The 288,358-nt window shown below is 42.7% G+C and overlaps 2 protein-coding genes across 2 annotated transcripts; one reads left to right on the top strand and one right to left on the bottom strand.

Annotated features, from left to right (window-relative positions):
* Positions 1-11,221: 11,221 nt before the first annotated feature.
* Positions 11,222-130,309, top strand: LOC126320863 (cholinesterase 1-like). The gene is made up of 11 exons (XM_049994127.1): positions 11,222-11,694; positions 35,147-35,287; positions 49,779-49,919; positions 53,223-53,385; positions 56,975-57,160; positions 71,333-71,535; positions 87,476-87,641; positions 96,239-96,426; positions 115,277-115,409; positions 124,431-124,563; positions 129,778-130,309. The coding sequence occupies exons 1-11, from the start codon at positions 11,587-11,589 to the stop codon at positions 129,944-129,946; spliced, it is 1,731 nt and encodes a 576-aa protein (XP_049850084.1). The 5' UTR covers positions 11,222-11,586; the 3' UTR covers positions 129,947-130,309.
* A 79,848-nt stretch (positions 130,310-210,157) lies between these two features.
* On the bottom strand, positions 210,158-281,178 carry LOC126335792 (outer dynein arm-docking complex subunit 4-like). The gene is made up of 7 exons (XM_049999256.1): positions 280,897-281,178; positions 280,468-280,815; positions 233,520-233,630; positions 227,207-227,381; positions 216,055-216,166; positions 215,882-215,988; positions 210,158-210,781 (listed from the first exon to the last, which is right to left on the bottom strand). The coding sequence occupies exons 1-7, from the start codon at positions 281,176-281,178 to the stop codon at positions 210,639-210,641; spliced, it is 1,278 nt and encodes a 425-aa protein (XP_049855213.1). The 3' UTR covers positions 210,158-210,638.
* Between the last annotated feature and the right edge of the window lie 7,180 nt (positions 281,179-288,358).

Raw genomic sequence — 288,358 nt, forward strand, 5'->3', positions numbered from 1 at the left:
AGGCTTTGGTGGCCCGGGAAAATGGCTGAGGAAACTGGCTGGTTCAAATGGTTCTAATGGATCTGAGCACTATGAGACTTCACATCTGAAGTCATCAGTCTCCTAGAACTTAGAACTACTTAAACCTAACTAACCTAAGGACATCACACACATCCATGCCCGAGGCAGGATTCGAAACTGCTACTGTAGTGGTCACGCGGTTCCAGACTGAAGTGCCTAGAACCGCACGGCCACACCGGCCGGATGAGGAAATTGGCGTCAGTACGAATTCCTACCCCCATGAACGTTGGACATTGTCGTTGGTGAGGACGCTTGCGTGCCTCAGCGATACAGATGGCGGTATGTAGGTGCAACCACAACGGAGGGGTATCTGTTGAGGGGCCAGACAAACGTGTCGTTCCTGAAAAGGGGCAGCAGCCTTTTCAGTAGTTTCAGGAGAAACAGTCTGGATGATTGACTGATCTGACCTGGCAACACTAATCAAAACCGCCTTGCTGTGCTGGTACAGCGAACGGCTGAAAGCAAGGGGAAACTACAGCCGTAATTTTTCCCGAGGGCATGCAGCTTTACTGTATGGTTAAATGATGATGACGTCCTCTTGGGTAAAATATTCCGGAGGTAAAATAGTCCCCCATTCGGATCTCCTGGCGGGGACTACTCAAGAGGACGTCGTTATCAGGAGAAAGAAAACTGGCATTCCACGGATCGGAGCGTGGAATGTCAGATCCCTTAATCGGGCGGATAGGTTAGAAAATTTAAAAAGGGAAATGGATAGGTTAAGGTTAGATATAGTGGGAATTAGTGAAGTTTGGTGGTAGGAGGAACAAGACTTTTGATCAGGTGAATACAGGGTTATAAATACAAAATCAAATAAAGGTAATGCAGGAGTAGGTTTAATAATGAAAAAAAAATCTAATGAGGGTAAGCTGCTACCAACAGCATAGTGAACGAATAAGATAGGGACGAAGCCCATGCCTACTACAGCAGTACAAGTTTATATGCCAACTAGCTCTGCAGATGATGAATTAATTGATGAAATGTATGATGAGATAAAAGAAATTATTCAGGTACTGAAGGGAGACGAAAATTTAGTAGTCATGGCTGACTGGAATTCGAGAGTAGGAAAAGGGAGAGAAGGAAACATAGTGGGTGAATTTGGATTGGGGGAAAGAAATGAAAGAGGAAGCCGTCTGGTAGAATTTTGCACTGAGCATAACTTCATTATAGCTAACACTTGGTTCAAGACTCATAAAAGAAGGTTGTATACGTGGAAGAATCCTGGAGATACTAGAAGGTATCAGATAGATTATATAATGGTAAGACAGAGATTTAGGAACCAGGTTTTAAATTGTAAGACATTTCCAGGGGCAGATGTGGACTCTGACCACAATCTATTGATTATGACCTGTAGATTAAAACTGAAGAAACTGCAAAAATGTGGGAAATTAAGGAGATGGGACCTTGATAAACTGACTATATCAGAGGTTGTATAAAGTTTCAGGCAGAGCATAAGGGAACAATTGACAGGAATGGAGGAAAGAAAAACAGTAGAAGAAGAATGGGTAGCTCTGAGGGATGATGTAGTGAAGGCAGCAGAGGATCAAGTAGGTAAAAAGACGAGGGCTAGTAGAAATCCTTGGGTAACAGAAGAAATATTGAATTTAATTGATGAAAGGAGAAAGTATAAAACCGCAGTAAATGAAGCAGGCAAAAGGGAATACAAACGTCTCAAAAATGAGATCGACAGGAACTGCAAAATGGCTAAGCAGGGATGGCCAGAGGACAAATGTAAGGATGTAGAGGCTTATCTCACAAGGGGTAAGATAGATACTGCCTACAGGAAAATTAAAGAGACCTTTCGAGAAAAGAGAGCCACTTGTATGAATATCAAGAGATCAGAAGAAAACACAGTTCTAAGCGAATACGGGAAAGCAGAAAGGTGGAAGGAGTATATAGAGGTTCTATACAAGGGCGATGTACTTGAGGACAATCTTATGGAAATGGAAGAGGATGTAGATGAAGATGAAATGGGAGATAGATAAGATACTGCGTGAAGAGGTTGACAGAGCACTGAAAGACCTGAGTCGAAACAAGGCCTGGGGGTAGACAACATTCCACTGGAACTACTGACAGCCTTGGAAGAGCCAGGCCTGACAAGACTCTACCATCTGGTGAGCACGATGTATGAGACTTCAAGATGAATATAATAATTCCAATCCCAAAGAAAGCAGGTGTTGACAGATGTGAAAATTACCGAACTATCAGTTTAATAAGCCACGGCTGCAAAATACTTACGCGTATTCTTTACAGACGAATGTAAAAACTGGTAGAAGCAGACCTCGACGAAGATCAGTTTGGTTTCCGTAGAAATGTTGGAATACGTGAGGTAATACTGACCCCACGACTTATCTTAGAAAATAGATTAAGGAAAGTCAAACCTATATTTCTAGCACTTGTAGACTTAGAGAAACCGTTTGACAATGTTGACTGGAATACTCTCTTTCAAATTATGAGGCAGGGGTAAAATACAGGGAGCGAAAGGCTATTTACAATTTGTTCAGAAACCAGATGGCAGTTATAAGAGCCGAGGGGCATGAAAGGGAAGCAGTGGTTGGGAAGGCAGCAAGACAGAGTAGTGGACTCTCCCCAATGTTATTCAATCTGTATATTGAGCAAGCAGTGAAGGAAACAAAAGAAAAATTTGGAGTAGGTATTAAAGTCCATGGAGAAGAAATAAAAACATTGAGGTTCGCCGATGACATTGTAATTCTGTCAGAGACAGCAAAGGACTTGGAAGAGCAGTTGAACGGAATGGACAGTGTCTTGAAAGGAGGATATAAGACGAACATCAACAAAAGCAAAACGAGGATAATGGAATGTAGTCGAATTAAGTCTGGTGATGCTGAGGGAATTACATTAGGAAATGAGACACTTAAAGTAGTAAAGGAGTTTTGCTATTTGGGGAGTAAAATAACTGATGATGGTCGAAGTAGAGAGGATATAAAATGTAGACTGGCAATGGCAAGGAAAGCGTTTCTGAAGAAGAAAAATTTGTTAACATAGAGTATAGATTTAAGTGTCAGGAAGTCGTTTCTGAAAGTATTTTTATGAAGTGTAGCCATGTATGGAACTGAAACATGGACGATAAATAGTTTGGACAAGAAGAGAATAGAAGCTTTCGAAATGTGGTGCTACAGAAGAATGCTGACGATTAGATGGGTAGATCACATAACTAATGAGGAGGTATTGAATAGAACTTGGGAGAAGAGGAGTTTGTGGCACAACTTGACAAGAAGCACGGACCGGTTGGTGGGACTTGTTCTGAGGCATCAAGGGATCACAAATTTAGCATTGGAGGGCAGCGTGGAGGGTAAAAAACGTAGAGGGAGACCAACAGATGAATACACTAAGCAGTTTCAGAAGGATGTAGGTTGAAGTAAGTACTGGGAGATGAAGAAGCTTGCACAGGATAGAGTAGCATGGAGAGCTGCATCAAACCAATCTCCGGACTGAAGACAGTGAATGTTAGTGAGCGAGCAGTGCGTCACATGTCAGAAGAGGACCTCATACTAGCCGTTTAGTCCAAAACTAGCTCTCGAATAACGTTGACACCATCTGGTCAAAGGAGTTCTGGCCCCCGAATAGCCCAGATTTGAATCCCTTCGACTACTATGTTTGGAGCATAGTGGAAAGTGTTACCAGTAAGACGAGCCACCCTAATTTCGCATCTCTACAGACCGCTATCGAAGCAGCATTCGTGAATATTGACAGCGCTGTTTTAAAGAGTGCGTGCGATCGCTTTTGGATAAGATTGAAGGCTGACATTGCGGCTGAAGGGAGGTTACATCGAGAAATGTTGGTCTTTAAAGGTATCACTACTAACATGTAAAAGGATTTTCGTTTTATTTTGTATTTTGTTTTAATACATTTGTTTTTAATAAGAAGATTCATTTGTCCAGATTTAAGAATCGCATCCTGCACACAAAGTGGAAGCGTTGTTAACAAAAAACTCAAAAAGTTCTTAACCGATCTACTTCATATTTTACACGATACTCCAAGAAAGCTTCAGATTGACATAGGATACATATTTTTAATATATACGTGAACACATATCTAATGTACAAAGAGGAAACGCTGTTAATAAATATCACGAAATGTTCTTGATCAACGTATTTGAAATTTTTACACAGTGCTCCAAGATAAATTCGGACAGACATAGGCTACATTTAAGAAGAAAACGTTGTCTACCAACATTATTGAAAAGTTCTAGGCTGATATAATTCATATGTCTGCACTGTACAAAGATCGTGGGAACATCCTAAAGGCATGGGAAGATTATTTAAAAGAGCTATATGACACAGATCACAAACCAATAACTTTTGCAGCTGAACCCGTGAAGAGTTAAATGACAATGAGAAAGCGCAAACAATCAGAACTGAAGAAGTGATGAGCGCAATAGCTGCAACGATAAATTGGAAAGCAGTGGGTATAGATAGAATATCAGGAAGGTACAGATAGAATATCAGGAGAAATACAAAACAATTGAGCCAAGGAGGTGTAAAAGAAATATTAAGGTGGTTGTTATTGTTGTTGTGGTCTTCAGTCCAGAATCTGGTCTGATGAGGCGCCCCATCCTACTCTATCCTGTGCAACCTTCATCGTCTTCGAGTAACTACGGCAAACCTACATCGTTCTGAATCTGCTTGGTGTATTCATTCCTCACGACCCTCCACGCTGACCTCTAAAACTGAATTGGCGATCCGTTAATGCCTCAGAACGTGTCCTACCAACCTAACCCTTCTTCTAGTCACGTTGTGCCACAAATTCTGTTCACTACCTGCTTATTATTTACGTGATCTATCAATCTAATCTTCAACATTCTTCTGTAGCAACATATTTCGAAAGCTTCTATTATCTTCTTGTCTAAACTATAAGTATTTATCCTCCATGTTTCACTTCCATATATGGCTACACAGCATAAAAATACTTTCAGACGAGACTTCCTGATATTTAAATGTATAGTCGATGTTAACAAATTTTTCTTCTTCAGAAACGCATTCCTTGCCATTGCCAGTCTATATTTTATCATTTTATACACCCTCTACTTCGACTACCATTAGTTATGTTGCTCCCCAAATAGTAAAACTCATCTACTGCTCTAAGTCTGTCATCTCCTAATCTAATTCCCTCAGCATCACCTGATTTAATTCGACTACATTCCATTATCCTCGTTTTGCTTTTGTTAATGTTCATCTTATATCCTCCTTTCAAGACACTGTCCATTCCATTCAACCGCTCTTCCGAGTCCTTTGCTGTCTCTGACAGAATTACATTGTCATCGGCGAACCTCCTAGTTTTTAAGATTTTAATTCCTACTCCAATTTTTTTATCGTTTGCTTTACTGCTTGCTCAATATACAGACTGAATAACATCGTGAATAGACTACAACTCTGTCTCAATCCCTTCCCAACCACTGCTTCTCTTTCTTGCCCTCGACTCTTGTGACTACCATTTGGTTTCTGTACAAATTGTAAATAGCCTTTCGCTCCCTCTATTTTACTCCTGCCACCTTCAGAATTTCAAAGAGAGTATTCCATTCAACATTGTCTAAAGCTTTCTGTAAGTCTACAAATGCTAGAAACGTAGGTTTCCCTTAATCTATCTTCTAAGATAAGTCGAAGGTCAATATTGCCTCGCGTGTTCCAACATTTCTACGGAATCCAAACTGATCTTCCCCGAGGTCGGCATCTACCAGTTTTTCCATTCGTCTCTAAACAATTCGCGTTAGTATCTTGCAGCCTTGACTTATTAAACTGATAGTTCGGTAATTTTCACATTTGTCAACACCTGCTTTCTTTGTGATTGGAATTATTATATTCTTCTTGAAGTCTGAGGATATTTAGCGTGTCCCATACATCTTGCTCATCAGATGGTAGAATTTTTCGTGACTGGTTATACCAAGGCTATCAGCAGTTCTAAAGGAATGTTTACTCCCGGGGTCTTGTTTAGACTTCGTCTTTCAGTACTGCGTCAAAATTTTTACGTAGTCATTTCACGTCCTCTTCCATTACCATAATATTTCCCGCAAGTACATCACCTCTGTGTAGACTCTCTATATACTCCGTCCACCTTTCTGCTTTCCCTTCTTTGCTTGGTTTTTCCATCTGAGCTCCTGATATTCATACAGATGTTAATTTTTCTCCAAAGGTATCTTTAATTTTCCTGAAGGCAGTATCTATCTTACCGCGAGTGATATATTAATCTACATCCTTGCATTTGTCCTCTAGCCACCCTTGCTTAGCCATTTCCCACTTCCTGTCGATCTCATTTTTGAGACGTTTGTATTCCTTTTTGCCTGCTTCATTTTCTGCGTTTCTATATTTTCTCCTCCCATCAATTAAATTCAATATCTCTCCCGTTACCCAAGGATTTTTACTAGCCCTCGTCTTTTTATCTACTTGCCTTCACTATTTCATCTCTCAAAGGCACCCATTTTTTGTATTTCTTGTCCCCATTATTTTCAATCGTTCCCCAATGCTCTCTCTGAAACTCTCTACAACCTCCGGTTCTTTCAGCTTACCCACTTCCCATATCCTTACATTCTCAAGTTTTTGCAGCTTCTTCGGTTTTAATCTACAGCCCATAAATGTCTTACAGTTTAAAACCTGATTCCTAAATCTCTGTCTTGAGGCTATGTAACAAAATATATGACAGTGGTGAATGTTCATAGGACTTTCTGACAACAGTAATGATTCCATTATCGAAGAAACGAAAACCAAGAAATGCAGTGTGCACAGGACGAAGGCTCATTTGACATGCAGGGAAAATTATGTTAACAATCACTATGAAGTTCTGGAAAAAGAAATGGAAGAGGTTCTGGCTAAAGAACAATTTGCTTTTAGAATGAATGGAGATACAAGTAAGACTACGGGACTCTTGCGAATTCTGGAAGAGTGATGTATTGAAAAGGGAAGCTATCTATTTATGTGTTTTATTGACTTGGAAAGGCTTTTGATAATGTGGCTTAGGATAAGCTTGCAACCTTAATGATGGAAATGAGAGTATACTGCAAAACCAGACGACTTATAACCTTTAGTACACTTAAAGCAAAAAGCATCAGTGAAAGTGAGAGGAGAAAGTATCTACAGGATATAAGTAGAAAAAGTAGTAAAAGAAGCCTGTTGTCCGTCTCCCATCCTTTTCAATCTATACTTACAAAACATGACTGTCGGGAAGATGACAAGGGGGAAAAAGTTGGAGGAAGATGAATATGTTGTCTAAGGTTTACAGACGACATGGTCCTCCTAGCAACAAGTCAAAAGGATTATAGAATGTTATGGATGCCACTGAAAGTAAAAGAAAGATTTGTGGAAAGAAAATAAATACAAAGAAAACAAAAATAGTGGTCCTGGGAGGAAGTAAAAAAGTAAAGATAATGCTGAGTGGAGAAGTATTAGAAGATGTTGAAAGCTTTAAATACCTCAGAAGCAGGACAGAAACTAAAACCAGAATAGCAATGCCGAAAGAGCCATTTACAAGAAATTTTCTGGCAGAATACGGCAGAGATTTAAGTAAAAGGTCATTAAAATCTTTTATATGGGTTGTCCGCTAGTATGGTGCTGCAACGTGGGCACTAAGGAAGGAAGCAGAGCAAAACTGAAGGCTTTTGAAGTGTGCTCATGGCGTTAAGTTGGATAGAATGAGTTGGATGCATGAGTGGAAAATGAAGAAGAACAGAGAGGAGTGGGAGAGCAAAGACCATTACTTGTTGTAAGAAAAAGAAGGAAACTAACTTGGATTGGACATACATCAAGAAAGAAGGAGGGGTTTACAAAAACAGCCTTAAAGGGTTATGTGGAAGGGAAGAGGAGCAAGAGAGAAACGGATCTCTGATTATTACGAAGGGAGCAATGGGTTGCGGGACGCAAAGAGCAGTTAAAGGGTTAGTATATGTGTTATGTACAAATATATATATTACATAAAGGAAAATGTTGGTAACAAAAATCTCAAACAGTTCTTGGCCAATTTGTTTCAATTTTTTACAGCAGTTCTAATAAATGTTTGGACGGATATAGGCTACATAGTTTTATAATATAAGGGTACGTAAATATGACTGACATACATCAAGAGCAAACGATGTTAGCAAAAGTCTTGCAAAATTCTTGACCAATATACTTCAAATTTTTACATGATGCTCTAATAAACATTCAAAGACACAGTGTGACTATAATTGAACTTTGAAACCACTATAGAAATAACACTACTGGACAGAACGACGTCAAATTGTAACGGAATATTATCGGAGAATGTGGAAAACGTATGGCAGAAGAAAAATAAATAGTTATAAAATGTAGCAACAGATGACGCTGTAAGCATCATAATTTAATAGTGGTCGACTAAAAATGACGAAAGAATGATACAACAATGACTAATATGTACGTTTGACGTTAAACAAGCTGTACTACTCAGTGTGCATGCGTGTACGGGCGTGATACTGTTAGATACGATAATATTCCGTTGAGTTTGACGTCATTCTGATCAGTGGTGTTATTTCTACAGCGTTTTGAAAGTTTAATTATAATCACCCTGTACATTGGCTGTACATATTTAATACAGGGTGTTACAAAAAGGTACGGCCAAACTTTCAGGAAACATTCCTCACACACAAAGAAACAAAATATGTTATATGGTCATGCGTCCGGAAACGCTTACTTTCCATGTTAGAGCTCATTTTATTACTTCTCTTCAAATCACATTAATCATGGAATGGAAACACACAGCAACAGAACGTACTTTGTTACAGGAAATGTTCAAAATGCCCTCCGTTAGCGAGGATACATGCATCCACCCTCCGTCGCATGGAATCGCTGATGCAGCCCTGGAGAATGGCGTGTTGTATCACAGCCGTCCACAATACGAGCACGCGAAGAGTCTCTACATTTGGTACCTGGGTTGCGTAGACAAGCGCTTTCAAATGCCCCCATAAATGAAAGTCAAGTGGGTTGAGGTCAGGTGAGCGTGGAGGCCATGGAATTGGTCCGCCTCTACCAATCCATCGGTCACCGAATCTGTTGCTGAGAAGCTTACGAACATTTCGACTGAAATGTGCAGGATCTCCATCGTGCATTAACCACATATTGTGTCGTACTTGTAAAGGCACATGTTCTAGCAGCACAGGTAGAGTATCCCGTATGAAATCATGGTAACGTGCTCCATTGAGCGTAGGTGGAAGAACATGGGGCCCAATCAATACCTCACCAACAATTCCTGCCCAAAAGTTCGCAGAAAATCTGTGTTGATGACGTGATTGCACAATTGCGTGCGGATTCTCGTCAGCCCACACATGTTGAGTGTGAAAATTTACAATTTGATCACGTTGGAATAAAGCCTCATCCGTAAAGAGAACATTTGCACTGAAATGAGGATTGATACACTGTTGGATGAACCATTCGCAGAAGTGTACCCGTGGAGGCCAATCAACTGCTGATAGTACCTGCACACGCTGTACGTGGTACGGAAACAACTGATTCTCCCGTAGCACTCTCCATACAGTGAGGTGGTTAACGTTACCTTGTACAGCAGCAACTTCTATGACGCTGACATTAGGGCTAACGTCACCTGCACGAAGAATTGCCTCGTCCATTGCAGGTGTCCTCGTCGTTCTAGGTCTTCCCCAGTCACGAGTCATAGGCTGGAATGTTGCGTGCTCCCTAAGATACCGATCAATTGCTTCGAACGTCTACCTGTCGGGACACCTTTGTTCTGGAAATCTGTCTCGATACAAACGTACCGCGCCACGGCTATTGCCCCGTGCTAAACCATACATCAAATGGGCTTCTGCCAACTCCGCGTTTGTAAACATTGCACTGACTGCAAAACCACGTTCGTGATGAACACTAACCTGTTGATGCTACGTACTGATGTACTTGATGCTAGTACTGTAGAGCAATGAGTCGCATCTCAACACAAGCACCGAAGTCAACATTACCTTCCTTCAATTGGGCCAACTGGCGGTGAACCAAGGAAGTACAGTACATACTGACGAAACTAAAATGAGCTCTAACATCGTAATTAAGCGTTTCCGGACACAAGTCCACATAACATCTTTTCTTTATTTGTGTGTGAGGAATGTTTCCTGAAAGTTTGGCCGTACCTTTTTGTAACACCCTGTATAAACTGTATACATATTTAAATAGTAGTGTACAGATTTCCTTTTAAAACAAACTGTGAGAAAGAAAATGCTGTGCTGTGAAAACATGTCGTTTCGTTTTCTTCCTTGGAATCAGTTTTAACTTACATATGAGGGCATTTAAAACATTAGGCAAAACGTTTCTACCACACATATATTTTGCCTCCTTGTACATAACATTGAACAAAAATTCTGTACACAACAGTGTGCTGTATTGTTCCCTTCATCGTAGTGGCGGCCGGTGTGGCCAAGAGGTTCTAGGCGCTGCAGTTCGGAACCGCGCGACCACTACCGTCGCAGGTTCGAATCCTGCCTCGGGCGTGGATGTCTGACATGTCCTTAGGTTAGTTAGGTTTAAGTGGTTCTATGTTGTAGGGGACTGATGACCTCAGATGTTAAGTCCCATAGTGCTCAGAGCCATTTGAACCCTTTGTCGTAGTCAGTTCTAAGAGGAAAGAGGAATGTTGGTTAATTGACCCCTGTCCCAGGCACTTTATTGTGAATAGCGTAGTAATCACGAAGATGTAGATGAGGTGTATGTATGGCTTATCTGTTGATAATTAGAATACTCCTAGGGAATTTGAATCTTCCGAAACTTTCACTGAAGCTTCTGTCCTTACAGGTCCAGAAATTGGAGTGATGTCTCCTGTATCCCTTATATCAACAATCTCAGCCGATTTACCCATTCATTGACCGTGTCTTCATTTCCCAATCGAGGTCTCGTTTACAATAACAATAAATATCGCTTAGGCTCAGCGAGAGAGGCGCAGAGGAGGTGGACAGAGAGATAAAGGACAGAGACATAGAGAGAGAGAGGGGGGGGGGGCGGAGGAGGAGATGGAGAGGTACGTTTGAGGAGGGGATGGATTGAGCTTGGTGGGGAGGAGTAGATTGACAGAAAGAGCGGGAGGAGGAGGAGGAGGAGGAGATAGACAAAGAGACGGAGTGGGGGGTAGGAGGAAGTGATGGGCCAAAGAGAGGGGATGAACAGAGACAGGAAGGAGAAGAAGATTAGGCGTGTGCTGAGTTCCCATTCGTATTTGGAAATTGCGAAGCATCGTCGAATTAGCTAGTAATTAACAACTACTAGTATTTGTGAGAAATCTGCTTTCGATATTAACAATGAAAATTAGCGGCACTAACCATAAAGTATGTGGAAATCCGCCAGAAGGTCTCCTTACAAGATTGATGTGGGACTTGTAGAGCACAGTCTCAAGCACGAACGACGCGGTAACTAAGATGTCAGGGTGTTTTCAAGTGTAAGGGGAGAGGGAACGGAGAGGGGAGAGGGGAGGGTGACGTCGTCGACTGCGACAAGAGGGGGACGAGAGGAGGAAGAGCAGATAAAAGAGCCGCGGCGCTGCTGCACACGTCACAGTACGGCTCTCTCCAGCAGCATGGAGTCCGGGCGTCGGCGAACCATTCGGACCCTGATACCGCTGGTGCAACTATTGTTCGCCGCGGCGCTTAATTTCCTGTTTGTAGAAGACGCCGCAGCCAAAACAGTGAGTCATTTCAAGCTCTGAATTCGTTTACTTAGTTTAGAACTGACCGTGGTAACCTAAGAGAAAACATGTTTCAATTCGCTGGAGAAAGGGGGGGGGGGGGCTTACAAAAAATAAATAATATTTGTGTGACCGAAACCTAAATTCCGTTCCTGTGAAATACGAACGTACTGTCCCACTGCTGTGGCACCGCGTCCAAATCTGAGGAAATATCGTCTGACAAGTCGTCAATTACTTTTTGTTACTTGAGGTATCAAAGATATTTTGCTTGGTGGTGCTCTTCACATTGGCTGCCGCAGGCTTTGGAGTTATTCCGTTTGAGGCAGGACCTGCGGGTACAACTAGAGTAGCACATAAACTGGGTCTAGTTCACAACAGGGCTTTGAGCGACAGCATACCGCTTACCACAAATTAATTAAGGGGTACTGTTACAGTATAGCTCAAACGTTTCTTTCAAATAGTTATTTTGTACCCTTACGTGATACAGATACACTTATACTGCTGTGAACATGAATTCTGGATCCCATTACGAGTTCATTTCAGCATCGTTAGTAGGAAATAAATTATGAATAGCTATTAGATTGAGATTAACTTCTATCATGTAGCATAGACAAGATCATGTATCAACTTTCACCATTATAGTGAATTTTTTTTTTTGTTTCCAACTGTTCGTTTCGTTTTTAGTGTTGACAAACCCAGAACTTTCTGACTACATTTTTTTCTGCTTTATTTTTCATAGCCGAGATGTTTAAAGACATGGACAAAGAATATTGAATAATTATAGAAAACACCTCAGCTATACAACAGAATTGTAGCTGTCTTTTTCTAATTGCAGTACTTCAGAACATTTCAGTGTCCAGTTTTTAAAGCAAGGCCATACGGTACCATAGGAGGATCTTAAAAATAAAGTCTTCTTATAAAATCTGGAGAGAATATATGAGTACCGAAATCCACAGCCTGTCATACCAGCATAAGAGGAAGGCAAATATCTCGTTTGAGGAAGATATTGATTCTAAAACAATTAAATAAGTTGCGGTGGACAATTGATCGAGTCTGCCGTAGCCGCATCAGACAGAGTTGAGACACTGACCGCTTACAAATGAGACTGGTATTTGAGACGAGTAGGTAAGCTGTAAGCAACGAAGAAAATCATGTAAAATCGCGCAGAAATTAACTCAGCACGTCCGAACAGTGTTTCTTCGAAACAAAATACACAAGTATTGCATGTTACTTTGGTGACAATGTGAGACTAGTATAGTAATACGAGTTCCTTATACACATGTGTGAAGGGTCATCCTTCTCACTTTCCATCCATAAATGGTATTGTTTATATGTTAATATGCGATAAAATAGAAATCACCCCTCGATATGCTGTTTGCAGTGAATTTAGGAAAATTAGTGAAGTGTAATTTCGTAGTACGTACGTTGAGACATTCAGGAGTAACTATTATAAAGTGGAAAAACATAAATAGCAAAACGTTAGAGATGAGGATATAGATTAGAATACGTAAACTGAGTGTTGACGATTTTATGTGTGCTAGCATGCAGATATGAAGTTACTTGCCCAAAACAGGAATAAACGGTCAAAATGGTTTCATAAACCAATCGATCATTTTTTATCAGCAAATCCATCATTCCAGAGAGAGATTTTCACTCTGCAGCGGAGTGTGCGCTGATATGAAACTTCCTGGCACATTAAAACTATGCGCCGGAACGAGATTCGAACTCGGGACCTATGCCTTTCACGGGCAAGTGCTCTACCATCCTTTTTTTTATCGTTGGATTTGGTCGTTGCGGACGTCACATGACATCTGTTAAAGTTCGTTTGTTGATCCTTCCACTCAGTTTTTTATTACAGAGGCCAACCGGCTCTCTGACCGAACAAAGCCATCTGAGCCACCCAAGCACGACTCACACCCCGTCCCCACTGACAGAAGTAAAGGTGCGCGGACGGCGCCTTAGTCGTGCTTCGGTGGCTCAGATGGTAGAGCAACTGCCCTCGAAAGGCAAAGGTCCTGAGTTCGAGTTTTGCTCCGACACTTAGTTTTAATCTGTCAGGAAGCTTCAAATCCATCACTTCAGGCGATGAGTTCGTCGACTACACTTTTCGTTGGTGCACCATGACACTGTGGTCTGAGATCGGCAGGAGTGCGAATTCGTTGGCAGCGGCATGTTTCGCTGTCCTGGCTACTTTCTCGTGACCAGAGCAATACTCACACGTGTCTCTCTCACTGCATCTGATAACTCAGCAGAAAGAGGCATCTCACAGTAACCTTCACTTCCACGTTTCCAGTTGGTTGACATATAAGTCATGATTATCGGTTTCCTTCATATTTTCGAGATATGTAATTGTCTTCTCCACTTGTTATCGGTAAAACATTTTCTTATCACTGATGCCTTTAAGTGTTTACCACGCAAGAGAAAAGTAAATGACGCGTGGATAGATAGCGTAAGTGGTTTTCTTATTTGCATCAACTATGATCACTGACGGGTATACTTTCAAGATGATTCACACCTCCCTAGGTGATGTGTGAAGCATCAAAAAAGTAACATAGAACTCGTATTTACATTTTGAAAACTGTGAAAAAAACATTTAATATATACATGTGACCTTTATAATTTTATCTGTGTAATTAACTAAAGATTTATGTTCAAGAATTTCTCTATGATATAGATTGTTTTAGGAGAATCATTTTTCACCTACATTTGAAAACCTTTCTGCAGTGGTCAGACATTTTATTTCCGTGGGTAGATTGTCACAGAATTTTGTACCTAAATATTTCACTCCTTTCTGTGCAAAACGTAGACTCATTAAAGCATCAGGCAGGTCTTTTTTTCCTTCTACTGTTGTACAGGTGGTTGTAAAATTAATCTTTCGCTGCTTCAGCCATTGCAGACGGAAATATTTTTACCGTACGGCTACGCAATTTTATTAGAGATATGTTCAGACTGTCTTCTGCAGGATTTACGTTGGTAGTAGTGTTAGTGTTCCAATTTGCCGTTAGGTGCCGGTACTGGTTCGGAGATGTAGCGTTGAAACACAAGCGTCACTGTGGATTACAGCTGCAGACAGTTTACAGGGATGTGAACAAGATGAGCAGAGCTTTACTCGTCTTACAAAAATACAACAGTGTTCTTCCTCTTAGCTAGAACCGACGCATTAAACGAATACCGAGACGTTCTCTTTTAAAACTGGGGCTGAAGAACGTGATTCGGAAGTTCGAATTAACTGACGATTTGGGAATTGCTCTTCGGGGAGGCTGACGAACAGTTGCGCCACAAATTTTTGAGGAATTTACTGTTGCCAAGGCTGAGAACGCTCTACGCAGTGCGCGATCTTTAAGCGTTTCACGAGCTGTGTTACGGTCCACCGTCCGAAAAGTGCTGCGAACAATTGTGAAACGGAATCTGTACAAACTTCCAACCTGTCATGGATGCAGATGACCGTCGCGTTTCTAACATGGAATGTAAACGTGGTACTCAATTAACAAATGTTACCCTCTCAAATTGAAACTGAAATATGCGTCTTGCATTGTTTTAATCGTTATTTCTCTTCCACGCGTCCTGACAAATGTTCCCGTAGTGTTTCGTTGTTCGACGATCACTCGATTTCCCTGGGGGCTCTCTGAAGTTGCGCAACTTTAATTATAACCACACTGTACTTGTAAATATGTCTCTTATTTTCAAATTCAGATGAATTCTTAACATCAAATTTCGCAAGTGGATAAATGTACTGTGAGACAGTGTTTAGTATTCCAGCTGCTTAAAGATGTGTTTGAACGATGTACCTGTGTGAATCCCACATATAACTGAATTTTTTTCGAGCGATATGTATTTCTTAACTAAGTGCGATGTTACCCCACAATACGACATGACATCTGTTAGTGAAATAATGTTACCTTACTGACTTCTATATCCCCAAAGATGGCACTCGTGGCCAAAGTTGCCGACCATAAACGCTTTAGTGGGTCAATATACACGATTTCAGTTTACATTTTCATTGATATGCACACCTAAGAACTTAGGACTTTCTCCATCTTAGTACGTTAGTAGTCACATTTGCACAAATTTAGGCTCCAACTTTCGCAAAAAAAGAGCATTTACTGTTTTCCTTGCTGATGCTCCTTAACTCATGTCAAATGGTTAAAATGGCTCTAAGCACTATGGGACTTAACAATGGAGATATTTAGTCGCCTACACTTAGAACTACTTAAACCTTACTACATGTGCATCTACATGGATACTCTGCAAATCACATTCAAATGCCTAGTAGACGGTTCATCTAACCACCTTCACAATTCTCTATTATTCGAATCTCGCACAGCGCGTGGAAAGAATGAACACCTATATCCTTCCATACGAGCTCTGATTTTCCTTATTTTATCGTGGTGATCGTTCCTCCCTGTGTAGGTCTGTGTCAACAAAATATTTTCGCATTCGGAGGAGAAGTTTGGTGATTGGAATTTGGTGAGATGATTCCGTCGCAACGAAAAACGCCTTTTCTAATGATTTCCAGCCCAAATCTCCCATAGTTCGCGATAATACAAAACGTACTGCCTTTCTTTGAACTTTTTCGATGTACTCCGTCAGTGCTACCCGGTAAGGATCGCACAGCTGAATTCTAAAAGAGGACGGTCAAGCGTAGTGTGGGCAATCTCATTAGTAGACCTGTTACATTTTCTAAGTGTCCTGCCAATAAAACGCAGACTTTGGTTAGCCTTCCCCACAACCATTTTCTATGTGTTCCTTTCAAAAAATGGCTCTGAGCACTATGGGACTCATCATCTTAGGTCATAAGTCCCCTAGAACTTAGAACTACTTAAACCTAACTAACCTAAGGACATCACACACACCCATGCCCGAGGCAGGATTCGAACCTGCGACCGTAGCAGTCCCTCGGTTCCGGACTGCAGCGCCAGAACCGCACGGCCACCGCCGCCGGCGTGTTCCTTTCAATTTAAGTTGTTCGTAATTGTAATACCTAGGTATTTAGTTAAATTTGCGGCTTTTAGATTAGACTGATTTATCGTGTAACCGGAGTTTAACGAATTCCTTTTAGCACTCACATGGATGACCTCACACTTTTCGTTATTTAGAGTCAACCTATGAACATCATACACATCCATGCCCGAGGCAGGATTCGAACCTGCGACCATACCAGCAGCCCGGTTCAAATGGTTTAAATGGCTCTGAGCACTATGGGACTTAACATCTGTGGTCATCAGTCCCCTAGAACTTAGAACTACTTAAACCTAACTAAGCTAAGGACATGACACACACATCCATGCCCGAGGCAGGATTCGAACCTGCGACCGTAGCGGTCACGCGGTTCCAGACTGAAGCGCCTAGAACCGCACGTCCACACCGGTCGGACCCAGCAGCGCGGTTGCGGACTGGAGCGCCTAGAACCGCTCGGCTCCTTTACTAGGCCCGTTTGAAGCCACGTTGCGGAAAACGTATTCGTTTTACTTCTGTCCTTCACGGGTATCCATATCGTCTCTTACGAGGGAACCTATATCCGCAAATGTATCGATGGATATAAAATAATTGTTAGAGACCAAATCACCTTCAAATCTCCCGCTTCACGGCACGTACACAAGCTGGCGAGAGGCCGCTGACGTCATTTCCTGTTCTAATTATATCATCACATAGTGTTTTAACCTGTCTACAATAACGGATGCGACAAACTGGTAGTTCGCAACTGGGGGGTACTTACTGTGGTATTAAACGGACGCACCGCATTTTCCCGGTGGGGCACACAGGTCGAAACCGATGTCACTTCGCCAGTGATTTCAATGTTATGTGATTATTTAAAATGCAAACGGTACATTTCCAGACAAGGAAATCTTTTTCTACTAAGTCCCTTCTACAACACCTACAAGCCTTGTAATAGAGACGACCTACAAATGGTCATAAAGGAAGAACGAATAGGAAGATTAACAATAAGGTACTATCATGCCCTATCCTTTCTTTTGTCTGTAGAAGCGACCGATACTGATATCGCCTCGACTGGTTTACTCCGTAGGCAGAGTCACATTTCAGCGCAATGTAAGGTCCTTGTGATCCAGGTCGCTAAGCCAATATCCCAGCTCCCGAAAAACACAACGCGCCTCCGTCTTGATCACCTGTAGTCGTTGTAATCGATTGAACGTAGTTGGCTGCAGTAAGCACCCCGGGTACGGATGGCGGCGTTATAGTGTTGTACACACCTGCAAAATATTTAAGAGGTACGGCCCAGATAATTAAGGTGGAATTTACAATGCTTATGCAGCAGAGCAGCATCACTGAGAGTGTGTTAAATAGCAGGATAATGTTTCTACATTTTTGTCGTGGTGTTTTGCGACTTTTGTATCGGTGGGGTGACCTTTCTTCGTCTCATTCACAACGCACTACCCTCGACATGTTTGGAACCCGGGTTCGATTCCAGGCCAGATACACAATTTCATATTGTCATGTACGTATTTACATATCAGTCATTCTCCTTTTGAATGTCGATTACGCTGTTTCAAAAACATACTTCTAGCTTTTCCAAACAACTCTTGTATCGATACATCGCGGAGAGTACTTCTTCAGAACTCGAACAATAACACGCTGCCAACCGTTCCTCTCACAGTAAGAGTTTACATCGCCGCATAAACGCCAGGAGAAGAGCCTTGGCTCCATGCAGTCATAGCAGTCCCATCCTTCCAGTCATTTCGGTCGTCTTAAAAGTTTTTACCGCCACGTAACCAGCAAGAAACGACCAGTGGTTCTATGGACTCGGCAAATATTCCTTCCGCACCCAATGGAGGATGACAAAATCTTCTCAGCGACCGCCGTTGAGATAAACTCTGTTTGAAGATAAGCTTCTCGTAAAATGAAAACGAGACACCTACATGACAATGTGCGGAAGGCTAGTAAACATGAATTTTTTGTAGAAGTCACGTCTACGTCAAACTCTGACGTCATGTTTGCGAGGAAGCGGTTTCAAATCACGACAGTCCTTCTTTAGCGAATTTGAGGCTGTCCCGTTTTGCAGAATACCCTGTACAGAGGATATGATTCATACTAAAACAACATGGATATTTATTTTCCCAGTTTAATCACATGCTGCTATAAAACGTAACGTTTGCACCAGTGCGAATCCAGAATATCACCATGATATCATTACGATAGAGAAGCTCTTTAACTATAACATTCCTTCACATTACGAACTGACAGCTTACATAATTACGAATACACACTTTAGTATGGCAAGTTGCAATAACCCTCGATTAGTTTCGTACAAGCATTTTTGGGGCTAGCTGCCTCACAGTTCAATACAGCCATGAAATGGGTCAGTTGAACTGCACATGTGTGCTTGTAGCGTACGCGTCAATCTTGATATAACGATTAAGCATATAAGCACTATTTTCTCATTTTAGTCTGATTGTCATATCTTCTTAGAGTCTCACTTTGTAACGTAATTCGTCCAGCACCGGCTGATATAAGTTACCGTCACTTTCTACCAGTGCATCCATGTTTTTGTAGATAATTCATGTTATTAATCTCGTCGAATAAAATGTTAGTCAGCCCATTAAAAAATTGTACTGGTCGCTTCGAAGTGCTATTGATGACACAGAACCGGTAACAGTTTGTATGTGGTATACGGAGGGCATCTTCGCAGTAACATGGGTCAGCGTGGATATGGTATAGAATTGCAGAAAGCATCTGTCGTATTTAAATATGTCTACGACCACAATTAAAATGTAGTTACGGGATTTGTTGGTGTATCAACCCGGACAGTACAACATGTGTACAAGCAGTATTGTATTAGTCGTAGTCGTGTTGTACGGCTTACGACATATGGTCGCAGAAGGTCCTAAGTGACAGAGACCGCTGCCGAGAGGTATGCCTGACTGCCGGCTTGAAACCCAACATTAACGGCAGCTCTCAGTAAAGGCAGGTACAAGCAACCTTTTTGAGAAGGGCAACCATAGCTCAGAAACATTATGAATAACATAAAAAACGATCAATACCCAATAATCGTTCAAATTATCGTAAAATTATAACGCTCAAGAAAATCAAGAATGATGAGGTGATTCGAAAAGGCGCATAGCTGTCTGAAGAAGCTGTATTCGCGACTACCGGTTTCACGTCAATATAGTCGCAACTTCAGGTTCATAACGATTATATCTTTATAATGTAGATGGTCAACTACGGATCCCAGCGGTCGGGAAGTTATCGACGTTTAGAGTCAAACAACACCGATGGGACCTCACTGTTCACTTTCATTATGATACCTCACCAAAGTGATCTGAGTCTTAGCGTGGATTCGGATTCCGTAACTGATCAGCTACATTTTGTAAATACAACCATTATAAAGCTAAAAATGAAACCGGCAGTAAAGTATCTTCATGGACCTTTGCGACTTCTGGAGACACCTCATCATACGGCCACAAAACACAGGAACAGGACTGTAACTAACTGGAGGTGTGAGGCTTGACTTCGTAGTTTGGCTTCCTTTCGTATGAGGCGTTTCATATAAGGCGTTTAATTCGCAGAATGTACTGGCCAGAGTTGGGTCTGTGATATTTTGGGTGTGTTAATCGTACCGTTACTTAGGTGCACTAGTTAGGGTTACCGTGAACATGAGCCAGGGTGTTTATTTCAAAATTCACAGCTTTTCTGTTATATCTTCAAGGTGAATATGCTGTGAAACTCCGGTCTACCTACATTAAATAGTGGTGTTCACATACCTGCATGCAGTCGATCAGCATCCCAGCAGTTCGTTAGCTGTAACGGCTCCGACCATCAGTGAATGGCTTCAGCAGTATGTGGCACGTCTGAAGAAACCTGTGGACTCTCGTCGTCGCTGAGACTAAGACATTTTCAAGCACAGAGACAGTTTACACGTTAATGGTTTTATACGTTACGGGTATTCGAAACTGCGAACATGGACGACCATCAGTTGTAGAATGGAATAACGACTGGGAAAATTTGTGCCAGACTGGCATTGGAACCCAAATTACCCGAATTACCCGCTTACTGCGAGTGGGAGCTGTACCGCTGGCTACCCGTGCACGACTCGCATACATATCTCGTCTACATACCGTACTCCTACAGGTGACACGTTTTACATGAAAGCCACCTGCCCGGTGTCGGTGGATAAATACAACGATCCTGTGTATAGTGGACTGACGACAGTGAAAATTTGTGCCTGACCGGGACGCAAACTCGGATATCCTATTTACCGTGAGCGAGCGCCTTATCATACTTTTCTTTTTTTTTTTTAATATATTAATTCCGGGACACGAAATCGGACGTCCTACTTATCGTGAACGATCACCTTACATTTTTTTCTTTTTCTCTCTCTCTCTCTCTTTTTTATTTTTCCGGTTACCAGAAAATGTATCGGTTCCAAGAATAGAAGAGGCGGCGAGGATCTACTTTTCATGGCAGGAACACCCCAGCTCTGGGGTGGTTTAAGGAAGACACTACACAGGAAACTGCAGAAAAATTGCCTGCATTTGGGATAGCGGACACCTGCACAATGGCGTTCTTTAAGGAAGTGCCAAAAATCAAGGATATTTTTCTCGCCATCAGCAAACAAGTAGTGAACTGCGTGTCCACAAATCCAGTTCAGAAGGTTCGCCTCCGCTTCCGGGAAATATACCGTGTCTGGAAATAGGAGCAGTTGAGTAGGTATCTGACGAGGAGTCGTACGCTTAATTAGGACCAGACACCTCTTGCCGATCCGGCACCAGACGGTGCTCGTCCTTGCCCAAAACACCACAGGCGACACATAACGGAATGTCACCGTGGTGAATCCCGTGAAGACCTGACTGGCACATTTGCTTCCCGTTGACAGTAAGCTACCAAGCAGACTGGACGTCAGTGTCAACAAAAGGAGCACACACCGATGGTCCAACGCCACGTCAGTCGACGTGGGGATGTTGCCTCTCAACCACATTCGGTGACCTGTGCTGCTGAAGAAAGCTATAATTGGCCTTCGTGGATGTCAAGTACGTTGGCAGTATTGCAGTACGGACGTAGCTCAGTTGCAAGAAAAAGTGGTGGAAGTAAGAGAAAGGCGACGTTAAACTGGATAGGTGCTGAAAGAGAGGGCGGTGTAAGCGCCTCCAGCAATAGGCTGGTAAGGCACGAAGGATAACGGCGCCATAGCACCATGTGAGAGCCGCCGAAAAGGAACATGATACACACCTAAACCGCCCCTAGGCCGCGGGAGGGTGAGGGTGTCTTACCTTACTTTGAACAGCATGGCAAACATATGAACCCAATGCCGCTAGCGAGCGGCGGCATAGGAAGTGTCTGTGCCACGTGGAGGATATGTCACGCCAACATAAGTCACGTTGTCCTTCGCAGAAGATCGAGTGCTAGTAAAGTGAGATCTAAAAGCCCACCTCGTAGCTGGAACAGTGAGGGCCGTCCTTTTAAGCCGTCCAGCCAACATCTGAGTAAAGATCTTTGTGTCGCTGTTGAGAAACGTCAAGGGACGGTAATCAAAAATGGTTCAAATGGCTCTGTGCACTATGGCACTCAACGTCTGAGGCCATCAGTCCCATAGAACTTAGAGCTGCTTAAACCTAACTAATCTAAGGACATAACACACATCCATGGCCGAAGCAGGATTCGAACCTGCGACCGTAGCGGTCGCGCAATTCCAGACTGTAGCGCCTAGAACCGCTCGGGCACCTCGTCATTCGGACGGTAATCGCATATCCGTGAGGTTCACCGAGGCTTGGTGTGTGCGAATGAGAAGATCGTCGAGGAAACCCTCGGGGGTCTTCACAAGAGTTGATATAAAGTCAGGACAAACATCCGTCCACACTGGCACCAGAAAAGTCGAAATGTCCGGTAAAACTCCAGTGGGAGGCCGTCAGGCGACCTGTTCGAAGACCCCCCCCCCTGGTTAGCATCAGGGACTTTGTCCTCCGCGACGTTAACAAGCAGATCCAGCGAGCCAAAAGAGAGTCTGGAGACTGCCGTAATGTTGGGGGAGTGGTAACGTTGTTCAGAGTACAGCGGAAAGTAATGTGCATGGACGGCTGACCCTACATTGCATTGGGTATCTAAACGCCCCCTGCACCGGTCATGAGGACATTAATCAAAGTCCTCCAACAGTGACGCTGTTCCGCTCTCACAAAATACATAGGTGACCGCTCCTGCACTAACTCGTCGTGTCTGCCTGATCATCGACGTTTAAAGGTGGCAGCGAAAGAGGGATGTGAGCTGTGTCTTGGCACGATTCTCCATCGGCTCGCACTCTGGCAAATACAGTATCTTAGTACATTGCCGGAGAATGATTAAAGACAATTCCTGAGATTGTCGCAGCCACGCCGCGACCCTGTTTCCATAACCAATCAATGCCTTGCCGAAGGCAGGCTTAGGACAGGGCTCCCACCATGACAGGGCATAGTGATATGCATCTCGGCGTCTACGACAAGCTATCCACTTGGATTCGGCGAGCTGCCAGTAGTCGGTGTGAGGTAAGGTGGATCGTGTTCAGTTTCCATGGTCCACGGCCGCGCCACACCCTTTGGCGGCAGAGATTGATGGCACAGATCTGTGCGTCGTGGTCAGAGAACGCAATGGGCCCGACTTCAGCAGACCACACTCCACTAAAAATATCGCGGGAGACGTAAACACGATCGAGAGGGCTGGAAGAATGCTTTAGTGAAATGTGTAAACCTGGGATGGTCACTATGAACATGCTCCCAAGACTCCTCAAGGCTGAGGAGCTGGAGAATTTTCGCTAGCACTGTTCATGGAGAGTAACGTCGTATTTGGTCTTTGCGTGCCTTGATACAGCTTAAATCTCGTGATAAGTGCGTCATGCCAACGCAGGTAAAGAGGCTTGAATGCCGTGGAGAAGAAAGTGGAACGTTCACGACGGCGACCCGAACCAGATGCTGCATTGACGTTGACTTATCCTGACCATTAAACGTAAGATCCATATCACTGGCATGAGGGAGATAGGCAACTGAATCAGCGAGCATTCCGTCATGTAGTAGGATCGCCACCCTATACCATCAGGGGAAACATGGGAGACATGTGCTGTAAAACCATTCGGAGCACATAAAACATGCACCTCCTGAAGGAATGCAATTTCAGCGTCCGCGGCTTACAGCATACAATGTTTGTGGCGTACACGAATGGTATTGCTGTTGACCGTGGCTGTGAGATAAGCCAGGAAATCATCTTTCGGCAGGAGGATGGGGGGATTTAAACACGAGGGAAGCACAGGGAGTCCCTGTTAGGTCCATGTTCAAGCGCACATCACTGTGAAAGGGAGGGAGCCGACACCACCAGGGACGGTTCATCACTCTGTACACTTCCAGAACGTCCAGCCTCAGCATCGGCCCAGGAGAAAGACGTCTCTCTGGTCCAGTTCAGCGGAACACTATCGAAGGGGAGTCCACAGGTGGCGTCAGATACAGAAATGGAGGCACCGCATCAGCTTGGACAACGACGATTTGCGGAGTTGCATGCTGACTGGAGACAGAAGCGGGGAAAGACGTTGCCTCGTCAGGTGCCAGAGTGTCAGAGGACAGCGCATCATCACCAGCAGGTCGTCATCCTGTGCACACATCCGATGGAAGCCTTCTGATTACGAAGGGGTACGGCATTGTCTCTTCCGTTTCCTCGGTGATCGTTGCTTCCCAACACGCTGTCTAGCCTCCAAGATGTGGCCAGACGGCAGAAAAGCGGAGGTCGGTACAGCTCCATGATCAACAATGGGATCGGGACGGACGGCTTGAATTGGCTGACGGCCATAGTCCATTGGTACTGCCTCCGGCGTCAGTGTAGGGAAACTAGGCAAAACGTCCATGGCGTTGTCGAGAGGAGTCGACGCCGGTAAAAATGATTCAGAGAGGGCGTAGCAGACAGTCCAGCCGCAGACGTATAAAACAGAGGTGGCACAATACGTTTCCGATCGGCATCTGAACCAGCCTACGTCGGGGACATTCAGAACGAACGTAGCCTTCCTGGCCACAACATGCACCAGTGCGCGGCTGACCATCGTACATGACGAGCGCTCGGCAGCTGGCAATTACCGAGTAGGAAAGAAAGTGCTTCGTCAGTTCAGTTTTTATCTGCCGGATGCCGTTGACAACACGATATGTTTCGAACGTCCTCGACCTTTCAGCAACGTGACCGACCACGTTTCCGTAAGACTTAAAGGCGGCCACCACAACGTCCGACGGCACCGCAAATGGGAGCTCAAAAACTCACATCGTTCGAAGGTCAGAACTAGCGTGATCAATCACTACATCTCCAATATGGGCGTCTGAGTATCTGAGACCGTTAGTAGCATGGCGCCGCAGAACGTCGACGCGCAGTTCTTCATTAGCCAGTTTTATGCACTTGCAGCGGGAGACGCATTTCGTCTTTTATTAATAGTTCAACCTGAGACGCTTTGGATCGTTCATGATCCAAAGGAAACGTTAATTTGATGGTGGGTTGGAGATAGGAAAACGCCATTATGGTCGATGAATTCGGACACGAAGACAACCCGCTAAGCGGATGTAAACAAACGTTAGCTCGCTTGCAAGCCACACAACAGGCGCTACGCAAACAAGGCGTGCTCGCCTCGCCATTACCGAAAGCAGACTGCGTCACAACCATATCCGAGCACGACTCACGGCCAGACGCAACCATTCATAGACCGTCAATCACTGGTCTACAACCTGCACTCGTACGTTCATTTGTATATTCCCGCAGAAGGGAGACACTTTTAATTGAAAGTCGCCTACCTATTGTCGGCAAATAAATACGATATTGCAGTGCCTGTGTTATTCTGAAATATGATGCAGTGTTCCTTCGGACATGCATGCATGTGCAAAGGAACAGGCACTGCGGCGACAGCAGTCTTTATGAAATACACTAAATGCACTCACAGTTTGGGTCTGACCCTGAGTTGAGCTCGGATAGCCTAATAGTATGGGGACCGCTCGCGATAAGCGGGAAATCCGAGTCCCGGCCCGACACAAATTTACATTGTTGTCATTCCATTATACAACTGATAGTAACTACGAATACATTCAATGTATTTCGTAACAGCTGTAGTAGCTGCAGTGTTAATTACTTCGGACATGCTTGCATGTCCGAATGAACATCGCATCGTATTTCTGAATTGCACAGGCACTTCAATATCCTATAAATGTGTACTCAGTGCGAATAGGCGTCGGAAAGCCCAATGGTACCTATTATCAGTTCATAGGCGTCACTGGATGCAGATATGGAGGCGTATGTGGTCAGAACACTATTGTATCCGCTAGGGTAGCCGAGAGCGCTAACACGCTGCTTCTTCGACGGTTTAACGACGACGGCCGGTGTGCCGGCCAGCCTGGATGTGGTTTTTAGGTGGTTTTCACATGCTACTAGGTGAATACCGGGCTGGTCCCCACGTCCCGCCTCCGTTACACGACTCGCAGACATCTGAAACACATTCACGCTATTTCATGATTTACACTAGACGTAGACAGCTGGGGTACACTAATTCCGTCCCGGGGGGCATGGGGTGGCGGCAGGAAGGCATCCGGCCACCCAATGACATTAACATGCCAAATCCGGTTAACCGTGGCCGACCCTGCGTCACCGCGGGACAAGGCGCAAGCGATAGCGATGGACAGTAGACAGAACACTGTTGTCCAGCACAGTAGGAGTTTTCATGACCAGAATCACCACTTCCCAGTCACAGAGCCGCTTAATTAGACTCAGGAGGGCTGAGAGCGCCGCAGTTGCCAATAGTGCTCGGCAGATCGGGGCGGTCGCTCATCGAAGTCCTCATCAAGCCCGACAGCGGGTCACTTTGGTGATCTGACGAAAAGCGTACTGCTGCGGCTAGCCCTTTGGTGTGCTTACTTTGGAATCATGATTTGTGAAAGCGATATTTCGAAAATATGCCCAATTGTCAACACCTCCCTTCTTCCGTATTTCAACTTTACATACTTCTTGACGTCTACATGTATTTCGCTAGTTTCATATTTCCTGCACACCAGTTGGAAGGTTCGGTTATAGTTCGTTCTTCCACAGATCTTCATAATTGTTCTTTAATACCTAAAATGTTTTAGTAATAAGTTACCGAAAATTATATTTCTTAACAGACAATTTGCGCCAGGTACTTCGGCGTCGCCCAGCTACATCTTCCAATGTATTACTTTCGATTGTGCAAAGAAAACTGTTAGGCATTGTTTCGCAATAAAAACCTTTGTAAAACATTGCGAAGTGATTTCCATGAATCATTTACTGCTGAAATTGGTTTGTGTGATGTTATTTTGCAGAAAACTTGTTGTGAGCAAACAAATATATATTGTACCGTGAATCTAGCGCCTCCTAGGAGTTTCGCCCACTTGCTTTCTAATTTGTTCCGTGCCAGCAGTTCCCACTTGTCTCTTCGTTAAGAATTTTGACAAGCTGGAATCTTTCTGTAGGAGAATTTTTTAGGATTCACATAATATGCGTAAGCTAAAACACCATGTTCCACTCACTTACAGTATCTCTAAAAGTAGTGAAACTAATATTTCTTCGTATCTAGGCTCAGACGATAAAACAGTACTAAGCTAAATAGGGAAGAAATATACATTTGGGCTGTAGAAAGGAGAGAAACTTAGAGAGACAGTTATGGAAAGGGAAGATGGTATGGATGTAGATGAGAGTGGGCGTGCGCCAAACAGCACAGGGAGACATAACTCACAGCATGCATCTTGCATGAAAAATGCTATGAGACGGAGCGGCCATTTGAGTGCACTGCAATAACTTTCAGATTACTTGAATACACTTATATTATTTCCAAAATCGATTTACGCGTTTCGACACTCCATCATTGTCAAAGACTATAAAATGAAATATACAACTGGTATCAATTATCTGGGAGTACGCATTAGTAGCGATTTAAAATGGAATGATCATATAAAGTTTATCGTCGGGAAATCAGATGCCAGACTGAGATTCATTGGAAGAATCCTAAGGAAAAGCATTCCGAAAACAAAGGAAGTAGGTTACAGTACTCTTGAATACTGCTCAGCAGTGTGGGATCCGTAAAAAATAGGGTTGATAGAAGAGATAGAGAAGATCCAACGGAGAGTAGCGCACTTCGTTACAGGATCATTTAGTAATCACGAAAGCGTTACAGAGATGATAGATAAACTCCAGTGGAAGACTCTTCAGGAGAGACGCTCAGTAGCTCGATACCGGCTTTTGTTGAAGCTTCAAGACATACCTTCACCGATGAGTCAAGCAGTATATAGCTTCCTCCTAAGTATATCTAGCGAAGAGACCATGAGGATAAAATCAGAGAGATTAGAGCCCACACAGAGGCATACCGACAATCCTTCTTTCCACGAACAATACGAGACTGCAATAGAAGGGAGAAACGATAGAGGTACTCAAGGTACCCTCCGCCACACACCATCAGGTGTCTTGCGGAGTATGCATGTAGATGTAGATGTAGATGTAACGTCCCGCTGCAACTGATAGCAGTGATCCCCCTTCAATTTACATACACGGATATTTAAATTTGTTTTTCATCCGAATACAACAACCGTGGAACGTGGAACAATATTTTGTGCACTCAGTCGATACTGTACTTCATCCTGATGTGAAGAACGATGTATATTCATGGCACTTCTAGCAACTATTGAAAATGATACTCATTCAGTAATTTTAAATTAAATTTTATTGTCCATAATCCGATAAATTGTCCGAAATACTGCCGGCCGCGGTGGTCTCGCGGTTCTAGGCGCGCAGTCCGGAACCGTGCGACTGCTACGGTCGCAGGTTCGAATCCTGCCTCGGGCATGGATGTGTGTGATGTCCATAGGTTAGTTAGGTTTAAGTAGTTCTAAGTTCTAGGGGACTAATGACCACAGCAGTTGAGTCCCATAGTGCTCAGAGCCATTTTGTCCAAAACAAAGGCCATCATGATTATGTCACCGGCAAGCTTTCAAATACAACATTTTATGGAACACCTAGACAATCTATATAGAGTGATTTTTTCCACCACGTAAACACTCTGCGGACTGATCGAGAAGAGGATACGGAAAAAAAGATGTAATGAACCTGTGTCAGGAGACGCAGGCTAGAGACCATTTATTGGGTCATACATTGTTACAGAGACTACGGTCTGATACGGGCTGTATCACGCAGCCACAGTTAGAGTATTCGTTGAAAAGTGTCCACGTTTCTCAAGACATGCGTCTACGAGCCATAGCATATTCTGTCTCACATTTGCACATCGGCCGGGCTCCATCACAACAGTGGCAAAAGCAGTGTGAATACGCTGCTCCAGTGTCTCACCTGAGCTCTGCATACACGGTACTTTTGAGATGGCCCAATAACTAGAAATCGCACAGGTTGAGATCCAGTGAACGAGCAGACCATGCAACAGGACTCCCTCGTCTGATCCATCGACCAGGCAGACACGATTGACATGCACCCGGACGTGAAAGGCTGAAGCACTATCATGTAGCAATCACATGATCCTTCGAATCACTTCTTCCAGCAGGGGAGGCAAAGTCACCCGCATGAAACCACGATAGTTTCGGCCTGTTAGGCGATGTGGAAGGGAGGTTGGTCCCAAAATGCGGTCGGCAACTATTCCGGCCCACACATTCCGGTTTGCACAGATGCTAATGATTCGCTGTCACCATACCATGCGGGTTCTGTATTCCATCCCACAGAAGACTCATGTGAAAGTTTAAGATAACACTCTGCGTAAAGGTGGTCTCATCTGCGAATGGGATGTATGACACAAATCTCGGAATCGTGCTTGCCTGGTGAAGAAACCAGTCGCAAAACTGCTCCCGGTGTGAGAAGTCGGTCGCCATCTGCAACGTTGTAAGTGATACGGCTAATAACAAATGTCATGGAGACTGTTCCACACTGTCGTCTGGCTTATCCTGTACTGGCGGGCCAACTGCCTGGCACTGACACGGCGGTCGCCTCGCACAGTGTTAGTCACATTTTTCTCCAGCTCTGGTGTCCCAACATTTCGGGTACGTCCTTCATGATTTCCTGCTTCCTGAAACGACCTTGTCTCAGACAAACGGCGAAACACTGTTGCAAACATTGAATGCTGTGGTTGTTCTGATACAACCTTACTGCTCGCCGTCCATTTCCAATTTGCCTTTCCGTAAGTAAAAGCCCGCGATTCGAATGCGGAACCAGTGTGTACAACGCTGTATCACATCCACTACAAGGTGAGTCAGCAAGAGAAGAGAATCGGACACAACATTACCAATTACTATGACAGGAGAGGGCGCAAGGACACGACTTATGAGGAACAGTACCACCCTCTAGAGGAAACCATGCATACTGTAGCTGTGGCTGCATGGTGCAGCCCATATTAGACCACAGTTCCTGAAGCAAAGTTTGATTGAATAAATGGTCTTTAGCATGGAAACCACGGATTTCCGCACATAAGTTCATTAGACTGTTTTGTTCTGTATCCTCTCATCGATCAATCCCTAGAGTTTGTACACGGTGGAATAAATCACCCCGTAGAATACAAAAAAAAAAAAAAAAAAAAAAAACATTATGCAGAGTCCCCCATGAGCCATGGAGCTTCCCGTTGGAGGGGTGGCTCACGGGTCTCAGCGATGCAGATAGCCCTAAATAGGTGCAATGACAACGGAGGGCTATTGGTTGAGAGGCTAGACAAACATGTGGTTCCCGAAAAGGGCAGCAGACATTCATTAGCTGCAGAGCCAACAATCTGCATTATTAACTTATTTGGCCCTGTAACACCAACCGAAATGGCCCTGCTGTGCTGGAATTGCCAACGGTTGAAAGCAAGCGGAAGCCATAGCTGTAATTTTTTCCTACGGCTTGTAGCTCTACTGTATGGTTGAATGATAATGGTATCCTCTTGGATAATGTACGCCGGAGGTAAAACAGTCGCCCGTTCGTATTTTTAGGGGTAAGAGGGGGTGGGATCTGCTCAGTAGGATGCCTTCACGAGGAGGAACAAAGCTGGCGTTCTATGGATCGGAGCGTAGAATGCTAGATCGCTTAATCGGGCTGGTATGCTAGAAAATTTATAGTCAGAAATGGAGAGGCTGAAGTTAGAAAGTGGGAATTAGTGAAGTCGGTGGTAGGAGGAACAGATGTCAGGAGAATACAGAGTTATAAATTCAAAGTCAAGTAGGGTGATGCAGTGACAGGTTTCATAATGAATAAGACTACAGGAATGCGGGTAAGCTACCATGAACAGCATATAGAGTTCATTATTGTAGCCAACATAGGTATTAAGCACACAGCCTTCACAGTAGTAAAAGTTTATATGCCAACAAGCTCTGCAGATGATGAAGAGACTGATCAAATGTGTGATGAGATAAAATAAATTATTCAGAAAGATCAGGGAGACGAAAATTAATTTTGATGTCGGGCTGCAATTCGATATTAGGAAAAGGAAGAGAAGGAAAAAGAGTACGTGAATACATACTGGGGGAAAGGAATGAAAGAGGTTGCTGCATGGTAGATTTTTCACAGCGCATAATTTAATCGTCGCTAGCACCTGGTATAAGAATTGACAAAGAAGGCTGTATACATGGAAGAGACCTAAGGACAATGGAAGGTTTCACATTGATTGTATTATTGTAACACAGCGATGTCGCAATCAGGTTTTAAATTGTAAGATATTTCCAGACGCAGATGTGGACTCTGACGATGATTTATTAGTTATTAATTGTAGATTAAAACTCTCTTCACATCTAATGGTCAGTTTCGCATTACATACCGTGTCCAGATTGTTTTGTTCGGATAGACTACCTGATATCTGCTGGGTACTGTCACTGACCGTCCGATGTATCAGCGATCTCAAACAAAATATGAGTTTAAATAGCATGGGTTGGGGAATCTCTGTCTCTTTGGCAAACGTTGTTGCCCTGCACTGAGTGCCACTCATTACAGCAGGGTGGACCACCTGCTAGTATGATTGCTGAGGTATAGTAAAATAAAGTACGTAGTTTTTTGTGTCATCTATTTCAAACTATACTACGTAGATCCTTACTTTGTAGCGTCTCTGTGTGCTATGAGTGCATGTTGCAACACGTTATGTTCCTATGAGATCATATAACACTTGGGCTGCAAGTTAGTGCCAAGTATGACACCCGCCTGCAAGCTAGCTTTATCCTCTGGGAAGAATTTTGAAATGTTTGACCGTCTCTTTGCCTAATGAATAGACGGTATAGAACATTAATTTAGTATCTATGGAACTTAACAGGAAACTTAAAGACTTTGTTTTGGTGATAATGGAAGTAGTAAAGGCATACAAATGAAATAATAAACGGTCGCCATCCAATGTAGGCATCATAATTGGAAACATTATGTTTCAAGAAACATGAATATGAGTTACTAAATTGACTTTCATTAATACTCCTTTTATTAGTGCAATGAATACACACGACTACCGGACGAATGGAGTAGTGGGTAGTAGTAGTTACTATTTACACAAATGAGCGATGATAGGAAATTTAAAAGTTATTTCACTCATAGAAATAATAGTTACTATTGCAATCAATAGCTAACTCAACACTAATATGTTACTAAAGACCTTACAAGACAAAATCTGGGCATGACAAGTGTCCTAATTTAACTAGCATACAGGCACCACAAATGATATTAAATAACATTAGACAGACATTTTTTTTACTCACACTTTTATGTAAATGCTTCAGATTTCTTTAGCGAAGGCAATGTTTAGTTTATCTTTTTTTATAATAGAAAAGAATATAGTGGGGACTCATGAACAGAAACTGTCTCTACAGGCAAATTCTGTGACTATTTCAGAAACAAATTAGAATTTGCCAAGATTGATTTCTAGCCCCACGTAAAATAATTTAGATGTTCATACTTTAAAGAACCTCAGGGAGGATCAGTTTGGATTCCGTAAAAATGTTGGAACACGAGAGGCAATACTGACCTTACGACTTATCTTAGAAGAAAGATTAAGAAAAGGCAAACGTACGTTTCTAGCATTTGTAGACTTAGAGAAAGCTTTTGACCATGTGGACTGGAATACTCTCTTTCAAATTCTGAAGGTGGCAGGGGTAAAATACAGGGAGCGAAAGGCTATTTACAATTTGTACAGAAACCAGATGGCAGTTATTAGAGTCGAGGGGCATGAAAGGGAAGCAGTGGTTGGGAAAGGAGTGAGACAGGGTTGTAGCCTCTCCCCGATGTTATTCAATCTGTATATTGAGCAAGCAGTAAAGGAATCAAAAGAAAATTTGGAGTAGGTATTAAAATTCATGGGGAAGAAGTAAAACCTTTGAGGTTCGCCGATGACATTGTAATTCTGTCAGAGACGGCATAGGACTTGGAAGAGCAGTTGAACGGAATGGACAGTGTCTTGAAAAGAGGATATAAGATGAACATCAACAAAAGCAAAACGAGGATAATGGAATGTAGTCAAATTAAATCGGTTGATGCTGAGGAAATGAGACACTTAAAGTAGTAAAGGAGTTTTGCTATTTAGGAAGTAAAATAACTGATGATGGTCGAAGTAGAGAGGATATAAAATGTAGACTGGCAATGCCAAGGAAAGCGTTTCTGAAGAAGAGAAATTTGTTAACATCGAATATAGATTTATGTATCAGGAAGTCGTTTCTGAAAGTATTTTTATGGAGTGTAGCCATGTATGGAAGTGAAACATGGACGATAACTAGTTTGGACAAGAAGAGAATAGAAGCTTTCGAAATGCCGTGCTACAGAAGAATGCTGAAGATTAGATGGGTAGATCACGTAACTAATGAGGAGGTATTGAATAGGATTGGGGAGAAGAGAAGTTTGTGGCACAATTTGACTCGAAGAAGGGATCGGTTGGTAGGACATATTTTGAGGCATCAAGGGATCACAAATTTAGCATTAGAGGGCAGCGTGGAGGGTAAAAATCGTAGAGGGAGACCAACAGATGATTACACTAAGCAGGTTCAGAAGGATGTAGGTTGCAGTAGGTGCTGGGAGATGAAGCGGCTTGCACAGGATTGAGTGGCGTGGAGAGCTGCATCAGACCAGTCTCAGGACTGAAGACAACAACAACAACAACAACTTTAAAGAAAGTAATTCAAATATTAAGTTCAATTAACTTCAGAAATTAGTTCATGGTAATAATAAAATCAAATTTATTTTTCATATAGGATCAAACTGTGTGCCTTATCCATTACCTGTGAAGCAGGTACTTTTACGGTAACACTACACACTTTGGCAGTGAACTTCAATACATGTAGTACAGAAGAAAATTAGTTAGAGACAGGATACTCGGTTTCTGCACTTTTAGGGTGGGACGTTGCATTGGTTTCATGATCAAGACTATTTTAAGGTTCAAACATGTGTTTACATCACTGGAATTATTATTAAAAAAACTCTCACAGAAACATACTGGTTCATACTATGATACCCTGTTGTTGTTGGAGCAGTGGCGCAATAGTGGGAGGAAGCACGTGGTGGCTGTCTGGTCTCATACTCTTGATGCTGAATGCTCTTCATAAATATTTTGGCGTCGTATTATCCCCGTTTTACAGCCATTCCATAATAACAAGAGCACCATACGACAGCCGAAACAACATCCGAGGCAATTTCAATACAAATTGGCTTTCAAATGCATTTCTTGGACTCTCGATTAGCTAGCCACTGATTGCGTATCGTGCTCACCCAGTGGTCGTCCAGATCGACGGCACAAATCACCTTTTAGCGCGCACAAGGCCACTTCCGTAAAGGAGGGGATCCCTACACCTTTTATACTATACAATACAAATTCCCTAAGAATGAATCAGCATTCTATGTACAATTTCTATTTTATGAGCAGACATATATTATAAAATTCCATTATTTTTAAATATCCTGTAGTTGTTACAATACATATATTACAAACTTCAACTTTCTCTCTAACAATTCAATGACCTTCATTAGTAAAGAGCAACTACTTCATAGTTACATATACACAGTTGCATAGTATAATCTACTTATTATCGATATTGGTGTTACAATCAGACTGCTGTTTGTGCAAATGCAAATGATGACCACTCCCTGAACATTAGTGATCGTGATATCAAAAGAACACACTGTAATCATAGCTGTATTTACTCCTAAACTCTCGCCACGTAGAAAAAGTAAGCCCCATACATTTAACTTAACGTGCTACCTTCAGTTTGGTCTATATCGTTTCTAGTATTTCACAGTTCAAAATTGTTTTTCATTCCAGGGTATGTGGCACTGTGATCAATCAAGGGATAACTGATAGTTCTTCCTGTCGATACCAGACAGTCATCTGATAACGAACGTAATGTTTGAAACTAGTAATGGCCACAAAGGATGAAACGTTTAATATGCTACCCATCATGCGATTTTGAGTTTTATAACCAATGAACCTTTGAAATGTCTGCAGTATTATGCCGAAATTCTATATTGTATGTTGATATGTAAGTCCAGGTTTCATGTTTCTGACGAGATGCACATTTTCCTTGCGCAGCATGTGAGCAGACACTTGGCGGTGCACGTGGAGGAGGGCTGGGTTCGAGGCCGCTACCAGCACACGGTGTACGGCTACCCCTACGTCAGTTTCAGCGGCATCCCCTATGCTGAGCCGCCGGTCGGCTCGCTCAGATACAAGGTACGTACACATTTCACTGCGTAAAACGCCCACTCGCTGTCGTCTCACTATTATTAGTCAATCACATCTAACAGATTAGTTTAAATCCTAGTGAGGGTGAACCTCTTATAAACTATGTGGACACGGCAGTTTAATGAATGAAATGAAAGAAACTGCCAAAGTTCCACAAGATATGTTAGAAGAAGGAAATAAAGGATCGTATGGCTCTGTTGATTAGGGACCCGTTAGGATTTTTCAGCCTCTGAATCGGAAACAGATTTCTTCCTCCGAACTGGTAGTGGTGGTGGTTAGTGTTTAACGTCCCCTCGACAACGAGGTCATTAGAGACAGAGCACAAGCTCGGGTTAAGGAAGGATTGGGAAGGAAATCGGCCGTGCCCTTTCAACGGAACCATCCCGGCATTTGCCTGAAACGATTTAGGGAAATCACGGAAAACCTAAATCAGGATGGCCGGAGGCGGGATTGAACCGTCGTCCTACCGAATGCGAGTCCAGTGTGCTAACTCCTCCGAACTTAAAGACACAGTTGCAATAGCTGTACGGTAAGCGTATGTGTTGGGTGTTGGTGGCTCTAACAGATATGAATAAATTGTAACGACATGGATGTGTTGCACGAGGGTCATTCAGAAGTAATGCAACACATTATTTTTCTCGGCCACTTCAAGAAACTCGTAATTTTTTGTGAGTCACGTCTGAACATGCCCGCTTCTACACCTGAAGTTTCATGAACTTCCGTCAGATGACGGCGCTATACCCAGGCTTCAAAATGGCGTCTGTAGCGGAGTTGCGTTCCAAGTAGAGAGCAGCCACTGAGTTCTTTTTTCCGCAAAACCAGAGCATCTCACATGTTCATAGGCGCTTGCAGTATGTCTAAAGGGACAAGGTGTTGAACAAAAGCACGATGAGTCGTTGGACGAGGCTTATGTCATCGTCGTAACAAGGGCACGCAAACCTGTCCGATCTCTCGAGTGCCTGACAGCCGCACGCAGCTGCGACTCCGGTAATGTTGGAATATGCGGAGACTCTTATCCGGGTTGATTGACGGATCACAATTAAACACCTCGATGCTCAACTGATCGTCACTGTTGATAGTTTTGCCACACTCGTCCACCAGTTGGGGTAATGGAAGGTGTGTGCTTACTAGTTTCCTCGCCGCCTTACAGGAGACCATGAAGAGCAACAATGGACCATCTGCGTGGAATTGTTTGTTCGTTACGAAGCTGATGGTGATAAATTTTTCTCTAACATGGCTTTAGGCGACGAAACAAACATGGGTTCACCACTTAGAACCGTAACACAACGATACTCTATGGAGTGGTGCCACACCACCTTTCCTCGGAAGAAAAATCCACACTCCAAGCCGGCAATGTCATGACGACAGTGTTCTGCGGCTATGAAGGGGTTATTCTGTTTGATGTCGTCTCTCATGGTGCAATGATAAACTCTGGGGTGTACTGTGCTACATTCAGGAAATTGAAGGAACGAGTTCAGAGTGTTCATCACCAGGAAAATGCAAACCAACTTCTTCTGCATGACACCTCAAGGGTCACACATGTCTGCGCGTCCGAGAGGACCTCACAAAACTCATCCAACCTACTGCTCAGATCTCGCACCTTCCGATTTCCATCTGTTTGACCCAATAAGGGACACACTCCGTGGGAAGCAGTACGTGGATGGCGGTGAGGTTATTGAAGCAGGAGGACGTTCACTCCGACATCGACCAATAGAGTAATGAGTAATGTGGTGTAAGACCGTCACATTGATAGGAGATTATGTCGAAAAGCAGGGATTTGTAGACAAAATAGTGGGGAACAATATGGTGTGTGAGAACCCTAAATAAAACCAACCCGCTTTCAGAAAAAACTCTTGCATTACTTATTTAACTCCCCATATAAAATGATGAGAGAAGGTAGAGGGTAGAATCTGGTGCTATAACGTAGCTTACTTTACTGAAAAAGCGCCAACGGGACCACCAGGCTTAACGTCTTCATCCACTCGACTCATCATCAACAGTATCACTTACCCTTAAATCCCATGAAACACTACAGAGGGATTTGGAATTTAATCCAGAACACTGGCGCAATTTCTCTTGATCGAGATCTTTACGCCAACATCCGTCCTCCCCTTGTTGGCCAAATACCAGAGAAAAAATTTTCCTTTACTACCAGTGTTCGAACAGACCAGGAAAGCGCGCAGAAAATCACTTGCCCGCACCTGCATGTACGGTGCAGTAAGCGAGGGGGTATCGCAGTGGTGGGTCTCCACTGTAAGCAACCACTGTGCGGTTGGGGGGCTGCAGTCAGGCAGCTGCAGCTCTGCAAAACCACATACAAGCCACACATAACGAGTTTCGAAATAATCATATTAACAAGCTGTGCCATTAAAATCAATAATTCGTAACATAGATATAGACATTCAAAAGTGAACAATTTCTCTCTACAGTAATGAAAAAGAAATAATCTCATAAACAATGGATCAGCCAGACAAGAACAAATCCAACCAGGCGATGCCAGAAGGAAAACTCATAAGACAAAAATGGTATTATGTACTGCGATACTGGCAATGCAAAAAAATGTATCATAGAAATTATGAAACTGTTCCCTGACAACCTATGTGTTAACATTATCTGTATATAACATATTCTTCTATTTCTTCCATGTCTTTCCTGAGGTAGTGAAGTGCTGGAGAATACTTGTAGTTACGTTAAATACGAAAACACATAAATTGTATTTATTTCGCCACAAGCCGGTTTTCGGCGTCATCAGTCATCTGCAGGGTGAACAGATATCAATGATAAGATTTGCTGCTGGCATTGCTGTCCTCAGTAAAAGTGGAAAAGAAGTACAGGACCTGTGCAATGGAATGAACAGTCTAATGAGTAGAGCCCTTGGACTATGTGCATTGGGAATAAATTGAAGAAATAAGAAAGTAATGAGACATAGTAGAAACGCTAACAGCGTACTAGCGTAAGCACCATTAGTTTGGCCACAGAGGGGTCAAGTCGCCATGATCGACCGTTGGGTCATCCATCAGCCAATCGCTTTATGCAGATGCGGGTTTGAGGGATGGGGATTAGCGCACAGCACTCCAGAACGTTGTAGGGTTAGCTGACTTGGTGACGCTACTAGTCAGTCAAGTATCCCTTCAATTCCCATCACGAGGTTGAGTGCGCCTCATTCCAGTTGTCTCACCAAATTCCTATCCAATAGCTGGAATCGATCCAAGACCCTCTGCTTGGCAGCCAGAAGAATGCTGCAATAGTCAGCACTAAATAAATTCCACAGGGTATTGCTGTCTGGGAAATAATACATTGTGTTTTCAGCCATCTGTCGGACAGGATGTTCATCCTCTGTGAACATTTCTCCAGTCTTTGTGGGTATACGACTGCTGTGTTGTATGTGTAGGTTGTTGAGAGGTGAGTGTAAGTTAAAGATTCCTGCTTAGTGTGGTATGATGATGATATTGATGATGATGGAGGAGCAGGGAGAGGGTCAGAGCCAGTGTAGCACAAAGCCTACTCTTCTCGAACAGTACCAAGGGGCAACCAATCTTAACGTCCTCACCCAGCGGACAGATCACCAACACTGTCACATACCGTCAGTTCGTGAAACACTGCGAACAAGTTTGGAATTTAATCTACGGCATGTGCACAAAGACTGACACTATCGCCTAATCTCCTGTTTCCAGCCAAAGACTATTAGTGAACATTTCATCCACCATCTCGATTCAAACCGGCTTATTTCCGAGTCGACAGCCACTTCATAGGTTTGTCTGAGATACCTCGGCTACGGAGAAGGGTCAGCACTGACGAAATGGTTCAAGTGCTTCAAATGGCTCTGAGCACTACGGGACTTAAAATCTGAGGTCATCATTCCCCTAGAACATAAATCTAATTAAACCTGACTAACCTAAGCACATCACACACATCCGTACCCGAGGCAGGATTCGAACCTGCGACCGTAGCAGTCGCGCGGTTCCGGACTGAAGGGCCTAGAACCGCTCGGCTACCGCTGCCGGCGACGAAATGGTAAAAAGAGGCGAAAATAAGGAATGGCTCTAAGCACTATGGGACGAACGTCTGAGGTTATTAGTCTCCTAGACTTACAACTGCTTAAACCTAACTAACCTAAGGACATCACACACATCCATGCCCGAGGCAGGATTCGAACCAGCGACAGGAGCAGCCACGCGGTTCCGTACTGAAGCGCCTACAACCGCTCTGTCACAGCGGCCGGCTAAGAAATAGGTGCTCGTTCTATTGCAACCACTGATATTTAATTTGTATGTTAAAAATTGAATGATGGGAGTGAAGGACTATCACAGTAAGTGAGCTGTTTGCCACTGACATATAACTGTTGTTCGCTAATTATATAGAAATAGGTACAGAATACGAATAAAAATTGAATTGAATCCATAATGAAATAGCCGACTGCTATAATATGACCTTAAACAAAACGAAAACCTACTTATTTATGTACACAGCATGTGTATATGCTAGATGGCTAATAGCACTTGGACAAGAGTCTCTTTACAAGTGAATTAATTTCATTGGCTCGGAAGTCTAATCAATAAAGACGGAAGATGCAACGTAGATACACTAGCAATAATTGTGCAAGGCGAAACGGCTACCTATAAAAAGAAACAATAACTGACATAAACACTGGGGAGGAGGGCAATCCAACGATTAGAAGCCTATGAGATTGTTGGAGGCAAGACAGATTGATCCAGTGGGCTATCAAAACGTCCCGTAACGTAGTGATTGGAAGATATTTTTAATAAGAAAAATAATTCATCGAAAAGAAAGAATAGTTGGACACTTATTACTACATAAGTCGTTATCGAAACCCGAAGTTGGAGGCATGATGGAAGGAAAGAATCCCAGGGCCCGGCCCCGATGTCTATGTGTGAAGCACATTTTCGATGTTGTTAGATGGAACAATTATGGTGAAATTAACAGTATCGGTGGCAACCGACAGGAATCACGGACTACTTCAAGTCAGCTTTACCAGTGATGAGCAAAACAATTTCACGGCGACTGTCACACAGTTCATGGCCGCCACACATTACGCGACCGTCATGGGCTGGGTCTTAATCTTTTGAGCACTGGTACTGAGTGTTGAGTAAGTGTCATCAGTCTCCTGTTCACTCCCAGGACAGAAGCAGTGTACCCAATCTGTCTGTGTGAAAAGTAAATTCTGTGAGGAAGTGTGAGATAGTGTACTAACTGTCTGCCTAGCATGAATATGACTTGGAATATGGGAATCAGCCCGGTATTCACCTACTGAAATGTGGGAAAAACCACATCCAGGCTGGCCGGCACACCGTCACCGCGCCTTTCAACTGCTGTTTGGATTTGATCTTGGGCCGGCACACCGCCCTGCCTCGGAAAGGGCCGCGTTAAGACACGCGTCCGTCCGGACGGGTTTTTCACCACAGCATAAAGAAGTGACTGCGTTCGATACTTTTAAGGCTGACCTGCCCGTCGGTTAGAGACGTTGTGATAGAGAGGCTCTGCTGGTGCCATCGAGAGAAATGCAGTTGACGGCGGAATCGGTTCTCAGCATTCTTGATCTCCCCTCATTCCACAATAATCCACGACACCGCAAATGCCCGATATTTGGAACGGGATAAAAAGTGCTGCGTAACAATGATTGACTGAAATATGTAACAATTCGCAGCATTTTATACGCTACGTTTCCCCAAAAATATTTTCAGTGTTATAAGCGAAGAAATATCCTACGAGGTCATAGTCCTATCAGTCGATAGTAAAGTCATCAGGAAACGTATTTGATTGAATGAGAGGGATCCGTGCTATTGAATTCAAGTTAACGATACCCAAATCAACGTCAAAAGTACGGAATGATAGTTCAGTAAGGGACGGTGACATATTAACATCCTAATTAGGACGAAAGTAGCAGAAGAAGTGGAATAATCCACAATCTAAAAGCCGGTAACGCAAAACGGTCGACCGAAGGGAGTTAGGAGAAGTATTCGTACTTTAATTCGCAAACTACGATGTAAGTTATGTGAATGGGACGGAAATCGGTAGATGTGATCTACAGGTACAGGAGACAAGTGGTTGATTTATTGAATAAACAGGGCTCCGAAAATTGAGAAAGTCAGTAACGAGTTGTTCACCTCTGGCCATTGTGCTAGCATTTATTCGGCTTGGCACTGATTGATAGAGTTGTTGGATGTCTCCCTGAGCGATATTGTGGTAAATTCTGTCCAGCTGAGGTTCTAGGTCGTCAGAATCCCGAACTGCTTGGAGGCCCCTGTCCCTACTTCTCCAAACGTTCTCAATTGCGGAAATATCCGGTGACCTTGTTGGCCAACGCAGAGTTTGACAAGCGGGAAGACAAGCAATACAAACCCTCGTCGTGTGCGGGCGGGCATTATCTTGTTGAAATGTGAACCCAGGAAAGCTTACCGTGAAGTGGTACAGAATGGTGCGTAGAATATCGCCGACGTACCGCCGTACCGTAAGGGTGCGCGGTTGACAACAGACCACTCCTAGGTGTTGGGCCGTACGGTGGGCACAGCCAGGTTGGTATCCCACCATTGTCTCGGGCATTGCCAGAAACGCCTTCGCTGGTCTTCAGGCCTCAGTTCGAAGGGCGTCTCATCACTGAGGACAATTCTACACCACACAGTTAGATTCCAGATCGAAGACGTGTCTGAACACGCTCCGAACAACGGTCCGACGATCTAAAGCACCAGTTTGACACAATTTGGCACGGTATCCCTCAGGAGGACATTCAATTACACTGTCAGTAAATGCCAAGCCGAATAACTGCTTGCATAAAGGCCAGAGGTGGGTCAATACGTCATTGATTTACTCAGTCTGTGAAGCATCTAATCATCAGTTTTTTCCTGAAGTTGTAATTATTTGTTTGTCTGTACATTTAGAGCACATCTACCGATTTCCATTCCATTCGGATAATTCCCTTCTACAGCGTTCACTGGAATCATGCATTGAAGTGGGCCTGAGAAACATATATATACAAATGTACATACCTGGATAGCTCTTTCGGTAAGAAGTACGTATACGAAAGCCAAAGGGCTGGTATAGAGTGATCATTTAAAATAAAGCTTCAGTATTTGAATATTTGGCGGGTAATCGATATTTTTTATTTACTTAGCTGGCTATTTTTCCTTCCTTCCTTTCTTTGATTGTATGGTAAAATGTTAATCGGCTCGCACTATGAAGAAAGTGTTTCATCCTAGTACTAGCCGATTAGCGTTTTACCACATAGTCAAAAAAGGAAGGAAAAAGATTAAGGTTTACTGTCCCGTCGACGGCGAGCTCATTACAGACAGAGCACAAGCTCGGATTGTTTCGGTACAGAGAAAGAAATCAGGACTGTCCTCTCCAAAAGACCCATACTCTAACTTAAGCGATTTAGGGTTACCAATGAAAACCTAAGTCTGGACTGCTAGACAACATTTTGAATCACTGTTCTTCTGAATACGTCAGCTGTATAGTACCACTGTGCAACATACTTCGAAGCTATATAATCATAAATACTAAATAAAATCCGTCGGAACAGGCTTTGGAAGGCCCAGTGGTATCTACCGGCCAACGTGTCATCCTCAGTCCACATGCGTCACTAGATGCGGATTGGAGGGGCATGTGGTCAGCACACCGCTGTCCCGGCCGTATGTCACTTTACGAGACCTGAGCCGCTACCTCTCAATCAAGTAGCTCATCAGGTTGCCTCACAAGGGCTGCGTGCACCCCGCAAGCCAACAGCACTTGGGAGACCGGATGGTCACCCATCCAAGTGCTAGCCCAGGCCGACAGCGCTTAACCTCGGTGATCTGACCGGAATCGGTGTTACTACTGCGGAAAATCCGTTGAGCACAATCATACATAAATTTACATAAAAACAATTGCAATACATCCTATTACATAATTGTAATAAAAATAATCGTTCCGCTTATAATAAGTTAAAAATATAAGCATAAAAAGCAAAGCGGCAGTGATAAACAAAGCCAGAGGATAAATGTGTGTAGCATTGTTCGTAACATTACTGTTGTGGTCATCATTTGGAAGAATGGTTTGCTCTCTACTCTACTCCATCCTATGAAAACTTCTCCCTCTTTGAATAAATACTGCCTCCTACATCTACTAGAATGTGATTAACATAATCAAACCTTCATCCTCTCGTACAGTTTCAGTGCCTCACGCTTCTCTCCATAATCTAACTCACTACTTCTTGATGCCCAGTATGTGTGCTACCGACCTGTTCCTTCATTTCGTCAAATTCTTCGCTGCGCGGGGTAGCCGAGCTGTTTAGGGGTCTTGTCACAGTTCGCGCGGCTCTCGCCTCAAAGGTTCGAGTCCTCCCTCGTGCATGGGTGTGTTTGATGTACTTAGAGTAAGTTAGTTTAAGTTAGATTAAGTAGTGTGCAAGCTTAGGGACCGATGACCACAGCAGACTGGTCCCATAAGACCTTACCACAAATTTTCAAATTGTTTAATTATGCTCTTTCCTCCGCAAGACAGTTCAGTACCTCTTCATTTGTTGTTCGATCTGCCAGTCTAACCTTCAATATTCTTCTCCAGTATCACATTTCACGTTCTTAACTTCTCTGCTTGTCTATACTGTTTACAGTCAATGTTTTACTTCATTTAGAGCTACACTCCAGACAAGAACTTCAGTTAAGAACTCCTAAAATTTACATTTGTGTTCTGTATGTATTTTCCCATGCCATTGATAGTCAGCAACTTATATCATCTACACTTCAGTTATCGTCAGTAATATTGCTTCCCAAATAGCAAAACCCTTCTACACATTTTAGCATTTCATTTCCAAAACAAATTCTCTCAGCATCAAGTGCCTTGATGTTACTACACTTCACTACCTGCATTTTACTACTGTTGATATTCATTCCTTTTTGGTGTCATAATTCTTCCGACCGGTCCGTTGCGGCCCTTCACGAATTCCTCTTTTAAACCAATCTCTTCATCTCAGAGCATGACTATGTACCTAACGCCTTCCATTAATACTCCAGTGCTCCAATCACTTTCTTCCCAAACATTTTCCATTCTCTGCAGCCCCCTCTAGTATCGCAGAAGTTATTTACTGGTGTCTCACACGTCTCCCATCAGTCAATCTTCTTACATATGTCCCATCAGTAATTCTCTTCTTCTTCTTAGAGTTTGCCGTATGTCCCGTTCCTCGCCGATTCTGCGGAGAACCTCCTCGTTCCTTGTCTTATGAGCCCACCTAACTTTCAACATCCCTCTATAGCGCCAGATTACAAACGATTAGATTCACTTCTATTCGGATCCTCCCACACTCCATACTTCACAACCACGCAATTCTGTGCTCCAGATATAAATTTTCAGAAATATCTTCCTCAATTCAAGGCGTACGTTTCATTCCAATAGAATTCTTCAGGCCAGGCATACTCTCTTTCCATTTGCTAGGCAGCTGTTGATGTCCTTCTTGTTCATCCATCATGTGTTAGTTTGCTTCCAAGATTGCAGAATTCCTTGGATTTGTTAACTTTGTGGCCCCTACATTTAAAGTTCGTTTATAATTAATTTCGTTTCTGCTGCTTCTCATTTCTTTTGATTTCCTGTCAGTCGATATTTTGCACTCGTTATACTGTTTATTGCATTCAACACATTCTGTAATTGCTCCTCACATTCACTGAGGATAGCAATGCCGTCAGATAATCATATCAGAGAATCATATCAATCATACCCTTTCACCATGAGTTTCATTGGCATTCTTAATCCTTTCTTTTATGTCCGCCATTGCTACTTCGATGTAAAAATTGAACAGTAAGGATGAAACACTACTTACCTCTCTACACTCTTTTTAGTCCGAGTCCTTAGTTTTTGGTTTTCTTCACTTCTTATTGCTCTTGGTTCTTGTACTTATTGTCTATTACCATCTTTCCCTACAGCTTACCCCTGTTGGCCCAGCATTTAGAACATCTTCACCATTTACATTTTGTGAACGTGACGATTTTTCTTACGTCTAGCCTTCATCATCAAGCCCAACGTTACAATACCTTCCTGGTGGATTTATCTTTTAGAATCCAAATTGATTGTCATTTGACGGATCCTCAATTTTCTTTTCCATTTTTCTGTATATTTTTCTTGTCACTAAGCTGATGTATAAGCCGTTCAGTTAACTCTGCCGTGGTTCGCGCACTTACCTGTCTTTGATGATCTTGGGATTGTGTGGATTACATTTATCAGAATGTTTGTTGGTATGTCATCAGGTTCATTATTCTACTCAGAAACTTTAACAGTAGCTTCATTGGCACTTCCCCAATGATTTCAGTAATTACAAGGACATATCCAATTTTTCTGTCATATTTTATCGGAAGTCTTCTATAGCTCAACTAAACTCTGACTTTAATAGTGGACGTCCAATTTCTTTCTCATTCACTGCCATTCCTTTGTCAATCACGTAATCAGAAAAGTTCTCCCCATCACAGAGACCGGCAGTGTACCCTTTTTACCTATCCGCTATCTCCTCTGCTCCTAAAAGTGAAATTTCCGTTGAACTTTAAACAGTAAAGCCCCTGCTTTTCGTTTCACCTTATAATAAGTTTCCTAAATAGTATCCATAATATTCATCTGATCTTCCAAGTCGTATCACTATTTAAGCTAAACTGAAGGACGACAGTAAGTACGGCAGGATGTGTCGGAACCAAGTAGAATAGCTCAATGAAACTCGTACCCTGCAAAGAAATAATCGCTAGAATATAGAACACAAGGATTCTGAAAGAAATACGCAATGAGACGAACAGTAATGATATTTTAATTCAAAGACAGTGATCACACTGAATTCACCGTGATTTATGATGGTCCCCTGGATATTACGAAGTGCGCACACGACCTTACTGAAGCTTTACCCAGAGCGAAGCTGATTTCTTGGCAACACTATTATGACCCAACGTGAATCGTAACACGTTACCATTAAACTAAAACGGGATAGTGCTCTAATTGGCGGGCTTATTACCCAGATTTGGTGTAACACCGCTGTTTTTTTATAGTTTCGATTAATGATGTGACTGGACACCTTATCAGACTTTTCCCGCTGATATGGCGGAGCTCACATCCTCGTTCTTAAATTAAAACGACCATGTATCATTGCCATGGAGACCGTTTAAATCCGATGGTAGCAATTTTCTTCATGTGAACTATTCGAACAGGCTCTACCAACGGTTACCAAAATACCGACTTGTCAGTAACTTGTTATTTCCATTTATTTTATATTTTGTGTGTCTTCTTCTTCCTCCTTCTCATATTCTTCTTTTTCTTCTTCTTTTCCGGCGTTGCAGCTCTGCAGTTCATCTAGTCTTGTCCTAGACATCCCTGTGGAAGCCACACTTGCTCTTCTCTTTGTATAATATTATCCTCAAGTTTGTTGTCCTTAATAGACCCCTGCATATTACCTCCTCCTTTCAGCTTTCCCTTCTTTGCCAAGTACTGGCTTGTTATCTGAGCTCTAATATTCTTGCAGCTGCTTGACTTTTCTCCAAAAGTCTGACTTTCCTATTGGTGGCATTTATCTTTCCTGTATATATGTAGTTGTGCATGCTTCTCCAGGCGCCGGCCGCGGTGGTCTCGCGGTTCTAGGCGCGCATTCCGGAACCGTGCGACTGCTACGGTCGCAGGTTCTAATCCTGCCTCGGGCATGGATGTGTGTGATGTCCTTAGGCTAGTAAGGTTTAAGTAGTTCTAAGTTCTAGGGGACTAATGACCACAGTAGTTGAGTCCCATAGTGTTCAGAGTCATTTGAACCATTCTCCAGGCTTGCATGTGTACTGCAGCGATTTCTGATACAATTCTCCTATTTTCTGCCAGCCCCCCTGTCTGTACTTCTGTAATTCCTTTCATATGCTTGATTTGCTGTATTTTTATATGTTTTCTTTTCATCATTTAATCCACTGTCAAGGGACTTCCAGTAGGCCCTGTCTTTCTACGTGATCCTCTGCTGCTCCACCAGTGCGGTTCATCCCCCCTGTACGATCGCTTGTGCAAGTTGACGTGGCGCCATACATCTCCCCAACGTAATCTACAGGTGCTCGATGGGATTTAAGTCGAGGGAACGGGGAGGCGAAGCCATTTACCAAGTATGTTCTCATTCTAAAAGTTCTCCACATGCACTGTTCGATGCGGCCGCGCTTTACCATTCTCAGAAATAAAGTAAACACCATGTGCACACCTGAAAAGACACACTCGGAGAAGAAGTATAGTATCACGATAACGTTGACTGGAAGACAAAACGTACGGAAACATTCGAAAATGTTCCGTGGTGCATTACGTGTTAACACCTCTCATCACATGAGGGTGTATTCAGAGTCACTGCTTAGACTGAATCTACACTCGTCCGAGAAAGCATACGGCCCCATTTTTTGTTGCTCCAGCATCTATGCCCTTGCCACCACTCAAAAGCTACCTCCGATGTGCTGGTATCAATGGAACACAACGTCTTTGTCGACGGGAAAAAGAGACCACCCCAAGCAATCGATTTGCCACTTTGGCCCATGATACTGCTTTCCTTGCAGTCCTCTTAAATGTGGTTGCAACTGTACGCTCTGTTTCACGTGGGTCCGTTCTTGCCCGATGCACAGTGTGGCGGTCGTGCAGCAGCAGCAGTTGGCTGTGCTCGACCACTCCCTCTCTTTAGAGCAGCAGTGTCTGTGAATCGGAACGTTCCCCATGCCCGTGAAACAGCACTGTGGGCAATACCAAACTCCTGGGCTACACTCGTCACATTTCGTCCTTCCAGTTTCCCGATGATTCTTTCCCATGTGAAGCCGTCCAAATGTCTCCTATTCACGTTGTAATGAAGAAACCCACAACAGTGCCTGAGAACTGTTAGCATATTGACAGACATTGTCATTTCCGTTCCTCCAACTGCCTTGTGTTGCGAGGCCAGTTCCATAAGGCGCTACAGTGACCTCTATTTCGCTCTTAAGTTTTGCAAACCAGTGTATTGCAGTATTAAGCCTGGAGACATGACCACTCCGCAGCACGTCACCGTTAGTTCTAATCTACATCTACGTATGCATCCATACTCCGCAAGCCACCCGACGGTGTGCGGTGGAGGGCACTTTGAGTACCTCTATCGGTTCTCCCTTCTATTCCAGTCTAGTATTGCTGGTGGAAAGAAAGATTGTCGGTATGCCTCTGTGTGGGCTCTAATCTCTCTGATTTTATCCTCATGGTCTCGAGATATAGGTAGGAGGGAGCAATATACTGCTGACTCCTCAGTGAAGGTATGTTCTCGAAACTTCAACAAAAGCCCGTACCGATCTATTGAGCGTCTCTCCTGCAGAGTCTTCCACTGGAGTTTATTTATCATCTCAGTAACGCTTTCGCGATTACTAAATGATCCTGTAACGAAGCGCGCTGCTCTCCGTAGGGTCTTCTCTATCTCTTCTATCAACCCTATCTGGTACGGATCCCACACTGGTGAGCAATATTCAAGCAGAGGACGAACAAGTGTACTGTAACCTACTTCCCTTGTTTTCGGATTGCATTTCCTTAGGATTCTTCCAATGAATCTCAGTCTGGATCTGCTTTACCGACGATTAATTTTATGTGGTCATTTCATTTTAAATCACTCCTAATGCGTACTCCCAAATAACGTATGGAAGTATGGAAGTAAGTGCTCCATGCATCAATTCGTTGCAGATCCTCCTGCATTTCAGTACAGTTTTCCATTGGTTACAACCTCTCGATATAACACACCAAAAGCCTCAGTGATCTTCCGATGTTATCCACAAGAACTTTTATGTATATTGTGAATAGCAACGGTCCTACGACACTCCCGTGCGGAACACCTGAAATCACTCTTACTTCGGAAGACTTCTCTCCATTGAGAATAACATGCTGCGTTCTGATATCTAGGAACTCTTCAATCCAATCACACAATTGGTCTGATAGTCCATATGCTCTTACGTTCTTCATTAAACGACTGTGTGGAACTGTATCGAACGCTTGCGGAAGTCAAGAAACGCGACATCTACCTGGGAACGCGTGTCTATGGCTCTCTGAGTCTCGTGGACGAATAGCGCGAGCTGGTTTTCACACGATCGTCTTTTTCGAAACCCATCCTGATTCCTACAGAGTAGATTTCTAGTCTCCAGAAAAGTCATTATACTCGACCATAATACGTGTTTCAAAATTCTACAACTGATCGACGTTAGAGATATAGGTATATAGTTCTGCACATCTGTTCGACGTCCCTTCTTGAAAATGGGGATGACCTATGCCCTTTTCCAATCGTTTGGAGCACTTCGCTCTTCTAGAGACCTACTGTACGCCGCTGCAAGAAGTTACTGCATAAATGTAAATTTCTGTAACACAGAAATATGTTTACCAATATGCATGAGTAAATAAAGCCGTAAGACATTAAGTTGTGTGAAATTCTTCAGCTCACCTTCCATATAATATCCTTGCACTGGATTACCCGTTATCAAGATAACAATTGCCTATTTCGTTTTGGTTCCAGGCTCCAGTACCAAAAGCCAGTTGGAATGGCGAGCTCGACGCGACCGTTGAAGGATCTCCATGCCCCCAAGTGAATGACTCCGGTGTATACCTTGGCAAGGAAGATTGCCTTTATCTCAACGTGTATGTTCCACATGCGATGGTAAGTGCAGATTTTCACTCTCACAAGAACGTCTTTACAAACATAAGAGCTTTCGTATGGAACACATAATTGTCATTGTTTTATGTTGAAACTTTGCCGACATGGAAACCAGTGCAGTTAATCTCCTACAAAACATAAGCATCGAACAGTATAAAAGTAAATCCTATGAATCACATCAGAAGATCCGATATGTGAATTAAGTTGCCGTCTTCCGCACTGTTTCATGGTTGTTTCTGTTGGTCTTTTACTTGTTATTTGTATCCCACCAGATATTTTTCAGCCTCTGCCCACGATGTTATCGCTCGAATAACATACTTCTAAAAATTTTCGAATACATTATATTCAGACATTTCAACGAATCAATAGTCGGCAACTGTTTCTATAGTCGCGCATATGTTGGAGCTCTCCTACAGAATTTAGCAGCAGAGATGGTATGATTAATGGTTTGGAATGATGATTACACTACTTATCTATTAAAACACTGCCGGCAAAGGTATTGGCACCATCGAGAAGGAATTGTGCGCCATAAACGAAAGTGGCTAGCCGTGCTTCTTCATCTTAAAGGGTATGTCTATTTAAATTTCGCGCTAATCGCATAAGAATGGCGCTAGCAAAGCCACTATGACGATGCAAATCAGGTTCGCTTCAAATACATGCTGTAACGGTCGTCAGCGTTAGTTACCTTTGAGGACCGGCGCAGTGAGCTGATGTTAGTCAAGCATGCCCTTACGACGACAAAGACGCCATTATCAACACATCATTCAATTTGAACGATGTCTTGTATCAGGGTTATGAGAAGCCGGATGTTTTTTCTGGGATATTACAGAAAGACTTAACTGGACTATAGTCACTGTACATGATTGCTGGCAGCGGTGGTCACGAGATTCATGGTCGAACAATGACCGGTCCCCGGATGGCAACGTGGCACTATCGAGAGGAAAGACTATCTTGATCGACGTGTAGCTATGGCGCATCATACTTCATCTCCAGTAGATATTTGAGCAGCCGTTGGCATCACAGCGACACTATCAACTGTTACCAAACGTCTGTTCAAATGAAGCAAATGGCTTTAAGCACTATGGGACTTAACAGCTAAAGTCATCAGTCCACTTCAACCTAACGAACCTAAGGACATCACACACATCCATGCCCAAGGCAGGATTCGAACCTGCGACCGTAGCAGCCGCGTGGTTCCGGACTGAAGCGCCTAGAACCGCTCGGCCACAGCGGCCTGCAAAAGGTCTGTTATTATAGGTTATTTGTCTTGAGCTAATTGCAATGTAATGCAATACAAAGACCCCTGCAGAAGATGGCCACACGAAGAAACGTGTTATCAAACGTTACTTCAAGGACAGCTCCAAGACAGATGCCATGTAGCGAGCATTCCACTGACCCAAACCTCCGTCATTTGTGACTTCAGTCGTGTTAAGCGACAGCTCGTTGGAGGACGGGATGGAGGTTTGCTGTGTTTCCTGATGAAAGTAGGTTCCGCCTCTGGGCCAGTGATGGCTGTGTGTTGGTTACAAGGCCAGTTGAAGGACTGTAACTAACCTGAATGAATGAGATTTTCACTCTGCAGCGGAGTGTGTGCTTCATAAAGTTGCTTTATTTTTCTCAAAATGTCTCTAACTTTTTATAGGCAGTATCTATCTTTCTTTAGTTATACGTTCTCACACAGTCGTACATTTGTACTCAGCCATTCCCACTTAGCCGAGTTTCACTCCCCGTCAGTCTTATTTAAGACGTGTATATCCTCTTTCTCCTGGTCCATTTTCTGCATTTTCAGTTTATTCTTTTCGTCAGTTAAATTCTGTATCTTCTTTTCTATCTAAGGATCTCTGCAAAGTCATGCTTTTTAGCGTATTTTATTCTCTGCTGCGTTCACCGTTTCATCTCTTAAAGCAATCCATTCGTTCGATACTGTATTTTATTCCCTTTTTTTCAGTCAAATGATGTTAGAAGCTACCTCTGAAACTCTCAATGATCTCTGTTTTTTTTTCAGCTTATGGAGGTCACATCTCCTTGATTTCTAAATTCGTTGGAATTTCTTCATTTTTACTTTGACTTACTAATCCATAAATTATTATCTTAATGATATCCGCTCCTGTAAACTTCTTACAGTTTACAATATCGTTTCGAAATCTCTACCTTACCATAACATAATCAGTCTGAAATCTTCTTTGTTCCCAGGTCTCTTCCACACATACACTATGCTGTTCATAGTAGCTTACACGCATTCCTACTTACTCATTCATTATTAGATCTACTCCTGCAGTGCCCCTATTTGATTTTGTATTTATAACCCTGTACTCAAAGTATGAGGTCCTATGGGGGCAGAAATGCACAGTAACCCTGAGTTCAGTGTGGGGTGGCGGTGGGGTGGATGGACTGCTGTGGCAAACTGTGGGGTTGAGGACCACTGCGGTCTACGGTGGGACGAAGTCTCTCTGTGGTTTCTAGGTCCCCAGTTCAATACACAATACACAATTGCGTCAAAAATTGCCTTCCAGTAGGTCCAGAACAGCTGACAAACTCTCAGGGCCCGATATGACATGGGCCCTGTGAAGCAAGGTACCAAGTACCCCTTCACGTTGAACCGGATGGTGACAGCTGTCAGCCTGCAGACACAAATCAGTGCGTGTCGGCTTCCTATAAACGGCATGTTCCAGTGAACCACCCATTTTTCTTATGATCAACACATGAAGGAAGGAAAGACAGCCACCCTTCTCCACCTCAATAATAAAACAAATATTCGAGTGGATTGAAGCCTGGTGTTGTAAGAATTCATTCAAATTCTCAATTCCATGAGGCCAAACAACATCGGCGGTTGTCGATGGCCTCATCCGGTTGCATTCCTGGAAGCTATTTGAATACTGTGCACGCAGGAAGAAACTAAGGCCTCACAATGACTGCCTGTTTTCCACGTCCCCCCCCCCCCCCCCCGACCCACGTTGTATACCCTCCGCTACAGTGCTGTCACATACCGTCTATGAGTGGATATTGCAGGCTGACGTCGAAAATAGGCGGTGCTCACATTAATGTGACAGGACCGTGTACGCTGACTCAGTGCCTATTCCCCGTTTTAATGACCAACGATGAATTATATATACAATGTTGTATTGTTGTACGTGGTTATGAGTAGCTCGTGGATCAGATGACAATAATATTCACGGAATAAGTGAGCCAGTATCAAGCTAAAACGGATAAGGCAAAGATTTAATCGGAAAAGCACGTGGTTTTAGAGTGTACATCCTGCATCACGTAACGACTAGAGCATTGACTTCCGCCGTCGTCTGTCCACAGAGGAGAACGTTCGGAAGCAGGAACGACCTGCTCAAGGTGATGGTGTGGATCCACGGCGGCGGATTCGTGCAGGGCGAGGGCGGCCGCACCCAGTTCGGACCAGACTTTCTCATCGAACGTGGCATCATACTGGTCACGTTCAACTACCGACTCGGTGTGCTCGGTGAGTTGCTGTTATTTACCGTTTATTTACATTTCCGATGAGAGGGGCAGGGATTTGATAATGTGTACCTTTCCCCATTCAGCCACTGTCTGTGAGAAATCTAAGTGATATAAAAATGTATTTTAAATTAAAAAATCTGCTATAAGCGAATAAATTATAGAGAGTGGAAATGGTGTATAGAACAAAAAAATATTTACAATAAAAATGCATATAAGAAAACGGAAAAGGAATGCATTACAAGTGAATCTCTGGTGCTGATTTATAAGGAATATTAGTTAAAAGTGTTAGAGAGAAGAATGTTTAGAAAATAGTTAGGTGCAACAACAAGAAGAGAAACGAGAATAGAAAATAAATGACATAAGCAACATTTTTAGGACATTTGTATCGCATTAATGACAACAGGATGGGAGAACAGATTTTAGCTATGTCTGTGAAAAGAAATTAAGAGCAAGCTTGATCCCAGAAGCAGAAAGCTATGATTTTGAAGAAAATTGTCACGTTTAGAAGGATAACAGGAGAAATGCTGTAGAACAACAGATGTGAAGTGCACTGAAGAAAGAAAAGGGAAATGGTGAAAATATGAAGGAATATTGGAGGACAAGAAAAGAGCAGCTAAAAAGGAATTAAAATAGTCACATGGTCTCTGGTTGACCAAATAGCAAAGAAAAGAATTAGTAGGATACACTGACAACGACTGTAGAGCTTGTGTTGTTTTCACGAAAACAAGTCTCGCACCCAGCACACAAGGTACCTGAAAGCGAAGCCGCAACCACAGACACATCGTTGGTATACGAGATAGGTGGCCCACTTGTTAGCAGCATTTAGACATTCGGCGTTTAATGTTCCACAGCCACTCGTATACAGCGGCTGGTTACAATTTCACAATTGGTGATCTGCATCGCTTGTCGATAACTGTAGATGCAGATGGACTGCAAGTGATGAAACGCGACAGGAATGCCCAATTGTGGCTGCCCATCCACATTTATCTGCGAAAGGCAGTTAGATGTCGACCTGCGATCTTTCCAGCGGAAGCAGAAAGTGGTTCGTGGTCAGTACCCTCGGTGCAGCTGACATAATCAGTGGCAGATGCAAAGGATTCTGCCTAGATATCATGTTGGAAGCATAAGTAGGTTCCAATTCATTAGAGTGATCTGTGTGGCGACAAATCGTGAATGGCGACTTACGTGGAGAATGGCTGGTGGCACCCTCTGCAGGCTTCGCAATGTGCCATGTGTATTTGCGTACACAGCAACGTGATAATGGAGCGCAAACACCTCTCTTCTGTGGATTGACTCCTCGCTGCTATAGTTAAGGAATGTGGATGAGGAAAGTGTTGGAGTGGTTGTTGTACGAAACAGGGTGTGCGATGTTTAAAAATATATGCGTGTTAGTATTGCTGCTTGTAATGGAGCTAATGTGCCCTGAGCTACTTACTTGCTTCTTTTGTACTCTATTTGCATCACATGCGCAAAAGGATGAAATACCAAAGGAAACTTTGCTCCATACGTAAGAGGAGGAATTGGGACCACAGCAGATGGCTGGAAAGCACATTAGCAAATGTTTATTAGGTTTTTATACAAGCATTGTTTGTAGCACTGAATTATGCATTATAAGGCCAGATGGCTGTACTAGGAAAAAGATCATGAAAAATGCATGGAATTACGTGACAGTGAATGGGAATTGGCACAAACGACCTGTTGTTACAATGGCCTACTGACTTCTTGCTGAACCATCTGCGACTGAATAGCCCATACAATCGAAGCTCTCTTGCAAGTAAGGGAATAACTCCATTTTTTCTGTGTAAACCAAAGTTTTAATTCATTGTAAAGGAAAAAATTGCGATTCTTGCTTTTGTGCCTTCAAAGTAACTTTTGGACCATGAGCCAGTATAAATGATGGCATGAAATACCAGTCCAGAATTTTTTAAATACACTCCTGGAAATTGAAATAAGAACACCGTGAATTCATTGTCCCAGGAAGGGGAAACTTTATTGACACATTCCTGGGGTCAGATACATCACATGATCACACTGACAGAACCACAGGCACATAGACACAGGCAACAGAGCATGCACAATGTCGGCACTAGTACAGTGTATATCCACCTTTCGCTGCAATGCAGGCTGCTATTCTCCCATGGAGACGATCGTAGAGATGCTGGATGTAGTCCTGTGGAACGGCTTGCCACGCCATTTCCACCTGGCGCCTCAGTTGGACCAGCGTTCGTGCTGGACGTCCAGACCGCGTGAGACGACGCTTCATCCAGTCCCAAACATGCTCAATGGGGGACAGATCCGGAGATCTTGCTCGCCAGGGTAGTTGACTTACACCTTCTAGAGCACGTTGGGTGGCACGGGATACATGCGGACGTGCATTGTCCTGTTGCAACACCAAGTTCCCTTGCCGGTCTAGGAATGGTAGAACGATGGGTTCGATGACGGTTTGGATGTACCGTGCACTATTCAGTGTCCCCTCGCCGATCACCAGAGGTGTACGGCCAGTGTAGGAGATCGCTCCCCACACCATGATGCCGGGTGTTGGCCCTGTGTGCCTCGGTCGTATGTAGTCCTGATTGTGGCGCTCACCTGCATGGCGCCAAACACGCATACGACCATCATTGGCACCAAGGCAGAAACGACTCTCATCGCTGAAGACGACACGTCTCCATTCGTCCCTCCATTCACGCCTGTCGCTACACCACTGGAGGTGGGCTGCACGATGTTGGGGCGTGAGCGGAAGACGGCCTAACGGTGTGCGGGACCGTAGGCCAGCTTCATGGAGACGGTTGCGAATGGTCCTCGCCGATACCCCAGGAGCAACAGTGTCCCTAATTTGCTGGGAAGTGGCGGTGCGGTCCCCTACGGCACTGCGTAGGATCCTACGTTCTTGGCGTGCATCCGTGCGTCGCTGCGGTCCGGTCCCAGGTCGACGGGCACGTGCACCTTCCGCCGACCACTGGCGACAACATCGATGTACTGTGGAGACCTCACGCCCCACGTGTTGAGCAGTTCGGCGGTACGTCCATCCGGCCTCCCGCATGCCCACTATACGCCCTCGCTCAAAGTCCGTCAACTGCACATACGGTTCACGTCCACGCTGTCGCAGCATGCTACCAGTGTTAAAGACTGCGATGGAGCTCCGTATGCCACGGCAAACTGGCTGACACTGACGGCGGCGGTGCACAAATGCTGCGCAGCTAGCGCCATTCTACGGCCAACACCGCGGTTCCTGGTGTGTCCGCTGTGCCGTGCGTGTGATCATTGCTTGCTCAGCCCTCTCGCAGTGTCCGGAGCAAGTATGGTGGGTCTGACACACCGGTGTCAATGTGTTCTTTTTTCCATTTCCAGGAGTGTAGTTTTTTGTGCCTCCTGAAATATGTGAGTTATTCCACTCTTGCAACGAGGTCTTCAATTGTGATACTTTTGTGTGATTGTACATGAGCGACGAAAGCCTAAGCGATAAACATAGCCGTCAAATAAACTAATCGAATATCTTTTTGGCTGTAGATCACAATTTCGTTCTCAGCTGATGTTTTAAAGAAAGAAGTACCCTGCCGCAGAAAGGGGCCACAGTACACGTTGTCTTGCAGGGTTCCTCAGCATGGAGTCTGAGTCGGCGCCGGGCAACTACGGCCTGAAGGACCAGACCCTCGCTCTCCAGTGGGTGCGGCGCAACATTCGCTCCTTCGGCGGAGATCCTGATGACGTCACGCTGTTCGGCGAGAGCGCGGGTGCGGCCTCGGTGCACTACCACCTGCTGTCCAACTCCTCCAGGGGTAAGGCACCGGCAACACTTGCTGCCACTCAGGCTGCTGCCCCCGCGGGATAGCCGCGCGGTCTTGGGAGCCTCGCCACGGTCCGCGCGGCTTCCCCCCTCGGAGGTTCGAGTCCTCCCTTGGGCATGGGTGTGTGTGTTGTCCTTAGCGTAAGTTAGTTTCAGTTAGATTAAATAGTGCTTAAGCTTAGGGCCCGATGACCTCAGCGGTTTGGTCCCATAAGGCCTTACCACGAATTTCCAAAAAAAATTCTGGCTGCTGCTAAAGAGCTGCCGGATGATAGCACCTCCATAAACTGCTCTGGAGGCGCAGAGAAAATATCTCATCTAAGTCACGAATCCTTTCCACTTTGCTGAAACTACCAAAACTCTGAATGTCTGCATTCTGTAGTAACCTAGAACATAAATCCTTCTATGTATACGATAGATTTCAGAGACTTCGATTTCCATTTAAAAGTAGTCAATTCTACGCGCTATAAATTTGGTTACAATTACATTCTTACCTTGGCGACCTTCATGTTACACTTAAATTACACACATCAAAAAAAGTTTTGCATAACATCGATTACGACATTTCCTGAACCTGTGCAGAAAATTCGAATGTAGATCAAGATAAACATCATTTCTGCCCTTCTTATTGCTCATGAAAACCACACGTTGCATGTTGTACCACGTTCAGAGGTGGTGGTGGTCAGGATTGCTGTGAATACCGGTGCTTCTGATACCAAGTAGCACGTCCTCTTGCATTGATGCATTCCTTATTCATCATGGAATACTACCCACAAGTTCATCAAGGCACTGTTGGTCCAGACTGTCCCACTTCTCAACAGCGGTTTGGGATAGATCCACCAGAGGGTCGCGTCATCTATAAACAGCTACTTTCAATCTATCACAGGCATATTCGATAGGGTTCATGTCTGGAGAACATGCTGGCCACTCTAGTCGAGCGACGTAGTTATCCTGAAGGCAGTCAGTCACCAGATGTGCACGATGGGGGCGCGAATTGTCGTCTATGAAGACGAATGCCTCGTCAATATGCTGCCGATATGGTTGCACTACCGGTCGGAGGATGGCATTCATGTACCGTACAGCCGTTACGGCGTCTTCCGTAACCACCAGCGGCGTACGTCGGCCACAGATAATGTCGCCCCAAAACAGCAGGGAACCTCCTCCTTGCTACACTCGCTGGACAGTGTGACTAAGGCTTTCAGCCTGCCTGGGTTGCCTCCAACAATTCTCCGACGATTGTCTGGTTGAAGGCATATGCGACACACACCAGCGAAGAGAACATGATGCCAATCCTGAGCAGTCCATTCGGCACGGAGTTGGGCCCATCTGTACCGCACTACACGGTGTCGTGGTTGCAAAGATGGACCTCGCCATGAACGTCGGGAGTGAAGTTGCGCATTATGCAGCCTATTGCGCACAGTTTAAGTCGTAAAACGACGTACTGTGCCTACACGAAAAGCATTGTTCAACATGGTGGCGTTGCTTTCAGGGTTCCTCCAAGCCATAATTCGTAGGTAGCGGTCATCCACTGCAGTAATAGCCCATAGGCGGCCTGGGCGAGGCATGTCATCGACAGTTCCTGTCTCCTTGTATCTCCCCCATGTCCAAACAACATTACTTCGGTTCACTTCGACACTCCTGGACACTTCCCTTGCTGAGAGCCCTTCCCGGCACAAAGCAAGAATGTGAACGCCATCGAACCTCATTATTGACCGTCTAGGCATGGTTCAACTACAGGCAACACGAGCCGTGGTGGAACGACTGGAACTGATCGGCTGTTGGACCCCTCCGTCTAATAGGCGCTGCTCATGCATGGTTGTTTACATCATTGGGCGGGTTTAGTGACATCAAAGTCAAAGGGACAGTGTCTGTAATACAATTCCACAGTCAACGTCTGTCTTCAGGAGTTCTGGGAACCGGGGTGATGCAAAACATTCTTTGATCGTGTAGTTCATGGTTCATACCTGAATGTTCATTACATTGAAGCTCAAATGCAGGAAACTATTGCTGAGATTTTCAAATTATATAAAATACCCCGCAGCTATTCGTAACCTAACTGCACATATATCTATAATTGACTTTTTCATAGTGTCCAGTTCTTTTCTACAGTTAGCGTCAGTTATCGCATAACATATTTTTTTAAAGAAAACAAACGTCGCTATGAAAATGTGTTACAGCCAGCATAATGGTGCATTTTGTATTGAGTAGCATAGCACATACTGTAGCAAGAAACATCATTGTAACGAGGTTTTATTAATAACGACTCTGGCCCCTCTGTTTAACATAAATATACCAGAATGTACCTCATATCTGCTGTCGTGAAGAACGTCCTTGTACAGGGAACTTCCTTATTGTCTTGGTGGAGAATGGATGGATTGTGAACTATACGGGACGGAAATGCGTCATTTGCTAAACTACCGGGTGATCAAAAAGTCAGTATAAATTTAAAAACTGAATAAATCACGTAATAATGTAGATAGAGAGGTACAAAATGACACACATGCTTGGAATGACATGGGGTTTTGTTAGAACCGAGAAAATACAAAACTTCAAAAAATGTCCGACATTTGGCGCTTCATCTGATCTGAATAGCAATAATTAGCATAACAAAGTAAGACATAGCAAAGATGATGTTCTTTACAGGAAATGCTCAATATGTCCACCAATAGCTGTAGTCGAGGAAAAATGTTGTGAACAGCACTGTTAAGCATGTCCGGATTTATGGTGAGGCATTGGCGTCGGATGTTGTCTTTCAGCATCCCTAGAGATGTGGGTCGATCACAATACACTTGCGACTTCAGATAACTCCAAAGCCAATAATCGCACGGATGTAGGTCTGGGGACCTGCGAGGCCAAGCATGACGAAAGTGGTGACTGAGTACACGATCATCACCAAATAACGGGCGCAAGAGATGTGTCAGACATTTTGTGAACTTGGCTTTTTTTTGTTCTCTTAAAACCCCTTGTCATTCCAATCATGTGTGTCAATTTTTACCTCTCTATCTACTTTATTTCGTGGTTTATTAACGTTTCAAATTTACACTGACTTTTTGATTACCCGCTACATCATCACACCTACTTCCCGTACTGATGGCTTCTTGGAGCTTGCTCCTGAAACTATTTAAGAAAAAAATTAAAATACCGTATAGATTTAGTTTTGTTGTGACAATTTTTGATAGGCTAATAACGTCAGTCTTTGTGGCCCTTTACCGGATCACTTTGAGAAACTGTGGAAACTGTTTGGAAACAAAAACATATTCTCTTACAGTGTTTTTTTATGACCGCTATTAATAGAGATACGACATTAAATCGTTTGTATCCGTATTACTGCATAACACGCAAGAGGAACTCAGTTTCAGCACCGGATTATTTAGTGGCTCTGAGCACTATGGGACTTAACATCTGAGGTCACAAGTCCCCTAGAACTTAGAACTACTTAACCTAAGTAACCTAAGGACATCACACACACCCATGCCCGGGGCGGGATTCGAACCTGCGAGCGTAGAGGTCGCGCGGTTCCAGACTGTAGTGCCTACAATCGCTCTGCCACACCGGCCGGCCTATTCAGTGGTTTTCGGCTAGATAATCTAGGTTGCTTAGGTAGTTAACAAGTGAAATGCGTAGTGTAGCTGACTGATTTGACAAGACCTTTTCGAACAGTTTTCCTTCATTTTTTATGTATGCGTCCACAGCTTATGCGAATATCTTAAAAGAAGTCACTTTTTGTGTATTTTTTAATTTTCGAATTACCCCCGAATATCATTATGTGGAGAAGCCAATTTCGTCCCCTTCGGCGTTACCGGGTTGTATCACACAAAAAGTTACGTTGTCCTTGGGGCATGATATGATTCCATAAAGCGCGTTCATAGTAAAACGTGAGCACGACCACACCGTGTTCGTGTGCAACTATCACACAGTTGGATAATCTCATGTGTGTTTCCAGTTAAATACTTACTCTGAATTTTTTTAACGTACAGTAGAACCCCTCTAATCCGTCACCTTCGGGACCAGGACCATGGTCCGAACGAGAAAAAGGTCGGATTATCCGAAAAATCTAATATTTATTGCAAAAAATATAAAAAGACATTTAGTACAAAAAATTAAACTATTTAAGAACTAAAAGATGTCTACAGTAATATAAAAAGATGTTTTTTTACTCAGTGTTAAACAGTATAATAACTAAAAAATATCTACATACAGTATAATATTTATTGGTTTTAAAAGGAAAAACAAAAACAAATTACAATGCCGTACTGTACATAATAACCAATAAACGATATATACTGTAAACTAAAAAATGTTTATAGCACTGTATATAAAAAAGATATTTTTTACAAATAAATAAATTACTGTATGTATGAACTAAGAAATGATTATACTGCATGCATTGTTTTTACAGTAAAAACGAAAACAAATTTTTTGGAAAAAGAGTCAGGGATACATTTTTGACGAGTTTTCCAAGGATCAATCCAGCCTTCACTGGCAGCAACTTTACTTTCGGCTTCCAGTTTTTTGCGCAAAAATATTGCTTTTTCTTTGAGAATTGGCCCAGATATTGGAGTTCCTTTCCTTCTTTCTTGACAAAACCACATCCACAATGCGTTATCAAGCAGTTCAAGTTAAGGCTTTTTTAATGTTTTGCGATTCTTCAGAGTGTTATTACCATAATCGTAACTGTATAGCAGTCAACGTCTTTCCGATTCTTCCTCCAACCCTTAATTGTCGTAACGCCTACATTCAGTTTCTTTGCAATTTTTTGGATCGAATCTCTTTCGTCCAGTCTTTGTAGCACTGCTAATTTTTCATTTAGTGAAACAGTTACGTGTTTACATTCGAATATAGACACGTTAAAAAAAAAAGAAAGGCAACTGTATACGCAGTGAATCTACAGTAATAAGTACGGTAGAGAACACGGAATAAAGCAAACAAAGAAGTGTTTTAATCCCAACAAAGGATAAAACTGCACAATAACGTACAGTATAACAATACGCACAACGGTAGACACCGCAACAACGGCCCAACAGGCGTCCAGTCAGTGACAAGTCGGCACAGGTTCGCGAGCCTGAGCATGGTCGGACTAACCGGAGTGACGGACCATCCAAGGTCGGATTAGAGGGGTTCTACTGTGTTATGAATGCTGGTATGGACAAAAATGTCGTATATGTGCTGTACCTTTTATTCTATTTATTTATTTGTTTTTTTCTTCATAATACACGGTCGAGTCACATTAATGTAACTACCGCCTATGTTCGACGTCAACGAGGAACAACCAATCACCAACGGCAGGTGACAGCACCAGCAGCGGACGGTACATGGAGCTTGTCTGGGGGGGATGTGGAAAACAGTGCAGTCGCTATCGTAATACGGAAACGGGGTGACGAAACGGAGTGACCTGTCTGACGTTCGAAAGCGGATGATCGTTGGTTTTCGGTCCAAGGACGGTAGCATTTCCGAAACGGATAGGTTTGTAAACTGTTCTCGCTCCGCCATGGTTACAGCAGACTGTAATGGTAAAATGGCCCTATCCAGAAAAGACGCTGGGGGTCTGAGGGAGCTGTGTTGCACCATGGGCCATAGATGAAAAGGATGAACGACGACTGCGGAGATGTGTACGGGCGAATAGACGTACAGTTGTCGAGCAGGTGACCACCCATTTGAACCAGACGGCTGCAAACAGTGCCTCCTCAAAGACAGTCCAGGCATATGGGTCACCACAGCAAGCTCCTGGTTCATACATCCATGTTGAGTGCTGTTCATAGGCGACGAAGACTGCAATTTGCGTGCCAGTAGCATAGCGGGACGTCCACTCAGTGGCGATACGTGGCCTTTTCAGATGAATGTTTCATGCTCCACCGGAACGATAGCCGTTGGAGTGGGCGGCATTGCAATAATTGTCGGAAGGGTCCAGGCCGCAGGACGGAGCGCTGTGGTCTGAGGAATATTTTCGTGGCAGGCCCTGAATGACGTCGTCATTCTGGAAGCTACAATGGAGCAACATAACTACGCATCTATCCTTGGGGACCATGACAACGCCTACGTGAAGATTGTTTCTTCCTCGGCACGATGGCATCTACCAGCAGGACAATGAAACGCACGTGTGTGGTTCGAAAAGAACCAAGAGTTTACGATACTGCTCTGGCCACCAAATGTCCCAGATTTAAATCCAATCAAATATCTGTGAGAACGCTTCTATCGGGAAGCTCGCGCAATGGAGCCTCACCTGAGAAACCTAGCGCAGCTGTCCAAGACAGTGGAGTCGCTATGGCTTCACATCCCTGTTGGTATCTTCGTAACAACTATGAGTCCCTTCCTACACGTCCGCGCTGCAAAAAGTGGTTTTTGACAGATGGTCAAAATAATGTGGCTTCACCGTAGTTGTCTGCTTAGGGATGACAGTGTAGATGATAACATGTAGCAATTATAACATAATTTATGGGGTGATGTAGCTTTATAATGGCTAATAGGGCAAAATTAGTTAATTCCTGATAATGAAACGAAGTGTTTGTTTAGTTTGAAAACTAAATAGAGACACCCTATCCAGAAATATTGCTTCTTTCCATATAAAGATGTTTTATCGTAAAATATTACAGTTGTTTTAAAAGAGCGGCGAGTGAAATTAATTATTGCCTCTAGCGAATAAAAGATCTTCGTGTTTCACTTGTTGATTGGAAGCAATTCTCGGCACTCGTATGTGGATGAAATCCGAAGGAAGAATGTCATTTCAAGTGTTAGCTGACAAAGAAAACAACGGAGGTGAAGTGTGAGGCACTATGTTTTGGCCCAAATGGCTCTGAGCACTATGCGACTTATCTTCTGAGGTCATCAGTCACCTAGAACTTAGAACTAATTAAACCTAACTAACTTAACGACATAACACACATCCATGCCCGAAGCAGGATTCGAACCTGCGACCATAGCGGTCGCACGGTTCCAGACTGCAGCGCCTAGAACCGCACGGTCACTCAAGCCAGCACTATTTTTTAATTCCAATGTGAGTTAGCTCTCAGCCCCTAGAGAAGTGACAGCATTCTACTATTTTGTTTTAAATTATCCATCAGTGCAATTGAGAAGAGGTCTGCAGAGACGATTTTCTAAATTACATTACTGCCCTGTGCATGGGTTTTCCGTGATCTCTAGCATAAATTGTTGATTTCCATCCACAGGTGTCATACAGAGATAAAATTGTGATAAATATAGTCCTACAGTCTACAGCTATAACCGAGTTGGAAAACTGGAAGAGGCGCTACTTAATTCCCTTACCTGTGCTCCGAAAAAGACAGTACGTTGCAGACACACGCAGTGCTAACCAAGCTCCAGTGCGAAACCTACAAGAAAGCAATATGCATCACGCTAAGACTGGAAAGCTGTGTATTCTACAGTCTTTTATCATCGTTTCTTCATTCCTTTTGTAGTTATGATTTTTCTCTTGTCTACTTCACCTATGTATGAGACATACCTCTGCTGTTGTGATCGACTGTAGACTTCATCGCGTATTTGAAGTTTGGCGGTGGCAATCGAGGTGGAGTGAAAACGTTTTTTTTTTTCGGCTGGGTGTGACGCCACGGATCTTCCACTATCAGAGTAGAGAGAGGATTTACAACAGTGGTTCCCAGCCTGGGAGTTAATTGACCCCTGAGTGGTAAAACTAAATTATCCCGGGGTAAAGACACAAAGGGTTAGATTACGGTTGTGTCACGTAACTAAATTGCTTCAAAAATCCAACTTCAGTAAATCATTAGACTAATAACTTTAAGATAGGTTGCTAATTCTAAAAGTGTCAAAAATGAGCATTAACGCATGACGGTACATGGCGGAGGCCACAGTCAGGGCATTAACGACAGACATTACCGGGGCTTCGCGAGCTGTGGGCGACGACAGCTTGCTGCAGCTCTCTGCTTGGCTGTATTGTTGCGGTAGTGCGTTATTTACTCCACCGAGTTGTGGTCGGACAGCTCATTATTCTTCTCTCGTTACTCAGTTCTTAGCTCGCCAACCATACCGAAGTACACGAAGTGGAGTGCCTTCTCAACGTATGTCGAAATGAGACGAGAAAGAGAAACAGGTGAGTGAAATGTTTCCTGTTCGAGAGCTAACCGTTGGGTGATAAATTCTGAATTACCGGCACTGCCTTTTGTTTACTACTGGACATAAATAGCTGAGTCGATAAGATACAAGTAGGTGTGTAAGTTTCTTTTTTACTTGTAGTTCTGTTGTCACTGAACAGTAATCGTACACAGCTATCATCTAAAAAGTACTTCACAGAAAGGACGGAAATGGATTCAGCATGTGCCTCAAGCCGACTTTTTCACTACAGAAAAAACGTTGGAGACACAGGTGTATGATTTCAGACGTAGACATAATCGTGGTTACAGGCTTGTGAGTAGAGGAAATACAGGGCGACAAAAATATTTACAGAAGTCTGTGAGGCCTATTTTGTTGCAATATCCCCATTAACATAAAAAGACTACACCACATTTAACATGTAGTCATGCTTCGAAAGAAAGAGCACACTTTGCGCTACATATGACTGTCTGCTCTCCCCATTTAATCACAACACTCGCGCTCGCCAAGCTGCCTCCTCAAAACGCCTGATTTATGCACGTATAAAAAGGTGACAGCATTGCTTCTGTAAATCGCAGTACGCAATGATTCACTGTTCACACTCATTGTCACTATTCTTTATGGCTGACGTTTTCGCCCTGCCAACCAAAGATTCTTGTACACATCTGTATTTCATTCAAGGAAACCATAAAACTGGAAGATGAGTCACCTGCTACCCCACCTAAAAAATTCCTTGTATAAAAAACAAAAGCTGCACTCCCCGATGAAGTACTTTTATTTTGGAAAATGATTTACTTTTTGTATAGAAAGTTAAAAACCACAGATTTTTCATTCGTATATTTTTTCGCTCCGCAGTTGTTGTCAATCTGTTGCACGAAAACTATTCGATAAGAATTTCATTCTTTGCATCTTAGTTTCATATGGTAGTCTGATGACGAAGTACCTATGTTTTCATAACTAGTAATATTTATTACGACTCTTCGGAGCTAAGAACTCACTTCTTTGCTGCGCCGCCAAAAAAATTCCTTGTGTAAAAGAACAAAAGCTGCACTACTCGATGAAGTACTTTTCTTTTGGAAAATGATTTACTTTTTGTATTAAAAGTTAAAAAAGACACATTTTGCATTCGCATATTTTTTTGCTCCGCAGTCGTTGTCATACTACTGCATGAAAACTATTCGGTAAAAATTTCATTTTTTTCATCTTAGTTTCATATGGCAGTCTGATGACGAAGTAGCTATGTTTTCATAATTGGTAATAGTTACTAGGATTCTTCGAAGCTAAGGACACTTCGTGTTGTTCGAAAAATGTGCTGTGAATTATGAGTGCGAAGTGCGACTGCTGATCCTAGGGAGGCAAAAATTGGAAGTCTGAAAATGTCTTCTTTTTTTCGAAATGCGTCCCCTAATATCTCTACAAGTCTTCCAGAAACTTTTGTACTCATCCGCAAGTAATTTCTGAGTCCCATTCCTTCCTCCATTTTTCAGGTATGTAGAAGGTTATGCCCATGTGTGTTTCTTACTTTAAGAACCTCATGGGTCCATCAGAGTTTATAAACAATGCTGCTAGTTTTCGATTGTTGCACTTTAGGTCATATATTTCTGCAAACGAAAGTAGCTAACACATCGAAGTAATTTTTTATGTTCATAATAGACCAACATCTATTTCTGGTCAGAGGAGAATAGTTTACCAGTCTTATGTATAATTTCAACATGTCTTAAACAGATCTGAATGCGTTAAGGCGCGTCCACACAGAGCGCTCTACGTTGGATGCGTTCCATATGTCACCGGTACGTTAGAGGAACGCGAAGGTTCATGCACATTCAGTTTGGGAGGAATTGCGCCGCGCCATACTTCGTGCTTCACGTTGCAGCGCCGCAGTCTCGCAGCTGGAGCAAGATAAGATTGCAAGAGCCTCATTTATTGTACTGTACCCTCATCTGGAAAAGAGCTGTTGTCAGTGGTTAACACCAGCGTTAAAAAGTACAGTGGAAAGAGTCTTTTCATTACACTAATTGTTGGCAAGATTGAACAGTTTGAATATTTTTATCGAATGTCTTTCAAAAACTTGGCACCTATTGTACATGAACCATGAACAATCCACACAGCCTGCACAACTGCAGTATCAAGAGAACTTTTTGCCAACGGCAGAACCCTTTATGACTTTCACGTCCTTATTCTAGATATCCAAAATATATCTGCTATTGTCATCGAAGTATGCATTTTGTTATTCGCTTCATTGATTTCGCATGCGACACCACTGGCGACCCGCTGTCAATCATAAATTAGTTTTGTTTTTATATGTTATTTATTATCCTTAGGATCTCACAATTCCTGCTTTTCTCTACAAAGAGCTGTAAGTTGTTCAGTTTCCTTTGGTTACACTCCATAGTTAGCGAGAACACACTGCTGGAATGCGAATATAAACACTCACTGGGCCACTACACATGCTAACATTAAGCCATTTACGCAGTGTATGAAATGCTGTAATTCGTCAGACTGTACACTGCGAGACGGCCCTTTGCGATGTTCATTTGAACCTTGTCTCTGACTCACGTCCGCACTGGCAATGTTCCAGAATGCTGAGTCTGAGACTCATGCTTCAGGTGTCACGTATAATTCAAAATGCATGGGAAATATTGTTCTGCGAGCACCGGATTCGAGATGCGGTGTCAAGAAGTCACTTGATTTGCCGTCCAGAAGCAGTCTTGAGACAGTTAAACGCAGTTTGCGTTTCAGTACGCTCCACTCTGAACACTATTGTAGCGTACGCTTCGATTCTCTCCCGTCTCTTTCTCAGGCGTAAACATGGCGTTATTACTCTGGTCAACTGTTCCCTTTCATTTACCAGCTAATCTAAAGAGCTCATTGGTAATCTACAAATCTAAAAGCATAGTGTTCGATTTCTGGTATGTCATAGGATTGTTGTCCCTCACTCATTACCTCTTTCCTCTCTGAATGTTTGTTGATGTGAAAAATGCTGAGTTACGCAGTGGTTCGGAATTCACGTTAGACAGTAGTTCCCTCTGTAACAGGCAGGGTAAGTCAGTTCAAAAGTCGGAGAAAGGCAAGGAGATATCCCCCCCCAAAACGACCATGCGCAGTACACACTGTGGTGTTCAAAACAATCTTCGGATCGATGAAGCTTTACTTTACTTACATTGAGGAATGCTAACAGTCGTGTTAAACTTACAATGAATAAAATTCAGCAATGCTGACATCTGTGTTAAACTTACGATGAACAAAGTATAGCAACAGTGTAGTAGATAATTCTGTCCTCCATGTCGTAAAATACTGAGAAACGTTAACATAGATAAGCTTTTCCTTCTTACAGCATGACGTAAAACGAATACTTGAGTCCAACTTCTGTATGCGCACAACATAATTCCATATTAACTGCACAAGTCGGCCGGTGTGGCCGAGCGGCTGTAGGTGCTTCAGTCTGAAACCGCGCGACCGCTACGGACCCAGGTTCGAATCCTGCTCTAAGTTCTAGGGGACTTATGACCTCAGATGTTCAGTCCCATAGAACTGAGAGCCATTTCATAACTGCACAAGATAACCACCTCTCAGAAGTTTCGGTATGGGTAACTCGCAGCTTTACAAAAATATCAGCTTCCACACTAAACGACGTAACCATCGTAAACACCACTGCGGGCGCTGGTGTATATTTACACGTTAAGTACATCGTGTAACAGGGCTTAGGACGTCAGCATATGGGACAAGTTACCTAACGTTGACGTGGCGCTCTACTAATTTTATGACATCACTTGCTCCTATTTCACGCTGAGGAGCCAATTCGTCAAGCGAAACACAAATTAAGTTCTGCGATATTTCGGCGGCGTGCCACGTACAGACGAACAAATTCAAAGAAAGAACGCTCCCTGCGTCACAAGCTGAAAGCCTCGAAGAAAGTTTTAGGCCCACAGAAAGCAAGCTGCCATATTGTACCTGTCTTGTTCGGCAGTAACCCATATTCGGAAGATTTTATGATATGAATATATGCTGTTTCATAGCACCAGCACATTGAAAATCTCGCGGACGAATCATTATTGGTACGATCTGTTGTAATAATATACGGGAAACGTAGCATTGATGTTTAAAGAATTTTCGTGTTTCGTTATTATCGCGTAAAAGTTCGCGTGTCATCAGAGTAAGCCGTTTTAAGGCAATGGCGTATTAAAAAGTAATGAAAAACTTTCCGTTCTTGTTACTAGTTGTTACAATTAAATGTAAATCAATAACATATCTGCAATTTAACACCTGCAGAAGACTACAGTCTAGCGTACTGTATAGAGGCATCAGGTTACAATGCAGAGTTTAGAGCGGTTTGGGATTCGAGTCCTGTTGAATTTATTTATTTATTTTCTTCTTCTTCGCGTTTTCCTAAAGATTCAGGGACATCCTCACGAAATTAATAGATATAATGTCTGTAATATTTAATTTTGTGTAAATATAAGTACGTTCTCTTTCAGGACTGAGTTTGTCCCATTCGTTGGAATTTTATAAGCTGATTTCCTTAGTGACCTGGACATGTAACTCTCATTTTTGTTTTATTACGAGGACTATTCCGATGGTAAGGTCCAATGTATCGGGAAATGGAAAGCACTGTGAGAATCAAGAACGATTTGTTTGCTACAGTTACCCACACCTTCCACCTACTTCTCTACATCGTCGCCGCTCCGACTTCCACATTTGTCCTAGCGCTATACCACGTTTCCAGTACCCTCGTCATAGAAGGCAGCCGCCTGTGCTTTCCGCCCATTCTCTGCGCTTGTCTACAGCTCGTTGACTGAGCCAAAAAGTTGTCTGAAAAGCCAGTGCTTCATGTAAGCGGAGATGAAACTCAGAGGCATCCTGTTACGGGCTGTGTTGTGGGTGATCAAACACTTCTCATCGAAAACACTGCAGGAGCCTAAACTCGACTGATGTCTGAAGTAGTGCTGGAGGGAACTGGCACCATGAATCCTGCAGAGCTGTCCATAAAACCGTACGAATACGAGGGGGTGGGGACCTCTTCTGAACAGCACGTTGCAAGGCATCCTAGGTACGCTCAATAATGTTCATGTCTTGGGAGTTCGGTGGCCACTTGAAGTGTTTATAATCGCAAGTTTGTTCCTGGAGCCACTCTGTAGCATTCTGGACGGAAGGGGTATAGCATTGTCCTACTGGAATTCCCCAAGTCTGTCGGAATGCACAATGGACATGAATGGAGGCAGGTGATCAGACGGGTACAAGTCACCTATCAGGGTCGTATCTAGACGTATCAGGGGGCCCATATCACTCCAACTTCACACTCCCTACACCATTACAGAACCTTCATCAGCGTGAACAGTTCCCAGCTGCACGCAGGGCCCATCGATTCATGAGGTTGTCTCCATACTCGTACACGTCAATCCACCCGATACAATTTGAAACGAGACTCGTCCTACCAGGCAACATGTTTCCAGTCATCAGCACTCCAATGTCGGTGTTGACGGGCCCAGGCGAGGCGTAAAGCTTTGTGTCGTGCAGTCATGAAGGCTACACGAGTGGACCTTCTGCTTCGAAACCCCATATCAGCTATGTTTCGTTGAATCGTTCCCTGTGCTGATACTTGTTAAAGGTCTAACACTGAAATCTGCAGCAAGCTGAGGAAAGGTTGCACTTCTGTCATGATGAATGATCCTCTGCAGACATCATTGGTCCCGTTCTTGAAGGATCTTTTTCCGGCCTCAGCAATGTCGGAGATTTGATGTTTTCCTGGATTCCTGATATTCATGGTGCACTCGTGAAATGTTCGTGCGGGAAAATCCTCACATCATCGCTGCCTCAGAGATGCTGTGTGCCATCGCTCGTCCGCTGACTAAAACACCATGTTCAAACTCACTTTAATCTTGACAGCCAGCCATTTCATCAGCTGTAACCGATCTAACAGCTGCTCGAGATACTTGTCTTATGTAGGCGTTGCACACCGCAGCACCGTATTCTGCCTGTATGCATATATCCGTATTTGAATACCAGCTTCTTTGGCGCTTCAGTGTATAAGACATGTCTGTATAAATAGGCGAGTTGTCGTTTCTGCCTGTACGCGGGGCTGAGTGTGGCGGGCGCCTCGTTGCAGGGCTGTTCACGCGCGCCATCGCGGCCAGCGCCTCGGCGCTCAGCCCGTGGGCCTTCACCAGGAGTCCCCGGCAGCGCGCTCGCTCGCTGGCCGCCGCGCTGGGGCTGCCGTCCAACGCCTCGGACCAGCAGGCGCTCCACCTGCTGTCCCGCGTGCCGCCGTGGCTGCTGCTCACACACACCAGAGCCGCGCTCTCCAAACGGGTACGTCCTACAACCTACAGCCACTTCTCAAGCATACCAGCTGCACACTCTTCCATCAGGTACTCCGTCAAATCTATCCAGATACTTACTTATTCGTGGACATTAATTTAGGATGTGTCCACCCTCCCCCATTTTAAGAGCTTGGCTGCGAACGCTTTTAATGATTTGTCTGGGTTTCTTTGGAGGGAAAACACCCTAATTTTCCTCAAGAGCCGAAACCAGAGACAGTAGCGACGTCAGGCGACCGTAGTCGACCTTCTAACTCATCCAAAAGACGTTAAACTCATGCTGGAAGTCTTGTAGGCTACTCCATTTCAGAAATACAGGGTGTATCAAAACAATCTGATTTGGCGCGTCTACAGGGTGAAAAGTATTTAAACCGACGATCTCTAGGAGGTCGTAGGGGACATCAAAACAATTTGTTCCCCAGTGTCATTTTCTCCTATGAGGAATATTTAAACCAGCAGTGGAAGATTTCTCTGGTGGCAAATTAACTAAACCAACAAACAAGAGGCAACACATTAACACAACCCAATTTCAGTTGCAGTAGATTTTCAAAAATGCCTCCATTGACACGTAAACAAAGGTTAAACCGTCGGGTCATCTTCTGTTTGCCACGAGCAAAAAAGGAGAATCCTGAATTGTTCCTGCTGCTGCTATTATCCAGGCAACCAGATCCTCTTCTGATGCAACAGGAGATGCACAAACAAGGTTGTGCATCTCTCCCCACAGAAGGGAAATATCTGGGGATCGAGCAGGCCATGGTACAGGACCACCTCTGCCAATCCACGTTTCTGGGAACCGTCGGTCCAGGAATCGACGCACACGACGACTGAAATGTGCCGGCGCCCCGTCATGTTAGAACCACATGCGTTGTCTTGTAGGGAGCGGGACGTTTTCCAGCAATTCTGGCAATGCTCTGGCGAGAAAATTGTAATAGTGCCTAGGTAACAGAAACGGCCCAATTAAACAGTCCTCAACAACACCGACCCGCACATTAACGAAGAACCGCACTTGATGAGCGCTAGTAACGGTGGAGTTTGGGTTATCCTCACTCAAAACAAGCGAATTGTGCATGTTGAAGACTCCATAACGCCCGAACATTGCTTCATCGGTAAACAGCACAGAGGATGGAAATGTAGGATACATTTCACACTGTTCCAGGTACCACAGCGAAAACTGTGCTCTGAGGGGATAATCAACTGGTTCCAGGTTGTGGATACACTGTAAGTGAAATGGACATACAAATTGTTCTCGAAGCACTGTTCTTACATTCGTCTGACTCGTCCCCATGTTACGTGCAGTTGCACGACTGCTGATTGTAGGATCCCACTCCACATGCTGCAAGACAGCTTCCTCAAATTGCAGCGTTCTTACCGTGCGACGGCGTCCCTGACCAGGTAATCTGGTAAATGACCCGGTCTCACGCAGATGTTGGTACACAGCAGCAAAGGTCGTATGATGCGGGATGAGGCGATTAGGAAATTGTTGTTGATAAACCCGTTGTGCAGCTCGTCCGTTGTTGTGCGCTACGTAGTACACTCCAGGTGTACCGCTCCATTAGTAAACACAGACAAACACTACTGCACTGGTTGACGGCAGTTGCCTACACCTGAAGAGCGTAATACGCCCTCTAACAGCTGAAGATCGTAATACAGCCCCTAACAACTGAAGAGCGTAATATGGCCTCCACCGGTTTGAATAATCCTCATAGGAAAAAATGACATTAGGGAATAGTATTTGTTTTGATGTCACCTACAACCTCCCAGACTTTGCCGGTGTAAATACTTTTCACCCTGTATATTTCTGGAACTAATAAACATATACAATTAGTTTTATTTTTTGAGGAAACTCAAAAAAAATTTCCACACTTTTTCATAGGTGTTCATCTTGGCACAGCGTATGCCAATGCGGTATTCAAATTGTTCCCACAATGCAGCCAGTATGTCTTGAGTTACAACTTCCACAGCTGCTGTTATGCGATGTCTCAGTTCATTCATTCTTGTTGGTAACGGATGCACATTAACACAGTCTTTTATAAACCCCCACAAGAAATAATCACATAGTCAGGTCCGGTGACCTTGGAGACCAATAATGTAAGGCTGAATCATTTAGTCCAGTGCGAATCCTTTGATTTAAAAACCCCACACTTGCAGATGCCAATGTGGCGGTGCCTCCTCCCGTTGGTACATGAAGTCGTTCGAATCAGTTTCCAACTGTGGGAAAAGGAAGTCTTGAAGCTTATCTACGTAGTCTATGACTTGCTGTAACAGTGTTCTCTGCAAAGAAAAATGGACCATAGACCTTTTCCCATGTAACTGCACACAAAACACATTAAATTTTGGAGAGTCCCTCTCATGACGTACATCTTCATGTGATTGTTTCGTACACCATATTTTCATATTATGAAGGTTCACCTTTCCGTTTAAATGGAATGTTCCCTAAACACTAAGGGTGGAAGAAAATTGTCATCCCCCATCTTGCCGAAAACGAAGGTATAGAATTCTACACATTGTTTTTTGTCACCTTCACGAAGAGCTTGCAGTAGCTGAATTTTGTATGGTTTCATGTGTAAACGTCGACGCAGCACACAGCCGACGGACATCTGGGGCATGTTGAGCTGTCGAGCTGCACGACGAACATATTTCTGTGGACTCTCTGTGAAACTAGGGTGGAGGCATTCGACGTCGGCGTCAGACACTGAGGGACGGCCCAGCGATTTGCTTTTACACAAACAACCTGTTTCTCGGAATTGTTCATGTAATCGTCTAATGCTCTGTGTTGTAGAAGGATTCACACCATACCTAATTCGAAAGTCACGCTGAACAGTTATTACTGACCCGCACTGTGCAAAACGTAGAACACACCAGGCTATCTGTTGTTCAGATACCATTTTTACTAAGACTGATGTGGGCGTTCAATCCTGCTACCCAGCGGGAACCTTGTAAAACAAGAGAGTTTGCTCTTTTCAACAGTACGTTGTTCACGCACAATCTCAAATATCATAATAGCTATGATTTTTTGAAAATCGGATGATTCTTTTTGATCCACCCAGTATTCTCATCAATTCCCGTAATTTAGTACGTTTTTCGCGACTTTACGTATTTAGTCGTATTTCCCTCAATTTTAGGTAACTCCTACGAATTTTTTGTAACTGTACCAGGTTTCTCTCAATTTTTAACGATCTTATGTCATTTTTTCATATTTTTGCTATAGTCTTCCATACGTATATGGTCATATTCTTGGCATACTCATGCGTTGTTTGATTTTACGCAAGGAGATTTGCGTGTCCTATACACCAGCCTACCGAAAAATTCTAAGAATTCCTCTCTTTCCGATGAGTTAAATGTATGCGTTTTGGATATTAAGGTCATGAAAAGTGTAGTAACACTCGTCTCTCTCCCGGATAAGGCTCAACGAGTGGTGCAGATTATAAATTATTGTCCACAAACCATTGCAACACAAATGCTTTCTGATGACAGGGTGCATGGGATCTGAAGTGCTTACCTGAGCACTTGTTCATCGTTTCACTACTGTGTAACACGTATCTTTTAGTGAGTAAGCTCGTCAGGAATGGATCTAAGAATCTATGTATACTAGACAACTTTTCTTTGGTCGACACTGCCTATTCCCAAAATATTGAAAGCAAAGATCTTGCAATTCAAGAGATATTTTTCACAGTACAGAAGAAGAAGAAGAAGAAGAAGACGAAGACGAAGACGAAAACGAAGAAGTGCTCATGGTTCTTAAGGGATGGAGTTTGGACCTCATGTTATTAGACCTTTTTGCTTCAAATGATCGTCCCTGTCACATTTCTTAATACTGACCATTGGTCCTGGGAACCCTGTATAACAAATAGGAGTAGACCAAACACTGATAGATGTAAAACTCACTTTTTTGTGATTTATCCCCAGTCATTCCACTTTTCTACCATTTTCACATTATTTGAACTATTCAGCACAACTTTTTACATTCTGTTTGTTAAGTAAGATTCAAACCAGTTGTGTGTAAAGCCATCAGTTCCATAAAAACTGTTTTTTTCTCTGAGTATCTTTTACTCAATTAAACCTCTTGGGCATATCACAAAAATTATTTAATGGTTTTAATATTTGGTGAGTGAATGTATAAATAGCATTCTCAGTCAGGTAGTTGTTCTGGAATCTAAAATGTGATATGGTAAATAAACTGTTTCGAATATTTTCTAAAAGATGTCAGTAGTGGATGGTATTTATTGGCCATTTCCTGTAACCTTTCTTATAAAGAGGTCAAACGATTCCATATTTTAACCTGTCTGGAAAAACTTCCTATGGCGGTGTTGCATTACATGTATCACTAAGAAAATTACTAGTTAAGTTAGAAAAATGTTTCACAGTTCTGTTTGAATTTCCATGAACACCATACAGACATTTGTTTTTCAGCATTTTTTTTTAATTCTCTTAACTTAATTGAGGAAGATTTGTGCTAAATCTAGTTGCTAAAATTTTGTGGACTGACATTAGTACAGTCTCTTTCTGCTTCAACTGAACCACGTGATCATATTTTTGCAGCTATGAATAGGAAGTCATTGTTACAGGTGCTCACAACTTGTGAATTGTAGCTCACAATGCTGTCATTTGGTCTTGTACGCTGACTGGCTCTCATGTCTCCGTTTTTACAATATTCAATATAGTTTTAATCTTGTGATGCACATTATTCATTTGTGTCAGGCTGCATATGCTTCTGGTCGTTCCCATTACTTTACTTAAAATATTACAGTACAGTTGTAGTTTCAACACATACTTTGTGTTTTTAATGGGTTTTCTGGATAACTTTTTTGGAAAGCGACCTTCATGTGTTGACACAAACTTTAATATGGAGTAAATTGAATTTAACATTAGCATCTCTTTCTGTATATATCTAACCAATTACCACCCCTTCTAACTTACTCTTGATACTGCACCGGTATCCTGTCCTCATCAATATGCCTCATAGTTTTGTATGACGCTGGGTCAGGGCTGCAAGGTGCTATATTACTTATTTGCATTAATTTTGGCTCATGATCAAATAGTCCGTTAACAACATGGTACACATTGACCGTTTCAGGCACTGTCTATAAAAATACTACCTCGCTGCATATGAATAGGAAAAGTAACTAATTGAAATTGAATTGAAGCATTCAGGTAATAATTGCAGTTAATTATTCCTGTATCTGTTTCTTCAGATGTCTACACTGAAATCACCACAAAATCACTAAATGTTTCTTACTGTCTGACAGGTAGCTCCACAGTTTATCTGCATTTTTCATGAACAGCAGAAAATTCCCTACAGTGGATATGTAGACTACTACAATACCTGAGGAGTATTCTGCAGTAACAACAAGCAGAAATATCTCCTAGATTCTTATTTGCACATTTGTTTGTGTCCGACTTTTACATATTACAAACATCTTTTACACTCTCCTTCTTTTCCTTTGTTAACTCGCCAGGAAACTTATTCTTGTCTAAAACCTCTGACGTTTGAGACCTCCATCCCTGTGTTTGCACCATGTTCAGAGATACACAGAACACCTGTCACTTCGGAATTTTCCACATCTTCTAGGCACACAACCCCCTTATGTTCTGATAAAACAAGTTAATTTCATTTTCTTGCAAACTGTGCTTACATTATAGTCCTGTTCCGTCCAAATTCCTCTAAATACTTTCTCTTTACAACGTAACACTAACGTAAAAGATTGTGCCCCACTCCAGCGCGTGGTAGCAGTGCGGTCTTAGGCGCCTTGCCACGGTTCGCGCGGCTGCCTCCGTCGGAGTTTCGAGTCCTCCCTTGGCCATGGGTGTTTGTGTGTCCTTAGCGTAGGTTAGTTTAACTTAGACTGAGTAGTGTGTAAGCCTAGGGGTCGATGACCTCAGCAGTTTGGTCCCATAGAACTTACGACAAATTTCCAATTGTCCCCACTGACTCCAGTAATTACAGTAATTTTGTCTTGTGTGCTCGTGACACCCTCTACACTTTCTACAACGTGCTCAGCTAATTTGTCCTTCATGTTCTCCCAGCTTCCACTGTTTGTTTCGGCCTTCAACCTATGTAATTCAAAACACGCTGTTCCTAACTGTGCCAGAGGGGTGCAAATATTAGTTCGCTGTTCCATGTTACTATTGTCTCAACTGCGTAATACACGATTCCATGGGAAGGCATCATTGAACACTTTAAGGGCTTTATCACTACACTGAAACGTCAACCCATAGTCCTGACAAATTTGTGTGGTACTAACTAACCTAAGGCCAACACAACATTTGTCACGCATGACTTCCCTTTTACAGATAACTAAAAATATAAAAACACACTTAAACTGTAACAAAGTAGTAATTAATGAAAACTCATCTTTCTGTGAGTTACACAGGTAATTTGCTCTAGGCGACAGCCTGACATAAGAAACAGCTACACACATGTTGGTTGCACGTACGTTTTAGGTAGCAGAAGACATACAACGAATGATAACTAAAAAGCACGATATTTTTTAACACTAGTCTTAAAGCGATACTATCAGGAAGTTGTGAAAAGCACTGTAACATACCCATACAGTACGTAACGAGTAGACGGTGTGCCGACGTTAACACTAGAATGTAAACATCTCACAGATAATCACTGGACCTAAGTTTTAAACCAGACTACACGTGAAACGAATGAAAACTAGAAAAAGCATAACATTTTTAATAACAGTATTAAGGAGACGCTATTTGGAAATTATGAAAAGCCATTAAGTGTACCCAAAACAACACGTAGCATTTTGCAACTACTGGTGCTGATGTCTAGCCGCTTGGAGAGAGCGACTGCCAACTGTCATCTTGTTGGTATAAACAGCCTTTGTCTCCAAACTATTCCACTACTGTACGCAGTACACAAAGTTGTAAAATGAGTACAGATACTTTGGTTTTCAACGGTTTCTTAAACGCAATAAGAGGATGACACTTTAACCCTCACTGTAACGCCGCCTTCTCGATACTCCAGTGTTGCCACTACATATGATGGCTGGCAACGTTCTCCAGACATTCGCCAAATCAAAACTCTTCCGTCGGATAGCGTGATTCATGGATCCAAATCACTTCTTTCCAGTTATCCGATGTCCAGTGATGTCGCTCTTTACACCAACTCAAACGTCTCTTCGCATGGACAGCAAAAATGTGTGTCTTATGGGGAGGTACTCAGGCATTGCTCCCCCATCCAAACTTTGGAACTCATGAGTGATACCTTCTATCATTTCTTGCCTTTTTGTACAAAGAACTTTCGTAATGGTTGACAGATCCTGTCCGCCATTACATGGGGCTTTTCTTGTCTTAGTTTAGCTGAGGTTTTTTCTTCGTGTTCCACTTCATCATTACATCCCTAACAATAGGTCTAAGCAACTGAAGAGTGGTCGAAATGTCACACTGTCGGAAAAAAATGGCAACAACATGAAAGAGTTGTGAGACATAAAAGAAACGTGGTAGGCGTGTTCTATATCTGAAAGATGATGACTATTCAGATTTCATGCCGGCAGCATGACGTTACTGAGGTTGGAAATCAATTTGCTTTAAATACACGCTCTAACGGGGCCCATGAGTGTTAGTTACCTTTGAAATTGGACGTGGGTGATGTTAGTCAAGAATGCCTTTAAGGCGATGAAAGGGCCATTATCAACACGTCACTGAGTTTGAACGAGGTCGTGTAACAGAGCGGCCTGTATTTTCCTTTTGCGATGTTGCAGAAAGACCTGGCAAAATTGTAGCTGTTGTAAACGATTGCAGGCAGCGGTGATCACGAGAATGCACCGTCGCAAGAAGAGTGGACTCCGGACGGCCACTTGGCACCACCGAGAGAGAAGACCGTCGTGTTCTGGGTATGGCCCTGGCGCATCATGCCGCATGTGCAGCAGTCATTTGAGCAGTAGCTGGCACCACAGTGACACAGCGGACTGTTACAGATCTGCTACTTCAAAGACAGCTCTGAGTCATGTCACCTGTAGCGTGCATTCCACTGACGCCATACTACCGCCATTTGCGACTTCAGTGGTGTCAAGCGAGATCTCATTGCAGGGCTGAGTGAAGGTCTGTTGTTTTCTGATGAAAGCTGGTTCTGTCTCGGTGCGAATGATGGCACTGTGTGGGTTAGAAGGAGGCCGATTGAGGTCCTGAAACCAACTTGTCTGCCTGCTAGACACTGTTGAGCTACACCTGGAGTTCTGGTCTGGGGTGCGATTTCGTATGACAGAAGCACTCTCGTAGCCATCCCACGGACCCTGACTGCAAATTTGTGCGTCTGTCTGGTGATTCGACCTTTTGCACTGCCATTCATGAACAGCATTCCAAGGGGCGTTTTCCAACAGGACAACTCTGGCCCACATACCGCTTTTGCAACCCAACATGGTCTACAGATTTTCGACATGTTGCCTCTCTTCTTGATCACATTTGGGACATCATCGAATACATCTCCAGCGTCATCCACAACCAGCATTAAATGTACCTGTAATGACAGACCAAGTGCTCCACAAACTGGCTTCCGGCACATGTACAACACAATGCATGGACGTTTACATGCTTGCATTCAACATTCTGGAGGTTACACCTGTTATTAACATACTAGCATTTCACATTCACACTGCCTTATATCGCATTTACATTAACCAGTGCTCTTGCAATATTAATCACTTAATATGTTACTTAGACAAATGTATTCCCAGAATTTACTTTCTCTATGTTAATTATTTTTTGGTGTTACGATTTTCTTTTCCATCACTGACGACGAATAACTAGCCCACGTTCTAAGCCACTACGCCCTCCTGACCGACACATTCCGCTGTTCCTGGTTCTCTACTGAAAATACTATACTCACCGCCTGGTTTCATATTGGCGGATTCGTCTCTCATGAAATCTAGTTATCAATTCCAAATACTCTTGATCTGAACGTGTAGTTCCTTAGTACTCCCTACGCAGTTACTATACTAGCTGGACTGCTGATAACTCTTTGGAACTTATGATTGATTTATTCTGCAGATTTCATGCGATTTTTTGCAACCACTTCCGTAATGCTCTCAGCTTACTCTCCGTAAGAATCTGATGTCTGGTTTATCTGTCGTTGTTTCTTCGCGATTCCGCTTCACAGTCACATTATCAACAGTCGATTTGGAAAGCTTTACAGTGGTTGAAATGTCCCTGACTAGTTTGTTTACTCAAGTGACACCTAATGACTAGTCCGCGTTCCAAGTCACTGAACTATTCTGCATTCTGCTGTCACTGCTCCTCTACTGATAGCACAACACTCCCCACCTCCTTTTGTCCAGGTGAGTACACCACCCGTCACATCCAATGGTCACTTCTGCATGCATTACAACGTTTTGCTGTTGCCTATAGAAAGGATTCAACTAGAGAAGATTCTAGGTAAATACAATAAGACCTACTGAAGATTGATGATCATTGCAGGGTCTGGCAGTTGACCTTGAGCGTAAATAAATTTAACGTCTTGTGCATGAATGACGGAAGAAAATTGTGACAAATGAGGATAGAGTAACACCGTAAAACAGCTATGAGTAACCATACGGCACGACTCAGAATGGAATGGGTACAAAAAAACAGATTACAGTAAAAGTGGATACCAAATTGAGATTCGTTGGGAGCAACTAAAGGAAGCGTAATCCTTCCACGGAAGATCTTTCTTAGAAAACTCTTGTTCGACTAATTATTGAGGACCTTCTGAAACCCTTGCCAAGTATGACTAACAGAAAATAAAAAGAAACTTCGAAGAAGAACCGCACGTTTCGTCTCGGCATAGGTTACTCGGAGCGAGAGAGTTACAGAGATGGTAAAGAAACCTCAGTGGCAGATGTTACAGCAGAGGCGTTGTGTATCACGGATTGGGTTACTACTGAAATTTCGAGAGAGTACTTTGAGGGAAGAGTCAGGCCACATATTATTTTCTCCCACATACATCTCGTTAAATTATCACGATAAGAAAGTTAGAGAAATTAGATGTCATAAGAAGCTTTACCGACAGTCAACCTCCTGGAGCGCCACAGGTGAATGGAACAGGAAACGGCGGGAAAGAAATACTGCTACCAGAAGAACCCTCCAGCAAACCCCGCAAGCTGATTTGCGGTGCACAGATGTAGATGTAGTACTTGCACCCAACTGCTCCTAAACAACACGAAGGCGACCCTTCCACATTGGCTGCGCGTGCCTTAATTATTCTTATCACGAAATTCGTGTAGCCTTCTTAAACTTACAGTTTAGCCACGGCAAATAGCGATTATTTATGAACTCACTGTCCTAATTGACACTGAGGTGAAAAAATCGTGGAATATCTCCTAATACCGTGACGGCCCTACTTTTTCCCAGCGTAGTGCAGCAACTCGACGTGGCATTCACGTAAACACGGCCCGACCACGCCACCAGCTTGCACAGTACCTTGTTTACAACTTGCGTCCATGATTTCGCCTCTTACCAACCGATATCGGGGCTCATCTCACCATGTTACAGTTTTCCGCTCGTTTGGAGCCCAGCAGAAACGCTGCAGGAGATGTCGCGCTGTTAGCAAAGGCACTCACGTCGGTCGTCTGTCGCCATAGCCCATTAACGCCAGATTTCCTCGTACTGTCCTATGGGATACGTTCATAGTACGCCCCACAGTAATTTCTGCAGTTATTTCACTCAGCCTTTCTTGTCTGTTAGCACTGGCAATTCTACGCCAACTCCGCTGCCCTTGGTCGTTAAGAGAAGGCTGTCGACCATTGGGCTGTCTCAGATTTGATGTTCGTGGCACACTCTGGACACAGTGGATCTCGAAACATTCAATTCCGTAATGGAAATCCCATCCGTCTAGTTCTAACTACATTTCCTCGTTCAAGTCCGAAACAACGTTTGAAATCTTTTCAAATGTATCACCTGGGTACAAGTGACAACTGCGCAAATGCGTTGCCCTTCTGTACCACGTGGCCGTGATACCACCGCCTGGTTATAGATATCCCATAGCTTTTGTCACGTCAGTTTGTGTACTTATGGACTTGTTGCTAAATTAGTTTTATGCACATTATGACCACCGTGACCATTTTCAGCAAGTCTTTAGCCACATGTCGAAATATGTGTCGGGAACGCTACAACTACCGGCACGTCCATTTGCACAATAGTAGAAAATACCCATTGTATACTTGGTTGTGTAGTGCGTAGTAGAAAGTCCACGCTCTCACTGACTGAAAAACACAAATGTCAGACATTTCACTTCACTCATTCTGAAGGAATAATTTGTACGTATCAAGTACTTGATGATGTTTGGGATTGCAGCCGTGAGTAGTCGGACACTAACATCCCCTATCCCTGTCCCTGTATCACCTGGGTACAAGTGACAACTGCGCAAATGCGTTGCCCTTCTGTACCACGTGGCCGTGATACCACCGCCTGGTTATAGATATCCCATAGCTTTTGTCACGTCAGTTTGTGTACTTATGGACTTGTTGCTAAATTAGTTTTATGCACATTATGACCACCGTGACCATTTTCAGCAAGTCTTTAGCCACATGTCGAAATATGTGTCGGGAACGCTACAACTACCGGCACGTCCATTTGCACAATAGTAGAAAATACCCATTGTATACTTGGTTGTGTAGTGCGTAGTAGAAAGTCCACGCTCTCACTGACTGAAAAACACAAATGTCAGACATTTCACTTCACTCATTCTGAAGGAATAATTTGTACGTATCAAGTACTTGATGATGTTTGGGATTGCAGCCGTGAGTAGTCGGACACTAACATCCCCTATCCCTGTCGCACAATTTATTAGCACTCTGTATGCGGTTTTGCGCATGTGTCATGACCATAAGAGCATGGACGAACCACACTCCAGACCACAGCGCCTCCAGTGGAGGAAATGCGAATTCATGTGGAAGCAGCTGTCCGGGCGAATGAAGTTTCCGGATGAGTGTATCTCAACATATCCTTTAATGATGGGATTCTAAAATGAATTTTGGCTACTACGCATCCGACTCAAGCAAAGATACAACTGATTTGTGTTTAGGAGAAAGAAGTATAAACCTCGATTTTCACTATGCAAGCGTGAGCAGCATGTTATGGTCCATCTCCGGCGTATCTATGAAAAAGGGTTAATTCATAAAAACTTTTGCTTGTCTAGCCAGCCTGTGTGACCGAGCGATTCTGGGCGCTTCAGTCGGGAACCGCATGACAGCTGCGGACGCAGGTTCAAATCCTGCCTCAGGCATGGATGTGTGTGATATCTTAGGTTAGTTAGGTTTAAGTAGTTCTAAGTTCTAGGGGACTGATGATCTCAGATGTTAAGTCCCATAGTGCTCAGAGCCTTTTTGCTTGTCTCTTACCATTATTTTTTATGTTTTCTAGTTAACAACGGACAATTACATTTCTGTAAACACGTAGGTAAAGATACATGGAATTATGTAAAGGGACAACATTTATAGCACACGCATTCGATGTTAGTCGCTTACAGCCACCATAAAAAGAAAGAACTTCACTGTTATGATTCTATACAGTCTGTATCACACTCTGCAGACGGCTTTAACAGGCAAGGATCGGATGTATGTTGCAGTAGATTAACTGTATTTTTCTGCTTAGCAACAGCAGACTACACCTACTGCATTGTACGAACATACCTTATGTGAAAAAGAGAAAAGATATATTTTAATGTTCAAAATACTTAAGAGAGGGTAAAATAAATTGGTGAATAACAGAGTTAAGAGAGTGTGGTCTTTGGTGCAAACATTCGTGCTCGATATGGCACGTTATGTGTAAGCTATGACTGCAGTTACAAGTAAACTAACTAGCGGAATATTAACGGAGAGCCCCTGAGAGGAGGGCCGTTGTCACAGAAGTAAGGTACGATTTGCTATAAGTATTTCTAAACTTGGGAGGGAGATAATTTTACGTCATGGCTTTCTATGAAGGTATATACAAGATGTTTACAAATTCCCGTTACAAACTTCTGGGACTTGCAGCGAAGAGTGAGTAGATAATATTTCCAATAGGAACCCATGTCCGGAGACGTACCGTTTTCGTGCTACAGCTATTTGAAAACAAATTGGTAACGCGACCACGACCACGTGCACCTGTAATTGACTACGTGTCGCGCAGTACGCCACTTTTTTTACAGTCCCACTCATTGATAGCCAAAGAAATTGCGCGAGCTCTCGTTAACGGGTTCCTTTCAACGTGATGCAATACGGCCTCTTCCTGTCATGGTGTGCGGCGTGTCTTTGGAGCTCCACAGCCACGCTTGCTGACGGTGAGGGTTGCCTTCTCGAAACCGCTGCGTAATTGTGGCGAAAAGGGTACTCGACAGAGTCGGGAGTTGTGGGGAACGCTCTTGATAAAGGCGACGAACATTCTTCCGTTACCGTGAGCTTTACCATTCTGAAGGATCACGTCGTTTATTCTAACAACCGTGTTCTCATCCATGTTGCTGCAACGCTTACAGACGCATGAATGAGGCTCGAACCAGGTGAGAGAGGTAGGACAGGCATCAAATGACACCAGCCGATCTGAAGTAACCACCGCCACCCCAACCATGACTACCATACCATTGTTGTATACCTACCTAGCAAACCTGTTTCCAAACGGCTGTATCACCGAAACTCTACATTTGCGGTCATGGGTTCCTATTCGAGATATTATGTTTTCGCTCCCCTCTACAAGTCTTAGAAACTTATTACGAGAATTGTTTGTTAGCAGCAGAAGTGAAATAGAAATAGACAGAAAGAGTAAGAGGGGAGGGGGCAGTTATAACCATGCAACATTACACATTTACAGTGATTACGGCTAGGCAGAACAAGGAGCTGACTGTAAAATATCATCAAGTTCTATGAGAGTGTATATTATGTCATCATTTACTATTTCAAGATGCCTTTAAAATTTGGAAGAAAAAGACTGGTACTGGTCCAGTGAAGTCAGAGGGGCTTTAAGACATTACGCTGATATTCAAGTGTAAGTCTCAAATTTTCATGAAGATCCAACTTAAGACCTTTAGAAGTAACACGTATGACAGAAAGTTTATAATTAATAGTGGCAGTAGAACACTCACGATGTACCACGCGCGAAACCAAGCCGGTTTTGTTCTAGTTCTTAAGGCGGAGGACATGCACAAGTTCTCTATAGCGGATGGAAAACTTTCTACCCATACGTCCTACAAAAAAGCAGCAACAGTGGGCATACACATATCAGAACTTTTATATCATTGGCCAGTCATTTTATTACCACACATCCTTTTATTTTTTACCTATTTATTGGTGTGAAAGGATATTTTCCAAACTCATATGATATCTTGTTGACAAACGAGAAGCAAACAGATTATGGTAATTCTTTTGAAGAAAGCAGTGCTGATGTTTGTTCACTCACTTGACTTTGCATTTGTTCAAGCAATTTGTTTGTTGTGGAGGGATTATACGCATCATTGTGATCTAATGATTTAAGAGTACGAATTTCTTTACATGAATCTGTGTTATAATTGAAATCTAAGGTGTGCAACTGACGTAAAGAATGACACATTATGTTGATTTGTGTACCATGATGTGCTACCATTAACGGATATAAGCGCTGTGTTTCCAGCGATGGTGGGTAATTTAGTAGTTTACTGTGCCATATTCATAACTTCAGGATTTAAAGATCATGGCAGTAAGAGAATGCTATCACATTCTTTCATATGGGCATAAAGCGATGAGATCGATGTAAAGCTGTTTTCACCACTGCCAGGATCCCATCGAGTATATTACCCCGTCGTTACATTTTCTGTTTTATATCTTGTTTCAGACTGTTTTGATATAGTTCGCCTGGAATTACTTTCCTTTGTCGACCTCTTAAACTCAAAGTCTTCGATTATCTGTTAGGTATATTAGAACCTCTGTCTTCCCCTGCAGTTTTCATATATGCTGATCCCAGAAGCACCATAGATGTTATTGTCTGACGTAGTGACCAAAAACCTTTATCTTCTTTCCATTTCATTTTGTTGACCGTCTCTCTATCTAGATTGAGCCTTTTTAATATTTTCTGGCTTACTTACCACATTCATACTTCTCACGCTACCTTTCTACTCGAAAATACTTTTTCGTTCGTTTTTCAGTCTTTTTATCATGGGAACCTTCCCGTTGGTAAACCCTTCCCTCATTTCCAGATGGGAACAATTCTGAAATTTTTCGCCAATGAAAGATCATCATGTAACTTCTTCGATTACAGGCCTCGCCTGCTGTGGTTTCAGATCACGTACATTTAGTGCAGTGGTTTCCATTGTCTTTTGCATCCCCATACTGTTTTTCATCGCTGATATTTTCACCTTTAATGTGGTAGTTTCCCACCCCAGTCACAAGAATGTGCGCCAAACCTCTGCTCTTTGACGAGTTCGTTGCTGGAATGAGGGTGACTTCTTAAAACGGATGTCTTAGACTTCCATTGCTGATCAGTTTCATTTAAAATTTTAGCTGTCTCTGGAATCGGACACGTGAGTTAGAACATTTTTACTAGGATCCAAAGACTCTAAACTTAAACCACAGTACCACCTGGTATAAAACACAAAATATAGTATAAAATTTTAAAAAAGAAAAAAGAAACGAAGCATTATAAAGCGACAAATTGCGGCATTTATTCTAAGCATCTGCTTTCCTGACGTCACAGATTCAACGTCCAATTGGTAAGATAAAGTTAATTAAATTCACAAAAACATGACTTTCCTAGGCTGTATTTCGCTAAGTATACTCTAGACTGAAAAGAATAACAAATTTAACGTTCCACAAAGTGTTAGCACACAGTTTTTCTGATCAGTGTTCACTATTTACAACTCTTTTAACTTTTAGTGAGAAACTTAAATACCACACGCCAAAACTAGGCCTACATTGAAAGATATAGTTCTTGCATCACAATTGTCGAGGACTTGAAAACGTGTAATATCTTACAGTGCTTTTGTGATGCGTTGTTTTTTGCAGGACAATGCGAGTCTCTTCACGTTTGTGTTCGTTCCGAGCGTGGAGCCCATCCACGACGGAGCTTTCCTGACCGAAGAACCCTCCCTTCTGCTGCTCAAAGGCCAATTCCAGCACGTACCGTACATTACGGGAGTCAACTCCAAGGAGGGCAACTTCTTTGTTTCTGGTAATGTGAAGCCACTTCCTGCACTTGCTACACATAACTTAGTTTACTCCGTTGCACTAAAGGGGGCTAGGGTACATCCAACGTATCACAGTTTTGTTCAGCTTTCGTAGATCGTTTTATGTACTTACTTGTTAGATGAAAAGATACGATACGCTTTTCAAGCGTCTTCGAGAATTCGAGATTAAAAGTTCATGAGCACGCTGAATACCATCCGAGAAATCCGTAACACTAATAAAATGTGAATTGTCTTAAAGTCAGTCCCTAGTACGCGTCATTTACAACGATCAGGAGACGTTCAATATTAAACAGGCCGTCTTAGAGATAAGTAAGAACATTTTGATTCAGAGCATTATCCTCAGATCTCAGCTGACCACCAGAGGATCTTCAAAGCAGTGTGATGGACACAGAAACGCTTGTCGGTGGGAAGCTGAGGAGAATTTAAACGGAGAAATCGACAGAAATGAAGTTACGACAAGCACGAAATATTTAGCAGTCTTATATTTTGGTAAAAATAGTGCTGAGTGCTTAAAAATGACATCTTGACTTGATTTCTTCCTAATATTATTTCGCTGTCGTGCACTAATGGTGTAGTGAGTAAACACGTATTACAAATATGACGCTGCACGTTCAAAGAATGCTAATCAATCTTCGTGTATTGACCCGTCGTAACAGTTGATTGGTGAGATTAATACTGCAGTCAGGTCGGTAGTAGGGAAGGCGAATTGTCCACTTTTTTCTATTGGCAGAATTTTGGGAATGTGTAGCTCAGCTGTAAAGGAAACGCCGTATAGAAAACTAGTGCGACCCAATCTTGAGCACTACTCGTGTGCTTAGGATTAAAGGAAGACATCAAAGCAATTCTGAAGCGTGCTACTAGACTTGTTAGCGGTAGTTTCAGTCATCACGGAAATGTTACGGAAGTAACTTCAGTTGTGTTTTTTTTTTCTAAGGATAAGAAAGTTTCCATTTTTTTGCAGCTGAAATTTACTCTTGAGTGCTAGACATGTTTCGCTTATTCCTGTCAGGCATCTTCAGTGGTCCATACACATAAAATTATTTAATTATATATATTTTCATATGAGATTTGTATTGATTGTTGGCGGTTTGCTTCTTATCTAGCTATTTCTGTTTATAATGATATGTTCGTGTTTTTTACTTACATTCATTTGTGTGACCTGTTCATCCAGCCATTTGTTGTTTTACATGTGCTAACTGCAGGGGGTATAGGTTTCTTCCAGTAAGTATTTCTCTGCGCGAAACCATACTGCAGGAAACTGTACATGTTCGCACTGCTCTTGGTCACATGCTATATAGCAGGCTGAAGGATCATAGGAGCTGACTGCGTTTTTCGGGATACACGAACATGCAGAATGATCGGCGCTGTAGTTCTGAGACTCCTCAGCAGCTTTCCCACGACCTGGTAATAGGGTTGTGTTGAGCAGCATTATTTGCTGGACCGATCGTTTTACACAAAACCATAACTTCTGATACATAGACGAACAATATATTCATACTATTATTAGGGAGCTATTAACAATAGTTCCCAACACAAAAATCTCCTCCGAATAGTGTCACAGACGCATAGACAATTCTGACATAATGTACCACAAACTGCGCTGAAGTGATTAGTTTTGGTCTAGTGCGGCGTTTGAATTACATGTGCCGTGGCGCACGGGTATGATTGGCACGCCTCTTCCGGATGGCTGGGGGACGTGATGGCCCATGGAGCAGCTTCAGTAAGTCTATGCGGAACTGTCAGACCTGTACGCTACCCGAATGTGATGTCATCTCCACCCGGCTGAGGTCACAAAGGGATGAATACCTATGTAAATGTTTGTGCACATGCAGTATTGTAATTACAGTAAAGTACGATACATCTTTACAAGAGTAGAAAAGGATGAATTAACGGGCATATACATATACTGTGGAAATGATCTGTGAAAGAAATGACAGTGACCGTAAGGTTTTTCTAACGGAAATTTAGTAAAACAAAAAATGGTTTAAATGGCTCTGAGCACTATGTGAGGTCAGCAGTCCCCCAGAACTTAGAACTACTTAAACTGAACTAACCTAAGGACATCAAATACATCCATGGCCAAGGCAGGATTCGAACCTGCAACCGTAGCAAGCGCGCGGTTCCCGACTGAAACACCTAGAACCACTCGGCCACCGAGGCTGGCTGTAAATTTGGTAAATAATTAATAACTATCGTAATTTTAATTGCAGAAAAGAGATCTACCTTCCAGTGTGAAGCGACTTAATTAGTTAGGTGTACTATTACTTACTTAATTACCCTGCGAGCAAGATTTTAATTGGACATTTGACCAAAATCAGAATTAACTTTTCCGTGACTGTTGTTGATATCGAACGAAACAACAAGTAAGTAATTTTAATTGCAGAAAAGAGATCTACCTTCCAGTGTGGAGCGACTTAATTAGTTAGGTGTACTATTACTTACTTAATTACCCTGCGAGCAAGATTTTAATTGGACATTTGACCAAAATCAGAATTAACTTTTCCGTGACTGTTGTTGATATCGAACGAAACAACAAGTTTGCTGTTACCAGTCACTGCTTATTTATAACCACAAGACGTTTCGAAGGTTTAAACCTCCATCATCAAGTGGATTTACGTGTGGTAGTATGATATGTATGTGTTGTGTTACGACTTTGCGGTAACATGCAACACTATCTGCAGTGGTTACAGTCTCATTTCTCTCTTCTAACCCATCACATGTAAATTTTCCTACTTTGTGAAGAAAGATGGTTTCCAGACACCATTTTCGTATACAAAGTAAGACACTCTACATATGACCGTAGTCTGTCCCCGGTAGCTGAGTGGTGAGCGTGACAAATGTCAATCCTAAGGACCAGGGTTCGATTCCCGGCTGAGTCGGAGATTTACTCCGCTCAGGGACTGGGTATTGTGTTGTCCTAATCATCATATTTTCATCCCCATCGACGCCCAAGTCACAGAAGTGGCGTCAAATCGAAAGACTTGCAACCGGCGAACGGTCTACCCGACGGGAGGCCTTAGTCACATGACATTACTTTTACACGTGACGCGTTACGATAAAAAAAATGAGCCTATGACCACTGGAGACAAAGCTACAGGTTACCAGAAAGTCGTAACACAACACAAACATGTCGCAGTAATACATGTGGGTACAAACAAACAGTGAAAGGTAACAGCAAACGTGTTTCATTCGATAAAATCAGCGTATTTTATAAACCACAACAGTAGGGCAGTTTCCGTTGGAACGTGTACCTAAACGTCAGTGACGTCATTTACTTTCGAGGTGCACTAATTCTGATTGCAGTAGTGAAAATAATAAGTCAATTCCTGTGAAGAAGAGATGCCATACTTGTTTGTACAACAGTTATTCAAGGCATAGATAGCATAAATTGAATTTGATCATTGTAGTTTAAATATCAATTTGTTTAACTTTAATTTGCGCACAAACTATCAAGTGTGATATGTCATTTTATACAGATTTTTAGCAGGTACCTAATGGCGCTGCCACATATAAGGTTGCATTATTGCATAAAGAATTGCTGATAAGGCTAGTGATAGCTTTAATTCGTTAAGTGATATAGATCCTGGGAATTTCCAGAGAAAGGTGAACTGTACTCCTAAACCGTGATGGTCATTTTAGCTCAGGAGGGCTGTTCTGCATTCAGTTATAGCTGCAAGATCTATGTTAGTTTGGATGATGCTCTAGCCACTTGTTTTTAAGACTTAAAAGCTTTCTTCGATAAAGGTCACGATTTGTGGAAAAGATTCAGCGATAGTTCGGTTTGAAAATAGTGAATTCCGCAGTGGTTGAGACTGTTTTATTCTGCCAGTAGTTCAGTGGAACATGTATTTTTCGGTAGTTAATTGGATCGCTCTTGCAGTTATTTGCTCTGAGTGTGACTTAGTTTGTTAGTGGGGGCCCTTCTTATTTGAACGCTGATCGAGATTACGTTCCCAATATCCTGTGTCTATCAGACTAGTATTTTATTGTGTTAGTGTTGATTTCACTATGAACAATTTGAGCTATGAACATTTGCTGTGCTTTCGAGTTATTTTAATTGTGTAGTATATTTGCTAACCACAATATTGGTTGTTGTAGCTATTTACCATCTGCTTAAATTCGTAGGTGAGTTTAGCCACCAGTCTGTGTCTAGCATATGTGATAAACGAAGATAAACTGTCTTATTGAACTTCAACACTTCGTAGTTTGGAAACTTTAGAGTGCTGCACCTACATTCAGCCTAAAGTTATTTAAATCTCATTAATACTTCAGACCTAATGCTGACCGGGGTAGCCGCGCAGTCTGGGGTGCCTTGTCACGGTTTGCGTGGCTCCTCCCGTCGGAGATTCGATTCCTTACTCGGGCATGGGTGTGTGTATTGTCCTCAGCGTAAGTTAGTTTAAGTTACATTAAGTAGTGTGCAAAACTAGGGACCGATGACCTCAGCAGTTTGGTCCAATAGTACCTAACCACAAATTTCCAACAAATTTTGAGAAATAATTTATTTGTTGTTATTAATTAAAGCTACAGTAACTAATGATAGTTATCATTCCCTAGACAATAAGACCATCAGCACCGTCACAGGTTTATTAGTTTATGTCGCACAATGTGTGCTCTTTCATTGACGTGAATTAAATGACTGTTGGTCTTTATGTCAGATCTTAGTTCTTTGAACAAAAAAGTTTGAATATATTTTCGATACGTGTCTCTGAAGCTACAATGTGGTGGGAAAAGATCGGTCCTAGAAATCGAGTTGCACCAGTTGCACATCCCGCTTTTGTTTTTACATCACATGGAGATTCTTCGTGTAACTAATGAGAATTTCCAGAACATTGACACACATTGTATAGTAGATTCCAGTACCCCAATAAATGCAACTGCTTCATCAAACAACAACGGAATTTGATGACCAATCTCTCCATCGACCACCGACTACAGAAGCCAGCGGCAGTACTGTTATCGAGCAACAGCAACTGAATTGAACTTGTGCACTGCCGTTACCTTGTACATCTCAGTCTACACTCCTTAAGTCATCTTAAACGGTGTGTGGCGCAGAGTGCTTGGCGTATGTCTGTCACATCACCCTTTACCTGTTCGTGTCGTGAATAGTTGGCGGGAAAAAATATTCGGTAAACGTCCTTGTGACCTTGAATAACTCTAATTTTACCTTTATGACATTTTCGCGAGATGTCCGTAGAAAGAAGCAACATATTCACTGGATCTTCGAGGAATTTACTCTCTCGGTACTTTAAAAGTGAACACACCGTGGTGCGGGACGCATCTCTTGCAGCGTCTGCCATTGGAATTAGTTAACCATCTCCGTGACGCTTTAGCATAGTTAGATGGACCTGCGACAAAACGCGCTGCTCTTCTTTGGATCTTCTGGATTATCTGCAGTGGACCTCATACTGACGAGCAACATTCCAGGAATTGGTCAAAAGAGGATTTTCTAAACTATCTCCTTTGTGGGTGAACTACATTTTCTGAGAATTCCTCCACTAGATGTGTCCTGCATCTGACTTACGTGTGATTAGTTTTATGTGGTCAGTCCCCTTTCATTCACTCTGTCCGCATACTGCCTGATATTTTGTGGATGACACTGCTTATAGTGCTTGTTGTGCAATCGGGTAACCGCCCAACAATGAAATTTTGACACAACGTTGAATTCTTATAAGGGAGTGTTTTAGGTTCCTAATTATTATATATAACTAAAGTTCTCCCTAACAGGCCACGAAGGACCAACGGTACTGACCGGCCGCCGTGTCACCCTCAGCTCATAGGCGTCACTGGAAGCGGATATGGAGAGGCATGTGGTCAGCACACCGCTCTCCCGGTCGTACGTCAGTTTCCGAGACCGGGGGTGGTACTTCTTAATCAAGTAGCTCCTAAGTTTTCCTCACAAGGGCTGAGTGCACCCCGCTAGCTAACAGCGCTAGGCAGTCCCGATGGTCACCCATTCAATTGCTAGCCCAACCCCACAGCGCTTAACCTCGATGATCTGACGGGAACCGGTGTTACCACTGCAGCAAGGCCGTTGACTCCTCGCCGAATACGGCGTACCCATCTAATGTACCATTGACATGTAAACACCATTCCACGGTTTCGCAATACAACACTAATAGGAACGGTAAGACTAGCATCGTCGAACCAAGCGAATGTGAATGACGTCTTCCTTCGAAGAACAAGTCGATGTGCTTCTGATTTACGGAGAATACCAAAGAAATTCGGTGAGAGCTAGAGACTTGTACACTGAAAGATATCCTCAACGTACTCGCCGTACGCGTCGTACATTTAAGTACGTGTGTGATAAATTTGGAACAACTGGATGTTTAGCGCATCGGAAACGAATCCGGCAAAGGAAAGTTACTGACGACGAATCGGAGGTTGTTGCTCGTGTCAGTTCTCGTCGGATCGCAAGGGGACCTGGCGCGAACCAGAGCAGTGTTGTTCCTGTTCTGCATCGCCATAAACATCATCCTTACCATATCAGTCTACACCGAGAATTAACTGGTGCGGATTGTATGAATTCTGCCGATTGGCGCAACTTTGGATTCAGAAGGATGACACATTTATTAATTTGATTTTATCTACTGACGAGCCTACATTCACGAACCATGGAAATATTAATTTGTATAATATACATTATTGCGCAACTGAAGATCCATGTTGGCTGCGGAAAGTTTCACACAAAAAACCGTGGTCGGTGATGTATGGTGTGGGGTTCTGGAGGACAGAATTATAGGTCCCTATTTCATCGAAGCAAATCTTAATGGTAGGAAGTGCACCAAATTCCTGGAAGAAACGCTAGGTCTGTTACTGGAAGAAAAACCTTTAGGAACAAGGAACAGAATGTGGTATCAACATGATGGGCATTCAGCACGTTTTTCGCTGACGGCTAGAAATGAGTTGCAGAGAAAATTCCCAAATCGATGGATTCTACGCGGAGGAAGTGTGTCGTGGGTGGCTCGTTCGCCAGACTTGACGCCTCTGGATTTTTTTCTTGTGGGGATTCGTAAAAGACATGTTCATAAAGTCGTTCCGTCTACACGACCATACTTGAAGATATACGAGAGAGAATTGTCAGTGCACGGGCTTCGGTAAGTGCCGATGTGATAAAGAATACCACTCAGTTCATGATAAAAAGATTGCAGCACCCCACTGATACCAATGGTCGTCACTTCGAACACCTTCTGTACATGGACGTTCATGCCATCTTTGTGACAGACCTTCGTTGACCTTAAAGACCTTACTGTTACATATCATTGGATTTGTCTCGATAGCCGCTACCAGAAATTAAGTACCAAACTATAGTATCCCGTTTAAAAAAACCGAAGCTGACATTCATATTTCTGAAGCGACCCCACCTAGCAACAAAGAAACAAAGTATATTATGGCCCCCGTAGTCCCATGCAACTTTTGTCCCACAAACGTTTCAGATAGTTTCGGAGCTATTCTTTGTGGCAGTAGTTAGTGACTCACTCTGCATAGTTGAACGTTGATAGCAAATAGGAAAGTGGCATTTAGGTCTTACTGATTTATGACTATAATACTGTACAGAATACGAATTTGCAATAACAATAAACACGGCTCAGTGTCAGAGAGAGGGGGAAGAAGAAATAGTCACAGAGGGAGGGGGTAGGAGGAAGAGAACATAGAAAACGGGAAGAAGGAGATCGACAGGGAGAAAGGGGGGACAAGGAGATGGACAGAGAGAGTGGAAGGAGATGATGAACAGAGAGAGGGGAGGAGGTGATGGACAGAGAGAGGAGGAGGGAGGAGGAGGACATGGATGAAGAAAGGGGGAGGTAGAGATGGGCAGACACAGTGGAAAGAAGGAGATTAGGGCGTGTATCCATTTCCCAGGAATATTACGAATGTGTGCTTTCTCTTATCTTTCTTTTCCATTTAAGCAGACTGATCCACAGCAAAGCGTGCTCGACTACAGCTAATAGTTACATGCTTGTACAACACTCATTCAGTTAGTCACATCCATAAAATATCTAGGAGCAATTTAAAGTTGATCGATTACTTAAAAGAAATCGGATGTAAGGCAGATGCCAGACGGAGATTCATTGGAAGGATTTCGGGAAATGTAGTCCACCAGCAAAGGTGATTCCAATTTGAGATGGTATCTGTGTCCTTGCATGCTAGTGACTCAAAACTAGTCTAACACTTGTTCCTCTTTCTATGAGTCCGTTTGTCTATCGCTCCGCAATTAATCCACATTTAAGTGTTATCCAAATATAAATTCTTGTCACTTACCAACTCATCTGACAACCCGACGGCACCGCCTTGGGGGAGATACGTTACAAGCTTATTAATAACAGGGACTTTTAAAGTACCCACAACGGTAATGCTTACTCACAACAGTCTACCGTAAATTTTCTTGCTCTCAGAATAGGTGTAGAATCATGTGACTCTACTGATTCACTATGCTAATTCTCTAACATATGAGTGTTATACGGTGAAGTACTTTGCCAATGTAAACAGCTTTTGTCTAATATTGTACATTATCTGTTAATGTATTTTCCGCGAAGCGCAACATAATACTTCATTTAATTGACAGATTTTTATGTTACAGCTGCTGCAGGTGGTTCTTTATCAACAAACGAAAGCTTGGCGAACTTTAATAAGAACTTTGTTGGTATTATTGGCCCTGATATTCGTGACAACGTGGAATTCAATCAAAACACAATTGCCGAAATGGCTCGTGGTTTCTACTACGGAAATAGTCCAATAACAAGGAAGAAAGATTTGAATACTTCAAACGTAAGTACTGAATACTGTTCTTGATGTCACTTAATGCTTACCTGTGCGTATTCTAAGCGATATTTAGCAACTGAAAGAGGAAAAGACTTTTTCTATCTGCATAGATGGTGGGCGGTGGTGGGATTACTCAGGAAAAGTTCCTGCAGTAGTTGGAGTTAAAGCTGCACCTTTTTTAGATTGAAGTCAGCTGATAGGTATATCGGCTTAAAGGAAGTCCCTTAAACAGAGGTGTCACTTTCAGAGGAGGTCACTCTCAGAGGAGATATTTGAATGTTGTGCAGGGTCACTCGAATTTGGGGAAACTAGACTATTAACTGTTGTTATTTATAGGTCCCCAAACTCTGACTTCAGAACATTTCTGCTCAAGCTAGAGAGGGTTCTTGGTTCACGTTATAAGAAGTATCAAAAATTAGTTATATGTGCAGACTTCAGTATTAATTTTGTGTGTGTCTGTGCAAGGAAAAGGATGTTGGAAAATCTAAATTCATGTGACCTGGTGCAGACTCTGTTTTTTCCAACCTGGTTACTGGGAAACATTAACACAGCCATAGACAATATTTTTATGCATTCGTCATTCCTAGATGGGCGTTCTAATAGTGAAAGGGAGAATGGTCTTTCAAATCATGACGCACCAATTTTAACACTAAAACAAATTTTTATATAATTACAATCTATGTAGGAAAGCTGATCCAACTTCAGTAGAGAGTTTTTAAACCTCGTTAAGGAAGAAGAGTGGCAGGATGCTTATAGCGCTGATAACATAAATGACAAATATAATGCTTTCTTTAACACATTTTTGAAGCTCTTTGAAAGTTGTTTTCCATAGAGCGTTCTAAACAGGGTACTAGCAGTAAAAGGCAGCTTGGATGGCTGACTAGTGGGATAAGGATATCAACAAAGTGGGAATTATAGCAAAATGTTAGAAGTGGTCAGAATCAAGCTACCGTAGGCAATTACATAAAGCATTGTAAAGTGCTTGAAAACGTTATTCCGAAGGCAAAGAGTATGTGGTATGGAAGTAGAATAGCTAATTCACAGGATGAGATTGAAACCATATGGTAAGTTATGAAGGAAGTGTCTGGTCAGCAGCACAAGGTCGACGGTATAATGTCACTTCGTAGTAAAAATATTTCTGTTACTGTTAAGTCTGATATTTGGGGCTCTGAGCACTATGGGTCTTAACATCTGTGGTCATCAGTCCCCTGGAACTTAGAACTACTTAAACCTAACTAACCTAAGGATATCACACACATCCATGCCCAAGGCAGGATTCGAACCTGCGAGTGTAGCAGTTGCATGGTTCCGGACCGAGCGTCTAGAACCTCGATACCACCGCGGCCAGCTAAGTCTGATGTTCAGCAATCATTTTCTGAGTATTGCTGGAATGCTTATCAGAATTATAAAGTACTGTGCTGCACTTCTTAGGCCCGTACTTAGCCATATTTGCAATTTTTCCTTTAAGAATGATCAGTTTCCTGAACGATTAACATACACTCCTGGAAATTGAAATAAGAACACCGTGAATTCATTGTCCCAGGAAGGGGAAACTTTATTGACACATTCCTGGGGTCAGATACATCATATGATCACACTGACAGAACCACAGGCACATAGACACAGGCAACAGAGCATGCACAATGTCGGCACTAGTACGCGCATACGACCATCATTGGCACCAAGGCAGAAGCGACTCTCATCGCTGAAGACGACACGTCTCCATTCGTCTCTCCATTCACGCCTGTCGCGACACCACTGGAGGCGGGCTGCACGATGTTGGGGCGTGAGCGGAAGACGGCTTAACGGTGTGCGGGACCGTAGCCCAGCTTCATGGAGACGGTTGCGAATGGTCCTCGCCGATACCCCAGGAGCAACAGTGTCCCTAATTTGCTGGGAAGTGGCGGTGCGGTCCCCTACGGCACTGCGTAGGTTCCTACGGTCTTGGCGTGCATCCGTGGTTCGCTGCGGTCCGGTCCCAGGTCGACGGGCACGTGCACCTTCCGCCGACCACTAGCGACAACATCGATGTACTGTGGAGACCTCACGCCCCACGTGTTGAGCAATTCGGCGGTACGTCCACCCGGCCTCCTGCATGCCCACTATACGCCCTCGCTCAAAGTCCGTCAACTGCACATACGGTTCACGTCCACACTGTCGCGGCATGAGACTGCGATGGAGCTACGTATGCCACGGCAAACTGGCTGACACTGACGGCGGCGGTGCACAAATGCTGCGCAGCTAGCGCCATTCGACGGCCAACACCGCGGTTCCTGGTGTGTCCGCTGTGCCGTGCGTGTGATCATTGCTTGTACTGCCCTCTCGCAGTGTCCGGAGCAATTATGGTGGCTCTGACACACCGGTGTCAATGTGTTCTTTTTTCCATTTCCAGGAGTGTAGTAGCAAAACCACTTTGTAAGAATGGAGAAAGAGTTAATGCAGACAATTTTACACCTATTTCTACGCCATCAGTGTTTGTTGAAGTTATTGGAAAGCCGATGTGTATAAGGATAATTGATCATTTTATTGCACATAATTTGCTATTAAATGTACAGTTCAGTTTTAGAAGTGGCTTATATTCTTAGAATGCTGTATTATCTTTTCTCTGTGAGGTACTGGATGGATTAAGCAAAAGGTTTCGAACGGTAGACATCTCTTTTTATTTAACTAAGGCATTTGATTGTTCTGCTCACAAAATATTTCTCCAGAAGCTTTACCATTATAGCAGCTCACAACTAGTTCACCTCTTACTTGAACAACTGACACCAAAAGGTCAGTAATCACAGTGTTGAGATTGGCTGTGATGTGGGGTCTGACTGGGGCACAGTCAAAAGGGGTTGTGCCACAAGGACCTGTGCAGCAACTACTCCAGTTCCTCATTTCCCATAAATGATATGTCCTCTAATATTACAGGTATTTATAAAATATTTCTGTTTTCTTATGACTCTAGCTTGATAGTAACGGATGTTGTGTGCAACATTGCCTTTGTTTCAAATGTTGCTGTTCATGACATACGTTTATGGTGTGTAGAAAATAAACTAACGGTAACTCACAGTCAGAGTCAACCTTTAGACTTTCTAACACAAAATGCAACAAAACCGACGTTTTAATTCCACAGAATGGGCGTATAGATTATTGAAAGTGAGCAGTTCTTATTTCTTCGTGTTCAGATAAAACACCGTCGTGGAAAACCGACAATCAGGATCTTGTTCGAAGACTTAATGCTGCCATTTTTACTGTTCGAACGGTATTGAAGTAAGTAATAGTTCGACACTAAAAGTAGTCTACTTCGCTTATTTTCATTCGCTTATAACGAATGGGATAATATTCTGCGGTAACTATTTCCATTCTCAAAGGATATTTTTGGCTCAGAAACTGGCGGTTCGAGCAATAAGGTGTGTAAGTTCACGAACGCCTTGTCGACCACTGTTCATTAGTCTCGGTTTTCTGACATTGGCCTCTCAATATATACGTCGTTTACTGTCGTTTCTTATTAACAGTATCAGCTTATTCCCAAAAATTTGCAGCTCTCAACAGTTAATACTAGTCAGAAATCCAATCTGAGTTTAGATCGCACTTCCTTGAATATAGTGCAGAGAGGTGCGCAGTGTACTGCTGCATCCATTTTCAATAAGCTACCACAAGAATTCAAAACTCTTAGCAGTAATCCACGCGCTTTCAAATCGAAACTGAATAGTTACTTCATGGGCCACTCCCTCTGTTCTGTCGAGGAGTTCCTTGAAAAATTCAGCTCATACCTGTGTTACGGTGTTGATTGCGTTTACATAAACTTATGGCTTTTCTTTTTATGGTTACATAAACAATTTATTTTGTTTGTTGTTACTTTTATGTCGTAATTTCATGTACCGTCACGTTCCATGATCTTGGAGATTAGCTCCTCCATTTGGTTCCACGGAACTAGACGTGTAAAATAGAAAATAAAAAAGAATAGATCTGGAAGTGTCCCTGGTTAACATGATGCGAACCGCAGCAAATATTTCAAGGACCGCTAAGCAGTGAAGATATCACTTTATTCAACTACGAAGTTCGGAATATTTTTCCTTAACATGAAAACATAAATTTTACAGGAAATAAATGTACCACAGCTACATTTTATTTATGTTAAGGATGCTCAAATAAATAAAGAAGTAAAATATAGCTCTGGAAGATTTACTGTCTGATACGTTATTAGCTAAGTGCACGAACCAATTTTTTCTAATAACAATGAGAATATTTTGAAAAAAGGGGAGAAATAAGAACTCGTTTATGGTACGAAATGAATCAATATCATATATGCTCTGTTACAGAATCATGTGATATACGTTTAGCTATTTCCCTGTGAACAACTGACGTGATTTTAGGTTATATACCTTGTTACAGTAGGTCATACGTACGAGGATACCTATAAATTTGTGCAGGCCGATCCACACATAGTAAGCATGTAAATGGACAGCCGCAGAAGCAGATAACTAAGTAACAAAATAGTTAATGTCAAACAGTTATCAAGGATTTAGCAAATAGGCGAGAAAAATGAACAGCCGCAGTCGTAAGTAGACACGAGTAATAACGCAGACTGTACGCAAAACCCTTAGTCACGCGACATAACAGGCTATCTAGGAGGGGTGGACAGATTGTCAGCAAAGAACGTCCACTTTCATAAAATGAAGGTAGTGGAACAGGTATATCTGAATGCTGGACGCCGGTAACTAAATTAAGGGTAGTAACAACAATGCATATTTGAGATCCGTATCAAGTGATAGCACATATTTGTTTGCTGCATGGTTTCCGTATGCTATACTGATTCCCTTGTTCTGCTCGTAGGTCTACAACAGTGTGTTTGATGACTCGGATACTTTAACAGTGATAGTACCACTCAGTGTTTCGCTGATGAACTACACAAAGAACTAGTCATCAATGAAACGAAAAAAAATTGAAGTTTGACACATTGGCTATTTCATTGTCAAAAGTACAGAGAACAACATATGGCATCTACCAAAGTAATTATAGCGCCGTTAGTAAAATAAACACCATGAGTGAAATATGGTAAAGATGAATTGGGTTAGTGAATATATGTGAGTAGACATCTTTCTAAAGCCACCAATTTATCCTCCTGCTCGTCCGTGATAAGAATCTTGTTACCTGACTGCGGATTGTGGTGTGCAGTTATCAATATTAATTACATCCTTACACTGATAGGATTTAGGCTGTCCTATATCTGCCGAAAGAATCTATTTTTTGGTCAAGATGGATTTAAAGTGCTTGATTCTATCAACTAGTTGATGAACAAGCTCTTTGGTACATTTTAATGGAACTCTATGTTGATAAAGTTGTTTTCTTTTTGCTTTTACGCAGACGTTTGTAACTTTGATTTGTCTGTGTCGACACAACCGTTAATACGACCGGATAGTATGTCGTGTAACAAATGTGTTTACTAGTTGCTGGCTGTGGTGATGTATTTCCACGGAGGTTCACTGCTTGACTTTTGCGTCAGTGGAATATATAACGTGGTAAAATATGGGAGAGATATTTTAGGTGACCTGCTCCTGATATGTAAATGATTTTGGGTAAATGTGTACTTCACGCGACTCCCACTGTTGTGATAGTCTCTGTAGCAAAGTAATATTTTGTAGCAGAGAATGGCTGTAGCTCGGAAGTCACTTTTGCGAGCATACACTTTGCTGAAGTCACCGCTGGGCACTGATAATCCACGATAAATTTGAAACAAAGTCAATTTAAATGAATTTTTTTTATTTCGGCGATGTAATACGCGTATTCTACGTGCTGGGTCTAGATTACTAATTTAGTCTTATATCAAATCACGATCAGTTTTAAGTACATACCGTTTGTACCAACTCCGATAGTTTTATTTGTTAATATACTAATTTATTTTTTGGTGTTCTGTGGATCGTATTTGGGACAAAAATGATGTAGCCCGTGTTACTAGGCTTCCAAATGAGATATATTTCCTCTGTTACAACTTGGCTACATATATATAATTAAAGTTTTTAAAAATATTTATCTGCAACAAAATGTGATAAATTTAACACAAGTATCTAAAGGTACTATCTGTTCAGAAGTTCATTTGTCAAGCAAGGATCGCCAGCCATAGCTGATTTCAGTTTTTTAAAATTTTCGTTTTCCGTTACTTCCTTTATTCAGAAGGGAGGTGAACAAAGGTTTCTGGGTCTTTATTCGTTGCAGGTTCAAAGTGGAGTTAAAATTCAAGGTGAAAATACATCAGTGATAAGACTCGCTGATGAAATTGTTATCCTCAGTGAAAGTGAAGAAGAATTACAGAATCTGCTGAATAGGATGAACATTGTAATGAGTACGGAACATGTTCGTGCTCATTACAATGTTCATTTTATTCAGCAGCTATAATTACTTTGGTAGATGCCCTATTTTGTTCTTTGTACGGTTGACACTGAAACAGCCAAAGCTGCAAACGTCAATTTTTTTTCGTTTGATTGATGACTAGTTCTTTGTATAGTTCATCAGCGAAACACTGAGTGGTACCATCACTGTTCCGTCTCTTCAGCTTCTTCCTTCAGTATGTTGTATCTCCTTCCATCTTTCATGTCGTCCAGATATTGAATTCTTCTTCTTCCTCGTCCGTCGTTTCCTCTGAGTTTCCCTTCGATGACATCATGTAACGTTACTGAACTGAACCTTTCGAGAAGATCTGTTGTATGTCTTTTCCAATTCAAGATGTGATCAGTGTTAGACCATTAACCGAGAATCCAAAAATAATACTTCTGAGTAAGTAATTTGTTGGTCCTTGCGCCTCTTCATGCCAGATTAATGGTCAAGAAGGAAAACAAAGAAGGAAGACTGGGATTTACATTTCGCCGAAGACAAGATCTAGATCATAAGAGATGGGGAACAGGACAAAGGCGGGAATGGTATTCAGATGCATCCTTTCCAAAGGAACTCCCTGGTATTTGCGGAAATTAATTTATAGAAACTCCATAAGATCTAAATATACGTGACGGAAAATGAATTTGTGCTACTTCTCTCCCACATCCAAATAAAATGAAGTGACAAAAGTCGTGGGTTGGTAATATGCACGCATACAGGTGCCGGTAGTATCGCGTCCAAAAGGTACAAAAGGGCTGTGTATTAGCGGAGATGTCAATTATGCTCAGATGATTCAAGCGAAATGGTCTCCGACGTGATTGTGACAGCACGATAGGAAATAATAGACTTTGAACATGGAATAGTAGATGGAGCTAGGCGCATGCTACATTCCACTTCGGAAATCGTTAAGAAAATCAATATTCCCAAATCGACAGTGTCAATAGTGTACAAAGAATACCAAATTTCAGGCATTGCCTCTCACGACGGACAAAGCAGTGGCCGAGAGCGTTCACGTAACGACCGTGATCAGCGTCGTTTACGTAGAGTTGTCAATGCTAAGAGACAAGCAACACTGCTTGAAACAATCTCAGAAATGAACGTGGGACGTACGATGAAAGTGTCCTTTAGAACAGTGCTGCGAAATTTGGTGTTAATGGGCTATGTCAGCAGACGACCCACGCGAGTGCCTTTGCTACCACCACGACATCGTCTGCAGCGCCTCTCCCTGACTCCCGATTATACCGCTTGGACCCTAGACTACTAGAAAACCGTGGCCTGGTGAGCTGGTAAGAGCTGGTAAGAGCTGGTAAGAGCTGGTAAGAGCTGGTAAGAGCTGGTAAGAGCTGGTAAGAGCTGATGGTAGCCGCGGACCCGTAGGCCCAAGTTGTCAGGGAGGCACTGTGGAAGATGGTGGTGGCTCCGTGAAGAGTGTGGAATCTGTTTATAGGGAATGGGCTGAGTCTTCTAGTCCAACTGAACTGATCAGCGGTCATATTCGACTCCTCGGAGGCCATCTGCAGTCATTCATGGACTTCATATTCCCAACGAACGATGAAATCCTTATGGATGAAAATGCGCCACGTCACGTGCTACAATGGTTCACAATTGGTTTGACGAACATTCTGGGCAGTTCGAGCGAATGATTTGGCCACCCAGATAGCCACCAAGAATCCCATCGACCATTTATGGGATATCATTGCACCGACTACAGCTTCGCAACGACGTCTGGCAATGGAGGCAGCATAGATCATTATTTCTGCATTTCCAGCGACTTGTTGAGATGATTCCTCGTCCACTACGCCAGGCAAAAGCTCGTTGGACACGATATTAGGAGATATCCCAAGGCTCCTGTCACCTCAGTGTATAGTTTCTTAACTGCAACGTCACCTCGCTCGGTAGAAAATCAATGCAGTTCAGGAAATATACTCAGTAAACCAGTAATATAGGTAGAGTGGAGCACAATTCTTTTGGTCCCATCGCATCAACGCTAGTACCTTAGTTATAAAGTAACAGACTCGAACTCTAACGGGGGCTACATACTTTCCTTCCATATAATTTGTGTGTGATGCATAAAGAGGAGTGATTAAGTACTATGAAAAGTACCTTCCGTTATGTGTGTACTGTAGCTTGTAGAGGAATATATTTTGATAAAAAGAGAAATGAAAATTAGTAAACAGCTGAGCTCTTTCTTTAACGAGGATGTGAGTTACTCGACGTCTCTCTTCGAATAAGCGAGTAAATCAGCCTTTGCTGACTCTTGTTTTAGAAAATGATTCGTGTCACGTCGTAAATTTAACAATACTGAGTTACTCGTTACCGTCCACCACTACCGCAGCAGAAAACAGTACGACCAGCAACAACGCAGGAACAAGAATGTCCTTTCGACGCAGCTCTAAACCACGGAGTATCTATAGAATCAAGGAGAGTTTGTGACTTACTTTATGCGCTGTTATATCATCCTCAAGAATACCGCCTTCCACGAACTTTGTTTTTCGAGAACCGGAAGGCGAATTTCTCTTCAACAATTGTTATAGAATCGGCTGTCTTTGACGTATACAATGCGCTTAAAAAGCGTTAAATACTTCTACAGGAAGTAGTATTGGTAAAAACTAGAATAAAACTTCTTATAATTGTATTTCCGGAAACCAAAACCCTGTTGAGTAAAGGGTAATTTTACATGTGTCAAGTAATGTGTAGTATTTGGAGGAGCAGGCTATCACAAAAGATAGCACAATAAATTAGCACAATATGCACGTATGGCTAGATGAAAATCCTCCAGTAATAATGGAGACGAGACATCAAAATCGCTTATCAGTATACGGTCAGGAGTCACCGGTGACAGATTCATAGGGCTATACACTTTATCAGGCAGATTAACAGGTGCTGTGTATCACCGATTTCTGAGCGATGAATTACATGCGTTATCTAAAAGCGATACCCCTGCCGAAAGACATCGGTTGTGGATTACAGGAGACGGGACATCACCCCATTTTCTGCGGTACGTGCGACAGTAGCAACGTGCCATGCGCGCTGAATTGCTCATCGACATCAGATACCCTGACCTCTCCGTTCACCGAACCTGAATACGCTGATTATCTGGCTAGGGGACCATTAACAAAAATTAATACATTAATTGATGTACACCCAACGCGAATATGTGCGGACGTTACAGGAGCGTGTGCCAGTGCATGTGACGTATTCCGAATGGAACCAAGTGCTTCGGAAAGTGTGCTTGGTTCACTGCGGAGACGGTCTGAACGGTGTGTCAGGATGCGTGGTAACCAAATGCGGCTATAGTGTCTGCTTCTAAGTAATAGACAGATGCGAATGAGAGGACAGACTGTTTCATATCTCCATATTACCGGAACTCATTTTCTAGCTTTCAGCAGTACTCCTCCCTGTACGAATGTGCGACACTTTTCTTGAACAGCCCTGCATAGCGCCATGTGTAAGAAATTTACCGTCGAAACTGTGACTTTCAGAGCGCAATCTGTCAGTCTCCGATTGCAACACCTGTTAGACAATCGGCATAACTGTAAGGTTCCAGATTCTCCACTAGAGTTAAGATGTGCACGTCCTTAGTGAGGAGGAGACTTCACGAGCAATATTGTCTGCCCTGTTGGGTGTGACGAGTGTTCTCGTATGGCCTATCGAACACCCCGTTGCGACAAATATAACCACGAAAACGCAGAAGATAGCACATTTCGCTTTCCAGCATGCTAAATTCTAACTCCACCCACACTTTCTCATAAATGCAGATGCAATTCATATGTAAACATCTCATTGTTATCTTTTTCCCTTCAGTGAATTCCGGTCCTACGCCTCCGTAAGGACAAGACTTTCCTATCGTACTAGAGAAAGCAGCTTATCAAAGGTCGTCAGTAAATTTTCATCTACTATGTTCCCTGACAACATAATGAGGTTAGTCCCGGCTATCACGCTTCGAAACAGACGATCCTAGCTGTCCACGTAGTTGACATAGCAATGCTTCAATTCTCCCACGCATTCTGAACACGTCGAGGTACATTACATAATTATGACGTAAGTAGGTCAACGATGATGGTCTGTAATTGGCTTACTCCTTTAAAGATAAGATCATTTGAAGTAACACTTCACTTGTTAAATATCAATTACGTCACGTTATACGTTTGATACCGCACTTTTCTTCCTTACCCTGATTGGCCGTCTTAACCTTACCGCTGATAGGTTCAGGTAAGACTGATCACATAATTGGTTACGCTATGTGTTCAGTTGAAGGAAACAAAAGAAAAATTCGGAGTAGGTATTAAAATCCAGGGTGAAGAAATAAAAATGTTGAGGTTCGCTCATGACATTGTAATTGACTGTAATACTCTCTTTCAAATTCTGAAGCTGGCAGGGGTAAAATACAGGGAGCGAAAGGCTATTTACAATTTGTACAGAAACCAGATGGCAGTTATAAGAGTTGAGGGGCATGAAAGAGAAGCAGTGGTTGGGAGAGGAGTGAGACACGGTTGTAGCCTCTCCCCGATGTTATTCCATCTGTATATTGAGTAAGCAGTAAAGGAACCAAAAGAAAAATTTGGAGTAGGTATTAAAATCCATGGAGAAGAAATAAAAACTTTGAGGTTCGCTCATGACATTGTAATTCTGTCAGAGACAGCAAAGGACTTGGAAGAGTAGTTGAACGTAATGGACAGTGTCTTGAAAGGAGGATATAAAATGAACATCAACAAAAGTAAAACTAGGATAATGGAATGTAGTCGAATTAAATCGGGTGATGAGGGAATTAGATTAGGAAATGAGACACTTGAAGTAGTAAAGGAGTTTAGCTATTTGGGGAGCAAAATAACTGATGATGGTCGAAGTAGAGAGGATATAAAATGTAGACTGGCAATGCCAAGGAAAGCGTTTCTGAAGAAGAGAAATTTTTTAATATCGAGTATAGATTTAAGTGTCAGGAAGTCGTTTCTGAAAGTATTTTTATGGAGTGTAGCCATGTATGGAAGTGAAACATGGACAATAAATAGTTTGGACAAGAAGATAATAGAAGCTTTCGAAATGTGGTGCTACAGAAGAATGTTGAAGATTAGGTGGGTAGATCAGGTAACTAATGAGGAGGTATTGAATAGGATTGGGGAGAAGAGGAGTTTGTGGCACAGCTTGATTAGAAGATGGGATCGAGTGGTAGGACATATCCTGAGGCATCAAGGGATCACAAATTTAGCATTGGAGGATAGCGTGGAGGGTAAAAATCGTAGAGGGAGACCAAGAGATGAATACACTAAGCAGATTCAGAAGGATGTAGGTTGCAGTAGGTACCTGGAGATGAAGAAGCTTGCACAGGATAGAGTAGCATGGAGAGCTGCATCGAACAAGTCTCAAGACTGAAGACCATAACAACAACATGTGTTCAGTTGTGACTTTTTTAAATCGATTGTTAACCTATTACGGCCACAGCATACCTTTTGATTGTTACTTCCTTAGCATGAAAATGTACGTTTCACTTTGCTTTAACCCACTGCCGTTCTCATGTGTCTGCTTATCACTGTCGTGCTAGCGTCAGCTGCCTCGTGTGAATCTATCGCTACAACCGGGGAACATCCTAACATAGCCCATTCCGGAACAAGTTAGACTTGAATTTGTCGTCCGTGACATGTGTGTGGCAGGTCGTATTATTTTTTAAGCAAATGTTCTGACCCCGGCGCTCAATCATCGTGAAAGCTGCTCTTTGCAGTAATTCAGTGGTTTGTAATTGTGCAGACCATTGTTATTATTGTATTAGTTTAATTTATGTACGCTGCCGTACGTACATCATTCACCCTTTCAGCGATCTCCTCTTATCAGCTGATTTCTTATCAGGCTCTGCACCGTTTGGTTCTCCCAAACGACCGCTGCAAGCACCCAGTAACTGGGAGTTACAGTATCGATCAGCAAGAACGTTTTGTCCCTCTGGCTATTGCCCCAAACCTCTGACAGCCGCGGGGGTGGCCGCACGGTCTTGGGCACCTTATCACGGTCCGGGCGGCTCCCCCGTCGGAGATTCGACTCCTCCCTATTTTGTGTGTGTGTATGTATGTGTGTGTGTGTGTGTGTGTGTGTGTGTGTGTGTGTGTGTTTGGCATAAGTTAGTCTAAGTTAGATAAAGTAGTATGTAAGCTTAGAGACTGATGACTTAACTAGTTTGGTCCCATAAGACCTTACCACAAAAATTTTAAAGTTTGACTACTTTTGTGATGGGCTCTCTATTCGTAGTCGCCAACGTATTATATACTCAGTAATAATTTAGGATTTCTCTGTCGTTACTACTCATATTTACTTATAATTACATAAATTTGTTTGTTCACTTATTTCACGATGCTTGTTTCTCGAAAATATTTTCTGAATAGCTTACTTTCTTACACGATTGTCGTTTGGTTCGCTTGCTATGCGACGAGCAACTTCTGGGGATTCTATTTTGAATGTAATGCACATGGTCGTCTGAATATATTATGTTACTTTCCGACATTGTAAATACGTGTATGAGCTAGCCCTATATAAGTTTTTCTATTTGAAAAATATTACCGAGGAGCTGTACAATTTATAGCCGCGTTACACAATGTTGGTTCGTTTTGTGTGATGAAACACAGTGCCACTATTTGTATGTTTTGATCTGTATCTTTAATATATAGTAACACTGTCTTCAATGACATAGGACTAGGAATAATATTTCCACGCAGCTGTACATTCTAATGGTAGCATTGCATAACCAGTCATGCACTAAGGAAAATACTTTACTGATTAAATAATTTGTTTCGTTGCATGATACTTACTGAGAGTTGTTGTTACTAAGCTTACATAAATTCCCAAAGAAGTGGACGTCAAAGGAATTGTAGCATTCGTGACGGAAATGGGAAACGTTTGAGCTTAGAAACCGGCATGCGTTAATTTAAAGAATTGTATATTGCTAGAATGAATAACAATGACGAGATTCAGAAACGGATATAATAAGATAATTTGTCAGTGTCCTTTTAAAAACGTCATAACTGACTTGGAAGACGTTTTGCATGCACACCAATAAAGTAACGACTGCTCTTAGTGAGAAAAGGCAAAATAATCCTCAGAATCTCGATAACTGCGTTGAATGAAAGCAGTATTCGCTAATAACCACACACCGCATAAGAAGACAGCAATTACAGTATCCACACCCTGCTTCAGTGCTATATCACTCATACTGGTATTATCCCCTCATTCATATAAAGTAGAATTATACTGCACCGGCCCGTTAAATAGTGCACATATCACGAACATTCCTGATTAATCTGTGCCGACGTGTTACCCATATCGAAATAAGGATGAAATTGTAGCCAAGTATTCATCTGGCAATGTACCGTTGTTATTGACAGAACATCTATAGTTATGAAGTTACACATAAATGTCAACCAGCAGTACGCTTTCTGACACTAGAAAGTGTAACAGGCGAAGAGAAGATTGTTGGAGCTACGTTGTTGGAGACTTATTCGCCAAACTAGATGTATGGCCGGCCGTTCACCCGACTTTAAGCTTATGGATTACTAACTTTGGCCATATATAATAGTAGCCTAGGTATAGCGTTTTTGAATGCCAATCAAAACGTCCTGGAATCAGGCATTAGTCCCAGACACTGCTTAATTAAAAACAAAATAATCATCAATAGCGGCGGAAGGCGTCCAGTAACAGAAGATACCCGCATTCTGCCAACGGCCTTGCAAAGAGTGTGGAGCAACGGGCAGAGGTTCATGGCCTCCAGTGCGACGAAAATATTTAATAGCCAACGAAATCTTAATATTCTACAAGGAAGGACGTGGAGTTTCTAAAGTCTGAATGTGGTAAAGAAAATACAAAATCTAAAAGTTTTCAGTGTAGGCGTCATTGAAGTGAAAACGGAAAAGAGACGCAGCTTTCAGATCAGATGAATATAGAATAATGTTAACAATAGCGGAAAATGGAATAGTATTCCTAATGGATAAGATGGCCAGATAAAGAGTGGATCATTGAAAGCGGTTTAGTGACAGGATTATACTTATCAGAATCAATAGCAAACCAACTCAAGCAACAATATATCAGGTATAGATGCCAATGTCACAGGCAGAATATGAGGAGAGAAGGACAGTGAAAGAGGATGCTCAATAGGTAACTCAGTGTGTAAATGGAAAAGAAAATCTACTAATCCTGAGGAACTAACGCTGTGGAAGAGAAAGGACCCATTTGTTAGAATGGGAGAGGGTAACGACTGAGTTACGCAGTAAATTCCAGTTGGTAATAGCAAATAAATAGAGTGGAAGAGGTATGCTGGGAAAATACCTGGAACACGTGGAGATATCAGCTTGATTACATCGTGGTGAGACAGAAATTGTAAAATTAGATACTGGATTGTAAGGACAACACAGGAAAAGGAACAGGCTTACAACATAATTTAGTGATGAGTTGGCTGAAGTTTAAGAGAACGCGTAAAGAAGTGAGCTATAAAATTACTAAGAACTCATGTATTTGAAGTTCTGCGAGGTTTTAGATACTGCAGTTCAGCTAAAACATTCTGCAATATGGAAAGGACACATACAGAAGTTGGACGGACAAATACACTAAAGAACTTCAAAAAGTAAGTTACACATTATTAAGGCAGGCCAAGGAACTTTTACTGAATCATGCCCTACAATCCAAAGTGACACAGAGACATGGCACTACTGTTCCATTACAGACACGAAGTCTCTGTACACAACAGTCGGAATGCCCTACCAATTACTGAGTTGATTGACAACAGAAATCAGCGCGTTGGTAACGGAGCCATTAGAGAACCTCTGTGTGAACGTCAACAACTCTTCCCCCTATTCCCACCCATCCCTCCCTCTCCCCTCCCCCAAGATGTTCTAACAGATGGCCGAAAATACGAAAATCAAATGGCGCAATATCTGGACTTACCGATTAGCATCTCCCGGTCAATTTGTTGGTACCATTTCATTACAACTAGACGCAACATTACATTTGGTCCCCCTACCGCCATAATTTCAGAGTGAGTCTACGTGCGATTCAAACGGTAAACCCACATAAATCGTAGTGTCCTGCTTGCTACAACTCTGAAGTAGTTTCCAGTTGTCACGCTATTTCCCTCCCACGCTGTGATACACCTTTATCCTTACCCCTGCAGCACTGTGTCTACAGGAATCCCAAAACGTGTGATATTTTTTGACAATGCTGTGGAAATGTCTCAGGGTGGGACGACACGTGTAATTTACTTTCTAAAGCCCATATGAAGGTATAAGGGAGGTAGTAACGAATAAATCTTGGCTAATAGAAGAAATACTTCAGTTGATCAACGAAAGAATGAAATACAAAAACATTCAGGCAAAGATGGGAATATAACGTTATAAGCCAGTTAGAAAGTATATTAACTTGAAGCAAAGGAAAACTGATGTAAAATATTTGCAGGAAAAATATTGAGAAATCGAAAAAAAACATGATGGTAGGGACGACAGATTTAGCATACAGAAACGTCAACTTTCGCTGGACTCAATAGCAAAGCTGTCAATATGACAAGTTCAAAATGAATTCTGCTGCTAAACGCAGATGAAAGAGTGGACATACAGAAAGAGTCGAGTGAAGCAGGCAACGAGGAACTGTCTGATGACGTAATAGAAGGACGAACTGGAAGTCTGTTTAGAAAATGTAGAAAATCCAGTATTACAGAGTTTAACAGAGTATTCGAGGATTTACGATCACATACGGCAGTAAGGACGATAATATATCTTCAGAGTTTCTAAAACCTTGCGTAAACAAACAACTCTTGGTGTCTAGATTCTATGACACTAGAAACATACCAGCAAACTTTAGGAGGAACATGAGCCACACGATCCTGAAACCATCAAGGCAAATGTATTCAAGAACTATGGCACCGTAAGCTTAGCGACTAAGTTTCTGACAAAAATAATATATGGAAGAATGAAAAAGAAGATTGAGAATCTATTAAATGACAATCAGTTTGGCTCCCGGAAAGGTAAAGAAATCAGGCAGTTCTGACGTTGCACCTGCAACTTAAGGGAAAATGAGACATTTTCAAAGGATCTGACGACCTAGAAAAAGTGGTCACTATCAAAAATCGTGCAAAATGTTTGAAATTCTCAGTAAAGTAGATATAAGCCATAGAGCAAGACTGGTACTGTACACTATGATAAGAAACAAGAGCAAAAAATATGAATGTAAGACCAAGAACGTACAGGAATAAATAGTGGGCGAGGCAGCGATACAAGATTTCTTCATACGTTGGTAAAATAATGACGGAAGTTAAAATTCAGGGTGAAAGGATATGATTCGCTATGACACTGCTTTTCTCGTGGAAACAGAGGAAGAAATAGGACCTGTTGAAAACAATGAACACTGCAATGCTCCCAGAATTAGGATTGAAAGTAAACCACAGGTAGAGAAAGTAATAGGGAGCAGTAGAAATAACAGAGGTAAACGTAGTATCCAGGTTAGATACAAAGAGTTTGATGTAGTTATGGAATCCTGCTGCCTTTAAACGAAAATTCCACTCAATGAGCGAAATAAGGTGATCATAAGAATCAGACTAGCACAGGCAAAGAGGGCATGAATGGGAAAAGTAATTTTTCTTGTATCAAATATAGGCATTAATTTGATGAACAAATTTCTGAAAACTAATGTTTCGATCATAGGACCGTATAGAAGTGAATCATGGACTGTGGAAAGACCGGAAAAAATAGACTCCAAGCGTTTCAGAAGAGATGCGTTTGAGAGGCAGGATTTTGAAAACAGAGTGCACTGACAAGATGGTAAATGAAGAACCAGGAGATAGATTTCATGGTACCAAATAGAGCTGTAGACGGTAGATTCTGTGAGGCAAGACACAAATCTGAGCATTTTCAAAATGTCCACCAAGTAATTTAGGACGCTGAGTGCAGTTGCAATTCTGAGAGAAAGTTGTTGACGCAAGAGAGCAAGTGAAATTAATCGGAATACAATTCTATTTGAAAGCACACGACAAACTGATGGAAGCTTAATTTGAGATGTTCGTGAGATAAAGTAAACTTTACCATTTTGTGAAAGCCAGACGAAAGTAGTTTTGAAAGTCCTTATTTAGTTCTGACTTAACAATTTATTCACATGATAACCCGTCCAGTTTTACTAAATATGCGCCTTAACTCTTACTGTTTCATTCGGTCACCCGGACCAGCCTTGTTACACATTATATCGACGTTTACACTATTTCCATCAAATTAAATGTCATTAGTCACCGGCGTAACTTAATTTCTGTCATTCGAGCCCTTTAGCAGCAGAACATCGCATAATAATTTACTCGGTCTTATGTCCACGAAACGTATTTATAACATTTTAATTTTTTTGTTTTATTTACGCACTGTTGTTATCGTAGCAAGAGAAAAACTTAGTCACTTGCTGTTCTGAAACTCATCTTTATTTAGGCGTTGCGAGGAATTTCATCTTCATAATATATGCAATAAGGTGACAAAAGTCATGTGCAGCACGCCGATTTAAATTAGTTAACAGTTAATAAAATGACAACAGTTTAAAAGAACAGGAATGAAACGAGGTAGAGGGCTTCATACACATGTTATGGCATCATGTTCAAGTAACCAATGTCAGAACAAAACTGAGTGAGCTAACTTGACGTTACGTGGGAGGTAACATCAATATTCACGTGGTGGCGTAGGTTATAGCAAAAGGTAGCTCCACAGATCAAATGCACATATAAAAATGGATATTAAAAGGAAATAATATAACAAAGACCATAAAATTTATCGTTACAAATATCCAAAGCAGAAGGACTACAATAAACATAAAAATGAAAGCCGGAGGATGCCGGAACGCGCAGCAGTCATGTCGTATTACATATAACTGAAAATCATTATGCATTACATTTCACAAGTATTAATCTAGTACAACAGAGTACATATAGCTAAAATTAAGTGTTTGAAAAGCAGGAGGCAAAGGTGCACATGCACAATGTTTATTTCTTACATGTACTATAACGGAAATAAATACTTTTTTTTACAGTGAGTAGGGAGAAGCATAAATAAATCAGCATATGTAACTGTGTTGCGAAACTTAAAGACACAGAAACCGTTTACATTAGCGTTTGTGTATACCAAAATTTGAACGAAGGTAAAATGTTGACAAGATGCAGATGAACATGTAACACTGCAAAATGCATTTATATTAACGAAAAGATAATAAAAATGTAGTCTAGATTAGATTTACATGGTCATATATACATCATTTATGAATGCTAAGAATCTCAATAAGTAAAAAAAAAAAAGGTGGGAGCACGACAGATGGAAAATCAAGAGTAAAAAAGGGTAAATAAAAAAATTCTGATTTATAATACGGTCGCATGTCTCTTACGTGACTTTCTGTGGCACATCAAATTCTTTTGATAACTCTTGATATCTCTATCAGTCGTCTCACACATCAGCATACAAACGATAAAGTAAATAAGTGTAGTGTTTTTCTCATTTGTGTATTTTAATTTCAGCTGCTATCAGACCTGTTTTTTGAAGAACCAGTGGACACTGTAGTTAGGATAATGGCTGCGGCATCCCATGAATCTGTTCGCTACTACCGGTTCTCATTCAAAGGACCCAACAGCGGAGTGCCAGACGAACCAGGTAGTATCAGCTACAAAGTTTCAAATAATGCCAATTACAAATTATTTATACGTGCTTCACATTCGTTAACAATGGACGAACTAGGTAAATTTCGTTTGTATAATTAGCTAAACGCTAACATCCACAGGATGATAAACAAAGGATTCAATGTTAAACGTATCAGTTTTAGGCAGTAATAATTTCTGAGACAAGCTAGCTCTATGCTCATTGTGAATTGATTATATACAAATTGGCCCTAAGTTGTTACTATCTGCTGCAAGGGAGGGGAAGAAAATCAATGTGCACTCCGAGTGCATTCCGGGGGGAGTCATTCCAGATTTGGAAAGGGTCCTTCCGGATGCCTTGAAGAGTACAGGGTGCAACCATCTGCAGGTGGTAGCTCATGTCGGCACCAATGATGGATCGGAGGAAATCCTTTCTGGCTTCCGGCGGCTATCTGATTTGGTGAAGACTGCCAGTCTCACTAGCGGGATGAAAGAAGAGCTCACTATCTGCAGCATCGTCGACAGGACTGACTGCGGACCTTTGGTACAGTGCCGTGTGGAGGGTCTAAACAGAGTCTGAGACGGTTCTGCGACCGTGTGGGCTGCAGATTCCTCGACTTGAGCCTTAGGGTGGCGGCGTTTCGGATTCCGCTGGATAGATCAGGAGTCCACTACACACAGCAGGCGGCTACGCGGGTAGCAGGGGTTGTGTGGAGTGGACTGGGCGGTTTTTTAGGTTAGATGGCCTCGGGCAAGTACAGAAAGGGCAACACACTCAAAATGTACGGGGCAAAGTCAGGACATGCGGGGACCAAGCAGCAATCGGTATTGTAATTGTAAATTGTCGAAGCTGCGTTGGTAAAGTACCGGAACTTCAAGCGCTATAGAAAGCACCGAAGCTGAAATCGTTATAGGTACGGAAAGCTGCCTGAATGTAGAGGTAAATTCTGCCGAAATTTTTACAAAGGCACAGACAGTTTTTAGAAAGGGTAGATTGCATGCAACCGGTGGTGGAGTGTTCGTCGCTGTTAGTAGTAGTTTATCCTGTAGTGAAGTAGAAGTGGATAGTTCCTTTGAATTATTATGGGTGGAGGTTACACTCAACAACGGAGCTAGGTTAATAATTGGCTCCTTTTACCGACCACCTGACTCAGCAGCATTAGTGGCAGAACGAATGAGAGAAAATCTGGAATACATTTCACATAAATTTCCTCAGCATGTTATAGTGTTAGGTGAAGATTTCAACTTACCAGATGTAGACTGGGATACTCAGTTGTTTAGGACGGGTGGTAGGGACAGAGCATCGAGTGACATTGTACTGAGTGCACTATCCGAAAATTACCTTGAGCAATTAAACAGAGAACCGATTCGTGGAGATGACATCTTGGACCTATTGATAACAAATGGACCCGAACTTTTCGACTAAGCGCAGAACAGGGAATCAGTGATCATAAGGCCGTAGCAACATCCCTGAATATGGAAGTAAACAGGAATATAAAAAATGGGAGGAAAGTTTATCTGCTTAGCAAACAGTAATAGTAGGCAGATTTAAACCTACCTGACAGATCAAAATGAAAATTTCTGTTCAAACACTGACAGTATTGAGCGTTTATGGAAAAGTTCAAGGCAATCGTAAAATGCGTTTTAGACAGGTAAGTGCCGAGTAAAACTGCGAGGGACGGGAAAAACTCACCGTGGTTCAACAACAAAGTTGGGAAACTACTGCAAAAGCAAAGAGAGCTTCACTACAAATTTAAAAGCAGCCAAAACCTCTCAGACAAACAGAAGCTAAACGATGTCAAAGTTAACCTAAAGAGAGCTATGCGTGAAGCGTCCAATGAATTCGAAAGTAAAATTCTATGTACCAACTTGATAGCAAATCCTTTGAAGTTCTGGTCCTACGTTAAATCTGTAAGTGGGTCGAAACAGTATACCCAGACACTCTAGGATAATGGCATTGAAACAGAGAATGACACGCGTAAAGCTAAAATATTAAACACCTTTTTCCAAAGCTGCTTCACAGACGAGGACCGCACTGCAGTTCCTTCTCTAAATCCTCGCACGAACGAAAAAATGACTGACATCGAAATAAATGTCCAAGGAATAGGAAAGCAACTGAAATCACTCAACAGAGGAAAGTCCACTGGACCTGACTGGATACCAATTCTATTCTACACACAGTACGCGAAAGAACTTGCGTCCCTTCTAACAGCCGTGTACCGCAAGTCTCTAGAGGAACGGAAGGTTCCAAATGATTGGGAGAGAGCACAGGTAGTTCCAGTTTTCAAGAAGGGTCGTCGAGAAAATGCGCAAAACTATAGGCCTATGTCTATGACGTCGATCTGTTGTAGAATTTTGGAACATGTTTTCTGCTCGCGTATCATGTCATTTGTGGAAACCCAGAATCTACTCTGTAGGAATCAACATTGATTCCGGAAACAGCGATCATGTGAGAAACTACTCACTTCATTTGTTCATGAGACCCAGAAAATATTAGATACAGTCTGCCAAGTAGATGCCATTTTCCTTGACTTCCGGAAGAAGTTCGATACAGTTCCGCACTGTCGCCTGATAAAGTAAGAGCCTAAGGATTTTCAGACCAGCTGTGTGGCTGGATTGACTAGTTTTTAGCAAACAGAACACTGCATGTTGTTATCGATGGAGAGACGTCTACAGACGTTAAAGTAACCTGTGGCGTGCCACAGCGGATTGCTATGGGATCATTGCTTTTCACAATATTTATAAATGACCTGGTAGATAGTGTCTGAAGTTCCATGTGGCTTTTCGTGGATGATTCTGTAGTATACAGAGAAGTTGCAGCATCAGAAAATTGCAGCGAAATGCAGCGGATAGGCAACTGACCCTTCACATACACAAATGTCATGTATTGCGAATACATAGAAAGAAGAAACCTTTACTGTATGATTATATGATAGCGGAAAAAACACTGGTAGCTGTTCTGTAAAATATCTGGGAGTATGCGTACGGAACGATTTGAAGTGGAATGATCATATAAAATTGTTGATAAGGCGGGTGCCAGTTTGAGATTCATTGGGAGAGTTCTTAGAAAATTTAGTTCATCAACAAAGGAGGTGCCTTACAAAACTCTCGTTCGACCTATACTTGAGAATTGCTGATGAGTGTGTGATCCGTACCAGGTCGGGTTGACGGTGGAGGTAGAGAAGATCCAAAGAAGAGCGGCGCGTTTCGTCACAGGGTTGTTTGGTAAGCGTGATAGTGATACGGAAATGTTTAGGAAACTCAATTGGCAGACTCTGCAAGAAAGGCGCTCTGCATCGCTATGTAGCTTGCTGTCCAGGTTTCGAGAGGGTGCGTTTCTGGATGAGGTATGGATTATATTGCTTCCCCCTACTTATGCCTCCCGAGGTGATAGCGAATGTAAAATTAGAGAGATTCCAGCGCCCACGGAGGCTTTGCGGCAGTCATTCTTCCTGCGAACCATACGCGAGTGGAACAGGAAAGGGAGGTAATGACAGTGGCACGTAAAGTGTCTTCCGCCACACACCGTTGGGTGGCTCGCGGAGTTTAAATGTAGATGTAGATATCTACGATGATGATGAAAGGATGGTTCATACAGTATAAGGCACGATCAAAAAATTTTTCCTCTGGGCCGTTGCTGCAGCGTATATGCAATTTAGCTCCACTCCGCTGTCACCAAGGGATTAGTGTGGCATTCTTGACTTTTCGAGAGCCTGAGGTAAATGCGACAACGTGAACTACGAGTATGACTATGTTATTAGCACATGCGTCCCAACTGGACCAACGTGCTGTTATTCTTATGCCAGCCACTGTGGCCGAGCGGTTCTAGGCGATTCAGTCCGGAACCGCGTGACCGCTTCGGTCGCAGGTTCTAATCCTGCCTCGGGCATGGATGTGTGTGATGTCCTTAGGTTAGTTAAGTTTAAGTAGTTCTAAGTCTAGCGGACTGATGACCTCAGATGTTAAGTCCCATAGTTCGTTATTCTTATCTTGACTGCCGATAAACAAACTCCGGTAGACACTCATCGGGGAATGAAGAATTCGTGTGTCGAAAACGTCAACAAGCGGTGCTGTTGCATGATAGCGCACGTCCGCATTTCGCAAATGTAGCAATTCAGAAGCTACGCCAACTCAAGTGGGACACTGGAGCATGCTCGCTGTAGTCCTGATCCCTCCCAATGCAAGTATCATACCTTCGGGTTGTTAAAAAGGCCTTGAAGAGTTGACGATTCCTGTCGGACGAGGACGTTTTGCAGGCACTTACGGACTTCGTCACGCAGCTGAACGCCGTGTTCTGCCAAACGGTTATCTTCACTCTGGTGCGTCTGTGGGATGATTTCCTCAATGCTCACGGCGATTTTGCCTGTTTGCCATACTGACTCAGTACTTCCCTTTTATGTGTTGTGTGTTAGAGCAAAGGAAGATTATATAACGAAAGAGTGAAAGACATTAGCTCCCAGTGAGCACTGAATGGGGCAAGTTAAAAATTTGTGACGGGCCACGGTTCGCTGGGGCAGGTGGGTTGAGCACTGCGCCTTCCAGACAAAGTGGTCACCAGAAGCGCACGCACTACCCTAGTTCACCTCCCGCCAGAGCCAAATTCTCAACTGACACCGCACATTACTGATGGCGCCCCTGCTCCTTAGCCTCATTACTCTCAGAATCTCGCCGATTCCCGTAAGAGTTGGAGCTTGCTGTGCGTCTGCACTAAAGGAATCAGTGACCGTCTTCAGATTAATTGTTTATAGGTAGTGTCCTATCCCAGATATAATTTTGATCCTGCAGCCATTACGATTTAAGACACAGACGAACTAAATTGATTAGCTACCAGTGGGCACTGATTTATACCTATGGCGCAAATTGAAACTAAATTCACGATACTTCCGCCGCCTACATATGTGCATATCGCTACCCCATCACTTTTTTTCACCTCCGTCTACATTACAGACACCGTTTTGGTAATCTAATAGTGTGTGGTATACGTAGCTAATACGATATGCTTTTAATTTTTTTGTAAATTTGTACGAAGTCTGAATCCTTTCCTTATGTGTCCAGGTAACACGTTGGGCCTTGCGACAGGAAACAAAACTGTTTGGGGGATAGAGTTAATATCAGAGCCACTACAGACAACACAGAACTCCAGTGGGTACGAAGGCAAAGTGTACATACGAAATATTTGTCTTATTTTCTATATGGAAATGTCGAAACGGAAATTATAACTACACACAAGAAACATTAATAAGTAAGTGGAGAGCAAAAAGAAGCCTCTGAAGAAGAGGATAAATGAGCTTGCTTGGAATCCTGTGATCGAAGCAGTAATCAGAAGGCGTTATCAAATAATACATTTCAAATGAAAAACGCTTGACAGCTATTATTTTAGCGTCACATCAAAAGTCAAACATATTTTGGTATGGGTCCTTATAATACAAGGTTATGTCAGGTCTTTTTTTTTGGAAAATTAATGAATTTAGTTGAGGTAGAAAGTTTTTGTCCGTTAACGTACTCGCATGTAGAAATGCTATCAGTTTATAACTGAAGAAAAACACACCACTTAACTAGTTATCTTCCACATGTCCTGCGAAACGTAACTGATAAAAAATGTCCTAGTTATCTCCATTCTCACACCCGAGATCACAATTCAGGTACCCAGGTTTTGTACGATCTAGCGTTTTCACTGTAACATTACATGTAATGCAACGTTGCCGTTCTGCATTTGCACAGTAATCCGTTTTGTGTAGGAAATAACAGAAGCGGAAGTTGTGAATGAATGTTTTCAATGTCAACAACCGAATGTCCTTGCCAGATCACTGAGTTTAGTTTGAGTCAGTCTTAAATACTTACAACAAAATCACATATATAAACCTCCAAAAGGTGTTCATGAAAATATTGTTTATATTTCATAAGACAATTATTTACAATAGACTGCTTGGCAACATTCGTACTGTGGCTTCGAATAAAACTCATTCAATCTTTTTACACAGCAGTAATCCGCTTCCATCCTTCTACACTCTAATACAAAAAAAGAGAGGCGCACAACGAAGGAATCTTCCGAATGGACAGAAATCGGTAGATGTAGTAGACATTTATAGACAAACGATTACAATTTCAGAAGAATTGGATGCTTTATTCAAGAAAAAGAGCTTGGCAAATTGAAGCCGATAACGCGTTGGTCCACTATGGCCCTTAATCAACCCCTTATTCGGCTCGCATTGACTGATAGAGCTGTTGTACGTCCTCCTGAGGGATACTATGCCAAATTCTGTCCAAATGATGCGTTAGATCGTCAAAATTCCTACTGGTTGGAAGACGCTGCCCATAATGCTCCAAACTCTCTCGGTTTGGGAGAGATGCAGCGACCTTGCTGCCGAAGGTAGGTTTGGCAACCATGACGACAAGAAATAAAAACTCTCGCCATGTATCTGCGGGCATCCTCTTGCTGAAATGTAAACCCAGGGTGGTGATACGCCCGCTAAACCCGCTTAGCAGAACAGGTGATTAGGATCACTAAAAGTGTAATTTATTGTAACGGCACATTAGAACATTTAGAACTACGAGTTTCAAAAGGCAATTATTCTCAAGTAGTAAAAACATGCAGTTAAAATTGCGTTGCTGAGAGCCTCAAGGCAAAGGTGAATAGACTAACATAAACAAGGTGCAATACAAACGGCTGGAATGCCAGAATAGAATTTTCAAGATTTTAAAATAAATTACCATAACCTTTCAAAGGCAGAAGACCGCAATGTTTTTTTTTTCCTTTTTTTAGAATAAAGATTTAAGTGGCTGAACGCTCACAATTGATTTTCCAAAATTCAAAAATACATAAAATGCAGTAAATGCAAGAATTTCGTAAATCATTGGCATCACAGATAAACACCGTTGAGGAGGACTATAAAGGAAACGGCACTCAGAAGCTTCCAGGGAGATCGGTCTGTCCTAGTTCACTTAGGTGAGACAGGTGGTGACCCCAACTACACTTGATCTGTCGGAACCCAACCACGGGACATCCACGTACCGACTGACAAAACGACTTGCTTACCACCAGTCGGTACCTGAGAACTCAAACACAAAAATTACGAACATGGTTATCCAAAATGAAATATGTATTTAGCTGTCAAAACTACACACCATGTTGGACAGCGACAACAGAAATGACGCTACCTGAAATTACATTAGTGGCCAGGGCAGGCAACCGGAATACTAACGGCCACAATGCAAAAAATTCCGCTGTTGCACTTTAATTTTAGTCAGCAAATATAGTTAACTGCACTGCATGTAGGCCAAATTTCAGCAACAGAAACTCTCAGTGCTGCTCACAGGAAAACCTCCCCAACAGCGAACCACCGAAACGAACCGCACGACATGAATAGATTTGGATTAGTTAGTTGAAACGACTACTCAACTTTGACGTCCTGGGTTGGTGAACCACGAAGCTCCTAGCGATCGCACAGCTCCATAGACGCTCCAACACTGCGCAGGGACCGCCAGCGGACCGAGCTGACTGCACCGCGCGGACAGAACTTCCCTGGTCCGCTGCAACCGACCGCCTCCCGCAGAATGCCGACCACATCTAAAATAGTCGTCAGCGGAAATAACACCGACTACGCACACAACAAGACAAACAGTTGCACGAAGACCTGAACGATACCCAACAGTAACTAAGCAAGCACGAAGACAGATCGGGAGTCGATGCGCGCGAGCGATCAGCAAGCCAAAACGCGTTGTCCGGTAGGACGCCCGAGCGACGATCCACGAGGACCGTGGCCCATGCGTGGCGGCAATGGTCGGGCGAGCCGTGTCGATGCAGGCCTCAGTGCTGCCACAACCCAACTCACTGGTGCCGCATTACAACGCCCCAACTGGCAGGTCCGGACTGGGCTCCAGACGCGTTCCAACTGACTGGCAAATCCGAACTCGCGGCCCGAATTTCCTTACGACAGACAGCGACCGGGAAGTAATGCAGTCGAGCAAAGATCCTCCGAAAGGGGATGTATCGATATGCGCTGCTAACACCGCTCACGGTCAGGAAAAGCAGCAACTCAGTGACAGTAGTAATTTAAATTAATGTAGTGAGGTAAAAGTACGTTAAAAAACAGGATGTGAAATTCATGATGGCGGGAACACGAGCCACGCACGGCGCAGGAGGCTTGCATGGAGGGATACAGAACGGACCGTAGACATACAACTGTGAGGGTGCCGCGCTTGACAACCAAAGCGTTCCTGCTGTGAAATAAATGGCACTCCAGACAATCACTCCTGGTTGTCAGGCCGTATAGAGGCAGACAGTCAGGTTGGTATTCCACCGCTGTCTGAGCCGTCTCCAGACTACGCCTTCGCCCTCCAATGTCAATGACTGACGTAGACTTGTTTTCAGTGACGAGTCCTGCTTCGAATTAAGCCCCTATGACCAAAGAAGACTTTTCTGGAGATGCCCCAGACAGTGGTGGTATACCAACCTGACTTTCTGCCTCTGTCCGCCCTGACAACCAGGAGTGATTGTCTGGAGTCCCATTTCATTTCACAGCAGGAACACTTTGGTTGTCAAGCGCGGCATTCGGAAAAGACCTTAGTGGTGCACACTAGTAAGGCAGTGATCCAGAATGACTAGTAATTTATTTGATGCACAATAGAAAAGTTACTATGCAGCTAGGGTAAATAATTTTGTTATATTGGAAGATGATCAGGTGATCTAAACTGATGGTCAATGAATATTAGTTTTAAAAAGTGCTTACGAGTTGTGGGACAAATGCTGCACAAAATATATTCAGTGTAAGTGCGATTTCAGTGCGATGGACAGTTACTAACTACATACATTCTTACATACCCAGATAAGTTTCCACATAGAAGCATTGGTGTAGAATATAACGAATATATCAACTAACTGGATGGGACGTCACAGTACATGAACGAAATCAGCCTGTGTTTCTGATGTGTAAATACTGTGTAGTACTTAAGTATATTTTAGGTTACACACACCTCTCTTTATGAGTGCACATTGGTATATTAATAGAACCCAACTTTCTTTTTTTATTCCCTCTAGGAGTTCAGCATGCAGAAGACCTGAAATATCTTTTCCGCACGACCTTAAGCAAACAAAATTTAGATCGCGATTCTGATGAAGGTAAAACGAGGGATCGAATGGTTGGAATGTGGACAAATTTTGCTAAGTATGGGTAAGTTGCACTTATGTATCGTACTGTCAGTGACATAATGTTACCAGAAAGAATCTATTACCCTGCTATTTCTAAGTCAAGGTTTTCTCTTCAAGAGATAACGTCATTCATAGCTCTAAATGTATAATCGGGTCTTAACGCGCTATTTCCTTAAAAAGACTGAAACTAAAGAATTCCAAGTCTTGTTTGAATGCTATTACGGATCGACCGGTGTTGTAAACGATCACTGTTTCAAGAAAGAAATTCCAGGACTAAATACAACTTTTGTGAAGACTGTATAGGTATTACACTGGATAAAAAGGTATCAGATACCTGGGTACATTCGTTTTCAACCATTTTCCAGAACATGCTGGAGGTAATTTTGCGAAGTTTCAGAGAAAAATACCGAACTCAAAGCTATTACGTTGTGGATAATTCGCAAAACTATTCCACATATAAGTCATATAAGTGCTTTAAAATAATTCATTCCATTCATACAGTCTCCTGTATCCTACTAAAAAATGCATGTCTGACACCTTTCCATATCTCAGGAACGTCCCTTTAGTACGTCCTCGAAGCTTCCGTGGCGTGCGTCACGTCTCAACCACGCTATCCAATACAAATAAAGAATGGTCGCTGGTCTCGCTTTGACCATGCGACTGGTTTATTCTTCTCCGAAGTCCACTGTCAGTAATTAAAAGCCCTGTTTGCTACTTAACTAATTTTAGGTAAGATTACTAGATTCGACCAATGTATTGGGAAGATTCAGTGCTAACAGTTCAGTTAAACACGTTCAACTGCCTATTAGCAGTTGCTGTTGATAATTACCCCCACAAAAGACGAGAACGCCATTCAGAATCGAGAGGGATTAAAGTTACTCAAAAACGTCCCCCTCCGATATGCCCAGAAAACAGTGACATTTATTGACCAGAATTAACCCTAGGGAAGTCTGTTTCGTTCGCTAAACCCGTACTATACAGCTAACTACTGGCTACACTTTACCTCTGAACTCTTAACTTATTGCTCCGCAACACACACAGAGAAAAAAAGAAAAAGCCTAAGCGGTAATCGACCCCCATGGACGGTATCAAATATGTTGTCGGTTTTCCATACAGGAAACGTAGTTCCTTTGATCACGAAGGATCAATGACTCGAAGACTCCGAACTCCTAACTACTCTAGACACAAATTCCCCGCATGTCGTAGCACCCCTGAAGGCCGACATCCAACGTTTCGTGACCAAAAATGATTATAAAAAAAGTCCGATACGCTGCGCTGTTTCTGAGATAATTAGCGCTGAAGTCAGCCATTCTGGCCGTTGCGCGCTCAAGTACAGGGGGACCACCAGAGAGGGGTCGCAACACCTGTTTTTCGTTTGGTTTCCTAAAACCGAATAAGAGAGCGATACAAAATCTGGACATGGGACGATGGTAAGGATCGAACATGAGGAAAAGACTGAGCATTCTCGCGCGCTATCATCTATGGTATGAAAAAACTGACTAATCATTCTGGCGGACAGCTTGAATTTTCGCGCGAAAGTCTACCTCGTGATGACTGGGTGTTGTGTGCTGTCCTTAGGTTAGTTAGGTTTAAGCAGTTTTAAGTTCTAGGGGACTGATGACCATAGATGTTAAGTCACATAGTGCTCAGAGCCATTTGAACCATTTTGCGCGCGAAGGCCTGATTGACTACCTTTAATGCTAACAAACTCGGAAACGGCATAACGTAGCGAATTTTTTTCTTAACTATTATTTCTCAGAATAACCTACTCTGCAACACTTACATCCTTTCAGACTGTTTCTGATCGTCCTGTATAAGTCTTTCAGCAAATCAGAAAAGAGAAGCAAAAGAAGGAATTGTCCGTGGTCATTCCCCCGCTATTTCTTCCAGCGACCCTGAGCGATGTTGCAGTCCAATAGGAAGCTTACAGCGCTTTCTTCAACGGATGTGAAGGGGAAATTACTCTCCATGAAAGAGCAGCCGTTTAGAAGGATTAAAGAAAATCTAGCCCTTCCTTTCCAGGTAAAAAAAAATCCCTTTCACCCGGCCGCCGGAAACTGGCTGAATCGACTACCAAACTGGAGGACGGCTGCAAAACCAAGGCGGCTTTGCACACCGTGTGTTACAATGCGAAACAAAACGCGATGTATGCAAAGATGCCAGTTATCGTTAGTTCATATTGTCAAACGTCATTGCCAGCAGCGTACGGCTATGGCGTGAACTTCACAAATGCATTTTAAGCAACCATAATTCTTGCTTCCCTTCCGTAAAGTCTCCCTTTCAAGCGCTCCCATAAACAAATATAGAACGGCATCAGACGTTACTGGCGCTATGCACAGACTGCCTTCGAAATACAACAGACTATTCTGGATGAAGCGTAATCTACAAACACAGAAGTAAGATACTGTGATTAACAGATAAGTGTGATTGCATTATTATTATTCATATTACTCAGTCATGATTTAGCGAATAGTTGTAATCTGAATCATTATGTAGGTGAGTTTAACGGCGAGGAATATTTACCCAAAACATTGCAGCAATATATTGTTTGATACAGGCAGAACACCACGCAGGTTCAAAGACTGTGAACAAGTAGTGATGGGTGAAATGTATTCGCAGTTGCGGATATGTACAGCCTTCAGCTGAATAATGGAATAATGGCATTGAAAATTTGTGCTCAACCGGAACTCGAACCCGAATTTCCCACTTGTCACGAGCAGTCGCCTTCTACTTCAGCTGCCGGAGCATACTTTACGGCCAGGCCCAGGCTTCCATGTGTCGCCATCCATGTATCTACAAGTTTCCTCCATACATTCATTATGTACATTCCCGTGCAGGGGAGACATTTTAAATGAAAGTCGCTTGTCTTGTATTGTCGGAGAAATACGATATTGCCATGTATTCATTTCTGATACTGATCAAGCGACTATGAATTAAAATGTCGCTCCTGAACGGGAATATAAATAATGAATCCACGGGTGCAGACTGTAGACACATGGGTGACGAGATATGGATGTTTGCGTCTGGCTGTGAAGCGTGCTCGGGTAGCCGAAGTGGTTTTAAGCAACTAGTAGTGTCACAAATTTCCAGTGTCCCAGACCGACACAAGTTTCCATTGCACAGCTGAAGGTTGTCCTTATTCGCAACTGCAAGTGCCTCTCATGTTCTTGATGACAGCTGGAGTCACCGCAGCGATTGTTCCTTCGGACGTACATGCACTGCAACTAATATTGTATTTATCTGCAGACACTGGGCAAGCGAATTTCCATTTAAATGCCTTCCCGGACGGGAATATACATAACGAGCATACGAGTGCAAGTTGTAGACACATGGACGATGATATATGGAAGTTTCTGTTTCGCCATGAAGCGTGCGCGGATAGCTGAAGTGGTTGAGGCGATTGCTAGAGAGTATCCGAGTTAGAGTTCTAGTCGTCATTTGAAAAGAAAGTTGAAGTCTGTCCTCATTCGCAACCGTGAATACATTTCATGTATTTCACAGCAGCTGTAGTCAACGTAATGCCTGTTCCTTCAGACGAGGCAGCCTTTGAATACACGACTGAGTCCATATCGCTCAGTTATTTCCTACAATCGCTTTGGAAGTACGAGATACGATGTGGAGCAATCAGTAGGCTTAATTGTTCGAGAAGCAACTTCCACAGGCTTCGACATATTTATAGGTTTCTGAGACACTGCAGTTTGCCTCCATGAAAGATTGTTTGAAATATAATTGAGGCGTAGGTGCTGGAATTTTCCTCATGTTTCTCGGACTCATTGAGTATGAAACTGAGAGCAGACACAGTGCCGAGGAAGGGAAGCGCGAATGGTCACAGACTTCTTTCGACTGGCAGCAGAGTATAACAGATATGCTCAGAAGTCTCAGATGGCAGAACAGTGAAGAAAGATACTAAATATCCGTTGTATATCTGTACCAAGAGAGTTCGAACAGATGACTTTCAGACAGCACCTGTGAAAATCCACAGCCCATGAAGTATCGACGTCTTAGAGATCGAAAAAATAAAATTAGACTAACAATAGCACATAAAAATAAATCAAAACATCTTTCTACCCACGATTCACATTCAAATGTAACCGAATAAACCTTAATATAATTTGCAATAAATGGTACCTTTGGAACGAATCACAGGACAAAGATGTAGATGTCTTTCGAGAATGAACACATAATTATGAAATATAGATCTCTTTATTCCTGGTATATCTATTGAAGAAGATGTGGAAGTAGATATTGTGATAACTGTATAAATGAAGTAGCTATTACGTACCTCAAGGGCTTACAAAGTGAAATACTAGTATTTACATAATGGAGCTGTTCTTCATGTATCTTACTAGTTACCGAACTTTGTCCAATATGGCACTGCCGAGAAGTAAAATTTCTTTGCCGTTGACAACATACAACTTCTGTATGGGTATTCTCCAGAAAGAATGTCATAAACCGTCAACAACCGAAAACACTTATCGTGCTGTTAAACTCTTCTAAGTCACAAGTAGCTGTTGTACTAAACGCATAATGTTTCGTTTCCTTCATCGAATGTAGCTGAGTGCTCCTATCCCATACTTATTTTTGTGAAAGTCAGCGATATGGTCTCTCTGTAGTGGTATGAGTCATTTAGTACTATACAAATCGTTTCTTCTCAGTATTTATCACTAACAGTATCTCCGTGATAAAATCTGCCTTATCCTCAACTTTTCCCACCAGACGCCAATGCCTTGCGTACTTATTAAAAGTCTGGGTCATGACTTATACATCGATTGTCGTCCGTGTTTGTATGCTCAATGCCATACTTTCTGTTACCGAATTATTCCATGTTCATTAACTTTAGACAGCTGGTAATCTGGCACTCACAAACGCCTCCGTCCAAACGAGAGAAATGAAATGGCACTGGTGAAGCCAAACGATGTTGTATGTAACCCACTACCCTGTATTTTTTCATATGGATTCTTGCTGTGATTGACATAAAACGTGTAATTAACTGTTTAGACTTCAGTTCTAAAAAATAGCCTACGTGTTCCTGTATTTGTGTGAATATTATCCTTCACACTGGCGCTCATGAACATCAATACATCATCTCAATCAGTTACAACAGTTAATTACCCTATGAGCTATACTAGTAGTGTTTGAGTAAATGGGAAGTCCACACACTCCTACTTCAGTCAATGTGTGACAAATGTCAAGCTAATAGCTTTTTTAGGTGACAAAAGTTGTGCTTCTGTTACAGAGATCCGACGCCTATTACGACAATGCAGCTGCCAACGACGTGGAAGCCGTACACGGAGTCAGACCAGTACTACCTGGACATCAACACTGATCTCAAGTTGGACAGCTCACTTCACGAGGAGCGCATGGATTTCTGGCACCAAGTGCTTCCACCTCTCCGTCATATATAGTATTTACAAATACAGGAAAACTGCAAGGCACATTTTTGACTAGCAGTATTTGAATGTTGATGCTCACGTTAATACGGCAGCAACCACGAAAGAATTTCAACTAATAACAAAATAACACTTTTTGTTTGCATTGTGTTATAGCCGTAATCACGAATACATCCTTGCTGTTTTGTACAGAGCAATTTGCTTTGTATTCTTATTTTACTCCCACAGTTTCAAAGCAATACTGGTTTGGTCACTGTCTTGTTGTCAGGTGCTGCACTATGTATTTCCTGGTGTAATTAGACATTTATTTTGTGTAAATATCGAGAAAGTTTCTTTGTAAAGCCTTAAAAATTAAAATAAAAAATCTGTTCAAACAAATGTTTCTAATACATGATTACAAAAGTTTATCTTGAAGTGAATCTGTCACATGAATATTTCACTCTATAGTTGGAAGTGGGGCGAAACGAAATTGAATCCGACACGGATATTCGAACACAGATACGTGCTTTTCTAGAGCAGTGTTCTCCATGTGAACACACGTGACGCTCCAGCTCACAGATTCGGTTGATCAGTGATCCTACTCTGCTTTCCCGCATCGTGTAAACTTTTATGGACTAACACTGATGGTAAAGTTTTTTTTTGGGGGGGGGGGGGGGGCAAGAATGGCTTAGTTATAGCAAAGATGCTTGTATCAAGTAGGAACGACCTATCGACGACTATATGTACAAAATTGAGGTCATAAGCTACATCCCAATATACAGCCATTTTTCATTTGTTGGGAAGCTTCACCGACTTCGTTGATTTAATTCAAAGAACAGCATTCAAAGTCAATGCATGTACTAAGAAAATTGCAACAGCAAGCATGCTGTTTCCAATTGCTAATGACGACCCCATTAAGGCCTGTTGAAGATTTGAGGTTATAAACCATAGAGCGCTGGTTCAAGTACTTGGAGAGCAGAAACTGAACATCTCTTTTTTGAATACAGCCATTGAAGCTCGAAAACTTATTTTCAACCAGAACTGAATTTTTTTTTCCTTTAGTGCCCGGAGGTGATGCGTTTCGTCCCTAAGCAACTAAATTGGCACTACCTAATTTGTTTGAATATCGCTCAGTGTGTTAACAAACCTCTAGTACTTACTTCGTATGACAATGTTGTTATCTAGCATCAACTTCGTTCACTGAAATTTGCAGGATTATAAAAATTCTAAACAACGAAAGCTCAAACGCTGCTGATGCAAATTCACAGTTCTGAAAAGTTCTTCAAACTTATTAAGTTATGTCCTTGGAAAAAAATATATCACTGTAACAGGAATTTTATCCACTTGTATTAAAATATGCGATTGTTAAACTGCTCTATAAGAAACCTCACAAAGAAGATTATAGTAATTATCTTCAAATTTCGTTACTGACGTCTCTTTCTGAAATGCTAGAAAAATTAGTGAACTCAGAAGTAGTCTCACATTCTAGTAGAAACAATTTACTTAGCAGATCACTGTTCGGATTCCAGAAGGATGACTCGACTGAGAATGGTTCAAATGGCTCTGAGCACTATGTGACTTAACATCTGAGGTCATCAGTCCCCTAGAACTTAGAACTACTTAAACCTAACTAACCTACAGACATCACACACACCCTTGCCCGCGGCAGGATTCGAACCTGCGACCGTAGCAGTCGCGCGGTTCCGGACTGAAGCGCCTAGAACCGCTCGGCCACCGCGGCCGGTACGACTGAGAATGCTATAGATACATTCACGCAGCAAGTAACAATAAAACTTCACCAGTTGGTATTGATGTCTTTACATACAAGTGGTTTGAATCATACTTAACAAACACAATGCAAAAGTAGTACTGTGACCATCTTCAATTAGGGGATTCCTGCCATCAGCTTAGCTTACCGACGAGGCATTCTTTGCCAGAACTGGCACTGCATCCCATGGAGGCCACTTTGAACGTCTGTTGTGACGTCGATGCGGTGCAGCTCTGTACTGCGTTCTGGAACCATTTGCTGTCCTTGCTCGCACACTGTCCATTTACGTACACATATTTATAGGACCTTTTATCCTCAATGCCCACCTAGGAATCCTTCCCTGGAGTTTGGTGGTTTTATTAATGTTTACTCTGTATAGAAGCTGTAGTTACTGCAAATCTGGAAGACCTAACTTGATATGGCAATAATGAAGAATCTGGAGAAAACTTAACAAGGAGTGAAATATGCTAGTAACCTGAGACTTCTAGGGCGAGTGCTGCGGTTGCTGTTCATCTGGAAATAATTCGTATCATTATTTGTAACCATGATTTAGTTAACTGATGGTTCGATAATGCCGCCACATGCTGCCTTTAGAGCTGACATTATTATGTTATCCTTGCTGTCTGACGGTATTTTGCATGTCTTATTTATCTTGGCCTTCCCCCCTCCCCCCAATAAACAATGGTCGCGAACTTGCCGTCGGTGGAATGGTTTGCGTGTCTCAGCGACAGAGACAGCTGTACCATAGGTGCAACAATGGAGGGGTAGCTGTTGAGAGGCCATACAAACGTATGGTTGCTGAAGAAGGGCAACAGCCTTTTCAGCAGTTTCAGGGCCAACAGTCTCTATGATTGACTGATCTGTGACCTGGCCTTTTAACGTCAACTAAACAGCTGTGCTGTGCTGGAACTGCGAACTTCTGAGAGCAAGAGAAAACAACAGCCGTAATCCTTCCCGAGGGCTGCAGCTCTGCAGTAAGGTTAAATGATGGTGGTATCCTTTTGGGTAATATTCGGATATTTGTGCGGGACTACTCAAGAGGATGTCGTCATTAGGAGAAACAAAACCGGCGTTCTAAGGAAGGAAGTGTAGTACGATGTGTTCGTAAATCGGGCATTTGGTTCACAAGACTTAATAAGGAAAATGGATTAGCTATTATTTGCTGTGGGAATTAGTGAATTTCGGTGGCAGGAGGACCAGGAGTTCTAGTCAGATGAATACAGACTTAAAAATACAAAGTCATGAATAAGAAAATCTACTATGAATAGCTTAGTGAACTCATTCTCGTAGCGAAGACTTGCCACAGCAGTACAGGTTCATACGCCTACTAGTTCCGCAGATGATAAAGAGTTTGAAGAAATGTGTGATGAAATTTAAAATATATTCAGATACTTAAAGGACATGAAAATCTAACTGTGACAGGGGAATGGAATTCGACAGTATTACAAGCTTAAATGCGTACTAGCTTCGCAGACAACAAGGAAGCTGAAGAAAGGTACAATGAGATAAAGGAAATTATTCAGATAGTACAAGGGTATGAAGATCTAATTGTGATAGGACACTCGAATTCGATAGTCGGAAAAGGAAGAGAAGGAAAAATAGTGGGTGATTCTAGACTGGGGGGAAGGAATGGAAGAGGAAACCGCCTGGAAGAATTAAGCACAGAACATAATTTAACCATCGCTAACACTTGGAATGAGAATCATGAAAGAAGGCTGTATACGTGGAAGAGACCTGGCGACACCAAAACTTCCAGAATGATATTATAATGGTAAGACGGAGATTAAGGACGCAGATTTTAAATTGTAGGACATTTTCACGGGCAGATGTGCACTCTGACCACAATTTATTGGTTGTCAACTGTAGATTAGAACTGTAAAAACTGCAAAAAGGTAGACTGTGCTGCTGGTCCCGGCGGAGGTTTGAGTCCTCCCTCTTGCATGGGTGTGTGTGTTTGTCCTCCCATAAGATTTTACACACATTTGAACTTTTTTTTGCAAAAAGGTAGGAAATTAAGGATATGGGACGAGGATAAGTCCAAAGAACCCTAACTTCTTGAGAGTTTCATAGGGAGTATTAGGGAAGTATTGACTTGAAAAGGGGAACGGAATACATTAGAAAACGAATGGGTAGCTTTGAGAGATGAAATAGTGAAGGCAGCGGGGATCAAATAAGAAAAAGACAAGACCTGGTAGAAATCCTTGGATGAGACAAGGGATACTGAATTCACTTGATAAGTGGAGAAAGTATAAAAATGCAGTAAATGAATCAGGTGAAAGGGAATACAAACGTCTAAAAATGAGACTGAGTAAACTGGAATGGCTAGAGGACAAAATGTAAGGATTTACAATCAGATTCCACTCGTGGAAAAATATATACAGCCTGCAGGAAAATTAAAGAGACTTTTGGGGGAAAGACAAGCAGCTATATGAATATCAAGATCTCAGATGGGAAACCATTCTTGGCAAAGAAGGGAAAGCTGAAAGGCTGAAAAAAATGTAGAGGGTCTGTACAAGGGAAATTAACTTACTGGCAGTATTTTAGAAATGGAAGAGGACATAAATGTAGATGACATGGGAGACATGATACTGCGAATATTATTTGACACAAAGATCAACTAGGCCCCTGGAGAAGACGACATCACATCAGAACTACTGATTGCCTTGGAAGAGTCAGCCTGTGACAAAGCTATACCATCTGCTGTGCAAGATACGTGAGGCAGACGAAATACCCCAAGACTTCAAGAATAATGTAGTAATTTCTATTCCAAAGAAAGCAGTTGTTGATCAGGTCTGAAAATTACAGAACTATCAATTTAGTAAGTCATGGTTGCAAAATACTAACGCGAGTTCTTCACAGAAGAATGGAAAAATTGGTAGAAGTTGACCTCAGGGAAGACGCGTTTGGATTTAAAGAAATGTGCGAACACGCGACGCAATACTGATCCCACAACTTTTCTTACAAGGGAAGCTCCCCATCGCACCTCCCATAGATTTTGTGGCAAAATGGCTCAGTGGACGGCCCGTCACAAATTGAACACAAATCAAGCACGAAAAAAGGAAGAAAGTGTAGTGAACTGTTAAAAAAAAAGAGGAAACACAGGAACTGTGAACGGTCCAAGTTCAACATATGAAACATCGAGCTAGCATCAACACCTATAGCGTCGTGGTTCTGTAGTCACGGTGTTGGACTGCGAAGTGAGGGATCTGTATTCACATCTCATTCGTGCGTCATTTCATTTTTTTTCTCAAAATTATGAACTGTCCGTCAGGTCACTGACTTGACTGGTTTCCTTCTGTGGTCTTAGCAATTGTTAGTACACATTGGTTACAGAATATGGTTCATGTGGTAAGAATGTATTACCATCGCAAACATATGTCTAGAATGGTGAGAGCAGGCGATATGTCGCATAGACCGCTCACAGCCGGCCGGAGTGGCCGTGCGGTTCTTGGTGCTGCAGTCTGGAACCGAGCGAGCGCTACGGTCGCAGGTTCGAATCCTGCCTAGGGAATGGATGCGTGTGATGTCCTTAGGTTAGTTAGGTTTAATTAGTTCTAAGGTCTAGGGGACTGATGACCTCAGAAGTTAAGTCGGATAGTGCTCAGAGCCATTTGAACCAAGACCGCTCACAGAAATGAAAACAACAAACGAACGGGTGTGAACTATGCTGCAACAATAGAATTCAAGAGCCAAAATTTCCTAAACGTAGTGCAAGAGTCATAAGATGTGGTGTATAAGAAATAGGAGGCACGTGCTTCTGAAGGTTCCTTCTTTACACCTGGCTGTTGCAAATCTATAAGCTTAGACTGTTCACGCTCTCGATTTTGCTTCCTTTTTTCACATGCAGTACACCTCCTCTCTGTTTTCATGCTTGATCTCCGTTCGTTTTCGACAGGCTATCGACTGGGCCACCTTACTACTAAATCTGAGGGAGATGTGATGGGGAGTTTCCCTTATTGGAAGATAGGTTAAGGAAAGGCGAACCTACATTTCCAGCATATTAGAGGGAGTTTTTGACAACGTTGAGAAATACTCTCTTTGAAATTCTCAACGTAGCAGGGACAAAATACAGGGAGTGAAAGACTATTTACAATTTCAACGTCACTTATAAGAGTCGAGGGACATGAAAGGGAGTGGGACAATGTTGTATCCTACCCCCAATGTTACTCAGTCTATGAATTGAGCAAGCAGTAAAGGAAATCAAAGACAAATTTGGAGAAGGAATTAACTTTCAACAAGAAGGAACCTTGATGTTTGCCGATGACATTGTAATTCTATCAGAGACAGCAAAAGACTTGGAAGAGCAGCTGAACGGAACGGAGAGTGTCATAAAAGCAGGATAGAAGATGAACAGCAACAAAAGCCACACAAGCATAATGGAATGTAGCCGAATTAAATCAGGTAATGCTGAGGGAATCTGATTAGGAAACAAGACACTTGAATCAGTAGGTAAGTTGTACTATTTGGAAAATAAAATAACTGATCATGGCCGAAATAGAGTGGATACAAAATGTAGACTGGCTATGGCAAGAAAAGCGTTTCTGAAGAAGAGAAGTTTGCTAACATTGAATGTAGATTTAAGTGTTAGGAAGTCTTTTATGTAAGGTATTTGCTTGGAGTGTAGGCATGTATGAAAGTGAAACATTGACGATAAACAGTTTAAACAAGAAGAGAATAGAAGCTTTTGAAATGTGGCGTTACATAAGAATGGTGAAGGTTAGATGGGTAGAACACGTAATTAATGAGGAAACACTAAATAGAATTGGTGAGACAAGGAATTTGTTGCTCACCTTGACTAAGGAGAGGATCGGTTGATGGGACACACTCTGAAATATCAAGAGGTCGCCAATTTAGAGTTGGAGGTAAGTGTGAGGTAAGTGTGAGGTAAGTGTGGGGGGTAATCATTGAAGAGGAAGACTAAGGGATGAAGACAGTAAGAAGATTCATAAGGATGTAGTTTGCATTTGTTACTCGTAAATGAAGAGGTATGCACAGGATAGAGTAGCATGGAGAGCTGTATCAAATCAGACTTTGGACTGAAGACCACTGCAACAACATATATCATGCATAAATTTTGACGCAGGGCTGGCACGGAGTTTTCCCTCACGGACTTCAAAAATTCTGCGGTAATACCGTGTATTCCAGGTGCCTTGTTTTGACTTAGGTCTTTATGTGCTCTCCTAGTATCTTATCTTCCATCTCAGTTTCACCTACTTCTTCTTCACTTTCTACAGCTCAGTTCTCATTTTATTGCGTATGTACAGCCTTTCATTCCTCCAGCAAGCCTCTTCTTGCATAGTTGGTACTAGCTTGTCACCCGATCTGCAGGATATGCGTATTCACAAGTAAGCTTCAATGCCAGAAATATACTATATTGGTCACTTTGTTCACAAGAGAACACCAGTTCTTGCATAATTTTACCACAGGATGTAGCAGTAGATGTAGGTTAACTTATCGGTGAGAGTACCTGCTACATTCGGTTTGACTTCCTGTACAAAATCAATTAGTACCTTTTGGCACAGTATTGTATTATTAGTTACAGCAAATAACAAGGAGTGTTGTTTGAAAGCGGACGTGTCGACCCGAAACCGGTAACCACCCTAGCAAAGATTGTGTATTCATGCAACTGAGACAGACAAACTAAAACATTATCAGATTTACTTAATAAAGTATGGCTGTGCGCGCGACGTAGGCTCCACCACTAGGCAGGTCTGCTGTCTCGCCATGCTGCTACATTTACTTGATTTAAGTCACGATATGCTTTTGGCTTAGAACGCTATTCCACAGGTGATTCACCTGCAGGATATATTATCTTTGATTCATGTTTCTGAAGGAGTAGCTCCTCAGATCAAGTGTTCAAATGGTTCAAATCTCCCTGAGCACTATAGGACTTAACTTCTGAGGCCATCAGTCGCCTAGATCTGAGAACTACTTGAACCTAACTCACCTAAGGACATCACAAACATCCATGCCCGAGGCAGGATTCGAACTTGCGACCGTAGCGGTCGCTCGGTTCCAGACTGCAGCGCCTAGAAACGCACGGCCTCTCCGGCCGGCGCACCGCCACCCACTACATATCATCTTAGCGTTATACTTTCATCTCCAAGGTAACTGCTGTTGCAGTTTATCGCTGAATTCATTTTTCGCCGGTAGTCAAAGGTCTTACCAATCTTCTACACAGTGGAGTTGTGCTTAATTTCAAATTGCATGTTAGAACGGAGAACCATTAGCTTTCACTACATCGCAAAACAGTCCCAGTTCAAAAACATTGTATCAAGTAAATTCTCATATTAGAGAATTGCCTTCGGCACACGTAAAGTTAACGTAATTGCCGTCCCGAGAAATCACTTCTTTAACAACATCATCATCTACATCCATATTCCGGCAAGCCACCTGACGGTCTGTGGCGGACGATACTTTGAGTACCTCTATCGGTTCTCCCCTCTATTCCAGTCTCGTATTGTTCGTGGAAAGAAAGATTGTCGGTATGCCTCTGTGTGGGCTCTAATCTCTCTGATTGTATCCTCATGGTCTCTTCGCGAGATATACGTAGGAGGGAGCAATATACTGTTTGACTCCTCGGAGAAGGTATGTTCTGGAAACTTCAACAAAAGCCCGTACCGAGCTACTGAGCGCCTCTCCTGCAGAGTCTTCCACTGGAGTTTATCTATCATATCCGTAACGTTTTCGCGATTACTAAATGATCCTGTAACGAAACGAGCTACTCTCCGTTGGATCTCCTCTATCTCTTCTATCAACTCTATCTGGTACGGATCCCACACTGGTGAGCAATATTCAAGCATTGGGCGAACAAGTGTACTGTAACATACTTCCTTTGTTTTCGGGTTGCATTTCCTTAGGATTATTGCACTGAATCTCAGTCTGGCATCTGCTTTACCGACGATCAACTTCATATGATCATTCCATTTTAAATCACTCCTAAAGCCTACTCCCAGATAATTTATGGAATTAGCTGCTTCCAGTTGCTAGCCTGCTACATTGTAGCAAATTGATAAAGGATCTTACTTTCTATTTATTCGTAGCACATTACACTTGCCTACATTGAGATTCAATTGCCATTCCCTGCAACATGTATCAATTCGCTGCAGATCATCCTGCATTTCAATACAATTTTCAATTGTTACAATCTCTCGATATGCTACAGCATCATCCGTAAAAGTCCTCAGTGAACTTCCGATGTTATCCACAAGGTCATTTATGTATATTGTGAATAGCAACGGTCCTACGACACTCCCCTGTGGCATACCTGAAATCACTCTTACTTCAGAAGACTTCTCTCCATTGAGAATGACATGCTGCGTTCTGTTATCTAGGTTCAATCCAATCGCACAATTGGTCTGACACTCCATGTGCTCTTACTTTGTTCATTAAACGACTGTGGGGAACTGTATCGAACTCCTTGCGGAAGTCAAGAAACACTGCATCTACCTGGGAGCCGTGTCTATGGCCTTCTGAGTCTCGTGGACGAATAGCGCGAGCTGGATTTCACACGATCGTCTTTTTCGAAACCCATCCTGATTCCTACAGAGTTCAGTTTCATAAGGAGATGTTCCGGCGTACAAATCCGTTTTTCCCTGTCCACTAAACTTCTGATTACACCTCTTTTTTGTTGTGGGTGATGACTGGAGTTCTTATTTAAGTATCTATCAGTATGTGTGCTCTTCCAAAACACTTTATATTTTAGACTGCCATCGGTCTGTTTCATGACTAACACACGGAGAAACGAAATAGCCTGGTCTTTTTCCACTTCAATGGTAAAGTAAATTTTAGGGTTCATGCTATTAAGATAGTCAAAAAATTCGGAACATCTGGATAAGGAACTGAATCATCTGAAACAGGCCTTCGAAAAGGATGGTACACAGCAATCGAGGAACACCGTGTCTTTACCTTTCATTAGTAAGGGTACAGATCGAATCGGCAAAATTTTGCTGAAACGTAAAGTGAAACCGGTATTCAGACCTACCAGAAAAATAGGACAAGTACTTCGTTCTGTTAAAGATAGAAGGCGACCATTATCATCTAGCGGTGTGTATAAAATTCAGTGTACTTGTGGCAAGGTCTACATTGGTACTACGAAAAAAAGTGTGAATACGAGGATAAAGGAGCATAAAGTCTTTGCCGACTAGGAAAAATAGATAAATCGGCCGTTACGGAACATGCACTTCAGGCTGGTGACCATGTAGTTAAGTTTCCTGAAACTAAAGTTTTAAGTGCTACCACGAACTATTATCCACGACTGTATAGGGAGGCTATTGAAATTTATAAACATGAAGAAAATTTTAATAGAAAAGAAGAGGCCTTGAAATTAAGCGAGATATGGACAGTGGCGTTACAGAGTCGATAAGTGATTTTTATCTATGACGGACAATTATCGATAGTTACATTTTATCTTTGACTAGTTTTCTCTCTGCTACCATTTGCAAGCTAGACCATGCCCACTTTCCTCCGACTCGTCAGTCGGCAGGACTCAGCAGGACCAGCCATACTCCTGAGGATGTCCAACGTAATACTGGACGAAACGTTGGGAATAGAAGAATTCCATGGACCACGTCCATATTACCCGGAATAATTATCAACAACAACGTAGAGGTCAATAGGAACAGAACATAAACTTAGATTTGACAAGAACGGGGAAGGAAATGATCTGCGCCCTTCCCGGGGGAATCCTACAGCGATTAGCTTAAGTGATTGAAGGAAGTTATGTAGAAATCTGTCAACATGTATTGGTTTTAACACCATTGCTTCAGGATACGAGTCCATTACTGTCTTGATACTGAACCACGGAAAAAGACAAATATCGTCTTTTCCGTCTATTTTGGTTGCGTTGGTTCTCTCGTGGACAGCATATTGACGAAGGACAGGTGTCCCAATTAAGGTACGTGTATCAAATTTATTTCCTTCTAGATCGCATAAGAGATTTAGTTGCTTATTATTTGCCAATGATTATTCACGCTTTGATTACCATATATCTTATCGTGACAATAACGAAAAGTTACTGAGGAATGTATCCGACTGGGAAATCCGTAACCTTTTCTTCATGTTTCATCAGGCATCGGTCCTATGTTTGGATCTTACGTACTCTGAGAGCTGTTATTATCTTGTCGCATGTCCATTAAGACAAACAACACTCTTCGCAGATAACGAGTTTCTTAATGTCTGAACTGTAAGTAAATATCTGTTTTGAAAGAAATCATTATTTCTTTGCTTTTCTATTTTCCTAACAGTTTCTTGTAACTAAGAAGTGATGACAAACACACAGAAAGCATGTATGCTGTAAATTTAGGGAACCGCAACCAGTACAACTAAAAATATGTTCTTTACTCTTTCTTGTATTTTGATTAAAAACCGGCAATGCAAATCACTTATTCTAACCTTTCACATAGTTTCATTATAAAGTATTTTAAACCGTCTTCCGCAGACGGCAGCTGTTCCAGCAGTAAATTTGATTATTCATAAGTTATACTATCCTAAACAAAACACTTCGTGCCTGATACCAAGCCAAATGATACTTCTGATACACAAATAAATTAGTATGACATTAATAATAATAATTATAAAACTTTTGATAACTGACGAGGTGAAAAGATTCCACCGATCTGTCATTAACAAAAGGAAGAAAACGTTTCCTCTGTAATATTCTTTCCTTTCGTGTACGCTTGTATTTTGGTCTCCAGCTGTTTTTTTTTTCCTTTTAGTTTCGTTTCATTGTCGCTCTGTCTTACCATGCTAGTCATGTCAGGTAAAATCTTTATGTAGCGTAAGTGCTGCTGAAGGACCTAGCTACAGATTATATTTTAACTTTATTTCATCTTAGTGGTACTTGTAAAAAGAAATTGATCATCAGTACACTTATCATAATGCTGTCGTACAACGTATTTATAATGAAAGTATAAAGCTAACTTGAATCCGTGCATTATAACAAAGGCGCGCTGAAATACATCCTCAAACGCGATGTAGTCTTCGAGGGCCAAGTTAATATGCGGCGTGCTCACTGGCGTTGATCACAACTAGTGATTACTCATGACTCCAGCCACTAACAAACTCTACGTATGCGCAGACGCACTTTAACGATTCGCAAACTTGCTATAAGGGTGAGTCACCTAACGTTAGCACTGGATATATTTCGTAAACCACATCAAATACTGACGAACCCATTCCACAGACAGAGCGTGAGGAGAGGGGCTAATGTAATTGTTTAATACAAACCATACAAAAATGCACGGAAGTATGTTTTTTAACACAAACCTACGTTTTTAAATGGAACCCCGTTAGTTTTTTTAGCACATCTGAACATATAAACAAATGCGTAATCAGTGCCGTTTGTTGCATTGTAAAATGTTAATTACATCCAGAGGTATTGTAACCTAAAGTTGACGCTTGAAACCTCCGACGTTCAGCTGCGTGTTCTAACAAACACGGACCACAGTCGGCGAGCAGCATCTGCAGGGACATGTTAACGATGACGACCGTGTTTACGAGTGTGGCTGTAGTGCACTGTTGTGGTTTGGTCTAGCTGTCGCAGTGTCCGCATGTAGTGCTTGCTGCTATTGTTATTCTGCATTCGTCTCCGCACGCAGACCAACTATAGTACACCGTGTTACCAGACGTCTGTGATAGTGTAGTGTTGTAGGAACTGTGACTATGGTGTATTCGAACTCTGAAAAGGCGGAGATGATACTCATCTATGGCGAGTGTCGACGAAACGCAGCTGAAGCCTGCAGGGTGTATGCAGAACGGTACCCGGACAGAGAGCATCCAACGTGCTGCACATTGCAAAACATCTACCGCCAACTGTATGCAACAGGTATGGTCGTAGCACGCAAACGGGTCCGTAACAGGTCCGTCACAAGAGAAGCGGGCGCAGTTGGTGTGTTAGCTGCTGTTGCCATGAACCCAGACATGAGTACACGGGACATTGCGAGAGCCAGTGGACTGAGTCAAAGTAGTGTCATGCGCATACTGCATCGTCACCGCATTGACCCGTTTCATGTGTCGCTACATCAGCAGTTACATGGTGATGACTTTAATCATAGAGTGCAATTCTGTCAATGGGCATTAACAGAGAATGCGTTGCAGTTCTACCTCTTTACCGATGAAGCGGGTTTCACAAACCACGGGGCAGTGAATCTACGGAACATGCATTACTGGTCTGTAGACAACCCTCGCTGGCTCAGACAGGTAGAGCGACAGCGACCGTGGACTGTAAATGTATGGTGCGGAATCATTGGCGACCACCTCATTGGTCCTCAATTCATTGCAGGGACCGAAACAGCTACAACATACATCGCGCTTCTACAGAATGATCTGCCCACGTTGCTCGAAAATGTCCCAATGGAAACGCGTCGACGTATGTGGTATCAGCATGATGGTGCACCTGCACATTCCGCAATTAACACTAGGCTGACCCTTGATAGGATGTTCGACGGGCGTCTCATAGGACGTGGAGGACGCATAAATTGGCCAGCCCGTTCTCCTGATCTTGCACCTCTGGACTTCTTTCTGTGGGGTACGTTAAAGGAGCATGTGTACCGTGATGTGCCTACAACCCCAGAGGATTTGAAACAACGCATTGTGGCAGCCTGCGGCGACATTACACCAGATGTACTGTGGCGTGTACGACTTTCATTACGCCAGAGATTGCAATTGTGTGCAGCAAATGACGGCCACCACATTGAACATCTATTGGCCTGACATGACATGTCGGGACACACTCTATTCCACTCCGTAATTGAAAACGGAAACCACATGTGTACTTGTACCTCACCTCTCACGGTAGTATACATGTGTGTCTGTGAAAAAGGCCAATAAAATGGTGTTAGCATGTGGACGTAATGTGCTGTTCCAGTCTCGTCTGTACCTAAGGTCCATCACCGTTCTCTTTGGATCCCTACGTAATTCGGTGCTCTCCGATACACAAGATCGAACAGCGGAGGAGTGGTACTCAAGCGTCAACTTTAGGTTACAATATCTCCGGATGTAAATTAACATTATACAATGCAACAAACGGCACTGATTACGCATTTGTTTATATGTTCAGATGTGCTAAAAAACTAACGGGGTTCCATTTAAAAACGTAGTTTTGTGTTAAAAGACATACTTCCGTGCATTTTTTTATGGTTTGTATTAACCAGTTACACTAGCCCCTATCCTCACGTTCGGTCTGTGGAATCGGTTCGTCAGTATTCGGTGTGGTTTACGAAATATATCCAGTGGTAACGTTAGGTGACTCACCCTGTGTATTGGAAGTCTGTGGACACAGGAAATGACAGCAATAAACACAAATATACACTCTAAAGCAATCAGTGAGCGTAGCATGCTCACATTCTTATTAACAGTCGTTGTCCAGCATTTAATTCATGAGTGATATATCTGTATCTGTCTGGTATTAACAATAATCGATTAGTCGATCTACATCGATATCACTACATCTAAATCATTTTCCTGCAGTCCACACTTAAGCACCCGGCAGAGGGTTCTTCGGACCACCTTCAGATTATTTCTCTGCCGTTGCACTGTCTAATAGGGCGTAGGAAAAATGAACACTTGTATCTTCCTGTACGAGCTGTGATTTCTCTTATTTCATTACGACGATATTATCTCCCTATGTAGGGTGGTGACAATAAAATGTTTTCACATTCAGAAGAGATAGTTGATGGTTGAAATTTCGTCAGAAGCTGTCGCCACAACGTTTTTTCCTTTAATAATTGCCATACCAACTCGCGTGTCATACCCGTGGCACCCTCTCCAATATTTGGCGATGATACAGGGTGATTAATACTGAACTATACGAAATAAAATCGTCATAACATCTGAACGATTTGCGATAAGACGGTGAAACTGCCCAGTTGACCGCGGTGCATGATGGGAATTAGCACGAGCTGTATGGTTTGGCTTAGCGACGAATCCCACATTCATTTGAATGAGTTCATCAGTGAGCCAAATTGGCCCATTTGGTGGACTGAGGACCCATATTTCGCGATAGAGAAGTCTACTCACCCTCAACGGTTGACTGTGTTGTGCGCAATGTCGAGTCACGGAATAATCCGTGTGGTATTCCTTGATAGCACGGTAACTACCGAACGGTATATGAAGGTTTTGGAAGATTATGTCTTCGTCATCATCATCATCATCATCCAAAGGGACCCTGATTTTGACAAGATGCGCTTCGTACAAGACAGTGCTTGACCCCATCGAAGTATGTGAGTGTTTGATGTCCTGAACGAACACTTTGGGGATCTCGTTCTGACTCTGGGATACCTAGAAGACATTGGTATAGGCCTGAATTGGCAGCCATATTGTCGGGATCTCAACACATGAAATTCCTTTTTGTGGGACTGTATTTAAAGACAAGGTGTACAGCAATAGCACCAAAACCAGTGCTGAGCTGAAAACAGCCATACAGGAGGTTATCGACAGTATCGATGTTCCAACACTTCAGCAGGTCATGCAGAATTTCGCAATTCGTCTGCGTCGCATCATCGCCATTAATGGCAGGCACATAGAACATGTCATAAGATAAATTCGAATATCTGTAGTGACGTTTACATGTTGAAGAAAGCGTGTACACGCCGTAGTTTGTAAGTAATTGACGTTTTCTTTTTGTATATAGTTCAGTAACTGTTTTCCTGTATAAACGAGTTGCACTTCTTTAAACTTTTTCTATGCCCTCCGCAATACTGTCTGTTAAGGATCCTACACACCACAGTAGTTCTCTAGGAGAAGACGAACAAGCGTAGTGTAGGCAGTCTCTTTAGTAGACCTGTTACATTTCCAAAGTTTCTGCAAATAAAACGTAGTCTTTAGGCTGCCTTTTCCACAACATTATCTATGTCACTGTCAAAATTTAAGCTATTTTTAACTGTAATTCCTAGATTTTTTTTGAATTATCAGCTTTTAAATTTATTTAAATTATCGTGTAACCGATTTTCACTTTTCGTACCACACGGATATAGCCTCTAAGTCATTTTGCAGTTTGTTTTTATCTTCTGATGGCTTTACTAGATGGAAATGACACAACGAGAGGGAAAAAATCTAAGAGGGTTGCTCAGCTTGCCTTCTAAATTGCTTATATAGATTAGGAACAGAAAAGTGTCTATAACATTTCCTTGGGGGATCTCCGGGTATCACTTCCCTTTTACTCGAGGGCTTACCATCGGTTACTAACAACTGTGACGTTTCCGACAAGAAATCATTAATCCAGTAGCACAACTAAAGCGACACTCCTACTGCAGATAGACGTCAGTGATACGTGGCTGGTAAATAATCTGGACTGGCGGCCTTGGCTTTATTAAGTGCTTTAAGCCGTATCTGATTCTAAGTTCCTTATGTTGACAGTTGTTCTTGGTTTGAATTCTGGAATATTTTTTCCGTCGTTCTTGGTGAAGATAATCCGGGAAACTTTTTAATTAATCAGGTTTTGTAGTGCTGGTATCGGTAATAGCATTGCCATCTCACAATGACGATATTGATTGTGTTCTGCCGCTGTCGTAAATTACATACGGCCAGACTCTGTTTGGATTTTCTGTCGTATTTCGAGACAGAGTTTTTTGTGGAAGCCATTAAAATCTTCAAGTCCACGCCAAATTTCGAGTTTTAGCAAACATCAACAATATTTTAGATTTTTTGTTCTTTTAAATTTGGCACGCTTTTATCGTTGCTTCTGCTACAGTATTCTGAACTGTTTTGTGTGCCACGAGATATCAGTAAGATCTTTCATTAATTTTTTCGGTATAAATCCCTCGACCGCCTTAGATACTATTTCTTTAATTTTAAGCCACATCTGGTCTACACTTTCATAGTTAGCTGAGAAGGAGTGGAAACAGTCTCTTAGGAAGGCATCAATCGAATTTTTGCTTGCTTTTTTGAGTAGATGTATTTTGCGTTTAATTTTGCTAGATTTGAATATTGCGGTGGTCAGTCTTGCTATAACGGTCTTCTGGTCACTGATCCCTGTATCCGTCATGTTGCTCCCTGCTTACTGGACGACTGTACTGGCACTGGACACAAATATGTGGTCGCCCACTGTAATTGACTCTTTTGACAGCAGTATTTCCTGGGTGAAGGTATTCAGAATACAACACTGTTAACATGCGAGCTGAATTCCCATTGCCTTCACGGCTTCTGACATGGGGTAGGTACCCCATGACCTGTACGCCCACGATGTGGTGGCTTCCGCGCTCTCTGTTGTGTGTTCTCCTCTTCCTGCGCTCGACCGTCAGCTCGTCGTCCAGTGCTAGACCTGATTACGCCGCAGTGACGTCACACCTCTAGTTGTTGTATTAGCCGTACTGACAGCTTACTCCTACACCCCCCCCCCCCAATTACTCTCTTTATCTCTCCAACTCAGCAGTGATTTCCTGTTTCACTAAGTTCTTGACCTTCCGAGTCCAGAGTGGACTGTGTATTTCGTTAATAAATATCTACAAACCCCCAATACATTATGCAAGGTGTGATAAAGCTTCAAATGGGATGATTCTCAGAGCTGACTTAAGGGCACAGAACAAATTCTTGGCCTGCTGCTGATAACGAAACTTCGAACAGGTATGTACCAATTAGTAAGGACGAAGTTAACGGTTCCTATCCTCAGAAACTAAAACTGTGCTCCCTAGCCCAAAAACACATTTATTTCTCGCTGTAGACTCACTTTATAGTCATACACTTCATCTAATGTTTCTCGAGTTATTAGATTCTACTCTGCAAGTAATTATACCTGTATATGTTTACGGAATATAATTTCACTGGGTTAAAGCCATCTAATTCGGAATGCACATACTCTCTGTGACCTTTTATGACTAGTTTCGAATGTATGTCCATTGTCAGTTGGGAATATAGTGTAGGAAAAGCATACATTAGCTACGAAAAAATGTTTTCGTATGCTGAAGAAATAAAACATACTACATTCGAGTCATTTTATTTGGATTTATATGATCTGCTATAATAAAGCATCACTTGAAAGAGAAAAAAACGTTTCCACATATCAACGTCTCCCATATCCTTTCCAGTGAACTCCAGTCACAAGTTTCTTTAGGTTCGTGAACAGGTGTAAGACAGAGGATGCAAAGGCTGTTTGATATACCTTATATAACAATAGGACTTAGTTTCTTCCACTTCAAAACCATATTTGCCGATCTTTGCGTTGCCTTGATGTAAAATGCAGTTCATTATTGTATTTTAGTTCAGGCCTATATTGCATTCGTTTTCATCCACATTATGCCGTTCTTGGAATCAAACCAGTTTCTCTTAGAACATCAGCCAGCATTCATGAAGAACCAATAGTTTGGAACGCAGCTTACAATATTTACACACACCTTGCAGGAAATTCCGTAGCTCAGTGGTCAGCATGTCTGGCTATTATGTGGAGACCCGGGTCCTATATCTGATACTGCCAGGGATTTTTTCTTCGTGGGAGGACTAGAACAGGTTGTACCCAGCCTTGTAATGTCAAACGAGGAGCTACTTGAAGGAGAAGCTCAAAGGTCGAGAAAATCGACTGTTGTTGGCAGAGCGTTGTGTTGACCCCGCGCCGTTTCATAAGGCAAACGAATGACGCGGTTAGTAACGGACTAGACGAAGGTCGATCGGTCCCGATTGGCCGTCTGGACCAGAATACGGGGGTCTGTCCGTTCTTCTTGTAGACAAAAGGTACTGTCGAACAGGTAGGTTCTTCATTCCGACATTTCCTAATGGCGTTCGACACCGTGCTGCATCGTCCACAACCAACCAAGACCAGTGTACAGGGCTAGGCAGCTAATATAGTCGACCCCAAATACATCAAGAATGTAATGAATACATCGGGGTACTGTTTTCGCCAAGTTATAGCGGACAATACCGCGAATTTCCTGGCATTCGCAAGTAATTTTTCTCGTTTATATCCAGCGAATTACGAGAGTGACTTTGTTTTTTCCTAACGGAACAATATTCTGGTTTCCGCGTCAATTGAAAGTAGCCTCTAAGAGAACTTTAACGACATAAATCGTGTGAGGCTAGATCAAGTATTATCTAGATCACAGTGCCGAGAGCCACTGAGAAGAGGTTCTACATACGCCTGTCCTATCAAACCAAATGTAAGCAAACAAGTAATTCGCGTACCATCCCTGTGTTTACCATCATAGCTCTCATACCAAGTGCTCACAAAGTCGACTTTGTGCATTTCTGCAAGCTATAAAGTTATTCTGAAGAAACATTACTTCAAGAGTGAACTTCGTCTGGAGTTAACGGCAGCACAAATCCGTGTTTAAGGCATTTCGTGCCTCCGGGAGCCGTTAGTTTTTCCTAATAATGGTTCAAATGGCTCTGAGCACCATGGGACTTAACTTCTGAGGTCATCAGTCTCCTAGAACTCAGAACTACTTAAACCTAACTAACCTAAGGACATCACACACATCCATGCTCGAGGCAGGATTCAAACCTGCGACCGTAGCGATCGCGTGATTTTTTTTCCTGATACACTTCTTCTTGAAGTAACCGATTTGTAACAGTTAGTTGTGTCACTGTGGTGCCAACTGCTGCTCATATTGCTGCTGCAGATGCAGTACGACGCACCGGAACCATATCCCGAGGATGATGTTCTTCCCTGTTGTTGATAATGGCGAATTTGTCGCCTTTAAGTTATTCTTCACTATCGTCTAATCACGATGTCCAGTCTCAAAGTTAACTAGCGCTCACGACTGTTAGGGCAAACATTTAAGGCAAACTTGTTCTGCATCCTCATAGTGGCGCTTATAGCGCCTCTCTTAGGGAACTGACGCAAATTCTAAATAGGGATCATCTTGCAGACGTAGAAACACGCCCACCAACTTTCGTTTACGGTCGCACAAGTCCTTTTTGGATTTGCGATTTTTTTCCTTCAGTTTATTTAGATTCTTACCAACAAAACACGGTACAATGTTGCGGGTCTTGAAAAAAAAGCACCAATGGTTGATACACGAAAAGCGTTGTTTAAAATGGAAAGTACAAGTATTCGTCTGTCTTATTTCACTGAATCATTTACCTACAAAAGTTACTGCCAGACAAGATCGACGCCCTATACTGCAACGCCACCACATCTAAAGGTAATAAAGAACTAAATACTATTGCATGAGAGTAGAACTATTCGGCAAATAAGAAAATATAGAAGTGTTACTAATTTTCATTTCGGAGAGTGTTAAATAACTTTTCTTGCAGACAGTTTCCAATAGTAAACGCAGTCACAATATAAAATATCGATAGACATACAGGTTCCACTCCGCATAAACGTAAGCATCCAATAGATGGGTAACTATAGTCACCTTATACTTGGCTCATTTACAGAGTGAATGTTTATAAAACCGACAGACTACAGGATCAGATACCTCGATGGAAATGGAAGTAAAAAGGTTCTACGACATGTGTTCGGAAGTGCATCGCTGCGACGGTAAAAATGGTACAAATGTTCAAAAGGCTCCGAGCACTATGGGACTTAACATCTGAGGTCATCAGCTCCCTAGACTTAGAATTACTTAAACCTAACTAACCTAAGGATGTCACACACATCCATGCCCGAGGCAGGATTCAAACCTGCTACTGTAGCAGCAGCGCGGTCCCAGACTGAAGCGCCTACAACCGCTCGGCCACAACGGCCGGCGTTGCGACGGTGAACGGCACTGACGAATGATAGTTCTTCTAATCACGTGATGCTTCTTATTTGTGTGAAAGACGCAGCGTACTGTAAGCAGCAGAGTAGTCTGATATTCATGTCGGGAACAAGCCGAGATCGTGTTTGTGTACGAAGAAGCAGATGGAAACGGTAGAGAGACAGCACGGCTATACCAAAACAAGTACCCTCACAAACACCAAACACAATACACAACTTTTGGGCGTTTTTGTAAACAACGGTCCTTTCACACAGACGAATGTACAGGGAGAAGATGGACTGTGCCTACACAAGATCTGGAGGACCGGATTCAATTCTGTGGTCTATCATGTGATCAGATGTATTTTCATTCGTCAGCGTCATCCACCGTGGCAAACGATGCATTTCGGATACATATTATGATCAGTTTTCTTCCTCCATTTCCAGTCAGGAATCCTTCCCTACAGGTCATCTATTTTATTAATGTTCACCCTGTATAACTTCCGTCTATTTAGAATTTGTTTGAAGTGCCAGAATAAACAGTCACCCTGCCTGGATAATAAGAATAACTGCAGTTATATAAATTATAGTGTTTCGAGTAAATTAAAATTAAGAATAAGAGTTCTATGAATGAACAAATCACTGTAAACGTCACATGCTTAATTTCCACTGTACCCTCACATTATAACTCGGCAAGCGTCCAAAGTGGTAGTCGTAGGACAACTCCGAACCCGGCAATTGACGTCCTGCGCCCACTACCCACAAGGCGGTATTCGTGCGCCATCGCATACAGCTGTTCTGCGCTGAACCCGAGGGCCTTGTGGGACAGCACCCGCATCCGATCGGCAGGTGCTGCACTTGATGGCTCAGCGTGCACCACGAATGGTTGTCGAGAACACCATTGCTGCCCTCTTTCACGAGGTAAGTAAGTACGACAGACTTCTCATTCAGTGGCCATACCGTAGAAGGCTGCACGGAAAATGTGAAGAAATGGGAAAGACATGACTGTCGAAAGCAAGGGTGATAACATTAAGTGGGCAACGGGAATTCCACTATTAAATGCAGAGGAGGGAACGCACGGGACGAAAGTGCACATTGGAGGTCTCTACAAGGGCAAAGTCTTGTCTGATGACGTGGCAGAAGACAAAACAATAGTCGATATAGAAGAGTTAGGGGATCCAAAATTAGAAGCAGACTTTAAAACAGCTTTTGCAAGACTTAACATCAAATAAGGTAGGCGGGAGAGACGTCTTTCCATTACAATTTCTAAAATCATTGGGGAAAGTGGCAACAAAACGATTATTCACGTTGGTGTATAGAATGTATTAGTCAGGTGGTATGCCATCTGATTTTCGGAAAAACATGGTCCACACAATTCTCAAGATTGCAAGAACTGACAAGAATGATAATTATGGCACATTAAGATTAAGCTCGTGCATTCAAATACCGTCAAGAATAATATACAAAAGAAAGAAAAAGAAAATTGAGGATGTGTTGGATGACGATTAGTTTGGCAATGGGAAAGGTTAGGGCACCACAAGGGGAATTCTAGCGTTGAAGCTGAAAATGGAAGCAAGACTATGGAAAATTCGAGACACATTCATAGGATTTGTCGACTTCGAAAAAGCGATCGACAATGTAAAATGGTGCAAGATGTTCGAAATTCTTGAAAAATAGGGGTAAGTCATAGAAATGAAGACAGCGACATTCTTAACTTCAGAGAATTGGTGATCACAAAGTAGATGACGGACGGAACAAGGAGGACATAGAAAGCAAACTGGTACAGGCAAAGACGGTATTGTTGGCTAAGAGAAGTCTGTTTGTATCAAACATAGGTCTTAATTTGAGGAAGAAATTTCTGAGAATTTTCTTTTGGAGCAAAGCATCGGATGGCAGTGAGACACAGAATGTGGGAAAACCAGAACAGAAGAGAATCGATGCATTTGGGATGAGCTGTTACAGAAGAATGTTGAAAATTAGGTGGACTGATAAGGTAAGGAATGAGGAGGTTGTCCTCAAAATCGGTGAGGAAAGGAATATAGGCAAAAACCTGACAAGAAGAAGCGTCAGGATGCTAATAGGACAAGTGTTGAGAAATCAGGGAATAATTTCTTTGATACTAGAAGGAACTGTAGAGGGTAGAAACTGTGTAGGAGGACAGAGATTGGAATACATCCAGAAAATAATTGAGGACGTAGGTTGCAACTTATACTCTGATATGGAAAGGTTGGCGCAGGAAAGGAATTCATGGTGGGCTGTATCAGACTAGCCAAAAGACTGAAAAAACTAGTAAAGAAAGTACGCTTTAGTGATTGGATGAAATACTCTCTATGTACCAGTGGCGGCCGGTGATCTAGTACTACAGCACAATGTAAATTTCACAATGTCACACCAAAATTATACCACTTCACTTCGAATGCCAGCTGGTAATAGCACTTATCTTTGGATGCGAGATCGAAGTCTCGCTAAAATGACGCCGTTTGTCTTCGAATGCATGCTGGTATGCAAATAAAATGGACGGAAACTTGTTTTGTACCACTCTTTCTGCGATAATTATAAATAATTGTTGAGTGCTGGAATGAGCGTAGCTACGCTACAATCAGTGCATAGAAACGGCGCAGCTGTCTGTTTTCTGGTGCCCACGCTCTGTTGTGACGTCATACCTTCCGACACTGAGTGTTACGTTAATCACATAGCCAGGTAAGTGTATTTCTTTGAAATTGTGTGTAATGTGTGATGCAAACGTAGAATATGAGGATATCTTAAAACATCATTCTTGTGCCATCTTTATGGATGTGTGGTATCAATGACAGATTGTGTAATTGGTGGACCTGAAGCAGATTCCCACTGACGCCAATATTTTTTCACTTTATTTTATTCTTCACGGTGTTAATTTATTACTTATAAAATTTAAAAATAACGGTATAATTGATAAATATGCTAGTAAAATTAAGTTCAGTTTTATTAAGATTCAGTTTAATTACGATTACTGCCTTAGTCAGTCAAAAGACTACAGCCTAGATGCTGGTAAAACTATAAATTATACTAGGAAATGTATTTAGAATGTGTTTCTTCCGGATTATCTGTAGATGATCTGCTTAACAGACCCATTTACAGGATATCTTTAGAGGAATAAGTGAGATTTAAGGCGTTAGATGCATGTACTTAAAATATAAATATAACAACAGAGGAGTGTGGAGTGAGGCTCACCAACTTGGCTTATGTAACACTGAAAATTCAGATATACTTGCAAAAATTTCCATCGGCTTCTTATTTGTCCAGAGACAATCCATAAGCTCAAGTACTCAAACACTTATAACAATCTAGAAGATTTGCCACCAACTATGAAAGAAACTGAAGAAGTTACTAAAACCTTATAAGGTTACCGGAGAAGACTATTACAGCAAAACTTTTCAAATGGTGTCTAACAAAAATAAAAGAAGTGAGCTAAATATAGTCTTCAAGAAAACTTGAAAAATGGAATAACTCCCAGAAGAGTGGAAGTAGGCCTTGATAAATACACTACATAAGAAGGCAAAAAACAAGATGTTAGAAACAGCAAAGGAATTTCTTTGCAGCCAGTTACATATAGCACGTTTTTCAACATTATACTAAACAGAGCAAAAACAACAACTGACAGTAATTTAAGTGAATTTCAAGATGCTTTTAGAAAGGGAACGACATGTTCTGAACAAACAATTTTTTAATCTGAAGTGAATCATTTGTCGCAGATTATTTAGTTCAAAAGGTCTGTATTTCTCTTTGAAATCGTGTGTGGCACATTGTGCAAGCTTAGGGTATGAGCGACGTTTAATGCACCACTGCCATGATCCTACTGTGAGCGATTAGTGTGTGGCGCAGACTGGTCTTCTGCAGGTCCCTATTCGATTCCCGCGTATACCAACCTCTTTCATTTCATTTATTACGTACCGTGTTAAGCTATTAATGATACAATTTTAATATACCATAAATAAACAGTTCAGTTTATATACGTACAATTAGTACATTCCGTTTAGTCACGATTACTACCATTGTAAGTCAAAAGCTTATAGGTCGACACATTGTAGTACATTTGTATAACGCAGCTCCGAAGCAACAGGTACTGCGACGACTGTAGCCGTTATGAGATACATTAAATGTATTCGCAGTTGCGGTATGGACAATCACCAACTGTGTAATGGGATTACAACAGTGAAAATTTGTACCTAACCGGGACTGGAACCCAGATTTTCCGCCTATCGCGAGTGGCCCCTTACCATTAGATTATCCGAGCACGCTTCATGATCAGACCAAAGCCTCCATATGTCGTCAAAAATATGTCTACAATCTGCATTCGTCCATCCATTATGTATTTTTTCGTACAGCTGAGATATTTTAACTGAATATCACATGCCCAATGTCGGCGGATAAATACGATATTATAGTGCCTGTGTTATTCTGAATTAGGGTGCAAAGTTCCTTTGGACATGCTTGCTTATAACTTTCTATCTAGTGAAGGTAAGAAAGGCTATGATATTTTTCCGTTATATACCTAACATAACGACCCGTCAGTGTTCCTTCCAGCAGAAAATTCGTTTACGATCGAAAACTGTTGAATGGATACCCTAACGATGCGCATCAGTTTTATTAAGCGAGCCATCATAAACTACTTGTAATAGTTGACTACTGAACTCCTTTCTATGGTAAACAAGCAAACCATTAAAGTCGAGATATAGATTTCAAAACAGAACTGCAAATGCTGACCATTGAAGAACCCACATGCTGGATGTTAAAATGATTTTACTGGCTACCGTTTGCAATTCTATGCATGAACTATCTGAAGATCTACAGATATAGAGATGAATAATAAGGTAAACAAGACACAATATTAAAATTTGCATCATTGTGCCATAAGACCATGGAATATACATGAGATATGTTGTACCCCAACCGCTGCGCACAAGTAGTTTGACTGAGAGCACTGTACAGCACGTAGAGCTGAACCGACTAGAACATGTTACCTGAAGTCAGAAGGAGTTCCACTAACGAGGTGACATGACAATGTGTGAGGTCAACAGAGCTGTCACTTAGTCTGTAGATTACAGTAGTTTCTATTTTTTCATTTGTTACTGCACTCCTGCAAATTGAAATAAGAACACCGTGAATTCATTGTCCCAGGAAGGGGAAACTTTATTGACACATTCCTGGGGTCAGATACATCACATGATCACACTGACAGAACCACAGGCACATAGACACAGGCAACAGAGCATGCACAATGTCGGCACTAGTACAGTGTATATCCACCTTTCGCAGCAATGCAGGCTGCTATTCTCCCATGGAGACGATCGTAGAGACGCTGGATGTAGTTCTGTGGAACGGCTTGCCATGCCATTTCCACCTGGCGCCTCGGTTGGACCAGCGTTTGTGCTTGACGTGCAGACCGCGTGAGACGACGCTTCATCCAGTCCCAAACATGCTCAATGGGGGACAGATCCGGAGATCTTGCTGGCCAGGGTAGTTGACTTACACCTTCTAGAGCACGTTGGGTGGCACGGGATACATGCGGACGTGCATTGTCCTGTTGGAACAGCAAGTTCCCTTGCCGGTCTAGGAATGGTAGAACGATGGGTTCGATGACGGTTTGCATGTACCGTGCACTATTCAGTGTCCCCTCGACGATCACCAGAGGTGTACGGCCAGTGTAGGAGATCGCTCCCCACACCATGATGCCGGGCGTTGGCCCTGTGTGCCTCGGTCGTATGCAGTCGTGATTGTGGCGCTCACCTGCACGGCGACAAACACACATACGACCATCATTAGCACCAAGGCAGAAGCGACTCTCATCGCTGAAGACGACACGTCTCCATTCGTCCCTCCATTCACGCCTGTCGCGACACCACTGGAGGCGGGCTGCACGATGTGAGGGCGTGAGCGGAAGACGGCCTAACGGTGTGCGGGACCGTAGCCCAGCTTCATGGAGACGGTTGCGATTGGTCGTCGCCGATACCCCAGGAGCAACAGTGTCCCTAATTTGCTGGGAAATGGCGGTGCGGTCCCCTACGGCACTGCGTAGTATTCTACGGTCTTGGCGTGCATCCGTGCGTCGCTGCGGTCCGGTCCCAGGTCGATGGGCACGTGCAGCTTCCGCCGACCACTGGCGACAACATCGATGTACTGTGGAGACCTCACGCCCCACGTGTTGAGCAATTCGGTGGTACGTCCACCCGGCCTCCCGCATGCCCACTGTATGCCATCGCTCAAAGTCCGTCAACTGCACATACGGTTCACGTCCACGCTGTCGCGGAATGCTACCAGTGTTAAAGACTGCGATGGAGCTCCGTATGCCACGGCAAACTGGCTGACACTGACGGCGGCGGTGCACAAATGCTGCGCAGTTTCCGGAGCAAGTACGGTGGGTCTGACACACCGGTGTCAATGTGTTCTTTTTTCCATTTCTAGGAGTGTATATTTATACATTCCACAGTTAATATAAAAGCAGTTATTAAAGTAGTAGTTTGACTAATAATTCTGTCTTACTTCCTTACCGTTTAAATATAACTTTCAATGTTTCACTTCTATTAATTTATATACATTAATTTAATAATCTATATACATCAATAAACGTTGTGTTAAATATGATAAAACTATCTATCTACATAAAAAATTATAGTACAGAAAACAAGAAACCAGTCTGTTTAATACATGAGAGTACGTTTTTAGCTCCATGGAGTCATCTACTGATATTGTGAATACATGAACTTGAGCTACAAAACAAACAATATTTTCAATTTAAGTGCTTGAGACAACTTATATCTCACTTAAAACATTTAACTAATTTTCGAATTTTTACTGATCTTTTTATTGAAGAATGAGTAGAAGCTATTGTTCACGAGCTAGCTGAATATGCATCGAATCCTGCATACTATTACACGTTTTCGGTTTTCTTTGTAAGGTCGTCTTAGTGTTGTCACTGATATCCCAGGTCATAAAAATGAGTAGACCTAGAAATTTCGTAGAAGCGTATTAGTAGCTCGTTCCCAGTCTTTGCAGTAGGTATTCCATCAGATATTTGAAGCTGATAACGAAGGAGTAGTATTTATACCTAGTGTTCAGTGCCTACGAAGTGCCACCATCGTCGTTAACAATCTAATGCTTGTCTAGCTCCCGACGCATGGAGAACTAACAATAACAATCTATTACTGACGTACATTAATGTACGGAAAGGTCAAAATCACTTACCCTAGCACAGCGATGTTGTTGAATCCAGAGTATTCACATTTTGTTATTACTGCCCAATAACGTTAGTCAGGTGCCAGTTTAATGTGTGGAAGACTTATGTTCACGCCCCTTCTTAAAGAACTACAGTGGTGTATGGTGTGTAACAAAAAGATATCGCCAAACTTGCAGGAAACGTTTCTCGTAGAAATAGGAAGAAAAAGTGTTATGCGCTCATGGGCCCGAAATCACTTTATTTCAGTTTTAGATGTCATTTCCTACACCTCTTCACGATTTTAATCACGGGGAACACAGAAGAAAAGATCAATACAGTATGAAACACTTTTCAGCTGTTGGTCTCACAATGACACTACAGTTATCGTTAACTGCACGAAGAAGTTCCCTCCTCGGTAGAGGTGTCCTTGTCCTTATAGACGCCTCCCTGTGGCGAATAGTAGGCTTAAACGTCCCATGTCCCCTAAGACGACAATCAGTCACCTCAAATGTCCTCCTGTCAGGGCACCGTTCTATCGGAAAACCCTCCCGCCATTACCATTAGCAAATTAACAAATTCACAGCAAAATGAGCATTCATGAACTTCACATCTGGTTATACTTCCATAGCACTGTTCTGTAAAACAAGTCCGTGTTGGGCAGTAAAAAATGCTTGCAAAGTCGGTGACGAACACGAACAGTTGATGTTACGTGTTTGTTGCTAGTAGATTAATTAAGTTACTCGCATGTTAACACAACCAATGAAGTGAATCACATGTCAACGCTACAATCATTTAATTGTAACAACAAACGCTGGTGGTGAACCTAAGAATTACAACATCCTGCACATTCTAACCAAAGTAATAAAGAGGGTGTTTTGATCATTTCATGTAAGATACCATTTCATGTAATACTCTATTTCTGCGTGTTCTCCACGATAAATAAGAGTATGAGGAGAGGCAAACAACTAGCTCTAACACAGAAATAAAATAGTTTACGGATTCACGTCCACGCAACGCATTTTATTTCTCTTTGTGTGAGCAGTTGTTCCTGGACGGTTGATCATAGCTTTTAGTTATACTCCATATTTCGTTTACGGTGATAAGTGATGTGCCATGCTGTCGAAAAATCTTTTCTTTCATTGGTTAATCGTCGATGGAAACACATTTTAAGCTAAAGAAGAATTATAAGGAAGCTGTTTCTTTATTTTCAACATTTAATAAATAAGTGACTGAATTTAAGCATAGCGTTCTTGAAAACATGCAGTACTTGAAAGCTCTGAAAACGCCAGCCACATATGAAATCATTCAAAATACTGTTAGACGATAGCAGTTCATGCTGTGCGAAATGCCGTACGAACCAGCTGGCGCCATAGGCGTATCAGTACGGTACATTTTGCGGGAGGAACTTTTAACTACCTATGAGTAAACCAAGTACCTGACAAGTGCAGCATTTTCTTAATGCAGACGTGAAACCATCAACCTCAGAAAATTTTTCACCATTTTAAAGTACTTTTTCCCTCCCTACATGTTACTGTGGGGTCATATTGGTACACCAGGAATGACTTGGGTTGCTAAACGGATGAGACATGTTCAAAATTCCCTTGTGCATTTTTTTTTCACAATGTTATGAACTGTCTGTCCGGTCATTAAAATGTTTGTTCTCTTCCTGTAGTCTTGGCAGTTGTCATGCTTAAATTCAGTCACTTATTTATTAAATGTTGAAAATAAAGAAACAGCTTCCTTATAATTCTTCTTTAGCTTAAAATGTGTTTCCATCGACGATTAACCAATGAAAGAAAAGATTTTTCGACAGCATGGCACATCACTTATCACCGTAAACGAAATATGGAGTATAACTAAAAGCTATGATCAACCGTCCAGGAACAACTGCTCACACAAAGAGAAATAAAATGCGTTGCGTGGACGTGAATCCGTAAACTATTTTATTTCTGTGTTAGAGCTAGTTGTTTGTCTCTCCTCATACTCTTATTTATCGTGGAGAACACGCAGAAATAGAGTATTACATGAAATGGTATCTTACATGAAATGATCAAAACACCCTCTTTATTACTTTGGTTAGAATGTGCAGGATGTAGCCCTGTGGAACGGCTTGCCATGCCATTTCCACCTGGCGCCTCAGTTGGACCAGCGTTCGTGCTGGACGTGCAGACCGCGTGAGACGGCGCTTCATCCAGTCCCAAACATGCTCAATGGGGGACAGATCCGGAGATCTTGCTGGCCAGGGTAGTTGACTTACACCTTCTAGAGCACGTTGGGTGGCACGGGATACATGCGGACGTGCATTGTCCTGTTGGAACAGCAAGTTCCCTTGCCGGTCTAGGAATGGTAGAACGATGGGTTCGATGACGGTTTGGATGTACCGTGCACTATTCAGTGTCCCCTCGACGATCACCAGAGGTGTACGGCCAGTGTAGGAGATCGCTCCCCACACCATGATGCCGGGTGTTGGCCCTGTGTGCCTCGGTCGTATGCAGTCGTGATTGTGGCGCTCACCTGCACGGCGCCAAACACGCATACGACCATCATTGGCACCAAGGCAGAAGCGACTCTCATCGCTGAAGACGACACGTCTCCATTCGTCCCTCCATTCACGCCTGTCGCGACACCACTGGAGGCGGGCTGCACGATGTGAGGGCGTGAGCGGAAGACGGCCTAACGGTGTGCGGGACCGTAGCCCAGCTTCATGAAGACGTTTGCGAATGGTCCTCGCCGATACCCCAGGAGCAACAGTGTCCCCAATTTGCTGGGAAATGGCGGTGCGGTCCCCTACGGCACTGCTTAGGATCCTACGGTCTTGGCGTGCATCCGTGCGTCGCTGCGGTCCGGTCCCAGGTCGACGGGCACGTGCACCTTCCGCCGACCACTGGCGACAACATCGATGTACTGTGGAGACCTCACGCCCCACGTGTTGAGCAATTCGGCGGTACGTCCACCCGGCCTCCCGCATGCCCACTATAAGCCCTCGCTCAAAGTCCGTCAACTGCACATACGGTTCACATCCACGCTGTCGCGGCATGCTACCAGTGTTGAAGACTGCGATGGAGCTCCGTATGCCACGGCAAACTGGCTGACACTGACGGCGGCGGTGCACAAATGATGCGCAGCTAGCGCCATTCGACGGCCAACACCGCGGTTCCTGGTGTGTCCGCTGTGCCGTGCGTGTGATCATTGCTTGTACAGCCCTCTCGCAGTGTCTGAAGCAAGTATGGTGGGTCTGACACGCCGGTGTCAATGTGTTCTTTTTTCCATTTCCAGGAGTGTATAAGTCACATTTTACCGATAAAATTCTGAGGACTACATTTTCGCCTATCAGGATTCCTGTCCAATATCTTTTTCTCCTGCGCATCTCAACGTGCAAGCGTTGAAGATCTTGGCTGAAGACACCGGCAGCTTCGATAAGTACATTTTTCTAATTCAGTAATCGTACACCATATACCGTAGCAACTTTCAGAAACTATGTCTAACTTGATTGCAAGTGATGGGATTATTTCAACATTGCGGCTGAGTAAACCTTTCGTTAAGCAACTATACTGCCAGCTACTTTTTAGGACTGAGGAATGAATGTGATGACAATGAAATGACAACTGAAAATTTGTGAGCATATATCAAAATATTACTCAAATTCTGCAAGCACTATAGCGCAATGATACTTACTGGCTGACCAAACGATGTGTACACCTGGAAAACATGTGATTTTATACTGTTTGCGGTTCACTTCGCCAAGGGTGTCTTTGTCCCTAATTTCTCCACATTCCGTCAGCGGTGAGGACATCGACTTAACAAAGCTACTCTTAGTATACAGCGATGCAAAATTAATAAATAGATTAGAAGCAACTATAATTATTTATTCCATAACGATACATTAACGATAATGGCAGAGAATCTAAAAGAAAGTGAACAATTTCGATCGATGAGCAAATGCATTGGATCGCAAAAGTTCCGTGTCACAAGTAAAATTGGGGGATTCATTGCAGAAAACATTCTGCACATTAGAATTTAAAATAGCTGTTCTATCATTAAAGCACAAAGAAAGTTTTCTCAGCGATACTCTCAAACCCCTCAAAATGTCGACAACGTTCACAAATAGCTTCGGTAGTTTGAACAAACGTTTCCCAAATCCTTGGATCGGCTGTACTGGAAGTAACGACTACGTGACTGACTCTTGGCCACCTACAACTCCAGAACCACCAATACTTTTCTGTTTCTCCGAGTTATGCCAAATAGCTTGTGTCTGTGTCTCTTCTGCCAAAAACATTTCCAGAACTCAAAACTCGCATCGCTGACTGCAAGTCTGTTTTGAAATGTACGACGTGAAATTGGCTAATGCTTAAATGTTGTTTTTGTGACCAATACGAGTCATTTACAACATCTAAACGTGCGTAAAAGAACATTAGAATTTTCTTTCACCTGCACCTTAATTCTTATGGAATACCGCAACACATTAAATTGTCCTGTACTTCCTCTCTCACTTAATCTGTGTAGATGAAACTTCTGAGCTGCACCAGTAGTACACTGTTGCCTTCATCGGCAGGTGCCCATTCGTAGTACCTGGCTACTTTTTCACACAGGTACTTGATGCATATCTGTTGCGTATTTCAGATGTTTCACATGGCGAGAATGTGTTATACCTATTCCGTGGAGAAGTCGTGGATCAAGATTTGAATTCTGTGTCTGAAGATTTCACGCTTCGAAACAGACTGGTTGACGTGTGGACAAACGTCGCTAGATACGGATGTACTTTTTAATTTCGCGAATTTAAACGTCTCCCACAGACCGACTTCTCTGTCTCTCAATATGTCCCACCTTCCCTTTATCTCCACGCATTCAATACACTGTCCCAATGGAGTTTCAGTCGCGTTCCCCTCCCAGACAGTGAACTGATCCCCGGGGTCTCCTCATCCTTCCAACCGTGACCCACTCTACCTATCCGACCCCAAATGACGGCTCCAATTCACCGTTTCTTTGCCTATCTGGTATTCCATTCCTATCTCAATACCTGCATCGTAACTGTCAGTTCTTTCACACAAAGAAAAGCCATCCTTCATTCTTTTCCATCCGATATCCTCCTCAGTACTTCCCATATCCCAATCACCACCCACAAATTCCAGGAGCCCACATCGTATATCACCCGTCAAAAGAACACAAGATATGGACTGCTGATGAATGGCCCCGCATTGCGTTCAGCTATTCAGAGCGGCGACATAGCTCTTCCTAGGGCATCTCTCCACCCCTTCGGGTGAGGGTAGGTGAAGAAAAGTAAATATATTCCAAATTTTAAAAAATCTGCACTACGACGGATGGCCATCGTCGGCGAGTATGGTGACCTTTGGTAGAGGTCTCATTCTTTCAACGTTTTGGGGAGTTATTCCTAGCATCATGGCGTGAGGAACCATTGAGTGTGCGTTTTGGTCACCGCTGGTATTAACTGAACGAACTCTGACGGCAAAACGGTTCGTCACAGACATCCTGCGCCTCATGTGTTACTTCACATGCGACTGTATTGTGGCGCCTTTCATCAACAGTACAATCCCAGTTCGAACACGGCACGTGTCTCTAACGACTGCCCGCGTCCTGTTGAAGTGGCCATCCAGATGTTCAGACTTGTACCTGAAGACACATGTGTAAGATCAACTCGGACATTAACTTCATATCTTTGTTAGTGCCCAGGATATCAGGGACCAGCTACAAAAGTTTTGTGCCATCTTGTCTCAGGACCGATCACGATGGCGCAGTGGCTAGCACACTGGACTCGCATTCAGGAGTACGACAGTTCAAACCCGCGTCCGTCCATCCTGATTTAGGTTTCCCGTGATTTCCCAAAATCGCTTCAGGCAAATGCCGCGATGGTTCCGTTGAAAGGGAACAACACCCTTTATTTCCCCATCCTTCCCTACTTTCATTGGACCAATGACCTCTCTGTTTGATCCCTCCCCCCTCCCCCATCCAACCAACCACCCAACCGTGTCTCAGGAGAGGATGCAACGGCTCTTTCCAACCAATTCAGTGCACATGCCCCTCTTATCGCCCCTCCGCCCTTTTCACACACACCCACATCCTTGTGGACGCCTATAGCCTCAAACACCATGATCTTTACTCCGTCACCGCAGTTCAGAAACCACATTTAAGGAGACGGGGTCGGAATCTTACCAACTGTCTCAAGACCCGTTGAGTCACAGAAATAAGCAGAAAGCACCGCCACACTAATGCATCTTCACGAACCCATATTGCTGTATTTATTCGGTGTGCTTGAGACGACTTTTTTACTAGAGTCTGCTTACCTAGAACAAAACTGAATGCTTGGAATTTATTCAATCTGAAGAATCAATTGCTTTATAATACCACTACTGAAAACCAATCAAAATCCTAATTTAGCACAAATATACAGTTATATGGCTGAAAGGGTCGAAGTAATTACATAATACACATTACGTAAGTATATGAAAAAAGATCACTCCTACATAGGAAAAAATAGCAGATTTCGTTGCACCTACTCACAGTAATGTCCTGAAACAGATGGTGGAGTAGCTAAAATGCTATCCCCGTCTTCGGGGTTCTGAAACCGGTCAGTCATCGTGACTTTGTTTGTCGGTTATTTCCCTAAAGCTCTATAGAGAGGACACAGGCTATGCACTTCAAATCCTTGTATAAGTCGTGTTAGTGCTCCGTTTGTAATGAATTTGATATCAATGGATTTTTAAACGCCGATTCCAACTCTCACCTTTACTTCCCAGCCATGTCGCCGTTTATTTACCTTCTGTTCGTCGTTTCTCCCTTACAACCTTCAGAATACGGCTCGAATTCGGTTAGCATTTTATTGTGGTTATTTATCCATAGTCCCAATGTAAGCTTGGTACTTAATGTTTGTTAGCCCCGTTTGTTTTCGCGTCTTGAATTAAGATCCCTTTCTATTTTGTCTGATCCCTTCCTATTTTGTCTTGCACATAGGAGTAGAGTTTAGAGAATATAATTTTCCCAAACTTATAGTTGTACCTCACAAGGAAAACGTCGTGTTTTTCTGGTCCTTACGTTTACAATATTTTCGTTCTTCTTCAAAAATAAGAATTCGAAGCATCGTTGAAGTCTAATATGCTATCTTGCACAGAGCTGGTAAGTCTTCCGGAATATTGCAATACATCTGCAGTAACTGTTTGTTATTATAAATAAATTCATCCACCTAGTATAAACAAAGTAATAGCCTATTATAAACACAGAATAATTCATTTCCAATTTTCTAATATCTTCTTTACAATTTCCTACATATTCTCTTCTTTGAGCACTAATATAGTAGTGGGTGATATCTACTCTTTCATTCCAGTCCAGCTGTGTTACTTGCAAGAGCAGTCTGGTATTATAACATGTTGAAATATTGTGCTGCTCTGTGTGTGTGTGTGTGTGTGTGTGTGTGTGTGTGTGTGTGTGTGTGTGTGTGTGTGTGTTTGTGAGCGTGTATGTTTCATTTTACGGGATATTTATATGGTAATTCTTTAAAAAAAATGATGAAGAAGAGAACAGAACTAAACTGAAAGTAGATCTGATGTTCTTGAGTGAAAAGATTACTTAGACATTAAAAAAGGAGATGAGCTGGCTTGATGGACAGGTAACCACGATCACCTCCTAGAGAGGTTAAAAAAGAATTAACACACTAACCAATATTTCCCAAACGTTTCAGGTATTGATAATAAATGGCGGATAAATAATTGATGAAGGAGCTAATTTCCGTATTATTACAATGTTATCCATGATTGATACGAAGTTCTGTTTATTAAATTCAGTGATAAAATGTAGGCTCAACCATCTTTCACAATGCAAAATCACTTACATTGATGGTATTCGAAAGAGCGAACCGTCATCATCGGAATTATTCTACAAGATAATTAAAATCGATAAAGATAATAATATTTTATATTCGTCATCATTTACGGTGAGAAAAATGAAATACTGTAAAGGAACAGATTACAGAAGACACAAATGACTTTTCTTTTAAAATATGATCTGTCGTAATACCAACGTACTTGGTTATTTATTTTTATTTATGGTCATAATGTTGACATTCATTGCGTGACGAGATTCGAACTTCGTGCGTCTCCATAGAAATGTGCATTATCTTTGATCATTGGTAAGAGTATATGTGATTTCTTGATTATGTACCCGAACTGCTCAGTTGCGTTACATGTGTGTTTGTATCCGAGTGTATTTTCATGGAGGAATACATACTGTAAACGTGAATAGCTGTTCCTGAGACACGGAAACATTCATGACCTGAATAATCCGATACATTTAAATTTATTTTATCAGCTGATTAAACGACGTGACTCATCTTCCTCAAGAGCGTGGTTGCAAGAAGATTGAGCACGAATTTTTAATACTTGTATTCATATTTTTATCATTATCGCTTTTATAATATTCTTGTAAAATAATTCTAATGAAATGCTGATTGCGTCTATATTTTAATATTCAATATTATTCAGTATTTACTTGAGAAAAAATGTTGAGGTTTCCTATTTGCAACGTGTACCCCGCTCATATTAAAATTGTGAGCGAAGAGAGTAGATACGAAGAAAGAGTTTTTTCTTTAAAACTCTTTTCTGCCATAAAAAGAGGTAGAACTATGTTTCCGCGTTACCATAGGCTAAAACGGGACTTCGTGACATGCAAATGTCCAAACTAGCTGTCACCGTTTTTCATTAAACTTTTTCAATTTCCTTTACGTTCCGTTGTTCTTTTCCCTCCCTCTAACAGACTATCGCAGTCAAATAACAAACACTTTACGTAACAGTTAAGACCACAGTAGATGAGGGTGGAGCTGTTACGTTTGTAACTGAAAGTAAATCTTAACGAAGGGAACATTTACCTTCATAACTGAAAATTAAAAAAACTCATTATACAAGTCAATGATATTATTTATTACAATACCGCGGTGTAAACAAGTCTAGTGAAAAAACCTCTGTTTGTAGTCATATTCCCTTTCATATCTGAGATAGTGAAGCATAAGATTAGCACTGAATTGATTGATGGGAATTAGTTGCTGACTGTGCTAAACTGAGCTAAAACCACTTATTTTTAATTCATGTTACTTCTTTACGTGGTAAGTGTGACCATCGAATTGCGTATAAAATGTGGATGTGCATGTTGGATGTACATGTACAGACTGCATGAAAATTTTATATTAAAGCGATAAAATCGAAAAGAATGTCACATAGAGCAAAACTAACTAGAGCACTATAGGTAGGATATTCTCTGTTATGTGACGCAACGGATGCCACTGTTTATATGTTACGGAAAACAACGTAGGTACAATTTGAATCAGATTAAGAAAATTGTTAGAGCCACAGATTCAAAGATCACCAAGGTTCAGCTGGTTACGTTGGCTGATACTTTTCTTTTATTACTGGTTAATGATTTATAATATAATAATTACGTATTGCGTACGATAAAGCCATACATCTCTTGTGGAGGGAATCAGCACTACAGTAATTTAGATAGTAATATGACTTAAGATACACTGTTACTGAGCCAATGGCGAGACCCTGTCTTTTCTTCTGTAAAACAAAAATGTAATATTGTTTTACAAAAAAATAGAGATTAGAAACGCTGGATTAAAGTATTGATAAAAAGGCTTTGAATCGCTACAATTTTTACCTACGTTATATTTGACATACATTCTGGAGGGCACCGCGTACGTGTCGCCGGCCGGCCTGCTACATTCATCTTCTCCTTGGTTCCTCTAAATAGCTTAGGGAAAATATAAGGGTGGATACTTTGGAATGGACACGTCCCATGTCTTCTTCCTTCCACGATCTGAACTTGTACCCCCACTCTAACGCCTCAGTGTAGGATGATATGATACGTATACATGACTAGTATCAACATTAATGAATGCATTATTATTTTTAGTCCTACGGAAGTAACTACTCATTTTTATACTGGCTACCAGTTTACAACCAGAAATTCTACAACAGAATAGGAGTGTTCCAGGAGAGATTATTTTAAATTAGATTTAAAACTTGTCTCGCTACCTGTCAGACATTTCATGTAACTAGGCAAATGATGAAAAGTTTTTGTTGTTGCAATATTGATCTCCTTTCTGTTCCTATATGTGTGGTGTCTGTTGTTTCGGACATGTCGGAAAGAAAAAGACACGTTTTTTGATCCAGCAGCCGCTATGAATTAAGACACAAACGAATTACAGACGTTAGATGCGAGTGAGCACTGACATAAATCAACGCGGGAAGCTGGAAATTTGTACCGCACCAGGATTGCAACCTGGGTCTCTACATTCTGAGAGCGTGGATAAGTTGAAAATTTTTGTCTGACAGGAGGCCTGCTAGGGTAGTACCTGCAGTTGCAATAACTGCTGTGCTCCGATGGCTTAGTGTTCAGAGCAACTGCCTAGTAAACGGATTCGAATCCCAGTCCGTCACAAATTTTCAATTTTTCTCATTGATTTACATCAAAGTGCACTCGCAGCCCATGCCTGTAATTCATTTGTGCCTTTCTAACAGATTTAACAAAGAGTAATAAAGGTCATTTTTCTCTCTAGTTTTGTTGGTATGGACATATCTGTTCTTCTCAAAGTGTGAGGATTATTTATGGCAAATTGCATTAGCGAATATATGTATTGTGACGGTGCAGATAAAATTCGTATCTCCTTGAAGCAGTACCTACATGACGCCCGTGGGTGAACACGTCACATATTGTTACTGATCGCTTTTTTGCAGTTTTCAGTAACCCTGAAAAAATATTCTGCAAGACATTATTGAATGAAAATATTCAGAATATGACAGGAGGTTGGTTCGTTTGTTTCCAAGATTAGTAATGATACGAAGAGGAAAAGTGAATGAACTTAACTGTCTGTGAAGCTTAGCAATATGCTTCTTCCATTTCAAGTTTTCACCAATGTGTACACCCAAAAATCTGGAGAATTCTCTGCTATTTACTGACTCATGCGTATGTGATAAATCGATTGTAGATGTTACTTTATTTGTTGTACATAACCGAATATAGTGTGTGGGTGTGTGTGTTTTTTTTCAAAACTTAGGGAGAGTCCATTTTCAGAGAAACACTTAATAATTCTTTGATCTACACATTGTAACGCCTTGGAAAGATCGCAAAAAACCAGTTGGCGGTATATTATCATTTAACGATTGTATTATTTGATGAGTGAACGTATAAGTAGCATTCCCACTCGAGCAGCCCTTCTGGAATTCAAACTGTGATATGCTAGGTAAATTGTTTCCACTTAAGTATTCAACTGCTAATAACTGTATACTTTTCTGAATATTCTGAAGAAGAATCACAGTAGGTAATCTGGGCCATAAACGCTGAAGTGTGTCTTCTCTTTTTCTCATGAAGTGGTTTAACAATAGCACATTTTAATCTGTCTGGAAAATTTCGTGTCAGTGATGCACTGATATCAGTAAGTACATTAGTTATTAAGTTGGAACTAATCTTCAGAATTAGATTTGAAAATCTATCAACCCAACATGAGCTTTTGCTTTTTAGAAAATGTTTTTTGGAGTGACATTTTTAATATATTCTCTTGGTCCTTCAATTGAACCATTTAATCCTATATTTGCTGATATTTGTAGAAAGTGGTTATTAAAAGTACTTGCAGCTTGTGAAATATCAGTTGCAACATTGTCATTTAGTTTGTTATGGAATCTTGTACACTGACTAGTTTTCCTATCTCCAACCTGACAATGTCTCATATAGTTTTAATCTTGTTATCTGACTATTTATTTCTGTCAGGACATGCTTATTTCCGGACACTTCAATGACTGCCCTTAAAATACTACAGTAATTTTTTGTAGCATGAAACTAATGTGGGATCTTGACTTATCCTCGCCTTTACATAAATTTCTGTCTTCCTCTTAAATAAGATTTTAATTCCCTTAATTATCCATGGCTTGCTTGTCTTTTTTTTTAATTTATGGACCCACTGGATAATATTTTAGGGAAGCAACTTTCAAATACTGACACAAATAAAGTATGGAATAAATTGAATTTGACATAATCATCTCTTTCTGCAAATACTTCATCCCACACTATCTCTTTTAGCTTAATCTTAAAACACTGGACCCTGTTCTCAGTAATAAGCGTCTCTGATTTGTATGGATCTATCTCAGGGTTGTAAGATGTCACATTATTTATTTCTATTGTGCACTATGATCAGGTAGTCCATTAGCAATTGGGTACATCTTAATTGTCTCAGCCTGAATTGTGTGTATAAAGATGTTATCAGACGTGATCCCACTATCTTGCTACAAACAGTTGAAAAATTACAATTGAAATTAGACTGAAATTAACAAATAATAATTCCAGTTCATTTTCCTTGTCCGTATCTTTTAAGAAATATACAACGAAATCTTCACAAACCACTAACTTTTTCTTGTTGTCTGACAGCTAGCTCAATAATGCATCTAGATTATTTATAAACAACTGAGAGTTTCCTAGAGGGGGTGTGTAGACTGTTACAATTGTCAGAGAAGTATTCTCCAGTAACAACTCATAAGCACATGCTTCTAGATTCTGATAGTGGTACGGCATTTTTCAGTCGGCACAATTTCCTTCAGTTCTGCAGAATCGTTGTGTCAGCGCTGTTTACCCTATGCTATTTTTTCCTGGTAGGAAGGACATCCACAGGTCCAGTTGCTGTTTACAGTTAATAGTCTAGCGATCTATCGTCACAAGCCTTTAAAAATGATGCCCACTGCCCACAGTAAAGCATTGCAAGGTGGGAAATTACATATTTCTGATCTGATGGGAATGCATTTCAAAAAATCGCATTGCAGAAAGGGCTCACTCGCATTACAGAAAATGCCAGGTTTCAGAATTCATTGCGTCCTTGAAAAAATTACAAGGATAGGTTTCTGAAGGATTGGAGACACAGACAATCTGACATGTGTTAGCGAGAAGATTTACCCAAAAATGGTTCAAATGGCTCTGAGTACTATTGCACTTAACAGCTATGGTCATCAGTCCGCTAGAACTTAGTACTACTTCAACCTAACTAACCTAAGGACGGCACACAACACCCAGTCATCACGAGGCTCAGAGAATTCCTGACCCCACCGGGAACCTAACCCGGGAACCCGGGCGCGGGAAGCAAGGACGCTACCGCAAGACCACGAGCTGCGGACAGAAGATTTGCGTTTCAGTTGAAAGTACCTTTGTGCATGTGCGGATGTAACTGATTCACTTGCAATGTAATTTTCGTTTTGACAAATCCTTTTCCTTTAAAAGTGTCCGGCTGCGAGAGCGGGATGTGGCATTGGAAGACGTGTGCAGCCAGACTGAATGCTATGGCATGTGAGCCAGCGCACGGCTTGTGAGCCAAATTCCCCGCCACCCCTCAGATAGAGTACTACTCGAATTGGTCATAGTGGCGCCTTGTGTGCAGCTCCCTCTACCGTTCTTGCCTCGAACCTTCCCTAACACACAAAAGGAAGGGATGCGTGCCATTGTCAGCAGCACAGGGGCGCCCACGTATCCCCTCGCACAACATTTGGCAGGTCTGCTTAGACCGTATGTGGGAAAGTGGGAGCATCGTATTCTACATCTACATCTACGTGACTACTCTGCAATTCACATTTAAGTGCTTGGCAGAGGGTTCATCGAACCACAATCATACTATCTCTCTACTATTCCACTCACGAACAGCAAGCGGGAAAAACGAACACCTAAACCTTTCTGTTCGAGCCCTGATTTCTCTTATTTTATTTTGATGATCATTCCTACCCATGTAGGATGGGCTCAACAAAATATTTTAGCATTCGGAAGAGAAAGTTGGTGACTGAAATTTCGTAAAAAGGTCTCGCCGCGCCGAAAAACGTCTATGCTGTAATGACTTCCATCCCAACTCGTGTATCATATCTGCCACACTCTCTCCCCTATAACGTCATAATACAAAACGAGCTGCCCTTTTTTGTACCCTTTCGATGTCCTCCGTCAATCCCACCTGGTAAGGATCCCACACCGCGCAGCAATATTCTAACAGAGGACGAACGAGTGTAGTGTAAGCTGTCTCTTTAGTGGACTTGTTGCATCTTCTAAGTGTCCTGCCAATGAAACGCAACCTTTGGCTCGCCTTCCCGACAATATTATCTATGTGATCCTTCCAACTGAAGTTGTTCGTAATTTTAACACCCAGGTACTTAGTTGAATTGACAGCCTTGAGAACTGTACTATTTATCGAGTAACCGAATTCCAACGGATTTCTTTTGGAATTCATGTGGATAATCTCACACTTTTCGTTATATTATGACACACCATACAGGAATCTTTTTTAAATCGCTTTGCAACTGATACTGGTCTTCGGATGACCTTACTAGACGGTAAATTACAGCATCATCTGCGAACAGTCTAAGAGAACTGCTCAGATTGTCACCCAGGACTTTACTCGTCGTCTTAAGGAGCTGAACCTACGAGAAACAGACATCATGGTCAGCTTTGATGTCGTGTCACTCTTCACACGGGTTCCGCTAGAAGATTCGATCCACCTTATCAGTGAGAAATTTGGTCCCGAGTTGACACAACTTTTCCGGCACGTACTTACATCCACCTACTTCGTCATCAACGGCCAATACTACAAACAGACAGACAGGTTCCAGATTCCTAGATTTCTGAAAGTGGTTGAACACTCTATCACTTGAGTAATAATCAAGATACGATGATATGTAGAACTCTTCCATACACTGGGTGGCGAATATTCACAATAAATCAAAATAACTCCGTTTGTGCCGCAAGGAAGAATTGTAAAACAGTTATCATTCTCCAAAAACGGTCACCAGCACTTTTAGTTTTGTTATTGACGAAGTTTAAGAATAAAGGGACGTATCGTTAATGGACGGCTGTAAGGAAATACATAACGAATTGGTCAGCGTTTCTGGATAGTGTAATTGATGTCAGCTGTCTTTAATTAAGTATAAATGAGGCATAATGCCCACAAAAAGAGGAAGAATCCGTGGGTATCCGAATACAAGCTTAGTGATGAACTTCAGGAATTTGAAATATTATTTAAATATTTGAGGGGTAATTTTATGAAGCAGTCTGATGTGGGATACGCAGAGGTTGGTGAATGGTACAGGACGGTACAGTACTGCCGACCGTACAAAATGCATGAGCACGCCTAAAACATTCAAATTCGATATTTTAGAAAACGGTAGAGACTCGTGTCCTTCTGTTTACAGGTGTTGGAGTCCCAGTCGTGCCCTACACATCCTGTCAGTATGAATCACATCAGTCAGGGAAAGTCCGTGCGGTACCCTTGCAAGCACTAAGGTCTAGTGGCTATTCCATTTCCACTGCGCATTGTCTACGTCCATCGTGCTGTCAGAGGTGGGTGAGTAGCAAATGGTTATGTCGCTGAGAGCTATCTGACCAGAGCGCGCGGTGCCTCCACTCTACGGCGCAGGGGCCCAGGAAATGGGGGAGAGCGGCATATTGAATGGCCCCAGGCCGCGCCGCGCCGTTTCGTGCCGAGACGGGAGCGCGCCCAAGTTGCGACGGCGAGTTACGGCCGCGATATTGGATTTGTGGCTCCGCGCTGTGGCGGGCGCCGCCAGCCGTATTGTGTGACGGTCTCCTGGCTTTATGTATTGCAGCTCCCACGTGCAGTCTACACTGTGCCTCCTCCTTCCCTGTGTACTGTAAGGTAGAGATATCGCAGGACCAGCGTGAGGCACAGTACGAAGCCAGTGATGGCGGGAACAGTTTCCGGGGAGCAGCAGGGGGCCCCCATTCCTCAGTTTTTCCCCACCTTGGGAATAGATAATGACGCAAAATCGCGAGTTCTTAAACTATGAGTATAAGCACTGTAAGTGATCGGATTTAATAAATAAAAATTATTAAGACGGCCGAAAAAGGCTAATAATGAAGGGAGCCGTACATTTCTAGTAAACAAAATATATTATTGTGCTGCAGTAATGGAAAGAGGGTTGCACGGGGTGGGGAATCTGGCGAACGCTATTTCCCTTATTTGAAAATCGTGCCGTTTAGCTGCGAGGTGTACGCCAGTTCGTTAAAAGACCGCTGGATACGCGCTCCGTGTTAGCCCATCTTGAGAGTCGGCGGACGTACCCAAGGAGCGGCACAACTATTATGTTCCCTGAAACTATGATGACACGAACGCGTAATTAGGATTATTTGTGTGTGTGTATATGCGTACAGGGTGGTCAGAAATAGTCTGAGAAGCTCGTAAGTGTTGCAGGGTAGGTTGTGCTGAAAAATAATTCTTAAGGAAAAAATTCTGTACGTTGCATTCTTTCCCATTTAATTAGCAACAAGTCGTAGTCGGGCCGCAAATTGAAGCAGCGTGCCAGAGACGGTGCTGCCAAAGATATTCTTTATTTGGTTTCCTCAACCCGAACAACAGAGCGTAAAAAATGTTGAACATTGCACACTAACAAGGATCAAACTCGATACCGTCCGAAGTTCTGCCATGTTTTTTCCTTTTTTCCTTTTTTTTGTTTTTCTTTTCAACTAGCCGAATAAAGAACGCGTTTGGCAACACTTTCTCTGGCAGGCTGCTTGGATTTGCACCTGCAGCGACCTGACTGGCTAACTTCAATGCTAATTAAATCAGGCACAGGGCAAAATATCAATTTTTTTTCTTAACACTTATTGCGCAGCACAGCCTACCCTGCAACACTCGAACAGGCTGTTTCTTCCACCCTGTATATTCGTTACCATTGAACGTATTTGTAAGATAGCTCTGTCAGTAAGTATTTAATAAGTAGACCGAGCTTGTATAAATGTGATAGTTGTAGGAAAAGAATATCGGGGATCTTTAGTTGATATTATATGCTCTTAAAGTAATAAAAATGAACCCAGAATGAAATTTTCACTTTGCAGTGGAGTATATGCTGATATGAAACTTTCTAGCAGAATAAATACTGTGCCGGATCAATACTCGAAATTGGGACCTCTGCCTTTCACGGGCACGTGCTCAGCACACCGAGCAACTCAAGCCTGGCTCTCGACTAACCCTCACAGCTTTACTTAAGTGTCGAGAGTCGTGCTTAGGTGTCAGTATTTAGAGCACTTCACATTGAAAGGCAAAGTTTTAATCTTCTGGGCAGTATCAATAAAAATGAAACTTCTTAATCACTGAACGATGCTTTACTGTGTCTCACGGAACAGTCATCACGATATCAAACAGCTTCAGCTTCACTGTTAGGACTTAGACGTGAAAGCCATCCTAATTTTTTTTACATTTAATTTTTAGGTGATGAATGTTGGTGGTGACCGTTTTGTGCACTAGTTAATTTGTATCAATCAATTTGTGTAGCATCAGTCTTCTTGTAAACCGGCCACAAATACATCGTCGGCTGGAGAGTTGTGGGGTAATGTGCGAGAGAAGTATAGGAATTCAGAGAATACCTCTGAATAACAAGCTAAGGAGCGCAATAACCCCACAGCACGTAGTATCCTCCGTTAACTGCGAAGAGCAATTGCCTGAAGATGTCCACAGCCTTTTGTTCGCATATCCGAAAATCCTCCTCATTACCTGTCGACGTGTTGCGCGGAAAAGTTACCGTCAAGTCATTATGAAGAATAGTTTTAACAGAGTCGGATTAATTTTCTGCACTTCTGCCTTATCAAAATCAGTCCACATAGGGGAGCGTGGCTTTCACCAGCGAGACTGATTTAAAATCGTCACTACTTCCATGTCACTTATAAATTTCCTGCAGCAATCCAATTACTTTCAGCAAGATTCCGAGAGATGAAAAATGTACACCTCTGACAGTTAATACACAAACTCCAGGTCGCTTCTGGTAATTTTCACCGATTATATCCACCAAAAACAACAGTTCAACAGTTTCACAGTTGAAATTCAAAATAACTGCATACCAGATCTATGTGTTGCGCCAACACGCGTTTTGATATCAGTAATTTTGTCTGACATCGCTGCTGCTCCCACAAATAAACCAAATATTGAATAGCCGATATTCAGTAAAACGCCTCACTTCACAAACGTGATTCATTGATTTCAACTATATCTCACCAAGTCCGTAAGTTTCATGAGACAGCGCTTCCAGTTAGGTAATGGCTCCGCTCTCTGCTGTGCGGCCTGTTACTACCGGGCCCGTCGACAGCCAGCGAGAAGACTGGCACATTACGCTCTCCCGTAGGGAAAAAGCACTCGTCAGCCGTGTGAGTTTTTCATTCTGGTCAAATAACTTTACTGATAACTGAGGGCCACTCACAGTATGGTTCACACACTCAACACTCTTAAACTGTCACCTTCGCCCCTTGTTGTTGTTGTGGTCTTCAGTCCTGAGACTGGTTTGATGCAGCTCTCCATGCTACTCTATCCTGTACAAGCCTCTTCATCTCCCAGTACCTACTGCAACCTACATCCTTCTAAATCTGCTTGGTGTATTCATCTCTTGGTCTCCCTCTACGATTTTTACCCTCCACGCTGTCGTCCAATACTAAATTGGTGATCCCTTGATGCCTCAGAACATGTCCTACCAACCGATCCCTTCTTCTAGTCAAGCTGAGCCAGAAACTTCTCTTCTCCCCAATCCTGTTCAATACTTCCTCATTAGTTATGTGCTCTACCCATCTAACCTTCAGCATTCTTCTGTAGCGCCACATTTCAAAAGTTTCTATTCTCTTCTTGTCCAAACTATTTATCGTCCATGTTTAACTTCCATACATGGCTACACTCCATACAAATACTTTCCGCACCTTGTGATCCACTAATTGTTTCCTACAAGTGCAAGGGCCGTCGTCCGACTCTGTCGAGATTCTACCCGTTTCACTACAATTCAGATCTTTCTAGTCTGTCAGACGAAATAACAGCTGAACATTTCGGTGGTCAATACTCGTTCACACTAACAGAACTTCAGTGGTGAGGTTTTGCTAGTTGCCAGCACCTTTCAAAAGTTGTCTTCCGATATCTTCCGTCAGGAGAAAAGTCACAAGTTCTTGAGCTAGCCATCGTATATCGGAGCGCGAGTTACGCGTCAACATTATTCGAGAACGGAACCCCGGACGCGGCAGTGTATGATACTGTAACGAGGGGATACCATCGTCCGCCGTCAAGAGGTGGGGGAACATTGTTTCACGATGGTGTAACCGTTCTCGCACCCAGTCATTTCCATATCGATGGGCTGGCGAGGGAGTCGGGAGTCTGTCGAAATTGAAGATGGTGGTAGCAAAGTATTTTTCAGTATAATTGTTAGTCGTTACGTCGCGCTGGAGCACACACACACACACACACACACACACACACACACACACACACACACACACACACGAGCGTCCCGATGCGCGCTGCCTAGCCGTACCCGGTTCCGCGTAGGTGGCCGTGGGTTGTGGCATCGTATGCTGCTGAGGCGGCGTGCTGGACGATCGGTGACGGTGGTGACCAACTCGTGCCAGAGCAGAACGGAGCGACAGAAAAACTTTTTAAAAGACATTGATATCGCCAAATCTGTGATACAGGCATGTCCACTATCAATGCTTATGTTTAACTTAACCATCGAACCACTAGAGACAGCAATAGGAAAGGTAACACGAAGCTTTGATACACATTGGTAAGCAAACTTTAAGAACGAATGAGTCTTTCTCATCACTTGTCACTGCCAATGCTAGGTAGACCTACCCTAGTAATATTTCTGTCTTAATCAGCCATCATATTAGGCTCCAAGAAGCTGTTCCCAGAGCAGTGGAGATGCAAGAAGTATATACACTCCTGGAAATGGAAAAAAGAACACATTGACACCGGTGTGTCAGACCCACCATACTTGCTCCGGACACTGCGAGAGGGCTGTACAAGCAATGATCACACGCACGGCACAGCGGACACACCAGGAACCGCGGTGTTGGCCGTCGAATGGCGCTAGCTGCGCAGCATTTGTGCACCGCCGCCGTCAGTGTCAGCCAGTTTGCCGTGGCATACGGAGCTCCATCGCAGTCTTTAACATTGGTAGCATGCCGCGACAGCGTGGACGTGAACCGTATGTGCAGTTGACGGACTTTGAGCGAGGGCGTATAGTGGGCATGCGGGAGGCCGGGTGGACGTACCGCCGAATTGCTCAACACGTGAGGCGTCAGGTCTCCACAGTACATCGATGTTGTCGCCAGTGGTCGGCGGAAGGTGCACGTGCCCGTCGACCTGGGACCGGACCGCAGCGACGCACGGATGCACGCCAAGACCGTAGGATCCTACACAGTGCCGTAGGGGACCGCACCGCCACTTCCCAGCAAATTCGGGACACTGTTGCTCCTGGGGTATCGGCGAGGACCATTCGCAACCGTCTCCATGAAGCTGGGCTACGGTCCCGCATACCGTTAGGCCGTCTTCCGCTCACGCCCCAACATCGTGCAGCCCGCCTCCAGTGGTGTCGCGACAGGCGTGAATGGAGGGACGAATGGAGACGTGTCTTCAGCGATGAGAGTCGCTTCTGCCTTGGTGCCAATGATGGTCGTATGCGTGTTTGGCGCCGTGCAGGTGAGCGCCACAATCAGGACTGCATACGACCGAGGCACACAGGGCCAACACCTGGCATCATGGTGTGGGGAGCGATCTCCTACACTGGCCGTACACCTCTGGTGATCGTCGAGGGGACACTGAATAGTGCACGGTACATCCAAACCGTCATCGAACCCATCGTTCTACCATTCCTAGACCGGCAAGGGAACTTGCTGTTCCAACAGGACAATGCACGTCCGCATGTATCCCGTGCCACCCAACGTGCTCTAGAAGGTGTAAGTCAACTACCCTGGCCAGCAAGATCTCCGGATCTGTCCCCCATTGAGAATGTTTGGGACTGGATGAAGCGTAGTCTCACGCGGTCTGCACTCCAGCACGAACGCTGGTCCAACTGAGGCGCCAGGTGGAAATGGCATGGCAAGCCGTTCCACAGGACTACATCCAGCATCTCTACGATCGTGTCCATGGAGAATAGCAGCCTGCATTGCTGCGAAAGGTGGATATACACTGTATGGAATGACTTTACTTTTTAATATAAATATCTCTCAACAGCTGACTGTCAATCAGTCATTTTAGAATTATTAAAAACGATTTAAATGAAGAACAAAAGACTGACGAAACTGCAGACGAAGCACTTCCGAAGCGTTCGGGTCACGCCTTTTCTGGTATGGCGCGCGAAGTGTTTCGGGCTGTTGGTCACTCTGGATTAGGCAGTCGAGAAGAACAGACATGCTGTCTGTCGTAGGATGTGTTTCCAATTTTTTATTTAAGTCCCTGTTTGTCAATCTGGATTAGGCAGTCGAGATGTACAGTCATGTAGTCTGTGGCAGGATGTGTTTGCCAATATTCAGTATTAATAGTCATGAGGCACAGACACGTGTTACAAATAGTGTGAAGATACATTTTCGTAAACATTGTGTTTGATCCTGTAATTTGCTGTATCAGAAAAAAAAGCACTCCGTCTTCAGGCCACAAGTGGCCCATCGGAACCATCCGACCGCCGTGTCATCCTCACTGTATCAGAAGGTGTTGTATTAAGATCATGTAGTCTTTTTCTCGTGTGGCTATATTAAAATACCCGAGTGGCATCCCAAAGAAGTGATACATTATTTGAGAACAGAATGTTGCTATAAGTCAATTACAGAATCAAGATACAGAACCTACGACCTGCGTGCTGTTTTTCTGCGCTGAAAAACTTGAAGATAGCAGGTTAGAGAACTATAACAGAACCTTCGTATTGCACACAGTGCAGTGGAAACAACTAGGCGCCTCACGTGTACTGCATGCACAGAATAAATGTGCTCAGTGACACGTCACCTGCAGTAATGTAGAGGAGGTAAAGGAGGCTGATCGTTATTAACACTAACAATCAATTCATTCTTCCTTTTTTCTTGTACCCTCATAAGGCGAGAGGAGAGGAGCACGTAGTACACCGAAGAACAGTCTCGAACATGATCGTTTTGGTGGTCCACGTGTTACGGTATGTGGAGGTATCATGTAGCATGCGTATCCTGACCTCCAAACGTTTGAACACGGTTCACTAATCGGGGATATTTGGCGAATAAACTGGCCTGCCCGTTCCCAAGCCATAAGTTCCATCGATAACATGTAGGATGCGTTACGGAGACCCATTCCAGTACGTCCACGTGTACCAACGACCAACCGACAGACCCGACAGACATTAACGGCGCTGGAGGAAGAATGGAACTGCGCACCACAAGACCTCGTTGCCAACCTTACGTCCAGCATCAGAGCGCGCCGCACAGCTTGATCTGCCGTCCGTAGCGGCCATTCAGCACATTAAGAACCATGTATCGGCTTTCTTTAATGTCCAACGGACCATCATTATCCATAGTGACTTCAAGACATTTACGCTATGTGATCAAAAGTATCCGGACACCTGACCGAAAATAACTTAAAAGTTCGTAGCGCCCTACAACGGTAATGCTGGAATTCGATAAGGCGTTGGCCCACCCTTAGCCTTGATGACAGTTTCCACTCTCGCAGGCATTCGTTCAGTCTGGTGCTGGATGGTTCCTAGGGACATAGTAGCCCCATTCTTCACTGAGTGCTGCACTGAAGAGAGGTATCGATGTCGATCGTTGAGGCCTGGCACGAAGTCGGCGTTCCAGAACATCCCAAAGGTGTTGTATAGGATGCCGGTCAGGACTCTGAGCAGGCCAGTGCACTACAGGGATGTTACTGTCGTTTAACCACTCCGCCGCAGGCCGTGCGTTATGAACAGGTGCTCGGTCGCTTTGAAAGATGCAAGCGCCATCCCCAAATTGCTTTTCAACACTGGGAACCAAGAAGGTGCATAAAAAATCAATGTAGGCATGTGATGTGATAGTGCCGCACGAAACAACAAGGGGTGCAAGCCCCCATCATGAAAAACACAACCATGTCGCAACACCAATGCCTCCGAATTACACTGTTGGCACTACACTCCCTCGCAGATGACGTTCACCGGTGATTCGCTATACCCACATCCTGCCATCGGATCACCACTTTGTGTACCGTGATTCGTCACTCCACACAACGTTTTTGCACTGTTCCATCTTCCAGTGTTAACGCTCTTTATACCAAGCGAGGCTTCGTTTGGCATTTACCGACATGATGTGTGGCTTATGAGCAGCAGCTCGGCCATGAAATCCAAGTTTTCTCAAGTCCCGCCTAACTGTCACAGTACTTACAGTAGATTTTCATGCAGTTTGGAATTCCTGTGTGATGGTCTGGACGGACGTCTGTCTGTTACACATTACGACCCTCTTCAACCGTCGGCGGTCTCTGTCAGTCAACAGACGAGTTCGGCCTGTACGCTTTTGTGCTGTATGTGTCCCTTCCGTTTCCACGTTACAGTCACATCGAGAACAGTGGACCTAGGATTGCTTAGGTACATAGAAATCTCGTGTAGAGACGTAGGACGCAAGTGACACCCAATGACCTGTCCACGTTCGAAGTCCGTGAGTTCCGCGACGCGCCCCATTCTGCTCTGTCGCGATGTCTAATGACTACTGAAGTCGTTTATATGGAGTACCTGGCAGTAGGTGGCAGCACAATGCACCTAATATGAAAAACGTTTGTTTTTGTGGGTGTCCGGATACTTTGGATCACATAGTGTATGTGTAGCACGATTGAGTACTTCGTCTGCATAATCAAGAAATCAATCATTTTTTTGTGAAAGGCGGTTGAGTCTACATTTGAAACATTCAGTTAAACCATCACAGGCTTTTATTCATCAAGGAAAAAGATAAAAGTACGTACATTCTTGCTGCTTTGTAAAAAGCTGACGTTTTGATACCTTTGCTATGTACAAAATACATGGTGATTCCCATAGGGAAGAAAAGAGCAACCAGACACCTTTAAAAAGGCTGTTTATTCACATAAATAGTGACGTTACCAGTTTCGAACCGGCAAGTTCTTTAGGCGGCTGTTCTCGTAAAAATACAAATTTGTTGTTGTTTACATTTTATTTCTCCGTTTAATGAAAATTCCTTGGGATGGTGGAGCCTTACAATCAAAACACGATGTGAGAAACGGCCGACATAACTGTAACTTTACTTAATAAAGATTGAATACAATGTAAAAAGGCCACTGAAGTGAAATGTTTTACTTTAGGGGTTACTTACGTCGAAAATTCCGTGTCGTTACGTTGCAATACTGACTGCTTGTGTTCATGCAATAGTGAAGACTACTTAAACCACTATTTTTATATACTGTAAAAGAATTCACATAGTGTAAAGCACGCACCCACCCACACACACATACTTGGCGTAAATGTTTTGCCACATGGAAGGATTATACGAAGATGGCGATTTCACAACTATAACGGCTCTAAAGAGTTTCTCTCAGTGGGAAGTTTCAATATGTGCCATTGAGGCAACATTAGAAAATTTACAAAGAAGAAACGGTTCATTACATGCAGTTAATATTGAGTGAGGACTGATTACAATTAAGACAAACAAATAAAGATGCAAGTTTGTTAGACACTGCTACTGAAATAACATTATGGAAATATTTTGGTATACACAGGAAACAAAGTAAATGGAGGGAGAAAGTTGTACATAAATGAATAGTACGACATTGGGCATTATATTAAAATATAACTAGTTGGAGGTTTAAACTGCACTATTATAATAATATAAGACTAAGCAAGCTGTTATATTTTATGTTCTGTTTGATGTTGGGTTACTGTTTGCAAGCTGTTGTTGTGAAATGGAGTAGTATTTATTCATTTATGTTTCAGATTGGAAAGCTGATGAATAAAATGTTTAAGAAAGGCTGCATTGGCTAACTCAGTCTCTTCAATGCAGGGATTGTGCGTAGATTTGCTCTTATGTATATATACTTCAATCACCTCAAGTACAATCACAAAGTTATCTTTCTTAGCATGATGCAATATCTGGTTGTGGTACTGGAAGATTTTTATCCCATGAGTGTTGACGGTTGTGTGCAGTACAGATACGGATTTCTGTATGTTTTTCAAATGTATGTCATCTATATTCACTCCCAGATGATTCAACAACATAGAAGTGATAAGTTTGGCAACTAGTGTTCATGCTCATCTTTTATATGAGGAATTATTATTCTGCTAGTTGTAAATCGCTGTTCCTGTAGTTTACTGTTTGTGGGGAAGCTTATCTTAATATTTGTTTTTTTTTAACATACTGCTTATATTGTAGGACATGCTCCCTAAAAACGGGAGTGCAACGTGTTTTCTGCGTTTTTCTACTGAATCTTATGTTAACTGGTTGGTTATTTCGTGTGAAGTTTTGTTTTCTGATGATGGTTCGATTTTCTGTGGTAGTTAGTTTATCAAGAGAGGACTACATCCATCATTTATGGATATGGTTTCAGTATATTAGTTTCTTTCACTTTTACACATTGATGAAGTGAGTTTTCACGAAAAAAATTAAACGTAGACTTGAAAGTCTCATTTTATGCTGGTTGGGTTGGCAAGATGAGCTGTTGATGCCTATATCAGTGACTCTTGGTTTTCTATTAATCTCTGCCTCATGTTTGTGGTTGTTGCTGGAGATTTTTAAGTGTAAGAAGCTGGTGGTGTTGTTGGTCTCGTGCTCAAATGTAAATTTTATGTTTTTGTGGTTGCTGCTCAGATTTGTTGCTAACATAAAAGTTAGCTTGAAAACTACTGACAGAATTTCTATTATGTTATAAACACAATACGATAAACAAAAAAAAAAAACAAAGAACAGACAACATTAAGCTAGCACATCTACACAACGAAAAGCATCTCTGGCAAAAAATCTCTGACTGACTAAGATATAATTTACTTATAAACATAATGCATGAATGAAATGATCGGTTATTTGACAACAGTGAACAAATAACAAGAAATTTCGATACAACGTAAATACATGACCCACATTAACAAAGCAGAAGATAAAAGAAATTACGTTCCAAGATGTTTTATGGAGGTCACTACATCTAGATATAAGTATAATATGAGATAAAAATCTCATAGTACTGTTATACAGACGTAATATGAAATGTCTCGTTAATTAATGTCAATTTGGCCGGTGTGGCTGCGGAGTTCTAGGCGCTTCTGTCTGGAACCGCGCAACCGCTACGGTCGCAGGTTCGAATCCTGCCTCGGGAATGGATGTGTGTGATGTCCTTAGGTTGGTTAGGTTTAAGTAGTTCTAAGTTCTAGAGGACTGATGACCTCAGATGTTAAGTCCCATTGTGCTCAGAGCCGTTTGAACCAATTAATGCCAACAGGAAAATTGCACAAATGTCGGAACAAGCTTGTCATCAATCTAAGTGAAACAACAATAATAAACTATTTGCAGCTTATTTTGTAAAATTATAAATAAAATGTCATACTATAACAGTACTAAAACTGAAGGTCTAACAGAGAAGTGGATTTGAAAGCTTTTAACAGAAGACAACATTCCATCCTGGATTGACATGAATCTACCCACACGATCCCTGTATGTTCTTTTAAGTCTCCTAAGGTCGTTTGTGTACATGTTTTATAGTTTTCGTTGGACATTTAACAATTTAACAGACTATTTAATTATTTATGAGGGAGAGTTACCCAACAAAAGTTACCCTGCTATAAGATCAGAGCTGCACAAATAGCGACTGGATCGTAGGAGCTTCTACAAATTTAGTGACTGAAGGTGTTCAACGGTGACTGAAGCTAAGCTGATGAAGCTCATACTGTACAATATCTTTTGCTGTCTGTACTCTTTTCCTTGAACAATAAATCCACAGTATACGTGTGAAGCTTAGGGAATCAGAGTACGAAATGAGACACTATGGGAAGTAGTCGAGTTTTGTTATTCGGTTAGCAAAATAACTGACAGTATCATAAGTAAATCATGGCAATAGCAAGGGAAGCTTCTTTGAAAAAAGAAATATATTAACATCGTATATAAATTTAAGTATTAGGAAGAATTTTCTGGAAGTATTTGGGAAACGCAGACACCAGATTCAGATTCAGCGGAAGAATCTTAAGGAAATGTAACTCATCCACGAAATAAGTGGCTTATAAGGCGCTTGTTCGCCCGATACTTGAGTATTGTTGATATATCTGGGCTTCCTGTTAGGAAGACAGGTAGGGAAGATGGAGGAGATCCAACGAAGAGCGGTGAGTTTCGTCACGGGATCGTTTAGCTGGCGAGAGAGCGTTACGGAGATGCTAAGCAAACTCCACTGCAGACGTTACAAGAGAGCCGTTGTGCATCAAGCAGAGATTTAGTATTGAAATTTTGGGAAAGCACTTTTCAGAAGGAATGGGTCAACACAGTACTTCCCCCCCAACGAGGAGAAAATTTGAGAAATTAGAGCCAATACAGAGGTTTACCGACAGTCATTCTATTCGCGAGTGTAACAGGGTTGGAGGGATCAGATAGTGGTACCGAAAGTACCTCCCGCCACACACTATTAAGTGGCTTGCGGAGTATGATGTAGATGTTCAAAGTACTTACGGGCATTCAACCAGGTTGAATTTTCGACAACTGCCGATATTTCGGCGGATGCACACTCCGCCATTTTCAAGGCTTAACTGCAACGACCAGACGAAGTGCAGAAAACACGAGAACTCGGTTCTGCGAGTCTAACAGAAAAGATAACACACACCTAAACAAAAGCCACCAAAGATGAACGAAGTCAGAGCTATCGATAGTAAGAAACTATGGACTGGTAGTTGAGGAAACGTTAACTCTGTCCCTATGTTTTTTAACAAGTGAAAGAGCAGGATTCCAGGCCGAGTTTAAACAAAAGCCTCCATCCCTTTTCACGTGACGTCCACGTATTTCTTATTCAATGACCAGTATTACGAGCAGACAGATGGAGTTGCGATGGGCAGCCCGTTATCTCCTGTGATTGCAAATCTGTTCATGGAAGACTTCGAGGAGCGTGCATTGGAGTCGGCGCCATTGAAACCTGCCTGTTTTTTTTCAGATACGTTGACGATACTTTTGTTGTTTGGCCGCATGGCAGGGAGAATTTGAATGCCTTTTTTGAACATCTAAACTCGATCCACCCCAACATTCGTTTTACCATGGAGGTGGAAGAGGATGGTTGCCTTCCCTTTCTTGACGTTTTGGTTAGGAGGAAGGTGGATGGATCGCTGGGACATGCAGTTTATAGGAAGCGTACTCACACTGACTTGTATCTGCAGGCGGACAGTTGTCATCATCCGGCCCAACGTGAAGGGGTACTTCGTATCCTGGTACATAGGGCACATGTCATCTCCGACGTTGAGACTTTGCCTGCTGAGCTGGCCCATCTTGAGGCTACCTTCCGCCACAATGGGTATAGTGAAAGACAGATTGAACGGGCGTTGCGATATCAACCAACTGTGCGCCAGGTGACTGATGATAATTCTCAGTTGACTCCTAAATCTATTGCCTTTTTGCCCTACATAGGAAGCACTTCAAACAAGATAGGTCGTATTTTACGGAAATACAATGTGAAATGTGTTTTCCGACCTCCATCTAAGATTAAAGCGCTTTTGGGGTCTGTTAAGTATGATCTTGGTTTACGTAAGGCAGGTGTTTATCGCATTCCTTGTAGCTGTGGCATGGCATACATTGGTCAGACCATCAGGACCGTGGAGGACCGGTGTATTGAACATAAACGGCACACGCGACTACAGCAGCCTAGCAAATCTGCTATTGCCGAACATTGTTTGGACACTGGTCACCCCATGTGGTATAATAATACCGAGATATTAGCATGCACGTCCGGCTATTGGGATAGTGTGATTAAGGAGTCTGTTGAAATTAAATTGGCTAGCAACCTTGTGAATAGGGATGGAGGCTTTTGTTTAAACTCGGCCTGGAATCCTGCTCTTTCACTTGTTAAAAAACATAGGGACAGAGTTAACGTTTCCTCAACTACCAGTCCATAGTTTCTTACTATCGATAGCTCTGACTTCGTTCATCTTTGGTGGATTTTGTTTAGGTGTGTGTTATCTTTTCTGTTAGACTCGCAGAACCGAGCTCTCGTGTTTTCTGCACTTCGTCTGGTCGTTGCAGTTAAGCCTTGAAAATGGCGGAGTGTGCATCCGCCGAAATATCGGCAGTTGTCGAAAATTCAACCTGGCTGAATGCCCGTAAATACTTTGAACATAGTTTACGCCAGGAGAAGCTCAGGTATCATATGATGTAGATGTAGATGAAACGTGGACAATATTCTGTACAGAAAATAACAGTATAGAAGCATCCGGAATGTGGAGCTACAGATGAGTTGGCTATGTAGGATAATCGATTAAGAGGAACTCTGTCTAGTAGAAAAATGACGTGTAAGACACAACTTCTTTAAAAGAGGCTATTGGTTGATAGGAAGCATTCTGAGGCATTAAGGTGTAGTTAATGTGGTGCTGAAGGGAGATGTGCAGGAGGGGAAATAACTGCCGAGGTACGTAAAGGCTCGACCGTAGCAACCGAACTCAAATCGAGGCCGGCTGCAGTAGTTATACAAAGATGAGTACATTTTAGCGGGAGGCACTAGCAAGGAGGTTTGCAGCAAAGCCATCTTTGGGCTAAGGCGCACAAGAACTGAGGACATATGTTGAATAAAATCGATTTCTCAATTTCTATACTTCGAGAAAAGTTAGCTCCCTTCCAGGTTCTTACTAGTTCATTGACCTATATGTCACTGAGACAGTATTACTCCATTGCCTAACTCACTTGTATCACAGTAAACAACTATCTTCTCTTACAACAGTAATTCTTGATATCTTCCGGATATCTTAATCGTTTACCTTCTATTCTCCGTCATCTCCGACATAACACTGGTGTCAACAAAATTAAACGCTGTGCTCTTTCAATGAATTTTAGACAAACGTCGCCGCGCGGGATTAGCCGAGCGGTTGGCGCTGCAGTCATGGACTATGCGGCTGGTCCGGCAGAGGTTCGAGTCCTCCCTCGGGCATGGGTGTCTGTGTTTGTCCTTAGGATAATTTACGTTAAGTAGTGTGTAAGCTTAGGGACTGATGACCTTAGCAGTTAAGTCCCACAAGATTTCACACACATTTGAACATTTTTTAGACAAACGTCAAAATTAAATCTATTTTTTTTATTATAAGTTTTATATTAAAACAGTATCATTACAAGATGGCTTTTCCTCGAAAACATTCCTACCTGCAGCGCGACTGTGAAAATCGTGCAGTGTAGCTAACTACTGCTGCTTTATTGACTTCGTTGGACAAAAAAAAAAAAAAAAAAAAAAAAAAAAACAATATGGGAAGAGAAATGAATGGGAGACACAGGTTACTAAATTTGCTAGCCCGTTGTAATAAATCTCTCGGTTCTCCAGCTGTCATGCCATCTATATGGACAAGGCAATGTCCTTTTGAAACATGATCTCATTTCTGCCAACCGGGCCTCTTCTGGTGTATTTTTGAGGTTAGTCGTTCTAGAGGACTAGAATTATGCTCACGAATTATCGGTTTATTCAATACACGGAAGTCTATCTCGCATCCATTTTGCACTCCAGGAAGCATTAGTGACTGTTACTGGAATATGTAACAGACATCGCTTACTCTGATTCAGGATCACCAGTTTCCGCAACTGCTTTATTTGCGAGGTCTTTGTTGGTGTGAAGTGAAAGACTTCCACAGTAAACAGCAGCACAAAAATAGTTACATTCTTTTTAAAGGGTATGCATATTGCTGAGAAATATACTTCGCATTTTCTTGGTCAACAGATAACCAATTCGACACACATCCTACACGAACCCTTTTATGCAGCTGTAGAAAAGGTTCCTTTGAATACATCTGTGATGTATATTTTTTCATGTTCATTTTAATTCCGTTTCTCAGATATCATATCGTGCAATATCTCAATTTTATTGAATATACTTGCCTTTTATGCAGTTGTAGAAAAGGTTTCTTTCAATACGTCTGTGATGTATATTTTTTCATGTTCATTTTAATTGCGTTTTTCAGGTATCATATCGTGCGATTTCTCGATTTTATTGAATATACTTGCACTTGTGTGATGCGTTTCAAGTGAGTAATTTCCAGAAAAGTAGACGTGCTTTGGAATTTTCCTATCATGCGCAGAACCTGAATCAAAATTGATATTAAATTGGGTGTTTCTATGTGTGAATGTTTCATATTTCCTTCTAAGCCATTGAATCGATTTCAAGCAAGCCTGGTGCACACAATACTTTCTGTATGAAAAAAGGGGCTGTCCAGGTAAGAACTGCCTAGCTGTCATTGGGGTGTGAGTGACATACTAGATGCATAGTAACAGGAGAAAGAGATGCACAGAGAGTGGATGGATAAGGAGACTGACACAGGAAGGGAGGTAGAGAAGATGGACAGTCAAGGAAAGGGGATGATGAGGTGGACATAAGGGGAGATACTAAAGAGATGGACAGGAGAAAGGAGGAGGAGATTGATATGCAGGTGGAAGAGGAGAATATTGACAGAGAGAGAGGGAAGGAGTCGTGGACTGGGAGGAGATTGACAGAGAGAAGGGGAAGAAGGAAGGGGCTAGAAGCAGGTGGACAGAGAGAGGAGAAAAGAGGGAGGAGGAGGTGGATAGAGAGGGAAGAAGGGATAGAAAGAGGGTGAGGAGCAAATGGACAGGGAGAAACGGAGGTGGTGGACCAAGAGAGGGAGGAGATGAACACAGGGAGGGGGGAGGAGGACGAGGACAGAGGGGTGGATGAGGAGATAGAATGGAAGGAGGAGATGCATAGGGTATGTATGACATACGCTTATAAGAGCCTAGCGACGGCTAAAAAGATGGTATTCATATAAATCTTCACTAACTTAGGCAAGGCATTGGGGATGTTGGTTATAAATCGCGCAAACCAAAAAAGGAATGTTAACCAAACACAGAAAAGGAAGTAACGTCTAACAATGCTAAATTAAAGGGACTAGAAAAACAGTCCTGGCGAACGCTTTCATTAACGTTTTGTGGCAGAGAAGTAACAAAAGCGATCATGTTCCACACATATGCTAGCCGTAACTGAAACTTGTAATTCTCAATCATGAGTCGGGATACGGAGGTTTCGACAAAGGCCTGCACAGTAGAATCGGCTGCGCCTGCTTGCAAGTAGCCATTAGGAGTCCTGCGACCTACTTATCGACCCAGTGACGGGTCACGGTAGCTGCGGCCTCCCTAACCTCCAAAGTCATCCGGCCGAAGACAAGAGCACAGCTGGTGCCGCTATACTCAGACAAGCGGTACATCGAATTTATGCAAAGAATCACATCAGAAATCAAATTTAATCACGGAGGATAGTCTCCTACAATACGTTTAATGAGGTTTCGGTGTATCTGAAATGAGATGCTATTATATGAATTTCACATAATAACCATTCAACAGTGAACCTTCAACATCGCAGCGAGTCAGCAATCGTTGGTTAATGTATTAAAAAAACCGCCATAGTTTATGGCGGGTCATGGCCCATCGAACAACGGCTGGTGTGAGGTGGAGCGTACATTATTAAGTTACGTAATGGTTTTGACTTTGTACATATGTACTGTTTGTGTTTTCCTTTTCTTTTTCGTTTATAAATGTATAGCTATGGTGTTCTTTTAATCATTGACGAAGGTCTTCTTAGGCACTTGTGGGTTTTATTGTTGTTCTGAAGAAGGTGTAGTTATCTACGCCGACACCTGGGTTAACACTAGGTGGTTTTTTCGCAATCGAGGTGGGTTTTTAGTTTATTAATATATTCAACAGTGAGTCGACGTGAAGTTGTCACAGAAAGAAGCTACCTAGTTTTTTAATGTCCCTGTCTCACAATGAATGAAGTTACCTGATTTGTTTGTATATCAACGCGGGCTATACGACGTGTGTACAAGTAACGTCCTACCAATCGTAGCCATGTAACAGGTCATAGGAATAACGACTGTAAAAATATTCTAGTTTACAATTATCAGAGACCAGGTGCCACGGCACGTCTGTGACATTCGCTTTCAAACCCTGGTGAAATCTGTGCATTCAGCAATGCATAACCATTTCAACGGGTTTCTGAGTTAAAATCGCGAATGGAACTACATGCAATATATCATGAATCTGGTATGTAGTAGAAGTGTGTTGATTGCCACGGAGCATGAACCAGCCCGTCGCCAATGGACCAGAGAACAGAGAAACTGGACAGTAGCGCGTTAACATGACACGACCAGTCGTGATTTTAGCTCTTTTTCAATATACAAACTACCCAATGTGGGGTTTAACCCAAGGTGTGTGGAGGCTGTTTCAGGCCCGAAGGCCCCTGTAATATTTTGGGGGTTGTTTTCTATCGCTGGAGCCCACTTAGTCAGGTTACTGTAATGACGAACCAGAAGATTTATTTCAGTATTCTCGATGAACTAGTATCGTAGTTCTACATCTTCTTGACCAATGAGTTGTGTACCCTCCCGTCTTACAAGATAGGAAGTCATGTTCACACAGTAACAAGCATACGTTTAAGGTTTCATGATCACTCAGACACCTCGTTGGACCTCGACTTGCCACCACAAAAATCACCCAATGTTAGTCCCACAGAACATTTCTGGGATTATTTAGAACAATGGTTGAAGGGTAGCGATAGACATCTCCGTAATTAGGTGCATACACGGTGACTGATCATCTATCAGTAACTTCAGGCCTGTACGCAGGATAGAGGCACAGTTACATAAGCTTCGCGTCTCCAATGGGTGCGTAACATTTTGTCCAGTATAGTTTATTCTGTAAACTATTTTCGGTAAAACGATTTTGCGTGAACTACAGTCTTCCTAATTCCGAAGATATCAGCACAAACAAACACTGAGACATCTCCAAAAAGTAACAGTTTAGGTAACACACCTCTTGTATCATAAGCGATCGAATTAACTGAGAAACGTGTACGAGGCGTGTTTTTTTTTAGTAAGTACCGTTTTGAAATTTAAAAAAAGACATGCTAAGATATCTCAATAATTTTATTTTTACATAAAAGCCTATACCTTAACCTATTTTTCTACATAATTTCCGTCAATATTGAGGCACTTCTCATAACGTTGTACCAGTTTTTGAATACCCTCCTCACAGAAGTCTGCCGCCTGACTTGTTAACCACTGTATCACCACTGTTTTGATTTCGTCATCGTTTTAACACGCTGACGGCCCAGGTGTTTCTTAAAGTGCAGGAACAGATGGTAGTCCTTGGGTGCAAGATCGAGGCTGTACGGAGGATGATTTCGAGTTTCCCATCGAAAAGATCTGATGAGATCCTTGTTCTGATTCGCCATATGCGGATGGCATTGTCTTGCAGCAAAACGAAGCCCGTGCTCAGCTTCCATGGACTGTTGCTTTGATTCTGGTGTGACGTAGGCCACCCATGTTTCATCACCCTTAACATTTTCGCTTAAGAAATCATCACCGTCGTTGTCGTACCGCTCAAGGAAAGTCAACGCATTATCTAAACGTTTGGTTTTGTGCACATCCGTCAACATTTTCGGTACCCAACGTGCGCACAGTTTTCGGTAATTCATGTGCTCGGTCACAATGCCATACAAAACACTAAGAGAAACATTAGGAAAGTCATCCCGCAAGGAGAAAATCGTAAAGCGTGTGTTTTCTCTCAACTTATTGTCTACTTCCTGCACCAAACATTCATTAACGCCCGAAGGACGCCCACTCCGTTGTTCATCATGCACATTTGTGCGGCCACCTTTAAATGCTCTCAACCACTTTCTTACCATTCCATCACTCATAATGTTTTATCCTTAAACTGCACAGGTCTCACGATGAATATCGATCGCTTTTAGGCCTCTAGCACTAAGAAATCTTATAACAGCCCGTACTTCACAATCGGCGGGACTCACGATTGTCGGAGGCATCTTAAACACACAGTACACAACGTATACAAGGAAGAATCAGTGCGTCAGTGCGTAGATTAAGGTACAGGCTTTCATGTAAAAATAAAATTGTTGAGATATCTTAGCATGTCTTTTTTAATTTCAAAACGGTCTTACTTAATAGACACGCCTGGTATTTATGTGAGAAAATTTGTTTTATGGCATGTGTGAAGCAAATCTCAATTAAAGAAATAGTACATATCTTAGGTTCCATTAGTATCTAATGAATCAACTCTTACAACAAGTATCGAGGCCGCAGACGCGTTGTCCTGATGGAATTTTTTTCCCTGTAAACCATTGTTCTCCTTACGTAATTCTTTATCCACATTGATAGTTTGATAAATAATATTTTTAGTTGACATTCTGGACTTTTTGTGGACGGACATCAATTCTCTACCTTTCAGTGGACGAATCGCCAGCCTGGAACTAGCTAAACAGCTCGCACATTTCCACAGCGAATCCTCTATCAGCGAAGAGAGCGCTGGCTCCTTGTACTCAACAATGACGACCGTGAAAAGTAACCCATATTCACGACGAGCACGTCACAACTGCTAGTTGGAAAAACAAATAAAATTTATATATTCCTCACTGAGAGAACTTTTACCTGTCACAAATACAAAATACTACAGCACCTTAATGTTGTCTCTTATACGGTAAACAGTTCTTACTCCATTGGAATCGTAAGTAACTTTAGAAAAACGTAACTTTCCCTTGAGGAGTCGTTTTCCTGTTGAACGAATGATGTATGCCTTGGGATGAGTGTTAATTATTGTCAACGCCATTTAACCTACCAAGATATGGACTGATGTCGAACGAATGAAGTCTTTTTGAAATTTAGAAAACTAGAAACGTTTTCTGTTTCAGTTCCTTATTAGAAACATTGCACGTCTTAGGTTTCAAAAGCACCCAAACATCTTCAGGCTTCAACAGGATATTACACATTATGCTGTGCGATAAACATTTATTTCATGCAAAATGTTTCTAATTGTCAGTTTAGGGCACGTGACATCACAGCTGTTAATGGAAATTCTAACTGAAACTCAATGGGATACACAAGAATTCAAAGAAGTTTATAACTTACAGAAGATTATAACTTACAGAAGATTATAACTTACAGAAGATTATGACTTCATCTAACATGTGTAGAGCTTATATACTGGAAGGTCAGAACACTTTTGCAGAGACAACGAAAAAAGCATCCCATATTACAAAGAACGCAAGTTCCCCAAGATTGTCGAAGTTTGACAGATGTTCGACATTTAGAGAAAACTTTAATGTGAGATGCGTTTAATAGCTTCCACAACGAAATCCTGTCTCGAAATTTGGCACAGTATTCAAACAGATTCTGACTATATGTAGAGTATACCGCTGGAAAGATACAATCACTACTTCTTTGCACAATAACAATGGTAATGTTACGGATTACAATGCCACTCAGGCGGAGTTACTAAACACAGTTTTCCGAAACTCCTTCACAAAAGAAGACGAAGTAAATATTACAGATTTCAAATCTATAACAACTTCCAGCATAAGTAACTTGGAAGTAAATATCTTCGGGGTAGCGAAGCAGCTTGAATCAATTACCACGAAAAAAAAAACGATTTATTGACAAATAGACGATACAGATTCTGAAAATACGTTCTTGTGAAACAGAACTAGCTCTTTACTCTCAGGAATTAACGGTTGCTATCGACAGGGGATATCAAACTGATCCCATACTTTTTGATTCCCAGAAGACTTTTGACACCGTTCCTCATAAGCGACTACTAATACATTTGCACAACTACGGCGTATCGTCTCAGTTGCGCGAATGGATTCGTGATTTCCTGTCGGAAAGACCACAATACATAGTAATCGACGGTAAGTCATCGAGTAAAATGGTTCAAATGGCTCTGAGCACTGTGGGACTTAACATCTTAGGTAATCAATCCCCTAGAACATAGAACTACTTAAACCTAACTAAGGACATCACACACATCCATGCCCGAGACAGGATTCTAACCTGCGACCGTAGCCGTCGCGCTGTTCCACACTGTAGCGCCTAGTACCATTCCGCCACTCCGGCCAGCTTACTTTTACCACGGAATTTCCTCTTTCCTCGTGGCAGTCGACTTCGTATATCATCCTTTCTTTGAAAGTCGTGTGTTAATTTGGCTAATACCGCTGGTGGATATTTGTTTTATTAGCATCATTACTTCTTCGATGTACAAGTTGAACAGTAGCAGCTAAAGACTGAATCCCACTCTGAGGTCCAAGGACTCCTCTCTTTGTACTCCATACTTACTGCTTCCTCTTGGGTGTTGCACATATTGTATATTACCCCTCTTTCCCTCGTGCTTCTACGAAGGCGCGTGGAAAAGTAATGCCTCCGAACTTATTATGTAAAAACTCTAAAACTTTCTAAATGAAATAAATTCTGTTAACATTCCACATCTTTTTCTTCATGTCTACGGATATATTTCTCAGTATAGTCATCCAGGTGACGAACACATTTCTCACAACGAGAGACCAGTTTCTTGATAGAAGGACGGAACAAAGTTTGACTTTGTTGGCGGACCACATTACTATTAAATGAAACAATAAGTTTACTGTTACCAGTCACTGTTGTTTCATTTAATGTCAATAACAGTCACGGTAAAGCCCAACCTAAAAATGTTCGCATTTAAAGGACCACATTACCATCTCTGCGTGCACCGCATCACCAGTTTCAAAGTGAAGTCCTCGAAGGTGTTCTCGGATGGGACCAAGTCGAGAATATACAGAGGATGATCGATGCCAGTGAAACTAAGGTGTCGGGCACATGCAGATGTGGCAGTGCTTGTGCGTCGTCTGATACTGCCATGCTGGAGGAGAACGTACTCCATGTGTGGACGAATTCTTTGAAATCGAAACTCGATTACAGCACGCTGTTCCTCATGCATACCGTAACCACGTTACGCACTGCCATGTCACACAATGCAGAGCCCTCAAGCGGCGGAGCGTTGCAACTTGCGTCAGCAAAGTGGGAAAGTCAAACAAGTAATACGAGTGACCTTTGATACCTCCACCGATATTGAGGAGAGAATACAGAATTCGAAGCGTTACTTTCCAGCACGCCCTCGTACCTAGTTCTCTGAGAATTCCAAACATCTTACACCATCTTAAGTTGTCGAACGCTTTTTCTAAATAGGAGACTCCTATGAATGTCGTTAGGTCATTCTTATATCTTGCTTAAATTATCAAGCACTGCGTCGAAACTGGCTTTATCTTTCCTAACGCCAAACTGATCGTAGTCCCCATTATTAATTACCCATTTTTCTGTTTATTAGTCTTATAAGCAACGTGGATGCACGAGATGTTGAACTTATTGTGCTACTGTTGTCGTATTTAAAGTGACAGCCGTTGTTGTCTTCGGCATTTTGCGGATGAAAATCCTTTAGCATGTCTTCAGTCTCGCCGATTCTGTAGATGGTGAATCGTCTCGTTACAACATCTACCATGAATTTAGAATTTCCGAAGTAATGTTATCTGTATCTTGTGTTTAAGTCTTCCAAAGTTCTATCAGAATCTAACATTTACACTGGGTCCCCAACATATTTCTTCGTATATCACGTCAGCAAAGAGTTCGTCTTACTCGTAGAGACTTTTGCACTGGTCTGCTCTCTTCTCGCTGTTTATCAGTGTACGCCTTTTGCACTCTTAATGTTGTTACTTAGCACTTACACTCTTAATGTTGTTACTTAGCATGCCCTTCCAATGACCATTTCCTTTTCGATTTCTTCACATCTTCCCTGCAGAGATATCGTTATAGTTTCCGTCCAGTTTCTATTGATGCAATTCCCAAGTGACTTCCATAGCTCCGTTTCTTTTTTCTTCCTGACAATTTTTTGAATTCCTTCTCTAGTTGTTTAGTTGTAATATTTAAGTTATCCACAGATTCTTTATAGTTACCTTCCTTCCACATACGCTGCGCAACAAAATTAAATGCTCCCTTTTTCGGGACCCCATAATTGTCTACCCTTGCGACGCATAAGTTTGAAATTTGGCTCAAACATGCCTGCAACCTTGCTCAGTGTGGGTAAGTCGTCGCAACCCCTTTTTCCCTCATTTCACCCCTTATTTTGACGCCTCTGCGATGGAGCTCACAAGCGCGACAGTCAGCGTTGTATCACTCGGTGGCCGAGAAAAACACCTCAGACACACCGCCGCACGGAACTGACACGAAAACACCTCAGGGTGTAGCATAAAGGGGGTCAATAAAAACGCCCCCTTCCATTTGAAAGTTGGCTGCCACACATTACGGAGTCTAAAACGACAGTTCCCAATGCGATGATCAACAGAGCGACGTTCTTGACAACATTCGACACTGCTGCCAGTCCTTGGGCTTTCATCACTACTCTAAGGACATGGTGGAGCTACAACCCCATTGAACGTGATCTGACCGCTTTGGAGTGCAGCACGACCGCCCAATGTGTGGGAACCAACGGCCCTGGGATAGGAGTGGTTTCGTTGACGCCCTAAGTGACACCCCCTGAGGCGTTTTCGTGTCGGTTTTGAGCGGCAGTTTGTCTGAAACGTTTTCCTCGGCAGCCCATAAGAAAACTGCGTGATTTCGCTGCGCGTCGCTGCTCTCACGTCCGTAACAGAGGCGTCAAAAGAAGGCGTGGAATGGGAATGAAAATGTGTGTTATGACCTTTCAGTCACGTGACACGTCCACGATGGCGTTGGGCAGAGCTGCCGGTAAATCTTGTGCCAGTGTGACATCATTAACCCACCTTACAGCTTACATTAACTTCTGACCCGTGGCCATTGTTCTGTATGTGTCAACACCTTGCTGTTTGAAGAGTCACACCATCCCACGCTTTTGCTCCATTGCAGATGAACGTTGTAGGCATCTTTGAGCCCAATTTTTAACTCATGCATCAGAATGGGACGTGATTACGGGGTTTCGAAAAAGTGATCCTTTAATTTTGTTTATATTTGTCGCTTTTACTTCGTTCTTTTCACAGACGACCATTCATTTTCAGCTGACGGCCGTTTGCGTTATTCATTATCGCAGTGTCTACAGCCTTAGAAACTTCAAATGAAGCTAATCCTCCTCAGTACTTTAGTATCCGACTTCTTTACACTGTGATTCTCTTCGTAATGAGTATCTTAAATTTAATGAACTGTGATCTGAGTCTACATCTGCTGCTCTGCAAGCCTTAGAATCTCATATCTGATAACGGAATCTCTGCCTCATTACACTGTAATTCAGATGGTATGCCCCACTGCAGACTCCTAACTAAGGTACGAGCATATGGGATTGGTTCCCAAGTATTTGAGTGGCTCGGTGACTTCATAAGTAACAGAACCCAGTACGTTGTCCCCGATGATGAGTGCTTATCGGAGGTGAGGGTATCATCTGGAGCGCCCCAGGGAAGTGTGGTAGGTCCGCTGTTGTTTTCTATCTACTTAAACGATCTTTTGGATAGGGTGGATAGCAATGAGCGGCTGTTTGCTGATGATGCTGTGGTGTACGGGAAGGTGTTGTCGTTGAGTGACTGTAGGAGGATACAAGATGACTGGGACAGGATTTGTGATTGGTGTAAGGAATGGCAGCTAACTCTAAATATAGATAAATGTAAATTAATGGAGATGAATAGGAAAAAAGAATCCTGTAGTGTTTGAATACTCCATTAGTTGTGTAGCGCTTGACACAGTCGCGTCGATTAAATATTTGTTCGTAGTATTGCAGAGCGATATGAAGTGGGACAAGCCGTTGTGGGGAAGGTGGATAGTCGTCTTCGGTTAATTGGTAGAATTTTGGGAAGATGTGGTTCAACTGTAAAGGAGACCGCATATAAAACACTAATACGGCCTATTCTTGAGTACTGCTCGAGAGTTTGGGATCCCTATCACGATGGATTGAGGGAGGACATAGAAGCAATTCAGAGGCGGGCTGCTCTATTTGTTACTGGTAGGTTTTATCAACACGCGAGTGTTACGGAAATGCTTCAGGAACTCGGGTAGGAGTCTCTAGAGGAAAGCAGGCGTTCTTTTTCGTGAACCGCTACTGAGGAAATTTAGAGAACCAGCATTTGAGGCTGACTGCAGTACAATTTTACTGCCACCAACTTACATTTCGCGGAAAGACCACAAAGATAAGATAAGAGAGATTATGGCTCGTACAGAGGCATATAGGCAGTCAGTTTTCCCTCGTTCTGTTTGGGAGTGGAACAGGGAAAGAAGATGCTAGTTGTGGTACGAGGTACCCTCCGCCACGCACCGTATGGTGGATTGCGGAGTATGTATGTAGATTTAGATGTAGACCTAGTTTTAGGGTATACATGGGCATATCGTATCTTTGAAAACATTCTCATAAAAACAAATATTGATTGTATACGATCTAGTAAATGTCTTATTTTCCAGGAATATAAATGAACCCTGTCGGGTATCTACTTGCAGATGTTGAAGAAAATGAGATATGCATTCTTAGTGCTGTGTACCATAATGCAATAGAAAATGCGAAATGACTATTCTCTAATATACAAACAACCCAACAAACAGTAAACGACCGTGAATTATTCACTCAGCTTTAGACCACAAGCTGTAATAAAACTTCCTTATACCAAGACTTTGTGTCGAACTGTGCCATGAACTCTGTTCTTTGCCCTTAGCGAGCAACGCTATTTTCAACTGATCCTGCAAGCACAAACGCAAATTGTGTGGAGTTTTGAAAAGCAGCAGAGTGTTGTTTACTGAGCTACTTACGGAGGCACTGTCTTGGCTTAGAGAAAATATGACCTACGATGCAGCAGACCGTTTTGTCAATAAATACAGATTATCTCGAAAGATCAAGATACGTTTTTCTTAAAATGCTTTTCCGTGTAATCTACAAGACACTACAGTGTTACACCAATAACAAAGGACTCTGTCAATTATCGACGGAGTTCGAAATCTGACATCACAGCAGTTGCATTACGACGGTTAATATTCTACGCTTTTGGATCACAACGAAATAAAATAAATGAGCTAATAAAGAAGGGGGGTCAGCTACTTACGTATTTCCTTTACAGCTGAGACGGAGACTGCTGTTAATGATCCACATATGAGAGAATGAGGAAAGGTTTGAGCTAAATTTCTGTTTGATTTCGCTGTCACGAGAGATGAAGCCCGACCTCAGTAGGTGAGCGCTTGGAAGGTAATCAAAGGAAGGAGTCGACGCCATTCGTTTAATGTAGTATAGCAGCGTTACCGAAAATCTAAATCTAAATCTTAACTCAGTTGCTTTCGGCGAGTAACAGAAGGGACACAGAAATTCTATGGTAACCTACATTCTTTTATATAGCCTTAATTAAGTACGAGAAAGCGTGTATCATGAACTCTTTTGTCTCGTTCAACAGCCCATAAATATCGTATATTATTAAGTCACGATAAAAAACATTCAAGAGTCTACATCGCATGAAATGCTTCTTTATTTAAGACAACCGGTTTCGATTGCTTTTGCTCTCATCTTTAGATCTTAAAAATATTTTCATCTAGAACTTCACACCATGTTGTCTTTTGGATAAAAATCAGCCCATTATTTTAGCAATCAAAACAGATTGCTCCTTCAGTACTCTAAAAATGAGAATATTCAGTCAAGTCAGGATAACTTTTTATAGTTCTTATAGAGCTACAAAATAAAAACAATAGAAACAAATCTCATCTCAGAAATGCACACATTGGACCTATTCATTGTTGCTCCAACTTTTTAGTACCTGTTTAAGGTATTTGACAACATTTTATCACAAGTTAAAAATAATTAAGAAATAAAGTCTGAGAAAATAAAAGTGTATTTCCACTGCAAATATCGTGTTTAGACCACACGTTTTTCCTTCAATAAATGTTAGGAAAATGAAGAGAACTCTATTTTGAAAGGTATACAGGCAACAACACGATAAAATATTTCACTACATTAGAAAACATAAATAGCCTCAAATCTTAGAATCAAATGGCATATGGAAATACACAGGCTCACATAAAGGTACGTTAATGCATGGAACTGTGATTAAAATGGACACATATGATTACATTTAAATTAGTTCACAGCTGACAAAGGTAATGTGGTCCCTCCTCAGTAATGGTCATTCTTTTGTGTACGTAAACAGTGTAATAATTACAAAAGAAAATTAGAATTTAATTATCTGTAAAATTACGTCTATCTACTTAATAAAATAAACAGACAATACAACAGCAGCTTCAACACAAATAAATAACTGTTCTCGGTGTCGTCATGCATAGACAAGTACCCTCTTTCCTTTATGTAGATGGGAAAAATATATGAATCCTGAAAAATGAAGCAAGGTAGTTCTACAGCATTATTTATCTTCCTACGTGAGTCCCTCGTAGCGAGATATGGTTATCGGCACTAATCGCAAAAATATCAATTGGATGTACCTTAAAATTGCTTTTTGAATCATGTAAAGCATTACAGAATGTTAGATATCCTCCACAGAGAAGTAATCAATTCCTAAACATTAGTAAAAGTGAAGAAAATGGGAAGAACCACTTTGAAGCAATGCCCAGGGGCCGGTTATTAGCCAGGATTTGGAAACAGAAAGCGATGAGGGAGGGGGGGGGGGGGGGGGTCAAAAGAGTTTTCCGACAGCATCCGCGTCCGTCGATATGATGCACCTGGGGCTGGAAAAAACCATGCAGGTTGCTACCATAGGTTAACAGAATAACGATAGCTTCCTGATCAATAAATTTATTTGCGAACTGCACTTCTTGTGCAACAAAATCGCAGATAATTTTTGTACCAACACTTTTACACATTTCGCATAGGTAAACTCGTGTGATATCCATTCGCCACGGTTCGAACATACGAATCAATCGCCTATCCAAATTACTCTTCCGTTCCTCGTAAGCCTGTCAAGGTTACAAGACAGACTTAGCATACGTTCGCATCTCCCTTCACTTCTGTTTTCCGCCACGTACTATGAAAGCGACTGCACCAAATTAAAACGTGGACCTCGTGGACTTAACAAACATAGGCTTACGACGCTGCATATTCGCTGTTCCTAACCGACCACATACCTCGAGTCTAGGGTCTGGGCGCCGCGTGCGTGGATCACTGCGCTATTTACGGCCAACACACTCGGCGATCGTATCGCTGTGCATCTCTGCAGACCGCTGTACAGAAAACGCTTCCGATCTCATTATGTGGTCCAAGAATAGCAGAGCTCGACAATCTACCGACCATTTCCCCAATGGGAGCCATACACGCACACCCCCCTGCACATGCTGGCTGGCTATTTAGTTCGGACAGTGTGCTATCTCCAAGCTCGGATTGCTCGAAGGGAATTTCACTAAAAAACAAAGACATCCACAAAATAAGAAATGGACGTGGGTTTATAATGACATAATGTGGACTTACTGTCCTTGAGCATAGAAAAAGAATTGAGTCATTGCTAACTATCGCAGTATGAGGGGAATATTCACCCTAATGGGGAAAATGTTCTCTTTCACTAACATGTTGCACCTTTCCAGCTAGATATGTTTCGGTCGACTGGACCTTAAGCTTTAATTTCTTTCCTTTTTGAAGAGTAATAAGTGCTACTATAACAGACAACAATTTTCAAAACATGGAAAGTAGCGAGAAGGGCTCTCCTTTGGTGCTTAATATAGAATACTGAAGACAGAACTAGCGGAGATGACTGGAACTTTCAGATCTTTATATCTCAGGTTTCATGAAGAAGAGTTTTCGCTTTCACTCTACTTGATAAAACAGACGTAATTGCGGAGAAGATGGACCAGAAAGGTAGCCTAGGGCGAGACAAATATGAGTAATAAGGCTATAAGAGGACTTGTTTAATATAATGTATAAGTGAGTAAATGACAGACTTGAAAGTCCAGTGGTTCAATCCACGATATGGCATAGTATTTAAAATTCTTTCGGCTTTGGAAAACGCTAGTACATGTGAAATGCTCTATGTTCCACAGTGATTTGGAGTCTGTTTCTTATAACATCCACCGGTAAGCCAGGACTTCGCGACTGCCCCTTTCCTATCTAAATATTTACGTTTTAATCACTGGAAGGCCATGTTGGGAATGGTCGCTTTTCCTGCCACACAAGTATAGCTGTGCTCTTTCCGAATTCAATAACTTGTACTATTTTTTAAAAGCAGTCATAGTTCATTAATTCATAAGTACAGTAATACCAGAACAAGCTATGTCGTAAACTACGCACTACACAAATAAGATAATATTTGTGCAGTTCTTAAGCGTTTTTCTTCTGTCATTTTCAGTCCGAAAACTGGTTAGAAGCAGCTCTCCACTCTATTGTGTGCAAGCCCTTTTACCTCAAAATAACTACAGAAACCAAAGGCCTCTTAACCCGTTTATTCTACTCGAGTTTTGATGTCCTTCTACAATTATATCCGCCAAATTTCCCTCCATTATCGAACTGATTATTTCCTGATGACCCAGAATGTGGCCAATGAACCGATCCTTATTTTGCCTGTGCCATAAACTTTTTTCCTCAGTTCGATTCAGTATCTCTTCATTAGTTACGCTATCTAATCATCTAATCTTCAGCGGGATTCTGCAGCACGACATTTCAAAAGCTTCTGGTCTTATCTTCTCCACAATCTTTGTCGTCCACGTTTCATTTCTGTACTAGGCTACAATCCGTAGAAATATCTGCAGAGAAGACTCCCAAACACTTGTATTTATATTAGACGTTAACAAATTCCTATTTCCTAAACATGCATTTCATGCTGAAACTAGTCTGCATTTTATATCCTCTGTACTTGGACCATCGTCAATTATTTTTATGCTCAAATGGCAAAATTCATCTGCTACTGTTAGTGTGTCATTTCCTAATCTAATTCCCTCAGCTAGATAACTCGCAGGGTTAGTATTGTCTCCTGTGTTCCCACATCCTCCGAAATGGAACCCAAATATACCCGAAGTCGGTTTCTACCAGTTTTTTCATTCTTGTGTAAGTAATTCGTATCACGGTTTTTCAGCTACCACTGTCTCGAACTAGGAAGAGGAGCATGACACGACTTGACTAAAAGAAGGGATAGGTTGGTAGGAAGATCTGGTGGTATCTTGAAATGATTAGTTTGGTAATGGAATTAAATGTCTGTGTGTGTGTGAGAGAGAGAGAGAGAGAGAGAGAGAGAGAGAGAGAGAGGAGCGGGGGTGGGGACTGTAGAAAGAGACCAAGTCCTGAATACAGTAAGCAGGTTTCAACGGACGTAGATTGCGGTAGTTACTCAGAGGTAAAAAGACTCACACAAAGTAAACCACCATTGAGAGCTACATTAAATCAGTGTTTGAACTGAAGATCTCAACAACATCATGTTGAACCACGACTTATTAAGCTGATGATTCGGTAACATTCACACTTGTCAGCACCTGCCTTCTTGGGTACAGGAATTAATACATTCGTCTAGAAATCTGAAGATATTTTGCCTGTACTATGAACTTTGCAAGCCAAGTCTAAACTTCTTGCAGATAACTTATATAAATAAATACTTATATTAATAATGTAATGAAATGTAATTTTCAGATGAATTTATTGTATCTCGTTTATTTAACACAAGAATCTATCAGAAATTATCTTGGAAAGACTGTAAATAATATTTTGTAAAATCATTCGATAACTGACGAACAAGAATGATCGATAGTGAAAAAAAAATAAATTACGTAGTAACAGCAGATGAAGGTGTGGGAGAGAGGGGAGAAAAAAAGGCATGGACTCGCAAAGGAAAGGACAAAAGACGTCAGCTTATAATGCACTGAGGTGACAAAAGTCATGGGACAGAGGTACACACATGTACAGATGGCTGTATTATCGCGTTCACAAGGTATCAAACGGCAGTGCATTGGTGGGGCTGTCTTTTCTACTCAGGCGATTTATGTACATAGGCTTCCGACTTGATTATGGCCGCACAACGGCGTTAACGGACTTTGAACAATAGTAGTTGAAACTAGACGCACGGGACATACCATTTCGGAACTCGTTAGGGAACTGAATATTCCGAGATACACATTGTCAAGAGTATGCGAAGAACACCAGATTTCAGGCATTACCTCTCACCAAGGACAACGCATTTGCTGACGGCTTTCACTTAACAACCGAGAGCATCGGCGTTTGCGTAGAGTTGTGTGCTAACAGTCAATCAACACTGTAAAATAACTCAGAATTCAATGTGGGACGCAAGTCGAACGTATCAGTTAGGGCAGTGCGACAAAACGTGGCGTTGATTGTGTATGGCAGCAGACGACCGACGCAGTTGCCTTTGGTGACTTAACGATATAGCCTACTGTGCCTCTTGGGCTCGTTATTATAACGGTTGGACCCTAGACAACTGCATACCGTGGCCTGGTAGGATGACTCCAGATTCCAGTTGGTTAAGAGCTGCTACGAGTGTGACGCCTACGGTCGTAGGTTCGAATCCTGCCTCGGGCATGGATGTGTGTGATGTCCTTAGGTTAGTTAGGTTTAAGTAGTTCTAAGTTCTAGGGGACTGATGACCACAGCTGTTAAGTCCCATAGTGCTCAGAGCCATTTTTTTGAGTGTGACGCAGACGCAACGAAACCATGCACTCAGATTGTCAACAAGGCAATGGCTCCATAATGGTGTGGGCTTTGTTTACATGGAATGGATTGGATCCTCGGTTATTTTCGGCTACTTTGAGACCATTTGCAGCCATGCACTACTTCATGTTCTCAAATGCGCCGTGTCACTCGTCAACAACTGTTCGCGATTCCTTTGATGAACATTCTGGACAATTCGAATGAACGATTTGGCTACCCAGATCGGCCGACATGAATCCCATTGAACATTTATTGGACATAATCGACAGATCTGTTGGTGCACAAAATTCTGCATTGGCACACTTCCGCAATTATGGACGGCTATAGAGGCAGCTTGGCTCTATATTTCTGCACGGGACTTCCAGCGACTTGAGTTTGTGACACATCGAGTTTCTGCTCTGCACCGGGAAAAAGGAGGCCCGATACCATATTAGGTGGTATCTCATGACTTGTCACCTCAGTGTACATAGAGAGGCTGCACAGAATTCGAGAGCAAAGACTTTCATCAGACACAGCTTTGCGCCGCCCCAGGCGTTGTACTAAACAGCAATTTAAATGCATGTATTAGTTGATTAACTTCTCACGGTCGGTGTTCACAGTCTTGTAGAATTTTTTAAAGGATGTCATATTCGTGGTTGACTGTAGAAATCATTTAATTCGCTATTGCAATTTCGGCCTTAGGGCAATTTACAAGTGGTACTGCATAAGATATTGTTTCAGCTCATGCCAGACTTCAAAATCCTCTAACAAGTGTACATATCATCTTCATGTATACGTGTCGGAAGTATTCGTAAGTCTCACATATGCTGAACCAATATTTTTGTAGTATCACTTGAAAATGGCCAAATGCGGAAACTGCAATAGTGAAATAAATAATTTCTGCGAAAATATGGAAACAGTCAGTATTTGAATTGAATAAAGAAATGTTTGTGTTCAACATAAATTGCAGTGAATGTAGCACAGCACCTACTTTTTTTAAAGCTAATCTTTTCAAGTTAGCGTTTCAGTTTCAGTTTTAAACAACAAAGAGTTTAAAAAGTTCTATTCATTAACTTACCATATTAATGAACATTCTTCCATTTAGTTTCAGAAATATGTCGTTGTCTAATGCTGCTCCTCATGTGCGTTTGTACCAATATTACGTCAGCTTTGTTGTAGCTCTTTTGCCAGAATACTCTTACGTTTAGAGTACTATAGAAATCAGGGGTGGGTGATTTCTAAGGTGGCTGACCGACACTTCGTCATGGAGATAGTATTGTCAATCAGGCTCTTTATTTCCTAAAACGGTACAAGAGTGACGAGAGTGGTTGGAGGAGGCCAATGCCCTCGAATACGCGGATTCGTCCAGGCTGGCGAGATCGTGTTAAGGAACTCTATTGCCAATAACAATAATGTTTCTTATAAGTTCTCTTTACATTGAAATAATGTTAGTAACTATTTCATGCTGTGTCAACACTTGTACGGAAGTTTCAGTGAAGTCAGTTACAGTTTCTCACATCTGCTAACATTCAGTAGGAATTGTCACCAGTAGTTAGATTCGTCTTTAATTTTTGTACTACATACTTAACGCTAAATAGTTGACTGTGGCTTCCTTTGCCAAAAGTCATTGAATAGACTGTATACATTGAGTTCCACCATACTTCTCTTGGTTGTCATTGTAATTTCATCTGCACTACAACATGATTTATTATCAGGCTGAGACATGTAAGATGGATTCGCAGCTACCCACGTGACACGGTTGTCTTCTAAACAGACGTTCTATTTCGTAGCTGATGCCGTAAGTGATGTACAGACTGCACTCAGGTCGGAAATGGAGGGGGAAATATCATTCGTAGTATGAGTATTACAGTTTTTGCCAGAGTACCAAGTTTGCATTGCAATATCAATACGTCTGTACGATATCCTGGTTTCTTTTGTTAAGTAGAAGATGGTCTTTTATTTGAAGGGCCGTTGATATGGCGTTCATAACAAATGAATTACTTAATGGGAGGAGGTGAAAATGTCTTCAAAGAAATCTTTTACTCATTTCTGACAATGTCATTTACTTATCATTGTTCTAAAAGGTTTCTTATATGTTTTTGGGGTGTACCGGTCTCCAGGCGCTATCGTCTGCAATAGACTTCCTAGTTTTTATTCCCTCAGGTGTGTGTGTGTGTGTGTGTGTGTGTGTGTGTGTGTGTGTGTGTGTGTGCGTGTGTGTTGTGCGAAACCGAAATGAGATTCCTTGATACTCTTTCGTACAGCGGGTAAGATAATAATATAGTTTTAATAACGTCTACTGCTAATCGGCTGCTTTCAAAATGCGAGTACATCGGAAAGAATATGCTGCCGCCTTCATATCGGGCCCTCTTTGCGGTGATCAGGAAGTTAATATATCTAGCTGAACGAATCAGTTAATTTTGGAATCACTCCATTCCAAATTCGAACCAGCAGCAGAGGTTTAATAGTCTTACATAACGCTGAGTGGACTGGATCTTAGCAATGCTATTTTTATGCTTGTTTATTTTGAACTTCCAAGCTTAGCACTACTTTGTAGCCTCATATAAACTGTCCTATAATGTTACCGATGCACCTAACTGAAATGTATCAGCAATGTTAACTTACAGGTAATTCTCCCCACTTGTCAACTGAGCGTGTGTAATAATACGGCGCATAGACTGGTGCCGATGCTGATTAAGGGTCTAAAGAGACTAAACATCTAAGGCCATCAGTCTCTTATCTCCTATTCATCCCCCCCTTCCCGCCCCCGAAGACGAATCCTGCGTATAAAATTAATCCGATTTTCAGTTGTGAGAAAGTGTTCCAAGTGTTGGCGTACCGTGTATTTGAGACCGGTATGCATCTACTGGGATGGGGTAAATCTCCTAAAAACCGCATACAGCATTGCTGGCTCATCAGCCCTCGTCGTTGATCACGAAAAATAACAAACAAACTATACAGGCGTGTGCTGCTCATAGAATTCCTGATCATAATGACATCTTTGCCCCTATCTCGCAGAGGACTATCTCCCTATCAGGGTTATGTGTCCTGTGACGTCCAAGTAGAGCAGCCTGGAAATATGGGATTCATGTCAAGCCATATAAACTGCTCACTCGATCTTGATTATAAGCTATGCTCGTTATTCTTCGCCCTCCATGTCTCAGTCAAACGTAGCGATTAACGTTCTAGACGTAAGGCAGAATCCTTAAGCAAGACTGGCCTTAATAGCTCGTGAGAGCTTGTAGGATAACACCGTGTTGAACTTTCCCCAGCGTGTTCTTGTTGGGTTTCGTTAAGGCGTTGCCAGATTTTACCCAAGTGTCAGTAAAAAGTTAAAAAACCGGCAATACTTTCTGATAGCGCTGAACGGGTTTCCAGTAGGTGGCGAGTGCTCTAGGACTGGGACATGAGTCTTGTCGGATACTGGGTGCGTAGCTCATTGGATAATGTACGTTGCAGCTACCTGAAGTGCAGGAAAACCAGACGGAAGGTAGTAAACAGCACGTGCAGATGTTTATTGCTGAAGCTGTCCACCAACGACGCACCTCTGGCCTTCTTGCTGGAGCTTTTACAGAGGAAGTCGGGTGACTACTGCGGGAATCGGCAGACGCAGCAGTGACACATGAGAAGTCACAGGGACGGAAATTTGGTTGCACCTCCTCTGCTGTGGATGAAGATGAATAAATGGAGGTGCCACTTAAACCACAAGGCAAACACAATATTTAATGATTAATTAAAACAGCTGCAGTATTACCCATTAACTGTGTTACCATCGTTCGTTCTTATATCATCTTCAGGTTGCCTGAAGTTATAATAAGAAATTAGCTACAGCTGTAGCATCTTAATGAATAATATAAGCACTGACAGCAGTCTCTTACTAAGTCCTCACCAAGATGTACTACAGTCACGATATAAGTGGTCTGGTTGACGTGTGTAATGTTAAAGATAATATGTAGAAAGTTCGATAATAAACGTTATGCCGATAACCTGGTGAAAGTATGGCGAGCAGACACGGCATATGGGGCCTCTCCACGGCAGAGGTAATGTGGAAGCATAGTATTTGGCCTCTGTAGACAGCGATAATCGATTGTGCAATCATAACATATGCAATTACGAGAGGTGCTTACTGTATTCGGGTCTCCTATTCACTACCGACATACTCACACCAACACTTCACCGACTTACTGGTCTATAGCAATCACAAGCAGCACTAAAAGAATACACCTCACAGTGCCACATGCGTTTCACCTGAAACCAGTTATTCTAGGTTATTAACAACTCAGTTAACAATACTAAGTGTGGAGTAAGCTGATACAACTATTTTAGTGGCCACCATATTACACAGAAAAAACTAGCCTGTAGTCTGTCATTACGAATCCAAAATTACGTAGTAACTGAAATAATTAGAAGTTGAGACCATCAAGATGGAGACCACTGTCAATTATTCCTCAAATTCAGTCATTCTTCATGAATTACCGATGCCCTTAAGCCTTAAAGGCATATAATAAAAGTTTTGAGAAAAAGTAATGTGTTGCACGGCGAATGTTATTGGAACATAAGCAGAATAAATTTCATCAGTAAACCTCTGCGTGGCGCACAACTTTTTTATATATATTTGCTATTAATCCTACTTGGTAGGGACCCAAGACTGAGAAATAATATCAACAATCCGTCGAATGAATATTTCGTAATTGTTTGTTTGTATCTACATCTACATGACTACTCTGCAATTCACATTTAAGTGCTTGGCAGAGGGTTCATCGAACCACCATCATACTGTCTCTCTACTATTCCACTCCCGAACAGCGAGCGGGAAAAACGAACACCTAAACCTTTCTGTTCGAGCTCTGATTTCTCTTATTTTATTTTGATGATCATTCCTACCTATGTAGGTTGGGCTCAACAAAATATTTTCGCATTCGGAAGAGAAAGTTGGTGACTGAAATTTCGTAAAAAGGTCTCGCCGCGCCGAAAAACGTCTATGCTGTAATGACTTCCATCCCAACTCGTGTATCATATCTGCCACACTCTCTCCCCTATAACGCGATAATACAAAACGAGCTGCCCTTTTTTGCACACTTTCGATGTCCTCCGTCAATCCCACCTGGTAAGGATCCCACACCGCGCAGCAATATTCTAACAGAGGACGAACGAGTGTAGTGTAGTGTAGTGTAAGCTGTCTGTGTGTGTGTGTGTGTGTGTGTGTGTGTGTGTGTGTGTGTGTGTGTGTGAGCTCGTGTTTAATCCAATAGAAGGCATTGGAATTACAGTGAAACTAAAGTTTTTCACAGTAAGTTATCCGAAACACTTTATTCTTTTAATTCTTCTAAACACAGTAATTTGATCATTTCAACAGTATAAATAATCATTAGTACTTAAATATTTGTACGTTTGGAAGATTGACAAGAAACAATTTAGTATCATGACATTTTGTCTTTCGACTGGCGTTCATGGAAGCTCCTACATCAAGTGCGTAGTTATTCATCGAACGAACACGCAAAAGTCAGCAGTTATCAATTACTGAGTTCCTTTAACATCAATGTGTGGAAACTGACTCGATGCTAAGAAAATCCACTACCACCATACGAATGTAGATAGTTACGTAACCGTTACATACAGATTCCTTGTTGGAATCAGACATAAAGATCAAGAGAACATCCGTTCTTCTTAATACCGTCTAGAAATCTCTGGAATGGAATATCGAAAATGAAACATCAGTCATCATTATGGAGAACTCTTGCAAACACTTTACGAATCTTCTGAGTCTGTAGGTTCGGTCCAGCTAAGGTGAAAACTGTACACTAAGTTTACAGAATTCAGTGCGTGTCGTGACCAGGTACATCTACTTCTAATGCTTCTTCTTCTTTTTGTTGTTCACTTGTATAGGCCTCTGCTGTCGCCAGAATTCTTCTCTGGTCTTGAGGAATTCGATGCCTTCCTCCGCCTCCGTCAAGATGTGACTCGCAGCTTCTTGACGCAGGCATTTAATATCTGAAATACAAGTAGACAGTTAATCAGAATTTAAAACGGAATAAATTTAATTTTCACATCTGTTCGAGGTGTATGGAAACTAAAATGTAGTACCTTTGATCTTTTAATGTGGGACCATTAGCTCAATAATTTTTTTTTTAAATTTGATCTAAAACTGTATTCAAAACAACATTTTTCACATTTATATATAAAGATGTCAGCAACATGTAGCACGCAAATTGTTTGCATCTAAAGTACCTACTAATATAACTGAGTACAGCAACGAATACGAATTAAAATAGAAAAAAGTATGCCTTTTTAGACTTTTTATAATAGTGAAAGATGTGAGGAAAGATTGTTACCTAACGCCTATTGACTGTGGGAAGAATTAGGGAAGTCTGGGACAGAGTTAAAGTATTTATAGTGCTGGATCAATGCGTAGATTTCATTACTTCCAGAAGGCAGTAAGAACCGTGAACAACTTCCCTACTTAAAACGAGTCAGTCTGATAAACTATGAATATGACTAATCATTTGGTGATAGTCGTCAGGCTGTCATTGGTAGCCCATCGTTCACAGTCAATTTGTTGCAGTTGGTCGTAAAAGAAGGAGAACGAAGTGAACAAGTAAACTAGATGCTCTTACGGGTTCAAGGGCGTGGCAAAGCATACCCAAGACCTCACCACTTTGGCACTGTAGTGATCACCACTGAGAAGAAGGGAGCGGAGGCTGTAATTACGTGCACTCGAGTACCCTTACAAGCTACGCGTCTATATGCCACTGAACCTGCGTAGCACAACAATTAAGCATCGACCGGCACTTTTTTTGAAAATACTTTTCCTACAGAATCACCATTACCAAATTTAATCACAGTGTAATGTGCATGGGCCCACGTTTATCTAGAAAAAAAAAACACTGGTTGCTTTAATTTTTACTATTCATTTTTTCATAAAACTACAATGTGGTAACCTTTTTTTTATTTTTTTCTGCTATATATTCTTGTTCATATATGAAGAGATGCCATTTAGAGGCAGATCTTATAGACAGAACAATTTTTCTACGGACTCCTTCAGGTTCAGTTCTGTGGGCTTCAGTCCGTGAAGTTTTCGTAAAGTTGGTACTTCTTTGGCCACCATTCCTTAAAATTTAGCACATTTTTTGTTTCTCGTATTTTCGCTTCAAACGTCTTCTTTGTGCATGGCCCTATTATTAATTGTGCGCATTATTTCAAGAAAAATGTCGTATCCATCTTTCTAATTTTCCTTTTTTCTATGGTGAATCTCTGTCAGACGGAAGGAAAGAATGATCTCATTGGTGAGTAACTGAATTCCTCCCTGAGTTACAAGAATTTTAAAAAATCTCAGCTTTGCATGCTTTTTATTTTGTCCTCCACAGCAATCAGAGAACAAGAAAAGCTACTTATAATGTTGCCAAAAATTTTTATTTATTTAATCAAAAGGAAATTAACAGATTTCATTGTAGTTTACTATTCCGTGATGACAGAGGTAAAACCTGGCACCTCCACTCCCAAGTCATGCACAATAAAAACATTAACTAATAGGTGACGCAAGTAATACGTGTCCAATTTTGGTATCTGAGATAACAGAATGTTCTGCATAAAATCAAACGAGAGGCCTGCAATGGCACAATGTGTGTGTTTTCTCTTTAACTGCAAGTAATTTCTGACATTTGTCTGTAGCGTCACCATTGTCTAACATCTCAGAACCAATAACAATAGAAATTGATCAAGGCAAAAAGTAAGTGACAATATCGATTACTGATTCTGTATACGACAGCGCTGAAACCTAAAACTTTTAGAAAGACCATATATTTTTTACTTGTGGGATTTATCTTTAGTTTAGGTTATACAGTGGCCGATAACACAGAAAATGCCGGAACATAAGGAGTTTCTCTATATGACGATCGGTGAACATGCTTTAAGTGCAAAATTCTAGGTTACTCAATTTTATCACAAAATGAGCATGTGGCGTTTTTCAATAATCCCATTCGTACAACGGTCGTGTGAGGGCTTGGTATTTGAGTTAAATAATAAATCAGTGTTTTTTACACAGGCCTTATAATACTGAAAACAGCTTCATCAGACACTGTCGAAGGAATGTCATCACGATGTAACACAACACTGGGACAGTTTGAAGACCACTATTTCTGACATCTGGAAAGAAACTGGGACATAAAAAATGAAGAGATTGAAGTAAAGGTCTCAGAGAAGAGGATAGCCTTGAAAAAAGCTTGGTGAAAAAACATGAACTGACTCACTATAAAGAAGCCTTGCGTCTTGCTAAAGCAAATGTATAAAGCACTACTGTGCGCAGAAGAAAGCGTGTTGATTAATAAAAGTTGAATAATGACCATATCTTGCAGGCAAAAATATACGGTAGTACTTCAGAGCCACAAAAGTGATGTATGGTAAACCAGCTCTGATAGGAATCCCCTTTGGTCCAGTGATAAGTGTATACTTCTAAAATACCAGTGTACCATCATGAACAGGTGGAAGTGACATTTTGAAGATCTTCTGTAATGGAATAACCAACCATCAAAGATCAGCTTCATTTCCCACTAGAATTGGAGTTAAGACAGCTGCCAGTCAAGCAACAGGGCAACTGATCCTGAAGGTACACCACAAGAAGCTCTCAAAGAAGTTGGTGAGGAGGTAAAAACTGATTGCCAAAATTTGGAACACTGTAGAAATGCTTCCTCATTTCAGAAATAGTTTAGTGGTTCCCATCCACAGGAAAGGATATCGCACAGACTGCACTAACCGCCACAAAATATCGTCACTGTCTAGCTTGTAAAAATTAATTACTCGAATTCTCGCAAATCGTGCTATACCCATAGTGAAGAAATTACTACCAGCGAGACAATGTGGTTTCGAGGCTTCTACTTCTGTTTCCAAGATGGTGAATCCCTTTCCATCTTCAGGCACATATTGCTCCTCTTCAACCTTAATTTCGCTTTGTCTTTCATCCCCCTTATACAGACATTCATTATAATCTTACCATCTCTTCAAAACCTCCTCTGGTTCTTCTGCTAGAGTAACATCCGCTCTTTCTGCTCTGCAGCCCTATAATGTGAATCCTACACTAAAATAATTCTAGACAAAATTATTTCACGCAGACCTAACAGAATATTTCAGAACTACACTACCGGCCATTAAAATTGCTGCACCAAGAAGAAATGCATATGATAAACGGGTATTCATTAGACAAATATATTATACTAGAACTGACACGTGGTTACATTTTCACGGAATTTTGGTGCATAGATCCTGAGAAATCAGTACCCAGAACAATCACCTCTGCTCATAATAACGGCCTTGATACGCCTGGTCATTGAGTCAAACAGAACTTGGATGAAGTCTACAGTTTATCAAGAGTAGTGACTGGCGTATTGTGAGGAGCTAGTTGCTCAGCCACCATTGACCAGACGTTTTCAATTGATGAGAGATGTGGGGAATGTGCTGGTCAGGGCAGCAGTCGAACATTTCCTGTATTCAGAAAGGCCCGTACAGGACCGGCAACATGCGGTCGTGCATTATCCTGCTGAAATGTAGGGCTTCTAAGGGATCGAATGAAGGGTAGAGGGCCGGTAGGAGTGGTCGAGCGGTTCTCGACGCTACAGTCTGCGGTCGCAGGTTCCAATCCTGCCTCGGAAATGGATGTGTGTGATGTCGTTAGGTTAGTTAGGTTTAAGTAGTTCTAAGTTCTAGGAGACTGATGACCTCAGAAGTCCAATAGTGCTCAGAGCCGTTGTTCAAGGATAGAGCCACTGGTCGTAACACATCTGAAACGTAACGTCCACTGTTCAAACTGCCGTCAATGCGAACAAGAGGTGACCAAGAGGTGTAACCAATGGTACCCCATACCATCACGCCGGGTGACACGCCAGTATGGCGATGACGAATACACGCTTCCAATGTGCGTTCACCGCGATGTCGCCAAACACGGATGCGACCATCATGATGCTGTAAACAGAACCTGGATTCATCGGAAAAAATTACGTTTTGCCATTCGCGCATGCAGGCTTGTCGTCGAGTACACCATCGTAGGCGCTCCTGTCTGTGATGCAGCGTCAAGGGTAACCGCTGCCATGGTTTCCGAGCTGATAGTCCATGCTGCTGCAAACGTCATCTGACTGTTCGCGCAGATGGTTGTCGTCTTGCAAACGTCCCCATCTGTTGGCTCAGGGATCCGTTACAGCCACGCGGACAAGATGCCTGTCATCTCGACTGCTAGTGATACGAGGCCGTTGGGATCCAGCAACGCATTCCGTATTACCCTCCTGAACGTACCAATTCAATATTCTGCTAACAGTCATTGGATGTCGACCAACGCTAGAAGCTATGTCGCAATACGATAAACCGCAATCGCGATAGGATACAATCCGACCTTTATCCAAGTCGGAAACGTGATGGTACGCATTTCTTCTCCTTACACGAGGCATCACAACAACGTTTCACCATGTAAAGCCAGTCAAACGCTGTTTGTGTATGAAAAATCGGTTGGATTCAAATGGCTCTGAGCACTATGGGACTTAACATCTGAGGTCATCAGTGCGCTGGAACCTAGAACTACTTGAATTCAACTAACCTAAGGTCATCACACACATGAATGCCCGTGGCAGGATTCGAACCTGCGACCGTGGCAGTCGCGCGGTTCCGGACTGAAGCGCCTAGAACCGCTCGGCCACCGTGGCCGGCGTAATCGGTTGGAAACTTTCGTCATGTCAGCACGTTGTAGGTGTCGCCACCGGCGCCAACCTTGTGTGAATGCTCTGAAAAGCTAATCATTTGCATATCACTGCATCTTCTTCCTAGCGGCTAAATTTCGCGTCTGTAGCACGTCGTGTTCGTGGTGTAGCAATTTTAATGACCAGTAGTGTAATTTTCTGCTAATATTCTCATTTCAGCAGTTCACCTCTTCCATGAGAAATGCGAACAGAAAATAAGACTCGCAAGCACTCTTTCAGGGTCGTCCAAGCAATATTTACGCCACACTCGTTCTCGGTATGTGCCGGGTAGAATATTAATATGTCGCTTTTGCCACTGTTTGGCAGTGATACGCAAGGTTTTGTGGGAGTGGGCTGGAGGTGGGACGAGACTGACCGGGGTTCTGGAGCAGCTGCTCGAGGTACTGCTTGTCGACGCAGAGCGCGCCCAGCAGACGGCGCGCCGCGGGGTCCCCCGTGCAGGCGCTGCCCGACGCCGGCCGGCTGCTGGGGGCGTGGCCGTGGAGCGCCGCGGCGCTGGCGCTGGCGCTGCGGCGCCCCGCCGCCGACCCCGAGCTCGGCACCGACGTGGCCGCCGTCTCCTGCCTGCTGTCGTCTGGCGGCGTCTGCGACAGCGCCGGAGGCGGCTCGGGCGGTTCCGGCGTGAGCAGCAGCGTCTTCCCTGCCAGCGTGAAAGGGACAAACACGTCAGTCAAAGTTTACTACTGCGGTTTGTCACGTAAAAACGCCTATTCATCCGACGGTCAAACTTTCTCGTGAGACAAAATACGATCAGAATTAAATCGCTAACAGCGTAAACAATGAGTAACCAATAGCTGGCCCACCCGGCTAGCTGCGAGGTCTAACCTGCTGGTTCGCGAGCGGGAAACCGTGCCGGTGCTCGGCACGAATCCGCCCGGCGGATTAGTGTCGAGGTCCGATGTACCGGCCAGCCTGTGGATGGGTTTCAAGGCGGTTTTCCATCTACCTTGGCGAATGCGGTCTGGTTCCTCTTATTCTGCGTCAGTTACTTTGTGTCGGCGATTGCTGCACAAAAACCATTTCCACATACGCGTACACCATAAATACTCCATCACTCAAACATTTCGGGTTACAATCGTCTGGTATGACACATTCCCAGGAGGTCCACTGGGGGCCGAACCACACAATAACCCTGGGTTCGGAGTGGGGCGGTGCTGGGGTGCGGTGGACTGCTGTGGCCTGTTGTGGGGTTGTGAACCACTGAGGGCTAAGACGGGACGAAGCTTCTCCGTCGTTTGTAGGTCCCCAGGTTAATACATACATACATACAACTGATAACTGACCCCTCAGTAGCTAGATCATGTCTGTATTTTTTTGTTGTGCAGTATTTCTTTGGCCTGTGTGGCTGTGTTCAGGAAATTGTTATGAATTAATTTTCTGTGAAATTATAAATTGGTGTAGCATGGCCAGCCGCTGTGGCCGAGCGGTTCTAGGCGCTTCAGTCCAGAGCCACGCGACTGCTATGATCGCAGGTGCGCATCCTGCCTCGGGGCACGGATGTGTGTGATGTCCTTAGGTCAGATAGTTTTAAGTAGTTCTGAGTTCCAATGTGCCATTGATGGTCTGCACAGTTTCCCCTCACAGATGATGCCTTCTCTCCCTCCAATTATCCTTCCTATCAACTATGATCCTCTTCTTTCCTCTGTCCTTCCCCCGGGCTCCCTCTCCACCCCTCTCCCATCCTGCCCCCCCTTTCCCCCCAAAGTCATTTTGCATTCCCCTCAGATGTTAAGTCCCATAGTGCTCAGAGCCATTTGAACCATTTTTGGTGTAGCATAGAAATGCATGCAAGTAGGTGAATACAATACTCTAGGACTTCATGCCACATCACTTCAGGATAAAACTTCGAGCTTTCGGCGATTACCTCCGCATTCTTCTTCAGGATCAACTGATGTCAAAACTGCTGCTGTGGTGGCCTCTTATATCCCATAGATGGTTTCTAATTCCCCAGTGATTACGTAATATCGTCGCAGATGGGGTCAATGTCCGCACTAGTGGCGCCACTGATCCCACCATAGTATAATAATTACGGCCAATATCACTGGCTCTTCTCGGCATGGAGTGCTCGCTTTCATGCGCTGCTAACATTATATCTCCTGTCACATTTGAAGATTTTTCGCACTTTCTTACTTCTACAGCCTCTTTAATTATCAAATCCCAGCCTGTAGGAGCTTGGGACAAACCTTTTTTCCGTCAAATAGTATTTTGTGTTTGGGAGGCTGTGCTCAACAGCATTTTCTCCCATTCTCGATTTTTAATGTGCCGTTGATGCTCTGCACAGTTCCCCTCTCCCCTCTCTCCCTCCATTTATCGCTCCTATCAACTAGGATCCTCATCTCCCCCTCCTTTCCTCTGTCCTTCCCCTGGGCTCCCTCTTCCCCCCCCCCTTCCATCCTGTTTTTTCCCTGCCTACCCTCCCTCTGCCTCCCTTCTCCTGCCCCCCCTGACTCCTTTTGCATTCCCCTCCACTACCTTTCCCCACTCCCTCTCGCATCTGCTCAGTTCTCCACCCCGCTCTTATGAGTCCTCGTCCTCCGTCAGCTCCTACCCCCTTTCCCCCACCACTTCGTTTTGCCTCTCCTTCCCCCCCTTTCTTTCCCGCCATCCGTCCAGGTTTCCCCCATCTACCCTCGGCTGTGGTGTGTCTTATTTGTGCCAACTTTTTAGTGCAGTGTTCAAGTGAGTGTTAAGTGTTGTGCGTCTTTCCAAAGTGTTGAGAACAGATATCATGCTGTCGCTGGATCTGATATTTATATCTCTTGCGAACAGAAAGCAGACTGTCGCCGAGTTTTTTAATTGTCTGTCTATTATTTTAACTGTCTGCTTCTGTGTATTTTATTAGCATCACCAACCTATTGTTTTATGTTTTATGTTCCACAATTTTCCGTAATTTTACCATTTACTTCACCGATTTTATTGCCTGCTTTTATTATTTATTATCTTCATTTTTTAAAACAAATTCTGTAGGCTGAACAGCGGCGTACTAAGCTGCTGTCATCCCGCCCCCTTCAGGGGGAATCGAAACTCAATAAAGGAAAAAATTCTGCATAGTGGTCGGAAATGGTGCTAACGGACTGACCGATGTAACTGCTTCCTCGTTAACAATGGAGCTTGTAAATCCAAGGGAACCTGAGACCAGGACTGTCCTTTACAGTTCGTAGCATCTACTTTATCTTCTTAGGACTTCGGAAAATAGATCTGATAACATCCTCAAAGGACTCTACCTATTTTGCTGGATACAGCGCCAAAGAAGGGAAGGAATGCAGTCAGGGGCAGTCAGCAGTAATAACGTGAATGTTCAGCATTTTCACATTTCCTTTGTTTGGAGCACACTGACTTCATGTCATGTGATACATAGCCATTCTTTTGGATCACGTACAGCAGATGTTTACTTTCAGAATCCAAGTGGTAGTCGTCAGAAACAGTTTTTACTTTGTGTACCAGAGTATTCAAAACTGCTCTCTTCCGGAGTGGTTGGTGAAAACACTGAGTGCTAAGGTATCAATCGATGTGCATCACATGGCGCTACACTGAATGGACGAGACGTTCATCCAACTTCCGTTGTACCAAAACATCTAAAAACAGCAGCCTTTCCTCTTTCTCTGTCTCAACACTGAACTGCATGTCTCGCACATGCTCGTCACATGTTAATGGAAGTGATGAAGAGCTTCTACGCCATGTGGCCGGACCATAAACGTGTCATCAAAATAACGATAAAATGAAGATGGATGAAGGGCAGCCAGATTTAATGCATGTTCCTCAAAATGGTTCATAAAAAAATTGGCCATTGATAGAGACAGCAGAGAACCCAGAGCCATTTTTTCCATTGTTTCATAAAAGTTGCAGCCATACAAGAAGTAGATGGTCGTCATAAAATGTCGGAACAACTTTAGTGTTTCATTAACAAAATATTCTGCCAACAGTTTCAAACTGTTTTGTACACCAGCGAGTTCGTGAAAGACTGCATTCTCATGCAGTTACGACATTGATTTGCAGGTCATTATGAGGAACTTATGGAGCACTACTAGCACCTATAGTGAGACAATAAAAATACTCACCAGAATATAAGTGAACATCAAGTTGAAAATTACAAAATAATGAAACATGACAATGGTGCCAATCATGGTGTTGGTATCATGTAGGTCATAAGGCCATTGATTAAGAACTGATAGGTGACTATTACACCTACAGGAAGTTTGGAGACTGGTTTTGTTACCATGACTATAATACATGCAGGAAGTTGTAGCGAATTCAACTTTATGAATTGATAGAGCATAGGACAGAAGAAATCGATAATTGCAGCAGACATCAGTGTAGGTAAGAACCATTCCAAGGAGGCATCAGAGATGTCTCTAGGCTGAGAACCGCACGGATGTGACAGCAGTCAGCGGCAGGAGCAGCAGGCAGAGGGCATCCTCAGAGGCAGCTGGTTATCGCAGAGTTTGAGGCCTGGGGCTCCAAGCAATATGTTTGGTAAAGCTCAAGAGCTGCAGCAGCTGATGTTTCACAAGTCCAACAGGTACGACAGCAGATGCATCACACTGAACAGCTACACAGCTCACCACAGGTCATCCCAGTGTGACACAGCAGTAATGTAAATATAGTGTAGATTGTTATAATAATTTGTCTAAATTGCTCTGGTCGGAATGGCTTCTGCTAGTGAAGTAAGCTCTTCAGGAAGTAGGGAAATAAGTTCTATGTACGCTTTATATACATTATGAGAATCTTTTGACGGTAAGAATAGCGATCTTGGGCCATGTATCATAAATGATCATTCTGAACTCTACCTAGTTAAGCAAGAGGAACAGAAAATTCTGTTTAAATTCGTGAAAGCGAAAATTATAAGGATAGTGACGGCAAGATTCCAAGTATAGGAAAGGTCAGGTACTTGGGAAGAAAATAAATGGTTCCTCAAAGAGGATTATTCTAGCAAGTGAACTATGGGCTATTATACAAGTTAAATTTTCCAAACCAAGGAATGGCAATGGAAACTGATTCAGATATGGACAAACATGACAAATGAAATGGAAAAAAGACTTCACGGAAGGTTTTGGTAGTGTGTCCAGCAAGGAATGCTTAAAACAAACAATGGAGCTTGTTTACCCCGTAGATAGTGTTTCATACAGGAGCTAAGTCGTGATAGAGAGCAAACAACTGTGAAAATATGTGGTGATAAGGCAGGACTAGTGGCTGTGGCAGAACTCGCACTGCAAGAAAAGAGTACATTACTCTCGATGATGGACAGGGGAATTGTTCTGCAAAAGATTTGGGTGTGTAAGATCAACTAGAGGTGTAAAAGATCTCAAGTGCTTTACATATGGATGGTTGGATTCATAACTATTGGGCACTGAAAAGCGTGATCGTTATCGCCCTTCCTCAAGATCGTACGACCTGTGTATGCGTAGTTATGTTTGTGAAAACGAAAAGCAAAGGCCATGTAGCTGCATTCACAGTGAAAAAACATTTTACTTGCAATCTCAAGTATATCTATTCATACCGTCCTCATATGTAATAATGAAGGGCATTCAGATGACTAGTTGATCACAAAATGAATAATATGAGTCCGCGACCGCCCCCAAAATTAAACCCTTGTCCGATTAAATTGGGCAGGAGTCCTCAAGCCAGATAAAATGTCAATAGATACTTGTTATTGATAAAATTCTCTTGGGTGATCAGCTGAGTGGTGACATAGTCTTAACGCAAGATTTTGATGAGTTTCGTACCCATCATCCTCAGACGAATCCATTTTTGCCTGAAGATTGTGGGTCCAAAACTCATTGAAACATAGCGACACGACAACACCACCAGTCGGTTGATCATCTGAAAGGATTTTATCATTGTAGTATGCTGAGAAAGCCTGCAATCACATATTTACTTGCTACTGTTTCCTCATCACCTAACATTAAGTCCTTCGGTAGAACAAAGGCTCCATCATAACAGCATACAAAACACACAACATTAAAACATCATGCACCGTGGTTGGGACGCCGCAAACACCGCATTCCGGTGGACCTCCAAGCCACAAGCTATAAACATGTATCACAAGGAAGTGTCTGATAAGAATTGAGTGTGGACTACTTCGTCCCTTCTCAGAGATCGAAAGAACATGTGCTACGATCGAATAGTTGGTTACCCTGGCCATAGGTTATTGTTAGCCGCTTCCAGCTCTGTATTTTCCACTCAGCGACGACACTCTTTGTCGCTCGTGACATGACCGACTGTCTGAGGACGTTAAGTTGAACTGTGGTATTTTACTGGCAGGCTGCTTTCACTGCTCCATCAGGTTCCTCATTTTCCTCGGTTCTCATTTCTCCACGGATCGCTTCTTCTTTCTCCCCCCTGCGCAGGAGGTAGGTATTGTCCTGGACCATCTAAATTATCGTATCTGCTTGGAAACATTTCCTGAATAGCATGTACTGTATTAAGAGCGCCCGTGCAGACAAGAAACCTCTCTCCACCCAGATTTCTCATCCACTCCAGTGCCTTCTTGACTGCCCTCAGCTCTACATAGTACCCCGTGAAGTGGCTTTGTTGGTGAATTTTAATGACAAAATCCTTGAAAATTACGGAGCACTAGATTTTTTCCCCTTGCTTAAAACAGTCGATGAAAGCCACTATGCGCTTACAGCCCTCCGATAAAACGCCGTTAAAAATCCTTTTTTAAAACTATGATGCAATCTTCCAGGTAATTGTGAATCACGTACGAGAGCAAAGAGTGTAATGCGCTTTAAATGTAAGCAAACGGGGCTCTATACCAGGGACCACAACGAAGGTGTGTGCCAGCACAGAGCAAGTCTAGTGTGCCATTGCCAAGCAGAAACATGTAGGAAAAATCTGCGTGAGTAAGGTGGAAAATGTAGGGTTCTTTATTGAGGCAATAACAACAAATGAAACGAAAGTATTTTTAGGCTTAATCGGGTAGCACTGGAGATTTACTACTAAATTTAGCGAATATCGAAGCCACTTAACCAACTGTTAAACTAGAGTAGTGTATGAATGGGGCAGAAGGCCAGACAATGCGTTAGAGGCACTGAAGGCCCCTCAGTATTCTGATTTTTGAGAAGCCATTCAGTCTGATGACAGACGGAAGCTACGAAGCTTTGAGGGCAGTTTTGTCACGAGGCCAGATATTTGCCAAAGAATTGCAAGTTGCATATGCATACATGTTATTGTACAAGGAGGAATTAACTTGTAGGATAGTACTGACTATAGTATGTGCATTGAAGCAGTTCCGACCATACATTATGAACGTGGGTTGACATTGGCAACAGCTCGCAAGCCATCATGCATCTCTAGTGTGAAGGATCTGAGTTCGAGACCCCTGAAATGGAGATCGAAGCTAGAACATTACGATTAAAAGGCAATCTACAAACGAGGAAGGATAAACAGTAATTCAGATGCTCTGAGTAGAATCAGTTCCAGAGAACAGGAACATACTGACAAGAAACAGATTGTTTCCGAACATCTTAATGTAGAAATAGAGAAGAGCCCTGTAGCGAAAGAAGTGTATGCTGCGATATGGTTGCACTATCGGTCGGAGGATGGCATTCACGTATCGTACAGCCGTGACGGCGCCTTTCATGACCACCAATGGTGTACGTCGGTCCCACATAATGCTGCCCCAAAAGAGCAGGGAACCTCCACATTTCTGCACTCACTTGACAGTGTGTGAACACGTCTCCGACGATTGTCTGATTGAAGAGAACGTAATTCCAATCCTGAGCAGTGCATTCGGCATGTTGTTGGGCCCATCTGTACCACGCTACACGGTGTCGTGGTTGCAAATATGGACCTCGCCGTGGACGTCGGGAGTGAAGTTGCGCATCATCCATTCTATTGCGTACAGTTTGAGTCGTAACATGTACTGTGGCTGCACGAAAAGCATTATTGAACATGATGGCGTTGCTGTCAGGGTTCCTCCAAGCCATAATCCGTAGATAGTGGTCACCCACTTCAGTAATAGTCCTTGGGCGGCCTGAGCGAGGAAAGTCATCGACAGTTCCTGTCTCTCCGTATGTCCTCCACGTCCGAGCAACATCGCTTTGGTTCACTCCGAGACGCCTGGACACTTCCCTTGTTGAGAGCCTTTCCAGCCACAAAATAACAATGTGGACGCGATTGAACCGCGGTATTGACCGTATGGGCATGGTTGAACTACAGACAACACGCGACCATTACCTCCTTCCTGGTGGAATGACTGGAAATGATCGGCTGTCGGACCCCCTCCATCTAATAGGCGCTGCTCATGCATGATTGTTTACATCTTTGAGCGGGTTTGGTGCCATCTCTGAACAGTCAAAGGGACTATGTCTGTGACGCAATATCCACAGTCAACGTTTGTCTTCAGGAGTTCTGGGAATAGGGGTGATGCAAAACTTTTTTTGATGTGTGTATTATGAACTAGCTGAGTACTCGGTGTTTCCAAAATAGGTATTTATTTTAATTCTATTAGTTCATCTTCCTCTTCCCCCGGTCTCTGTCCATCTCCATTGCCCCCTCTCTGTCCATCTTTTTCCCCTTCTATATATGCACCTCCTCCAACCCCCACTCTCTGCCCATCTCCTCCCACCCCTCTCTCTGTCCAACTGCTACTCCTTCTTCTCTTTCTTTGTCCATTTCTTCCTCACCCTCTCTCTGTCTGTATCCTCTTTCCTCTAGATGTTCATCCCCCTTTCCCCCTCCCTCCTCTCCTTGCCCATCCTGTTATCTTTCTCTGTACACAACCTTCTTCCTTTCTCTTTGAGTCGTACATTTTTGTAGGTACATTCAGGGCCAGATGTTGAAACTGTCTAATAAATGTCTTGCGAATAAAGTTAGCAGAAAAGAAGTAATAAATTTAAGCATCAAGAGATCATGCCTAATCAGACAGCTTTACTGCATGAACAGCGGAAATGTAGTAAGAGATAAACTTTTCTCCTCTCAACAGTTTCTGTGGCTTATAAGCGATAAAAAGTTCCGTAAAGGTTGAAATTATGTCTAAAATTTGTGAGAAGTCACTAAGTGCTCTCGTTTTCAAATAGTGAATGAAGAAAATGTCGGCATTCGTGCGTCGTGGTCTACATTTGTTTTTCGACTCCATCCTCGCCCCTTTTATAGGTAGGCGGTTCTTGCCCCCACAGCGACTCTTTCTAGCCAATAGGCGGTACGTTGATACTGGTGCAGTGGTTTCGGTGGAATCACAGGTATATATATATTTACAATATTATGGGTACCTTCTTTTCGTTATCAGATCATGATAAAATAAAGCCTATACCTTGGCCCCAAGCACGCTGAATTAACCAGTTAAATCACATTGAAATCCGTCTATAGGTCCTGGAGATTAATATGTTCAAAGACAGACAGACAAACACAACGATTTTAAAGTTTTATTATTAATTTAGATTTATCGTTGTACCAAGTGACTATATGACTATTTTCAAGTTTCATGTGAAAGAGGTGATGAAGGACATTGAAACAGCTTCACATAAGAACATTGACACAGCTTCCCATTTGGATGTCTTAAAGATTTTTTTGTATGGTATAAGGCAGCATTCCCCAAACATCGAATAGCTTTCAGGACGTTTATGATAGAGTCGGTGGCTGCAACAAATTGTGAACACAATTCCAGCTATTTTACGATAGCAAAAAAATTACACGGAAGCACTCGACCTTTCCGGCTAACAATTTGCTTATGCCCATTCTACAATAATAAACCTCATCAGCAAGGAAATTTATATTTAAACTTGCCCAAGTGCACTTACCTTGTATTTATTCACGGCAGAAGTGCACGTTACTTATCTTGTCCATAAAATACGACTGCACTTGAGTTCAATGACGTAATCACAGAGTTTGCTTCACTGAAAGCAAGGGGTTGTAAAGCAAAACTATTACAAAAATACAATTTCTGGAAAGGGATATTTTGTAGGCTCCTAACAATAGTTCCATTTCCTTTGTTTTTAAGTAGCTGAAAGAAACATACTTCACTTGTTCTTTATTTTGCTTAGTTTTCTTCTGAGAACATTCCAGGTCACACGAGCACATTCTCAAAGGTCCTGCAAAATTCTGAAATGTTTCGGAACATTGTAGAATTCTTGAATTTCGTCGAATATTCTGACCAGTCTTTGACACTTTGGCATTCCATTCCCACCGCCTTCCCGCAAGACATCCATTCTTGGGAACCCCTCTCTTGAGATCGATTTATTTGAACCCAGCCCCTGAAGATGATACGAATTCTGAAATTAATTCCAATAGACAAACAATAAAAAAGGAAACTGTAAACAACTGTCTCAGATTATACTGACAGCGATGCTTAACTTAAAAATACCAACTGCTTAGAGCGTCGTAGCCTGTTCTTGCTCCACGCTGTTGCATAGTAGAAACTGTTATCGCTGGACTAAACCACAATATGTTTCTGTAGGGCATTATTCAATAAAAATGAGAGAACTATGCTCACTGATTGATGGTGAAAAAGTTGTTAGCGCTAAAATTACCAATGGTGTACCTAGACTGTTAAGCACCAAATGAGATATCGCTTGCAAAAAACCACTTAATAATCCCTCGTGAAAACTCTTGTAAATAACCTACAATGTAGGGCGAAGATAATTTAGCGGAGAAACCATGTTATTATTTTTCTCTGAAATTTAGTTTAGAAAGGCGTGATAACTCTGCTAGAATAATCATTGACTACTTACCTTGCGGTATAAAATTCGCGACAAACAGTACGGCTACTTTTGATACCTATGGGCAGAACGTTTTATGGGAACGTCCATCTGAGCCAAAACAGACCTATGCTACGACTATGTTGTAAATTGTAGCCTGTACAGTACCTATGAACTATACACTGTTCCTTGTTGTTAAACTCGTTATTGTTTACTGTCGGATAAATACGAGGGATGTCCAGAAAGTAAGTTACGATTGATCGCGAAATCACAGTGAAAATCAGAAATGTTTCATTTGTAACAGTTAGCTACACTTTTCAGCTACTTCTCTACGTAGTCACCGTTCTCACTCAGACATCTGTCGTAGCGTTGTACTAACTTTCCAATACCCTCATCATAGAAGGCAGCCGCCAGTGCTTTCCACCAGTTCTCTGCGCTGGCCTAAAGCTCGTTGTCTGTGCCAAAATGTTGTCTTCATAGCCAGCGGTTCATTTGTGCAGAGATGAATCTCAGTGGGAGACAATTACGGGCTGATTTGTGGGTAACCAAACATTTCCAATTGAAACGATGCGGAACATCTCCATTGTCCCTGCAGAATGGGGCTGATAATTCTCGTGAAGAAGAAACCGCACGACAGTTCTGCAATGTTGGTTGCATAGCTTCAGGGGAAATTCTCACCAGGCCCTCTTACTTGGCGGGAGACACTATTTTCTATAAAATCTTTACGCGCTCACTAAGAGCCCAGGAATGAAAAGAGCGACATAATTCTACATAGAGTCATACTAGAGACACTGCCCAACACATCTTTGCAAAGCTTTATCGGATTTTCATAGTCGTTACCATTTCGCGACCGATCGTAACTTACTTTCTGGACAGCCCTCGTGCATATGTAACCGGTCACATTAAAATAAGATAAACACCATGCCTCAGTGTAAGTAGCTTTGATATGCTGTGCAAACTAGCAATGGAACATGCAGTTAAACATCCGTGCTTTTGGACACGAGACAAGTGAGAGAGGTGCTGTGTGAGGGACGCAGACTCACCGCCGATGGTGTTCTGGATGGCCTGCTGCGCCTTCTGGACGCCCAGACGGAATCCGTCGAGCTCAGGCCTCAGGCGCAGGCCTCGGTGGTGGTACATCAGGCTGTGCTCGAAGTCGCCCAGCTGGTACAGCGCCTCCGCCTTCTGGAAGATGGCCGAGCACCGCACGATCTCGCTCTTCTTCACTGCGGGCACACCACACACCACGTGGCACAGGGGGGACTGAGAGATGTATTACATCACACACTTTCTCAACTCTCGCGGTTGGGACTCAGTCATAACAGGACGAAGCTACAAAATCATTTTGCAGCGTACATGGAGTAGTAGTTACGATGAAAATGATTAATAATATAAACCACTCAAGAACAAGCCTTACGGCATGTGAGCTTTTTTTGGAGAAAGGCCAAACACTATTTTCAGAGGATCAGTCAAATACCTGCAGCGATAGAGTTCATTTTGTAAGAAGTTTAAAATACAGTAACCGGAAACCTTAAGGCAAAATCTAGAAAAAATAAAATTATTTTAATAGACTATTTTCAAAATTGAGGGTTACAAATAGTCATTTCAGATTGTGAGTGCAACAAACTCAATGCATATATGAAGAAAATGTTACATATCGACACATATCATAAAACAATTAATTTATAACTGTAGTATGTAACTGTACATAGAAGAAACAATGATGGAAATAAAAGAAAGGTTCAGGAGTAAAATTAAAATACAAGGTGAAAGGGTATCAGTGGTACGATTCACCTACATCTACATGGATTCTCTGTAAATCACATTTAAGTGCCTGGAAGAGGGTTCATCGAACCTCCTTCACAATAATTCTCTATTATTCCAGTCTTGTACAGGGCTCGGAAAAAACGAGTACCTGTATGTTTTCGTGCGAGCTCTGATTTCCCTTATTTTATTATGTTGACCGTTTCTCCCTATGTATGTCGATGGCAACATAATATTTTCCCATTCAGAGGAGGAAAGTTTCTGGTTGAAGTTTTGTGAGAAGATTCCGCCGCAACGAAACACGCCTTTGTTTTAATGATGCCCATCCCAAATCTCGTATCATTTAAGAAATACGCTCTCTCCTATTTCGAGATAATACAAAACGTGATACCCTTCTTTGAACTTTTTAGATGTACACCGTCAGTCCTATCTCGTAAGTATTCAACACCGCGCAGCGGTATTCTGAACGAGGACGGACAAGCATAGTACAGGCAATCCCATTTGTTAGATCAGTTACATTTTCTAAGTGTGCTACCAGTAAAATGCAGTCTTTTATTATCCTTCTCCACAACATTTTGTATGTGTTCCCTCCAATTTAAGTTGTTCGTAATTGCAATTCCTAGGTATTTAGTGAAACTAACGGCCTCTAGATTTGACTGATTTATCGTGTAATCTAAGTTTAACGGATTCCTTTTAGCACTCATGTGGATGAACTCACACATTTTGTTATTTATGGTCAATTGCCAATTTATTCAGCATACAGACATCTTTTCTAAATCATTTTGCAATACGTTTTGATCTTCTGATGACTTTACTAGTCGATAAACGAGAGCGTCATCTGCAAACAACACAGCTGCTAAGATTGTCTCCCAAATCGTTTACATAGATAAGTAACAACAAAGGGTCTGTAGCACTATCTTGGAGAACGCCAGAAATCACTTCTGTCTTTTTGGATGACTTTCCGTCAGTTACTACGAATTGTGACCTCTCTGACAGGAAATCACGAAACTAGTCACATAACTGAGACGATATTTCATAAGTACGTCATTTCACTACAAGCCGATTGTGTGGTACAGTGTCAAAAGCCTTCCGGAAATCCAGAAATATGGAATCCATTTGAAATCCCTTGTCAATAGCACTCAACACTTAATATGAAGAAAGAGCTAGCTGTGTTTCACATGAAAGATGTTTTCTAAACCCATGTTGACTGTGTGTCAATAGACCGTTTTCTTGGAGGTAGTTCATAATGTTCAAACACAGTATATGTTCTAAAATCCTGTTGCACGTCGACGTTAACGATACGGGCCTCTAATGTAGTGGATTACTCGTAGTACCTTTCTTGAATATTGGTGTGAGCAGTGCAACTTTCCAGTGTTTGGGTACGGATATATCGTCGAGCGAACGGTTGTATATGATTGCTAAGTATGGAGCTATTGTATCAGCCTACTCCGAAAGGAACCTAACTGATATACAGTATAGCCAGGAAGTTGCTTCACTACTCCGAGAATATCTACTTCTGCATTACTCATGCTGGCAACTGTTCTTCATTCTATATCTACTTCGTTTTCTTTAGTGAAAGAACTTCAGAAATCAGTGTTTAGCAACTCTGCTTTGGCAGCACTGTCGTTGATTATATTTCCATTGCTATCACGCAGGGAACGCATTGATTCTCTGCCAGGTTTCGAGACAAAGTTTCATTGTGGAAGCTATTATAAGCATCTCGCATTGAAGTCCGACGCTAAATTTCGAGCTTCCGTAAAAGATCGCAATCTTGGAAATTTGCGCCTGTTTAAATTTGGCATATTTTTTCGTTGTTCCTACAGCAGTGTCCTGAACCGTTTTGTGTACAAAGGAGGATTATCTCCTACGTTTGTTAATTTATTTGGTATAAGTCTCTCAACTGCGTCCGGTACTACTACTTTGAATTCAAGCCATATTCGGTCTACAATTACCATGTTAATTTAAAACGAGTGGAGAGTGTCTCTCAGGAAGGCGTCAAGTGAATTTTCAAAAATGGTTCAAATGGCTCTGAGCACTATGGGACTTAACATCTGACATCATCAGTCCCTTAGAACTTAAAACTACTTAAACCTAACTAAGCTAAGGACATCACACACATCCATGCCCGAGGCAGGCTTCGAACCTGCGACCATAGCGATCGCGCGGTTCCAGACTAAAGCGCCTAGAACCACTCGGCCACACAGACCGGCCAAGTGAATTTCATTTGCCTTTTTGAATAGGCATATTTTTCGCTTATTTTTGGCGAATTTGGGGATTACAATATTCAATGTCGCTACGACAACCCTCTGACGCTGATGACATTGTTGTCCTGAGCGAAACTGAAGAATAATAACATAGTTTGCTGAATGGAATGAACATTGTAATGAGTACAGAATATGGAATGATAGTAAATCGATGAAAAACGTAAGTAATGAAAAGTAGCAGAAATGAGAACAGTAGGAAACTAAACATCATAAATGGTGATTACGAAATAGATGAAGGAATTCTGCTACCTAGGCAGCAAAATAACCAGTGACGGACGGAGCAAGGAGGACATCGAAAGCAGACTACCACTGACAAAAATATCATTCCCGGCCAAGAAAAGTCAACTAGTATCAAACATAGTCCTTAATTTATGGAAGAAATTTCTGAGAATTTACATTTGGAGCACAGCGTTGTATGGTAGTGAAACATGGACTGTGGGAAAACCGGAACCGACGAGAACCGAAACATTTGAGAAGTTGTGCTACCGACGAATGTTGAAAATTAGGTGGACTGATAAGGAAAGGAATGAACAGGTTCTGCTCAGAATCGGAGAGGAAAGGAATATGTGGAAAATGCTGACAAGGAAAAGTGACAGGATGATAGGACACCTGTTAAGACGTCAGGGCTGACTTTGATGGTACTAGAGGGAGCTGCAGAGGGTAAAAACTGTAGAAGAAGACAGAGACTGAAATACATCCAGCAAATAATTGAGGACGAGGACCTATGTTGCAAATGCTACTCTGAAATGAAGAAATTTGTACAGGAGGGAAATTCGTGGCGGGCTGTATCAAACAAGTCAGAAGAGTGATGACTAAAAACAAGAGTATATAAAACCATAAGCCCTCATAAGCCCTCTTTTAGTCACAATTATGTACCTATATATAACCGCAGTTGCGAATGTGATCAGACTCCGGCTACATGATGTATTGATGACAACGAAAATTTGTGCCGGACAGGGACTCCAATCTGAACTCCCTGCTTTATGCAAGTGGTCGCCTTAGCTACCTCTGCCGTCCGAGCACGCCCTCTCGACTGATCCAAACTTCCGTATGTTACTGTGTGCGCTGGAGATGTGCCGACGCGTACCCGGAAACCCGCAGCAGATAAGGCGACCGCTCACGTAAAGCGGGAATTCGGATTCGAGTCCAATGCCGGCACAAATTTTCGTTGTCACCAACACATTGTGCAGTCGGAGTCTGATCACATTCGCAACTGCGGATATATTCCTTGTATTTCATACAGCTGTCGATCGCAGCAACGCCTGTGCCTTCAGACAGGCATGCATGTCTGCAGGTCATTGCAGAACACATCGTAACAACAAAGGCACTGCAATATAGTAGATGAAGAAAGCTAATCGAAGTAAGAAATGATTCGTATACATGTTTCACCAGAATGAAAAATTCTGCCATCCTAGGACAAGAAAGGTGAATATGTCGTGGGCACAGCTAGGGATATATAAGAAAGGAACTAGCTTTTCGACATATCTGGCAGCTTCAAATACATTTAATTCGAAACGTCTTGACATATTGTCACTTTTTTAGTTGTTAGTATTGGTACTCCTGTAATGTGATACAATGCATCGTATCAAATAAAGTAACGTGACACACGATGTCGTATAACGAGACGTAATACTATCATGTCAACCAACATGGCATTTTTCATGTGGTGCAATACGACACAAAGTGTCATTAAAGTTTAGGATGCATCCATCGCCACTCTGGGATACTTTCTATCATAGGTGCACCCAGTTCTCGGGCACTTCCTATTGTAGATGTATTCTAGATCCTAGAAGTACATACATATCTGTCTATTTGTTCTTACACCACTCACCATATATGTAACAGGGGGTGAGTTTGGGAGAGAAATGGTACCGTAGGTGAAAAAAATCAAACCCCACCCAATCCAGAAATCAAAAAATGGTTTTAGCGACCCCCTCCTCCCTCCCCCCCCCCCCCCCCCCCCGGAACAAATCCATTCCCAGAAATTTCATCCCGCCGGTATAAGTTTTTAGATATTACATGTGTGTTATTTAGCAATGTGCTATTATACAGTATATTGTTTACTAGGCCTGGCGAATCTTCTTTTGAGAACAGGATCAGATACCTTAGCCGATAAATTGCAAGATGTAAAAATCATTATTTTTTCTAACCCATAGTTGAAGCTGTTGCTTATCACGGAATGTATTCGTAAAAATGTTTTGAGGCAGTTTTTTTTTAATTGACAGACGAGTGGCATTTTTTCGTTTAGACCATTTTGATTTTTTCAAAGAAATTTAAGTACCTATTTAACACTACGTGCATATGAAAAGTGTATAACAATTATAAAAATTCGGTATTTGTAACACGTGAAAAGACTTTAACGTAAAATAGAATTACTAATACATAAAAAATGTGTGGCTCAATCTGAAGGAAAAGTATTCTTTATTTTCAATTTACATATACATCACACATGCCCGACTCCGCCGGCCGGGGTGGCCGAGTGGTTGTAAGCGCTACAGTCTGGAACCGTGCAACCGATACGGTCGCAGGTTCGAATGCTGCGTCGGGCATGGGTGTGTGTGATGTCCTTAGGTTAGTTATGTTTAAGTAGTTCTAAATTCTAGGGGACTGCTGACCTCAGAAGTTAAGTCCCATAGTGCTCTGAGCCATTTGAACCATTTGCCCGCATGGGCTGATTCTCGGCCGCGGGTATAGCTGGACACGCGGAATATAAATGGCTTGTTTCTGGCGGCCAGGTGACACGCTGTCAACGACTGTGAAAGAGGCATTTTTCATTCTGGTTCCAAACTTTTACTCTTCCACAATTCTCACGTTAGATCGCCGTAGCTTGGCAGCCGGTGTACATTTTTGTTGAGGCGGGCAATGACTGATCTGATATAGGTTTCTAGGTTCCTTTATTGACTTTCGGACCATATTGGTTTTATCGTGGCAACAGATAAGGCATCCACAAAACAACAGGACGAACATTGATTACATGTATTCGTCTACCTTCTTCCAAAATTTAAGCCGATTCGCAAATTCTGAAACATAGAAACGGCGCGCACGTACTTGTACGCTACACAGTCAGCTACCGGCGAGTGTTTAAAAAAGATGCAGAAATGTAGCTTGAGTTGCGCCAAGTGCTTTAGGAAATGGATGACTGTGCACTGACCTTCACGTCGTCGTACCCACTGTTCCTTGCATTCGACTTCACCTGTATGGTGCCTGTCGCAGCTGCAACCGTTTCCGCCATTAGCTGGTGGTGAGACTGCTTAGAGAGGAGCCGAGCATACGAACCCTCAGCGTAGGTGGGCGGCCGCGGCGTGTTCTCCGGGTCGACGGGCTGGACCCGCAGCGCCGCCTCGGCGTCCTGCAGCGCCAGCTGCGGCTGCCCCAGCAGCAGGTAGCACTTGCTGCGCGCCACCAGCGCGCCCTTGTCCTCCGGCCGAAGCTCCAGCGCCTGCAACCCAGGGGCAGCTGACAGGCGCTGCCTTCTTGTCCGTCGGCCTATTCAGTATCACTGGTGTGTGTGTGTGTGTGGTTTGAGGCTTTCCGGCGCTAAACAGCGTGGTCATCAGCGCCCAAACGCATAGAAACAGGAACACATGCGGTGAAGGGACGAAGATCGACAGTGAACAAGGAGAACGGCTAAAAGACACAGACTTGACGCAGTTCCAAATCCTCACATACACAGGCAAAACAAGAGGAGAAGGAACACACTAAAAAAGGAAAGGAAACATAAGGAAAGGAGAACAGAAATCGAAGGGAAACAAGGAGGTAATCGCGACTGACGGACCTCTTACCTAAAACCTGGGTGAGTCAGTCACCCAGAAGCATATTAAAATCCTTTCCCTAAAATCCGAGGCAACAAATTGGACAGGACACAAAACCGTAAGACCTTAACCACAGTCGTTGCGTCGTCTTGCAGAATAGAGGCCAAATCCGGTGGCAAGGAAACCGCCGCCCTCTGGTTAGAGAATAAAAGACAGTCAAGTAAAATGTGGCGGACAATAATCTGGACGACACAAGTAAATAAGATACTTCTTTAATTCGTCTGCTAGAATGGCTACCAATTCTTGCTAATTGCAGACCAACACCCGAAACTGGTTTCAGAGTTTCTAAAAATAAGTTCATTTTTATATGCACCTTAAGGAACACTGTTGAATATATACGGTGTTGGCATACAACTTTTTCAGTAAGATTCGAAGTTAATTCTTGCCAACACATTAATCTTTCGCTTACCCGCAGCCGACTCCACATGAATGTAGAACATTACACATTTATAAACGACGTGACTTGGAGGTTAACATACCGTGCAGCAAAGAAAATGTGTAGCGCCCAGTTCTCTCTACTTCAGATGAGTGTTATTATTTTCAACGCCTCTCGTGTTTTGAGCCTAACGGTCACGAAAATCCACAGACGGCCCTTTTCGTCTTCAGTTCAAAGTGTGACGTCAGAATGACGTCAAATTTACACGAAGCCTTGTGAACGGCAGGTTACTCGAACTTGAAGAGTGCAAGTTTGCCTCCCTTGTCCATGAAAATATTATATAGTCGACATCACACTTTTCTGTTACAGTCGATCAGCAAGGGCATTACCGAAAGAGCATCAGTTCAGTTACAAGGGTAAAAATATTTAATTTTTGGCAGGGAAAGAAGCTGCGCACCCTATGAAGTCACTTCACCTTGTCCAACGTCTTTCCTCCAGAGGCCTAGTCGGGAAGAGTGTTCTGCCTCCGCGCACTTGGGTTCGTTTTCGTTTTCTTGCAGATATGGAAGAGTTGTGTCACATGTGTGGAGCTTAAAAAGGAAGAAATGAAGACCAGTGTTTTACCTCCCGTCGACAATGGTCATTAGACACCGACTGGAAGCTCAGAGTAGGGAAGGGTTAATATATATTAATGACTTGCCATTCTATATTCATGAAGAGGCAAAGTTAGATGTCTTTGCTGATGATACAAGTATAGTAATCACACCTGACAAACAAGAATTAACTGATGAAATTGTCAATACTGTCTTTCAGAAAATTACTAAGTGGTTCCCTGTAAACGGACTCTCACTGAATTTTGATAAGGCACAGTACATACAGTTCCGTACAGTGAATGCTATGACACCATTAATAAATATAGACCTTAATCAGAAGCATATAGCTAAGGTAGAATATTCCAATTTTTAGGTGTATCCATTGATGAGAGATTAAATTGGAAGAAACACATTGATGATCTGCTGAAACGTTTGAGTTCAATTACTTATGCAATAAGGGTCATTGCAAATTTTGGTGATAAACATTATAGTAAATTAGCTTACTACGCCTATTTTCACTCATTGCTTTCATATGGCATCATATTTTGGGGTAACTCATCACTGAGGAATAAAGTATTTATTGCACAAAAGCGTGTAATCAGAATAATAGCTGGGGTCCACCCAACATCATCCTGCAGACATTTATTTAAGGATCTAGGGATATTCACAGTAGCTTCTCAGTATATGTACTCTCTTATGAAATTTGTTATTAACAACCAAACCCAATTCAAAAGTAATAGCAGTGAGCATAACTATAATACTAGGAGAAACGATGATCTTCACTATTCAAGATTAAATCTAACTTTGGCACAGAAAAGGGTGATTTATACTGCCACTAACGTCTTTGGTCACTTACCAAATAGTATCAAAAGTCTGACAGATAACCACGAAGTATTTAAGAAGAAATTAAAAGAATTTCTGAATGACAACTCCTTCTACTCCATAGAGGAATTTTTAGATATAAATTAGGAAAAAATTATAAATAAAAAATAAAAAAATTAAACACAAAAATAAAAAAGTTGTTATATTAACTTAAGTATGTTGTTAACTTAATTATGTCATGTATTGGAAAATTTGACTTGTTCCACATCATTACGAAATATCGTATTCATAATCCATCGAACTAATATTAATCTAATCTAATCTAATGTAAGTAAATCGGCCGTGCCCTTTTAAAGCAATCATCCCGACATTTGCCTTGCCTTAATCGATTTACACAGTTCACGGAAAACCTAAATCTGGATGGTCGGACGATAATTTGAGTAGTCTTCCTGACAGATACGAGTTGGAGAAGTATAAGGGAGTGTAATGAGTGTGTGTATAGTGTATTGTTATCTTGGTGTCGTATGATAATGATGATGATGATGACGATGATGATGAGAGAAATGAGAAGCTGTAACCTCGTTCCGGCACATTGCCCACTCGTCCCAAAAGGCACCAAGAAGACCTTAAGCTCAACGTCCCCCTTCCGATGCATAGATCATTATCAGCGTCACGTTACATCTCTTCACGAGGCACTGTGGAAAGATTTGGAATTTAACCAGGAAACTGGGCGAAGAGTGGTTACCAGAAACTTAACACCACCACCCTTACCAGCCAAATACTGGGAGGCGAAAATTTCATCCAACACAAGGATCTGAACAAGCTTACCCTCGAGTCTAGCGCCGACGTAAAAAGCATGGATTAGTGACCTCGGCTACGGAGGCCGATACTTACGGTATTATTCTCGAAGGACTTAAGGTACTTACCTATCATTGCCATGAATTTCACTTGACTCGTACTGTTTTCTAGACACTGAATTCATTAGATGTTGTACGGTTGGGAGATTGGGAGCAAGAGGGTGCCAAATCTGCTAAACAAGTAGAAGTCCCCTCAATTTCCCTGCAGGCAGAGTCCCTTCATTGAGAGCTCCGTTGTCCTGCTGAAATATGTCTTGTTTTTCCTTTTCGAATCTGGGTCTTCTGTCATGTGTTTTATCGTCCAGTTTCCCCAGATGATTTATATAATTGTCTTTGCAAAGTAATGAATAAGAAGAATTCCTTTGGAAAACATTTGAAACATTCGCAGCGACTTTTCTGACAGATGAAACAACTATTGCTGTCTTTTTGCTGAATCACTGGCATCCACCTACTGTTGAATCATTAAGAGAAATACCAGCGTGATTGAAAACATCGTCTCATTTCTGAATAGCTACAGGTGAACCTGGATAATCCTTATAATCTTCGTCATATTTCGCTAAATATGGGTTGACAATAAACAATCATCGAAATGCAAAAAGTATGTTGTGGTATGGTATTGCAAAAAATCCATTTTAGAATACACAGTGTGGGGAAAATAAAAATAGCCAGGAGATTCTGAAACCAATTGTGTCAGGATTAACGGAGAAGGAAAGGACCTACAGTTAGGTCAAAGAGGATGCAGTAACTTTCCATACAGCCAGCCGAACCTTGTAGGACATTTACACAATTTTCACACCTGGTAGAGTTGGTGGCAGAGGTCAGTCTGGTATCGGCCCCAGCTGCCCACCCAGGTCACCTGATTTGTCACTGTTCGATTACTTTGTATGAGGGCGCTCAAGTCTGAGGGGTATCGCAGCAACTCTCCTAGCCTTCTGCAGCAGAAGATTTTAAAATGACATTGCAGCAATTCCAGCATTCTGGCCTCGATCCTCCGTCAGTAACTTGCTGAGATGAATGGGAGTCACTTGCATCATCTGATATAGTCAGGTTAGTGTTGTATTTCCTTTTCTCTGCTGTGTTTCCTTGTGCCCTGGAACTCTGATCTCCGGGTCACTTTTATCTGCCCCACCATGTACAAGACGTCTGGTTTGAAGCGATATATCAATGAAATTTTGTTTAATTCATCGCGAAACACATACCTGTATAAGATAATCCACGCTTCACTGATATGAGCATCACCTCTGTGCTGGGAAGATATTTTTTTCCATATCTTAATATGGAAGGGAGGAATGAATTGTGTTGTATCATCGCTTTTAGTCTCAGTTTCCATTATCTGCAGAAACCTCACTATCGCTTAATTAGAATCAAGCCGTGTGCTCAGTGTTCGACCAAGAATCCATCAGCCTTCGTCACCTATCTTGTAATGCGAATCATCATTCCAAAATATTTATGGTGTGAATAAAAGCTCTCTATGAACAGACTGAGAACTCTGAGGGTGGAGGTTCCTTTGTGATTTCCGGATATTGATGAGCTGTAGGTGGTTTGGGGGGAATTAGTGGTTCTGTGACGAATCCTAAAGGTGGGAGAGTAAAAGTGACAAACAAATTGACAGTCCGTACAGCAATGAGGATGTGGCGGTAAGGGAGGATAAGCACTATACGACTGGATACCTGGAAAACGTGTTGAGAATATGAATTCATTGGACAGTGCTCATGGAAAGTTCAGGTACGAGTGCAACAGGAATGAATATTTCCTGGAAGGCACAACTCTATGTTTTTATTGACGGAGACGTATCACCAAAAGTTAAATAAGCATCCGACGTTCGCCAAGGTAATATGATAGGACAATTACTATTGCCTGTATACAGACAGGATCAAGTACGAGAACCCATAGTTAAGCTGTGTCAAAGCTATTATTGTGTAACGCATTCACTGAGACAAGAAATCGTCACATTGTATAACAACTACGAGCTTAAGTTGCTATCACAAAATGTAAATTATTTATGTCAATAGAAAACAAAAAATTTATTTTAGATCATTGGTTCCAAATCTCAAAATGCTTAAGTTAATATCCCCTACAGTATGTAAGTACACTAAGAATACAGCAGTATATGATAGAAGAGATTTGATCCTATAACGGCACTGATTTCAGCAGTCACTGTGCGAGCAGCAAGAGTGCTAATGCATTTTAACTGGCTCTGTTGCTCTCAGTCTTGCATCCGGTCATCACAATTGGCAGCACATTTCCTCTTAACGCGGTATTTTGTCAGCAGATGGCACAGATACTACGGGTTGTGAGATGACAGCCAGCATGTCCTTTTTTTTTTGCATGAGGGCAGATTCCTGACAGAATTTTCCACTTCACTTTCTGTAATAACACGTACGCAGGAGGGTCTATACTGACAAGTGTGAGAAAGTGATATTTCAAGCCACCAGCATACTATGTTAATTAAAATAAATTTTAATATCTGCATTATTACAATCAAAACCCTAAAAACAATACAGACAGATTTTCCCAAAATTACGATAAAGTGGTAAGTGAAGGGGTAAGGTAAAATTATTAGACAGATCCAGCTTTCAGGAAGACCCTTAGCAGGCGAAGATTCATTTAAAAAAAACCTAAGTAAATGTAAACTACTGGCCATTAAAATTGCTACACCAAGATGAAAAGCAGATGATAAACGGGTATTCATTGGACAAATATATTATACTAGAACTGACATGTGATTAAATTTTCACTCAATTTGGGTGCATAGATTCTGAGAAATCAGTACCCAGAACAACCATCTCTGGCTGCAATAACGCCCTTGATATGCCTGGGCATTGAGTCAAACAGAGCTTGGATGGCGTGTACGGGTAAAGCTGCCCTTGCAGTTTCAGCACAATACCACAGTTCATCAAGAGTAGTGACTGGCGTATTGTGACGAGCCAGTTGCTCGGCCGCCATTGACCAGACGTTTTAATTGGCGAGAGATCTGCAGAATGTGCTGTCCAGGGTAAAAGTCGAACATTTTCTGTATCCAGAGAGGCCCGTTCAGGACCTGCAACATGCGGTTGTGCATTATTCTGCTGAAATATAGGGTTTCGCAGGGATCGAATGAAGGGTGGAGCCACGGCTCGTAGCACATCTGAAATGTAACGTCCACTGTTCAAAGTGCCGTCAATGCGAACAAGAGGTGACCGGGACGTGTAACCAATGGCACCCCATCCCATAACGCCGTGTGATATACCAGTATGGCGATGACGAATACACACTTCCAATGTGAGTTCACCGCGATGTCGCCAAACACGGATGCGACCATCACGATGCTGTAAACAGAACCTAGATTCATCCAAAAAAATGACGTTTTGTCATTCGCGCAGCCAGGTTCGTCGTCGAGTACACCATCGCAGGCGCTCCTGTCTGCGATGCAGCGTCAAGGGTAACCACAGCCATGGTCTCCGAGTTGATAGTCCATGCCGCTGCAAACGTCGTCGAACTGTTCGTGCAGATGGTTATTGTCTTGCAAATGTCCCCATCTGCTGACTCAGGGATCGAGACGTGGCTGCACGATCCGTTACAGCCATGCGGACAAGATGTCTGTCATTTCGACTGCTAGTGATACGAGGAAATTGGGATCCAGCACGGCGTTCCATATTATGATAGCAGTCATTGGATCTCGACCACTGCGAGCAGCAATGTGGCTATAAGATAAATCGCTATCACGATAGGCTACAATCCGACCGGCTACAATCCGACCTTTATCAAAGTCGGAAACGTGATGGTACGCATTTCTCCTCCTTACACGAGGCATCACAACAACGTTTCACTAGGCAACGCCGGTCAACTGCTGTCTGTGTATGAGAAATCGGTTGGAAACTTTCCTCACGTCAGCACTTTGTAGGTGTCGCCACCGGCGCCAACCTTGTGTGAATGCTCTGAAAAGGTTATCATTTGCATATCACAGCAACCTCTTCCTGTTAGTTAAATTTCGCGTCTGTAGCACGTCATCTTCGTTGTGTAGCAATTTTACTGGCCAGTAGTGTAATAAACCCAAGAAGTGAGTCCCATAAAATGAGTCGATCAATTTTTGAGTGGTGATCGTCAGCCTAGGACTGTTACAAAGGTCAAGTGAGGTTGAGGTAAGAGTCAAAGAACAGCAGTGTGATTGATCACCAGTTCGTCTGATGAGCGCGAGTGCCTAAAAAAACATGATCGAGAACTGCAGTAGCACACGCCACGAGAAATTTTTTATTGGGAAGAGCCAATCTCCCAAAATAACGAGTGTCCGAACTCCAGTGTTACTCAAACAATATAATACATATTCCATTACACATCCCGCCTAATGACAACGACGTTAAACTAGATTAGTGTTCTCGCACAACACCCGCTTGTGGTGAAGCAGGGGACAAAATAATTCTGGTACGCTGGGTACCTTACACTGTACATAATGTAGCACAATGCGGAGCACAGATATACATTGAGGAGCCAAAACCTCAAGATAACAACCTTCTGCGGGATCTACAGTCGCTAGGCGGTGTTGCGGGCACGTGACACGGTAAGGAAAGTACATAAGCGGAGCAGAGACGAATGAGCAATCAATCTAGCGTTGGTATTTGCCCTCAGTGGGAAAACATAAGACTGGGTACGATCATGTCGGCATCGGCACAGCTGGACCGCTGTTCGCGTGTTACGTTCATAAGCGTCTACCGCCGTCCACATGACACCATTTCTCACCACCGTGGGCCACGAGATCGACGCCTTATCGCGCCCATATTACATCAATGCATTAGGTCAACACCAGGCTGCGCCATCGGACGAGGGGTGCGAACCTCTAACTGCTGTGGCATTTGGAGTAATGAAGAGATTACATGCTTCCGTCTGGCTACTGCCACCTTCTCCTGATGCCGGTTTTCCACAGTCCTTGCCAACTCATTGAACTCACAGTGCACAGGTGGGAGATCAACGGCCATTCTGACCACTAGAGTTTCGGCTCATCCACTCCTCCACAGCGGTCAACGCACCTCCGAGCTGCCACATTTTGGTGCCCAACGTGGCACCCACCGCACGCACCGCGGCGCATGCGACCGTTCATTTTGCTGCACAGATACACTTTCAAGGACGAGCATTTAGTGAGGTATCCACATACGTACAACACCACCCTACATATTGCTATTACGAAGACAAGATTAGAATAATTACAGCGCACATACAGTCATTTAAGCGATCTCTTTACCCGTGCTCCATAAGCGAGTGGAACGAAGAAGAAACCCTAATACGTTGTAGAATGGGAAGAACAGATAGGAAAAAACGATCGGTTAAAACCGATATCTGTATTTTGTTCTGAATAATCGGCACTTTTCTGCATTTGTATGGCCTGTGCTATTACAGGTGCTTTTTCATTTTTTATTAATAAAGGAGAAAGAATAATAATTAACCAAAGCACCAGCGGTAAAAGTTTTCGTTTTTAAGAAACCCTTTTTTAAAAAAACGAGTAATTTTTGTTTGTAAAATTTTCATCACTTTCAAATATTGCGATATTGTAGAAAATAGGAAAAGCAGTCAGTGTTATTTTAATAATAATGTCGACAGAAACGAGCATGACGTAAGAATTGGTGTAGCATTGTTGACACAGTAATGTAACTGTTGCCACCTGGCATAGCCCATTGGAAGTTACACGTGGACATGGTGTGCGGGACTTGCCCAATCTGATCTATTGGTATCACAGAATGGCACCATCCCTAGTCTGAAAGTATCTTACAAATTGCGGTATTAAGGAAGTAAAACGGTCCATTTGCCTTAAATGATTAACAACAGTAGGAGCCACAACAACTTACGACACATTTCATTCGTAGTTTGCCACAAAAATAGAAAGTAGCTGGTTTTCTACCCATGTCTACATAATATGCCTTTATTTGCTTGTAGCCCTTGAAAAATGATACATTAACACAAAAAATAGAGTGCTTTAGCCACAGTTTTCATGCTTTAGGATTACTCGTAATACCAAAATAGTGGTATGATCCGCCCTTATAACGTGATTTTTGAGCAGTTTTTCCTAAAAATTTAGCCTCAGCAGGAGAACACTGGTGATTTTTTATACTATTTAACTACTATCGCTTTTTGAGAAAAGCAGCAAACAGTGGACGGACTAAGATTTCTTTTATTTGACTATTTAATTTATTATTTTGATTATGGGATCTTTAAACTGAGGGAGTCAACATTTTTCAGTGTTCGTCCGATTTCTACGTTGATTATATGAAAAAAACACATAAAAAACCGAAAATCGGTTATTTCAGAAACCGGTTATTCTGAGCGGTTTTAATAGTCACGTAAAATTTGTGTTGAAAGAAAAACACGACATAACGGAAAACCGTTTATTTCAGCGCTAACCGCCGTCCCTAATGTGCACTACCCTTTATAATCCACTTTACAACGATTTGAAGAGTATAGATGTAGATCTAAATTACTATGCTGGTAACATATACCGTAATGAGAAATTACAACTATCTACTACATACACTCCTGGAAATAGAAAAAAGAACACATTGACACCGGTGTGTCAGACCCACCATACTTGCTCCGGACACTGCGAGAGGGCTGTACAAGCAATGATCACACGCACGGCACAGCGGACACACCAGGAGTCGCGGTGTTGGCCGTCGAATGGCGCTAGCTGCGCAGAATTTGTGCACCGCCGCCGTCAGTGTCAGCCAGTTTGCCGTGGCATACGGAGCTCCATCGCAGTCTTTAACACTGGTAGCATGCCGCGACAGCGTGGACATGAACCGTATGTGCAGTTGACGGACTTTGAGCGAGGGCTTATAGTGGGCATGCGGGAGGCCGGGTGGACGTACCGCCGAATTGCTCAACACGTGGGGCGTGAGGTCTCCACAGTACATCGATGTTGTCGCCAGTGGTCGGCGGAAGGTTCACGTGCCCGTCGACCTGGGACCGGACCGCAGCGACGCACGGATGCACGCCAAGACCGTAGGATCCTACGCAGTGCCGTAGAGGACCGCACCGCCACTTCCCAGCAAATTAGGGACACTGTTGCTCCTGGGGTATCGGCGAGGACCATTCGCAACCGCCTCCATGAAGCTGGGCTACGGTCCCGCACACCGTTAGGCCGTCTTCCGCTCACGCCCCAACATCGTGCAGCCCGCCTCCAGTGGTGTCGCGACAGGCGTGAATGGAGGGACGAATGGAGACGTGTCGTCTTCAGCGATGAGAGTCGCTTCTGCCTTGGTGCCAATGATGGTCGTATGCGTGTTTGGCGTCGTGCAGGTGAGCGCCACAATCAGGACTGCATACGACCGAGGCACACAGGGCCAACACCCGGCATCATGGTGTGGGGAGCGATCTCCTACACTGGCGGTACACCTCTGGTGATCGTGGAGGGGACACTGAATAGTGCACGGTACATCCAAACCGTCATCGAACCCATCGTTCTACCATTCCTAGACCGGCAAGGGAACTTGCTGTTCCAACAGGACAATGCACGTCCGCATGTATCCCGTGCTACCAAACGTGCTCTAGAAGGTGTAAGTCAACTACCCTGGCCAGCAAGATCTCCGGATCTGTCCCCCATTGAGCATGTTTGGGACTGTATGAAGCGTCGTCTCACGCGGTCTGCACGTCCAGCACGAACGCTGGTCCAACTGAGGCGCCAGGTGGAAATGGCATGGCAAGCCGTTCCACAGGACTACATCCAGCATCTCTACAATCCTCTCCATGGGAGAATAGCAGCCTGCATTGCTGCGAAAGGTGGATATACACTGTACTAGTGCCGACATTGTGCATGCTCTGTTGCCTGTGTGTATGTGCCTGTGGTTCTGTCAGTGTGATCATGTGATGTATCTGACCCCAGGAATGTGTCAATAAAGTTTCCCCTTCCTGGGACAATGAATTGACGGTGTTCTTATTTCAATTTCCAGGAGTGTATTTTCGACAGTACTATTGCTGTTTTGCGTTCGCAAATTCAGTAACACGACCTTGGAAAGTCTGAAGGTTACTTAACCTAATTCTCCTTTATTGCTCAGTCTCAGTTGCACATTTTTAAGTAGACTGCGTGTTTCGATCACTAAGGATCATCTCCAGATCTATGTAGATAGGACGGCTTGATGACGCAAGTACGTAGGTCTAAAGATGATCACGATTGATAGAAATATGTAATCTAATTAAAAATGTGCAACTGAGATTGAACAATAAATGAGTTCATCAATCCCACGAGACGAATATGTCGGTAGTAGTGACTGATGGTTGCACTTGAAGTTATGTTAATGCAATGGAAAAACACCGAGCTAACATGGAAGTGTGTGTTTCTCAGTGTGTCATTTATGAGTCATACAACAGTAGATAATGATAGTAAACCGCTGTCTTATGATTAGTTACATTTCACAAACCATTCGCTTTCCTTTAGTCAACGGTTGGGGCTGAAACTCCAAAGGAAATATTACTTCTAGTTTCTCGTTATAGTTTACTTCACAAAGAAGCTTTAAGAGGGGATAATTAGCAATTACATGCGTACTATCGCTAAAAGTAGACAAGTCAGAAATTTCATCACCAGTACAGGATATGTCAACAAAGTATATATTCGACAAGTTTTATGAAGAAAGGATGGAGTATTTTGATATGTTTTGATATGTTTTACACTCCAATTTTTAACTGTTTTAACTACAATTATGTTGCACAAAAAATTACTTCCTGGTATGAAACGCTGTACAACTTAACCAGTATTGGAAATCTCGTGAAAATAGGAGTATAATAGCATAAGCTACATTGATATTCGCACTGACCGTTGCAAGTCCGTTAGCTGACATTTATCTGACAATGTATATGAAATACCATCTTTTCGGCACACTCAGATTTCCTGTTTACTACATTAACCGACCATTTTTACAGATTAGATAAAAATCTACGAACACTAACCTATGTTTTTGTGAGACAATCAGACTTCCACGATCTATGAGGTATTGCTATTGCTATTGTACACGTTTCTAGGAACGATGATGTTTCGTTGTAGTATAACTGACGAATTCACGTCACAAGGGATGTCACCCTACCTACTCTCCCAGTTTTACCCAGAAGTGAGCTCTAATCTACTCATATGTGACGTCCTTATGCGTCTGACTGAGAATAAATCATGGCACTTATGATGGACTTTTTATAAGACTAGTTGGCCTCGCATCACGTGTTGCAGGCAGCATAAAAGGGCCAAGATGAATGCCTGCCCTGGACAGATATGGCAAAATTCCGAACTTATAAATGGAAACTCCCTCTTTAGCGCGAAATGTGTGTCGTATCGACGTATTCGGGAAAGTGGAGGGTTATAAATACTGGGCCGATGTTGCCGACTCTCGGAATAATTTATATCCGTCACGAGGACTGTTTTCATTTCCCTACCGCTTCACCCACATTCTCCGTGATTGGATCCGGAAGCCCTGAACCCTTCGATTCCCAGAGCACTACTGTGCGACATTTTGACGTTTACAGCTCGAATCATGAAAATGAAGCTACTTTTGCCAGTACAGCAAGCTGCTTCATCATTTAGCTATTATTAATGTTAATCGAAAAGCTCGTCCTGTGGATGTAGCCCGAACAAAGTTGCTGCTAAGTGATTCCTCTTCTTACATAGTTTCTTAACGAAACCAAATACTGCAGAAAGTCGGATCACAGTGTTTAACAGTAGTAACGATACGAAGGCGTACTACTGGAAATAATTATCGTATCTTATTTCGTATAAATATTTGTTTACTTGCATTTAATAGTGTGATGTCACTATTGCAGAATTTAATAACATTATTCTAGAATGCAGAGCTGTACAGTTAGGAAACAAAAGATCTGTTGTCTTTGGTGCCTGAACTTGAAGTGAATTTCTATTGCATAACACGGAAGCTACAAACAGAAGATGAGAACTGATTACCGGAAATATGTTGCAATTACGTGTTTTGTACAACAGTACGGAAAAAAACATTGCTCCATGCGCTACTGAGACCCCTCTGTAATTTCTAATCTTTAACAGTACCCACTGCTATTTCGATGTTACTGTCAGGTATTTAGAGGTACTCATTTTTCATTTTAACTAAGGTATAAGGTCACTTCTAGAAAACGAATCAGCCAGCGATTGCGTGCTAACAAGAACTTACCAAAAACTTTTTTGGTGAAATGTTTTGATTGATCAAGAGAAAACAAAGGTGAGATCCTTGATGAATAACGCAATTTTGTTATTCTGCTTGCCGCCTAGAAAAGAGACCGTACTGTCCCTATCCACGAAACACCGAGAAAACATTACAGATGAAGACATCAAATACCCAACAACATCACTCATCTTACTGTGGATTTATCAGATCTGTTATGTATACACCACTGTCACATCTTAAAATGGTGGTCTTTCACGATACTTTATCCTCTCTTTGCCAGATTTTGAATGAGTTAATGAGTGATTTATTATTCAAATGAAAACAATCAAATGTAACAGAGAATATTATTTTAAAAAATATTGTTTTCTCTTAGTAAACTACACCACTTTCGGTAGAGGTTTTGTATCTTTTCGCATTTCAAAAGAAATAGAAGCACTGAAGAGTTGTCTGAAAAAAAAAGTGTGAAGTGCATGAATTAAAGTGTTAAAAGACATAAACATTTCGTAAAATTCGAAACCATGAAGCATTTTCTACGTAATAAACATGAATGTATCATAAGCATCACAAGCTAAGGACCTTAATGGACGATTTCAACGGATTCACTGACACAGTAGCAAAATCTGTACTTATAATTCTTGGAAGAAAAGACGAGAAATATCTGTTGATGAATTTAACGTACGTTACTATTTGATTCATATGCTACATTTATTTTTAAAATATAACAATATCGTTAAACAGTATTACAAATATTGTATAAATGATTTAACTATTCGTCAATGTACAATTTAAATTATATTTATGACTCCTATAATAAAAGGACGGAACTCACTACCGTTCTGGTTGAGGACTAACAGGGTCCGACCGACCGCCATGTCACCCTCAATAATGACGTCATCGAGAAGCGTTATGGAGGGACGTTGTGTCAGTACACAGCTCTCCAAACTGGCCAGGTTAGCAGACCTGGTTCCGCTACTACTCGGTCAAGTAGCTTTTCAATTTGGCGTTACGAGGCTGAGTGTATCCCGCTCCATTCATTCTGCCAAGGAAAAATAATCGCAGGTCGTACTGGGAATCGGACCCGAGTCGCGCAGATGGCTGACGCCGCACTAAGTCACTCAGCTACGGAGGAGGACTCCTAGAATGAAGAACACTTACCAAGCCTTGTAACGATCTTCATGCATTTCACGAATATTCAGTTTCCAATTTGTGCCCTAGCTTTTTTTCATTGCTACTACTGTTCGTTCTCTAATGGTCTCAAAGTTGACGACACATTAATCTAAAACCTCCCTTCGCTCTTAACCCGGAAGAATCCATTGACAGTCTACAAACAATAGGAGTGTATGAACGTAGCTGTCATCAGCGGATGGCAAAATGTTAGTGAACGGAGAGATTTACCAACGAGCAGACCATGCGTCAAATACAAGAAAGATAACAAATCGGAGCGATGAAGAACACAAAGAAGAGCGCATTTGGCTTACCTAATTAAGAAAAGTCCACTTACTTACCAGGAAGTAACTCATCTTCTAGACGTCAGCAGCTCGTAGTCTAGTGGCTAGCGTTGCTGCCTCTGGATTACGGGGTCCCAGGTTCGTTTCCCGGCCGGGTTAGAAAGTTACTCTGCCCGGGGACTGGGTGTTTGTGTTGTCCTCATCATTTCATCATCATTATCTTCATCATTCATGACACTTGCTATACTGGACTGTGTAAAACTGGGAATGTGTACGGGCGCTGATGACCACGCAGTTGAGCGCCGCACAAACCAAACATCATCATCATCTTCTTGACGAAAATTTGATAGATCATTAGAAAGAGAAAACTTCTGTCAACCGTCAGGATACAGTTGTGCTGCTATACTGCCTGCGCCATATGCCCCTGTAGTACTACCAAAACCGATCCAGTGGACGGTGTCGCCGTTCAGAGTCAGAAAATGGAATCGCGGAGTTGCGAGTATCTCTCGTAATTGCTTAAGTATCACAACCTGACTGCCGATGGAGTAATTCAAAAAAAAAACAGCCATGAATACGATACATGAATGTCCTTCCTCCCTAGTCGTCGTAATCCACCATGGAAATAGCTGTAATACTTTCTGTCCTATAATAGCTGCGGCACTGTTAGCAGATACAGTTAGCAGGCTGTAATGGCACGCGGCAAATGGCCAAACTGCTAAGGGCTTTCGGCCACAGCATTAGAAACATTGCTTTCCATTTATTATCACGCTACCAAATGAATATTTTTACTTTATCTGAACTCCACCGCAGAAGCTTTGTAGAGGTACATAATAATATTGGAATTAATTGGAAAAAAATGCTGTTATTCAATAATGACTACACATTCCCTTCTATTTTCAGTGATGAGAAAGAAGTATCAGTCTGGGATGGGGGAATACCGGTCCGAGAACGATTGAGTTGAATTTCATTGGACTGCTGATAATGATAAAAATAAACCCAAGTAGGCACCATTTGTAATGATTTTATTCGTCTATACAAATTGCTCAAGGTTCAGCATCCACAACTCTTCTCCAAAGTAGTGTCCCCCAGCTTCTATGGAGGGATGACATTATTGCACAAAGTTAGAACAACTCTGATGATGATCGGACATGTCACATGCTGCGAGAATTCATGGCATGAGACATTCATCAATCGAGAGAAATGCCACGAACACAAGACATTCCATGTGAATCTACAGGAAGAAATCCAAAGAGGTCAAAGCAGATGAACGTGTTGGGCCACAAACCAGGTCGTCCTGCCTACGTTTCATTAAACGTTGGACGCAAGATGTTCCAAGTGAGCAGGGATTCCGTTCCGCTGAAACCATATACATGCACGAAGATCTTGGAGACAAGGCGAATGTCCCCAAGTTACGTAGCGAGTATGGATCTCAGCAATACAGTTTACACTGTGCGGTATACATTCCAGTAGATGAGATGGAACACAAAGAGACTGTTAATTGAAAATTGACTATGCCCTTCCATAGTTTCGTTCAATGTCCTTGTTACTGTATCTTCCCAACTGTAGAGTGCGGTTCCTTAACGACCAGCGCGTAGCTAGTGAAGCTATAGAGAATTGAGTCTCTTGTTAAATAGGCTTCATCTGAGAGAAATACGTACTCAGGTAAATAAGGATCGGGAACGCAACACTGCAGCAGTCTTTGGCTCAACACTACGTGAGTTCCGAAGTCATCAGATCTTCTAGTTTGCACTTTATACGAATGTTAGCAATGTAATTGCTGTTCTCACATTAATTTCTATCCAGTGCTGTGACATTCATGGAGTGCTAACTGATGACTCTTCATAACCACGAGCAAGCACTGCTGTCTGCAAATCGGGAGTCAATATAGTTCGGTGTTTTGCTCAGTGATTATACTGTGTTACCACTCGTCGTTGTATTTTGCTCAGGAGTTTGAAAAGTCTTGAAAACATGGTGTATGTTTAATTTCTCCTACGTGTGAGCTTGACACACAGCATCTGTCAGTTTCCCTATAGTTTATATTGGCATAGCTGTGAACCGAAATCCTCTCTCCTAATTCTGTGATCGAATACAACTTGCAGACACAGATGGCAGTATGACAGACCTTTTCATCAAGACTAACTATGACAAAGTATGTACCAAGCCGTCTGCAGTGAGCTAGGGGAATTCCCTGTTAACGTCTACATGATGATTGGGTTTGGCTCCCCACAATATTAGCAACTAAAAGAACAGTCATTCAATTTATTACATTGTGAAACCCATGATTCGTAGGTTCCCGCGTTCTATGGACTAAGCGCTGCAAAACACAATGCCTGACAAAAAGGGTGATGGATCGGAAGACATGGTCGGATGTCTGTAACTTTTCACATGTACACTCCATCTACAAGATTGTAAACGACTAGAGTTACAAATCTCTGTGACAGGTAGAATAGTTACCAGAGTGCATTAGTGTTTTCGGTGTTAAATGTAGTTACCAGACCTGGTAGGGTATGCAACGATCGTGAACAGCGTCATATACTGAGCGAAAATTGTGAAGGATACGGAGTTGGCGCTTACTCGTCTGGGACAGCGTTATCAGTGTCTGACAGAGTTTGAAAGAGGCCGCACTGTGCGTTCTGTCTGGTCTGCTGGTTGGATTGAGCAATATGCAGATTTGTGGAGCAATCGTATGTGACAGTGGTCCGATGTTGGACTGCATGGGAAGTCAGGGCAGGCATACCCGGACGACCACGTCTGACCACCACAAGGGAGTATCGTCATGTGCACCAAACCCATTGTAACCTCTTCACATTTTCGCCTGCCATCCAAGAATAAGTAACGGAGTCCGAGCAACATTCTGTGTCATCCCGCACCATTGGGCGGGAACTAGCAGCAGTCGGACTGTGGAATTACCATACCATGGGTAAGCTCCCGTTTGGAGTGGTTTTCTGATCATGAAGCATGGATTTCTGATGAACGACACGACTTTGAGTTCAGTGATGAATCGTGGTTCTTCACTAGCACGGATGACCATCATCGGCGAGTGTGGTGGCCACATGGAGACAACTCCAAAAATGGTTCAAATGGCTCTGAGCACTATGGGACTCAACATCTTAGGTCATAAGTCCCCTAGAACTTAGAACAACTTAAACCTAACTAACATAAGGACATCACACACACCCATGCCCGAGGCAGGATTCGAACCTGCGACCGTAGCAGTCCCGCTGTTCCAGACTGCAGCGCCAGAACCGCACGGCCACGGCGGCCGGCGAGACAACTCCCATTCTTTAATTGCTTTGGAGTGTCCGCCCCGGTAGCTGAATGATCAGCTTGACGGAGTGCATTCCTAAGGGGCCCGGGTTCGATTCCCGGCTGGGTCGGGGATTTTCTCCGCTCAGGGACTGGGTGCTGTGCTGTCTTCATCATCATTTCATCCCCATCTGGAGCGCAGGTCGCCCAATGTGGCGTCGAATGTAATAAGACCTGCACCAAGGCTGCCGGACCTGCCCCGTAAGGGGCTCAAATGGTCTCAAACGGTTCAAATGGCTCTAAGAACTATGGGACTTAACATCTGAGGTCATCAGTCCCCTCCGTAAGGGGCCTCCCGGCCAATGACGCTAAACGCTCATTTCCATTTCCATTGCTTTGGACTGGCACAGCGGTGTTACTCATGGCGTTATCGTGCGGGGAGACATCGAGTATGACGTCACGGCTGGTAGTGATTTAGGGCGCACTGCAAACACTACGGTGCGTCACGGGCAGCCTGTGCCCTCATGTGTTACCTCTCATGTGACAGTCTCGTGGTGTCGCTTTGCAACAGGACAGTACTCTTGTCTCTGTGAACTGTCCGAGTGATGTTGAGCCAGTACTGTGGCTAGCAAGATCCTTAGCTCTGTCCCCACCAGACAATGGTTGTGACCGAGCTCGAACCAACTCTGTCTCAGTGTCGCTGTCGAAGATGTTAAGGACCACCTTACCTGAAGCAATACAATGTCTTTGCGGCACCCTTCTCAACCGAATCAATGCAAACATCGAAGCCAGAGGGGGTGCAACGTCATACTGATGTGCTCGTACTGTCAAGTTCTTTGTACAAGTTACTCGATTTTGTCATCACTGACATAACATCATATACCCTCTCAGATATTCAATTTCGTCCAATGCAACGACACTCTGTCCAATCATCAATGGCCTACTTCGTTCGTGGAATGCTAATGGCACTGCCTGTAATGTGCCGGTTTTTGTAAGTTAGAGAATTATCACATAAACACCAGAACATCAGGAATTGATGTAGCAGTTCATTGTACACACCCATCTGGATATACAATCTTGCTGTAAATTTGAATGCAGCAAGGAATTTGATGCAGTGATAATCAACGATAGTAGCTAGGTTGAGCTGCGTCGAGCCATAGTAAACAAGATGATACGTGACGCAAGGGAGTTCACAGAATGTAGACATATCAAATTCAGAAAAATTGTTAAATGTTCGTCATGGTGTTGATCAGACGGTGGTATAAATTTCTAACAGCTGTTGTTAAAGGAGATTATGACGAAAGACTAGGATTTAACGTCCCATCGACCAAGTTATTGGATACAGAATACAAGGTCAGGTACGTCAGGAAGCAGTAAAAATTAGGACATCTTGTTATTAAAGGTACCGTTCCGATATTCTCCTTCATCTACTTAAGGGAACTACAAAATCGAGATATGAATGGCTGAGTCGAGTCCTGAATAAGGTTTCTTCTGAGTGTGAGTCCATTGCTTCAAATACTGAACAATCTCATTTTGTGGCAATATTTTCTAATTTCACGGACAAAGCTCAGCTAAAATCACGTTTTTTTTTTAATTCTATCAAAACCAGACATCGCGCCGGCCGCTGTGACCGAGCGGTTCTAGGCCCTGCAGTTGGAACCGCGCTGCTGCTACGGTCGCAGGTTGGAATCATGCCTCGGGCATGGGCGAGTGTAGTTTAAGTAGTTCTAAGTCTAGGGGACTGATGGCCTCAGATATGAAGTCCCATAGTGCTTAGAGCCATTTGAACCACACATCGCAATCAAAAATACATGACTTAGAATGTGTTTTGTTCATGATACTATAAAACAATGTCGCTGTTGTGCTTCTTAAGTTTCTCCCGGGGTATTTCTTGATGTAACAGTCCATGGGCGTACTGCAGGTCCAACGGGCATTATATTTCGGTGATTAGACATGTCGCCATCCTCACGTGCGATGACGAATTAGCACTGACCAACTTTCGCTGACAAAATGGTTCCAGTTCGTCAGCGTGTCTAACGATGGTGAAGTGTCTGGTCCCCGAAATATCATGCCCGTTGCACACTGAAGACCGAAAGTACAAACGTGAGCTGTTCGGTCAAGATCGCTGTTATCTCCTCACGGCACAGTGCGATCTACATGCGTAGTCGGCAAAACGATGGCTAGGTCGTTGACAAAAAAGTCCTCGGCGTCTGCCATCATCAGATATCCTGGTAATTCATGTAAGCAGTGGACATAATGTTGTGCAGTGGACATGCTGTTGTAACCATAGCTTGTAACCAGATATCTGCAGCAGGATATCAGATAATGGCAATCGCCGAAACGCGTAATATTGAATTAATAAAGTCATTTTCAATCCAGCCAATGACTTTTTCCTGAGTTACATATCCCGCATTTTGCAGACTACACAGATTCCTCAGTATGGTCGCATACCTCCTTCGTGACTTGCTCATAGCTGTGTTACCTTTCTGCCAATATATTCTGTTGCAGACACTAGAAGAAGTAGGATCAAAACGTTATCCCAAATAATCTATCATCATTGGCATACCACCCTTTAACCTAATTAAAGCTGTGTACAAGACAAACTACCTCTCTTCATCGCACCCCCCCCCCCCCCCAACTACGGCTCATTGCAAAAGAATCTGTTTTCTCAGGGTGGTATGGACACAGGACTGCAAAGCAATTGAGATTCATTATCTTCAGGGATGCTTGAAAAGTGATAGGATGGTCAAGTTCATTTGGGGGGGGGGGGGGGGAAGAGAATTGGTACCCATTGTCATTAATGAACCTTCTGTGCAAGACATTCCATCAGACAAGTCCGAGTGTGTGTGGCTCTCTTATTGAACACACGCAGTTATCTTTCCATGTGGATCTGTAACTGGAAAGTATTTAGAGACTTGGTCGGTAGCACTTTCCAGTCTCTGCTGGGACTCATCCCGAGGAGAATGAGTCCCTATTGCTTTTCAGTTCTATGTACACGGTGCATTACCCTGTACTAGAGCACTTCATTCCAGCCTACGACAGTTCTCCATTATACTTAAATCCCTTATCACATTTGTTATGGTCTTGGGAAACATACTGTTGTCTGGAGTTCTCTGCTTACCTTTTGAAATGGGTATATAAGTGGAGGTCGGAAGACAAGCGAATAATTCATCTCTCCAGATAATGACACCACGTCTACTACCCGTTATTCTCAAATGTACGTTTTTGGTCAAGTATGTTATCCGTAGCTTGAAAAAAAGGATGTTACTCAAGAACAAAGAAAGTTGCTAACAAATAATTCGATTGCTGAGACTCAGTTCTGTAAAAGGCCAATCAACATTCGACTCAAGGGATGAATGTTGCAGAACGTCAGGAGAGACAACAACTTCTATTGTGGTACATTCTTCTTGTTGTCAGTTGTAGGTCACTTCAGTGTCCATTAATTATGGTTAATCAGGACCTTGGTCGTGAATGTAAGTTACGGATATCAGTTAGCGCTATTGGTCCAGCCCTGTGTGGCCATAACCTTTAGCCAAGCAATGCCTGATGCTTGCAGATGCTGTACTCTCCGAGATATCGCGCAGAAGCCACGCAACAACCAGTGCCGTGCCGACAACAGATGAATTGCCACCTCGCAATGATATATACTGAAGGAGCCCATTCCTCCTTTTCAAGTTTCAAAGTGATTTTTTATTAGGCTGAATACAATCAAGATACAAGAAATCTTGAATTTTTTTAGTCTTTGTTAGCATATGACAAACGTATTGTCCATGAACTGTTAGAAACAATTTGGTCTGAACTTGGCGAATTCTAGCTCCATTGTCTCAAAGTATTCCATGTATACGTTCATCAACTACGCACAGTAAACTTCAGGGATTACACAATACGTCACTATCTTTGTGCTGAATCATCTCGCTTCACTTCTGTTTGAGAGTGCAGATGGACACCGTCTGTGTACAGTATATGAATCATTGTACGTCAGTTTCTCCGTATCACAGGAATGTATGTTGAGTGAAACATGAAATCCGCTAGGTAAGCTCAGCTGTGGCTACTCAAACGCCCCTTCTGAGGAATTTCCTCAGTTGGCCTCCTATGTCGTCCGCCCATAACCCCATAGAGAGTGTACAGACAACATGAAAACATCTGACGTGGTGCGACTGGTCAGGATTCTTCACGGGCAGTAAATGCTGTACAGCATTAAGTAGTCTATGCCTAGGTGACTATAGTGCTGGATAAGGTCTGTTTCGCTAACCGGGTGACGTCAATACCACTTCAGAACAAACAGGTAATTCGCAATTGCAGTGCTGCAACGAATATTAGCCTTCTTCGAAACTGTTTTGTTTCAGCAATAATAATACTAACTAAAGCAGTAATATTAGGGAAATCTTAATATCGTAGAATCGGAAGCCTCTAGTTACGGTTATAATCCCTGCGCTTCATCTGTTCTGTTAGCGAACGTACACAGTCGGTCCAAAACGTTCAGGGCTGGATTAATAAGAACTAGAGAAAACTTAAGACGGTGGTCTTAATGTTTCACGTGTTCTACAAAGTCTACCCACAAGTTGGGTACAACGCACGTAATGTTAATACTACCCAGCAAAACTGTCAGGCCACGCGGGATTAGCCGAGCGGTCTAGGGGGCTGTAGTCATAGACTGTGCGGCTGGTCCCGGCGGAGGTTCGAGTCCTCCCTCGGGCATCGGTGTGTGTGTTTGTCCTTAGGATAATTTTGGTTAAGTAGTGTGTACGCTTAGCGACTGATGTCCTTGGCGGTTAAGTCCCATAAGATTAAAAAAAAAAGCTGTCAGAAAAGTCCTCGTTTGGGGTGTTGTTCAACTCGCATGTCACATTCGCAGTTTCTTCGGACTTGGCGAACCGTCAGAGACTCATCCTGCACTTCTTCGTCTTGTGATACTTTCCTATTGGTAACACCAAGCCTCGTCACCACACTGCTTTTCTTTTCACAAAAGAATGGTCTGTGTTTTACATTTCAATCAAGTCTCTGCATTAATCCACGTGACACTGTTTTTGTTCAGGAGGCGAGATCTACTGGACTAACTTTGCACACACACTTTTCTCTTAAAAAGATTCTGGAGAATGTATTGAACACTTGATTTATAGATGTTGCTCCATTGCGATTCGTCACACAACGTTGACACGCAACATACGTTACTTAACACTGACTAGTCACAAGTGACTGGTCAAACGCACATCTGTTACCTGCAGCTGCCACCGTGGTTACTGCGCTAGCGTCGCTTATACGCCAGGAATAAATCAGTAGCCAAATTTTTTCCATACTCCTCTAGTTGAAGTACAAGCCTGTGAGCCCAGAACTGTCACATTTCCGCCACCAATTGTTAAAGTTAACCAATACATGTTGACAGTAAGACAAACTACATACGAAGCCGTTCCATCAAGTCCCACACCTGCTCAATGGGTGACAGACAGAGTCATGTTGTCCAGGATAACTGATTAAATTTTTTTAATATTGCACTGGGGAACGCGATACGAACGTTATTCTGCAGCGAGAGCTTCTCACTTGTCAAATGGCAGCTTTCTCGTTTAACATATGTGTTCTACCTTCTCTCATATAACCTCTCCACATCTTGTGATTGTCAGTTGTGGATTTCTCTTATTGCCATCTGTTTAATTGCTGACATTCGTTTCCTAGTGTATTTTGTTTAATCGTGCATCTACGTATACTACAAATTTAACCACCTAACTGTCCACACTGTTACGCCGTCTAGCAAATGTGAGTTTGTCGTAAATAGTAGAATCATAGAACTCGCGGCTGTTTTAATGACACACATCGTGTTTGTAGTACATGTGACGGCTTAATCACTGTAACGAAATACTAATGGTATCTTCTCTGTCACGGTCGTATCTTTTTATACAGTTCATTTTGTAATTAGTCAGTACTATTATGAACAATATTTCTTCTGTGTTTTTTGCATATGCAAACAATTGCTTGAGCAATGGAAAACGGTCATATTTGTACAAATGTTTGATTAAGACTAATATAGTTTACACTCCGCTGACAACATATTCAACAATATTTATATACACACATCAAAAAAAGTTTTGCATCACCTCGGTTCCGAGAGTTCCGGAACCTGTACAGAAAATTGGAATAGAGATAAACATAAACATCATTTCCGTCCTTTTTATTGCTCATAAAAAACCACACATTGCATGTTGAATCGCCATACAGTGACATCGAGACCTTCAGAGATGGTGGTCCAGATTGCTGTACACACCGGTACCTCTAATACCCAGTAGCACGTCCTCTTGCATCGATACATGCCTGTACTCGTCGTGGCATACTATCCACAAGTTCATCAAGGAACTCTTCGCCCAGATTGTCCTAATCCTCAACAGCGATTCGGCGTAGGTCCCTCAGACTGGTTGGTGGATCACGACGTCCATAAACAGCCCTTTCCAATCTATACCAGACACGTTCGATTGGGTTCATGGCTGGAGAACATGGCTCTGAGGACTATGGGACTTAACATCTCTGGTCGTCAGTCCCCTAGAACTTAGAACTACTTAAACCTAACTAACCTAAGGACATCACAAGGCAAAGAAAATCCCTGACCCCGTCGTGAATCGAACCCTGGAATCCGGGCGCGGGAAGCGAAAACGCTACCGCACGACCACGAGCTGCGGACTGGAGAACATGCTGGCCACTCCAGTCGAGCGATGCAGTTAACCTGGAGAAAGTCATTCACAAGATGTGCACGATGGGGGCGCGAATTGCCGTCTATGAAAACGATTCCCTCGCCAATAGGCTGCCGATATGGTTGAACTGTCGGTCGGTCTATGAAATTTGTATTTGACTTCTTTGTTAGAAATAAAAAATGTAGTAGTGGCATTAATTCTGGACACGTTTTGGAGAGTAATTCAATATTGTACTCAGGAATTTACTTAAATATTCAATGCAATTCACTACAAAGTTTCAGAAAACATGCCTTAGTGTCCACTATTTGAAAATCAACGGTCATGTATAAAATTTTAATTAAACATTAAAAAAATCAGACAACATAATCACAACCCAACGATTTGAGAAAATTACAAATTAAATGTCACTAAAGTTACTGCAGTATTCCGTAGAATTTTGTGGGATATCCTTTTGATTGAACCACTCCCTCGACTCTGCGCAGCATCAAGTCCACCAAATGTGGAAGATGTTCTGGTCTGATCACTCTGAACCACGAACTGACGGTAGCCTCCACGAGCTCCCTCTTGTTACTGGGATTCCGTCGTAACCATGATTTTTAAGCATTGTTCCCAAGTTCTCAGTCGGAGTGCGGTCGGAACTGCTGCCAGGCCGCGGCAGCATACTAATTTGGTGGTCCGGAACCATTTACTATTGGTTTTCGCGGTATGGCATGACACTCTGTTTCGCCGAAAGATGCACTGCTCGTTTTTAGATTCAAACAAATCACGGGCAGAGGGGCGGGAATTTCCACATTTAAGTTTGTCTTGGAAATTTTTTACGGTAATGTTGCCAGACAGGCTGGTTCCCCTTATTCCGCCGCAGCTACACTATGTCGGTGATTGCTGCGCAAACATGTTCTCCGCGTACGCGTACACCGCCATTACTCCACCACTCAAACATAGGGGTTACACCCGTCTGGTGTCAGACGTTCCCTGAGGGGTCCACCAGGGGCCGAACCGCACAGTAACCCTGGGTTCGGTGTGGGGTGGCGGAGGGGTGAAGTGGACTGCGGTAGTCGTCGTGGGGTTGTGGACCACTGCGGCTGCGGCGGGGACGGAGCCTCTCCGTCTTTGCTAGGTCCCCGGCTAACATACAACATACAACAATACATGACATGGGTAGTAATACTAACAAGTATAAAAGCGCCGATGTATCAAAATATTTTGATTTAAATATCTTTGAAGATGCCAGATAAGTCGAAAAGCCAGTTCCCTACTTTTACCTCCTTAGACCTGCTTAGGACATATTCGCCTTTTTTGTGTTACCGTAGGAGTATTTCTAATTCTAATAAACCTATTAATGTCTTATCGTTTTGTAGATGTCTGCCTGTGTTTATTAGACCCCTCATCAACCGGTATTTTTGTTCCCTCATTGGTCTGTCTGTTTATAGCATCGTAATTAAATAAGAACTTCCTCGACAACAGAACAATGGACCATAGTCTCTCTTCCGTCACGTTGGTAGTTTACACAATATTCATGTGCTAGCTACTCTGCATCGTCCTAAGGGTGGATAGTGAGGAACGATTAGTGTGTTTCACCGACGGAAAGGTCCTTTCGTCCTACTGGTTTCCGTTTCCCGAAGCACAAAAGAACACGTTTTCCGCAAAGAGGTCACTGACATGGAAATTCCCCACGCGGCACGGCCGCCTGCTTCCGCGACCCTTTGCTCGCCAGCTTAGCGTGAGTCTTTTCCATTCGCTGGCCAATTACCTGCGAGCCGCAGAACGCCATTTCCCGCCGGTCATCCTACTCTGTCAGATCGAGTCGCGAGTGGCTCGTGCTGGTCGCGGCTACGCCGGCCTTCTCGCCGCTTCGTTCTCAGGGTTCGCGTGAGCTGCCGCTATAGCGGGATGTAAACACCCGCAAAGTAGATAAAGCTCATAGCAAAACACCTGAAAACAAACGTTTACCAGACAAGTGTTTTTGTCGTCGTTTGCATACTAAACGAGTCATAAATCTCCAGTTGCTGAAACCTGTGTCGGAGAACAGGATGGAGAATTTGTAAATACAATTTTTCCTCAGAGAAAAGCATACACAAAGTGGAGGGGTCGTAAAATCCTACACTTGCTCCTTCATGTCGAACACGTCGACCTTAAATGTGAGTACATGTCGTCAGAAACTGTACTGTCTGTCAGAATGGCAGTCGAGCGTAGGATGTCATTTGCATTTGAACCTGACCATACTGTTGTGACTGCCGGGAAGAAGGTAGAACAAGATCCTAGAATTATAAACATATAGAACGTTTCCGCGAACATGGTAAACACTTTCAGAGACGATAAAGAGGAGTACGTGTATCGATCTGAAGCAGGATAGTCTGCCTCCCAAACGACTGAAAAAGCCAAAAATGTTGTGGGACTTGTATCGGACTACGGTAACCTGCGAATTGTTGTTTGTACAATACCAGAAGCCAGTAGCTCTCCCCCACCCCGATACTTTTAATAATCTAACTTCCGTGTACAAAACAGTTTCAAATGTCTGATTACCGCCGGCCGGTCCGGAACCGCGAGACTGCTACGGTCGCAGGTTCGAATCCTGCCTCGGGCATGGATGTATGTGATATCCTTAGGTTAGTTAGATTTAAGTAGTTCTAAGTTCTAGGGGCTGATGACCTCAGATGTTAAATCCCATACTGCACAGAGCCATTTGTGTGATTACCTTACGAATGGGTTACTAGGTTTAATATTTGACGTTAAGCAAGTAGAACCTTTATGGTCGAAGACGCAAAATCGTAATTATTTTGGTGGTCTGTAAGCGAGAAATAAGTTAGGAAAAGGTTTGAATTTATGTAAAAAGTTTGTTGGAAGTTGTTAAGTGCTCTCATTATCAAACACCGGAGTACAATACTCTGAGCAATTTGCGCTCCGATTAATTACAAGCTAGTTTTTCGCGTATTTCAGTGTTTATGGCTTCGTATCTCCTAAACTATGTGTCTCAAAATGACTTAATTTTACGGGTAGATTCAGTGTCATAAATAGATACTGTTTGCAAAATGTGATGCGAATGGAGTTAGTATCAACGAAATAATGAACTGATACGTCGTGCTTAACGCTTAAGTATAACTGGCTAAACAGTGAAAATGTAGTAAGCGATCTTATTACCATTTTCCCTTTCATTAATTTTGGGAGGTGTCATCGAGAAGAAAGTTTCGAAAACATTTGAAATTCTGGGTAAGTCTTATTGGTTGTCGCTAAGTACTCTCATTCGCTATTATTGGATGATTGTATTCAGACAAGAACCCCGTGAGTGCGCGGTCGCAAAAGGCCAGTGATGTTTAAGGCATTCTACGCCCCGCATAATGTCTACTATGCAATCGCAATATTGGCTGCTAATGGCAACAGGGGGCGGGACTGGAGGTCCCCGATGGTGAACACAACATGAGGCTACGAAGCTTAGTTAGTCGCAAGTGAGAAAAAAGTGGCACATGAAATATTAACGTTTCCTCTAGGTGAGTCAGTGGACAATGTATACGGACAGTACAATTATGGCGATACGTGCGTAGCAAGTGAAAATGATACTGAAACAAGTGTCAAGCGATGTAGTTCACGATCCTTGTCGATCAGGGAACCACAAATATCGCCTCCAGTGAATGAACAAAAGTTGTCCAAGGAGTGGGTACTAAACGTAATTACGTGCATGGAAGATGATCCGCAGCATAGTAAAAACCAATTATGAACAGATTTCGAATAAGTGCGCACCAATATGACAGTGTAGTGCATAAGAACAACTACGGATGTTCAAAGGAAGACAAATCGCACTTGTTACAAAACCTGGTATTTGCTGCGTTTGAAGGATGCTCGATACGATCGACAGGCTGGGTATGATAGTGACCTACTGCGTTATGCATATCAAACTGCCCCAGCCTTAGATTAAATAATTTCAAGGGAAGCAGTGGATGGTTGCGTAACTTCCAACTGCGCTACAGAACAGGAAAACGCACGATAACGAAGTTTCAAATTAAGCGTCAATTTGTCGATGCATAGCAAACAGCGCAATCAGACCGAAATTCGTAGATGAGATAAGCAAACTTACCCCATCGTTTAGTAAGAAATTTTTTTTAACTCCGACGAAACGGAATTTGAAGAGGAAATGCATATGAAAGGAACCCTGGAAGTTGGAGGTAGCAACAGAGTTGTATCAAGATCAACTAACATCAATGTTTTAAAGCTTTCGTATACAATTAAGCCGACTTTTAATCTGGATGATATATTGGCTGGAAAGCTATTATTGTGCTGCGAGACGTAGGAGGTGTTCTGTCCCATACTATTCTTCCTCGTATGCGTGATCTTGCAGTAATATTTACGTCACAGTAAGCGAGAGTGGAAAAATGGGCATTAGAGAACTATAAGTGTGGTATTAGCATTGGCTAACAGCTGGTCAAAGTAGCTTGCTTTTGCTTGATTCCTGGTCTGCGCATAAAAATCATACTCCTGAAAACTGTGTGACATCGTAGTTCATAAGACCTGGAACCACTGCACAAATTCAGCGTCTGGATGTTTGCTTTCTCCATGTCTATAAAACATATTATCACACTATCTGCTGATACGCTTTAAAAGGTAACCAGTTTCACGATAACCTCCACTGAATTTGTTTGATGCCACCACATTTAAGCAGTTCACTTCACCGCATTATCCAATATGATTCTACAAACATCCTTTAAGAGTGGATACCTAGATGAACGTTCTGCATTGTTTTTACTTAGCCATCGATCTTGATTGTGCGATCCTTTGTGATCACTGTGGCGTAATATTTTTCATACAGTTTTCGTGGTGCAAGTTAAAGGTTTATTCTGACTATTTCTTTAGTGTCGATGCTTTCCTTTTTGTGAAGTGTAATACGTACATCCCATCGAATGTTATCTCTACACCTCCCGCACACTCTTCTTCTGTCGTCCTCCTAATGCATGTGGTGGCTCATTAGCAGCTAATACTTTTTCCTGTTGTAACTGTTAACACAACACTTTCAAATGAACCTTGTTTGTAATGTACGTTAACCGGAAGCCTAGAACCGACGAAGAGGCTCTGTCCCTGCCGCAGCCACAGTCGTCCACAACTCCACGACGACTACCGCAGTCCACTTCACCCCTCCACCGCCCCACACCGAACCACTCTTTCAGGGTTATTGTGCGGTTCGGCCCCCAGTGGATCCCCCCAGGGAACGTCTCACACCAGACAACCCCTATGTTTGCGTGGTAGAGTAATAGTGGTGTACGCGTACGTGGAGAATTTGTTTGCGCAGCAGTCGCCGACATAGTGTAGGTGAGGCGGAATAAGGGAAACCAGCCCGCATTCGCCGAGGCAGACGGAAAACCGCCTAAAAACCATCCACAGACTGGCCAGCTCGCCGGCCTCGACACAAGTCCGCCGGGCGGATTCGTGCTGGCGACCAGGCGCTCCTTCCCACTCGGCAAAGCCGTGCGGGCGGGCCAAAAGAACCTTACTAAAGACTGAACTTGCAGCCTCGCACTCAAGCGATTCCTTGCAAGTGATACGCGCTTCAAGAGTTACCTACCTCGAGACATACACACAGTTTCTAATTTTATTGCTAGTCTTATTGTATTAAATCTTTAACGTAACATTAACCTCTCAATGAGTCACTTGTGACAGAATTTAAGATTTTTAAATTCGGTCAATATTTACAACAGTGAAAATCATATTTTTTGTTCACTCTGCAAGTCGTTCGATATGCAAACAGCTATCTTGATCGGGTGACCAGGTAATCATTTGATTCGCTATGTGCGCTGTTAATAAAACTGCAAGACGGGTAAGATCGAGCAACACGCTGACGTACATCATGAGTGATGCCGTTCGTTAGCTGCTGGTGTAAATGTCTGACGGATCTCACGAGATACAGGAAGCCGTAGAAAGCAGAGTTCTAGCCGGTGCCCTGTTGCTCAACTTCCAAACACCCTCCGATGTAGTTCCCTCAAGTACTCGACTGTGGACTGGCATGCTACGTATGTGTTTAAACTGAAGATTATCTTTCAATCGCGCCAGCACATCTTTTCCAGAGAAAGGAAGCTACGAAAACGCTACTTAACATCCAATTGACTACAAGTAGAACTAGCTGAACTCGTCAGTGACCGGGAAGGATATCGCTTGCTGAACCACCCTGGCACCACGTGCTGGGAATTAGTGAATGGCGCGAAAGACCTGATCCTGGATATTCGGTCGCGATTTTGAACCCTGCTCTTCCTGAACCCATATCCTGTGCCACAACTACTCGACGTCGCTCGCTCTGCGGCCTTTTCCATAGGTGACACGGAAGTCAAAATAGCACGAGGTGTATTTCGTGCAAGAGTGCTTTGACCATTACTGTTCCATTTTTATGCATCCGGTGTGCTCTGACCAGTCCGCCTCCGTAGCTGAGCGGTCAGTGTAGATGGCTAACATGCGGAGGGCCTGAGTTCAGCTCACGGCACTTTCAAGAATTTTTCCTTAGTGGTGGGACTGGAACGGGACGCACACAGCCTCTTGGTGCCAACTGAGGAGCTAGTTAACCGAGCAGCAGCGGTTCTACCGTCTACCAAGTCGGCAAAACTGCCAGGAGAGCGGTGTGCTGACCACATGGCCCTCCACACCACATCAGGATGACACCGCAAGGCACAGGGTGATAGACATCATGCCTTGGGCCTGGCGAGGAGCTCGATTTATGACCAGAGCTACATAGAAGCGAAAAATGATGTCGGTTGTTTGAGATAATACTGGATACTAAATGAAATGATGTGTGTGCTGTGTGGAAAGACAGTACGCAAAAAAAGTGAAATACCGTAGGAAGATATCCTGGAAGTTTAACACGTCCACAGAATTTTGAAGTGGACGTTCTAGTTTCGGTGATATTAACACGATTCTTTAGGTAGTCTTCGGAGTAATGCACAAAATTGGAAAAACAGCCAATATGAAAGGGAGAAATAATACGTTAACATACGTAGTTGACATCGCAGTACTTGTTGAGTGCACAAGTTTAACTACTTCACAACTGGACGTATTTGTCACGGGGAGATACGCGCGATTTTTATTTACATAAAGTAGGCATTTTTGTCTCTTCGTCGGTGTTTTTTATTTAAAAATGACTGATTTTGGCTAATGGCACCCGTCTTCGGATCACATCTCGTAGTTACAGAGAAAGTTTCCCTCTTTGAACCATCAGTATCTCAAAGTTAAGTGACAGCTCCATTACAGCAGGTTACTATGCAATCAAGACAGGTTACTGTGTAACTACCTGATATGATTTGAAGGTGGACGACATTGCCCGAAACTTGTCGACTTGAAATACAAATCAGCGATCAACTGATAATAAATAAGCATATTTTGGGATGTTACTGTCAGTGGGTGATATAAACCACAAAACGAACAATGTCAGTCTGAGAACGAGTCTGAGCTGTTAGAATTTATGATATTTTCCCGGTTGATTTAGTGCACTGCACCGTTTGTAGGGTATTCGAGATTTTCTACAGTGCAGAATTATAGATTGATGGGTACCTAGTTCCACAAATGAAATATATAATTATTTGAAAAAATACAGCATGCACTCTCATTATTACTGTATTTCCTCAAATAATGTAATAATACGTAGCCATGGAGCTCATTCGTCATTATTACGAATTAATTATTCTAGAACTTCATTGAATCTGACATGAACTTCTATGACAAGAAGCTCTTAATTTTGACCTAGAAATTTCGGTTTATAATTTGGCTGAGGGCGAGATTCCGTGAGAGACGTACAAAAGTTCTGACTCGAAAATAAGTGGGCGAGAGCACACCAAGAAGGCAGTTACTGGTCTCGTATTGTGAAAAATTTCTACCTACACTGTCTCGGCCTGATAATGAGCTGATTTAGTGTGACTGATTTAAGGGTGTGGCCGGATGCCCTTCTTAAACCGTTTATATAGATAAGGAACAGCAAAGGGCCTATAACACTATCTTAGGGAACACCAGAAATCACTTCTGTTTTAGTCGGTGGCTTTCCGTTAATTACTACGAACTGTGACCTCTCTGACAGGAAATCACAAATCCAGTCACATAACTGAGACGATATTCCATAAGCACGCAATTGCACTATGAGCCGCTTGTGTGGTACAGTGCCAATAGCCTTCCGGAAATCCAGAAATACGGAATCGATCTAAAATCCCTAGTCAATAGCACTCAACACTTCATGTGAATAAAGAGCTAGTTGTATTTCACAGGAATGATGTTTTCTAAACTTTTGTTGACTGTGTGTCAATAGACCGTTTTCTTCGAGGTAACTCATTCTGTTTGAACACAACATATGTTGCAAAATGCTTCTGCATCTCGACATTAACGATATGGGCATGTAATTTGGTGGATTACTCCTACTACGTTTGTTGAATATTGTGTGACCAGTGCAACTTTCCAGTCTTTAGGTACGGATCCGCTGGAATGGACGCTGTGCATCTGAGGACATCGTGCCGGTGAAGACAGCAGTTTTGCATCCAAACAATGGAGGAATGGGTCTACCCGATATCAAGTCTAAAGCGATGGCATTGTATGTCAAAGGAACATGGAGCATAATGTGTAATGATCCAGGGTTCATTACAGCAAAACTATACGATACTGTCAGGCCAGAAAGTGTAGAGCCGCCGATAAACATACAAAAAATAAGTTTTAAGCTGAAACACATTAGGGAGTATTATCTTGAACTAAGTTATCTCAGCAAAAAGCTTTTAAACGCCAGAAACGTTATAGTGAAGGCGATTTTATCTGAAAGACGGAAACATGAAAGGAAAAATAACATAGAAAACAAATATGCTGGAATAGCATGGAATGTGGTCTGGAAAAACATCGGTAGTGATGTTCTTTCGTCTGACGTGAGATCAGCGTGGTACAAGGTAGTCAATAACATCATCAGCACCAATGAGCGTCTCTTTGCCATCGGTTTAAGTGACACTAACCTCTGCAGCAAATGCAACCTCGTTGATAGTGTGCCTCATCGTTACACTTGTGGGGTCGGATTAACAACTGGAGGTGGACCAGAGAGAAAATTGCTAAAATAACAAGAACTTCAGCAAACAATGTACCGACTAACATTTTCTTCAGACCAGAGGAAAGTTACGACCCTCAGGCAAAAAATAACGCAGTGATTTGGTTAATGGGCAAATATACAAGTTATGTTTTTAACAATATTGGGAGCGGTGAACTTATTGAATACAAGATGTATATGGAAAATGAGTTCGAGAAAATACTTAAATATCAGAATCACAATAAGAAATATGGTAACATGCTCCGAATTGTCTTCAACCGAATGGGTATAGGTTAGGAACTGGATTCCTAGTAGAGAGGGAATGGGTTGGGTCACGTTCCCGACCCTAACCTCACTTGCAACTCACACATGAACAATAAATCAGTAGTACAGCAGATACAAGAATATGGCGACAAACATCTGGTGTCTGATATAAAGGAAGATCTTGAACTTCTCATAGATGCGTTTAGAAGGCTGGAACTGACAAAAATAACAAGGCAGTGAAATATTTTGCGATGTCGCTGTTCGGGGCTTCTCTTCTGTCCATGTAATTTACTCTGGAAGGAACACACATCAAGGATTAACTGAATGATTACTTTGGGTCTGGGAAATTATGATGAGGAACCGGCTGCAGAAGAAGAAAATGTGCTGCTGGACTGCCACCAGCTGAAGGTGACAGTGAAGGTGCTAAATTGTGCTACTGCTAAAGACTAATTTTTTGAATGCTGTAATTTATGACCTCAATTATCTGTCACCTTATTTATGTCATTTCATTGTAGCCATTTTTGTTGCTGTTTTTGGTGAATATAAAAAAAGCACAAATTCAGTGGCCTGAATTTCTTGAATAGAAATTCTCGAAGTAACCAAAACAACCTTGCAACATGTGTATCCACTGCAGAGGTTTCGCTGGGAAGCCCCTACACATCCTTCATAAATCTTGGTCTCTCGACACGTGATTTGCATACAATCATGGTTCCATAGACAATCGCCAACATTTTTCTATGAGGGCATTGACCACCTTGGCTCACATTGGCATAAATATATTAACAGTTGCGGTGATTACTTTACTAATTATGAAGAGCTTACTTACCTTTTCTTTCTATCACATTTCCATTTGACTGTCCCATATGTAAAGGCAAACACACAGTTGTGTGGATAGTGCCATTAAAGGTAAAATTTTCTTACACTTGGTATATCTCACCTAATAAACGTGTTCTACAAAAGTCGCGACTCCTCTCCTAGGATCTTTCTCGGGATCGCATTGCCAAATATCAATGTCACTTTCACTTATGAAAGTATGATGGACTTATTAGGTAAAATGTTTCACCTACCACAGGTGGTCCGTTGTTGATTACCAGCTATCAGAACCTTCCCACTGTTGACAGCTCATCAATGAGAACCTGCGGAGCTCTTCCTCAGTAACTCCACTTCTTTGGAAGAAGCATGGAAAAACACCCTTCTGTACAGTGTTAAGTCACCTTGGGGCACAAAAAGAAGAGCCCAGGAGAGAGTTCGAAAAAAAAATGAATACGATAAGGCCTAATCATTTACAGTCAACGTATAACGACATTTTTCGCCTAAATGACACTCACTAATCTTGAATATTGCGCAGAGCATTGAGAAGCACCCAGGTAGCTCGCCTATACCTTCAGGGAGCAGATTAAAAAGATCAATAACAATAACACTACAGCCACCAAAATATCTCTCCAAATCTCGTATATTAATACTCATTATACGGAGTAAACTACTGGGCACATTGATGGACAACCTGTTATTGCTGAGTTTGGCTAAATACATCAGTTACCCAGGAGAAATAATCCTAAATCACTTTAAACTGAGAATCAAAGGGGGAGTTTGTAAATTCCAAAGTTACAATAAAATAAAATAAAATTCTCGGTCTTGTCATCTAGATGAAAGTTGAGAGCCATTGTCTTATTGAAACTGGACAAGACCTTCAGGAAACTGCTAAATAGGTTACATTGCACAGAACGTATCTGCAGTCACACCACTAGTCCAGAACCATCAGTCTGCAGACAAATCGGGAAATGACAGCAACAGAGGCTGAAGAACAGAGGAGAAATTGAGCAAGGAAATGAAGAGATTTTGGGAGTAAAGAAGGGAATCTTATCACTTAAACTAGTGCAATCAAATTCAGCTTTAAGCTTACCCCTGTGATACCATCAGCTCGGAACCTGGTCACCTATTGTACAGGCCGCTCTCCACAACACCATGTGGGTAATTAAGACAGTACTATTAAAGTTCTAAAGATGAATAGGTATGACCCAATTAAATATGAAATATGGGTATCTGCAGGCCCAATCCAACCACCACCCAGCTCAGAACAACTCAGTTATACGTTCTTTGGCCACCTGTGCGCAGCGCCTAAGTGATGCTCAAAACATAATACAAGAGCTGAAAAGGCTGCGTACAACGTTTATGGTCAATGGCTGCAACCATAAATCGATCCAAACAGCCATGGTCACAGACGCTATAGCAATAACAAAATACCATAACAAAATGAACAGAGAGGATGGATGCAAGCTGTCCCCATCGTGGCTGCCAACCCTCAGAGTCCAACGGGCCGCACCAACAGCACGTAACGCGAGCGCTACCGGCGAGTAACTGCCTCGGCCTACGTCCAGCAGGAGGAAAACTCGAGACCACGCCTCACCAGCCGACGACCACCAATCACACAAAACAAAGCGAGAAGCCATAGATAACAGCAGATCTCTTCTCCGGCTATCGTAACAGCCTATTATAATAATGCTCCCGCCCCTTCCGCCTCAAGTGACCAACAGTAACAACGGCCTTTTAAAACTGTGATGCAACGTCATGCACAGCGAGCAGCTATCACAAATACAAGCAAATAGCAAAAGCACAACAGAACACCCAGAAGATGGCTACTGTAACCGTCACCGAAACGTTAATTTTTCCACTGTAGCTTTTTTCGTTGTCACGCAACACTATACTCTTGGCAATGTATCGAAAGTGCTTTTGATAAAGAAAGAGCACAGAGGAAGGCTTCTCGTAATTTAGAGGCCGAGGCTAGTGACGGTGCTGCAAGTAACGTTGCACGAAGAGTGTAAACACAATATATGGACATAGATGGTACCATATCAACACGCCCCATTTCCGTGATGTCATTATGACATAATCCAGCCAATGAGATGCATACTACGGCTAATTCGAAGATCAAGCCCATTTCATTTCTGATCGGTTCGAAACACCTCCCTGTTTGACTGAAAATGGAGTAGTATACATACTACAAACATACAATATCCTATACCAGATACCCGCTCCCTCTGACCCTATAATCATCTTCTTACCCACACCATCCGAATGTGTTGCTCTGATAGTCTCAATCCCATTGCCCGTGACGGAGTAGCCTTCTGACCCTCTCGGAAATATACTTTACATCTCTCATCCACTCCTAAATTACCCAACTGAACACCTCATATTCGCCATCTTTCTCTGCCACTATCTACATCCGCCGCATCCATCCTATCCCTTACAGTTTTCTACCCCACGTAGACCAAATCTTTATAATATACATAATCACTACCTATTTTAACCTGTATTCCCGCACACCAGCAGAAAAACAGCGTTAGTTTATCAAGGACCCTAATGGCCACAAAATCCACACCTCTGTCCATACCTGGACTAACTCCGATACTATCCCGAGTTCCTCCGCTAACATTTTAAGGCACGCCACTGTAGAAGTCTTTGCTCTTACTGGGACTCATCACCTACCTGTCCTTCCCCGGATCTCTTACTGTGTACCAACCCAAACCCTAACCACAGCTAATAACAATGCTCTTATTTTCTCGCAGTTAAGCTCCATTCTCTATTTCTTCATGTTACTTTGCCTGTTATATATTAATATAAAATATGTCTATTTTTTTACCAGTACCACTGTAATTTTTAATTTCTAAATGTAAGATAACATGTTAGTAGAAATACATGTACTATAAAACATGCAGAAATCCTGGTCAGATATAAGAGAGAGCCTGATGAGCCTTGTTATGGCGTAGTCCCAAACGCCGGAACGAAGAGGAAGAACGCAAGATCAGAGACGGCGGTGCGGCGACGTCAGCCAATAACCCGCTGACAAGACCACGCCATGACAGGCGCGCCCTCTGCAAGAAGTGAATACAGGGTGTTACAAAAAGTTACGGCCAAACTTTCAGGAAACATTCCTCACACACAAAGAAACAAAATATGTTATGTGGACATGTGTCCGCAAACGCTTACTTTCCATGTTAGAGCTCATTTTATTACTTCTCTTCAAACCACACTAATCATGGAATGGAAACACACAGCAACAGAACATACCAGCGTGACTTCAAACACTTTGTTACAGGAAATGTTCAAAATGTCATCCGTTAGCGAGAATACATGCATCCACCCTCCGTCGCATGGAATCCCTGATGCGCTGATGCAGCCCTGGAGAATGGCGTATTGTATCACAGCCGTCCACAATACGAGCACGAAGAGTCTCTACATTTGGTACCGGGGTTGCGTAGAGAAGAGCTTTCAAATGCCCCCATAAATGAAAGTCAAGAGGGTTGAGGTCAGGGAATCGTGGAGGCCATGGAATTGGTCCGCCTCTACCAATCCATCGGTCACCGAATCTGTTGTTGAGAAGCGTACGAACACTTCGACTGAAATGTGCAGGAGCTCCAACGTGCACGAACCACATGTTGTGTCGTACTTGTAAAGGCACATGTTCTAGCAGCACAGGTAGAGTATCCCGTATGAAATCATGATAGCGTGCTCCATTGAGCGTAGGTGGAAGAACATGGGGCCCAATGAAAACATCACCAACAATGCCTGCCCAAACGTTCACAGAAAATCTGCGTTGATGACGTGATTGCACAACTGGGTGCGGATTCTCGTCAGCCTACACATGTTGATTGTGAAAATTTACAATTTGATCACGTTGGAATGAAGCTTCATCCGTAAAGAGAACATTTGCACTGAATTGAGGACAGACACATTGTTGGATTAACCATTCGCAGAAGTATACTCATGGAGGCCAATCAGCTGCTGATAGTGCCTGCACACGCTGTACATGGTACGGAAACAACTGGTTCTCCCGTAGCACTCTCCTTACAGCGACGTGGTCAACGTTACCTTGTACAGCAGCAACTTCTCTGACGCTGACATTAGGGTTATCGTCAACTGCACGAAGAACTGCCTCGTCCATTGCAGGTGTCCTCGTCGTTCTAGGTCTTCCCCACTCGCGAGTCATAGGCTGGAATGTTCTGTGCTCCCTAAGATGCCGATCAATTGCTTCGAACGTCTACCTGTCGGGACACCGTTGTTCTGGAAATCCGTCTCGATACAAACGTACCGCGCCACGGCTATTGCCCCGTGCTAATCCGTACATCAAATGGGCATCTGCCAACTCCGCATTTGTAAACACTGCTCTGACTGCAAAACCACGTTCCTGATTAACACTAACCTGTTGATGCTACGTACTGATGTGCTTGATGCTAGTGCTGTAGAGTAATGAGTCGCATGTCAACACAAGCGCCGAAGTCAACATTACCTTCCTTCAATTGGGCCAACTGGTTGTGAATCGAGGAAGTACAGTACATACTGACGAAACTAAAATGAGCTTTACCATGGAAATTAAGCGTTTACGGAAACATGTCCACATAACATCTTTTCTTTATTTGTGAGTGAGGAATGTTTCCTGAAAGTTTGGCCGTACCTTTTTGTAACACCGTGTATAAGCGGCGCACCTGCCAGCCTCGGCCGCACATTAGTAGCTCAGATCGGTTCACTGTACAAACTGTTGGTAGTGATCCTTATCAAGTGCTTACTTGGACTTTGCCTATAGCGAAGGCTGTTATTGTCTGAATGTTAATTCCGACGCCAATGTAACTCCAAAGTTAAATATTGTCATTCTGCTCTATAGAAATAAAACTACTAATTTTATTTGCTAGAAATGTTTTATAGCATTCCGAGAACGCAGCATCCTTTAGGCACACTATAAGCAACGCGTGGGCAAGATGCAAAAGCCTTTATCTTACCACTTTAAATAAATAAATGTATAGAAGTAATTCTTCACCCTGACAAATCCACGATTATTCCTGAGCAGACTGGAATGCATACAGTGCCCATATCCATACCCTCTTCGAAAGCCACCAACCTTCAAACTCCTAATGACATAAAGCATGAGGCTGATTTCCTACAACACACCATCTCAGATGCAATTTTCATTCACACCCAACTCCGATCTATCCGCTTTACTGTGAAACTCCCCTCCACGTTCTCTTGCCTCGCTCCAAGAATCCCATCATGTCTACAGAGAATTCCTAAGTGCTCAAGACCGGGACATGTTCACACGCCACCGACAGCTCCAGTGACATGTTTGCTCTTACAAGCTAAACGACGTAGGAACTGACACATGATATGTACCAGAGCAAATAAAATACTCATAAACTACAAAGTACTGAAAAGCATTCCATAGGCTCTCTGGAAAATACGCCATTTCCGTGTATTACGTCCCACAAAAAACAGAACCAATTCCTAAAATACTCACCAAAGCAAACCACTTTGTAACCTATCAGGTAGATATACTCATCATCCCAAAGGATCCCATCTTTGGTTACTTAATGAATCCCTGTGTGCCTGAATGTACAGACATAGTTATCCCATCCCATCCAGTTCGTACACAGCTGTTCATGAACAGGACTACATACGCCAATAACAGCTGAAAAGACATTACACAAACACTCGCTATAAAGCGAAACACTGCAGCTGATCACGATACAATTACCTATTGCCTCCTAAAGGAATGTCCTAGAGTCTGTCATGAAAGCCTTCTGTGGTGGTGTGTACTGTACGGCCTTCGGTACACTCACCATCAGATTATTTGACTTGTCGCTCTAGCGAAGTAGGCGAGTGTCAGCAATATGTCTTGTGGTCTTATCGTGGTGTGTTTATCTTCTGCCGTTAGGTCAGACGATAGAAATGCCACTTGCATGCTTAGAGTAGCAGATTGACGGTGACCAGCTTTAAACAGAACTTGATAAATTTTCACACACATTTATTAAAATAATAACAATCATAAAAATAACTTAACTTGGTTCTGGATGCTATTTACAATTGACCATCTGAAGTTCCTTTGGTCTTGGTACGTTAATCTTATTCTCACATATCTCTGATACTTGACAAAGTGTCTATTGATTTATCTTCATGGCTGTGTACAGGAATTTGATAATCTTATTAGGCGCAGACTGAAACTTGGCTATAGACTAATGCAGACTGATGCAGACTGGTGCAGACAAATGCAGACTGACTAATGGGAGGTCTGTACACTCGTTATAATACCTCGCGCGTTCAGGTATCACTGCGCGAGTGTGATCCGCGAGGAGAAAAGGTTCTACGTTAGCAGCAATCTCATTGGCTGCGTTACATATTAATACGTGGATCGGCGGAAGCAGAATTTGGCCCGTCTCTTAGACAATGCCATCTCGTAGTACGGAGACGGACGAGCGCTGCGCCTGCGCCGTTCTGCTTAGCGGGGCGCGCTCTATTGGGAAAGTTGTGTACGCGCTGACTACACGGAACTATGTACACAACACCTTCCCATCCTTTACAATACCATTCTCTGTACAGGTTATTACCCAGAGCAGCAGGAAACACAAAGCCATGATCTTCCTGAAACGCAACAAACCACCCCCACAAACTTTGTCCTATCGACCTTTTAGCTTGAGTCATTTTTCAGCCGGATCTTTGAAACTGTCCTTACCCAAACCAGCACCTTACAGCTCACCTTTCCATCCCAACACCCAATGTGGTTTCCGTTCCTACTATTCCATCGACGACCACCTTATTTACCTCACCCACCTTATCTCACATGAACTAAATAAACAGAACATGAACAATCACAGCAATCTCGACCTTTCAAGCTACAAACTCCCAATTAACTATGTCATCCTTATATAACCCCTCCTTCACCTCCGTCCTACATACATCAGTCAACAACACCTGCTCCCATATATTGCGCCACACTGAACGTATTGTATGCCTCAAGGCTCTGTTTTGTCCCCCTCCATTACACCCTGTACACTGCAGACATTCACAAACCTTACCATCGACCTCATGCAATATGCTGAAGGCACAGCCTACCTGACCACTCACTGCACCAACTCTCCCACGATACCCTCCAACGCCACTTCAGTCTCACTGTTTAGTGGAGTAATACGTGGAAACTTCAAGTCAATCCACAGAATAGGCAATCCATCACCATTGGTAGTAGCACTCCGTATTTCTGTCATCCAGATTTCCGTCACTCCATCTCAAACCAACCCATATCTCTAACGCAGTAAAGTATGTGGGACTAATCTACGCCAGACAACGAACAGGGAATGCTCACGTCCTTCCCATCCAACACAAAGCCCAAAGAGACTAATTCTACTGAACTACTAACAGGCCACACGTGGGTCTACGTCTTTCTACTATTATCCTCAATTATAAATCCCTCGTCCTCACCTACGCCAATGTTGCCAGAATCTCTGCTCCCCTAAATTCTACTACTACTTACTTGACACCCTGGAAGGACATGCATTCTGCCTCGCCTTCCTTATCCACCTACCTTCTCCAACATGCAACCTGAACCAACTCATCCGCTTTCCACAACTTCTTCGCTTCACAGAGCATCTCTGAATCGAATACATGAATCGCAAAATCCCAGTTCCTGCGGCCAAAATCTCAGCCACTTATTGCCAATCCAGGTGCCCTGCTGCAACACTACATCCATATTCCACCTCCCATGCACTGTCGTGCCTTATTCATCCTCTTCCTCCAGATTTTATAGCAACTCCCACTACCCAATGACGAAATCCGTCCCGGTAAATACCCCTCTTTCCAACCACAGGCACAACGCTCCACCTCACACCACCCGTCTTTCTCCCATGGCCTTTCTCCTCCTCGCTCCATTAGTCGTTACCTGCCATTCGTTATAGCCCATAGTGATACACCTCCTTTAACGATGATAAAAATTTACATGCATCACCAACATCACTATTACACCATAGCATTGTTCACTTACTCATCAGTAATAATATTTTAACTATAATATCAGCTATGAAGTATTTAAAATCCTCATTCATTGTCATCTGTTTTGTGTAAAAATAGTCAATACTATCTTCTGTTATATGTGCGGTGTCTGTTCTTTTGGACACCCAGAAGAACAGGCACGATACTGTCATGATTCTGTTGCTGTATATTTACATGATGAAAGAGAAATACGGACGTGAACTGCATTATGACGTTAGAATAGCTTAATGGCTACTAACGAAAATTCGTGCCGCATCGCGACTCGAACCTGGATTTCCCACTACACACGAGCAGTTGCCTAAAGCATTTCAGCTATATGAACACGGTTCACATCCAACACAGATTTCTAACTTGCCACACAATACTTCCCAAGTATGTCCTGTCCATTTTTCGTATTGCTCGCAGCGTCTTGAATGATTCCTCCAAGAGGTCAGACATAACATCAAGAAATGTCGTCAAAGCTCACATGTTACTATTACACTATGCTGTCTGAAAGAACAGACACCATACACGTAATAGTAATATTTAAATCTTGACAGCATTTCATGTTATTTTCAGTGTGAATGCACCCTAGGTCCAACCTCCTGACGGAATCAAGCAAGATGATGCAATTCAATGAGGTAAATGGACAGGGGCTCCTACGGAAGTAATGTGTGACAATTTGGAAATTAAGGTTGAATGTGAAGTGCGCTCAGATGGGCAAAGCAGTTAAGGAGACCGCTCACGCAAAGCGGAAATTCCATGTCCGAATCCTGACCGAGCATGCATTTTCATTTGTCACCAATGAAATAATTTCCACGCCCTAAGAAGAGAGGTCTTATACTCTGCCAGCCCACCCTTTGAGATGAGCTGAAATAATGATAAAGAAACAAAACAGAAAAAAACTGTGAGATGCCGTTCTTTGGGCATAGATATGGGACTGTCACCAGTTTCAAGACATCAGACTTAGCTTCTGACGACGATGATGGAGGCAGTCACGGAAGTTTGGGATTTTACCCAAATTTGGAGCAGTAAGTCAATCGAGAACTTTTTATCCGACGACTCTGTCGTGGAAGACTTAGTAGCCACACTTACGCTGGTGAGTAGACAGAATCAAAGAGCTTCAACCCACATTGCAGATTCGGTCCAGATCTGGCTCACCTTCCTTCTCTTACTAGCTAGTGCGCTATGCGTTAAGCTGCATGAGCAGATCGTCTCTTCACGGGACATCCACAACTGTTATCCACCACCAACAATAAAATCAGCTACATTTGTAAAAGGTATTTATTTCTAAAAAGGAAAGCAGGACCCAGTTTCAGAAAATGTGTCCCATGCTCAGGAGCATATTGAAATGTGAGTCCGCAAAGGATGCACAACTAAGGATAAAATAGTTTAAAATATGTTAAAACAAAGCGCCTCTGCCACATGGCGTGCAATGAGATATCCTCGTCAGTCCTAAGTCTGTCAGAAAGTCTCTCGCACAGGAGGACAACAGTCACGGCTTAGGGGCGAGCTACACTCGGATTTGCATGCAGACATACAGGCGGCCTTTCGCACCGAGGGCTGCATAGTCACCGATCAGATCCATATGAAGCACAAACCAAAGCTGTCTTCATTTGGCTCCATGTGTCGCGTGAATCTAAGTTTGGACTGTTGTCTTCCTCTGTGAGAGACTTTCTGACAGACCTAGGATTGAAGAGAATGTCCTGCTCCATGCCATATACCAGGGATGAACTACTTTAACATATTTTAACTGAGATTGAAATAGGTTAAAATATGATTAAAAATGCATCTCTGGTACATGGCAAACAAGAGGATATCCTATTTAAACCTAGGCCAACCAGAAAGCCCGTTGCAGATGAGAACAACGGTCTGTACTTAGGGATGCGCCACTTACGGATCTGCATGAAGACAGATAGATAGCCTTTCGGACACAGTGCTGCATTGACACCCATCAGACACGTAGCAAGCACGACCCAAATCTGACTTCATGCGGATCCACATGTGACGCGCCGCTGAGCTCGGAGCATTGCCCTCCTCTGTGAGAGGCGTCTGGCAGACCTAGGATTGAAGAGGATATCCCGTCGCATGTCATGTCATATGGATGCACTATTTTAACGTATTTTAACCTGTTTTAACCTTAGTTATGTATCTTTTGTGAACTCCATTTTAATATGCACCTGAAGATGGGACACATGACTTGCAACAGGATTGTTTACAACTATAGCGGATTTATCATTCACGATGTGAAGAAAATACGAGGGTTGCCCAGAAAGTATTGCACCAATTTTTTTTGTTTCAGCCGAAAACAATGTTAGGAATGTGGAACCTCACATACGTATTATTTGAAGTCTCCTGGGTGAGTGCACCAGGTTTCCGTCACTTCCAACAGATATGGAAGCTACTGGACAGTTTCAAAATTGCTTCTGTAGATGATGTACGTTATAAGCAACGTGCCGTCATTTTCCTTCTCACTGTAGAGAGACAAACTGTGGGGAGTATTCACAAAGGCTCGTCTAAAGTCTGTGGAACATCTATTGTCGACAGAAGTACAGTTAGCCACTGGGCAGTGAGAGTGAGGTCATCAGAAGACGTTTCGATGGAGTTCCACGATTTGCAGCGGTCTGGAAAATCATCCACTGCTGTCACACCTGACCTGTTGCAGCGACCTGACGTTGCCATTCGCGGGGACAGACGCAATAGGACTCGGCAGTTGGCGTTGCACCTATCAATAAGCATAGGAACTGTTTATGCAATTATCCGCACTCTTGGATATTCAATAGTGTGTGCAAGGTGGGGCCCGTGGTGTCTAACACTGTATCACAATTCGCACAGAAAAAAAAAACATCTGTCGTGATTTGTTGTAGGCTGAGGGGGAGGCCTTCTTGTCCCGAATAGTGACTGGTGATAAAACCTAGGGTCACCGTTTTGAGCCCCAAACAAAACGACAGTCCATGGAATGGCGCCATTCCCACCCCTTACGGAATAAAGACTTCGAAGAAACTGATTCCGCCGGTAAGGTCATTATCATCGTGTACTGGGACAGTGGAGGTGCGACTCTCATTAATGTGATACCAAGAGACGGTACCATTAATTCCGAAGCATATGTCAACACGTTAACAAAATTCAAGATGCGCTTCTGAGGACTTCGACGCCACAGAAAACCAAGAGATGTTTTGAAACTTCCTGGCAGATTAAAACTGTGTGCCCAACCGAGACTCGAACTCGGGACCTTTGCCTTTCGCGGGCATGTGCTCTACAATGTGAGCTACCCAAGCACGACTCACGCCGCGTCCTCACAGTTCTACTTCTGCCAGTACTTCGCCTCCTACCTTCCAAACTTTACAGAAGCTCTTCTCAGATAGTAGAGCACTTTCCCGCCAAAAGCAAAGGTCCCGAGTTCGAGTCTCGGTCCGGCACACAGTTTTAATCTGCCAGGAAGTTTCATATCAGCGCACATTCCGCCGCAGAGTGAAAAACTCATTCAGTAGGTGTTTTGCTACAACAAGATAACTCTCGGCCCCATACATGTATGAGGACTGTTGAACACATCGCGAAACAGGGTTGATGCAGCTGTGACCTAGTCCCCTCGGACTTCCACTTGTTTGAGCCACTAAAGGATGCCATTCGCGAAAGACATTTTGAGGACGATGACGAGGTGATTCTCACACGAAAGCACTGTCTCCGCCACCAGGACAAGAATTGGTACCTACAGGGCATACACGCCCTTGTTTCGGGCTTGGAAAACGTCATAACGGGATGGAGATTATGTGGAAAAATAGGATGCGTAGATGAAATACCATTCCTCCGTGTGTGTAATTCTCATTATGTTAAATAAAGAATTGTAGAAAAATTGCGATGCGTTGCTTTCTGGAGAACCCTCGAGTGGAGTGCATGGTACATGGCAAGACAGAAATAATATTTTGAATAATCAGCCTGAGTTGCGCAAAATTTTCTGGTCTTTGCCAGGTTTCGGCTACATTAATCTAGCCTTCTTCACAAGCATAAAATTACTATAATATGCTAGAGTGAGGCACAGTCAACATTAAAATTAAAACTTATAGTACCATGGTACCATATCGAATTGACTGTGCCTTCTGAAGAAGGCTAGATTAATGTAGCCGAAACCTGGTGAAGACCAGAAAATTTTCGCAACTGAGGCTGATTCTTCAAAATATTATTCTATCACAGTTTCTGAGATCCCGGTGAGGTGATGTGAGGAGTGAGGCGAGGTGAGGTGAGGTGAGGCGAGGCGGGCACCTTGTGGACGAAGCGCAGCGCGACGCGCGGGCTGCCGGCCCTCATCTCGCGGCCGGCCAGCGCCAGCAGGGCGCCCGGGTCGGCCGACACGCCCCCGGCGGCGGCTGCGGCGGCGTCGCCGGCGCGCTCCTTGCTCTTCTTCTCCTTGAGCGACGCCTTGATGTCGTCGGAGCCGATGCTGACGGCGGCGGCGCGGTCCTTGTCGGTGTACAGCTCCTCGTAGGGCGCGGCGCGCGTCCTCCGCTGGCGGGGCCGCGACTGCTGCTGGTGCAGCGTGCGCAGCTTGATCTCGCGCAGGATCTGCGCGAACGGGCTCAGCACCTTGCGGGACGACGCCTGCTCCTGCTGCTGAGGGGGCGGCGGGGGCGGCCGACGGAGGACGGCCCCCGGCCTGCGACGGGCGGGCCGGCGGGCCCTCGGCCGTTCCACCTCCTCCTCCGCCTCCTCCTCCTCCACCTGGTCTTCTGTGGACTGGTCCGCCGCAGCGGCGGGTATCGGAGGTGCCGATGCGTCTGGAGGCGGCGGGGGCGGCGCCGACACCGCCACCGCGGCGGCGGCCGCCCTCTTGAAGCTGACAGCCCTCTTCTTGTCGACGCCGACGGCAGCCTCGTTGGCGTCGGCTGCCAGGCTGACCCCTAAGAAGCTCTGCAGCAGCTGCGCCTCGCGGGTCGCTCCCAGCAGCTGGCTCACGGCGGTGGCGGGCTCCCCCATAGCCACACTCTCCCTAGCCCCTCGAGGTTCAGTAAGCAATGAAGTCGCCACGGAAGCGCCCTTCCTTGACTAATTCTGTGCTTTGCCGGTTCTCGATCAACGGCAACGGTAATTTCTGTCTCTCAGGCAATCTATTCGGTCTCAGAAGTACATAGCAGTTCAGAGCGCAATATGGTCACTCGTGGTATATGTAAGAATGTGCGAGTTACAATGTCTCTCCAGGCTAGCTCGATATATATACAAATTACTCAATGAGTGCTTAGGCACCTACGACAAGACTGCAAAGCGAGATCGTCATACTTGTATAAATCAATACTTCCTTACGCCACTTCATGCGAGTCGTATATGAAATAGTACCTCATTTTCATCACCTTGTAGTTGACACCTTTTCATAAAATACCTCTTCTGTCGGCTATTTGAAAATGTGTTTGCGTAGCCAGATCACACGGAAATTACGCGAACAGCTTCGTAAAGTAAGCTGGCATCTGGTGCAAAGTTTTACTTCAAAGTCGTGTACAATTTATGTGTGTTACGAGTGTAAATGCATTTCTCTTATTGCATCCAAGTGGTGAATATATTGAAACTAATTGGTGTCCTATATGGGACAGAAAAAAATGCCGTTTTTAACTGTCATTCTTCCGAACATTCTCTCGTGAGGTCTAATATTTTCATCTCCCTAGCCCTAGTGTGCCAACAGTACTTTCCAAATTTATAAGACATTTCGGACAATGTCAATTTTTGTCAGCGCACATCTCTACCCTCGTTTAAGCTAAGAACCTTTTATTATAGCATTTTTCTAACACTTCTACCGTTTCGAAAATACAATTTTAACGATACTTGACAATAAATGCAAATTATTGGAGCAGTTTTCTCAGCGATACTAAAAATGTTTCGTATAGTCGTGAAGCTTGACGGCCTTCACATAGAATTTGCATCGGTTTATTTATATGCTTGCCGTTAATAGTCCACACCAATTATGTTAAAGACCGAATGACACAGTAATATTTGGACGAAAAAAAGGCATTTGCAACAAATGTGCTTCTAGTTTTGATTCGCACAGTCCCAGTAAGTGGAAAGTGGTGCGTTCGTCTTACAGTTCTCTTACTCACAAGGCATCAGAGGCGCCAGAGCAGTACGATGTAGGTTAGGAAGGAATGCGGACGCAGCGTGGGAGTACAACCTCAGTGTCTGTGGAGGCGGCGCGGCGTGGCGTGGCGTGGCGTGGCGTGCAGCGAGCGGCGAGCGGCGAGCCGGACCTGTCGCCGCGGACACCTGCGGGCGACTGGATGCGCGCCGGAGCAGCCGGTTGCCACGGAGACCCGTCAACAGCGAATCAATTCGCCGCCTGTCCCCGGCCACGGGACAGCACTACGGGACGGGGAAGAGGCGAGGGAAGGAGGGATGGGGGCGAAGAGGAGGCTGCGACGGCCAAAGGACTCGCGGCCCAGGCCTTCTGCGCGGAGCGCAAATGAGCCGTACTGCCATTTATCGTATCTCCTTGTCATCGTTTTTATAGCAGACTCCTATGAGGAGCGGAGGGAGACTGCAGCAAGTTTACATGGGTTTCTTTTCGTGATTTTTTTTTTTTGAAATTTGTTTTCTATAATTTTTGTTCAGATTTAACTTGTTTAAATTTGCTCGAACAGTCCACGGGTATACTGCCGGTTCATAATGCCAACGGGCACCATATTTTGGCGATCAGATATGTCGCCATCGTCAGGTGCGCTGACGAACAGAGCTCCTGAGACTCTCAGCAAGAAGTACGAACTGGCGACGCGGGCAGACGTAGCAATTACATCGACGCTACGACAGATTCCGACGCCCACGTCTTCGCGACCGCCGGCGCACGGGCGCGGACGGCGAAGTGAGCGGCCCGCGGGGGGAGGGGCTTTAAATCGGCCGCCCGCCCTCAGGAGCTCAGTTCGTCAGCGCACCTGACGATGGCGACATGTCTGATGGCCGAAATATTGTGCCCGTTGGACACTATGAACCGGCAGTAAATCCGTGGACTGTTCGAGCAACAAATACGCCGGGAGAAACTGAAGAATCACATGTTTAAATTTGTTTAGTCTTATACACTGAAACACCAAAAATCTGGTATAAGTATGCGTAAACAGGCACAATATGACGCTGCGGTCGGCAACGCTTGTATAACACGACAAGTGTCTGACGCAGTTGTTAGATCAGTTACTGCAGCTACATTGAGTTTGAACGTGTTGTTATAGTCGACGCACCAGCGGTGGCATATAGCATGTCCGAGGCAGTGCTGAAGATATTCCCATACGATCATTTCACGAGTGTATCGAGAATGTCAGAAATCCGGTAAAACATCAAATCTCCGACATCGCTGAAGCCGGAAAAATCTCCTGCAAGAACGGGACCAACGACGATTGAAGAGAATCGTTCAACGTGACAGAAGTGCTACCCTTCCGCAAACTGATGCAGATTTCAATGCTGGGCCATCAACAGGTGTCACCGTGCGAACCATTCAACGAAACATCAGAGCCGAAGGCTCAGTCGTGTACCCTTCACGACTGCAGGAGACAAAGCTTTACGCCTCGCCTGGGCCCGTCAACACCAACATTGGACTGTTGATGACTGGAAACATCTTGCCTTGTCGGACGAGTCTCGTTTCACATTGTATGAAGCGGATGGACGTGTACTGGTACGAAGTAAACCTCATGAATCCGTGGACTCTGCATGTCATCAGAGGACTGTTCAATCTCGTGGAGGCTCTGTAAAATGTGTGGGGCGTCTGCAGTTGGAGTGATATGAGACCTCTAATACGTCTAGATACGACTCTGAAACGTAACACGTACGTAATCATCTTGTCTGATCACCTGCATCCATTCATGCCCATAGTGCATTACGAAGGACTTGGGCAATTCCAGCAGGGTAACATGATACCCCACATGTTCAGAATTGATACAGAGTGGCTCCAGGAACACTCTTCTGAGTTTAAACACTTCCGCTTTCCACCAAACTCGCCAGTCATGAACATTATTGAGCATATCTGGGATGCTTTGCAACGTGCTGTTCAGAAGAGATCTCCACCCCCTCGTACTCTTACGGATTCATGGTGTCAGTTCCCTCCAGCACTACCTCCGACATTAGTCGAGTCTATGCCACGTCGAGCTGCGGAACTTCTGCGTGATCGCGAGGGCTCTGCACGGTATTAGGCAGGTGTACCAGTTTCTTTGGCTCCTCAGTGTAACTCTACATCGCATTTAAAAGAGCAAAATAATTTTATGAGGGGCGTTCAGTAACCCAGCACATTTTTCCTCAGCCTATTTTGGTTGAAAAACATGCGGAAGTTCTTGTGGAACGTCGTGGAATATTCCCATTTAAGCCCCTATAGATTCATGAGTATCCGATTGGTGGCGGCGCTATATGTAGCATTTAAAATGGAGTCTATAGCCGGGGTGCATTCCAAGAAGAGAAATGTCATCGTGTTTCTTGTGGCGGGAAACTAGAGCAACGCTGATACTCTTAAGCACTTACAGGATGTCCACGGAGACGCAGCGGTGAACAAAAGTACGGTAAGTCGTTGTGTGACATTCCTGTCATTACCGGAACAATGTTGTGCGAACCTGTTGGATCTCACGTGTGCCTCCGGGCCGTACACAGCTGTGACATTGAAAAATCGACTTCAGCTTGTTCGTCTCCACAAAAATTAAACCAACTTCTCCTTCTCCATGACAGGTTTCGCTCAAGTCTGTGCACCCGAGAGATGCCAATAAACTTCACTGAACTGTTCTTCCTCACCGGCCCTACAGCCTGCATCTCGCATCTCCGACTTCCATTCCCAACAAATGATATACTCAACGGAAAGCAGTATGTCAATAATGGCAAGGTTATTGATGCAGCAAGCCGTTGCCTCCGACGTGGACGAGAAGAGTGGTTCCATGTCGGCATACAGGCCCTCCCAGAAGGTGGCGTCAGGCCGTCGCATTGAACGGAGATTGTGTTGAAAAATAGGGTTTTGTAGCCAAAAGAGTGGGGCATAATATGGTGTATTGGACTCCTCCATAAAACCAACCTCCTGTCGTGAAAAAAATATGTAGTATTAATTATTCAACGCCCCTCGTATATAGGCTCAAGTCGTGTGCGTAAACGTCGCCAGGAAATGAGTAAGTTCACGCACCTGCAGCGGAGAAGTTATGCTTACCGCAGAACAAAATAATGAGTAAACAAAAAAAGAGTACTTAAATTTTAAATAGATATTTTATTGGCAGTAAAAAATATTACAGGCTTGTTTATATCGATCAGCGTGGTAAAATACAAAACATTAAATGGCAGTAAACAATTTTTGGGGGAACTTCCCCCTAATGTCATAACATGGCCTACATACTATTTTGAATGCTAGTTACAGGCCTATTCACCTTCATTGTAAGAGAATACTAAAATTTTCAATAGATATTTTATTGGCAGGAAAAAAATTACAGGCTTGTTTATATCGATCAGCGTGGTGAAATACAAAACATTTAATGTCAGTAAACAATTTTTTGCGACGTTCCTCCTAATATCATAATATGGTCTACATACTATTTTGAATGCTAGTTACAGGCCTATTCACCTTCATTGTAAGAGAATACTAAAATTTTCAATAGATATTTTATTGGCAGCAAAAAAATTACAGGCTTGCTTATATCGATCAGCGTGCTAAAATACAAATCATTTAATGGCAGTAAACAATTTTTTGGCGAACATCCCCCTAATATAATAATATGGTGTACATACTACTTTGAATATTAATTACAGGCCTATTCATCTTCATTGTCAGAGTTGCAGTTTATGCACACGTAAAATAATGTGTGTATTAATTCCTAAGGGACCAAACCGCTGAGGTAATCCGCCCCTAGACTTACACGCTACTTTAATCTAACTTAAACTAACTTACGCTAAGGATAACACATACACCCAGGAGGACTTAAACCTCCGGCGGCAGGGACCCCGCAATTCGTAACATTGCGCCTATAACCGCACGACCACTTCGCTCGGCGTAAAATAATGTGTCACAACAATTGTTGTAAGCCCACATTTGATATCGAAGGCGCTGGACACATTCGTGATTTCTTCTTGATTGGTAATATCATTTCAAACAGTTTCATCAGACTGTTACGGCCTATAAGAGAAAGAAAGAAGAACTGGACAGGAAGTTCTTGCCAACAGACGCTTTCGAAAAAGCAGTTTGTGACAGAAGACTGAGAGGAAGGAGGAGATACAAAATGATTGACGACATACAGAGAAGCGGAAATTAATCGAAGCTGAAGAGGATGCCAGTAGACAGGAGAGTATGGAGAGGTAGCATGTCTAGACTTGCCTTTTGTGCAACACACCCTAAAGAGATCCCATGTCAAAATCTAACTTTCGGCAGCAAACTAATGATGACATGAGAAGCCACCCATCAACATCTTTACTTGTTCCTCCTTTTGGCAGTTTCTTGCCCTTATTAGTCCTTGCTGTCACATATCTAAATCTTTCTCCCTGAGATTCTTAGGCTCTAATAGCTTTTTAGCATATTTACCCTTTATTCTCCTTTGCTTTCATTTTTTAGATTGCGTTCACAGCTGCCTTTGTCTTAAAGTATTCTTGACTGGGGTATTAGTCAGGAAGGCAGTGCTAAACAGTGCGTGAACGTGTCCTAATAAAACAGCGTAAAAGTGCCCCTTCGCCACGTTTGAATTTGTTTCGAAATTACAGTAGTGACTTTCAGGCTTTTGAATTAAACAAATGTTTGTTGAAAAGTAGAAGAATGTCCTGTAAACGGATATGCATTTATTTATTCTCAATTCTGAAAGGTATGTTTCGATATCTGAATAAAAAGATTCGGAGTCCTTGCGTAAAAACTGCAGTGTGTGCCTCGCACTATGATGTTGACTCAACCCTCAGTAGACGGCAGTACTAATCTTCCATTGTCGTTAGTGCTCTAGCACGGTTCCCGAGAAAAGTGCTCCGCAGATCGTAGTCCAAGGTACCACTGTTTCCCCTACTTGCTAAACTGAGATCCTTGTATTTTCATGCATCTACATCTAGATTCGACAAGCCGAGGCGAAGAATGGTTTTGCGATACATAGTCACCTTTCTGTTCCAGTTGTAAACGGTGTGCTACAGGAAACACGTAAGCTCCACTCTCTTTGTTAGTGACGAACTATGCTGTGTAGGAGTACCAATAGTCGATTTCCGAGAAACGGAGACTAACCGAAGGACAGAGTGGCCAACGGCGAGAAAAGTATACTGAGCTGAAAGGACAACCCAGAACATGAAAGCCAAAAATTTACAGCGTAAAAATAGAGCCACAATAGCAAACCGAGAGGAAAACCAAGAGCAAACGAGTACATGTGTGCGAAAGTAATTCCAGCAATAGAAAAGCTTCGAAAACATCAACGTAGCTTAAAAAAGAAAGCATGCACCCTTTTCTCGTAGATTACGGTGCCAGAAGATCGGTCCAACTAACGAGAAGCACGATTAGTTTTCGGCTGTATCGGCGTTTTTCCGCGCCAGCCTCACCTGGGTGTTAGTACCACTCGAAACAACCGGTTTCTCAAATAACCGATTGAAAACTTTTGCCTCAGTTACAAGACACATAGAATCTAAGAATTAAAGTAAATTGGAAAATAAAAGAAAACGTAGCCTGTTCACCGTTCGCTGCTTTGCTCGAAAAGTGATAAGTAATTGTATATTACAAAAAAATCCCCAGTATTTACTTCTTGATTCTAATTTTTTAAAACTCAGCTCAAAAGTCATGCTGTAATCGGCGATTATACGTCTATTTTGGCATTACGAATAGCCAATGCTAAAAGGTGGAAACTCAAGTTGAACAACTCCGTTTTTCGTGGACTACAAGCAAGGCGTATTATGTAAACACAGCCTGCACGCCACCGACTTTCAATTTTTAGTGTATAATATTAATGAACTGTTGTTAAGTTTTTAATTTATTGTTACCATAACGTCCTTCCTCTTTAATTATTTCATAGCAATGGCAGACAAATCTTAAATTTCTTAGAGCAAATGTAGCATTGTACATCAATGCTACGTCACTTTATAAAAATATTTCCAGACTAGGGTTGGTGTCATTCTGCAATACAACGAATGTCCGGCGACGAGAGCGAGAGTCTACTATCTAGACCCAGTTAGGTCTTGTTTGTAGTTGAACTTTGATTATCTACAGAGACTTTTT

Source organism: Schistocerca gregaria, chromosome 2 (assembly GCF_023897955.1).
Source record: "Schistocerca gregaria isolate iqSchGreg1 chromosome 2, iqSchGreg1.2, whole genome shotgun sequence".
Classification (NCBI taxonomy): Eukaryota; Metazoa; Arthropoda; class Insecta; order Orthoptera; family Acrididae; genus Schistocerca; species Schistocerca gregaria.

Coding starts and splice junctions, on each gene's coding strand:
- LOC126320863 (XM_049994127.1), top strand. CDS start 11,587: ATGGAGTCCGGGCGTCGGCGAACCATTCGGACCCTGATACCGCTGGTG. Junction 35,288..49,778: donor TCGGCTCGCTCAGATACAAG/GTACGTACACAT, acceptor TTTTGGTTCCAG/GCTCCAGTACCAAAAGCCAG. Junction 71,536..87,475: donor GAGCCGCGCTCTCCAAACGG/GTACGTCCTACA, acceptor TGTTTTTTGCAG/GACAATGCGAGTCTCTTCAC.
- LOC126335792 (XM_049999256.1), bottom strand. CDS start 281,178: ATGGGGGAGCCCGCCACCGCCGTGAGCCAGCTGCTGGGAGCGACCCGC. Junction 233,631..280,467: donor CGCTGCGCTTCGTCCACAAG/GTGCCCGCCTCG, acceptor CCTGGGTTGCAG/GCGCTGGAGCTTCGGCCGGA. Junction 215,989..216,054: donor ACGTCGGTGCCGAGCTCGGG/GTCGGCGGCGGG, acceptor CGCCCCCAGCAG/CCGGCCGGCGTCGGGCAGCG.